The sequence below is a fragment of the Cavia porcellus genome, unplaced genomic scaffold (assembly GCF_034190915.1).
Source record: "Cavia porcellus strain 051 isolate PalLab524CR breed Dunkin Hartley unplaced genomic scaffold, mCavPor4.1 scaffold_4, whole genome shotgun sequence".
NCBI lineage: Eukaryota > Metazoa > Chordata > Mammalia > Rodentia > Caviidae > Cavia > Cavia porcellus.
The window spans coordinates 111,826,859-112,115,216 of NW_026947487.1; the positions used below are offsets into that span (position 1 = coordinate 111,826,859).

Here is a 288,358-nt window from a genome sequence, read left to right on the forward strand (position 1 = left end):
CTAAGCATTTCATTTTTCTTAATGCTATTGCAGAAGGCATTGTTTTGTTTATTTGCTTGTTTGTTTGTTTTTACTATTGTTTCCTTCTCAGCGAGCTTGATTTTAGAATGCAGGAACACTGCTGAATTTTGAGTGTTGACTTTATATCCTGCTATACTACTGAATTTATTTATTAGTTCTAGGAGTCTTTTGATGGAGTTTCTAGAGTCTTCTATGTAAAGGATCAATCATCTGCGAACAATGATAATTTAACAACTTCTTTCCCTATCCACATCCCTTTGGTTTCTTTCTCCTAATTACTCTACCTCATATTTTAAGAACTTTGTTGAACAAATGTGGTAATAGTGAACACCCTTGTTTTATTTCTGATTTTAGAAGGAAAGCTTTCAGCTTCTTTCTATTAAGTATGATACTGGCTATTGGTTCCTCATTGATGGCCTTTACCAGATTAAGATAAGGACCTTCTATTCCTATTTTCTTGAGGATTTTTTTAAAAGTCATGAATAGATGTTGAATTTTGTCAAATGCTTTTTCTGTGTCTACTGAGATGATCATATGGTTTTTGTCCTTCCATTTATGAGATGAATTACATTTATTGATTTACATATGTTAAAATATCCCTGCATCCCTACTTGGTCACGATGTATGATGCTTTGATGATTTTCTGCATTCTAGTTGCCAGGATCTTATTAAGGATTTTTGCATCTATGTTCATTAGAGAGATTTGTCTGTACTTTTCTTTTTTGGTTGGGTCCCTTTCTGGTTTTGGAATCAGGGTAATGCTTGCTTTCAGACATGACTTTGGGGATACTGTTTCCCTCTCAACTTTATTAAAGAGTTTGAGAAATACTGGTATTAGGTGGTCTTTAAAGCTCTTGGAGAATAAACAGTGAATTTGTTGGAAACTGGGGTTTTATTAGTTGGTAGTTTTTATTATTAGTACTACTACTATTTCAGTTTCACTGACTGATATTGGGCTTATTTAAAATTTTTATATCATCTTGATTCAGCTTTGGCAGTTCATGTTTCTAAGAACTCATGCATTTCTTTTGACTTTTTTATTAGTGTATGGGTTCTTGAAGTAGTCACCAATGTTCCATCTTGAGAGCTTTTTATTTTGAGACAGCATGAAATTAAGGGTAAGGATGGCAAACAATTTGGGATGAAACTTCTGTAGTGGCAGAAAACACTGGAGCAACTTTCAAGAGATGATAAAATAGAGAAAAATTAATGTCTTCCTTATACCTCAGCATGGACCTCTTGGACCATCTCAGAAGTTATGCTGCAAGGTGTATAAGGCCATTCTAGCTGGCCACAAACTGTGCTCGTCATGGGCCTGCGCTGTGAGCTATTGCACATGAAGTATGAATGGAGTCCACCTGAAACTGGAACTCAGGTGTGATCCAGGTGTTCTTCCATGGTCACATGGAACCCAGAATGCTCTGTTACTCCTCCCTGTAGTCCAACAGATTCCTCCATTTAGGGAGGCAATGGAGATTGTCACTTATATCTATAGGGGGATACATTTTCTTCTATATCATTTTATTCTTTCTTTTTTCCTGGCACTACCTCCACGCCAAGATCCAAAAGCTGTTGTGTTTAAGATGTCATTTATATGTGAAACAGATAATAAAAAGTATCTCTTTAAGATGCTGCCTAGGGCCAGGGATATGGCTCAATGGCACAGCGCCTGCCTGGTAAGCATGAGGTCCTGGGTTTGGTTCCCAATATCAAAAAAAAAAGACAGCTACTGAAGCCATACAAGACAATGTAGGTAACCTATTTACCTATGATTTATTCACACTGCATTACTGCTTCTTGACAAATCTATTGGGGACACGATGCTAGAGATATGGCTGCAATGAAGGGATTTGGTTCTGTTGTCATGGTCTGAGGCTCTGGATGTGAGTGGAGGTTCTATCACTGATAAATTCTGTGACCTAGATGCTATCTTACCTTTTCTCAAACTTGGTTTTTTCTGTCTGATTTCAGAAAAAGTCAACATTTTAAGAAATAGGCTTGTGAGATTGTCTTTAAAATGAAAAGGGGCTCAGCCAGGGACAATTTGTATTTTTTAGTCTCCTAGAAATATTTAATGCACATTATTATAATAAAGACCTTGAAACAGTACTGCAGTCAAGAACTTTTTGATTGGGATTTCACTGACGTTTCCAAAAGTCATTTTGCTACATGATATTTTTCTTTTCATAATATCAAATCATTTTCACGTGGATTACTAGGACATGCTGAACAAGGTGATCTCCTGGGTCTTTTCAATTTTAGCTATCTCTTTTATTGTCACGTCACATGCATTCAGCATTTCCTTCTGTAGTTTATGTACAAATGCAAGAGAGGCTGCTCTCTTCTCAAGCACAGCTACAGCAATCAATAGTAACCTGTACTGCATAGGCAAACTAAGGCCTACAGTTATCCTGAGCCATGTGGATAAGGTAAACATCATGTGCGTGCGTGCATGTGCCTCTGTAAATGGGACGATAATATGCAAAATCTGAAAATGTGCTTTGTAACTTTCTTGCTGTTCCCAAAGCCATTTCCCTCCCTCTCTTCCCTGGCAGCTTTTTCTGTAGGAATTGTATATTACTTTTCTCACCCAAATGGAAAGAAAAACTTGGAAGCAGAGCCTGTCATTGCTTGCTGAGTAGTAGCTGAGCCAAACAAGACTAATGGCTTGGAAACCAGAAAGTTTAGATTCTAATCCTGCCTGTGCTGGGATCTTGACTTTGATTTGGAACAAGTCACCTGTCCAATCAAATTTTGTCCAATCAATTTCTCTGTCTAGAAATTACAGGAGTTGAGCTGGATTGGTCTCTGTGTTCTCACTCAGTGTGAGATGTGATTTCTTTCCAGATAAATGGCACCCAAAGCCTGCTTTTAATCCAGCAGTCCCACAGGTTGTCACTGCAGCCTCCTGTACCAGCCATTGGATCCCGCAAGGTCTCCGATGCCAATAAAGTAAATGGGAGATGGGAACAGCTTGAGTCCATCAGGCTCTTTAAAAGGGGAGCACCTCAGTGTCATTCTTCAGGAGAATACTCTTTTCAATTATTGGGATAATCTGTGTCCACTAGATCAGTGGCCTGGATTATAAGGATTTGGGTGTTTTCTTTCATTTCTCTTTTTATATTATTAAGCAGTATCATTGACCCAAACTCTAAATTATGTGAAGGATTTTATTTAAATCCATAAAAGCAATGAGAACCAGACCTGGGCCTGCAAACAGGGCCAGACTCAATGGCTTAGATTAAGGCTTCAGGGTCAGCATCAATTCTGAGGTTAAAGCTTGTTCTTTCTTTTGTGGCTCTGTCAGCCCTTAACATCACTTAAGCATAATTGATTTGGGAAGCTGAGTGCTATAGATGTGTACATTGGCTTCTGTTTCTCCAAAGTGTGCTCAGATTCCCCAAGCTACTGAACATGGAGACACTCTCCCCAGAAAAAGCCTCAGGCACTGATATTGAGGTCATTTTCTGTACTCTGCCAACTGATCCCATAGGCAATCAGCTAATTAAGTTTTAGCTGAGTCACTTTAGTGGCCCTTTTGGGCTCTGTGTACTTACAGGTAGAAAAATCTCTATGATGGGCTGTCTCTGGGTGCCGCCCTGATGTTATTACTCCTGTCCAGCTTCTTTTTCTATAAAATAGGGCAGAAAATCCCCACCCTGGCCTCTAGTGGGACCACAGTGTGAGGACCCCTCTCCTCCTTTGGGGTGTAGCTCACCATCTCGGCTTTGATGCTATCTTGCTCTCTAGCTCTGAAGCTGGCAGGGAAGCTCTTGTTTTTCATAGCTACTTCCTTCCTTTGTTTAGCCAACTCATTCTTCCAGACTCAAACCACGCATTTTCTCTCCAGATAAACAGACTAGATGTCTCTTTTTTGTGTCCCTCTGACACTCTGTATTTACATTTGTCATCAAACTTAGGACCAAGCACTCACCTCCAGGTGCTCACAGACACAGATGACTGTGGTGGCAAATATTCTTCTTCTAGGTGGGTCATAGTTGGTGCATGAGCACGAACATGAATACATGCGACTTCAACACCGGTAGTGACAGATCCTAACCCCTATGGGTGATTCAAGTGAGGGGAAAAGTAAATAAAATCACACAACAACAACAAAGCTCAAATTGCGATGAGCCATTAGACTTCAGGTATTGTACCTCATTTAACTTCTCCAAATCCTGATGATGTAAGTGGTAGTAGTATAATTTGAAAGAGGAACAGAGTGCGTATCAGAGAGTTTAAGTAACTTACCCTGTCAGTTGGACCCTTTAGGGAGCAAACTTTAAAATGAAGTTGGTATTGCAAGTGGGTCAGTGTGTGTGTGTGTGTGTGTGTGTGTGACCATGCACTTAGGGCTGATGGTTTTACAAAAAGGGAAGAGAAGACCAAATTTTACCAGGAAAGTTCATGATAGATCAGGGAGAGCCAAAACTCATATAATAGATCTAATGAATTATCTGCCAATTCACGACAGACATCTTGAGCAAAACTTCCCTACTGGAGATGGCCCACGCTGGGCTGGAATGGCCATACTCTAATGTCCCTATGATGTTCAGAGTTGAGGGGAATATTTCCTGAAGGTCCTACAACTGGATGTTCTTACATACCTGGCTTCCTTCCCACTTTTAATCTAGTTGTCCCAACAAAGCCATAATTTGAAAGTGAGTCAGGCTGACTTAAACATCCATACTTTTTTTCCATGCTATACTTCTGAAACATAAGGAGCCTACTGGTACATATTCCAAAATAAAGTTTCAAAGATCAAATGCATGACCAAGATCAGCATAATACAAGCATAATCAGTACCCTAAACTTCAGTGTCCTGCATAAAACAAAATTGAAGGTGACCTTTAGGTTCATGTTGTTTCATTTGCTCTGTTTCTTCTCTCTTGAAATTGTCTTGGCAGGACCTACAGAGGCCGTATAATACACTGAATGATGAAAAGTTATTAAAACATAGATGATTAACCTACTGATTAAGCAACTCTATAGACATTCAAATCCCTTAACCGGCTTTTACAGTTGCCAGATATTGAAGCCGTGGGTTGGACAGACAAGGGATTTACACAAACTGGATTGTTTCTCCTGCTTCCTTCCTTGACCAGGAGTTATCCTGAGGCAAGTCTTGATTCACTGTGACCTTTCTTCATCATAGACACCCTCAGACTGCAACCTTTAAATAACCGGTACTTGTGGACCATCAGAGTGGGAATGCCCCAGATTCACTCAAGTGTGAATTTTCTGGAGTATTCATGAAACTACAAATAATACACAACCTTTCTTACAAATAAATGTTGCTCCATATCTTTTTAAGTTGCAAATGAAATGTCAGATCAATTGATTGAGATAAGTCCAGTGTTTCCTCAGATGATTCTCATACTCCATTTTGTAAAGTCAAGTCTTGAAATGGTAAGCAGAGTCTCAAGCACACCACACAAGAAATTATCCCTGGGGTTGGAGATCAGAATACCTTCTGATTGATGTGATACAGGTAAAAATTATGCTCATCTAACTAAAATGAGTAGCTTGGTAGCAGGCACCGGAATCTTGAACCCCAAACTAGTCTACATGGATCTTAAAGATTCCAGTCTTGGATCTATCAGTTCTTTAGTGGGAAAGACAAGACCAGTAACCATAGTCTGTTAGAATTTAGGGTTAGCTCTTCAATATATAGGCCAGTGATGGCGAACCTTTTAGAATTTTCAGTGATACATACAGCCCACTGTGGCACGCATGCCATAGATGCACCTCCACTGATACAGGTGGTTAGATCACTTGGTAGTGAGCTCCTCTCTCAGAAGATGTTTGAGCAGTGTCAGGAAACTCTTCCTTCAAGTAGATTATGGATGAGAGTCCTGAAAAGGAAAAGAATAGCCAGTGGTAACTCTTGTAACTCCAGAAGTCAATGCCTAATTAAAGAGGGCATAGATAGCCTGGCAGAAAACAATTCACTGTAGCTCACACCTAATATGTATTTGCTTAACACCTTGCTGCGGATTATGCTTTTGTGTCTGCACACTTTCTAACTCATGAGCCTAATTGCACCGCTTAATTATTAAAAGCAACAATAGCTGCCTTTGATATTTCTCTGTGATCTGTCCTGATGTAGAATTTTTCCAATCTACGTTTCATGTTTCCCTTCAGAACTCATCCTTCTCCATTCCCCCCCTTAGCTCAGAGGATGCTGTAAACTTGAGTGCCACCTATGTTAGCTACCTATCACTGTGTCTCAAGTTAAACCAAAACACAGTGGCTTCAAAATTAAGCATCTGTTATTTCATAGGAACTCAGAAGTAGTTGAGTGGATCTGGCTTGGGATCTGGGTGAGACAAGCCTGTTTCCTAAACGCTCAGGTGGGTTGTGGAACTGGCTTCAGAGTGTTTCTTTCATGGTCTGTTGTAGGAAGAAGTTGGCTTTTCCTGTAGGTATTTTCATGATCTTCTTTGAGCACCATAATAATATGGTGATTGGCTCCTTGGAAGTGCATAAAAGCCAATGCCACAAGGTGTTTTAGGGCATAGTCTTGGAAAGCACCCATAATCACACATAATGTATGCTACAGGTTGTGTGAGGCAATGCTTTAAGTATTAAAGAGGACTACACAGTTCATGAATGGCGGTCAGCAGAGGTCATGGAAAGACTCTTCGGAGGCCATTCGTGTTTACTGTGCTTTAAAATTTGAGCATGCTGTTCTTTTTGCCTTGATTTTCATTGACTTCTCTAGCTAGCATCCTTCTGTCCACCTTTCCATAATGGAATCTCAAGGGTCTCCATCTATGTGGAGTCTTCTATGAATCCATAAAACAAGAATGAATTTTCTTTTTCTGTTTTTCCATGATACTTTGTATATACTACTATGTTATATCTCATAAAAATGCATTTTTAAATACAGTACAAAATGCATCTTACCTAGTATTTTTAACATTAAGACTTGGCAGATAACAAGTATCTATGAACTATTTCAATAAATTACTCTGGTTTTCCCTGTCTAATTTTGCCTAACTGGCTTTTAGGGACCAAAATTAATACTAAAGAAAAGGAAACTACAAAGGAGCTCCCAGGACAGAGTAGAAGGCACCAAGTGCTATTTTTCATATAAATCCCAAACTTTTAATATGAACAACTTTCTGTTGGGGAAAACTGGAATAAAATAGAAATTATAACTATTAGAGCAAAGAGGAACTAAAAAGCTTTACGAATCATGTTGCCTAAATCTATTCTTTTGCAAATGGAAAGCATTGAAGTCCATATTTTAACTTTTTTCCTGGTAAAAACTACAAATGAGTTAAATTACCTTAAATAAAAAGAAGAGAATTAAACATCTTGAGTAAAATTAGCTTTTTATTTTGTAGCTTTCATAACCCCTGTTCTGATCCTCATAAGCCTTCCGAAAGAACAATAGAAAATAAATGGTTTGAATGGATCAAAAGTGATAAGAAAAGTGGTTTTAGCTTCCAACTAACTTCATTAAGAAAATAGCAAGGCATTTGGCTCATATATACCAGGCATAGGTAGATAAGAGCTCTTTAAAAAATTAAAGAGAAAAAATTGTAGGAGGCCCCAATTTTCCATACCAGATCTCACCTCCAGAGAGAGGGGTACATTCTTTGGAGAAGTGAAAAATAAATGCAATGGTAAAGGCTCTACCAAGAACTGAAGATAAAGCTGATTTCCTTTTAGGAAAGGGAAATGGAAGAAATAGAGAAGAGAGAGAGACAGAAGAAAGGGGGGGAGAGAGAGAGAGACAGAGAGAGTGAGAGAGAACACTGATTTTTCCAAGTTCAGTCTTGAATTTAAGCAGTTTCTTAAACATTAAGATGTTTCTCTGGGTAGATTATGGGTCTGTGTAGATTAGGGCTTATTTAAGGTCCCTGTCTCTTTTCTATCTGATTTTCGTCATCCAGACAAGTAGTTCTCATTGTCAACAGTGATGTCATTATCAACATGACTTTTTAAATATTCCCAGATGAAGAAGAGGAAAATAAGCTATGCTTGTATCAAGACAACTCAAGTACAAACAGCACCACTGCACCAAGCCCACCGCTAAAGTATAAGTAGGGCATTTGCTGTTAACACAGACACTGTGAAATGCATCCCAACGTCGGGTTTGAGTTTACAATAAGAAGCTCCTTGAGGACCACTTCTCTGACCTCATTGTGTTGCATTCCATTGCAGACTAATACTCAGCACAGGTGTATTTAACATGGGTTTGTCCAACCCATTCAGGACCGTGAAATAGTTTCCATCACTTCCACAATAGGCTGAAGTCATTATCAGATTTTCTTCGAGAATAGAAACTATCATAAAATTATGGCAGATTCAAGAGCTTAGAGGAGCCCTTAAATGATGTGGTTGGGACAATAGCTAATGTCTCCATCCTGAGGAATATTAGAATAACCCCAGGGAACCTACAGCTTTATCCTAAATCAGTGGAATCAGAATCTGTGGGAAAGTGGTATGTTGGCATATATTTTACATTCTCTCCAGCTGGTAATTATAATGAACACTGAGAATTACATGACATTGCTATCCAAGGAGGGTGTAAGAACAAATCACATTTATTCAGAGAATTATTCCACAGTCTAAACCCAAATTTTCTGTTTCCAATAGCATCATCTTACCAATGTTTCATGGCAATGTACTTGGGAATTATTGTACTTTATTGTTGGAGCCATCAACGTTGAATACACGTGCAGGGCTGTGTACATGGCTTGGACATGGCTGAACTGAGAATGAGGAGACACCTCAAGAGGCCAGACAGGCCACAGCTGAGGCCACCTGGAGACTTTCTGGATGGTTTTCCTTAATTAGCATCATCTGTGGCTCTGAGGGGTCCTTGAACCCCTCCCAAGATCCTGCTCAGGTTTCCTGCATTTTCCACTCAACTGCTTGCTTGTTCTGATTAAATATGGGCTTCCCAGGGTCAGTCAGTTGGCCTGCTAGCCGAGTTATGAACTCTGGGGAGGATTTTAGTTCTTCTGGAGCCCTAAAGGTCATGCCACGTGTCTCAGTGCTTTGGGTCTTCACCATGCACCTGTCTAGGGGCTTGGAGACCTAGGCACAGACTCCAACAGCCTGGAGCCTGAACAGGGACTTGACAGTGGAGACATATGCTGGACAGGATGACTTACCTACGCTGTGTTCCTGGGGTGGAACATGGCCCCTATGCACGTCCACTTCATTTTACCTCATTTTCTTTGGAAAATCCCTTCACCAGGTAAGTCATGGGGCACTCCGTGTCAGAAGCACAGCCTAAGGTGGGCCATGTTGCCCTGAAGCTTATTCTTAAATGACCCAAAAGGCATTAAAGGCTTGGAAAAGAATCCCTGAGGCAACTGATGCTCAAGATTCCTTTAGTGCTATTAAGCAGGAGACAGCTGAATCTTTCCTTACCTTTATAGAGAGATTAAATAAAGCTATTGAAGGCCACGTACACAGTGCAGCAGCCGCCTCTATTTTGTTAAAGCAATTGGCATAGGAAAGCTATCTTGGTTCTTAGGATTTCAGCTTGCCAAAGTGTAGAGACTCAGGGGCTGGGGATTTAGCTCAGTGGCATAAGCACCTGCCTGCAGTCGTGAGTTTGATCCCTGGTACCGATAAAAAAACAAGAACAAAAACAAAAAATTAAAAAAACACAAAAAAGTGTAGAGACTCAAACACCTATAATGCAATTGTTGGACGCTGGTTTACGGCCCCCTGCTACTTGTTTCCATTGTGGAAATCTCAGATATGTATGACAAGATTGTAGGATGAAGCCTAAAAGTAACAGACCAGATACTCGATGTCCCATTTGCATAAAGGGATATCACTGGGCCAGCCAATGTAGTGCATAGATTTACTGTTAGCTGAACCCATCAGTTTGGAAATGCCTGATACTGTTTATAAGGTTCCTACTATTCATGATCTTTTACCACTGAAACAAGTGGCCTAGGTCTTCCTGTTCACATGCATCAAAAAGAGGCATTTTTGTGATTTCTGGTGTCACTGATGCTGATTATACTGGACTGTTGTTGCTTTGGTTGTGGTCTCTCCTGCCCATTCACCTAAATGTTTCTGAATCTGTAGCTCAACTAATTGTCTTGCCTTGTCTCCTCTAAAGCTTGTGATGTTACTTGTGCAAATCAAGGATTTGGCTCTATTGTGGGGGCTCCTGCCACTCTCCTAGGATTCGCCCAAGCCTCTCTTTAGCTATTGACCACCTTTCCTTTTCAGGTTTTAGCTCTTCTATTCGATGACTTATGGGGTCACACAGATCCTGCTGGTGTGGTCTCTGACTGTCCTACTTTACAGCAGGCCCTTCAGAGCATGGCTCACACACTCACCACAGTGATGGTGGATCTTTCCCAAGGGACTGCCCGCTCTCCTTGCTCACTTTTTATTCAGCCCCTTTGCCCATGTGGGCTCTTGATGCCATCCAGAGCAGCAAGGTATTTATTGTTGAATGATTACATTTACCCCACTTGCCTGGCAGTACTTTAAATGAAAGCTGCTTGCTTATGCTGGCTGGCCGGCAGCCTTTTTGCTGACCCCTGGTATATATGTCCCTTTATTTTCTCTTTACCTGTAGAACCCCTATAGTCCTTTCCAAGATCCTTTTATACGATATCTCTGTTATTTAGCCTATAACAAATTCGACTGGTTGATTTTATAGTAGTAGATTCTAAATTTGCAAGAAGTTATTGTAATTAAGGTTGTGTTTGAGTACACTCTGATTTTGTGGGATGTTTGTCAGTCTGTCCACATATTTGTTGTCTGTCCAGTCTGTAAGCAGTTCCTGGGAATTGCTGAGCCAGTGATTATTCACACATGTAGAGCAAAAAAGCAAAAATCGCCCTACAGGAGTGCCCAAGTGACACGGAGTACCTGGGAAACACCCCAAGAGCATGGCGTGCTGGGGGTGAACAGGTGTTCCAGCACTGAGTGTGGGATGTGGGAGGTGAGCTAGCTTAGCAAAGGGGCATGGTACAAGTACATAAATGGCTCCTGGGGAGCTTAAAGAGTTCTTGTGGACCCCGATAGGCTGTGTGCTTGTTTCTATGTTTGTTTGAATCTGTACAGATCATCTGTGTTTGTCCATTTGTCTGCTCTGGGAACAGCTGTTCCTTTTATTTTGAGCTCAACAGTTTTTCTCTTTTTACCTTTTCCTTATGCATTTTTGGATCCTTTGATCAAAGATTTGTTTGGGTTGCGAGTTTACAAAGCACACTTGCTCCTTGGTTGCCAGCTGGTGCAAATGATGCAAAGACTGGGTATATAAGTGTAATATATTGTTATTTATCCTGGACTTCACAGTCTCATTATTTAGAAAAAATATTAAGATGAATAAACAAGGTCCCTTGGGGTTGGGATTTTTGGACACGACGCCAATGGATAAATAAGCCTACCAAGACTCCCTTATAGTAACAGGTTCCTTATCTCTTATTGCAGTGTGGATTCTTTTTTTGTGTGTTTTGTTTTTGTTAGCTTGTGTGTTTAATGAATTTCTTTGCATAGAATTTGAATGGAGGTCTGTTCATAGTATCTTGATATTGGAACCCTTCCTCATATTTGAGAGATTTCTAGCCATCATTTCTTTAAAATTTCTGGTCAACTTTCTGTTTTCCCCTTCTGTAAAAATTATTCAAACAAATATGTTTCTTGGTGGTGTCCCAAATTTCTGGAGGCATTTTTCATTATTTTTCATTGTTTTTAATCTTTGCTTCTTTGATTAATTTCAAATGTTCTGTCTTTGATCGTCTTGATTCTTCCTCTTGGTCAAGGTTGCTATTAACGTTTTCTATTGAGTTTTTCAGTTCACTTGTATTCTTCATATCTAGGATTTCTATTTTCTATTATATATCTTTATCATATTTCTCATTTTCCATTTATTGTTTTTCAATTTTTACTTAATTTTTTGTTTACATATTTATTTTTGTGCTACTGGGAATTAAGCATGGGGCCTTTATGCTAAACTATATATCTAACCCTCTTTTAAATTTTGAGACAGATTCTTTCTAAGTTGATAGGCTGGCTTGAACTTGTGATCCTCCTGCCTCAACCTCCCAGGGTGCTAGGATGATAGGCATCTGCCATCATGCCTGAGTATGTTTGTAAATTCTTATAATTCATTAAACCTCTTTAACAAGAGTCTTCTAAATTCTTTGTTAGTCATTTTGTAGACCTCTATTTCTTCAGGGGAAATTGTCGGAGCTTCATTAGTTTCTTCTGGTGATATGTAATGATTCTCTGATTCTTTCTAGTTCATTTGAGGAGACAGCTACCTTTTTTTGGCCTCAAGGGTACACTTTGAGTGACGCCATCTTATTTGGTCTAGGCTGTGATTTCTGGACTCACTAGCTGGTAATGACTGCAGCTCAGCTGAGCTTCTGTTAGATTCTTTAGTTGCTTGCACTGTAGCCTTTTCTCTGAGGTCAGGTGAGACTGCTGGATGGGATCCACAGTCCAGCAAGACCACTGACTGAACTTTTCAACCAGGAAACCTGCTGGATCAACACTGAAACTGACTGATAGAGCAGGGTTGCTTGATATTTTAGCCTCTCTAGCTCTCCTTTACTAACACTGCATAGTGTCCTTTTAATTTCAACTTATTTGTATATTTCAGTGTAAACTGTGTCTCTTGCAGACTGCATGAAGTTGGACCACGTGTGCCCTCCTGCTGGTCCCTACTGCTATTGTGATTATACAGTTGGGCAAGGCTGCAGACTAGGTTTTCACATCAAACAGAGCAGCTACTCTATATTGACTGGTCCAGAGGCCTTTCTGAGGTTTGGCTTTCTGCCTGAGTCAGTCCTGAGGATGTGCTGGGGTGCTGCTTGGATGCTTAGTCAGCAAAGTCCAGCCCATGTGCTTTGTAAAAAATGCTCTCTGGCAAGATCTTCCTACATGGGTAGAGCTTGGAGTGGGCTGTGAGATTGGGTGTGCAAGCTGGCCAGCTAGGGACCCCAACCAGATTCCCACCATGCTTAGAGCGGAGGAAATCTGCTTTATTTTGAGGCTAGGCTGTTGGCTGGTACCTTTGACAAGACACCACCACTTGAGGAACACAGAGGAACCACCAAGCTTTGCCCCAGATGGGGAGTTACACCATCATCTTCCCCCTTCCTGTGACTTTTGGTCTTGGACAGCTGGTACTACCAAATTCTCTGATTCCCCAGCTTACAGATGGCCTGTCATAGGCCTCGTCAGGCTCTATAGTCACAGATATAGTACATGTGGATTTCCTTACCTTCTTCCTAATCATAAAGCAATGCATTCAGTTTCTAAAAGTTAAGTATAATATTATGAGTAGGCTTTTCATGTATATACTAGGTCAAACTGAGGAAGTTCTCTACACTGTTATGCTGTAGTTTCATTACATCATCAATGAGTATGAAATTTTGTTGAAAGTTTTTCCTGCATTTATTGAGATAGATGCACCTTAGTAAATTATATGAAGAAATACCTTTGGCTCAGGGTTTCAGAAATGTCAGTCCATCACTGATTGGCTCCACCATTTCTGTACCTGAGGTGAGGCAGGACATCATGGTGGAGAAGTGTCCCCAGAGCATCTCAGGGGTGCAGAAAAAGATCCCAAGAAAAGATACCATGCACCCTTGCAGCTCCCAGTGATCTACTTCCTCTACCCAGGCCCTGCCTCCCAATAGCCCATTTTGCTATGAACCCATCATTCAGTTTATCACCATCATAGTTTAATCACCTCTGAACATTGCTGTACTGGGGATCAAACCCCCAGTATGAATCTTTGGGGAACACCTCCTACTTAAACTATAACACTGGTATTTCCCATGGATGATTTCTTTTGGTAGCTCTTTTCCCTAGTACAACCCCTATACATTCTTTTTTGCATCTGATATTTTTGTTGGAAATTTTACTATTTAAAACATACATTTTTGAACATAAATTCATTCCCCTTTGTACAGTTTATTGTATTTGTTTAGTGACTTTCCTGAATGAATTCTTTAGGGCTTTGGTGACCTATGTGGTGACCGATGTCTCTACATTTTTAGCTTAGAGACTGACTGATGATTGAACAGATATTTCTATAAATGCATGCAAATAAAATATACAGATATTTCGAGTTTTGCCAAGAGCTCTCTTTGCATGCTGTAGTTAGGCCTTTTGTATTTGGCAAGCAGTTTACACCTCTGCCTGAATATGTGTTTCACAGCCTTTCAGCAATATGTCAGAGCTTTTCAAAGTCTTCATGGACATGTCCTTTTCCACAATTTCCAAAGAATTTTTGGTTACCCTGTTGTTTTTCTCAACTGTTATTACAACCCCAGGCAGTCACAATGTGAGTCAATGGCTACTGGTTATTTTTTATAAATACTTCCCAAAAAAGACCGTTCACACAGAATGACCTCTGAGTCAGGTAAATTAGAGACAAGATTTGTGGGTGGGATTTTCTAGGAAACCGCCAGACAGACTGAATAATGACAGTTTTCTGGGACTTGGGCTTTGAAGGAGCCCCAATACCATCCTGACCCTTCCAGCTACCAGGCTGTTGGTTTTAATCGTGGTTACAAACACTTGGTTTTCCAGGCTACCATGTGATTGGAGGGAAGATGATAGAAATAGATCAAATAAAGAAAAAAGCTGCTTTTGCAAATATTCAGCTGTTTTTCTTAAACAAATGCCCCCTGGCTTGTTTCAAATCTCTGGTTAGTTTCTTGAATTTTGCAAAAGCTGATTCTATTTTTTTCTATGTTTTCATTGCTTTTACAGAGATGAATTTTCTTTTTTTAATTAATTTTATTGGTATACTTTAAAGACATGTAATGATAGTATTGATCATATGGAATTTGCAGCTGTCTGTGATACATCTTGAATTCTTTCTTCCCCTTTTCTCCTCCCTTCCCTTCAACTCTCTTCTCCTCCTCATTTAAAACTTGGTTTCCATTTTTCCTGCTATTCTGTTTCCCTTCCTTTCCCCTCCACCCTCCCTAGTTCCCCTTCCCATTTGAACATTTTCTTCCTATTTCACGTTATCTATTGTACATTTTGGTCTTCACTTACACTTACAGTTTATCACCCCAGAGAAACCGTGAGATATTTGCACATGTGTGTCTGATTCATTTCACTTCAGAATATGATGCTGTCAAGGTATAACCATTTACCTAAAAACGTCTCAAGTTTATCCTTTATAGCAGAGTGGTACTCCAGTGTGTGTGTGTGTGTGTGTGTGTGTGTGTGTGTGTGTGTGTTACACATAAATCACATCATCTTTATCCTTTCATCGTTTATGGGCATTTGAGTCATTTCCAAATTTAGCTATTACAACCGGGCCACTATAAACTCGAGAGTGAATATTGTTGTGCTATGATGTTTTTAATTCTTCTGGGGCGATATTAAGAAGAAGAATAGCTGGGTCAAATGGAATCTTTAGTTTTAATTTTTTGAGGAATCTTCACCCCAAGTCCCACAGTGGTTGCATAAGTTTACACTCCAGCATAGGGAAGATGGGCTCCTTTCTGCCCACAGCCCCACCAGCATTTGTTGTTGGCTGCTTTCTTGATATTAGCCATTCTTTCTGGAGTGATATGGAATCTCAGCTTTGTTTCAATTTGCATTTCTCCAGTGACTAGTGATGTTGAACATTCTTTCATATATCTGTTTGCTGTTTGTACTTCATCTGAGTTTCTTTACATTTCAGGTGTCTATTTTTGGATTAGAGTTTTTAGATGGGGGGATCCAATTTTTTTTAGTTCTTTATATATTCCACATATTAGTCCTTTGTCTGAGGAAAGGCTGGCAATTTTTTTTTTTGCTCTAAGGATTGTCTCTTCACTCTGTGGATTTCTTTTGCTGTGCAAAACCTTTTTAGGAAAAGGAAATTCAAGTTGTTGATTCTTTGTGACAGTTCCTGTGCAATCAGTGTTTTTTTTTTTTTTCCATAAAGTCTTTGGCCACACAAATGTATTAGCAGTTCTATCTATTCTACCTTCCAACAGATTTAATGTTTCTGTTTTAACGTTTATAGCTTTGATTTTAGTTTAGTGCATGATGATAGATATGGGTATAATCTTAGTCTCTGGCATGTGGAAAACCAGTTTTCCAGCACCATTTATTAAAGAGGCTATCCATTTTCTAGTCAATGTGTTTGGCTCTTTTGTCAAAGATAAGGTGGGCTGAGTGTATTTGGAGTTGTTTCTGCATTCTTTTAAAAAATATGTTCTATTCGTCCTTGAGGTGTATGTATGTATGCATGTATATGTACCATGCTGTTTTTAATCACTATAGCTTTGTAGTATAATTTCAGGTCGAGGATTGTGATGCCCCTTGTCTAGCCTTTGTTGCCCAGAGTTGCTTTTCATGTTCTAGGACTCTTCTGGTTCCAAATTAATTTTATGATTGTTTTCTCTAACTCTATGAGGTATGTTATTGGTATCTTGATCAATGTTGCATTAAATCCGTATAACAATTTTGGGACTATGGTCACTTTCACTATATTTTTTGTTCTTAAGAACAAGCGATAGCTTTCCATTTTCTGATATCCTCTTCCTGATAGCCTCTTTAATCTCCTTTTTCAGAGTACTACAGTTTTGAATGTAGCTGTCTTTTACTTCCTTTATTACCTTTACTCCTAATTATTTCATTTTTATATGCCACTGTGAAAAGTGTGGTTTCCATAATTTCTCTGTCAGTCAGTTTGTTATTTATGTTAAGGAATGCTACTGATTTTTAAGTGTTGATTTTTGTATCCAGCTAAAATATAAAAATTTTTGGTGGAATTTTGGGGGTCATCTATGTATAGAGTATCATGTCATCTGCAAATAATTATAATTTAACTCCCTTTCCTATCCTTATTCCTTTTACTTCTTTCTCTTGTATAATTGCTCTGGCTAATGTTTCCAGAATTATATTGAATAAGAGTGGTGATGGTAGACATCGTTGTTTTGTTCTCAAGTTTAGAGCAAAATGTTTCAGTTTTTGTTGGTTTAGTATGATGTTGGTTGTTGGTTTGTCATAATGGCTTTTATCAGATTGAGATTAAAAATCATCGGTTCCAAATTTCTGTAGGGCTTTTATCATGAATGGGTGCTGGACTTTGTTAAAGGTTTTCCACATCTGTGAGATTATCACGTGGTTTTTGTTCTTGGCTCTGTTAATATGGTGTATGGCATGTATTGATTTGTGAATGCTGAACCATCCCTGCATTCCTGGGATGAAACCTTTTTGGTTATGGTGTATTATCTTCTTGATAATTCTGCATTCTGTTTGTTAGTATCTTATTGATAACTTTTGCATGTATCTTCATTTGAGACATTGGCCTGTAGTTCTCTTTGTTTGTTTGGTTGGTTGATATCAGAGTAATGCTCGCTTTCAGAAATGTGTTTGGAAGTATTGCTTCCCTTTCAATTTCATTAAAGAGTATGTGTGAGGAGTCCTGGCATTTGATCTTCTCTAAATTTCTTGTAGAAGTCAGTAGTGAATTGGTCAAGTCCTGGGATTTTCTTTGTTAGTAGGGTTTTGGCTACATCTTTAATTTCATTGACTAACTGGATTATTTAGAATGTATATATCTTCATTATTCAGCTTTGGTAATTCGTATATATCTTGTATTCTATCCATTTCTTCTGCATTTTCCATCTTATTAGAATATATGTTCTCAAAGTAGATGCTGATGAGCTTCTGAATTTCTGCAGGATTCACTATGATTTTACCCTTTTCATTCCTAATTGCATAGATTTGGCTCTTTTTTAAAAAATAAAATTACCTAAGGGTTTGTCAAATTTATTTAATCTTTATTGTTTTCTTGTTTCAATTGCATTAATTTCTGTTCTAATTTTCATAGTCCCCCCCCCACCTTTTTTTACAAGCTTTGGGCCTGACTTGCTCTTCTTTTTCTAGAAGTGTGAAGTTCAACTTTAGGTTATCTACTTGAGTTCATTCTTTTTGTCTGATGTGTGAATTTAGCACTATAAATTTCCCTTTCTCTTGCAGGACTGTCTTTATTGCATCCCATAAATTCTGATATGTTGTACTGGGATTATTATTTAATTGTAGAAGGTGCTTGATTTCTTCTTTAATTTTATCTGTGACCCATTGGTTTTTCAGGATGATATTACTAATTTCCATGTGTTTATGAAGTTTTTGTGGTTTCTTTTGCCATTGATTTCCAATATCATTATGCTATGGTCTCATAATATGCATGGAATAATTTCAGTTTCTTTGCATTTACTTAAGCATGTGCTCTGTGTTAGTCATTTACTTAAGCATGTTCTCTGTGTTAGTACATGGTCTCTTTTGGAGACTGTCCCATATGCAGCTGAGAAGAATGTATATTCTAATATTACACTCTGCAGACATCAACTGAGTCCAAAACTTGTTCAAAAATTTGACTCAATTCTGATATTTCTTCGCTTTTCTTAGTCTACTTAGTCTATTTGTGACAGTGGGGTATTAGGGTCCCCCATTATAATTTTCTTAGTGCTTATTTGATTTTTCGTGTCCATTAATATTAGTTTTATATAGTTGGGTACCCTGGTACTTGGTGAATATTTATAATCTCTCTTTATAGATATTAATTTTCTAAGTTCTTTCTCTACCAAATCCCCAGTTCTTTATTTTTATTCAATCATTTCTCTTTGTTCAGATCTGATACTTTCTACTGATATATTGATATTTTCTATTGATCTTGTATCTTCTAATTCACTGTTTACTTTGTCATTTCCACTCTTCTCTATTCAGCCCAGAGAGTGGGTTTTTATTGCCAGTATTGTATTTAGTATTTTTTTTTTTTTTGTCTTTTTCCTTTTTATTGGTACCAGGGATCGAACTCACAACTGCCCGCTTGCAAGGCAGGCGCTTATGCCGCTGAGCTAAATCCCTAGCCCCGCCAGTATTGTATTTATCAGTGATAAAATTTCTATTTGGTTCCTATTTCTCTTCTATAGTTTCCTGATAATATTTCCTATATTTTCCTTCATTCTAAATATATTTTCTTTTTATCATTAAAGATAGCTCTATCACAAATTTTAAAGTTCTTTCACTTTAAACATCTAGATTCTTTCAACTTCTGGATCATTTTCGCTTTACATACATTGATTATCCTTCCCATTGGAAAAGTTTTTGTTAAATAATTTAAATTGCATCCTAGATATAGTAAATATTGTGTTGTGGAAGATCTGAGTTCTGTTACACTCCTTTGAAGGATGGTGATTTTATTTTAGCAGACAACTCATTAGATAAGACTCAAAAACAAACTCTGTCTGACCTACTGTGACTAATTTAAATATCATTTCAATTCTTGAAGGTTACTGCACCTTACATCTTTTCCACCCACAGGTGGTGTATGGTCAGGGTCAGGTATTTAGGTTGAGTCCATACTCTGGATTAGAAAATACCTTTCTTTGGCTATTTCCTATTCAAAAATCCTCTCTCGTTATTGCCCTTCAGTCACCATGTCTGGGTTCCTTTCACTTGATTTTCCTATCCAGGAAGGCTGTCAGGATTCTTGTTCCCACCCAGATGCTCTGCTGGGTTCATGGCATTTCCTCAGGACAAAGCCATTAAAAAAAACAAAACAAAGATTTGTTTCTCCACATTTAACTCCACTCTAAAACACGTATGCTTATATTTTCCTTCTAGGATCTTTGTTTCTTGCATTCTTTTTAATATTTATTTAGTTAGAAGCTGTGTTGTAGGAAGCTGATACCATCAAACTATAAATGAACAACTCAGGGCTGTTCCCAAGCATAGATTATTATTGACTTGTTTTCTTAAATTGTTGCCTCTTCTTACTAAGTAGATTTAAACACTTTCCTTTTTTTTTTTTTTTTTTTTTGCCTAGAACTGTATCCTAAACTCAGTCTTTTTTTTTTTTTTTTTTTTTTTTGGCATTTCACCTTAAATGAGCTATTAACTTTATTAAATTTTACTTTCCTCTTCCTTAAAAGGGAAGAAGCAATAATAAGAGATTTCATGTGCAAATTAAAGGACAGTGTGCTGATAAAGTACCTAGGACAATATTTGGCACATGATCCTGGGCTTAGGAAATACCCGCCCACTTTGCTTTTTGAAAGGAAAATCAAACTAGCTGCTGATTATTTGGCTACTGCACTGAGGCAGTGATACCGAGGTCTGAATTATCTGGGTCGATAAGATTATCTAGATTGCTGTTAAATCTTCCTGTCACTCTGTACTGGGGACACTGAGACACCTAACTCTAAAACTTAATCTTCTGGAAAGCAACCCTTTACGAGGGTGCTCTGAAAGACTCTTTGTGCTGGCAGACAATGCCCAGAGTGTGCCTTCCAGATAGACAATATGGTAAAGCACTGTGTTAATCTTGCCTCAAATCCTATTTCTTGTCTTCCGGACCTTGCAGAGGAGAGATGGGTAGAAACAATTGATCTATTGAGAACTACAGGCTGACCTCCAACTAGACTTCTACCTGGGTGACTACGTTTGGAAAGAGAACAAGTGCTCCGGCCCCAGCCAAAGGTGGTTTCCTGTTCCTGACCGAGGCTGGCGGCAGTTCAGCTATGAACTTTGCGAGCAAGACTGTGACACTGGAAAAGACATTTACAGTGCCCACCCAGTTAGGATTTAATTGTCACACAGGAACCAACAGCTTCCTCCCACTCAGGGGAAAAGAGGAGGCTGGCGGCTGGCTACTCCAAGGGTGCCAACTCAGCCCTCTGAGAACCTCAGACGTGCACCTGTGCCAGGAGGCTGGCAGCTGAGGTGCAGATGAGCCAGGGCCTCACAATATCCAGGCCACAAATGAACCTGCTTGTTAGATTACTTCCTGAAAAGCTTCAAACAATGAAACTCTTTTTTAGCTTTACTGATGTATAAGCACCTGATTGAAATTATACATACATTTAATGTTCACAACTGAATGTTTTGATAAGTAGTAATTCTGAATTGATTACCACACTAATTATCATGCCTATCAACTTTCATTGGAACTATTTTCTTTTGTACAGTGAAGGACCTAACGATCTATCTTTTTAGCAAATTTCAAGTATATAATAACTGTAGTCACCACACTGTAAACTATATGTCCCTATAGTTTACAGTTTGGAACCATACATTTTGACAAACATCTCCCAATTTCTCTAAGCCCTACTATTCTGTTCTCCTTGGAGTTTGAGTATTTTATATCTCGCAGTATTTGTTTTTCTTTACCTGGATAATTTCTCATAGTGTGATATCCTGCAATTTTGTTCATATCTAGGAAAATGTCAGCATTTCCTTTCATAGGGGTCAACATTCCAAGATGTGTGAGTTTGCATGTGCACACACATGTATGTGTATATATATATATATATATATATATGTGCATGTACACATACCCATCACCTTTCTGTGTGCACTGATCTGCCAACAGCCACCCAGGCTGATTTTATACCTTTGCTATTGTGAATCATGGTACAGTGAATATGGGTGTGTAATTTTGGAGGTATTTCCAGAACTGGGATTGTTGAATCGTACAGTAGTTATAGTTTTATTTGTTGAGGCACTGACATAATATTTTCCATAATGACTTTATTAATTTATACTCCACCAACAGTGCACAAGGGTCCCATTTTCTGTGCTTGCTTGCCAAGCCTTATCTTTTGTTCTGATTAAAGCCATTCTATCAGGTGTGAAGTGACATTTTATTGCCATTTGACTTCCATTTCCCTGGTGACTAATGATACTGGAAATCTTTTGATCTGTTGGTCACTTGTATGTCTTCTATTGAGAAATATCTGTGTAGGTCCTTTGTTCATTTGGAAATCAGGTTATTTACTATTTTGCCATTGCGTTATATAGACTGTAGATATTTGGGTATTGACCCTTTATTAGATATATGGTTTGCAAATATTTGCTACCATGCCATAGGTTGCCTTTCACTTTCTTGATTATTTATTTTGCTGTATAAAAGTTCTGATGCTTGATGTAGTCCCTTTTGTAGATCTATATTTCTCTAGATCTATAAAAGGTCATCTTTACAACATCAAGAGGTTTTTACCCTGTGAGTAAAGCACTTCTTGTACTCTCAAAAATATTCGTAAGCCTTTGCAAGAGCATCCGTGTGTCTTTTTTTTTCTTTTTAAAATTAGAACATGTTTGCAGTACATGTTTACATCCTTATCTTTTTCTTGATTATCATTTTGTAGGTACCATTGTTGAATATTACTACCTGCCAGCTACTTCTGTTTAGTGAACAATACCTTGTAAAATATTCCAGTCAATTCTAGTTACTATATTTACCCTGGACTGGGTCACTCACTGGGGAGAGGATGTCATTCTGGTTGACTGATTATGCAAGGTTGGGTAGAAAAGTGAATTTCCGGGACCTTATGGCTTTGTCTGTTTTCAAGCAAAGTGAGTACTGCTAGCATGAATGTTTCTAGAGAAAAGTGGAGTCTAGCTTTAGGAGTAAAATCATAGCACAGGCGAATGTGCAAGAAACAGCTATGGGTGAAACCCAGGATAGCTCCTGCCACAGTCACACACTTCTTCCGCGAACCTCATCAGGGTTGTAATTTTGTTTTTGTCTGAGAGAGTCCTTGGTTAAAGGTTGACTATCAGTTGTGATTCCAGCGGGGGTAGAAAGCCTGTTTCTCTCTTCAGTCTTGTATAATTCAGTACAAGTGGTGCTAACTGAATAAGTGATTAAATATCTGTTCTTAGATGAAGAACTTTAAGCTCAAAGAAGTGAAGCAGCACTACCATCAGCCAGGTGGGTTCTTTAGGGGAACTTAGCTTATGGACTTTAGTTTTGTGGGAATGGACATCTAGAGTGAGGGTCTCCATGAATCAGGCGCCATTGTGTGACATATCTGTGCATTTTGGCTCACATGACAGAATTAGAGAATAGTTTCACATAGTATTTTAACATTCCACTAGTTACAGAAATTCAGATTCTACATGGGAGAACACAAAGCGCATCTCCTGCAGTCGGCAGATGTGCCTCTGTGTGACTCTTTGCCATCCAGAGTCACCATCCCTACTCTGCACAATCTTATCGCTAGTCTTTGGACCTTTGACATCCTACAGACATCATTATTCTAGATTTTCAATGTTGATCCTAGGAAATTTTGATGAAAATATTAAAATCTCACCAGACGACTCAAAGCAGATTTTTTAAAAGGCTTCCTAAAATCCACAATATAAAGAACTCTGTGTTCATGTAGGAAGTAGGATAGAAAGCAGTAATATCAAATTAGTTTTTCCTACTGTCCACACTCTCCAACCCAAGTCTTCCTTAGATATTTTTCTTCCTCGTGGGATGGAAGTGGCAACATTTTTTGCTGTCCTTCTAAGAACGAGGTCAGTGAGTAAGGAGTAACTTCAGTGATAGAACCCATGATCCCAACTGATTGCTGAAACCACAGCTGAGAATTTGAGTTTTACTTACACAGCAGGAAGAGGCTTGCTGGTGACAGGCACAACAGCATGTTTGAGCACAGAGAATTCTTATTCCAGTCTATTGTTTTTATTAAGTCTACTATAGTATACTTACGTGTGTGTACGTGCAATGTAATTATATGTATATTATATATATATAATATATATATTATATATATATAGTGTGTGTGTATTACGATTCACCCATTAGATGTTTAAAGCGTGCAATCTAATGGTTTTGGTATATTTGTAGAGTTTTACAACATTCAATACTGTTATTATTTCATGGCTCAGGAAAGAGTAATAACTCAGTTCCCTGGATATAACAGACTTCTTGAAAGAAAATGAGTCAGATTGTTTTGAAAATTGTTTTTTTCATGAGGTCAACTTTAGTCCAACCAAAAGGAAGATGACAGAACTCTTAGGCTTTTTTATAGTACCACATTTATTTTGGAGAAGAACTTAACATCACATATATTATATGAACCTACTAATGTTTCTTTCTAAATTTCTACTTAAAATTCACTACTCATTAAAATGTGCTTAAACATAATCTATGTTTGCTTGTCAAGTAAAAATCAACAAATATAGTAGAGTGAAAACTTGATTATAAATCATTATAACTGACTTAGCCTTCTTGTTAACCTGATTTTAATAAAAGCCCTAAAATGTTTGAATCTCAGTGATTACATCTGTAGAAAGAGAAATAATATTTAAATACCCTTCCAGCTTTTCATTTTTATACATTTATTTGCAAATGATCCATTTTGCTTAGTGACATAATTATGTTTTATTATTTTAGAAACAGATTAGACCCTTTGCCTAATCCTATTGCATGTGTGTGACTCTGACAGTAACAGATTAGGATGAGCATGAAAGTGAGTTTTTAAAGGAATATTAGGACAACAGGGCCTCGGAACAGTGTCTCACTGTTATATGAAGAATTGTTCTCCGTTTTCAGCTGTAGGTCTGCCTGGGATAAGAAGAAGCCCTTTCCAGGCTTAGCTCTCACACTGCAGATGATATTCATAAGTGACTGATAACTTCCGTGGTTGAAAGAATGAATGTGTGTTACCCAGCAAACAGGGGCGGACAGAACCGTAAGAGTCAATGTGAGTCCGCATGTCCCAGCAGCTAGGAGCCTGAAAACGAACATTAACTCTCGGAAACTGTAAAACGACGTGGGCTCCCTCTGTGGACGGGGTGCAAATAATCAAAACCTTGGGCAAGGAGGGCATGGCAACAAGGGGAGATATTTACTGAATACAGTCACAATCATTCCTTTATTGGTTTTGGACAACACAAAAGTTAACACATTTCTATTTGTATATATGGAAACAATCTTTTTTTAAAAAAACATGTAAACACTGGGACTTAATAACTTTAGCCATTCAACAGGCATCAGAGCGCAAGAACCCTGCAAAACTAAGTTCCATTTCTTTGTGCTTCAGTTTGGCCTCAAGCATCCATCAGCTCTTCCCTGTGTCACCTTAGCACCTGTCTCTCTCCACCCCTCCCCAAGCTTCTCCCTCTCCCCCTCTTCCCCTCTCCCCACCTCCCCTTTCCTCTTTCCCTATCCTCTCTTCTCTTTTCCTTTCTTCCTCCTTCCCTTCCTCTTTCTCCTTCCCTCTTTTTCCTCCAGTGTCCTCTTGTACAAAAGCTGCTGTTAGCATTTTGTTCAGTGAAGTTAGCCATTGATCTCTCATAGGATATTATGGAACGGCAGTTGACACCATTCACGAAACTGTTTGATTTGGCACCCCAGGACAGGCAGGAAACAGGACATAGCCTTTATTCTGCCTTGACGCTAAGTCTCAGATTTTCATGAACTGCAGGTTTCTCTACAAATATGCACAGCTGAGGCCTTGGGCTGGATGTGCCAGCTATGTTCTGATGAGCATTTTATCCGCTTCCTCTGTTGTACCTCTCCTCCCTCTTTCCCTCCCTCTCAAGATGTGCTGTAACTCTTGTCTATGGGTGCTTGACTGACAGAAACAGCCACTCATCCCCAATACCACGGCTCCTTATCCACCAGCCCTGGAGTGTAGGTGACTGGTGCGCTTGGGAAGGAGAAGAAACAGAAAGTTGAAGAGGACCCTGGGTCTCTACCTATGAAGCCTTATTTTGTCCAAACAACAGTTTGCAGGCAGAGCACACCTATAGAGGAGGAGCAGGGAGTCACTGTTTTATGAGCTGAGTTTGGCCCAACCCCTGCACGGCGTGTGCCAAGAACTCTTTTGTCTACCTGGGAACACAGCCCCAAGATGTGTTTTGTTTCTCCCCTATTAGACTAGTGGCTCCATAGTTTTATAGAAACCTGAATAACTTTTGAACAAAAATTTTTGGGTCCCACCTCTAAGCTTAAAAAAACCTCAATTTTTTGAAAGGAAGGAAAGAAGTTTGTGTATCTGGTACCCTAAGGTGATCGTGATGCAAGTAGTTACTTAGAAACCATTGTCCTGAGACCAACTTGGCTTTGAAAGGATATGGGTGCAGGGCAGAGACAAAAGGGGAGACATGGTGCCTTGGGAAGCGGGAAGAGAGTCAGCAGGACCCCAGGGGCTGCCCAAGGACAGCAGCACTGGCAAAGCTTTGTACACAGGGAAGCTGTAGGCGCATCTCCAGTGCTCAGGCATAGGAAAGCAGGGAGAGAAGTCCAACAGCATAGCATGCCCGGGCCAGCTCTCCAGCAGAAACAGGTCCACCTTCCAGGGTTCTGCTCACTGACCCAGCAAAGAGACTGTCTTTATTCTGCGTTGCAGTTACACAAAGCCTGTGCATCTCACAAATGGAGGGCTGAGGAGGACCACAAGGTGCCATCCGGACAGTGTTCCATGCTGTGTGAGGACATGGGGCAGCACTGGGTGACATCAGGGGCTGTCTTACTCTGTAGAGGACACAGGTGGCCTCCACAGGGTGCCAGTGATAAGGGAAAACATAACCCCAACCTGCTAGATGTCAGATACACTGAGTTCCTGTTCCCCAGAGTCAAAGAATGAATTCTCAGGAAAAATGGAGGTTAAGAGTAGGGAAAATTTGAGAGAGACCGCTCCTAAGAGACAGGAGGAAACCCAAAAGTGAGTAGAAAATGAGCCCATTTCTCAAAGCAAGTTTTATACAGCAAAATCATGAGATGGCTACAACTTAGGTCAAAACTATGAGCAACCATTAATCTTACAAGTATAGCTTCTTGGATAACATTGATCCAATGGGGATTCAGGTCACATAGCAAGTGTGCATGGAAAGAGCAAGGGAAGGATGGATCACAAGGTCCTGTTAACCCACCTGAGTGACTGACTTTATTGGACCAGGTGAGTAGAAGCTTCAGTTTATTGCTCATCCCTTGGGGGAGGCATGTAGGCCTGGTCATTCCGTCTTTATCTGACCTTTGGCAGGTGCGTCTCCAACCACAGCTGTAATGTGTTCTCATCCTCTGCACTGATTCCAAGGGCCCAGCCCTGTCTGACTGCCTATAATACTTCTACCTCACTTACCCACATAATACCAAGGGTATATGAGGAAGAGGAGGGGATGGCATGGGGAGAAATGGCCTGCAGGATTTCCTGCTCCTGGACATTGGTGCCTCTTTTCCATTCCTGCTCAGATTTTGGGATGACCATGGAACCTCAGCTGTCCGGTACAACAACCAACAATGATAGAAAATTAACTTTTTTCTTAAGTGACCTGATTATGAACTCCCCTGTGGCCCTCATTCAACATGGTTTAGGGAAACACAGAGGGACACCTTGCAAGTATGTTTTGATGATGTTCAAACAGGACAGTAGTGAAGGAAAAGGGAAGGCGATGGACTATGGCTTTGCAGAAACAAAAATGGGGCACAGTCAGAAAAACACATTCTACGTGGATCTTGAATGCCTTCTCTGCCCCAAAGCTTGTCAAACTAAGTCATGATTCACAATGTCCAGGTCCATCAGCAAGGTGCAATTAGAAAAAAAATTTTTTCCTCTGTGCAAATTGGGTGAGATTTAAGGTAATCTATCAACAAGATATTTCTTCCTTATCCTAAGCTTAGTGATGCTAATCTGGATATTTTGGAAGAATTAGGAATAGTTCAGTTATTAATCTTGTGTGGTTCTTTGTTCAGGTAAGAATTTTGTAAACCAATTATAATGACAATATTTTACTTTTAATTAAAATTTATAATTTGTATGTTAATATTTACCAGGCTTTGTTTTATGGCTATCGTGGAATAAAATTTGTTTTTCAAACTGATCATCTGTAGAGCCAATACTATTTTTTTACTACAGTGGATAGATTTACAAATGAGCAGAGGAGACATGTGCTTATGGGAAGCTCACGAAGGTGGTAAATGTGTCTCAGCAGTTTGAGAATCACTTCTCTTTGTACCCAGATCTCGAGTCCTTGTTTGGGTCAACAAAGACTGAGGCAGGCAAGTGGCAAATAGCAAGTGTGGGGAATGGCTGAATATGTGTTTATTAGAAAGAGTAAAAGCAGCTCTCGGCCAGTGAGAGGGGTGTTCCACAAGGCGGATACCATGGATGTTTAGGCCCATTAGCGTTTTATCCAGGCTTTGGTACCAGTGTCCATGAGAGAACGCAGGGACATTCCTGGCTTCAGGTAGGCCAGACAAACTGTTTTGTTAGCATTTCTCTTCCTCCGGTGATTCTTCTATTGGGTTAAGGGCTCGTTCTTTGTCTTTTGCATTTCCCCAGGCTTTGATGGTATACTGTGCTGTGCTAGCTCATTTGGGCCTGGATGTGTAGTTTACCCTATCTCCTGGCTTCACAGGAGCCTATGACCTCTGTGGAGGAGGAACACATAACAGTCACCTCCCAGAACCAGCAGTAACTTCTAAAAAGTAGATGACTAGAGCCTTAGCGTCAGTGAAGACTGCAGAGGTATTCAAGGAAATAAAATCTTGGGGGAAAGATGAGGCAAACGAAGCACAGCATCTAAAGGTAAAACTATATACAAAAAGAAATGGACTTTTAAAATTCATCCCATTAGTCATAATGTGTTCTACTCTCTTAATTCCATAAGCCTTTCCTTGAACAATGCACCCTGCGGGGAATCCTGTTTCCCTGTGGTTAGCAAAATGAACCCATTCCAGTGCATTACTGTGTATCTTCTCTCCATCCTAACGGATTTGGGGTTGCAGACTGCAGACACTGCTGCTCAGGAAATACTAACACCTCAGAGAAAACCAGTTATGAGCAAAAAACAAGATGTAGAAATTAAGGCAACAAGTCTTTCTGTAGCTTTTGTGGAAATTTAGTGCCTCCCTTAGGTTCCCAGTTCTGCCCAGACTTCATCACTGTTAAATCATTATTGCCAGCTCTATTCACATGCATCTCAAGTGTCCTAAGAGTTTGATGGTCCACACATTCTTTATCTCTGCCAAGATAATGGAAGGCAGTGACAGGAGAACCCCAGTGGGCCTGGGTTTGAGTCCTAACCCCATCTCAACCATTTGTCCTCGGGCCAAATCCCAGAATTCTCTTTCTAAATCCCAGGATCCTCTTTTGTGGCCAAAGAGGAAGGCTATTTTGCTAACTGGTTGTGAATTAAATGAGATAACATACGTAAGACTTAGCATAGTACCTGGCATGTGTTATCTCCAAGAACGGAGTTGGTTCTGGTGAAACTTTATTACCAAAAGATATAGAGATACCTTTTTGTTTTCCTGACATCTGTTCCATTTTATATTCTAACCATAATTTTCTCAGTAGCAATAATGCATATAAAATTCTATTAACATATTTTAGAGAGATGCACATGACTGGGTGTGCAAGGTGAGACCACAAGTGTCAGGGAAAATCCTGTGTATTTAGACCACTTGCATTTACTTTTGCTTAGTTTTTAGTCTCCATGGATCTGATAATTTAAAATTTGAAAAACTTAAACTGCACTTAAGTTTTTTTTCTTTATTCCCACTTTCCTGTCCCATCCCATCTTTCCCTTCCCGTTTTTGCAAAAAAAAAAAAAAAAATTAGCAAAATGCCTTTTAAATAAAACAATTATGGTATTTTATATTAGATGATTTCCAAATGCTTATGATCCTGTTTCAATAGAACAAAATGATTCAGTATCTCAACATGGTAAACATATCATCTGTTCCATCTCAGAATTTAAGAGCTTCCCGTTTCCTCCTACATAAAGTGGGGAAAAATCATTATTGCATCTTTTTTTCTTCTCAAGTTTCTTTCTGAGATTCCTGAACAAGACTTAAATTACCTATAAAATAACTGACTTCCCACTAACTTGTTCAAGAACAAAACAAGTTTCAAAGGTAAAGAAACAGAATTCTTTATTATAAAACTTATAAAATAATTAAATATTACACATATATTTTGAATTTTCTCTATAATCCATGGTTTTTATTCAACATTTTCCCTCAGAATTAATACCACTTACTCAGAGAAGCAAGTGAGAACACATAATAGGCTATTAATAAATTAACTTTTCCATAAAATAAAATGATAATTATATAAAGACACAAATAACTTGCCATTTTTCAGAGGGCAAGGATGTGGTGCTGGGAAACCATTTTTTTTCCTCACGATAAACATGGCTAGGTTGAGAAAAGCTGCTAATCATTATTTTTGTGAGATTCAAGAATTTGTGGTTTTAGTTACCATGGGGACAAAGGATGCAGCTAAATTTAGACGCTGCTAAATTTAACAAACCACTGTCTGGTTGGTTCTGCTGAGATGGCTGAGCTCTGTCTGAATTGAGATATTTTAAAGCAGTAAAATTGGGTTACAGTCATCAAACAAGTTGAGGAATAGAGTAGCATTTTACAAATACACCCTTTATAAACCACTGCTCAAAAACTTACAGGACTGCCTTGTAACATACTTTGGTTTTGGTAAAATACTGTGGTGTTTTTTCAATTGAGGACTTTTTTTTTTTAGCTCATTAATACCTATCAGCAGTTGGCTGATGACTGAAAATATCATTTGAAACACTGTAAAATACTCCTATTCACTGAAGGGTCATGGTATATTGTAATTTATTATTATTAATGTAGTGGAAAGATAGATGGATTTTTCTCTTCACTTTTTTTTTTCCTTAACTAAATCCTAGGGCAAATTTAAACTTAACTGTTGGTAGGAAAAAGCCACAAACAGGCTTTAATTTCCCAGAAGGATGGTAATCCGTAGGGGCCATGAGAAATGATGGTTTTCTCTCCTCCATATGGTTATTTTGCCACTTAGTTCTTCCTAGGTTTTTACCAGAAATGAATAAATCACCAATTCTCATTTCTAACAGCAGGCACCAGGCTGCCTCCATGTGATTCAGCAAAGCACCAAAAGTGATGAGATTGGTATCATATGAAGGCCATCAATATGCATCTTTTATGAAATTCCCCCCACCCAGTGTGAATTTCAGTTACATGATGATCTTAAATAATCCGTAGTTTTCTTTAACATATTCCTTGGAATGCTTTTCAAATTGTTAACTTTAGTCTTGGAGACGCTCTGTAAGCAGAATATATTTTCATCATCAACAACGATAACACACACACATGCGCGCACACACACACACACTCTCTCTCTCTAAATAAACATAACAGAGAGCTTGCCAGTCCAGCAGCAAGCACAATTGTGAGCACCATGTATCTTCTGCTGTAAGTCCTGATTTGGGTGTTCACAGTTTCGGTCAAACTGTAAACTCCAAGCAAAAGCAACCTCTGACTGGTGTTCCATCTATAGTTCACAAGACCCCAAGTTTTAAAGGACCTTTAAAAAAAAAAACCATGTCTAGATGTCTTTGCCACTGAATCCTTTGACGTTCCAAGAATGGGCAAGGGGCTGGTCTCAATTCGTCAAATTACAAATCAATGTAGCTCAGTGGGACATCTCACTTCTGTGTAACAGTGCAAATTGAAGTTTCCTCTTATTATTTCTAAGTCAGATTTGTCGCTGCTTCTATTCAAGTGCTTCAGAGTACCTCGTGCTCCAGGTGCCATTAGGGAGCCTGGCATCAGCCTGTGTGCACCGCAGACCCTGTAGCACCTCACAAAGGGTCACGGTGCTCAGCCTAGGATCAAAGGGGTCTGGTCTCTCTGGAGGCTCAAAGATAGAACCCTGACCCTGGACTACTGGGGTGTCACCAAGTTCAGTTCTTCCTCGTGCAGGACTTGCAGCACTGTTTCCCGTAAAATTTGTGATTGCAGACACCGTGCTGAGGAACCAGGTGGCACCAGCTGAAGAAATCTACGCAGGATGGATCCTCTAAAATGAGACAATACAGTTAGCTTAGTGTGTCAGCCAGGGCTCCCCCACCTGTCTGTCATAGACTTGCCTCTTTTTGCTAAATCCCTGGCCCTGCATCTTAAGACAAATGCTTTGGGTCTTCTGTATGTTGGAATAAGACAGGTGTAAGATTAAGATACCAAAAGGGACTGTGACCATCAGCAAAATCTAGGGAAAAAAATTAGATGTTAAGTCACATTCAGTAAGGGAGCAATGGTACCCTGCAAGCCACCATAGACTTGAGTGGTGGAGGGCAGCACCCTAGAAGAGCAGTTTAGAGCTCCCCTGGTCCACATTCAGAACCTCAGCTTCACAGTCAGATCTCCAGTGAGGGCTGCAGATCTGCATTTCTGAAAATTACTGCTGGTCAATGGCGAGCTGGGAGACTAATATACTAGAAATCACTTGGACAGGAGGCAGCTACAACCATCTCCTAATCAGTCTGCAGAAAAGGTGCCTTTATATCTTTCCTTTCTAATTTCATTAGCTATTTAAAGAAAACGAGCTCTGAAGATCCATCAGAAGCAAAGCAGTGTGTATCTGGGAGTCTCAGCAGAGCCCTGGGAGAGGAACCCGTGTGCAATTGCAGGTATAAACTTTCCTTCATATCAACATAAATGTATCTTTATAGGCGAGGGGCCCATAATTATCCCATATATTTAAAGTGAATTTTTCACTTTGAAAATACTTAGGATATCTGTTAAACATTCTCATTGATAACTGGAATTTTCTTCCATTTCTGCCCCAGTCTTAAATTGCTTCTGACTGTGAAACAAACCAACCCTCCCTGCACAGCCCCAACTCGTGTTCGTGATGACATAGTTTCTCAATAAATTAAATTGCTTGTACCTATTATGGCTACGATAACCAATTCAAACCATGCCAAATCTCAACGTGGGTATAATGATGAAGTGGAGTTGTTATTCTGTTTCCAGTCACTCCTGGATATGACTGAAAGGTAGAATTTAGAGAATTTGCTGGCAGGTTTAGTAAAGGATATCAGAAAGCAGGGAAATCCTAAAAGTTGTAAGAGTTTTGAGTATCTGAAATAACAGTCACATTCTCTGAAATGCGCATTCTTATGGGGGTGGGACGGGCGCCAGGAGGAGCTACAGACACAATTTAGACACCAGGAAAAAGATCCGGCTAAGCTGTAGACACAATTTAGACACCAGGAAAAAGATCCGGCTAAGCTGTATTGGTGCAGTGTCTGATACCTTAATCAATTAGAGGCACCTAAGTTTCTTTGAGAGTGCAGAGATTATTTTACTGACAAAATGGAAGTAGAGGAAAGTAAACTCCAACCATGTGTCAGCTTCACTGTTTTAATCAATACTCACCCCTCTTGAGATAAGAGAGGGGTTTTTGCAGGTACCTGGCTGCTCATGTAAGCCAGAAAGCAGAAGCAAGGTGTAGCAGGATGTCATTGAGGTAGATAGTTTAAATACTAACAGCTAATTATGTGCCTGCTATGCATCCAGTGTATACTGGGTGGGAGGACCATCGAGTCCTTCTTTATCTCATATCTTACATGCAAACATGCACTAGCTACAATATCATTGGTTCAGTCTTCAAAGTTCACCCAGTTTCTAATCATCCCTGCTAGTGGCACCCTCTCCATCTGTCACTAGGATCCTGCAGTCTGCTAAAGGGCAGACAAATTCTCCTTTTGCTGCAGGCAGCCTGAACTCATAGTGATATAACTACCAATGACCTTCCCCCAAGCCAGATCCTACAGCACCATGTACCCCATTGGCTTCCATCCTATGCAGGCTTAAGTCTGAACCTCTCCATCCACAGATCACCTTGTTCAGTGTATTTCAAGCATATCACTATTTCTTCGCGTTGTATATTCCTGCCCTTCAGGTATACACCCCGTGCACCTTCCTCTCTTACTGTATTATCATTATCCGTAGTTTTCCCACCTCCCTCTCCCCAGTCATTCTTTCTGAACACTGTTTTATTTCCTGCTGCTTTATCATCTGCTAATGTTAATTAGTTGCCTTGTTGTCTATTTCCATCTAGAAACACCAAAAGTATTTGTTATGAAGGTGCTAAGTAAGAGAAACTGAATTATAATAATCTTTCAAGGTAACTATTATTTTCATTTTATAAAAATTTGACCAATGTTGCATGGCTAGTTAGTACCAGGATATAAATTCAAATCTATTTTCATGATTTCAGAGTGCTTTTTCCTTTGGCCATAAGCTGCTGCCCAACCCAAGATGTGGCGTTCCTTGACTATTGCCCTTATTTGATCTCGCTCCTCTGCAGCCAAGATTCATTACGGAAGACACAAATGGCTAGATATAACGCACTGTGGCAGACAAGGCTGAGTGGTTTCGCATAAATATGTATAAAGCAAAGTCTAGGGATGGTGGCCCCATGTGGAGATCCTATCAAGACCTCCAGGTCCCATTCCACAGTGATGACAGTACAGGATGAAGGCCCCTGACTGTCTCTCTGCACAGGAGGGGTCCTGGAGGATGGAAAACTGCTTGGTTAGAAATTGGGATGATGAGATGGTGCCAACCCTGGTGGGAAGGTCTTCCCAGTGTCCAATTTGAGTTGCTGTAATGGCTGGAAACTTCCATCTGACTATAATCCTCTGGGGGCTGGGTATCAGAGATGATTGAAAGAACTGAATCTGTGCTCACTGCTGGTTAGTAAAAGCACCAAATGCACTGTAACAAAAGTGGTCTCATCTGCCGAGTGATAGTTTAGGCATGTGATTCTCCCTATCCTTGGGATAGGAATAGGGGAAAAATATTCCCCACCTTCAGTAAACTACATGTTGCACCTTTGGCTAATATGTGTCTTCTTTCTCTACCTTTCTCATGGAGACCTTATTTTCTGAAAGGCACATTGCCATGTTCTCCCTGTGAATCACCTCCATTCCTGCAACACAGGTAGAGCTGACCTCTAGGGCCACACTGCTAATACCCCACCACTTATGCATGGTGGTCTATCTTCGTTCTTCTGGGCTGCATTTTTGATCTCTAAGAGCATCCCCTGGGGGTGTATATGAGATGCTATTGACTGAAGCAAAGGATCCCACAGGATTTTACACACCATTTATCACACTTTTGTGCATGTATCCATTAAACTCAGAACACCCACTGAAGACTTGTGACATATTAGACACTGAGTGGACCCAGGACTGGTGGCTTGCCTAGCATCTTGGCCCTCACATGTACCTCCTCTCTTTCCAGTTACACTCCTTCCCAGGAGAAGCTCCCATGGTTGGCCTCTGTTCTCCCTGATTTCTTCCAGGCTGAGCCTTTGTCCATGGATAGTCTAAGTTCCTCAGTGCAGGATGGAAGTGAGAAGTGACTGATGAAAAGAGATGGGGGAGAGGGTGAAAGTGCCCTTCTGCTCAAAGACATACATGTCTTCCTCATAGAATTCCTGCAGTGTCTAGAGAAGATCTAGCTTTCAGCAATTGCTATATCCCATGTATTCCTCTTTGCCATCCTCAGACAACATAAAGAGAAAGAGGGAAAATTGATGCCTCGACCCTAAAGCTGAGAAAGAAAATCAACAATGGAGGGATGGGAAGAGATGCAGACAGCGCAGAGCCTCTGAGTAACAGACGTGGATCAGAGTCACCACAAACTAGAAGAAGCAGGGTGAGATACTGCACAGCCTTGGAAAAGCTGTGCTATTTCCTAGTCTTTGCTGAGTTACTCAAAAATGAGTTGGACTAGTATAGTGCAGTACAGTTTATTCTGACACAGGAAATTCAGTGAAGTGTCAATTGATTTTAAAATGCAGAGTGTCTCCCAGTCCAATATATATTTGTTATAACTGACTGTACCCTGAAGTGTCAGCTCTTTGATGGCAGCTATTGTTCACTATTTCCACCAGTCTGCATAAACTGTCACAAGGTCACTACTCTTTTCAGATTTAACAAAGTATCTAATAAAAAAAAGGATTTGCAAAGAAGACCTTTTCTCACTTTCAAAGAACAAATGGCTGCGTTTCTAAAATTAAACGTTCCTTTCAGACCCTTGCAAACCTGATCGCTTTTGACGGTAACTGCCTCCCAAGTTCTTCCTTGAACAAATCTAGGGAGCATCTTCCTGTAGACTCATCCCCTGAGGAGCAGTGAAGCTGACTTGGGCCTGGGGCCCTTACCTCTCTTTTCCAGAGCTGGACAGAAGTTGGTGTTACAGGCGCGGAGCACTGGGGGCTTCTGGCGGTGCAGGCAGCTGGAGGAGGGGCGGCCCTGCTGCACACAGTGGACTGAGCGGGTCTGCACACCTCCCCCGCAGGTCACCGTGCACTGCAGAGAGAGAAAAGAGTTCAGGATGCGCTGCGGGATGACGTCCTTCCTGAGGTGAGCGACACCAAATAACAGGCTTACTTTGACATTACCAAGGTGTCTGCCATTGCAGCAGATTGTCTGGAGGCAGGCACAGGCTTGTCAGTCATTGTAACCCATGTGAGCCTTTTGATCTGATTAGAAATGTCTTAGGCCAATGCTATGGAGCCTGAGAGCAGGTCACCTGTTCAGTGATTCATAAAGAGGAGAGGATCCAGAAGCAGCCCAAGAAGGCAGAAGCCAATGCAGACACATGTAGGGAACGGAGCTTGCTATTTATGTATTTATTATTATTATTTTTTTGTCTTTTTTGTTTTTATTGGTACCAGGGATCGAACTCACGACTGCCTGCTTGCAAGGCAGACGCTTTATGCCGCTGAGCTAAATCCCCAGCCCCAGAGCTTGCTATTTAAAGAATTCCAGATAATCTCTGCAGATGTGATGGTGGCTGGGGATTGCTTTAAAAGGAATGATAATCTGAGACACTGGAATTGTGCCTTTGGTGCCCATGCCAAATTTTGAATTGGCATAGGGGAGTGGGTCACTAAATCACTAAAAATCAATGATTTCAATGTCCAGGGGTGGAAAAAAATTCCAAAGACAGTAAACATTTCACATGTCTACCTAGAAAAAAGAAAAGTATCAGGGAATATGCAGCTTTTCAAATGAATTTGCCTTAAAAATTTAGCATGTTTTTATTTTTGAAGCAGCTCCATTATCCGGTTTGCTATGTATATAGGAGGAAGAAAAAGTAACTTGGGGTGGAAAGAGTATGAATTTTGGAATCAGCCCAACATTTAAGGATCACTGCATGATTGTCCTCAGATCATCATCTGTAATGGGTGAGCTAGTGAACGCTTGACTTTAGGGGCACCTGATCTCTCGCATCGACTCAAGGCTGCCTTGTTGCAGCTGTAGCTAGCATTAAAGTGGACAAGCATGGCCACACTGCCAGAAAAGCGTATGGACAAAAACAGGAGGTGGAGCGCTGATCTGGCTTCCTGGCAATTGTTTGCTGACCATGGCTCTAATTCCTTGTAAGAACTAATTGCCAAATGTGTTACACGAGCAGCATTATAGAAACTTGAAACCTGTAACCATATGTGCAGCGCCTAGCCAATTGGAAGTATTCAATCACGCTGATTCTCTTGGCCGCTTTCCTCATTCAGTGCTTGAAGAGCTATGCATCACACGTTGGTAGGAATGTCACAAGGACAGCCACAAGATAGGACAAGCTGTTCCTCCAACTTGGGGGCATACACCAATCCTAATCCATAGGAACCAAAGTTCCATTCAGGTTTTCTCAAACATCCAATGAGCCGCAACATTGGTGCTTTTGGCTTGAATTGCCTAACATTCTGACCTGTCTTAGCCCCAAAATAGGCACAGCTCTACATACTGAGAGGGTTATTTCAAGAATTAAATGAGAAAATGTATGCATAATACCAGAGTACATAGAAATGGTTTGGAAATGTTAGTGTTACAGTATTGTTCAGGACCATGATTAAGGACCGAATGAGCAGAGATTTTGAGCAGCATTTCGAAAATGCTTTTAGGAGCAGCAGCAACATTAGCAGAACCTGACAGTTTTGGTGCTAAGTGCTTTATAGCCATTACCTCACTTGCGTATGAAAAAAACTCCCAATGCTGTGTAACATTACTGTTTCAAATTTCCAGCTGGGAAAACTAAGGTGTACACAACAGCTGATGGAGTGGCCAAAGAACACAAGCTCTTTAAATTTACACAACTGTCCAAGCACCAAGAGCAATCCTTGGTGGGCTCCCCATTTATTTTCTGCATCTCACTTGAATATCAACCTCCTAAATCTGCATGCACCTACCTGTTGCCATGGGGACGTGTACCATCCCGCTGCCACATCGTACACAGGACAAGCCCTGTGGTTGCACGTTTCCTCCAAGTTCAGGTTGGGTTTCTTAATATTGCGGCATCTCCGCTCTGGGAAAGTGATGAGCTTTCCCTCGAAGGTCTTCTCACTGCATTTCATTTCTCTCCTCCTCATACCCAAGCCACAGGTTGCAGAACACTGCAAGCCAAGAACGGAGGTGTAAGCGTCCCCAACAACAAGGTCAACTCTGCTGAAGGTCCTGCTGCCACTTCTGTCACACTGTGGTAGGCCTGGGAAAGCGCGGAGACTTTTCCCAAAGTCACAAAACCAGGAAGGGTCAGGAGAAAGGATACAGCTTGGGATTCAGATATCCAGGGCCACCCCGAAGCCTCTCTGAGGTGGGAGGAATTTGAGCCAAGGGCAGAAAATGCTTACTGACAGCTGAGTAGCAACAATCACAATTTAACAGATCTATCTCTGCCGAAAGATGCACACAGACAAAAATCATCTACTGCTGCATTGTGGCTGGCAAAGGAGGACAGGAGGCTAATGAAATAACTGAGAAAACGTGTCTTTTAAAAAAGTATTTTAAACAAAATTATAGGAGAATGTAAGGAGAATTGAGGAAGACAGTCAATCTAGAAAATTGGTATTGTTGTAAATATGCTACACGATGTCAATAGTGATCGTGAGTTTCAGCTCTCCAAGGGGGGCGTGAGAACTGGTGCATGGTGAAGGTGAGGAAAGCCAAGCTGGGCTGGATTCCACACCAGGTCTGTCCAAACACATAGATTTAGTCATTAGCTTAGAACGTCTTTTAAAGAAAATGGGTGAGACAGAGGAGCACGTTGCTAGATCACATTCATGATGTGGACCTACGCACATCATGAGTAAAAAGGCAGTTTCTGAATGGAGCCAGTGGGGGAGGGAGAGAAGCCCTGTTTCCTGGACCTCATCATCCCATTATTGATATTTTTCCCTTTCTTGGTGCCTGTGTTCTGTACCAGACTGTAAACACTGGGAGAGCAGAGACCTCTCGGGGCACCATGATATACTGATTTAGGTCCTTTTTCTTATGTCTGTAAATGCAAAGAAGTTTCCCAAGCCTGGAACTAGAAGACATCATCCCTCCCTGCTCCCTGACAGATGCCTGAAAGAACAAAATCCAGGGACTCAGAGACCTATCTTCTCTCCAAGCATCGCTGTGGCCACATCTACCCAAAGTCCTTCCCTGCCTGGGGTTTGAATGCTTTGCCCTTCTTTCCCCTGCTCGTGATTGTTCCATGCTTCCTTTAAAATTTCAGGTGGCTCCTCCAAGCGTATAGGGTATTTCTAGCCTATCACCTGCCACCTTACAGTCTGTTTCCAGAAGTTTCCCCCACCACCTTTTCCTCATGTAAGTTTGCACCCTGTGTAAGGAACAACCTTCCCCCAGCCTCCTAGATGGGCTCCTGCTCCCTGGAGTCTCTCCTAATGAGCATCTTTCCTCAAATATGACTCTAAAGCACTCTGGACTTTCCCAGAAGATCACCAACTTTGCCCACATTTTGCATGCCGAAACATTTCTCTATACGTGCTTTCTGAAGTCTTATAACCAAGGCACAGACTTGTCTGCTGAACAAATCAGAGGTAAAGAACCAGCCACGAGAAAGACCCTGGTATTTGTGCGCAACAGGAAAGGAAGCTGGTTGGTGGTACCTGGCTGGTGGGAGTTGATCTGAGAAAACAAAACAAAACTTAACTCTTACCTCACTCCATGAAGAAGTAATCCACTGTAGCCGGTTGTTCTTAGGGCACCGTCCCAGCACACAGCCCTCCTGTGTCTCAGGTCTGGGGCTGCTGCTGCACCAGCTCTCAGGGAGGATCTCTGTGGCAGAACTCTTGCACACAACCTCACGCCGCCTCACTCCACGTCCACAGGTCTTGGAACACTTGCAGAGGAGAAGAAATGCTATTTGCATGCTGTTTCAGATGACTGCTGAAAATGTACTGATGAGATATTTTCAGTTCTTTTAAAATATTGAACAACATTCCCAAAGAAGTTCTCTGAAGGAGAAGAGGTCTACCTAGGGGCCCAGGAAAGACTGCGTGCAACCTGTCATGATAAGCCTTTACCCTCTTCTATGCCTGGTGGTCACAGTGTCACCCTCAGTCTGAGGATGCACTGGAGAAGTCATGAGGCAGAGGGCTGCACGCATGACAAGCACACATGGGAGCAATTAGGAAAATGGGACTTGGCCTATGCATGGGAAAAGCAGTGTGGGTCAGGGCTAATGAGGATGGTGCTCATCTCCAGCAGGGACAATGAGAGCAGGAATGTGTGTCCCTACAGAGTGTGAACAGGCATAGCAGGAACAATGCTAGCTGGATAGTTCTGGAAACAGTTTCAGGGACTTAGGCTCTCACACCCAGCAATGGCTCTCTCTGGGCACTCTGCAACTACTGACTATCGGGAGAGGACATGTCAAATGTTTGTAAATAAATTTACATAACACAAATGTACCCTGTGGGCAACTAACTCTCCAACTCTCATATTGCTGAGCTTTAGAAGAATTCCGTGCAATGGATTAGGCAGCAAAGATTCTCCTCGCTTACAGAGGACTGGCTACAAACTTGTCAAGGTCATATAAAAGACAAGCTCCAGGCTTGGGTTTCTCAAGGGATGTGTCACCAACTTGGCATTTACAAGAAGGGCCATGACCTGTGTGGCTTCCATCAACACACAGCCAGCTGGGGCAGGGTTCTCAGCTAGCTCTGAGGACCAGTGTGAATTCAGTCTTCCCATTTTTAAGGGAGGTGATGATTGGCACATACTAGCAACAAGACACACATGAGGCTTTCCATAGGAGGTTGTAGCACACAGTCCTCCATCCCTTAAGAGATCTCCGCTATCTCCCTCCTCAGAGAATCAGCGCCCAGGCACCAGGACCAGTCTGTACATAGCTAAGGAACAGAGTTACGGCTGCCAGACCTGGGAAATGACCTGCTACACATCTCACCCTTAAAGCACAGCCAAGATTACTTCTTGAAAAAAATTCTCATTGGAGGTTGGCAGCTCTTCTTTTGGAATGGAAAAATTTTTTAAAGATTTGTTTGAAAGCTGCCAGTCTTCATTTTCTTTCCTTCAAGACCACCATACAGATTTGGCTCAAATAATACTTTAAATCACCTCTTTATAATTCCCAACAGCAAAACAGAAAAGACAACAACAGACTTACCCTTAGCTATAAGGGAATATATTCTTATTTGGAAAAAAATAAAATAAAATCCTGAGCATTCTCAAAGATGCTCTTTCATACTCCTGGCCCTGACCTATATCAGGTATAGTCAGAGCATCAATACAAGCCCTCTTGTGACCTCTGCTGGGGCAGCTGCCCTGCACGGCTGACCCTAAGAAATCTGCATCCTCCAGGATATAATGTACTCTGAAAGAAGCAGGGCAGATGACTCGTGGCTGCTACCTGGCTTCACAGTTCTGGTGCCAAAGCTTCTGCAGTTTTGGGCTCCTCGGAACTGACCACTTCTGGTCAGCAGAGATTGGTGTGAGATGTGGAGGTACTGTAGTGGGAAAGCCCTGACGTTTATTCCTTCTTGCAGGCAGCTGTCCTGTGCTTTGTAGGACATTTGCCTCTGCACACGCCAGATCCAGTAGCTCCCATCCCCCTCCATGCTGTTATTACAGACAGCTGAATTAGGTAGAAATACTATAGGCAGACAGGGCTGAGCCCTTGAGGGAATCAATACAAAAGAAAACACAATACAACCGTGGCTGGAGGCACACCTGTTGGAGACCAGGCCTCAAGATAAAGAAGGAATAACCAGGCCTAGCTGCCTCCCCACAAGAGATGTGATAACACCTGGTTCGATGAAGTCTAGATAAACTTTTATCACCTCAGTGGGTGACCAAGACCCCAAGACCCATCATCTCTTTTTGAAAAGTTGTTCTTCCATGCACACTTGGTATGTGACCTGCTTCCCACTAGATCAATGTTCTTAAGCAGCTATCCTCATAATCTTATTGATCATAGGTGTAACCACATTGTGTGCACCTCAAAATTTTGCTCTACAAAGCTTCTGTAAAGTGGGCTCACTACTAACTCTACTGGCCCCCCTCCTGTTGCCCTCAGGCAGCAGTTGTCTCTCAGTAAAATTCCCTGCTCTTAACCTCTGTTGTTCCTCAGCATTCTTTGGTTTTGGGGGAACGTGAATTTGGAGTATTGGGTACCTAGCAGGTTGGGAGTCACATTTAGTTCCACTATATTACCAGAAGGTCTTGTATCACTGTGACAATAAAAAACAAAAGCCTTTCAGAGGCAAACCTGCCCAGGGGAGAACTACTCGAGAGGGAATTTCTAAGTCGTGAATAACGGGGAGTTCTATGCCTGTTCCAATTTTATCATGTTACTACTTTCATTGGAAGTTTGTGATAATAGCAAACTCCATGCCCAGCTCCTCTCTGTATCCATATAATGCTATTTTGTTCTTGTTGTAGCAAGAATTACTTTTCCCTTCTATTCTCATTCTTCATATTTGCATCCTAGTTGTTTTGGGGAAATCAGTTCCAGGGTTACATCCAATCCCTTTCTAGCTGTACTCATTAGCTTTGCCCAAATGGCTCCCACTTAAACTTCTGGATTAAGCTCTGGGATCGGGGTTCCCAGACTTCCAGGCTCATAAGAATCACTTAAAAAAAAAACAAACACTAGGTAAAGGGAGACCCCCGGCTCTGTGTTAATGTAATGCGATTCTTATGAAGACAAAGAGTGGGAGCATTTTACCTCCCCTGTCTTATATGGGAGTGCAGGTGAGACCCCTGGCTTCATGTCTGCCCCACTTACCTGGGACCAGGGCCCAGGACTCCATGCTGGGGGGCAGGCGTGGCTGTTGCAGACCTGAACCTGAGTGGGTGTGCTCACAGGACAGAGAGAATGCAGCACGGCCTCCACCTCCTGGAAGGGCTTCTTCTGAACACACTGGATCTTCCGGCTCTGCTGGCCCCCAGCGCATGACTTGCTACATGTGCTCCATTCGCCAGGCATCCAACTTTTAGAGAAAATACTGCTCGGTAAGGCCAAGACTTTTCACCATCACTTCTAAAACAGTTACTGCGAATGATGAACTGCCTAATGAAAGCCCTTTGATCCATTTTAAAAAATCACTAAAGGCAATCGGATCTTTTATCCATTGCCCTTTTATAGATTTTGAAATGAATGCAAACATGCTCAGCTTAATTACGGTGTGTGTTTAATCACATGCAGTTTTGGGAAACACATTCTTGCTTCCTGCATGGGAAGAAACACATGACATTTTAATATTGGAGCAATGCATTCAATTGAATTTACTGGGATCTAAACAAAGTGTCATGGAGTCTCCTAGGTACTGGGCTTGGAAAAATGAATGAAGCAGTGTTCTTTCTGGGAAGAAATCTATAACACAGTGAAAAGGTACTTGTGTGAACAGAAACACTTCCAGCTAAGTGCTGGAATCCAGCAAAAGAGGCTAGTGGATCCTTTCATGGATGTATATGTAAATGAGGTCCCTGTCTGTGGTTGGCTGGAATAACCAATGACAGGAAGCAGGCTTATCAGAAATTATCAGCTTTTCAATCAAGTACATCAACCTTCCCTACACACACACACACACACACACAGGATCACCACTACCACCTATGAGGACATTACAAGGTCAAGCACACTTTTGAAAATTATACCTTAGAGCCCTGGAATAGTTCTGAGATCCATATATTTCTTAGCAAAAAAGGAAAAAGAACCCATAGAACTCTGCCCCCTCACCACCATTTCTTTCTTCTTTTTGTGTTCATAATAAAAACTGGTTCCAGGTCTTAAAAGAAAAACTGAGTTGACAATTGCACATATGGGATTGGTGGGTAGCTGAAATCCCAAATGATTATGACAGATACACTATTAGTTACAAGAAAAATGTTTTTGTGTATTTAAAGATTTTGTAACCTGATTGCATCACCACAAACCAAGCACTACTTATTAACATGATCTGAAACATTGGTGAATGCACCCCTGCTTTAAAAGCAACTCTGCCCGTTTATATAAATACATTTGGCAGAAGATAAATCACATAAGAAGAGCCTCCAGTTGGCTGGGAGATTAAAGTTAGTGTCCAACAATGGTGTGGCTAAAATGAATCTAAGAACAAACCCACTGAGCTCCCCTAAGACCACTACCAGCAGGGGAATTGCCATTTGGCTTATATCTCTTTTTATTTTGTGTCTTGCTACTGTATAATTTGCACTGGGGTTTCATGGTCTACATACTATTATGATTTTTATGTTCTTGGACAACTTCTATAAAAGCCAAACATACAGCCACATGTAAATTTAACTAATATAGTATTGTGTATTATTTAAATATCTGTTTGGTTCAGTTCTGAGAAGTATGTATTCAAAACAAAAAAAATAGAAGATGCTTTTGCATCCCACATTTGCATGGTAAGAAAGTCAAGTAAGTGTCTAATGCAAATTCATATTCTTTAGTTCACATTCTCCAATCTCCTCCTCCTCCTCCTCCTCCTTCTTTCTACTTTTCTTTTAGGCACTGCATCTACTTTTAAATCACTTTCAACCAGAAATACTGACAGTAGGCCTTTCATTATCTTATACCAACAATAAAGGCATTGAACACCAATATAAACAAAAAGACATTTCCAGATGACTTACTAGGCTGGGCAGGAGAAAGCATTGCATATTTTGGGTTCAGTTGCTGGCTTGGTTCTTAGATTGCAGAATGAAGAATTGACTTGAGTATTTTGGTCTCGTAAGCAAATGGCTTTTATGCTTATGTAACCTAGTAAAGCATCAGAAGTTAAAAGTGAAAATTACAGTAAACAACTGAATTTGGTTTCCAAGTTTAGCTTCAGAGCTGCCAATGTTCTTATACTCTAAGATATGAAATACAAATACTTTTCATAAAGAACATTTATCCCCAGTACTAGGGATTAAGCCTAGGTCTTATCCACTGAGTTATATCCCTGGGTTTTTTTAACTTTTATTTTGAAGCAGGCGTCTCACTGGGTCTCTAAATTGCCTAGGTGAGTTTGAACTTGTGTTCTTCAGGCTTGTACCACCACACCTAGCTGAAAATACTTCCTTTTGATACAGCTACAACTAATCTGAATTCCATTTATCCCCAAGATAACAGACTTTATACCTTACTAATTTATTTAATAATTACTAATGCAGATTCTTAATTTTCAAGACCAAGGTAGAGTCTATTGCCATAAAGTGATAAATACCACTTTTTGAAACCAGAACAACTATAAAGGGAAATACCCGAGCAAGCTTGAGCTCATTTTGCACACGTCTAATGGAAAATGTTTCTCATAGAAAAACCCCAGTGAATGGGGTGTGAAAGCCTAAAGCTCTACTTTGCCATGGATCATTTTATACGTGCACAAAAGTATGATATGCTTGCACGCAAGAGGCTGACCTCTGTGTACGTGTTCATCCTCTCATTTAGGGCTGTGTTGTATTACTGGCATCTCTCTGCTTTGTTTTGGTGTTTATTTCAGAACTTCCCTCAGAGGCATTCATTTGTGTGTGTGGACAATTTTATATTTTAGCTTTTAAAGTCAGAAAAGCTGCCTCTCCTGTGACCCACTTACAGGGTTCTTTTCCTTAAAATGGAGTCTGAGCAATGATAAAAGGTCACTCCAGCTATGAGGATTAGCAGTCGGTCCTACTCCTGAGGTTGAAGCAGTTTGGCTTTGGGGGGCGCAGATCAAAGCCATGCTGGAATTCTCCAGAGTTAGTGGTGCATTTCAAGAGAGCTTACTCATCTGGACCTGCTTATATTCCTGGGCCACACCAGGGTCTATGAATCACATGAACGAGTTGCTACATCGTGGCAGGGGTAGAACTCCACAACACACTCCTCTGGCCTCACCTCCCTGGATTTACTCCTTTGAATGGAAAATGAATCAAATTTCTCTTTTTCCCAAGGCACTGTGCCCTTCCTGGAATACTAAGACGACAAGGAAAATGTTCTCCAAGAACATTTGAGATATATGACAAACTGCTCGCAATCTGAGACCAAGCAGAACAGAGCAAGTGTCAAGATATGTCTTTATCATGACAGCTGATCAACACGATAGTACAGAATGATTTATGGTATGTACCTGAGACTATCAGACACGCGCATTTGTATATACACAGGAGAAAAGAGAACAATATAGACCAAAGTATTAATGTTGGCTGTGGCTGACTGAGGAATTAGAATAGGGATTACTTTTCTCCTTGAGAGCATGTTGGCTTTAACTATTAATAAAATGCATCACCTTTTAGTAATTTAATGTGCATGTTTGGGAAGTATTTCCTCATACTTTGTTAGGTAGCATGTGAAGTGGAGACTTCACAGGCAGAAGAATTTTATCTCCAAAGTCTCATTCTCAGAGGCATCGTGCTCCTTATGGGATGAGCCCTGTAGGAAGACTCACTGTCCTTACACTAATAGAAAATGGGCCACCAACCCTCTTCATGCTTTGGTTTCATGACTGATAAATGAAATTTCATTTTTCCCCTGCAAAGGGCATAAGTGATGACTGACTTATCTGAAAATGTGTGACATTTCAGATACCCGAGTAAAATGCCTTTTCCCTGCTTACTAACTGGGAGTTGTTGGTTTCACATTTAACCCATCTCCCTGCTGAGAGGTTTGCTGACTTCCCCCAAGGAGAGGGCTGCAGGATGATACAGTCCCCATGGTTCAGAGACATCTTCCTGATGGGTGTGTTCACTTATCTTCCTTCTGCCTCCTAAAGCCCCAGTGGAAATTTCATCACAACGTAAAGTCAGTAGGGGAAACTGAACCATAATCTGAAAATTGTATGGGTATTTAGAGAGACATAACTATATTTATAAGTTTATAAGTAAATACGGCTTGTTGAAGTTTCAGATATACAACGTTTCTGGCTTTGGGGATACTAGGGATTGAACCTGAGCTACAGCCCTAGCCCATTTATAGCTTTGATTTTCAGACAGGGTCTTGCTAAGTTGCCCAAGCTAGCCTCAAATTTGTTATCCTCCAGGCTCAGCCTCCGGAGATGTGCCACTACTGTGCTTTGGTTGTGGTGGACTTGAGCTTTGTGAGAACTGGTTTCTGGCTGCACAGGAAAATCCCTGAACTGTATGATAATTGCTTTTCATAGTGATGGTTCCCCTGAAAGATAGGTCTTTGGTGGTTTATTTATGCCGTACAATGTTAAACCTGCGTAGAGTGAAAGAACCTGTTTTCAGAAGAGACAGTCTTGGAAGATGGGATCAGGGCAGCACTTACCTCCTCCGCAGGAGACGGAGCAGGCTGACTGCACCGTACTCCAGGTGTGCTGCGTTCTCTTGGCAGCCTGTTGAGTTCCATTTATGGCCTTGGGAAGTGCATACTTCCAAGCTATCCCTGGATTTTTGCCTTGCATCAGAATCTGGATGACATGAGATAAAGATCAGAGATCAAGTTCTAAGTCGGGCCCTGGAATTCCCGAAACCTTGCTAAACATTTTACAGATTCTTGCACATCATTTTTATCTTATCAGTGCAATTCATTGTCCCCAAGTATGTTTAATGATGATTGCAAGTTTTCCCATGATACTTTGAAACACATACATTAAAGGATCAAAATTGCGGTTTAGAATGAAGTTAAAGAGCAGGTAGTAATTATTTGCTATAAGCAAGCAATCCTCAACTCTAGATCACACACACCTTTTGCATAAAAATGGAAGATGGTTGTATTGCTGTACATGGCTGGGTCTTAATTTAAATTGGAAAACCTAGGATGATCCTCACACACAATGGCATCTCATGCATAATGGGTGCCACTCAGTCTATCATATCCATTTTTATGATCTATCCTGGGTCACAATTCATACACTCTGAGCCCAGGAGATGCACTCCAAAAACCCCAAGATACCCCAGGCAGAGCTGCCTCTCATCAACTCTAGAAGTCAAATGGGTTTCTAATAAAATTCCAAAAGAGAATTTTCCTAAAGAGAATGTATCTATTAGCTGTGTCCTAAGCTGGATAGGTAAGGAAAAAAGAAATACAGTCGGAATCACAAATCAGTGATATATGTACAGGAACAGATTTAACCTAGCAAGCCAAGAACTCAGTATAAATCTGATTCTATGGAGTCTGACTCGGGATAGAAAAGCAAGCTTGTCCTGGGCACTCCCTGCTCATCAATACACTCCACCGGGCCTTTCCTCTGTGTTATCTCAAAACATTTCTCTAGCAACTATGAAGAGGCTGCCTGTTCTCTTAAGGAAAAAAAAGGTAGGGTAAATGTGTGCAAGACCACACATGTGACTAGGGAATGATCCTAAATAAAACCTCCAACAAAAGTGTGCCTAAGCGATGTCATACATCACCTTGATTTTGATGCGAGGAAACATCTTGTCATTGATACCTTCTTTACTATTCTTGTTTTTCTTTCAAGCTCAAAGCATGAATATAAATAACTGGTTTCCTCCCACTCTGCATCTTGCGGAAAATTCTTTACCACCAGAACTGGGCATTCGTGCCCAAGAGGCAAAGCCTACTGCTAGTTAAAAATAGGAACCCCTGGCTCTATCACTGTCTGGTGGGAATCTTACCTCAATTAAAGTGGGGTAAGTGGCATCTGTTCAAGGGCCACCACTGGACTAGGCTACTCCTTAGGGTTCTACCAAATGGTTTCCACTTTGCTATTAGTTTAAATGTCTCTGGAAATAGTATAACTAACTCTTAAGATTTCATGGCGTGGGTGTCCTTTTATAATGACAAATCTTGGTGCCTCCCAGAAACAAACAAAATGTTATTATCTATGTTTCCCCACACCTCATCCAAAACAAAATCAGACCACCACTGGAGTACTATTAAAATGGACAAATGTCAGTTCTCATCCGTTGTCAATGGAAATATTTTCACCATCTTTCTTAGGCGTCTTTTACTTTTGAGGATTTCTCTAGTCTTCATTTTTTCTAAGTTTTACAGCTAAACTGAACAGCCATTCTTGGAATCACATGTTTGACAACGTTCACACATTCTGAATCAATGTTACGCTTCCCATATTTGGTATTCCTATATTGTTCCTGTTAATGTCTTCATGTGGTATTAATGGCACACTCGCGTCTTCAATGTGAAGAATTGTGAAAGTTGTTTCACAGTCAGAAGTAATTTCATTCTATCTTAATTTCTCTTTGAATCAAAGCAGTGCCTCAAACATAGCACTTAGGGCTGCGGTTTTTTTTTTTTTTTTTTTTTTTTGGTTGTTGTTATTCACCAGAAATGCAGAAGTTGTGTAGGAAAGAAAATAAGGCACTGCATCCCATTTAGATGTGTGACAATAAAAATGTGGGTGAAATATATGAATTACCATGAGCTAAGGGCTGTGAGGGGGGATGGCATTCCACTACAGTACCGTCATGTTACAAATTCAAGCGATGGAGACAAATGTAAATGCAAATATTATAGGGAAAGCAAGTGCTTATCTCCAATTTCTTTTTTCTTTTCTTTTTTGGTACAGGGGATTGAACTCACGATCTTGCGCTTATCTGGCAGGCACTTATGCCGCTGAGCTAAATCCCTGGCCTATCTCCAATTTCTATAGCCACACATCCCCCCATTCAAACTACATCTTGATTTCTACTATATAGGGAAATACATATTCATTACACATGCAAAGGAAATGCAAGAGAATATTAGTCCTTGCCTTTTGAGCTCCCAGGTGGTGAGTGAAGAATTGTTTAACGAGTTCTCCATGGGCACACATTGTATATTCTACTTTCAGAGTTTGAAGCCTAAGCCAGTCCTAGCTATAGTTTCACCACAAACATTTTAAAATATGGGGTCCAGAGTAAAGATGTATGAAGATAAAAATTAGACTGAAGACAGAGGTGTCCCCACTATTAAACACAATCAAGCCATCGAGCTTCCCCAGACCTGCTCACTCCAGTCAACCCTAAGAAACCATGCAGGGTACCAACAAGAAGAGACTTACACAATAGCCCCTCACTGAACCTGCCTCCACATCAGTCTCCAAGGACTCCTACTCCCCCGCTTAACATGGGGTGCTCCCTCCTGGCTCCTAAAACCATGCCTTGGCCATGTGCCACATGCCATTTTACTTTACAGTAGCTCTACTGTAACTGTCCCCACCTCCCAAGCTTTACTGAATTTCCCTGTTTAATGATCATCGCGTTAGCATCCAATCATGCTGTTATAGTTCTTGTCCAAAGCAAAATGTGATCTTAATTCTATATATCCCTCTAGCTCATGTCCTATTTTTGCTTCCCTGTGTAAAACACAGACACACACAGAGACACAGAGACACACACACACACACACACTCTTCCCTAGGGTTTTTACTGTCTCCATGGTTCCTTTGTCCCCTGTTCTTTCTCAGATGTTTCCCCCATACCCATCCCATCTTTGAAACTGTTCTTTCAAGGGTACCTTGGCACACCTAATAATTAATTGTCCTTGTCATTTCCAACCAATCACTAGGATTAGATGTAGTGGATCACCTCCTTTCTTTTTTGCTGCCACCAGAACCTCATTCTGTTTTATTCCAACTTCGTTCACGTTTGTTCCTAGTTTCTTTTGCTGGAGCCTCCTGATCTCCTGTCTACTCCATGTTAAAGTACCTCCAACTTAAAGCTTGATGTAACCAATGTGGAGGCACAGCTGTAGGTGATACCTGGACTCTGACCTCCACATTCACCTACTCAGCTGCCTACAAGAGGTCAGCACCTGAATACTGAAAAGTGCATCCAGCACCAACCCTGACCTGGTCATCGCTGTTCCTCCCTCAGTCTCCATCATTTCACCCATTTTTCTAGCTGTTCAACCCAACACATAATCTTAGAATCACTTTGCTCTCTTTTTTCTCACAACCTACATTTAATAATCCAAGAAATAGTACATCTTCACTCTCATAGAATTCAGATCTTAGCCCATCTCCTGTTACTGTCATTGCCATCAGATCTCTTCAGATTTCCATGATCCGGACAGTGAAAAACTTGCACTCCAGACAAGAGGAGAAGGCGTCCCCTCCAGGGGGAGGAGGAGTGATAGAGGCTTAGGTAGGAATCTCTCAGTGACAGCCACTTAACAGCTTAGCACCAACTGCTGTGGAAGCTTCAGCAGGAAATCCCATGATTCTGTGAAACTTGAAAAAACAAAAGGGACCACAGACCACCTAAAGCAGTGTGGTAGCTCTCATTTAATTAACGAAGTATTTTAGTAACGATTTGCACCAAGAAGCCACAAAACAACAGAAAGAGCTTATGTTCCCCTGAGTTTATTCTTTTACCCACAAAGGGACAAATGCTTTATGTTGTTTCTGGAGTCCCTTCCCCTGTAATTGAAAGGAAAATGTGACAAGATCTGAAGAAAAGTAAAATAATGAGCTTAGAGTAACAACAGCACTAAACAGAATATTTAAAGCAACAAGGGAACTAATCAATTTCATAAAGATCAAATAATAAGGGTTTTTGTTTTGTTTTGTTGCTGGCCAAAATTTGAAGAAAAATGACATAATTTACTGTAAATATTCACAGCAAGCTTCAATTTTACACCAGTAACTCACAAAACATATAGTAAGTACATAGTAAATTTTATAGCCCGTAGCATATGCAGTGTATTGTTCCTTTATTGAATACAGTCTGTGAATGTCTAAATAGATAAAAGCCCTTGAGCTTTAAAAATCAGACTCAAAGCTTGACCTGAATAGTAATGTAGCTATAATTCACACAGAGAGTTGTATGTATAACAACAGGCAGAAAGCAGTAGAAATCTGTCTTTAAGAGTTTAACAAAAATGCAAAGGCCGCTTAGAGAAGAATTTAAACAAGTGTGGTGGATTGATAACTGGGGGTCAATTTGTAAGACCCAGCCAAACTGAATCAATGGGGTGCTGAGTGTGAGTGGTCTGCCTGGGGACTGCTGGCACATCAAAGGGAGAACTGGAGAGGAAGAAGTGTGTTGGTGCCTCCTGGAGGAGAGCTGAGCTGCCCCGCCCCCCACTCAAACTTGGATGTTCTCATCAGAGAAGCTCAGGACCTTACTGTTGCTCAAATGACTGTGGTTCACTTTGGGGGAGCTCTGGTTCTTACTTCGAGTATCACTTCCTGGCTCTGGAAGGGAAGATGTGTGCTGTTCAATCTCCAGGAGAAGCTTGCCACGCTGGCTTCCTGACATGAACTCGGCTCTTCTCATTGGAGGAGCTCAGGACCTCGTTGTCCCTGAGGATGGCTGGGGTACTTTTCAGGGGAGCCCTGGTCCTTACTTTGAGTGTTATTTCCTAGCTGCAGTGCAGATCCCTCAGCCTGATGGCACAGATCCTTCACTCTGCTGGCACAGACTTTCTAGCTTCCACTGTTGACCTTCGGGCCTTCCCAGCACAAATCTGTGAACAGACTTGCATGAGTCATTGTCATGGGCTGGAGGCCTCCAGTTGGACACATGCAGGACATTGCTGTGGGATCCAGGCCCTCGCCTGGATTCCTTGGGTCTTAATGTGTGAGTGACCATTACTCTTGTAAATTATGTGTCCTGTATTGTCTTATTCTTGTAAACCCTGACTACAAGTATGCACCCAGGCCAAATATATAAAAAATGAGAATGTGACAATAATTATATTGCATTTGATTCTCAACATAAAATATTCTGGTCTTTTCTTTATCACATATCAAGGAGGAAGTATCAAGAACAGAACATATGGCAGTTTTCCTGTATGTTTATCTGATATCTCTGGACATAAGACAGTCTGACTGGCTCACAGAGCTCTGTGGGTTTCTCCTGTTCTCACAGAGACTGAATCTGGTCAGACACCAATTCCACCCCAAGAATGGCTACATAATTTGCAAGACAAGAGCTAAGAATTGATCAGAGTAATAGGGGCTTCTCCAGGCTACACAATCTTCTGCAGGTCTGTGAATGCTGTGACCACGAAACCTCAGAGGTTAACCTTAAAATCCAGAATTTTCTCACCTGCCTCAGTTAGGCCACAATTTAAAAATTTTCAAATTCTAAATGGCACTGTGGTCCCTGTCTTCATGCATAGTCTGTAGTTCCCAGTGTGGCGCCTGTGCTTACACTGATATGACATTGCACGGCCATCACCGTCACCTTAACCATAGACAGCTGCTTTCACGGTAAGACAGGCAGCCTTGGAGAGAGGTGTGGACACAGCTCAGAGTCCAGCTTCTGCTGTGAGTGCTGAGGCCCCCCTCAAAAAGTAGAAAACTTGAGAATGACAGATTTTAGTTTTTTGTTTGTTTGTTTTTTATCGGTACCGAGGATCAAACTCATGACTGCCTACTTGCAAGGCAGGCGCTTATGTCACTGAGCTAAATCCGCAGCCCCAACAGATCTATTTTAAAGCAGTTGTAGTTCTGACCTAGGTGCAGTCAGTTTTCAGGGAGAACACAAATATCTTCTTCCAGGTCCCAGGAGCACCACATTCCTGCCACCAGGGTACAACATCACAATGATGCCACATGCATTTGCCTATGTGTGCATGTGTGCACACATGTGTGTCTAGGAAATGAGCTTAAGATCTGCAGACTGGACTACCCATTTAAAAAAAAATTTTTTTTTTGAGACAGTCCATTAAATATCTAAGTTGCCCAGGCTGGGCTTGAACTTGGGATCCACCTGCCTCAGCCTCCCAGAGAGCTAGGATTACAGGCATATGCCACCACACTACAATAATGCCACTTTTGAACCAGTTCATGCTGCACACCAGGATATATCTATATCTGTATCTATAGCTATCTCCAAGCTGTTAAATGCACAAATTTGGAAAGACCGCCAGTGATTCAGTCTACTTAACTGGACTTAATCCAGAGAATTTTCCAGCCAACTGGCACTGGGTCTCTAATTTACAGCTGGCAAGCAACCTCCATAAATGCTCCCGGTTCTCCGTAGAGCTGTTTAATGTCTACCTTTAACACACGAACCACCTGACTTCAGACACAACACTCAGCAGCTTTTGACCGCAGGGTGCACAGTTATAAAATTTACAGCTTCTTAAGCTAGAAAACCACAAACGGGCTGGAATGTACCAACTTCCCACCAAAGGAGGGGGATGCAGTGTCTGCCTCGGGCGGGCACCCAAAGTTAAAACAAAAGACTCTTGGAGCCATCAGAAGCAAACCCCTCTCTCTTCTGCTTCTACTTTTTAGTATTGGAACTGTAAATTTCTCTAACAAGCTTTGTATTTGTTTCATCATTTCAGATTTTCCTTTTTAAGAAATTGTCCTAATTTTCCCCAGGAAATGAGTTTTTAAAGATTGGCTTTTTATTTAATGCATGCTCAAAACATGTCTTTTGTCTCCCATAATGTATTTGATGTCTTTAAAAATAATATGAGCAATTCTCATCAAAGGCTCTCTGTGTGTAGCAAAGCACTTGTAAATGCATCCTTTCCTTTAAAATTGGTATCGGTATTATGAGAAGGATCTGTTAATTCTGCAGTTGGGTAGATGAATAAAGCAATTCCCAAAGTCACATAGCTGTAAGCAGCAGCACTGGACTGAACTGTGGTATTGTTGAGCCCTAAAACCCAATGTCTTGATTCTCCCAACAGAGCCTCTCAAGCTGAGACAGTGTCTAGCATTCTAATTGAAACTGTAAAAAAAAAAAACCCAAACTGTCTTCTGTTGGAAAGATTTTATCATTGGGATTCAATTGCGTGCCAAATGTTTCTGACACTGTGTCAGAACCTGAAAAGTTGAATTACTAGGCTGTTATCTAATGGGAGCATATGTAATTCTTAATCTCCTCAATCTGTTTCCCCCTGCATTTAAGTGTTTTTATTTTACTGCAGTTTTAACAACTGAAACACAATAGACTTTATTGATGGGCCTTTCCTTGATAAATCTCCAATTGTGCCATATGTTATATGTCTCAGAGACGGAGTTTTGTGGTGCGGATTTGTGTTTTCGTAAGTTCATGTGATTTTTGGAATCCCTTGTGATATTAAAATTCAGCCAGTTCTCTTTGCCTTTCTCCTGTTCGCTTCAAAGCTCGAAGAACATGACCAGGTATCACTGTCGCTATTATGTGTGAGTGAGTTGAGTTTGACAAGCGACAGTAACACAAAGACCTGGTCAGGGACTTGGAAACGCATGTGTTCAGCAGTTCAAAGGTGTGGGCTGACGCACCGAATCGCTGCTGTGTCCTAATTCAACTCATCAACATTCCTCGGGGTTTAGCGAGGAGAAATAAATAGCGTTCTCCGAGCCATCACAGGAGTATTTGCCATGAATTAACCAGAGCCCCCAACTTCAAACAGCAACTGGCCATCTCTAGACAAATGACTTGCCATCGCGAACACACCACTGAAGCAACCTCGTGCCTCTCAGTTTGTGCTCATCTGTTCTGTATTAATTCCCCATTACTTCCTCGCTCTTTAGTATTTTGTGTCTTCACTCAGCCTGTGCTACTTGGCTCATCTGCTTTCCCTTGCACTGATCTTTATCAGGAGACACATCTTTACTCACTTCTGCCCTTCACCTTGGGGAGAATTCAGCCGGCAGGGCTCAGGGAAGGAGAGAAATGAGAAGGTAATTAATACTTCGTCAACCCGTGCTCACACACTGTCATCTCATTGATCAATGTGCCTGTCCACCTGGTCCCCGGCCCCCCCATCATCTCCTTTCAGCCAAGGAATGGAGGAAGTGGTTTATTACAGTAATTTTCTTTAGATGTCTTTTCCTGCCTTGGAACTAGCCTGGGGTTAAACTATTTCTCACTTACTGTCATTACAAAAGTGGCTGCATTTCAGTTTCAGGAACTTCCCTTGCTAGCATCAAATAGGAATGGGCTTTCAAAGAGTTAAACACCCCCTTTCTGCTGCGTAGCACAGAAAAAAACAAAAATCCCTAACATCAAGGTGAGCTGTTTCGTTTTTAAAACTCTGTTAAAAAAAAAAAAAAAAGCAATGCTGTAAAAATGCAGGTGATCGTATTTCAGTTTCAGAAGAGCACTAACCTGTGTTATCATGTCCTCCTGAATCGCTCTGTTTATCACACAGGGCTGAAGTCACTTTCTAATGAAACACTCAAGACGAATTTCCCTACTTCCCTTCCAACCACAAGACAGTTTGATAGAGAATATGACTCATTCATTGTTATGTGTGTGTGTGCGCCTGTGAGACAGAATCAAACCAGGACGGAGAGAAACTGAAGGCAGGGGAGGAGGAGGAGAGGGCGCAAGCCACCAGGAAAGCTCAGCGCAGCTCTGAAGACTGTGTCATCTCTAAATGAACACCTCGGCTAATCATAGCATACGAGAATTTTTGCATTTTAATCCCTGCTGCCAATCCTAAAATTGCCTTTTAAGCAAGCCTCTTACACAGTGCTTAAACATAGAGCTAAGTCACTGACCTTAGATTACCTACATCAAAATCTCAAGATGGAAAAAACACAAGTTTCCAGCCATGCTCGCAAAGGCCGGCACATAAACATCTACTGCAGATTAAAAGACTGTTTCTCAACTAATCCATATGTGAATTTCAACTCTGACTCCCAATGTTCCCATTTCTGTCATTGCAGAATTCAGTGCCCACACCATACCCTCCCCCAAGACACAAACTACATTTAGTGATCTGGGAGTAAAGAATTCACAGAGACTTAGTAGTTCTTGTTCTCAAATCCAATAATATAAACACAACAGAGTGACCAATATATAATGCTCTTACCACTACTGAAATGTAAATAAGTATAATTTAATCTTTCAGGTGACTAGCAAAAATGCATGAGTTCAATGGGAGAAGTTTTAATTCTTATGCCAGGCAGAGAATTAGTGTTTTCTAAAACTAAATAATTGCTGTCTATTTGTAGTGAGCTCAGAAGGCCCATGGCCGCCAAATCAGTACTTCTTGAACTCTGTGCTGGATCGTGCATATATCCAGTGCATTATTTTTTCCCTGTGCACTGCAGAAATAGAAGCTGTTTATATGTACATGTGGATGTGTTTCAAAATAGAAACCTGACTGATGGACTTAAATAACGTCGAGAGAATTGAAGACCTAACACAATCACACAAATCCTTGAGTGCCCCAGGGAATTTCCCCTCACCACTGAGGAAATCAGCGAGACCAGCACTGTTTAAACTGACGTCTACTTGTTGCAAATGTTGAAACTATGCAGGGCCACGGATCCAAGGGGGATGACTGTCATACAGACAGCATTTTTAAGTTGGACTGGCGCATGACTTAGTGATAAAAGGGAAAGCCTGCTTTCCATTTCGTTTAAACTTTGAGCTCCCCATGAAGACGTCCTATAAAGTTCTGACACATAAAAATAACTCAGAGTCAGAAGACACTTTTATTTGGTGTCAGGCCACGCACTGATTTCTTGGGGTTACTGACAGCAGTCAGTTACTCCCGGGACTACATTTCTCTGCTTTGCGCTTAGCGATGCCCAGAAACACGTGGAAAGACCTGGTAAGCCCCTCCCATCCTGGGAAGACAAGCTGGCCCCCCAGCTTGAGGGGAGTCTGCTGCGAACTAAGAGGTTGGCAACTTCCTAGGGTAACTTATTCACACTGGGCAAGGCAAGTACTTCAGGAAGCATACTGATTCCCCAAATGCATTTTTAGGAGCTCAAATTTCATTGCTTTAAATGCAATTCACTGTATTTAACTTCAAACTGTAAAGTCTGGAGGCTAGTCTTAAAGATGGTGGTTTTAAAAACATGTGTCATGGAAGCCCAGGGATTTCAGAGAACTTTCAGGCTACTCTGGGGCAAGGAGGGGCTGCCCCCTGCTCACAGGCTCCCAGCTTTGGTGAGAGAAGTTTTCATTTGTTGTACTTTTTGCCTCTGTGTAAGGTGTTTCAATGTGAAAAGAGATTGCACTTTCTAAAGGAACCAGTGAACTTTGTCATAGGACAACAGTCACACGTGTGTATTCTCTGAGTGTTCTAAATATTATGCCAATTGTGAAAACTACAGAGATAAATCATCAAGGAATATGAAAGTGATTCAGGACAGTGCTATATTCTGAATGTGGAAACTGGAATCCAAATAACTTAACTGATTCATCTGAAGTCACACAGTGCACTGATCCACCATCACCAACTATTTATATCAGTGCTCCCTGCCTGACCCTTGGTGCTTCCAAAAATGAAGGATCCATGTACCAACATTTACACTTTACATCCTCTAAAGACTCAAGACTGCAAAGTTTGGTGGTGAATTTATATTCCAACCATTGGTGCATCTTCAGCATCTTGCTGAGGACAGTACCCAACAAATATTTAACCGTTTTTTAAAATCAGATATGAGAAGAAATAAAGAGACAAAAATTGCTTTAATAACAGTAAACTAAATCAATGCCTGTCAGGGTGGCTGAAGATGGAAATTCACCAGGACATCAGGAGGGTGAAAAGCAAGATGTGTGATTTGGAAGCCCAGAGCACCCTCCTGCTTCCAGGGTCATCCCTGTGAGTCCTGATGGAAACACTGTTTTGCTGAATTTTACACTATAATAAGAACTCGGGGAACAGGCAGTAATTTTCAGTGGCCAAGAGAGAAAGTGTTTTTGTTCTAAGACTTATACTTTCTGTGGATGGAACAGCATATTTCATTTTGGTAGGTTCCCACACACTGATTTCAGCATCCCCACAGGATTGTAAAACATATTCAACATATTTTTATATTGGAGTGAACATAGTTTTGGCTCCAAAAGTATTCATTTTGGTTCAGCTCATAGCTGTTGTATGGAAAAGTGTCTGAACTTCAACTTCCTTTAAAGAATAAAGCCATGGATCACTTGGATATTAAGATACAGTCTAGGATTAGAAAAATGGAATTTATTACTTATTGTAACTTTAGGTGTATAAAATAACTGGGTTCTGTCAGTTTGGAGATAGATAAGCATGTGATTAAAACAGATCAGACACTTGATGATGCTCTCTTGAAAACAACAGAGTGCACTCAGATATTAAAGACATTAACCCAAGTTCTTCTGAAAGAGAACACTGACATCATGCTAAATAACTGGATTTGATTTTTAGCTTCAAATATACTGGTAACTGTTTAATGAAACAATATTTCTTGAAACAAATAAGGTATGTCCAGTTAATCGTGCAAGTGTGTCTTTAGATTGTTTTCGGACGGGTTTTACTTCCAGGAGATAAATTCATGCTTTCATTACTCTAGAGATCAAGGAAGTCTGGAAAACAATAGCCAAACAAATGTGATTCCTCTCCAGCACGGTGAAGCTACGATTTTACATTATGAGTTCTTATTCTTCTGTATACTAAAAAAGCATTTGAAAATATTATGCATATCCAATCAAACATACCACACATTATGACTTTATTTAAATCTACCCTACATGTTAATTTTTGCCATCACCCAAGGAACTGTTTTTATTTATGAAAAGAGAGATTGGTTCACCCAATCAATTTTTAGAGAACTGCATTCTCAGTTGAGGCCATATCCCTACCATGACTTTGGAAGTATCAGGAAACATTCTGTACTTGATGCATGACTTGAGGGTTTAGTTTGTATCCTGGCTAAATCATGCAGCTGGGTGCAATACAGAGCTGTGTGATGATGGAACAGAAGAGAAATCAAAAGGGTCAGTTTGATGTACCTATAATGTTTGGCAGCAACATAATCAATGTCTGTTTAATTTTATCAGCACAGACACCAGCGCTCTTTGGGGTTTAAAGATGAAAGGGAGGAGGAACTCAGTCTCTTGGCTTTGCACTTTCCATCATTTCTTAGGTTATTCTGTGCTGTGGTTTTTCAGCAGAGAATACATGCTTAACAGCAAAGATTAAATTACAGACACAACTGTGAAAGCTAGAAATAGTTTTGTGTTCATGAACAAAGCTGCAGAGAGAAACAATACAAAGATGGTTGAGTAGTAAAACCAACGTATTTTTCATCAGAAACAGTTTGGGCTTTGTTCTGATTGTGCCAGGCTGAAGCCCTAAGAGACAGCCAGCCCCGCTTCTTGGTCTAGGTCTCTTCCAGCCACAGAATTTGTGTGTGCATTCATTTGTTTAGTGGTGCATCAGAGAGTCTTGGCACAACCAGCAAAGCTACATTGCTCTGAAAGTGATGTCTTTCAAGCTAAACAGAGTTCCCAAAAGGAAGGGAAATTGGACCCTCTGATGCTCCACAGAAAACAGAAGAAACAGATACATCTTTTTAAAAAAATTCTGGGGAAAAAAGACCCTAGAAATCTTCAAAAGAGGAGCTTGAGTTTTATGCCTTAGGTTTAAAGTATAATTTCAAGGGCTGGATTATTTGTTGCATTCTGGGGAACGAAGGCATCTCCTAAGGACCACCTCTGCCAAGTGTCAAGTGTGATGCGATCTGATCTTCAGGGGGTCTCCTGCCACACAGACAGAAGTAATGCCACCTAGTGTCTCATGTCTGGATGATGATGGAACATCCACTCATGGTCAAGGTCTACTGCTAAGTTTGCAAATTCAAATATCTGCTGAGGCCAGAATTATTTTTTTTTAAATAAAAGAGATTTAAAAATCCATACTTTTATTAGAAATCAACTGATATTAAAGCACTGATCTTTTTTAATATTATGCAATCTGAATTTGGCCTTTGTCACCAATTTGATGAATATAGCCTGAGGTTTAGTATTTTTAATATATATGTTATATATGTTATAAACACTGAAACTATCCTTGTGATTGCTGTAATCATATGTATTATTTCCCACTTTACAGATGTGGAAGTTAAGCACACAGACATTAAAAAACTGTCCCCCAAGTCCCATTAGTTACGTGGGCATGGTGGCACATGCTTGTAATGCCAGCACTAAGGAGGTTGCAGCACGAGGATTGATGTAAGTTCGACACCAGCCTGGGCTACACAGTGAACTCAAAGCCAGCCTGAACTACACATCGAGATCCTGCCTCAAAAAGACAAAGAAAAAAAAGTCTCATTAGTCGAGAGTCTGTGCTTTTAATCTGTGAACCTGAAATCTCACATGGTTCATTTTTGTTAATTGTCTTCCACTCTTTGTCCACAATACATGTTCAACCCTGAATAATGCTACTGGATAACTACTATGAGGAGGTTGGCTTTATTTTACACCATGGTAGCCTCGAAGAAACATCTCTGTTAACATCAAATATTCCTCTGGCATTGTAGGAAATGTGGTGTTTTTCAAATATGTTGTAATTTCAAACATTGCACTATCTTGAAACAAGGAAACAGACACTTAGCAAATTTCTGATTGCTTCTACAAATCAAGGTAATACTTGGAAATTATCCTCTAAAATGAATTTGCAGAGCTTTTGAGTATAGGGTTCAAACACAGATTTAAATACACGATGAACTAGAAGGAAATGTACAGCTGAAGCAAGCTTTGGGAAAAAAAAAAAAAAAAGAAGAGACACAGCAGCGGCTAGGATGCCATCCCTACTGCCACGAGCAAAGTCAGCTATACTGTCTTGTCTGCAGGTGTGCAGGAGCAGGTGCAGGGCAAGGACACAAGAGAAAATGCCAGAGTGATGACAGGTGTGCGTCCACTTCAAGCTCCCGTGGCACCTGTGTAGGGGTCCCAGGTGTGTGACCCTCCCCTGTGGTGTCAGCCAGGGTTCAAGAGTTTCTTCCCACAGCATATTCTTGACATGACAATTACTTGGCTACTCCCAAGAGGCAGCTTTATTAAAGAGCACCGGGACTTACGTGCTTTTCTCAGGCAACAAGGGATCCTCTTGTGTATTGCTTCAGTCGTTTTTAGAAACTGAATCATGTATCTGGGCCAAGGCGTTGATGGTCTCTAAACACACACTCAGCTGCGTGTTGATAGCTACACTGGACTGCCAGAGATCGTCTCCAATATAAGGTGGCTAGCATGAAAATTTCCCCCATCCCTGACTTGATTTCCAGGCATTCTCCAGAGAGTTACAGTGATAAAGACGCCAGCAGATGGTCCCAGCGGCAGCTGAGATGGCTTCTCAACCCAGCTTGCTCCCTCAGAGCCATACCCCGTGCACCTACAGGAACCTTTGTGACAACTTTCTCTTCTCAGCCCATAGTTTTCCAAGCAGACCCACACCCAGCTCCCTGCTGTCACCTTACAGCACTGTTAGCCTTATCTTGTAGGAGATCAGTTTATTTTTCCCCTCAGTTGACTTCACGTCTCTCTAATCACTTATTGCACAGCAGCTGCTGAAGATTTTCAAAGTACTTCATTCCGTAAGATCCTGATGTTGTTCTTAGCACAAATCCAAACTCTTTACCATGGTTTGTAACCCTACGATGTTCTGTTCCTCCTCCTGTACCTATCCTACTGCCCAATAGTCTTTCTTTTCTTACTGTAAGCTTCTAAAACAGGATGAGTGTAGTGGGCATGTCTGTCATGCCAGCCCTCTGGGAGACTGAGGCAGAAGAATCCCAAGCATGTGAATCTCTAGATGGGACATCTTAGTGACCGTACTTTCCAACACTCTGAGTTTCATAGCAAGGAGATTTGTTATTATTATTGCTATGATTTTGCCTTTGGATTCACAGCTACGGTCATTGTGGGACAGAACAGAAGCGCAGGGGATGAGACACAGAAGAGCTCAATGACAATTTAATGCACAGCTATTTTCACTTTCCTACTTTCTAAAATCCTGGCCAACCTAAGAATCCATTAGGGAAACTTCAAGATGTCATTTAAATCCCCCCACCCACCCCAGTAACTCAACACACATGGAACGCAAACTCCCACACACGGGCTGGGGGTGAGAGTAATTCATTTTCATTTCTTTCACTGCTGAACTGTCGAGAGCTGCAAAAGATCACTACCAACACCACGGCAGCCTGGTACGTGTCCAGAGAATTATCCGGTCTCGCTGTACATGGCCATGGGAGTGCTAATAAACTGAGGGCTTCAATTTAGGCAGGAAAAAAATCTGTCTCTAAAAATTCCTTTATTAATTATGTAGCTAAACAAAAAATACCCTAGATTACAGAGAAACTGGCATGTTGTAAGCCCTGTAGAAACTGATTTATGATGCTTTCCTTACCACTACGAATACGAATATATATATATATATATATATATATATATAAATAATACATATAAAATATATATTATATATAATTTTAGAAAAACCCATCAAATAATCTCAGTGATCTCTTAATATTCAATTTTTAGATCAACTCAAGGCAAGGATATGCAGATTGGGACTGGCTTTTTTATTTTTTAGGCAGGTTCTTGCTTTCTGGTTCAGGCTTGCTTTGAACTCACTTATGTAGCCCAGGCTGACCTCAAACTCATGGCAATCTTCCTGCCTCAGCCACCCAAGTACTGGGATCACAGGTGTGTGCCACCAAAGGTCGGCTTGAGCTGGCATTTTATGATCTCTACTTCTCAAGGCTGATTACTTTCCAGCTAGGTCTTATTTTAGAGGAAAGAAGATGCTTACAATTGATTAGTACAAGGTCCAAGCCCAGGAAGATGGGGACCATTATAGCTTTAACAGTAGTAGTAGGAAGAGCTGCATCAATCAGATGCTCCCTGAATTTGAGAACAAGATTGGACTTAGTGTAGCTAACATATTCCAGTTCACCTCTGCTTTCTCCCAGCAGTGTAAGTTGGGACCATCTCTTAAACTTTCTTGACACATGAGTCCCTATTCTGGCAAGTGCTGTGGTTTAGGTGTCTCCCAAGGATCATATGTTAAAGACTTGATCCCCCTCTGGGGTCCACTTGGGGGTGGTGGACACTTAGATCAGAGATCCTGACCCCTTTCCTTTCTCTCTCGCTTCCTGGCTACCATGAGATAAGCAGCTTTCTCCATTGCTTCCTGCCATAAGCATGTCCCTGCCTCACTACAGGCCTGTCAACAGCAGGACCAGCTGACCACGCACTGAAACCATCAAAATAGGAGTCAAAACAAAACCTTTCCTCTTTATGAGTTAATTGAATCTGGAATTTTGTTACAGGAACGGAAATCTGACTTACACAGTAAGTTCTGTACCTCAAATGTACTGACAAGAAATTGAAGCTTGAAATGACTGCCAAGAGGGCCTAGTGATATATGTGTTCAGCAAGTGGCAGACTGGGTCACTTCTTTACAAACAGAAGCCAGTCACTTTGTCTGGGAGGGCAAACCATCAGTCCCACTTTACAAAGACATGGCTAAAGAAAATCCACATACGGTAATAATCTTGTGGAGTCATCTGCAGGTGTGTTTACTCAATTGATTATCATTATTGCTCATTAAGATATTTTTCTTATCTCTGGCGAAAATACAACCTACAAAATCACACTGGTGTAACATAACTGAAACTCAGCTGACACCTAAGCAAGCATTTTCTTCCCTACATAATTCTGCCTTGGAGGCCAGCTGACCTGCAGTGAACAGCTATAACGGAGAATCTAAATGACAGACAGGGACACACCAGGATAACTGAGAAAGCATTCCTGCTGTATTCTTTGGCATTCTGATACCCAGCATAATGGTGACAGGATGGCATTCTCATGTGAAAATCAACATCATAGTGACCAATTGGGTGTCGTCTCCTGCTTATACTTTGAATATCAGCCTACTGGGAAGCAAATTTGAACAGAGAAGATTGGAGCACTTTCAGCTTGTTCAAATCGGGGTCATGGCAATGAATGTGGCACGAAGCCTAGAGAAATGAACAAGCCAAAAAGGCTTACCTCGAAGACCAGGGTCTCATTCGTGGGTCCTGGTGCGAACAGACGTTCTGGGTTGTTGAAGGAGCGCTGATATTCAAATGTGGTCCCAGCAAAGGGGAACTCCCCTGGCCAGTCAATGCTCCAGCCGCCTGTGAGGTAATACTTCTTACTGAGGCTTCGGACAGCAAGGTAACTGGAGGATATCTGCAGCTCCTGGACCTCAATGCTGCGGGCACCCGCGGGAATGATGACCACTGGATAATATTCTAGATGGAAAGCACAGAACAGTTCTGAATTCTACACTGTGTATTAGAGAAAGGGGACCAGAAATGCTCAGAACCACGAAGGGTCCATTTTCTTAATGTGGAGTTTTTGGATCCCTGACATTCAGTCCAATTCCTTGAAGAGCAATGATTTTATTTTATAAGATATAGAAACACTAGAAGAAAATGCACTTTTCCTAGTCTGCATCTTACTAAGCATGTGTTCATGGATGGAAGACACATTCTTCTCCTCCCAAAGCCAGGAGAAGCCATGAACTCAAAAATACTCTTTGGTCTTCCTAACTTAACTAGAAGAAATTTAAAACCATGTATTCTTAAGTAATAGTCTGAAAACTCAAGATGTCTAGAAAACTGCTTCAAATAGTTGTACACCAATGTGAGCACAGATCCTCTGAGTTTTACAATGTCTTTCCCTTTCTACCATCCTGGAGATCAAATCCAGGCTTGCTCATGTTAGGTAAGCATTCTTGTCCTGAGCTATCGTTGGCCCTTTTGAGACAAGATTTTACTAAATTTCCCAGGTTTTACTAAATTTCCCAGGAATTCACCATGCTCCTGCCTCAGCCTCCCACTAGCTGTGATTACAGGAATGTGCTACTATACCCAGCTTATGTTTCTTTTTTAACAAATGAATTTGCAGCATATGACAGACTAGCTGTCATACTTAAACCACAAAGTAGAAGAGCGTTCACTCAATACAACGCTGAACTATAATGTATTGACAAAGCATCTCACTAAAAATTCTTCTATTCTTCCTTGTTCTGGCACGAATGACAAAAGCAACCATCTGTGTCTCAGTTACTGTATTAATGTGACCCTAACACATTCAGCTGCAGAAGTTTTGCTTCAGCAGTGATGACAGTGAAGTGGCAGTGTCTCTTACCATTCGCTTTATGCTGGTTGAGGTACAGTCCTTTGTAAAATTTGCAAGTTGAATTATCACCTTTGCAAACACCACAGGCATCCAAAATGGCTTTGGAGCCAAGTTCATGATCACATCCCACTGGCTGTTGCGGGGGAAAGGGTTAGAAAGTCATCAAAGATCAGTGAAACCAATGGCTAAGAATCACTGAGAGGTACATGGTTTGCTATCTTTGCAGAACATCACACGGGGAGGCAGTACAGCTTATGGTTAAACCACAGTCTCAAGCTTGTAAGCATGGTAGCTCCCTCCTCTGCCATTATTAGACACACTGACTGAGCGAGATACAGCATATCTGTGATGATGGAATAAAAGAGCTCTCTTCTAATATCACGTGACATTTTTCAGGCCAGTTCCCTGACTAGACCATAAAAATGTAGACAATAAAACACACATGCACACACACAGATGCACACCCTAAAAGGATCAAAGAGCTTGCAGTCAAATTTAAATAAAAGAAAAAAGTGAGTCCTCAAGGAGAAAAGAAAAGTAACTAGAAATAACAGCCGCACTAGTTCAAAATATATCGGTAAGGTCCTAACATTACAGAGTATATTTACCATAATCAGAAAGTTTACCATAATTGTTACATCTACTATATTAATATGTCATTATTTCAGTGTATGACATTGGAAAATAGAGTAAAAAAGAAAGGAATTTGGACAGGGACCATGCAGAACAATCAGTGGGGATGTGAGGGACGGCACTCACATCCACGTGGAACATACTGTTTGTTTTCCCTGTCACCTGGACAGAACATCTCCTGACACTCCTCACAGATACATTTACATTTAGAAACGCTAAGTGCAGCCAGAAATCCCAGGAGGAAATGTTCTCTTACCTCACAGATCCCATCAATACAGATGTCGTTTTTGTGCGGGGAACAAGGAGTTCCATCTTTCACCTTGCCAGACATTGCAAAAAAAAACTCAAATTTCTCAGCCTTACAGTACAGTTTACATCGATCTTCCTCTAGAAGAAAGAGACAGAAGGAACAAAGTCAAAGAGAAAAATTATATAACTGTGAAGGGATCCATTAAATTTACTCAGGAATCTATCCTGATCACAATGGACAATGTTATGTACAGTTTTGTACATATATCTGTGTGTGTGCATGAAACGACATCTGCATGTAGCTTTTAAAAATATGAATCTCATTTAACCATTTAAGAGCTGGAGCACTTGCTTAGCATGGGCAAGGCCCTGGATTCAGTTCTCAGCACTACAATGCTAATAAAAGTTATTTAACAATCCACACAAAACTGATTTCATATTAATACATAAAGCTTTAAATCCTTACCAACAGTTAACATACACACGATTGGTGGGTTCTGTAGCTAGCTTCCCTCGGACAGTGAACTTTCCAAAACTGCAGAGGTCTTATGGTCAGCCATCGATAATATATAAATGAAGGGATACTGCTGCGTGCCCACCCTCATGAACAGTGGTGGTACATACATGCCTGTTCCATTAGATGATGTGTAACTAGTAGTACATGCACAACTGTCCAGTGCAACCCAATGGGACAATCATGCATGTACCACTAGTGATTCAGAGATACCTCGAAGCCAGACATATGAATTATAATCCCATCATGAATGTGTTAAAATACAGGTCAGGCCATAGGTTGATGGCCTTTACTTAGGACTGGATTATTTTATACATTTAGTTATGTCTGTAAAAAAGAAAAGCTTAGGCACCTCTGAAAAACAGCATAAGGTCAATAATGGTTATAAAATATATAGAATAAAATCATATTATGCAAATGAATAAGGAGCAAATAAACTAATCCTTAAAACTGAAAAAGTCATTTTTTTTCTTGTATCCAGAATAGAACTCAGGACCTTGTGCTTGCCAGGCAGGCACTGTGCCACTGAGCTATATTCTGAGCTGAAAAAGTAACTTTTGTTGACTATTAGGTCCCTCGGAAGTTTCTGGTATCCCAGGAAAAAGAAAAAATAATGTTACAGAGTTCTTGTTATCAGAAATGAGTTCCAAGAGAAAGAACCCTCTTTGGCCAAGAATTCCAGATGATGTTTCTCACAGGAGACCTCACTTAGGTGACGCTGAGTGATTCCCTAACAACCGTTTACAACAAACGGGTAAACAGTTTGCAAACAATCATGGTTCATAAAACTCAACAAAAGACAAAGTCAAAACATGAACATGAAAAAAATTAAATCTTATGGTTGAAATATGTAGATGTGTGGGTGGGTTTTAAAAGTTTTTCACTCCACTGCACTTAAAAAAAAAACAGCTTTTTTAATGCCTAATTTTTGCATATGAGATTTGGAAATTGGATGATATAGATGCACTGTCTTTTGTCCATCATTCCCAGGAATTAAGTTCTAAGAAGCTTGGCTTCTCCAGCAGAGATGCCCAAGCAAGTTTATGAACTACCCCTTTAGAAAGAGAAGGAGAGAAGAATAACAGGAGGGGGAAAAAATCTCAGTACTATAGAAGAAAGATTACATTTATGAATAAAGTCTTCCCTTGTTTTTCTTAACTTCAGGAATGTCACAGCCCTTCCACTCATCAGTCTCTTCTGGTACAAGTGTCAGAAGCAGAAGAGACAGACCTGAGGGCCTGGACTCTGCTGTCTTTCTGTATGAGGCTGTGAGGTCCTAACTCGGCCCAGGATGCTTTCTCCAATTACTCTCCCAGGCAAAGAGAGCTCCCCGAACCTTGCAGAGTGAATGAAACAGGAAGCTCTCCACTTAGGGAAAACTGCAATACAATTAATGTAAGAACACGGAAACCAGGAACCATTTTCAAAATTATCACATTTATTTAAGTTCTCGTTATGTCTCCAACACAGAAGCTATGTAACGGAGAACAACAGCGCAGATTCCCTAAACTCAGCATTTGCAAGAAAGAGCTAATGCGGGAAAAACCACAGAGCATCTCAGAAGCCAAAGCAAGGAATACAGAAGTGAAAGGAATGGTGACATCGTTTTAGAGGAGGAACCACAGGTAAGAAACGTGGAATTATGGGGATATAAAACCAAGAAAAAGTCAATCTTCCGAGGTTAAACTGGGAGCAACTCCAGCTCTTCCACTGAATCATCTGCTGGAAACTATTGTGCACAGTCCTGGCTGTGTAATTACTCATTCCCTGGTAAAGTAACTTCAGGGATGCAGAGCTGACTATTTACAAATGAGACACACATGCATTTTGGAAGGGCAGCATCTATCTATTCACACATTTCAAAAGTCATGGCCATTCAATAGATGCCAACTAGTGTTCTTAGGTTCTGAAGACCCAAAAGATCTGAGCATGCTCAAGATGACAAAGACTTAGCCCTTGCGGAATCCAAACTCTTGTGCGGAGGAGAATAATAAATTGACCGGTAGAAAATGCTTGCACTGTTAACAGGCACCAATATGGAGAATAAGATGAACAAACAGCATTTTATTTAACGAATAAAATGGCTGGCAAGGAATGGCTCTCTGAGAAAGTAATATAAGATTTAAGAGATTCTTAGCCCTTGAATTAACTTTGTTTGCTGAAGTAATTCCAAATAAACTCCAAGCCTCTTCTACTGAATATCTTTTTAAATTTTTGAATTAGTTTGTTTTCAATCATAAATGTCCACAGGTTCTTCACCCCTCCTTCCCAACACAGTTTTCGGAATATTTGTGTCTATCTCTGCCTGGGTTTTTGAAGAAACAGTTCTGACTCAAAACCTGGTCAATACTCCTAAAATGGCCTGGCTGGTTTGGGGGGGAAAGCTGTGCTCTCCTGCCCTTTCACTTGGAGGCTCCATTTGTTATAATGATTTCTCTAATTACTGTAGCTTCCTGCTGAGGTAAGCAGACATACAGGTTCATCTGGAGCTTTTGCATAGCAATAGTCTGTAAATAATCAAAACCTTGAATCACTTCCTCTCTACATAGGTTCAGGTGAGATTCTCCTGGATCCTTCTTCAGTCTGGCACAGATGAGTTCTGATCAATCCAGAGGCTACAGCAGTGTAAAGGAAACCACTAGAACAGTGACAGCTTGTTCTACAAAGACAATAGGAAGTATGTAAGATTCTCATGTTGCAACTAAAAGAAATGCTTTGAGGATTAGCCAAACTAAAAATAAACAAATTTAAAAAGCGAAGTGCAAGCCAGAACGTTAAGGTCTAAAAAGCATGAGGAACCTAGTACGGAGACAATTGGTATTCAGTGCTGGGAGTGTGCATGGATGAACACACACTCTCTACACACAGCCCCTCCCTGTGCTCAGTACCATCTGCCCTGGCAGAAGCTGAGGCTGGTGTCTCTATGGGGCATGTGTGGCTTCTTGAATTTTCAGTCTGGATGGTTCATACCCATTTCAACTAACATCCCTGGGAGGCAAAACTGCTGAAATGTCAAAGTGAGTTTAGAAATTTAAGTTCATTTCTCCTACATCCATAAGGGATCTTTTCCCTTATGGATATAGGAGAAAAGGGGTTTCTTGTAAGGTGTGTTAGATGGAGAGATTGGAAAAATAAACAAAACCTATGGAAATTAACAAAAAAAAAAAAGAACAAGAACGAGTCTGGGAATGAAAGGTAAACAATGGCATGCTTAGACATCTGCAGCAATTTCTTCCGTGTCGTTCATCCCTCTTAGTATCAACACAGCGACATTTATTTGAGTGTTACAGAGAGTGAATTACCTTCCACTTTCGTATAGGGTTTCCACTGGTAGAACCATCCACGGAAAGGTTTGCTGTTGTATTCTGCACACTGCTGGGCTCGAAAATCCAAGCTATTTGCACTACAAGGGTCGATGTTGCACAGCTTATAAATACGGCTAGATCCCGGACAGAACTTGCCACCATACTGAGGCCTAAAAGTAAAATTCAAGAATTTTGAGGCTAGTAATCAAACATTTCAGTTACTCCTGTGCAGTAAGGTACGGAGGGATAATCAAGATGATCCTTTATCACAGAAATGAGAATACACAGCATACAACCTTCTACATCCATTCTTGCATCTGAGTAGACATAATTAATCAATCAGAGAATTCTTTTTTTCTGCTTTTTTCAGAAGCTGGACATGGCCTCAAAATCTTTTTCAACATACCTTTAGACAGCTGTTAGCAAGGTTCACTGATTGGAAATGCCATGTGTGATTAATCTTACTTGCTATTTCTGTTCCAATTTTACATTCTGGCAATTTCCTTAGTAACTGATGAAAAAATATCCCTGACATGCATCAGATTGCCTGTGTGTCAGAGGAACATGTAAAAACACTGGAATGTTCTTAGTAAAAAGTGTATGTGGGCGTGTGAAACTCCTATTGGCCATGCTCCCCAATCCAGCTCAGCTGGTCCTCAAGATGGTGATCTGATTGCTGTCTGACTCATGGGTTTTATTTGACTTGATCCTAAAATGAGGAAAAATACTGCCTTGTTTTCCTCTGCATAATCACTTCTTAACTTTGCAGGTGGTCCACTGCTTTCTTGCCAAGAGCAATGGGAAATAGATTTCCAGAAGAGGGAATCCCATTAGAACATAAATAATTATGATCTAACGGTGAGCTCTTCAAGATCGGAGTGGACAGACTGATCTGCAAAAGCCAGAAAGTCAAACAAAGAGAAAAGATGACAACCACACTGAAAGTTACTACTACCCAGTTATCCGGTCCACTCTGCATGGAGCAGTGACTTCTCCTTTTCTCATGGTGGATCCTCACACACAAAAATTCATTCCCAACGTGGATCATGAAAGGAGGAGCCAAGTTAATAAATTTCTGTGATTAAAATTCCTTCTCTCTCTAGGAAGTACAAGTATTCTCTAAAACGTCCCTGGATTTGCTTCAGCGTATTTTACCAAGTCCTCCTATAACTGCATGTTAAGATGGATTCAGCAGAAACAGGAAGGGCTGTGCTGCCAGAATGGGATTTTTATATTATTTCAAAACATTCTGGAGCAACTCTTTTAAACATGCAGCAGCCATGGTCCTAGAGCAAATCCCTGCAGACTTCCTAACTTATCTAAAAAGCATTTAGGGGGCTGGGGATTTAGCTCAGTGGCATAAGCGCCTGCCTTGCAAGCAGGCAGTCGTGAGTTCGATCCCTGGTACCGGTAAAAAGGAAAAAGACCAAAAAAAAAAAAAAAAGAAAAAAAAAAAAAAAAGCATTTAGAAAATCTTAAGAGTGCTTTATCATAGCCTCAAGATTCCCAGTCATCTTGACCAGTTAAAAACTAATTGTTGCATTTCAGACTTTCTGAGAGTTAACAAATAACCCTCCTGTGGATTGCACATATTAAATGAAGTGGAAAAGGACCATAGTGTGATACTTTGTCAACTTGTAGAACCTGTAGCATGGAAAAGACCTCCAAAGGCATCATCGAACTGTGCCTTGTTTTATGAAGAAGTGAAAAATGACTCTTAGGGCTCAGAAACTTTGCAGAATGAAGGTCAGACAGACCTAAGAGACAAAGCAGAGCTAACCTCAGACTTATCTATGGATTCTTTTCCTACTCAGGCACACCTGGAACTGAGCTAGGCAATAGGGAACTGCATGGGAAGAGCGTGAGGCAAAGGGAAACAGTGCAGTGGTTAGGAGCTGGCCTTTCCCAAGTAGGTAGCCTTGCGCTTTAAATATGTCTCCAGGTTGACTTCAGGCAGTTTTATTTAATCTCCTCATCTGCAAAATGGGGGCAATTTTGACCACCGATATAAAGAATTTGAGGTGGTTTCAGAACAATCACTTTTTAAATAGTTTGTGCTTCTGTAGTAAGGACCCATGTTGTGCTGGATATTACACTAATTTTTACATATTCATCTCTCCTTTTTCATTTGGAACATAGTAATCAAAAATAAAGACTGCCAAGAATTTGAGCTTTTTAAAAATTAAATCTTCCAACTCAGGTACATTTTTCTGCAATCTTAAATATTAGAGTTAGGATAAATTAACAGAAAATGCTACCATTATACTTCTTGGTGCAAATTCTTCATCATTAAAAATTAAAAATAGAAGCAGAATATCAAAGTCCTAAGGACCTAATTTTTTTCTTATAGTACACTATGTGTTTACTTGTGCCTAATTCATCCTGACCGCAGTGGTTATGCAGTCTGCTGGTTATATCATCATTATGACCACTTGGGTCAGTGATCATAATAATGATACATACACACACACACACACACACACACACACACACACACACACACACGCGGACTGTTGCCCTGCAGATTCTCCCAGTAAGAAAATATGTTGTGCATTTTGAAATAAAATCAATATTTCTTCTGGAAAGTACTCTGGTGATTCTGGTACTGGAACCTGAATTTTATACTGAGGAATTACTGAAATTCAGGAATTACTGGTAGGAGAAGAGGTCACAAGTTTGGTTCATTTATTGCCCTGGAGCCAGACTTTCCTCCAAACTCCGTCTGCCAACTGGCATTAGAATAAATGGCACATAACTCCTGCTGGGATAGACTCATGTTTGAGGGGAATTTCTAGAATGCCTTGGTGTGCCACTGTTAATTTCCTCAAACAGAGTTTATATGAATTTACCTAGGCTCTTTCATGGCAGAATTTACTTAGACTCTTTTAGGGTACATGTGTAGGACTTTGGAGTGACTCTGCCTTGAGCCCAGGCAGGGGCTCCTGTAGTGTTGAGGTGCCCAAGTTACCCAACTGGAAAATAACTGGTTTTGATGAGGCTTCAATCCATGTATTGGTTCTGATTGGGAGCAAATACCTGGAAAAGTACTTTGAGAGAGTCCTAAAGCATAGTAAGGCTCAGTATAAAATAGGGCTGGGGGCAATGAAAATCGCCCACTATAAACCTGGGACAAAGGAGGCGACAAAGGGCATTCTGACACTGGTAACCTTTAAATGCTTGGAAAGCTACAAAAATTTGGGAAATCCATAAATCAGCCATAAACCACTCATTGTGTGTGTGTGTGTGTGTGTGTGTGTGTGTGTGTGTGTGTATACATACATACATACAAACACTGGGGAAAAATGTCACTGGATGAAACAGAAACCCTACACTGCTTCCAGATGGGAAAATTAGAACAGTTAGGCTGAGTGACATGAGCAGAACCAAAGGCTGAAATTGAAGCAAGAAATCAGTAACTTGAAATAGGAAGAAAAAAATCCCAGCTTTATTATAATAAAGCAAATTAAGAGCAGAGAGAACAATTAATTCAATTGTCTTGGGATATCCTATCATCTACTTGTTTTATTTGTGACTTCATGCATAGTTAAAGTAAACAGTATCCTGATTATCTTTAATCTTGTTTAATGGGACAAAATGCACCAAGTGGAAATACTTTAGTGATTAATTCTTTTATAAGACTTCTCTTAAATTACGATGTATTTCCAGGAACAATGCCCTATTATAAGAAGGGTTCTCAGTCCCACAGATACAAGAAAGGTTTTCATTTAACTCTCAAGGGGCATTATGCATGCACTCTACCAGCACAGCTATTAAACTAGGTAATCTACTTCTTTCTTGGGAAAATACCGAGATTGTAAAATGTTGTGATATATGAAAACCAGATCCATGAAATACATGTCAAAAATGTATAGTACAATGATTTCAACAAGCCTATCCACAGCATGGGCTACATTCAAAGTATCAGAGGGGTGGTTTGTAATAATATGGAATAAATCATGAACACATCACAGCTCTTCGCCCCATGATACCCAACACTTGGGTCTGATGAGACCCCAGTGAGCTTTGGGCCTTGTAGGACAAGGTGAGATATTTTTGGTTGCTACAGTTTGGAGAGCAGAGAGATGGGAAGTGATCCTACTGGCACCTAGTGGGAAAGACAGCCTTCCTGTAATCTTCCAGACAAACTGTGACAGGCAAGTTCCAACCCTCGAATTCTTCAACTCAAGAGTTCCAAAGGTGAAAAACCCTAGATCGACCCTAGACATCCCATGCAACACGTATGAACAATTCATGGTTAAAGTATTCCTTATATGTTAGGGGGAAAAAAGTCCTAAAGTATCCCTTATATTTTGAAAAAAATGAGCTGTTTTATGTAGCCCATTCTGCTCACTCAGAGGAAGAATCCTGTCTGTTTCAAAGTTTCCTTACTTAGTGTAATTCTCAATTTACCTAACATGTATGCCCTGCTTACCTTCTGTCAGGTGCTTTTCAAATCAAATTACCACTCTTACCTCAACCAGTTAGGTGCCACCATTACTGCATTTCCATAATTAAGGACGTTGGCAGCGGAGACTGTTGCCAGTAGCCACAAAGCCTGCACCGTAAGCCCAGGATGCAAACCCAAGTGTGGCTTCAGAGTCTTCCTTAACATTTGTGCCACCATTGCAATTGTGTGGTAAAATTGAATCCCCAATTTTCCACATCCCTGCCACATTATTCTCATCCCACTGCCCCTCTAAGGTCCCACAGTGTCAGTAATGTCTCTGCCTCTCCCTCTGCCTCTCTGGGATGACCCCAGGTGACACTGCCTGTCTTATTTTTCTCTCCTTGCTGAAGCAAAATGCCAAAGTTAAAGGAGGAAAAGGTTATGTAGCTCACAGTTTGCAGAGGTTTCAGTCCATTATCAACTGGTCCCAAGGCAGAGTGTCACATGGGAGAGGGGCAACTGTTCATGGTGACTGAAGACAGCAAAATCAGCCATTGCAAGCAGAAAGTGGGGAAACAAGCCTCATTCTGCCTTTTGTCTTATCCAGACTGCTGGGATTAGGGTGGTGCCAACCCATTCAGAAGAATGATCCAACAATCACCCAGTCTTCATCTCAGCTCTGTTAACCCCAGCACTACACTATGAATCAATCACACACTCTGGATCCAGCCACCTCCAAAAAACCCTGCCCCTCCTGCCCATGACTGCATGAGGCTTTGGGGGCACATCTAAACACAACCGATAACAATGCCCTCCTGGGTGAGCTTGAGGTAAGGACTTTGAAAACCACACAGGCTCCAGAACCTATTGTAGAGGCTCCAAGAGATGCTCCCTAGTCTTTATTTTCTAGGCATACTCCTGCCTGGAAAATCCTGCCCAAACCATCTGAGGTGGGTGACACATCTCCGTTTCCTATGACACCCAAGCTCAGAGTTCAGGTGACTTTGCAGAAGCCACACAGCTAAGAAGGAGCAAACACAGAATCTGTTTTGAAAGTGTAGTTCTTTCTCCATCAGCTTTCCAAATGGGAAATATCTATCACACACATAAATTGGAGCATGTAAGAGTAATCTAAAGCCACCTTCATGTCACTGAGGATAGATGGCAGTGTGACTTGATGGGGTGACCACCAGGAATTTCAGTCCATGGATGACTTGTTTAGCTTTCACAGTGGCTTTGAGTTTCGTTTTTAAGGAAAATCAAAACAATTAGTTTTCAAATTTCCAATACCAGAAAATTTCACCCTTATTTCTTGCCTGGTTTCTCTTGAAAAGTCAGGTCCATCTGTCCACACACGTTGCTGCATACTTCTGCATCGCAAAAATCTCAATTTCTCCAGCCCCTGAGTTGGGAAGCACACACAGGTTCTGGCAGCCAAGCCTTCGTGTTCTGCAATATTTCGAGCGTCTGACTGTGTGCTGTAGAGCTCTTATAAGAAGGTAACTCACCTGTGATGACTGACCTGTGACTTCAAAAACATTTTTTTCTGGTAGCAGGGATTGAGTTCTGGATCTTTGCTCCGAGTTACATCCTCAAAGTCTTTTTGATTTTTTTTTTTTTTAATGTTGAGATAGGATGTTACTAAAGCATCAAATTCCATAGGCTGGGCTAGAACTTGTGTTTCTCTGGCCTCAGCCTCTTGGAAGCTGGGATTACAGACCATGAGCCACCTGGCCAAACCAACCTGGGGTCTTTGATCATCACAGAGACACAGAGTAGCTCTGTTTGCTGGGTTTTGGTTTTTATCCACCCTGCCACTCCCCAGTATACAGAGTCTCTATATGCAAACAGTCAAACATAGTTGACTGCTGTTAAGCAAAAGGATGGGAACAACACTGATATAGCCTGGCCCAGGCTGAAAGTCAAGGTTAGACCAACTTTCTATTAGAATCTTACTTGGGGTTGTTGCAGTGTCTCTCCTGATACTTGACTCCTCCACCACAAGTCCGGGAACATTCTGACCACTTTGACCAAGCGGACCACTGGCCATGGATAGGCCGGGGTCCGAGCTCCCCCAGCTTCACACATTGGCCTTGGCGACACCACTGTGGAAAGAACATGATACGCTTCCTGTCAGAGACCACTCCAGACAGCACAGGGAGATGAAACAAAGGCACAGTAATAGAGCAAGACGCTGTGTGACACTCTGACTAGTCCTTGCCTTTGCTGGGCTTTATAAGCACTGGGATACACCACCTGCATTTTGACAGGCTGTCATCTGGAGAAGTGTCATAGGCTTTGTGATCTATCCAGACAACATGCCACCCAGTAGCCAAGAGAGGGTGACAAAATTACAGCGAAGTCTCTCTTGTCACAGACAGTGCTACCTAGGGGATAATTCAGGTCATTTACTCAAGCAAGAATAGTTCTTAAGCTATCAACCAAGAATTGATCATTTTGAATGATTTTTCTCATCACAAAAATAGATGCAATTATATATACATCAGATTTTTGTTTATTCAAAATATCTACACAGTACTGCTCATGAAACTGAGTACAACACCCTTTGATGCTCCGTCCATATGAAAGCTTCCTCCTTAAAACTCTGATGCCTTCGCATTCTTTTAACATCTTTGATTAGTTAGATCTGAGTCTTTCATTTGCTCAGCATCTGTACAAGGTAGTGCAGGATGTTTTCTGTGCTATCCTTCCACTACTATGGCTTTGCAACGAATTCCAGGCTGTGCTGGCCATCTTCCTCCTTGGGGTTGCATTCTATTTTTCCCTCCTGTGGTGCTTCTATTATGAGCAAGTTCTGCATGACTAAGCATAACTGCGACTTTGCTAAAAGCCTCTGCAACTAGATACAAAGGGTTGGCAGTGGGAGTTCAGTTACAGAATTATGGGGGGGTGTGTTTTGACATTTAAATCTTCACATTTCCCCCGTGATACATTTGGCTTCCTGGCTGTTGATTGTGTGTCTAGGGTAACATATTGCTTCCTTTCTTCATATTCTTGCCACGTGCTGCTTAATTCTTCTCTTTTTTAAATGCTTTCCCCAGGATTAATTGCCATTTCAGAGATTGCATGAAATCACATAACATTTTTGGGAACTTTTTGTGGAGAGCAAATGGTCATTTGAGGATTCTGTCTATCATAAGCATGCATCTTCCCTACCAGTAATCACTGGGCTCCACTGGTCTGAGCTTAGGGGCTGAGACACAACAAAAATAATAGGCAGTAACAATATCACTAGCAGTGGTTAAATTGCTTCTGTCCTAAAAGTGGTGGGGAGACTTCATATTTAAAATCTCATATCATCTTTGCAAAGCTTTTAGGTGTTAGATACCAGTTATACAGACGAGGGAAACTCAGTGAAGAAATACTAACATGCTCATAGGCACAAAGCTACCCACACCCCTGCTTAAGTAGCAGAGACCAGATTTAGCTCAGTAGCCAAAGCTCATATGGGACTTCTTATCTCAGAGGTGTTTTTCTGATCAATATATCTTTTGGGGGGGGAAGGAGGAGGAGGAATGGCACCAAGAATTGAACCCAGGGCCTTGTGCCTGCTAGACAAGTACACTAAGTAGCACTGGCTTACATCCCCAGCTCTGATCAATATATCTTAATGTTAAGCTAATCTTTTTTCTGGAAATGAGATGGGTTTTTTTGTTTAAGATCTGTTCTAATCAATTAACTGGACTATTTAATATTTCAGGGCGTATCCTAGACTGGGTTAGGTTGATGATGGCTTGCCTTGCTCTGACTTTTCAGTGTAGAAAGTAGTAATACACAGAAATTTACACCTAGACATGCAAATAATCACATGTGTATATAAACTCTACTTATAAAAGTAAATGTTAAATTTGAGCACATTTAATTTTTATCCATGGATCCAAATGAATGGTGCTGTTCTGCACCAGTACCTTCTGGTAGGTAGCATGAATTTTTTTTTTTTTTTTTTTTTTTTTTTGGTGGTGGTGGTGGTGGTGGTTGTGCTGGAGATTGAACCCAGGGTCTTGTGCACATAAGGCAAGAACTGTACCACTGAGCCACATTCCCAGCCACCAACTTTTGTTCTCTTTGTACCTTGAGCTAGAAGTATCTGGCTTTTATGTCCTTAAACACTAAGTATTCATAGTACACATTATCACTGAAGGACAAGAGGTTGGAACAGCCCGGGGAAGGACACATTTGGGTTCTTCTGGTTACAAACAAAACATTAAGCAGCTGGTGTACTGCACCTGGCATTCAGGGGGACCAGAGCTAAACATGGCCTTGCCCCTGGAGGAGCCTGCAGTCTAGGACAGTGCCAACTGCATCTCCAGGTGAAGAAAGAATCAGAGGAATGAATGAATTGATAAACTGATAGAGATAGATACGGAAATTACAGTGGAGTGATGGATGGAACTGATACCAGGATGCTTTCTGCTGAGGGTGACCTTACAGTGTAGGGCTTTCTCCCAGCATTTAATTTATAACACACATTAGAGAATAATGGGGGAGGTAGTAGTACATTAGACCATTTGCTTTTAAACTTCTGGCTTAATTTATCTTCTTCTCTGCTTACTGAAGTCTAATGCAGGTGTGTTTAATCCCCATGGACTCAGATCCCTGATGTATTTATGTAAGAAACTTCAAATCTATGTTATACATTACTTATTTGCTTTATTTATATCCATCTTTTCTTGTATTTATGTCAACACTTTGCAGGTTTAATGCTATTGCTTTTTAAAATCCATTAATTCTCAAGTTGCATGTTTTAAGCCTTGAGGCTTCAAAAACAAAAATGACTTGAACAGTATTTATGTTTTCAATGAACCCATTAATTCATTGTTTGTATCACCACAGCTTTAATATTTTATTAGAATGTTTAGTGAGAATCCTTATGGTAATTTCCTAGAAGCAATATATCTGATTAAAATCTGTATATAACTCTCTGATTTCTAAAATGTTTATTATCTGTAAAATAAATATTTTGAGTTAAACATCAGAAGTCTCCTAAAACACACTGAACAAGTGCTTTAACAAATACCAGGAAGCATTCACTTGCTGGATATCTGTTGGCTGGTATTGGTCTGTGATTTGCTTCTATTTTTGACCTCTCTGTAAAAAGGTATTTATTCTTCTTATTCCACTGAAGAACTTCTATATAAACTCCAGCGTCCACCTTGCTGTACCTACTCACTGTAGTTATTCTATGTATGCTCCTAATCCAAAGCATGACTCACACTTCATTCTTCTGGGCCCTGCTAGCAACTAGTGCTTGAAGAGGGTCAGAGGTCCTGGCTTCTGCAGAGGTTTCCTGATTTGACTATGAAGGCTCAAAGGGGCATGCCAGAGTTATATTTATCTCTACATCCCCAGAGTATCCTGTCTCCAATATTCAGCACTCAAAAGATCCCTGAGGAACTGGATTGGCTTTAAATGTCCCTTTTCAGCACAGGCTTGACCTGCCAGTAGGGTGCCAAAAATGGAGATTTAGCAAACCTGCAAACGTCATCATTGACAGGAGTGCTATCTTGGTCTTCCGAATGAATTCCCAAATCTGGACCATTCACTGGTACTTCCGGTGCTACTTGCCCTCAAGATTTTACTGGGAAAGAATGGTAGAACCTAACATATGAGAGTGCTTAAGTGGAGGGAGAGGCCCGGATTCTTCTCAGCGTTGTCAACTGTAAGTGATGGGCATCCGTGAGCACGGCAGAAGCTCCAAGTCAGCTCCTGTGAGCAGACAGCAGGGCTTTGGTCTGGAGGGACAATCACTTCACTACTGCTCGTGGGGACACCTGCTTTCTGAGGCTTCTGCATAAAGTGTCAAGTGTAAGAGGCACAAGAGATGCAATGAAACCGATTCGCTGCATGAAACTGAGATATTTTGACTCAAACCTCCATCCAAAATAAGGGAAAAGAGGAGCAAATAAAACCCTTAAATAATTGAACGAGCTGGGTTACATTAGCGGTCAGCATGCCTCATAATGCTGGCTACTGTAAAGAGAAGCCAGAAAATATATGCGGCCAAGGCACTGCACTGGAAGGTCACAGGACAAGTAGTCTGGTTGAGTTCTATGACTTTCAAATTCCCAGAGCTAAAAACTAACAAGGATGCAGTTTACCATACTCAAGCCACAAACGGTTCCTTCGGCTGCCGGCATAAACTTGGTCTCACACCTGTGGCCCACTCGGTGGCACCAAAGTGATTTACAAATGTCCTGAAAGAAAAGAAGGTACTGATGAGGGTAATGCGCCCAGGAAAATGAACATCTACAAAGCTTTTATACATAATGTTAGACTGTGGGGTCACTGAAATCAGGCAAAGTAATCAGAAAGAGGCAAATGAAGTTGGAAGAAATAGGTTCTCACAGCGTAGGATCAGGAAGGTTCTATGGCATCTGTATGGTTATGGCTGCATAACAGCTGGAGGTAGTATAGTTAATTAGGAGAACACATGGCTTGGACCCAAGAGATCTGACACCAGTATAGCTAAATAGACCAAGACTGGAATAAACCACTGTGATTCAAATCCTTATCCTAGAATTCCCGGATGTCTGTCCCATGGACATGCTATAGAAGCCACTAATGCTGCAGTTTCCTCTGTTTTTATTGCATTTTTCTGTTTCCCCTATAAAATGTGACAAAATTAGCACCTGATTTTAAATATCTGTTGTCAAGTATGAAATGTCATAATGCATGCTGTAATTAGTTGGCCTGGCATACGTAGTTCTCCAAAATATTGGTTAGTATCCTCATCCCTTTCTTCACCATTATTACAATGTTCAGTCACTTAGATAATTTAACTCTCACTCAAGACCTATGAGATTATCTTAATTATTGCTGTAGACTGTGGTAGGCTGAATGACGGTCCCTAAGATGTTCATATCCTAGTCTATAGGATCTATGAATATGTGAGTTCGCACAGCAAAGAGGAAAATTAATATTGAACATGAAATTGAATTTGCAAATCAAGTGATCTTGAGATGGAGAGACTACCCTATATCTTCCCGGTGGGCTCAATTGCAAGAGTTTTTAAATGGGAAAGAGGAAACAGAAAGAGGAGACCAGAGAGATAGTGGCCTGAGGGGAACTCAGAAGGATGCTGCTGGTTCTAAAGATACCAGGGGATATAGGAAGCTTCTAAAAGCTAGGAAAGGTAAGCAAAATAGCTTCTCCCTCACAGGTTCCAAAAGAGCACAACCTTGCTGACTTCTTGATTTCAGCCATTTCAAATGTTTACACCCAGAACTGTAGGATAATAAATTTGTTTTAAGTCACAAGAAGTTCATGGAAATGTATTACAACACTAATGAAAAAACAACTCACTGAGAGTCTAAATTAATCGAAACTCATTTAGCTAAGCAAGCTACCAACACTTTCAAAGCTGCAAAGTCACAGAGCTGCCAAGGAGCAATCAGGACCCCAACTAACCCGGTTCCAGAATCGTAGCCCTTTACCACTACTTTGGACCTGGATTTGCCATGAACAGATGCTGGAAAGCTCTCTTGTTCCAAGCCTCAATTCTTCATCTATAAAGTAAGGGCACTGAACCAGGAAACTTCCGGGTCCAGGAGCTGCAGTTGCTACACTGAAGTATATCACCAGTGGCAGGTCATGGGACATCAGCAAACAGTTTGTGTGCCACTGAGGTAGAAATGTAAACCCCACAACTGGGAGAGAATACCAACGGAAAGATGACAACATGACTTTTTGTGGACATTTGATGCAACTCTAGAAATTCAATTAACTAGACACTAAATTCCTTGAGAATTCCACTTCATATTTTATGAAAATACAGCAAAAGTGTGATTAGTAATATTTCATACATTAAAAAAAACACTTTCTGTTGAACTAAGAGAACAGGGAAACCAGATATATGCTGTGACTCTCATCTCATAGACTGTAAAATTTTTCCCCCCAAGGAGAATGCGAGGACATTTATATCAATGCTTAGAAACACTAGCACCCCAGCAGCCCCCACACATGAGCACAAAGTCATCTGCAGACCCCAAAGCTCCCAAAGAAGAATAGATACATCCTTCTGGGGAAGGGTCAGTTACATTAGACCGAGGCCAACTCCCAAGTCTGTATGCTTCTAGATAAAGGTGCAGATGATATAATTAATATAGAACAGATAACAGTCTAGGTTCAACTGGAGAATGGGGTGCTCAGTCTTTGGAACAGTTAAAAGCATTCTTACAAAAGCTTTCTGCATTAGATTTCTATCCTCCTCACAGCCATCAAAAGCTATAACCCATACCCACAGCCTATATGGTTGCCTCTAAAATGACCCTAGGGCAGACCAAAGAAAGGAGGCTCCACGCTATGGCCAGTGCCAGGCCACAGGACTGAGAGGAAGGCTGGAGAGGGCCAGGGGAATAAAGCAGAGCAAAGCAAAGCAAAACAAAAAACACCAGGATTGCAGAGTAGAACAAGACAGGCTGCATGAACATGTTATTTCTTCTGTGGTGGAGTGCAGAAGTCAAATGTAATTATAGCCAACTATATGTTTTGACGACCAGCAAGCCCTCTGAGAAAGCTCCCTTTCAAAGTAAACACAAAGGGGGGTTTGCACTTTTTTGCTTGTACCCCGCTCTTTTTTCTTCCAGCACATTCAACTAACTTCTCCTTATCTATAATTACCTGGACTTAAGTCGTAATTTAAGAGAAAAAGAAGTAACGAACGACAGAGACCCTGCGGTCTCGTGTTGCCTGGATTTGAATTGTCTGACTGAGACCCACAGTTTTAAGGGAACAGACTCGACACTGTCCACCTTTGTCCTGTGGCTCACTGACCATGTTCTCTGGCTTTATTCCACCAAATGTCGACAACCCTTCAGATAAAGCCTGCCATGCCAAAAATGTTCATGGTGTATGGAAATCAAAGTTTACGAAAGCGTCTCAAACTTAACACATTCAAAGTAAAATTCCTCATCAGTCCCCAAAGCTTTCTATAGTCAGCCTTCTGTCTCACTTCATGTCACCTCCAAACTCCCATCTCTCAGACTCCAAATCCAGTAGTCACGTTTGACTTCTGTCTCTGTCTCTGTCTGTCTATCCGTCGCGCTCTCATCTGCCAGCAGATGGTGAAATCGCATTGGCTCTACCTCCAAAATAGCTCTAAAATCTGAATGGTTATCACATCCACTGCTACTACCCTGTTCATAGCCACCTGTGAGCTGGTGGCTCGCTGCCACCCCTATCCTCACCCCAAGTCAACAAGCTCTAATTTCCTCCATTCTTGTCTAATTTATTCTCAGCTGAGCACGGTCCGCTATGGTAGCCTGTAGCCACATGGGACTTGTTGCTAAATTGGGATGTAGATTACTTACACATAAATTAAAAATTCACTCCTTCAATCATTACTAGTTCACGTTCCTAAGAGTGAGATGTGGTGAGCGGCTACCATCTTGGATGGCAGGGAGCATTCCTATCACTAAAGAAATCTCCACTGCACAGCACTGAGCTAGGGGGAACCTTCCACATCAGCTCAGCTGGCTTGTGTCGCATCTCTGCTCAAAACCACGTGGTGCCATCAGATTTCACTTGGAGAAAAATCCAAAGTCCTTATTACGCCCTACCCAGCTACAAGCCATTGGGTCCCTTTGATCCTTCTGACCTGGCATCCCCCCAGCTCACCCCTTTCTCTCCATGCTGGCTTCAAGTTGCTCTGTAAATACCTTCAACGTGCTCCAAACATGGGCCTTTACCTAAATTTCACCTCCTATGGCCTTGCTATTAAGAATGTGACCACCCACCCCCCAAAAGCCCCCAATTTCTCCTTCCTCCTCTACACCTTTTTAACATGTGAGATTCTATATGTATAATGCCCCTCCTCCCCTGAAATATCAGCATTACAGGGAAAGGTCTTTGCTTTTTCTCTGATGTATTTTAAGAACCTAGAATAATACTTGCTGCCAAGCAGGCTGTAAGAGTTTGCAGGAAATCAACATATGAATGAAAACTGTTGACTTTATAGTCACAAATCATCTTCACTGATCATAAAGACCATGAAGTCCTTAAGAAATGTCTTCAGTTGAAATACAGCAAAGAATCTGACAAAATCTGTTTTTAAAAAGTAGTGCTAATGCAAAGGATTTTGCCTAGATTACTGTTCAGCATCCTAACGACCCTGTGAGAAACGCACAAGCGTTTTCCACAACATGCCTCTAGGAAAGCTGCCATTCAAGAGGAATTAAATAAACTGCCTCAGCAGGTCAGTCTCTGGCTGACCTGGAATTAAACCCACTTATGTTTAACCTCATTGCCGGAGCTTTTAAACTAAGCACTGATTCAAAAGCAATAGTTAACAATTAAAAAGTAACAATCAACAGGAATTGTCACCAGTACCACTTTTGAAATCCAGATTACTGAGGTATAATTTACTATCATAATATCCATAATATGCACCCAGTTTAAGCATATGGTTTGAGGAGGTTTGTTAAGCAAAATATGCATGGCACTGCAGACACCTCATAATCAAGGCAGAACATTCACCCCAAAATTTCCCTCAGAGGCAACCACTGCTGTGATATTCATCATCATGAAGTAGTGATGTTTTTTTAATTTTGTTTAAATGGAATTGTGCAGAATGGATGTGTTTTTCACCTGGCACTAGACATTGAAGTTAGGTTGATGGCAGTGAAATTTTAAACATTTGCCATAGCTTTCAACCATACCTTGTAACTGCTTGCTTCCACACATACTCCTGTATGTGACACCGCCAGAAGGGCCCTCAGCAGCTGAGCTGTCACCAGTGTCATGCTGCCCAGAAACTTCCCAAACTGTGGGCTAAAGAAACCTGTTCTTCATAAGTAACTTGCTTCAGGTACTTTGTTATAGCAACAAAACACTGATGAATACAAACAGTTTTGGAAGGAACAAAGAACAAGCTTGATGTGCCAAACACACAGAAAATTTGAGACCGGGACTTGACAGGAGGTAAAGAGAGTTGACAAAAATAACCAACCTCAGACTTTTTGCCAAGGCAGCTGCTGAAAAAGAACAGTTAGATATAGTGGTTGTGAGGACACTGAAGATAAAAGAGAGCAAAGGGAGCTTCATCATTTATAAACGATACAACTCTACAGAGCGATCACTGCTCATAGATTGCCCAGTGAAGAACTACTATCATCTTGTCTTCACAGATGTAGACACTTGCATGGAGGGACATTTGAGTCATTTGCCCAAGCTTCTATGAAGTGAAGTCACATCCTAGACCCAGGTCTAACTCTAAAATCCACAGAAGGTATAATGACTGAAAACTGTTGAATTCAGTGGTTCTCAAACTCAAGATGGCATCAGAATCAACAACAGCCGGAGACAGAGATCCTTGGACCCTCCGCCTGGAGTCCCCTATCCCTCAGGCCTGGGACAGACCTGAGCAGGTGCACTTCCAGTAAGTCTCAGGTGATGCTGACATACCTTAGGTGCTGATGTGAGAGGACACTTGAGAATTAGGTTGTTTGATTTTGCTACTTCTCATTATTACCCAAGCTTGCCTTTTCAGGAAGCATGGAGAGGAGTTAATGTTACTGGGGAGGGAAGGAGAGGGGAGGGGAGGGGAGGGGAGGGGAGGGGAGGGAAGGGAAGGGAAGGGAAGGGAAGGGAAGGGAAGGGGAGGGAGGGGAGGGGAGGGGAGGGGAAGGGAAGGGAAGGGAAGGGAAGGGAAGGGAAGGGAAGGGAAGGGAAGGGAAGGGAAGGGGAGGGAAGGGAGGGGATGGGATGGGGTGGGGTGGAACAGGGCAGAGTGCAATGAGGAGGGAAAGGAAAGGGTCAGGAAGGGGAGGGGAACAGCAGGGAAAGGAAGGGCAGGGCAGGGAAGGGAAGGGAAAAAGGAAAAGGGCAGGCAAACTAGGGGAAAAAGAGAGAAACTAATGATTAGGACAATAAAGGCTCCAGAGGCAAGTGTCAGCTCTCTCCTGCAGCTGCTTATGCCAAGCAAGACAAATAGGGATTTTTTTTTCATTTTGGAAACCCTTCCTTACTAGAGCTTGACAGAGAACTATTGTATTTATGATCCTCAGAGGTGGGATCATGCTTCAATTTATAACAAGAATTAGGAAGAACATCAAACACTCAGCTATGGCCAAAACAAAATCCACATCCGAGATCCACCAGCCAACCTACCTCTCCATTTTACCTTCTCGTTATCTTAAACACTTTTTCTCACTCTTAGGTAAATCCCCCCTACCCCTCCAGACATTCCTACTTCTGTGCCCTTCATCATTTCGTCCATCTTCAAGTCTGGAATGTTTTTTCCCCTTTGCTTTTTGCTGGGAAGACCCGCAGAGTGAGACACTACCGTTTAAGAGTATGATATAGTTCCAAGAAAGGATCTATAACTTAAGAATGGCTCCTTAAACCCTGTGCGTCATCTGACATAGAACAGGCACCACACAAGTGTGCGTTCAGTGTGTGATTCTGCAGGAGTGACAGTAATTTTAGGAACCTCTTGTGCAATTCCACAGAAAATCGTACTTAAATTCCTCTGCTTGTATATGCTCCCTAGCAAATGTGTAATATTTCATTGATGATTAGGAAAATCAATGAGTCCTCCAAAATGAAGTGGGTAAGAGAAAGTCAGGAGACAAACTTTTTCCAGCAATGTAAATTCCGGCTATTTACTTCTGCCAAGAGCTTCATTGTTACCGGCTAACAGGAACATTTCTGCTATTTTTTACATACAATATGCCAGCATTTGCCAAAACAAAGCCCATGTGCCAGAGAGGATGTCCAAAATAAAATTTTGTGGATCTGGATAAACACTTAAAGTACATTAAAATATATAATCTCATACTTAACCTAAGTTGTTGATATACTTTTTTCCTAGGCACGGACTTATATTTTTGAAAGTGAGTGATCTGTAGAAAAGCAGAAAGTGAATAAAAATTCAAAATACCACCCAACAAATGAAGGTAGTTGTAAGTGACTAAAGAGTAGGAAAATTGTATTTATTAGGAGAGAGAAGAAAGCTTACCATCCATGGGATGTTGTTTTGTTTAGATTTCATCATTTAAAACTTTTGCGGGTTTGGGTAAATTGATTATCTTCACTGAGATCCAAGAGAAACGTGGTAATAATTCTGACTTGTAAGATTTTTTGAAGGTTGAGTTCAGGTAAAATAGATCTCTAAGTGGAAGTGCCTTATTGGAGCAGAGGCCCACTCAGAAACCCTCGGGGGAGAGTGGGGTGTGTGAGGGTCCTCGGCAGTGGATGTGACGATGGTGGTCATGTGGGGGCTGGTAGCAGTGATATATTAGGGTGATGGTGGGCGGGGCTGTTTTGATGGCAGAGTTACTGCTGTTGGGTGATTTTCTTGGTGATAGTGATGGTGGTGGTGGATGGTAGTGAAAAATTATAGGGAAAAGAAGAGGAAAGGAGAAAGGAGGGTACTAGAAATAGAGGGGAAACAGGTACCATTATTCTACAGTTTTCTTGGATCCAGGTACCTAAGACCTTGCTATTTCTCACCAAATACTAGGAATAAACCAATTTAAAAATGACTACTCGTCAGTGATGTTGAGGTTATAATGCTGTCAGTGATGTAAATCTTGACCAAGTACAACTAAGATTCTGTCATTCATTTCTACACCCTGGACTTGTACATTTTCTTATTTCTTGTTTAAACATTCTCCAACAAAAACCTTATTAAGAATTCTCAACTATGCCTGAAGGTATCTGCAGCTATTCTGAAGACAACAAATGGCATTATGGTAGCCATTGGTGATTTCCTATTGTTTTGAAGTCCTTGTCACTTACACTGGTTTGTTTTGATTGGCTTTATTCTGTTTTATTTTGGTTTTATTCTCCTTAAAATAAAAATTTAAAAAATTTAAAAAAGAATTCTCAAGATATACCTTTAATATTTAGATACAAGAAAAATTTGGCTATCCATAATAGTTTTCTTATGAGAGGCATTTGTACATTTTGGGCTGATCATTTTTAAGTAAATTACATTAAAATAGCATATGAATAAGAAGAGAACAAAAACAATGATTAGCAGTAGGTAAAAGATATTATTCCTAGATTTATACTAGGGATAAAGTCTTCATCTAACAAGGAATTTCCTTGCAAGCATGTAGTAAGTGGTATTTAAACCAGGCATGGTCTATGGGGAATAAGCCTGGATAATTCATTGACAGTAAAATTGCCACTTAATTATCATGCCAAACAGCTGACATTTTAGATAACCCAGACTCTGACCTTTGCCCCCAGCAAACCAAATGTTTATCCTTCTGGTAGGCACACAGACACACTGCAGAATTTTAATGTAAGTTTGAAATCCCAAGCAAACATACCTTCACAAAACCAAGGCTGCATAACTTGGCTTTTGCTCCAAACTGCCACTTGCACTGTGTGTCTGCGTCGTAAATCTGCCCTGGCAGTTTGTCGGGATATTTATACTGTCCTGTTTGCTTGGGCTCGTCCACTAGACATCCAGCCTGAGGTGTGCTGTAGAGATAAAGCACCTTCGTTACTCTGCTAATCTGTGATATTTCCATTTAAAACAATACCCTTCTGCATGCAGCCATACAAAGTAAAACAGAATGTGGTTAAAGAAATAGGCACACATTGAAAGTCAAAATGCACTTTTTTCCTAAATGACAGGCATTTCAAAGAACTCTAGTTCTAGGTGTCCTACTGATTTGGCTTGGGATTGGAGATGGGAAAGGTAAACAGTCAGAAGCTTCCTTTGACAGTCTTGTTCAGCAATCTTCATAAATTTTTACTGATTGCCTACTGCGTGGTAAACATTTGGTTACATACTAAAGGCACAAAATAATCCAAACAGAGGCAGTTCCTATCTTTGTGGAGTTTTAAATCATGCTATGCTTTATACAGATGGTGAGGCAGAAGTCAAATAAGCCTCATCAACAAAAGTAAAGAAGTTATTGAAAGAAGGAGGAGAAAAAATACACTGAGGCATGAAGCAAAAAATCTGTCTTAAGCTACGTTTGTCTAGGACATGTTGAGAACAAATCAGTCCTGATGGTATAAATCTTCTTGGTGCCTTCTGTCTACATAAACAATGGAACTACACTACTATAGAGGGTTAAAGGTAGTCCTGTGGTCAGCCAGATGGGAGGCCTAGTGACCAAGCATCCAAAACAAAATTGATAACTCATCCATCTCACTAATGACAGTGAGCCCCACACAGTTGGTATATAGATCCACTGAGAAATTGTAACACATTAAAAACAGCAAAGCATGCAAAGCTAGCAGCTGCTGTGATTAGCATCACTGTGCCAAAGCGTTGAACTATAGCATACTAATAACTAGAATCCAATCTATGGCAAGTTGATCCAGATTTGTAATACTTATCAATTCCATTCTCACAAAAGTTAACTTCAGGCCCCAAATAATGAATCTGAAACTAATAACATTTACTGGCAAAGTTTATTATTAGCCAAAGATTTATCACTTTTTACTATCCTCTGGGCATCATTTAAGTGGATTTCTGTAAGTTAATTTGCTTTGCCTATGGATCTTGCTTAATTCTCCAAACATTTAAAAATACTATATATTTACAGGAATCCCAAAGGTTAAAAAGCATCAATTTCCAAAGAGACTTCACTAATACCTAGTGAAAAAGGACACGGAATTAGGACCTAAGTGGTTGTGTGGGTTGACATGAATTCAAAAGTTCTACCTCCATACATGTAAATCAACTTTGAGAGCATTGTTTAGGATAAACCCAACAGCAGTTCTATAACTTCTATTTTTCTTAATGCAGTCTAGGAGTTCTGAGCCATGGAAAGAACCGTGTATAGCCGCCTGTGCTTTACATGTCTTTGGACAGAGTCACCCTGGAGTCATGCAAACCGAAATAGTTATGAGAATCTTTCACTCATTAAATACACAAGCCACTGGGGCATTTCAAAAGATACTCCTAAGACAATCTGATTGATCAGATTCAAATAAGTGGTCACAGTGAAAAGACAATATACTCCGTGGTCTGTGGAAGTCAAGAGAGAGAGGGTGGGAAGCAGAGACCTTGGACTAAGCACAGACCTCGGTGTGAGCCTTCTGCCCAGTTCACCAGCTGTAGTACCTTAGCAACGACAGCACTCCTATGAGGACTGAAGGCAGCAATGGGTGGAGAGTATTCAGCTAAGTGTTGGCTTTGGCTCATTTTTTCAACAACAACAATGTCACCACCATCATCCTCATCACAGGAACCTGCCCACCTTTCTGTTCACTGACCTGTCAACAGGTATTTCTACTATCTGTTTCCACACTGATCGAACACTGTTGCGTGTCACCACTGCAAAGCTGGCAACGGCCCCCTGGCTGTCACCCGTCTTACCTAAGGAATTTCTTGAGATATTGGCGGCTACAGGAAGACCAGGAAAACACCCCATTATTTCCGGTCAGCGTGGGAGACATGATGTTGCCCTCAGCCTTCCTGCACGGATTGCCTTCCCCGTCGTGAATCATGCCGAAGCTGAAACAGAAGAAAGCCACAGTTGTGGGAACCCACGGTCCACACCGTAAGCAGCCCTCGCCAAAAGATGCCCTGCGAGTGCATGGATCCGCGAAACAGTAACTGGCCTTGTAAGAGAAAAACAAAAATGAGTTGCTCTAAACTTTGTATATTTCAAGCAGATAATTCCGTGTATATGTTTGGTACCAAAGAGTTTCATATTGAGCTACATTCCCAGCCTTTTATATTTTGAGACAGGGTCTTCTGAAGGTCCTAAATTTCCCAGGTTGGACCTGAATTTGCAACCTTCTTGCCTCAGCCTTCCAGAGTTGTGGGATTAGAGGCAAGCTCCACCATACCCAAATTCACCCACAACATGTTAAAGAATGATAAAATTTCACTATATTATTTTTTGGTGATGACATCAAAGGATGGTGTATCTGCTACATATTTATTGTTTTTTTGAAACAAGGTCCCCCTATGTAGTTTAGGCTGGCCTTGAACTCACTATGTAAAACAGGCTGCCATCAAACTTGCCTCAGCCTCCCAGAGTGTGGGGATCACAGGTGTGCAATACCACACCCGGTCGTGCTACACATTTGAAAGGCTAGGAAATCTTGGTCAAGATTTCTAAGCAAAAGTGGGCCAGGGATACAGCTCAGTGGTACAGCGACTGCCTGGCAAGTGTGAGGTCACGAGTTTGATTCCTGATACCAAAATAATAAAATAAAATAAAAAGATTTCTAAGCAAACCTAAAGGGATAGAATTAAGTAAACTTTAAAAATTTTAAATAGCACAACTTTTTCTCACCACCAGTGCTAGAATAATGGTATGGAAGTTCAGAAAGTAAGAGATAGGTAGGGAGAAAAGGTAATCATAGGCTAGTTACGGATTGCCCATATGCAAGTTTGCTGTGACGCAAACACATTATTTCCAGTGATGATCAATTTACTAGCTAGAAATCCCAACCTCTGATTATAATTAAATTCCCTTACCATAGTGAATGTATTTAAAACTTAATTTTTGAAACCATTTTTTGAAAGCATTTCTTTAAGCAATCTCAATTTGTTTCAGTTCACTGCAAAATGTCCTAGCAACTAAAAATAATTTTCAGTAGTCTATTCTCTACAAATAATGCACAGTTTGGATTATTATTAATCTCATTACTTAAAGACATAAGGGCAGGTAAGAGGTCTATGGAAATATTTTAATATGATTTCATTTACATATAGAGCTACCTTTTGTAATCACAGATGTGAGTTTTTATGAACCATGTACCACTATCTAGCCATTTTTCCAGCATTTCCCCCAATTTACCAGGCAAGCAAGGAGGGACAGCTGTATACTGGGGTCCCATCAGTGAATTTCCTAGGTTTTAAAGGTGACCATTAACATGTATTTTACATTTGTTCTTCTACCTCTGTCTCCTCCACTCTACTGGAAAAATGGTTTTGTTTTTCTTTATCTAAAATATTTGTTGTTGACCCCGGAATAAAATTTGTAAGTGAATTTATCTATCAATAGCGAGGAATTTGAAAAATGAGGGGTTTTAATTTGGATTTCATGCTAGTGAAACAAATTTAGGAATGTATTTCATGTACATAGATACTTTATTTCCCACTCTGTATAAAAGAGCTTTGTGTAATGGCTATTTTAGTACCTATTTTTGTAGTAAAACTGGTCCACCCATATCTTCCTAAGAGAGTAGTGATGTACAGATATAAAGTAGTAAGAAATCACTGCATAACAGAAATGGTTAGGATTCACCCTTTCTGAAGATAATTTAGCTCATAATAGAACCAAAGTATCCATGTATACATTATGGTTATTGAACAGGTAATGTTTGCTTTTAAATCAGAACTGAATTGGACACTCTGAACATGTAGAAATTACATGGTGAATAAAAGAGACACATGTGTGTGTGCTTGTGTGCTCTCCCCCCCCCAAATCGGTACATCCAAACAGAATTGCCCCCCAAAATCGTCATTTTGTAAACCAGTATGCTTATCCCAATGCAGCTGTTACTGGTCAAATACTATTAAAACTTCTGTGTAGTAATGTCGTCATATCAAATTATATGCCTCGTAAAACGAATTAACCTCATTTCTCCCATTTCTAATTTCTAAGTCTGTTCTCCCAAATTATTTATTAGCATCAGTTGAAAGAATATTAAGTACACAGAATGTAACCAACTAAAAAAATATCTGGTATGTCTAGTAAAAGTTTTAAAACATCAGCATGCCAAAGCATTCTGGGAACAGATAGGTCTCCAGGATTCATTCTTTAGTGTAAAGAATCAGCAAAATGTATCTTTGCTGAAGCAAAACACAAAAGAAAGACCAGAAAATAGGTTAAGTAACCTGCAGTCCACAGTGCAACACAGTGTAACACACTGCTGCCTAAGCTGGGGCATGAACAAGAAATGGCCTTTCTTGAGCACTTCTTTTTTGAAATATTTTCATTATTAGTGCATATCAGTAGCACACAATATTTACAGTCATCTTAGAGAACAAGTACATGTACTTAAGGTATCTTATTTCTTCTCCTCTCTTTTTCCCTTTGTTTTTAGATTCCCTTCCCATTTGCAGAAGATCTAGCTGCCCGTTTCCTGTTGTATTTTGATTTCCTTTTTAAATTCTTTACACTTTGGGCTTCTGAACTCCTCTTAGCTCTTGGCTTTACAAAGACTTGAGAGTATGGACCCAACCAAGATCAGCAGTAATCCATAACCGCCCCTAGAGAAACGCCAGTGAGTGGCTTGGCAGTTTCATTACGGGGTGAATCAAGAAGCCGCGCTCACTTGTGGCCCGACTCATGAGCGATGGTGAAGGCGAGGCCCAGCCCGGTGTCCTCATTGATGGTACAGCTTCGGTACTTGCTGCACATCCCGCTGATGGGCGCGAACCCTGTGGGAAGACCAGGTCATGGGTTAACCAAAGAGGACGCACACACACGGTCAGTTCTCATGGCCTCAACGTGCTCCCTACAGTTATTTTTTCTTAATGTATTAATGCAATTAATGTACTGCAGGTGAATACTAAAAGTATTTATAAAAGTAATCACAAAGCAACACTTTATAACTTTTGCAATGTTTGGATGTTGCCATAAATTGTTCCTCCAGACAAGCCAAGGAGGTCAGTAGGCAAATTGTTATCCACATTTTACACACAGAAGAGCAAGTCACAGGAGATTTATACGCCTTGCCTAAGTTTATCATTTGACTCAAAGCAACTGATCAGATAATGGCTACCCCAGGACATAATACTTAACAACATTATTGCCAAAATAACACACACTGTGGTCTGAGTCTACAGCTGGAACCAAGGGAAGGCCTAGGGGTCTGCTCACATTACACTGATTTTGTTTCTCCTACTCACTGTAATGTGGAAAGTGTTCATTCCCCAAAGTTACCTCTTTTCAAAAGCAATCGCAACCTCATTCCACGGGGCTAGGGCTGTAGCTCCATGGTAGAATGCCTGCCTCGCCTACACAAGGCCCGACTTGGATCCCCAGCACTAAAAATAAATCATTCTAGTGAGCTCTCCAGTCACTCTTGATCCACCTTACTGCGTGAACATTTTCCTTCCGACTTAGGTCCTAATAATTAGAAGAACAAGGTGAGCCACTCATGTGGCATTCAGTTCACAGTTGTGAATCAACTGTACTTACTCACTGCCAAGATGTGATGGCACTGGGAAATCTTACACAAAGGTGCACATCAGGAGTGGCGCCACCTACTTCTCAATGGTGTCATCACCATCGTCACTAAACAAATGGTTGACAAACACACGGTGCTGTGCCTCTATGTATGTTTAGTGTGTGCAGCTAACTGCAGATTAGGAGCTGAGACTCGAGCAAGTCTATCTGCCCAGGACTGCAGGTCACAAATTCTCGGTTCAGAAATGAAGCATAATACGCTGAAGCCAAAGCTCAAGCTCTTTGCATTAGAATGTGTTGCTTAAATTGAGTGACCTACACTAGAGAAATGCAAATTAAAACAACACTGAGATATCATCTCACTCCAGAAAGAATGGCTAACATCAAGAAATCAACCAATAACAAATGCTGGAGTGGCTGTGGGGGAAAAGGAACTCTCCTGCATTGCTGGTGGGAGTGTAGACTGGTGCAACCACTGTGGAAATCAGTATAGAGATTCCTCAAAACAGTGGGATCAGAAATTCCATTTGGCCTTGCTATTCCTCTTCTGGATATTTTCTCACCACAGCAATGTGCATGCTCCCATGCTTACAGCTGCACAATTTGTAATAGCCAGATCTTAAAAATAACCCAAATGCCATCAACTAAGAACTGAAAAAAAAGATAGCCATTCTTATACAATGGAGTACTACTCAGCCACAAAGAAAGATAAACTTGAGGCTTTTATAGGTAAATGGATGCAACTAGACACCATGCTCATAAGTGAAATAAATCAGACTTGTATGTGTAAACACCGTATTGTCTCATTAGTGTAAGAAACTGAAAGAGTACATAAGATTCCAAAGTTACAATAGATACAGTAAAAGGGAAAGAAATTGCTCAAAGGGAAATTATATGGTTTGATCAGTCTTGCATGTCTGTATCTGGTAACCTGAACAACAATTTTGAAGATAACAATATGCAATACAATGACCATTGTTAAATTCCTATCATGTTTTGAAATCATGTATTGCTATTGCTTTTTATCAGTTTGCTTTTGTTGTTTTTTGATTGCTTGCTTCTTAATTTTTCTGCTTTCTCTTTAAAATTAAAAATATGAGTGGTCTATAAGATACCTGGTAGAATTTTGGGGTTATATGATTTTCCTAAGTTTTTCCTTATACTTTGATCTCTGAGTGGATGATAAAATTGCCTCCTCAGAAATTTTTAAACACCTGAACAATGTACTGGGCGATTAAATATCATTTTACATACCCTGCACAAAGCGTATGAATGAATTTTAAAACTCCTTCTCATGGAACAACTCCCAGAATGGTTGTACTTTTTGAAGACTGTGATGAATAGCAAATCACTGAAGTGGACTTACTTTATAGGGCATAATGGAGACATTATAGAAAGTTTGAAGCATATAAAAAAGTTTTATAAAGTCCAGTCTCCTTTATCTTGAGTATATTTTAAGGGATTAGAAAGCACTTTGAAGAAGAGAATTATAGGGGTAAATCATATAAACATTTTCAGCTCTCCCCAAATTTTACCAGTCTGAACCTCCAGCTGTATCAGTAAACTGTGGTTTCCATGTCAGTGAAGTTTTATTAGAATATAGCCATACTCATTGATTTGTGATTACTTATGGCTGCTTGCATTCATATAAGTAATCTGAATAATTGTAACAGACTTGTGGCCCTTTGCAGAGAAAGCTTTGCTGACCTGTGATCTAGACAATCATCAACTCATCAAAAATGATCAAGTTCCTACCATGTACAATTGGATATATTGCAAAATACAGCACAGATTAAAGGATACCATTTTTACTCCGTATGTGCTCTGTATAAACATGAAAGAATCAGAGTCTTCAAAATAAAGAACCTTCCCAAAGGAGCACTGCCAATCTATGGCTTGGTTGGATACCAGCCCATTTCTCTTCAGATACGTGGCCACCCATCTGTGGAACAATTTCCCTACTGTGCTTCTAGCTAGCAGGGTCCATTCATACCATACCTAGAGTGTCACATGGCTCATTCTTCCAGGAACAAATGTCAAACCCGGTGAGTAAGATGGCGTGGTCATGCCTCTTGCCATTCTTCCCAATGAGGGCAGACTGCCACTGACAAAAACTGTTTAGAGACTGATCTGCGTGGTGGTTGATCAGCAGTCCTCCCTATGGGAAACCCACACAAGTCAGAATGTGATTTTTATCACATGGTTACACTTATAAAGTCAAACACAAAGACATCACGTTTCCAGGGCGAAAAGTCAGTGGTACAAAACACTTGAGCTAACGTAGGGAGAGAAAAGATCTACTTGGGAACACAATCCATTTTTGGTCAATGGTCATAATTTTTAAAACAACTGCAAAGCTTCCAAGATGTGGTTTTCAAACAAAAGTATATTTCTACAATGAATAATCTAAAATCACTTAGGAACATTTTGGTTCACGTGACCAGGTACCACCAATATAAAACTGTTGCACTGTTACAACATAATAATAAATTCATGATAAAGTTTAATAGTCTCTTCACAATAGCATGATTTATCAGTGACGATGGTTTACTTACCTCTAATGTCAAGTTTCCAGCAAAAGGTGTGGGACACTACACTTATCAATCAATGAATAATAACAGAGTGAACCATCACTGAATGAGTAAACAAATAGGCATAAGACTATTTATGGGCAAAGTAAGATTTACTCCTAACAACACTTTCTCAAAATGTTTGCTTGTCAAAACTATTGACTTGGGTAAAGTTGATAATTTCTAGACAAGAGCTGTATCAGTCCATCAAAGTGCCTCTGGCTTCCTTGTCCTGCAACTATCTATGAACTGTAGGGTAAGAGCAAAGGTGTCTCCAAAACAATATACATCCTTTCTATCTCTACAACTGCAAGACAAATTTGTCAAGTACTTATCCTTAGCAAACCTACTACCTGGGCCATTAGGTGTATTTTGTGTTTTGTGCTTTCCCTGCTTTGTGCTAGCTTTGTTGGGATAATAGATGGAGAGAGAAAGCCGCAGGGGATTTAACAGCCTGTTTGGTAATCCCTATCTCAGAAAAATACAGCTTACACATCAAAACACTGCAAAGCACCACCAGGCAATTCAACACATTATTATGTGTTCCACTTTTGTAATTTGCCCTATGCCTGTGTCTTTCACCCGACTATAACCCATTCAAGAGCTGTTAAATATTCATTTATTCTCTGCAGAACCTAAGATGTTGCTGGGTTTACTCTAAGAATTTCCCGACAATATTCTGTGTATTCTCAAAATATCTCTGTGCATCCACCTGCAACAACTAATTATCTCCAACTTGCAAAATTTCAACTGATCTTTAAATCTATGACAAAATGCACTTTCCTTGAAAGACCTATATAATATTTTATATATTTTTAAATTTTTATTACATATTCAGTTAATGTTTCTAATGACTAATACAGGGATCTACATATAGTAAGCATTCAATAAAGGGATGGTGAATGGCAGAAGAAATGAAAAAATAAATGAAGTTTGCCGCTTACAGGCTCTCGTTCCAGAAGAATGAGGCTCACCACTACAATGTTTATGTCACTTCCAATAGTCCCATCTTTAAATAGGCTGGAAACCTGTTGGAATAAGTAAAATCCAATAAAAAACTCAAATTAGCAAAGCTGCATGAGGGGAACCAATCAGACATAGATATAAATGCACGGGATTCAATTTAAGCAAAATACATGTAGCCTTGAAGATGGCTTTCTCAAGAGTCGCCATGGAACCAGGCCGCTATGTCTGCCGTGGGAATTCTGGCAGGGAATTTTTGGTTCCATGGGGAGCCAGGCAGGCCCGTGCTCACCACGCTTACCATGTTCATGACCGTGAGGATGTAGGTGGTGACATTCCCCTTGCCGTGCTTTTCTACCATCTTCCTGTCCGCCACCACGAGGGTTTCCACGTTGAGGCCCTTTTGGGACTTTCCAGCTGATCTCCTGGGCCGCCCTGAGCTCCCGTACTCATCGAATCGTAGGTAGGTGTCCTCCGTGGGGGGCTGAGGGGCGTCTGCCACGAACACAAGAGCGTTGGGAAGAGACATCAGCAGGGAACACATGGGTGAGATGGACGGAGGGCGATCTAAACACAGGGAGCAGAGAGAAACTGTCACCTGCACCTCCCGTCTCCACACTAAGTGATACCATCAGGGTCTGGCCTGGCACTTGGCACCCAGTGCGTGGTCGAGGAAGACCCATTCCACAGATCCTGGGGTGCATGGAGGGATGGCATGGTGGATGGGTCCATGGCTGGACAGACTTTACTCCAAAGAGTTAAAAAAAAAAAACTAAAAAAGCAAATAAAAAAACAAGCTGCAATTGTAATTGATAGAAAAGGCAGCTCAAAAAAAAAAAGAGGGGGGGTGTTTCACAGAGAAAAATGCTCATTCCATTACTCAAAAAGTATAAAAATAGGCATTATTCTTCAGATCTGTATACATTTTTTAAAAACTGGTATTGGAGATTGAACTCAGGACCTTGGCACTGATTCTTCTTTATATTTTTTACGTTTTTAAAAAAAATGTTTTATTTACTTACTTAATTTTGAGACAGAGTTTCTCTATCCCAGGCTGGCCTCGAACTCCTGGCGATCCTCCTATCTCAGCCTCCCAAGTGCTGGGATAACAGGCATGAGCTACCATGCCTGGTTTTTTGTTTGTTTTTAGGGGGAGGTTTTTTTCCAGACAGGATCTTGTTAAGTACCTGAATTGCCAGGCTGAGCTCAAACTTGCAATCCTCTTGCCTCAAGTCTCCCAGAGAACTGGGAAAACATGGTAATGCTTTACATATGTTACGTTCTGGATAAAACGTGAACTATGAAACACTGCCCATGCCTTATACTCTCGTGTCATCAACACAGACTTAAACACAGCACATAGTAAGTCGTCAATAAAGACTCTTCAAACTGATACTGACTTAGAGAAATAGCAACGTCAGGCTGACACTGAAGCAATATCAAACGCTTTCCACAAACGGTAAGACATGGGCACCAGCTCCACAGAGTGGATGCTGGCCGGAGCTTTTGAGCAGTGATCTGCAAGCTCCTTTATCCTTTTTTCTGACAGCAGTGACACCTTTAGTGAATGGGCAGCAACAATTGAGGGGTGCCTTGGAGACAAAAGACCATCTAGAAAGCTCAGGACTGCCCTGAACAAGTACAGAAATAGCTAACACAGCTTAAACAGTAATGTTAGCTCATCACAGAATGAAATTATCGCCCAGGTTTAATTTAAAAGCTTAAGGTCACCACAGGTTCCAATATGATTCTGGATCTTAGTTGCCTCTTCTATAAGAAAGTGTAATACTCGTAAGATTGCCTTAAAGTCTGATGTCTCATATCAAATGTATATCACTAGCCCTATAAATATCACTGCCAGCATTAATTCCACTATTACAGGCAAGTGCTATAGTAGGCGTTAAATGGATGTTTTTCATGAGAATATTTCAATACCACCAAAAAAAAGTTTCAATGACAGACATACTGTCTCTACTACTGCCCCTGATTTACATCCTGGTGATGTCAAAGCCTCAGCTCTAGGAGGGAATTCTCTTTTGGCTGGGCTATCCAGTCCAGTAGCATTTGCCGTGATGGCTACTGAGCCATTGACTGTAGTCTGGTGAGACAGGTGAATTGAATTCTGCATTCCATAAGTTAAATTTTAAAAATGCAACACTTGATTCAGATACTGAAAAACTTGAAGTATCTCTTTTTATGGCAAAAATAACACAAAACTTAATAAAATAATAGGAGACTAACAGTAGTTAATACACTGTGTGTTGTTATCTTCAAACTAGTTACTCAGGTGGAAATATCTTTGGGACAACTGGAGTATGTTAATCTACCTTTCAACTTTAAATCTTATGAAATCTAGATACACAGATGAAGCATTTCTGATAAAAAATGTATCACCTGAATTGAAATTGAGCCACAAGAATAAAATAAGTACCAGCTTTCTAAAATGTAAATATACAGAGACTACAATCTCTCATTAGCAATTTGTTATATTCATTTTATGTTCAGATAACATTTTGTATGCATTGAGTTAAATGTTATAAAAGTTTAACTTTTAGAAATTTAAAAATGTGCAGAAAATCTAACATAGTAATGGAGTTTGCTTTATATTTCTGTTGGACATTGCCGGTCTGGAGGATGCTAAAAGTTGTACATGGATCACAAAACCTGCCCGAGGGTCCCAGTTTTCCATTGCTACCTGTCCTCATGATCCAAGCCCTCAGTTCCTAGGAAGCCTCTTCTTTATGTGCCCCAAAGAATACCCAACCGCTCCTGGACATTTGCCTCTGATTTATTTCATCTTTGGAAGTCTTCATGCTTCCCCCAAGAGCACAGAAACCAAGATAAGACTCAGACTTGGGGCTAAAAATCAGAGATGCTGCAAGAACAAAAAGAGAAACTATCTAAATCTTTCCTGGTCATCTTTTCTCTGGCAAGAACAACTACTAGGTCTTCTCCAGAACTACCCTGCAGTGAGTGCCAAGAATAATCCCACTTTAACCTGCAAAGTAGCACACCCAACAGCGCTCAGAAAAGCACACCGAAGCCCATTTAAGAACAGAATGAGAAAATGTTTCCTTACATACATTTCTTGCGTTGTCCACAAAAATGCTGCTTTTGCCACCTTCGGTGGTGGAATTCTGTCTCTGCACTCTGGGATGCGGGGGGAGAGTGACTTGGGGAGTGACCAGGGTAAGTCCGGCTGGCACCAGGGTAGCCACTGTACCGCTGGACCTTCTCCTCTGCTGTCCTCTTGTACAGGATATGGGGGTGGTGGCCCGCAGGGGTGCTGTAGTTGTGTTCTTGGGCCAACCGCTGAGGTAACGGTGAGATGAGGAATTCACTTTTGTGTGTCCTGATGAGACCTGACTAGAAAGTCAAACACAAAGAATGCATTCATGATTCCATGCAGCCTTTTTCCTGGGTTGATTTCTTGCAAACATGCATTAACCATTTTCTGGGGGTGGGCATTATGCAAAACATGACGTATGATCAAAATATTCCATGGATGTTAAATTTTTTAGGACCATTATTACAGTAAATGACACAATCCATTAATTTTCTTCAAAACACCTGCTCTTGCTTGGAACATACTTGTCCCATCATCCTTTCTGAAGCAGTTCCCAAGTTCTCTTACACAGGTGTCTTTTTCCTAAGTTTAAAATTGTTTGCCTCGATTTCTGTCAAAACCCTGACAGCATCTCCTCCTCCACTTTTCCCACTGGATCTGGCCCTGTGGGTCTTGTCAAAGTCAAAATAAAATGAAAGATAAATGTTTTGAATCAACTCATTACATCAAGGCAGCCACAAGAGCTCAACAAAAGATTCTAATGAAAGAACCCTTCCAGTACTGGTTCTGAAAGCTTCAAGAATGATGAAATAATTGTGTTGCAAGGAAGGGGCAGTACTATGAGGGGATTCGTGGCAATGTGTCTCTTACTATAATATTTTTTAAAAATCTTATATTTTTATCCTACCTTGTACTTTGTAGCTCTCATTTCATTTTTTTTTTTGTACCATCATCACTCCCATTTTACAGATGGCAAAGTGAGCGCTCTTAAGTCGAAAACCACTCTAGATCCTGAAGCACAGCTCTTTGCAAAGAGGCTATGGATTTCTTTCCTTTTGGTGGTACTGGGGATCGAACCCATGGCGTTACATATGGTAAGCACATACTCTACTACCTGCTGCACGCTCAGCAAGGCTGCCAATTTTGATGTGTGTCGCAGCAGGACTGTTTAGGATATCCTGCTTGCCTGTGCCTGGTCATCACTCAACAACACCTGAACAATAATGCATACACACACACACATACTCTCAAGTGTTCATAGCAAGGCTTTCCTCTTGATTTCATAAATTATAAATAAAATAGGGATGGCCAATGACAGAGTGAGTCATTATCCCTAATTAGGGGTCTGAGGAATCCAATGAGCTGCACTATTACAAAGGGATACTCTTGCTCAGGCGAGGAGGAGGGAACCCTGGAAAGTCTTCCCTAGCACAATTTTGCCTTCCAAGTTCACGGCATAGTGCGTGTTGTACCTGATACTGCAACCACTATGCACCCTTGCCTTTGGGCTCAGGCGCTACCATCTTCTCTGGGCATCAGGGTGCCCTGGATCATATTCCTCCTACGGAGAGTGTGGTCTGCAGGCCAGCACTTCAGCCTCGCTCTGGAGCTTGTTAGACACACAAATCATAGCTCTCCCCCCTGCACTGACTGAATCTGAGTCTGCAAGTACAGTTTGCATGCCCGTTAACATTTGAGGAGCACTGACCTAGACCAGTGATTCTTCAGATTTGCAACACATCAATATCACATGTATATCTTAAACAGAATCGCTCTTACTCTCACTCTCCCACGTAAAACCCAACAAAATCAGAATCACTTTCCGTGGGACTGCTATAGTTGCCTTTATTTTTTAACCACCGTGTGATTATTACAATATACAAACAAGCCACGGACCAATGCACTCGGCCTTACCTTCATGAGCAAAGTGGGGAAAAAGTCTTCCTGCCCTACTTTACAAGGAGGGATAAAATAATCATTGTAGAGGTCTTTTGCATACTCTAGACTGTAGCCTTTTAGATGATTGATGATGCTCAGTAACTGAATCAACAAATATTCACTAGGACCAACCAGCAGCAAGCACACAACTGAGCAGGAGAAACAGTGTGTGGTTTACGGGGAAGGCAAAGGTGTGCCAGTCCACTCATAGTGGAGGTGGAGTCTTAGGGCAAGGGCAGGTTGCCATGGCAGTGCAGGGCAGCTGATACCTAAGCCAGCTGTGGGATGGGCGGGGTGGATGAGCAGCACCAGAAAAGCCCACGGGTCTTGACTGAGCCCTGTTAGGCATCTGCTTCTTATTCCTAAAGGAAATCCTGGAACGAATGATTCGGCCCTTATCTTCCTGCCATCTCACATGCATGGTGCCCTCTGAGAGCCTATATTATGGCCTGCAGCACTGATGTATCTAAAGTCTGCTCATCAAGACAGATGGTTTCATTTACCAAGCACATGCTGAGTGTCTAAAGCCTAGTCTTATTCTAGATATTGGCAAAAAAAAAAAAAAAATCATTCAATGCATGAATGAAACAGTTTGTATTCACATCTTCATGGAAGTTACAAGAGAAGAAAATCAGTAGGTAAGATTTCAAATAAGCAAAATCCCACCACCCTAGAAATCCTGCCCACCATATCTCCAGAATGCATGTCAGAGGAGCCCACCCTGGCTGTATCAGCAAACGCTTACCTCTCATCTTCACATTTTCTACCCTTGTCTCCTAGATCCCGAGGGCCTTGTCCAATATGGTCTCCCCACATCGGCCAGATTATTCACACAGCCCAGATTAAATCTCCTTTCCTACCCCTCAAGATTCTGAGCAGTCTGCTCCCCACAGGTCTTGCTGTTTTTATTCATAGTCCATCACTCCTCTTTGTGTCATTCCAAAAAGGACACTGACTTCACTCACTGAGCCCAAGTCCTTTTCACCATGCACTCGCTTTTACAAACACGTATGCCTCACCTGCAGGTTTCCTCTCCAATCAGTTGGCTTGGCTTTCTAGTGCAGCCTTAGCTCCAACACCGAGTCTCTAGAGGAGCCATGCTCACAGCCCCATTGGCAACTACTCTTCCCTACTTCCAAGTGATCTCGCACCACAGCTTGTTGACTTCATGTCTCTCTCTGAAAAGGATACAGACAAGATGCAACCCTCTCACCGCTCCCCTGACCTACAACTTCCATCACACCCTGACAGCCAGGCCACACAGGCATCCCTGGCGCACATCAAATATCATCAGCCAATAAATATTTGCTTCTGAGCCTGCAGCTATTTGTCAGACAGAGGGGATGCAGACGGCTTACCATCATCAGAGAAAACCAGAACTGCAAAACAAAAAGTTCAAGATCAAGAAACACAGGAACTAATGCAATACTTTACTAAAACCTTATAACTAGGGATGGGAAGTCTGAGTTGGAAACACAGGCAAAATTCAGGTGCCCCTTTCCCTGAAGGGGACCTTCTCACCTACATCCTGCCCATCTTCAAGTCCAAGCTGCAAGAGGAGAAAAGGCATCATTTGCAGTCCTCTCCAGACAGTGATTAGTTAAAGGGGAAAAAGAAAGAAATTATCCTTGAAAGCCCTCCAGCCATGCTGGCTTCCTAACTGACTTCAGGAATATCAAAGGCTTAAACTACCTAAGTGCTTTGACTGGACTAACCGGTTTGGTTTGAAAGCTTTCTATTCTCATCCTGTTTAATGAAAACTGGAGGCTACTTAAATGTACAGTAGGAAGTTCTATATTGAAAAAGCAATTAAAAAGTGTCATTCTATAATGGGACAGTCACACTAGCTGCACATATGGTAGGTGTCAAGTACAAATATAAAATAATTCTTCATAAGAAAGTAAAAATTGCACACCATAGATATTAAAAAGGAAAATATTTCTTTTCTGGTTTAACTGGATGCAAAACATTGAAACCCAACCACATATATACATATTAAAGCTACAAGCTCAGTGCATCCAAAAGGAGCCATCTGCTTCTTCAAAACTTCCCATTAAATGGGAAAAGCAAAGATTAACCAAGTAAATATCACAATCAAAACCCAAATAATCCTGGTAATACAGTATAAGGAGAAATATCAAGGTAAGGGAGCCAGAGGCGAGGACCTGAGTGGCAGTGTCTACTGGGCTACGTGCATAAGGACCAGCTCACAATGACTGGTCCCATTTATGTGTTCTCATCTTTTCCAATTTTAGAGACACAGAATTTATCACATGATTTAGCAAACGTAAAAATCAAGGCATACTGACAGGTCAATATTCTACTTAGATATTTTACTGCTTCATACTTTAAAGTGGGGGACAAGTGTGTTTCATTAGCAATTATGTCCTCTTTTGGTTTCAAAGGCAACATTAATTCTTTAAAAACTCACATTGGGTGTAAACTCACACTTTGTGAAATTCCCACCAATTTTTTCTTTAAAATAGTCTACCTTTAGATCACATTTCAATTCTATCAAAGTCCAACAAGGGCTGTTACTTCAGTCAAGATGCTCACATTATTCTGAAAAACAACTTAGATTTAACAGGACAAAAGAGACTGCAGATTCCATGAATTCCTGACGAATTCAGGGGTGGTATGAGTGCACAATTATAAAAAATTCAATGTCAACACTGAAAGATCAATGTACATTAGGAAGGTATAAGCTCTTTCAAGGCACAGCCCATGTCTTAGGCAACATATACCCCAAGATTTAGACCTATTAAATAATCAAAATATTAAATGACTTAATGGGCTAGTGATGACATTTGCTGTAATTGAACCAGAACTTCAAGTGGGGTAATATATATAAATATTAAAGAACCATTTTCAAAAGATAAAAATATCCCCAATGGGTGGTATCATTAATTCTTTTTTAATTATAGTATAAAATGTAATGGGGAGATACAGCAAGACGCCCCCATTGGCTGACTAAAACAATATTGATACTCGTATTTGTAGTTGTTGACAATAAATTCTTTTCTCACGTTTTGATTTTCAACCTAACCACACTAATTTGAAAAGGAGATGTTAGTTCAGTCTCAAGTGTTACATTTTTCTGAAAAATAATAGTCCCAAAGATAAATAATTGATTTGTTGTCTAAGGTGTATAAGGACAGCCCAAAGGAAAAGTCTCCATTTCAAATAAATGAATAGATTAAGCAAGTGTAGTCAACATAAAACAGAAATCCATGGTCCAGGCATTGGGGTGGGGGAGGAGGGAAGAAACATCAAAGAAATGAAAATGAAAAAGTAAAGGCTGAGAACGTGTTTAATTGAGCACAACCACTGACATGAGGATATCCAGAAACAACAAGAATTACTGAGATAAGATAGACTGACACACACTCAATGAGATAAGAGAAATCTCAACTAAAAATGCAGCGGTTTAGAGGTAAAAAAAAAAAAAATCTAAGCTTCGCTGCTCACTGGGGTTCCATAGTGAATTGGGAGTGGAGCTATTTTTAACTCAAGGATTCAGTGAGAATGAATATTTGCCCACATTACATTAAAGTGAAACTTCTAGGTAAATCTTAACATTGAAAAACTAGGGCACAGTGTATTTTTAGCAAACAATTAAGCATACATGAAAATCTGCTTGCCAAGCACAAGATAAGAATGAATGAAGTCTTTTGGGTCACTGATCAGGCTAAGGAGAAAAAAATCTGATGCTGTTCTAACCTGAGAACTGAGCAACATGGATACCATCCTCAGGTCTCTGTAAAGTAAATCCATTCTAGGAAAATCTAAATAGAAAACTTTGTTATTTGGATCTACAAGGACAGAGATGGTTTAATAGAGAACTGTCAGGCATAGTCAGTCCAAATTTAATCAGAGACTATTAATATTCAACTGTTTCCAATCTGGAGGGGGTGGGGATGGAACCATTTGGTGCGTTCGATTCTGTAGTGCTGATTCACTTCCTTCAACCTTCTTCCATCTCCCAGGCATCTTTCCAAACTGCTGAAGCTCAGTTCTGGCCTGTAAAATGGGGACAGTAATGGCTCTTCCTTAGAGAATTTTTAGAGAATCTACTGGATTGATACTTTTAAGTGCTAAATACAGTGCCTTTTCAGGTCTTCAGTTGGACCTGAAACTGTGAAGAATGCCATAAATATTATTTCAATTAAAGGAGAAAAACAAAGGAAGGGCTAAGCAAGACTTCAAGACCTTAAAAGAGACACGTTAATTAAATTCTCGAGAATGTAAGTTGAGAAAGCTGAAGAACAAGAAGAAATCATGAGCTTTTCAGTGTTGAACGAGCTGCTTAATGAAGAGACTGTAGGTTTCAGTATGGATTGGTCTGTCTGTTTTGATGGGATGGGAAAAATGGAGGTAGATGGGGAGGAGTTTGCTAGGCTTCTCCTCCTCCAGGGCCCATCTCTGGTGTATCAGCTTCACATACAGAATGTTCACGGTTCAAGGGTTAAGATCCAGCCTTAGTGACTCTGCAAGCTTAATCTCTTACCTTCCCCTGTTCACTGAAACAAGGTGACATACTTTTTTGGATTGCTTAGCATCCTGGAGAAGGGTATACTTTTAACTGGCTTGAAAGAATAAATGGCTGGGCCTGCTAGGAGAAACAAGGCAGAGTGGATTATGATCAAGAACCAGAGCGCTTAAGTCTCACGCTGGCCATCTGTTGGGATAGGACAGGCAAAGGTCCACCAATGCTTTTCCACAGATGCTCTCCAAGGACTTGGTCTGCCGCCATCCACGCAGGTGCATCTCTAGAGAATGACGATTAATTCAGGGGACTTCTAACCGCAGCAAGGCAGGTAGAGTCCCCATGGGTTTCTGAATCACACTGATAGCGGTGAACTAGAAAAAATAGGGCTGACATTTCACTGTGGAAGTCCTTACAAATGCTTGGCTTTCTTCTCTGCCCTTGCCTGGGATGTTCAACTACTCAAATACTCCAGAATGTTCAAGATGAATTACCCTTTCCTTTCATTTACACTAACCAAGTCTGGCTCTGAAACAAGATTAACTAACATGGCTTAGGCCAAATGAAACGGTCTATGCTCCTGAAACAAAGATAAACACATTTAGCCGCCTTTTAGAAAACTGGCGTGATCACCGTCTGAAGCAATATAATTATGTCATTCTAAGAGCTCCTAACAGATACTAACAACATAAGCAAAGAGCTCATTTATTTAGACAGTTAATAATATTTTCATTGAAATAAGTGCTTAATGACTCCGACAGCCCACTGGTTTGGAAGGTGATGAGGATCCTGCCCCTTGTCCATTCTCTGGAAGATGTATACTTTAAGAAATGACTTTTTGTTGGACTCAGAGGTACAGCCAATCATCACAGCACTAAGTGTGCCTGAGGAAGGAAGGGCACAGGTCTGGGTTCTTCCTGGGCAAACCGAGCGAGACCTCGGCACAAAGTCAGACAAGCTGGACTTGGTACGTAGCTCAGAGGTGCAGAGCCAGAATTTGAGCCCCAGTAGCACTGAAAATAAAAAATCAGCATCTCAAGAAACTCTAATTTTAAAACTATGTGTCAATATGAAAATAGTTTATATATTTTAAAGCTGATGAAAAATTAAATGCATGTCTGCTCATGAATGCAGTTTTGTAAGCAGTCATAACCTAGGTTTCAATCTTAGCAATGAGTCCATAATGAAGAGACGTCAAAGCGCCTGGCCCACCTCCTCTCCTTCGCTACCTTCTCATCCACACTTCCTAGAACACAGCAAGGTCTCCTAAAGGCTGGACACTGTACAAAACATCTCATCTGCAGAATCTCACCTGACTCATGTCTATCTGGTGGGACTTTTTAACACCTGCCGACTCCTCTGTGTCTCATGGTTATCTGACTACACAGCTTTCCCTCACTTCCAAACACCTATTCTATTAGGATTCAGAAGAATGGGAAATGGGGAGATATAGATAGATAGATATATCTGAGAAGCACATTGCTAGGTGAAGAGCTGGAAGTACCAGACTTTTCAGATATGATTTGTTCAGAACAAATCACTTTTGGGCTGGCACACTGTATGTCTAGCCCTCTGCTGGCTCCCTAGGACTCTTGTCAAAATATTAAATGAATCAGAAAGACTTAGAGACCCAAGTAAACTCAGATCTTTCTCAGAAATAAAGGCGGAAGTCAAACGCTGTTACAATCAGACTTGTCAAGGCGTTGGACTCTGTCTCAATTTTCATACCAGATGGTATAAAAAAGGCAAAGACACGGATCATCTGTGATGCTGAGGAAGTTACTCTGTGGGTCTGGATACACCAGGCTCCCCCACTCTCTGGAATATGGCCTTACTGGTCATTGTTAATGCAGTTTCCATTTCACTCTGCAATGCTCCCATTTCCTCCCTACTAGTGTATTCTGAGTGCTTTCAGACAAAGCTAGAATACTCTGCTTTTCAACAGCCACACCTCGTCCTGTCTATCCACAGGTCTCTTTAGGATGCGCATAGGAGGATAAGGAGAACTCACACCCCCCCTAACCCCTTGGCTAGATAAATATGCTGCAAAATCAACAAGGACAGACAGCAAAGCTGCATGACCCTTATGACTAGTTAGGTCATGGAGACATCCTCATCTAGACAAGGCAAGATGAAAGAAGGAGCTGACTGATATACTGTTCCTCTTTGATCTGACCTTCTCTTGAGAATCTGATCATTTCAAAGGAACCTGGAGGTTGTTATTTGGGAAACATTGTGCCTGTCATCACAGCTGTTGGTTAATTGAGAGTGACCAAAAGGATAGCAAGCATGTCTTGGTTTAATGGAAACTAGTCTTTGCATGAACTTTACATGAGACCGTGCAGCCAACCTTCTTTCCTGGACCATTCCAGGGTTTGATGCTGTGTCCGCCAGTGACATACTTTCTTTTCCCATGTCAGTATCCTAGAATGTCTGGAAGGAGATGGTCCCAGCTCATATCCATCTAAATTGTGTTTTATCATGAGAATTTCACAAACCAAATATATGAGCACCACCTCTAATTACTCTTTGCTGAAAACAACATCTTACTGAATGCTGCATTATGCAGTTAAGAATGTTCATAAATGTTTATGCCCACCTGCTCCTTCCCTTGCAAATGTTCTCTCTCCAATCTGTCAGGTGCTGTCCTAGAATAGAGCAGTCTTCTCCTAGATCAGCTCCCTCTTGACAATCTCTATTCTTTTTTGTTCCATGGTTGTTTTACTAAAGCATCACTTTGAACACATTACATTTACACTGCAAATTGAATTATTGACCAACAGAGAGTTCAAGCCACTCTGTAGTCCTATCTAAATCTAGCCACTGGTGGACACCATAGTTTGTTTGTTTCTCTCTCTCTCTCTCTCTCTTTCTTTCTTTCTTTCTTTCTTTCTCTCTTTCACTGAGTACCAGTTACACTGGATTCATTGCTGTTCCATAAACAGGAAAACAAGCTCTCATCTCACAATCTTTGTGTTTTCTCTTTCTTGTACTGAGGACATGCTTACCCTCAGAAATTTCATCTCATTTAGATTTTTCCCTAAAGGCCACCTCTTCAAACCACCATATCAACATAAAACACCCTTGTCATTTTCTATCTCAGTTTCTAACAGTCTTTGTTCACACTTGGTAGCCCGTCCTGGAGTTGTTTTCTTATGTGTTTATTGCCCATTCCTCCTGGTAGCTACATAAAATCTGGCTTTGTGCCTGTTCTACTCATTTTGTACGTTAAATGTCTGGCATATTTTATAAATATTTGTGGAATTAACTCTACAAATAAGACAACACGCTCAGTGCGAAGAGACATAAAAAGAAGCAAGACATTGATGTCCATGTGTAAGAAACCCTTTTACAGCTGACTTTTATAAATATTCCTTTTGCCAGCTCATCATCCTGTTTTGCAGAATCCATCAGCCTGCGTACCATCCTGTTCTTCCTCACAATATTTATCAAAGCGGGTAATACTTCCTACTTTCTATAAATCCTTGGCAAAGCAGAGACAGCATTGTATTTGACTTTGTGCCTTTAGGACTCAGAGGCTTTGGCAAGATGCTCAAATCGTACTGCATGAATGAGGGAATACATAAAAGTTCTGCGGGAAAACCCAGCAAGGACAGACCTCCCCTGAGGATAATATTTGATCTCTTGTACAATGAGGAACAGCTGACAGCTTTTAAAGGACAAAGGCCTAAGAACCAATCTCCGTTACAGAACACTGGCCAGGCCTCTGAATGAGAAGGATTCTCTGTAGCCTTGTAGCAGTGAAGGATGTAATCATCTAACACTTTATCTTCTCTCTGGCATTACTATGAAATAACATACAAATTTAGACAACAGGAGTTTACACAGTGAGCACACATTAGCCAATCTCCAGTCTATCAAACTGTTATGCTTTCTTTGCCTCAGATTGCTTTTGGAAAGCCTAAAAATCAAAAATACTAGTACTCAAGTACTGACGTCTAAAACTCTGTCATTAATTCAGGTAAATGTGCTACAACATTAGTACCCCTCCCTATCGAATGTCTAGCTGTATGCAATCTGATCATCAATGACCTATTGGGTTTTTGGTAGCCCTTGCTATTTCAACGCCAGCATTTGGTTTCTAAGTATAAGGGATTTATGGAGTTGACTTTCAATAGATGTTGGCTCTAAATAGTGACTTTCCAAGAAGGAACAGTTGACACACATCCTGTATCTCAGCTGGAGCTGCATAAATCATGTCTGTCGCATTTGCAAGCTAGTAGAGCAGTCTTCTTTGGAATAAATGCTGCTCCCCCATTCCCAAGGCTGCTGCCTGCTGATGCACACCATCAGGAAAACACATGTTCCTACTTGTTTCTGTGGTGGTGATGGGTTATGTCAAGCTCTCCTCCCTTCCCTGGCCTGTCTCCCTTGGAACTGACAGCATTTATTTGTTAGACAGACAGCTGGAACTGGAAGCCATGCCAGTAGGCAGCTGTTAGAGATGCCATGGGGTCTAGGCCACGTGGCATCAACTCATTGGGAAGCTGCACAGAAGGGCTCAATGAGTCGCTGGACTTCCCAAGCTCACCCAGGAATGATGTGGAACAACCACAGAAAATCGCCATGTTGGAAATGGCTGCTCCCAATTATTCTGTTATTGATTTTCTCTTGCCCCTCTGCATTCCCCTACCTTAAGGTAAAACCAAGGAAAATAATCATAGTATTATGGAATACTAGCAACTGTGCAGTCCATTTTTTTTGTTTATTTGTTTTACAGAGGAAAGAAATGAGATCCAATACCAACAACAAAGTATCAAAGTTTCAGAACATGTTAATAACAGGACCTCATTACCAGGCGTCCAGTTTTCTTGTCTACTTAATGAAAAGATTGGATTTAAGAAAAGCCCATCTACACTCAAAATTATGTTCATTTTTCCTTGGGGGCGATGTGCAGATAAGTTACTATGATGCAGCATAAAATTTCTGCACAAGATAGTGACCTCCCTACACTTAGCAACACAAGTGCTTGGTGATGACGCCACGCATCCTTCAAACCAGTAGGTCCCTAACTTCACCTGACTGAGCACCAGACTGACAGATGCAAACTCTGTACCCAGCCCAGACTTTCAGAATCCAAATTTCTAGGGTTTGAAAACCAGTCCTCTAAAACCGATACTTCAGATTTATACTTTCAGGCCTAACTTGGCTCTTTATAAGCTCTACTTGCTTTTCTCTGTGCAAATCTATTTTTTCCGTGTAGTGATTGCAACCCAATGCATTACTATTTCATCTGGTGTCTCAAGAGAATCCGAAGTTTGTTTTACAAGACCAGGGCAGCAGCTAGGATGCAGCTTCCCTGTATACAGCATAAGCTCTGCAGTTCAAAGTCTTCATTCATTTCTCCTATGTAGCCTCCTGGTGTCCACATGTGCTTGGCTTTGTGACCTTTGCTCAAGCCCATACTGGATGTATTTGTTAGGCAACAGACACACCTTGTTAGGCAAGAGCCACTTCCGTTTCTAAAAGAATCTTTTTAAGTGTGTATGGGGGTGCTAGATTGAGTAAAGAAAAAAAGGACTTGTACTTAAAGCATTTGGACCTAGATTCAAATTCTGACTCTATTCTTCAACATCTTTGCAAGTATGAACTATTTGAATAATCACCTTTGGACTTAGTTTTCCCAGATCCAAAATGAGAATAACATAGACTTCTTTCTCCTTTTAGTACTGCTTGGGGAGATAGAATCCAAAAGGCACATCAGATGGTAAAAGGTCTATGTTAAGAAATCCACGAATGGTCACTGTGGAGAGCAGGCAGGGAGATAAACATAGCTTTCTTGGAAGCCTGGATGAGAAGCACCGTTTATTTAATCTTGGGAAGTCTGTGAGTCTGTTAGGTCTCATGTTAGGTCATGTTAGGTCTCATGTTAGGACCTCCATGCAGAAACAAACTGCCGAGTCTGCAAGTGGGTAAACATTTGTGTTCTGTGAACTACCTCGCCTTCTAAGCATCCAAGCTGCCGCCCCAAACAGATGCTGGGGATGAGGGAGGGAGAGAGCCAGGGGCAAAAATAGCAAGAAGCTGCGTGCATGGAATGAATCTAATGCCCTCCATCCTGATTTAGCTTTAGAGAGACATAAATAAGAGAAGATGTGGGCTAATGCATACGCCGTTAACTGGCGAGTGTATAGCCGGGTTGGGTAACTGAGTGTGTGCAGGGTTTCCAAGTTTCCCTCCCTCTCTGAGATTTCTTTGGCCCACCCAACCCTTCATGCATTCATGCAAGTGTTCTTCCCATTACAAGCAGAGTGTGGCAGGAAGACTAGGAGTGGCTTTCTTGCTGAACTGGCTCATTTCCATCCCCTGTCAGATAGTTGTATATCAGGCTGTCATACAGCCTTTTATGTTTTTCAAAATGTCACATGGCTCAGGGTCACTATCATCATGGAATAAACTGGATTTCAACAAAGTACATCGAGGCTTCCAGATTACCAGTGCAGAGGGACAGCTAGGTTCTTGGAGGGGATCTCATTACGTGTGCTACTTGAGCGCATTCACACACAGGCAGCTCCATCCTGGCTCGGCCGTGTGAGCCTTTCTCACTGCAAATCGCTCCGGACCCCACAGTGTAAAGTATTTTAAGAGAACTGCTTCAGCTGTCAGGACTTTCTTTAAAAAGGAGCGATTGCAGGATTCATGATCATAGGGAAAAAATCAACGGCAGGATGAATTCTTTAAGGCCTGCCAAAGGAAAAACGAGTTCTATTTTGATTCTCCAACCATCACTGAGATAACACGTGAACAGAGATGGCAGCCAATGTCTTGCATTTGTCCCTCGATAACTAAGACTGTGAGTAAAATCAGGCCTTTTCTATCCATAGTTTAACTGGTGAGGGATGCAGGCCATGGACACTCTCTACAGTGCCAATGGGAAATCAGGTGCCCAGGCTTGTACTCACCTGCTTATCTCTCCGCACTATGCCCACCCTAGGCAAGCAGGCGGCAGGCAGGCTTCTGGATTCTTCTTCAAACTTGCTCAGCCTGTTTTCTGGCTTTCTCCAGGGGGAGCACTGATGCCCCATGATCTCTGCAAAGCTGGATTCACCCACCCAGAGAGCTCTTCCCTGATGATCAAATCAAAATCAGCACTCCTGGAGTCCTAATTTAGAGAACACTGTGATCCTACCACAGACTGGAACCAAGTATCTGGGTTCAAATTCAGACCCTACTGCTGGTGACCTTGGGGGATTTACTGATCCTTTGTGCCTCAGTTTCCGGAGTATACCTGAGGGGTTAATACTCTGTGCATTAAAGGTATTGATACTGAAAAAGGAGCCTGTTGTCAATAAATGCCTAGATGCCCAATGCCCCCTGCAGCTTCACTGAAAATACTCTGGGTCCTGACTGGTTATCTTCCCCCACCAATATTCAAGGGAGCAGAGAGGGGGACCTTGTACGTTCTGGCACAATTTTTATCACCAGCTTCCTAGCATCAAGAACAATGCCTGATGGGTAACAGATTCCGAGTTTTTGTCAGTTGAATGAATAATGTTCAAATAGTGCTTTAGACAGAAGATAGCAACTTCTACTTCACATTTGTGAAAAAGTCTGTCTCCCTGTGTCCCATTACCTTTTATTTTGCTCTTTAAATTATTGGGTTTCTTATGTAAGAGAAGTCATGCAATACTTAACTTTGTGTCTAAGTTATTTCACTTAGCATTAAGGTGTGCCATGCACGTGAATGTAATCATGATATACTGCAAACAAGTACTAATAAAAAATAAAAGTTAAAAAATACAGCAGCTTTCATGTAGTTGGTGAAACTGTCTTCACCAACTACATGAAAAAGTCAGGTAGAGAATCAGGGATACGACAACAACAAATACAAATAAGAGTAGCCCCCAATCTTTGCATCTGCAGTTCCACAGAAGGTGTATAATCTATATGAGGGATCTGGTTTTGTTACTGTTTTCTTTTTTTGTTAGGGAGCATCAGTCTGGAAAACTCACGACAGTATACAACTGTCAGATTAGTTCATTGAACAAATACTAAGTATTTATAATGGGCTAAACACTGACCAAAGCCCTGAGTATTAAGGAATGAACCAAGACTTGCCATTGTCCTTAGTGTACCTAGTTACTGACCATGATGACCAACAGCTAAACAGACATCACAAGACAGTCCCCTTCTGTCTGAACCCCCACCACCAAGAAGCCTCGAGAACAATGAAAAGAGACTACCACATTCTTGCAGAGGATTTTTACAGGAGGGGCTACCCAGGCTCAGCCTTTAACCATCGGGTAAAGGAGAAAGGGTGGGGGATGGAACTCCAGGTGAGGCTGCAGAGGTGGTGGGGGAAGAGGAGCTCTGTGGCCTGCAGCTGTTTGACTTGTCAAGCATAGAATGCATGTGTGCCCCAGCATGCACACACTCCTGGGAGTGGAAAGGGGCAAATTCTTTAGAAGCCCTAAATATTAAAAAGACAATGCATGCCCACATGTGATTCAAAATAAAAACCTCATTAGCAAAATTTACATTAAGCTGACATGGAAACAGGCAGACTTCTGCAACGGAGCACAAAACACACACGAGCTGCTAGGTTCATTTAAGTTTATAACTTTGAGCTTTATATGGAGCAAACTGTAGAGCAGGGCTTTGGTAAGGGAAGAATGGCTGCAGCTGCACCCTGGGGAGTGAATTTAGAGGATGACAAAATTCAGGCTCAGAAGCCTATCAGTGGCTATTGGGAGGTTTTCTCAAAACGAAACCTGCGATAAAAACCAAACAGTGATAGTAAAGAGGGAGTAAGGACATTAAAGAACTGAGATTCAGATCTACATGGGCTTACGAGCAACAGAAGAGAATCTAAGGAAAGTATTCAGATCTCTTTTATAGGCAGTGATGCAGTTCACAGAAGGAATGTTCAGTGTTATTTCACGGCAAGGGGACACTCACCCCTGCTGGTTCCCTATAGACAGCTCTTTGCCCTATCTGCAATCTGCCCTGTCCCACGCAGTAGCCACTGCCCAAACTGAATGTCTTAGTTACTTTTCTAGTTGCTAAGACAAAATGCCTGATACTCAAAGTCAAGGGAGGAAAGGTTTATGTAACTCAGTTTGTAGAGGTTTTAGTGTGTAATCGGCTGGTTCTAAGGCAGGGTGGCAGGGCAGAGGGGCATCATAGAGGAGAAACAGTTCATGGTAGGCAGAAGATAATCAGCGAAGTAGCAAGCAGCAAGCAACTTCAGCATCCATCTGTTCCTTATAGTCTCTTCACGTTAGTCACCTTTAGGGCTGGTAGCACTCACACTTGGGGCACCCTTAATCCCAGGATTGCACCATGTATCAATGCCAGCATCACATCCTTAATCCCCATACCATGGACTCTAGACCCAGCCACCTCCATAAAGCTCTACCTAGGACTACATGAGACTGTGGAGGATCATTTAGATATAAGCTGTAAATTGGCAATTTACATCTAATTCATTAAAATGAAATAAAGGCTCAGTGCTTCGCTCACATTAGCCCAACTTCAAGGAGTTAGCAGTCCCATGTAGAGTGTGTAGAAAGTTCTGCTGGACAGTGCCACACCAACGTGTCACCAACGATGTTAGAATGCACATCACACACGATGCCACCATCTGTCGCTCAATTCCAGCCAATAAAGAGTCCAGTGACTCGACATAGTTATATTTTCTCTTCCTTTTTAAAAGATATCAGCCACTTCTGGAAACAGGAATCTCTCTCCACGTGCTACTGGAAATTAGACACATGAATGTTTTAGAAGAAAATGTGCTAGAAACCAAGCCCTCATAATTTCCCAGTGTTGTAGAAGACAAAAAGAGGCTGGGGACAAACAAGCTGGAACCCAGTAATGTCAACAGTAAGTAATTTTCTGGGTGCTTCTGACAGCACTACCAGTCAGTGGTAGCACTCCACCCAGCTGTCTTTCAAACTGTGAAGAGGTTTACGAACAAGTTATAGTAGCCTGGGATTAGAAATAATGAGATTATATAAAAACAGTAACAAAAACAACAACTATATTTGGTTTCAAATGAAATGGAAAGAAAAGGCACTGGGTTTCCCTACAGATGGTCAGACAAGGGGACTCTGGAGCTCGTCTTAGATCAACTAATATTTCACTTTCTGGGTTGGTGAAAAGTTTCACAGAAGAAGCCATCCACACCCCTGGAAGTTGTTTGGCAAATTAGAGACACCCTGACTTTGAGAAATGTAACACAACTGCTATTAACCAAACAACCCCCCCCCAAAAAAAAAACCCAGAAGCAGCAGCAGCACCCTAAATTGAGGCCTAGAGTCAGCATCAGGAGAGCAGGCTGAATAAATGCGAGCCTCGTGCCTGCACATCCTGGAAGGTAGGTAGAGCCCTGTACAGAAGTGCCATGTGCTAAATTACATCCTTGTGGAACAATAATAATATAGTGTTTCATTTCCTAGTAAGTTTAATTAGTATTACTTAGAAGGTACAAATTCAGGTATCAAATCCTTTGCTTTGATGAATATGCTGGCAGAGATGTTTAGATAGTAGAGAGTTCATAGTATCTAAAAGACCAGGTAGTGTAATTACTAAAACAAAAAACACAAACTCTAAATCAGTGGCTACCAACAAAGGGATAACACGCCGATCACAATTTTGCCAAGAGTCCACCACATTTTGGTAGATCTTATCAAAAGTGCTTAAAACCTAAGAGCTCCCAGTGACCATCCAGCCGTCATGGAGATGCAAATGGATGTCCATGAGGGATGTAACTTGTTCAAGATAAGTCTTCACTATGGGGCAGGTCTAATGTCAAATTCTAAGAACAAAAGGCTGCCTGGGGTACGCACTCACCTCAGATAGGAGCAGGTAGGCTCCAGCCATGGAGGGCAAGGCTGCTTACACAAGGAGTATCATAGTCCAGTGGTCAGTGTTCTCAACCCTGAATGGGCTGTGAAACAGCTCTTATGGGCTGAATGTTTACAGAGTCCCCTCAAAATGCTGAAATGTCCCTTGAAAATGTTGAAAACTCATTACCTGGTTTATGCAGTGGTCTTAGGAGATACAGCCTTTTGGAAGGCAGCCAGGTCATAAAGGCACAAGAAACACCTTCAGGGGCTGGCCCATTATAATCCAGTGGCCTCCAAAGGACCACTGCTCAGACCCATGATTTATCAAATATCCTCCGTCTAATATAAGCTGAGCATGAGGATCATATCAACCCAGTAGGATTTATATACGGAGTTAGACCCAGGTTTAAACCTTATCTTTCCCTGGTCTGCACCATTCCCAACTGATCCTGACTAGGGCCCACCAAGGAGCCTGCTGTGGTTACTGCTACAAAGACATTCCATTCAAGTTAACAGACTGTCACATGAGTCACCAAGACATTGTTTGCTTTTCAAGACCATCAACTTCATTACACAGATTTAGTCACTGGGATCCATTGTACTTGATATCTCTGCACGTTTTAATATATCCTTAGCTGTCATTTGGTTGGGTGAGAATGGGGATTTGAAGGTCCTACTTCCAAATAATTTTTCACTTAGTAAAATAGAGTCCTGCACATTGAAATGTGAGCATTTAGAGAATATTTGTTGCTCTGTGTCCGGAAAGCAGTTGAAAATCATAGAATACATAAGAAGTTAGACACAGGTTTAAATCCTGGACACTAGCTAAGTCTCGATATTCTTATCTAAAAGAAGAAAAAAAAAAATTAAGAAAGCTTCATTTGGGAGCACAAGAGTAGATATGTGCCAAGGAGCTAGTAGATACAAAATATTAGTCATTGGCATTATTAGAAAAGAATGGTTTGGGAGAAAGCTTTGGAAGAGAGAAAACAAAACTTAGGGGTTAGAAATGAGTGTCAAAGGGAATTGATCAGTATTTTAAAAATATCTTAAGAAGAAAGGCAGGGGAACAGATCTATTCGAGAATTACCATTCCCTCTCAAAATGTAGTTTATCAAGGGAATTTTTTGAGAAAAGTTCTAGCACAAAAAAGCAGGAAATTCTTAAGATTTTTAGAATTCTAAGGTGTGAAAATAAAAACTATAATTAACACAGAACCCACATTTTAATTTTTCTTAAATCAGTCGTTACAAAACTAAGGCTACCATCTTCTATCAACATCATTTTACAAACAAGATGAGGAAATTTATCAACAGAAGTTAAGGAAGAATAGGTGTACACACACAAAAACATATGCTGTGTGTACACATACGTGTATATCACACATACACTGAAGAAACAAGTGTGTGTGTGTGTTCATTTCTTATTGTCCTTTCACTGAGCAGCACCGACTCATCAGGTGTGGGGTGCTTCTTGAGTGTCTGTGCTTTTCTAAGCTCCCCAGGGGAACCCAACTTCCTCACACCAAGGCAAGCAGCAAAGATCTAAGACAATGTGATCCTCTACATATTTGTTGCTAACCCATGCTCCTTCTGCATCTATCTGGGCTCCCAAGATACAGAAAACCACACACGTATGACAGTGGTGGCCATGGAGGGTATGAATAATCCTTCCTGGTCAGCAGAGCTTCAGAATTATCTTATATCTCATGTGAGTAGATCTGAGGTGGCCACAGAGCATGTCTCTGCATCAGAAGAGATGTAAGGTGGTCTGAAGAAGTTGACCTTACAGGAAACCAGAGGCCACGCCCAGCCTAGGACTTCTTTCTGAACCAATCAGCAGTTCACATATGTACTTTGAGCCCATAAGAAAGGTGAGGAGAAAGGGTGTCTGTGGAGAAGGCCAAAGCTCGCTGACAGTCCAGTGCCACCCAGGGTCTGGCTCCTGCAGCTTCACAGTGACACTGCTCCTCCGCGGCCCACTCAGTGTGGCTCCATCACACCAGCTTCCTTGGTCCCATCAGCGGCCCTTTTTCCTTGTACAGGCATCCACATGAGACATTTCACCCAGTTAAGGGGTCTCTCACCACCTCTCAGCTCCATGCTCAGCTCTGTCTCCACACAAGTCGTAGGCCCTGTGTACCTTTACTCCAGGGCACTTTTCTCAGCTGCAACTGTGCCTCTCCCCGACTCCCTAATGCAACACCCAGTCTGATGAGGTTGGAAGCCATAAACTCCAGAAAGGTAAGCCATCTGCCGCACCCACCAAAGACTCCGACACAAGAAGAGCTTAAAAATACAATAGCGAAGTAATGAAATGGACAGTGACAACAGGACTTTGTAGATATATGAAGTGAAAAAGCCTCATGGTAATTTTAGATCTACTATAGAGAAAAGTGACATATATGATAATTGCTATTATTACTGCAATATCACTACAAGTAACACTACCACTGTAGTAATGTTACCAGGACTTCATGTTTAGGAAGCATTCACTATGATAAGCTGGGCATGGTGCCAAGCTGCTTAACCTTAGTTTTCCTAACAATACTATAAGCATGAAGGAAATACCATTAATATTTGATAGATGAGGAAACCATGTCTCCAAAGAAGTCAAAGATCATGCCCAAGGCCAGCCAGCAAATACTACAAAGGCAGAATTTTCACTAGCCATTGACCTTCAACTTGTAGCTCTGAACCACAATGATCTCTAACTCTCTGCCACCCTTGAGCTCAACTTTTACCTAGAATTAAAGTATGTCTAAGCTCTAGACATTCCATTTGGGTAACTGAAGCTATTGCCACTTGACAGGGAAGGAAGCCAAGAGGTTAATCAACTTACTATGTTTATTGTAAAGGGAAATTTGAAATATCAGCAGAAAAAAAATATCAATATGGCTTCAAACTGCTGCAAATGAAAAACAGGTCACAGCATTTCTACAAAAATATGGCTATACTTCAGCGTCAAGTCATTAAAAATAAAATAACCATTTCCAGACACCATATGGGTTATGAACCGTTTCACATGATTAGTATAAATTCTGCAGGAAGTTGTTACCAAGTTTGAAAAATCATTTCAGACCAAAACCGCAAGAAATTTTTAAAGGTAAAAACCTTAATCGAAAAACAAATGCTGAGGGTAAAACAATGGGTCAGGAGAAAAACCTGCAGGGAGCAAGCTTTGAATTCCCGCACGCAGGGGAAATTAGATTCCAGGAACGCATATGAGAAATGTGAATTGGTTTATTTTGTAAACCAAAATCAGAGACCAGGTGGACCCCGACAACATTATTGTTTTCAAAGGGTTTCCCGGCTTGGCTCACTAAGTATGTGCCAATCTGCCTTGCTTTTTAAGATACTTGTGTTGTTCCAAATACATTATTTCCACATAGGGAGTAGCAAATAAGCATAGTTTTAGATCCTTGATTTAGACACGGAAAGGAGAAAAGTATACTGTGGAAAGTATTTACTCTTCTATAAGTGTGTGTGTGTGTGTGTGTGTGTGTGTGTGTGTGTGTGTGTATTTACTCTTCTATAAGTGAAATACGTAGGAAAAGGGGAGTACTCGCTTGAGTTTCCTACACAAACAGGACATGGATATGAGACTTTCCAAAATATAAGTGCACTTCATTAACTTCTCCTCTGCATTTGTTTGCATCTTTTTAATCATCCCACAGATATTGCAAACCAATGATTAACTCTATTCTAAAGAGAATTTTCTCCTTTTATTTTTTTTTGCTAAGGCTGAATTCTGCTAAGCTAGCCTAGGCTGGGCTTGAACTTGTGATCTGATCCTCCTGCCTCAGCTTCTCAGAGTACTGAGTTTATAGGCATGCACCGCCATGCCCATCCACATAAGCTCCATTTCACACGTTTAATGAATTCCCTTTGACTAGATATGTAGTCCTGTACATGGTGAGCAGGTGAAGCTGGAGCTGGATCACACACGCAGGGCTGGAGCAAGGCCAGCCCTGAGGAACCCGGAGTGAGAGGCGGGCTAGTTGTTAGGCGGAGGACTTTCACCTGACATGCACCTGCTGGCATCAATGGATGCACTGCAGTCATCGGGCGGTTCTTCTCTCCACCTAGAAGGTGAGCTTCACCTGATCTCAGCTTTCTGCATTTTCACTCCTGCCTTCATTTCTTCACGGTCCCCTCCCCCTGGGAGTTTACCCGTGAGTAACATGCTAGATGTAGCACTTAAGAGATTTGGAATTATTTGCCTATTGATGTCAGTCTATTCAAGAACTGAATATATTTGCAGACCATACAAAGCATATGAACAGGATTTTGGAAAAATAAAATACATTACTCATATTTAATGCAGAAGTGGTTGCACCGATAGAGGTATATTTTTTAATCAACACACAGCTTACAAAAAATAAATAAATCAAGCTGCTCACATTAAGCATAGGAAGAAAATCACTTAGAATCCAAGTGTATCCCTGGTCTGGAAATCTCAGAGAAGCTGGCAAACCCGGCCCTAGGCCCCAAGAATGTGGGAGGCAGCAAGGGGCGTCCATCCTGAGGTAGGGCTCCTCTGTCTCCTCCTAAGTGAGTTCAGAATGGCATCCTGCATGGCCCCAGGATTTGAATTCGAGATGCCTGATTCAAAGGACCACATGGGTAGGAAACCAGGAAGTAGTCTCAAGAGTAACAGGAAACCAGCGAGCGTTATATCAACTACATTTTCCAAGGAAAATGAAGGGTTTCCAGAAGACCGTGGTCAAAACAGTTGACTTCAGAAAAGTCAGAAAATCCAAGGGCTAAGAGCAGGATGCCAGCTTCCCAACACAAGGGATGGGACAGCTTTTCAGTAACAATCTTCCTAAGGTGTTGGTTTCTGCACGAGTGACATTTCAGACCAGATAAGCCTTTGTTAGAGAGGGTTGTTCGTGCACTGTTTGAAAATTAGCATCATCCTGGACCTCTCTATCCACTAGATGCCATCCTCAGTCCACTTTTTACCAAAACAACGTTCAATTTCTCAACATTCCAACTGGGTCAACAAAGCTACTGCCACCTGTCACGGAGAGAAGCCAAGAGGTATTAACCTCTTCCCAGTGTGATAAAACCATAGACACTGACAAGTGTTCTCTAAAGGACAAAAGTGCCCATGGTTGAGAACTACTGTCCAGGGTAGAAAACAGATGAAATGCATTACAAAGTAGCAATTCAAGTTCCTAAGAGGAGGACTGAAAATACGTTCCTCGCTGCTGAGGTCAGAGGAGGAAAATAGTCATACAACGCCCACTGCTGAGAGATGCTGAGCGTATAAGACGCAACTTATTTATACATTTAAAAAATAGAGATATGAGCCTCTACAGTGGCTATCCATGTCCCCAACTGCCCAGACTCTCCTCTTATAGGTCAGAAATGACACTTCCTGGTGAAGAGCCCACTACCTTTATTATGGTTTATAAATAAGCCCTTCTCGGGGTTGGGGATTTAGCTCAGCGGCATAAGCGCCTGCCTTGCAAGCAGGCAGTCGTGAGTTCAATCCCTGGTACCGATAAAATAAATAAATAAGCCCTTCTCAACCCTGGCCACGCAGTGCCCTTTGCTGTCTTCAATTGGAAATTGCCTTTGGGGGAATCAGACAGGGATTATTTGTGGCTGATCTTGACATCTTGTCAGCCTTCCTGAGTACAGGAACTAATCCTCAATTTATTGGAAATTTATTAATTTCCTCTTATCTATCTACCCATCCATCCATTCATCTGCCTATCTACATATTTTATTGGTTCTGTTTTTCTGGAGACCACCAGAACAATACCTGCATATAGAAAAACTTTAATTATATAATAAGATACTCTATTTCTTATGCTTCTTTTTACAACACAGCATCTTCCTTGCCACTTGGTTCCTGACCAAAGAAAAGAAAATTCCACTAGCTGAGGTCCGGTCTCTCCACTTCTGATCCTCTCTGGAAAGCAGCCCCAGGGCCATCGGTGTCCACAGCGACAGTGATGAAAACACTGCCATACGTGTAGGTGTCTTTTCAGGTCCCTCTGACTCCATGACTGTGGCCTGGAGTACTCAAGCATGAGAAGCAGAGAACTGAGCCCACTTTATTTGCTGGCTAAGGTTATTCATGAGCCTTCTGACCCTGCGAGCAAATTTTAAGTCCCAGATTGAAGGAGAATGTAAACAACTTTAAAATTCTACATTGAGTAGAAGATTGTTTACGTACCTTCTTTTTCCTTTAATATATAAACTTGCATTTGATCAACAGGGATTATTAATCAAGACTAACAATAGAAAAAAACATTTTTGCAAAACAAAGAAAGGACGGATTAGCACTGTTGTGTGGACCCCTCCAAAAATGTTTTAACATTTTACCTCTTATTCTTCCAAAATTACCCTAATTCGCTATAGTTTTATAAGCTGCCTGGCTCAAGACCAAGAACCCAGCCATGGTTGAATGCTCTGAATTCTTTAACTCTACATCCCAATTGAGAAATGCCCCACAATGTCATAGGAGCGCTACATCTATCAGGTCTATATGAAGCAATGAGTAAACAACAATCATGTACTGACACATTATTATTAATTACTTTAATATAATTACTATAAATTACAACCTATTATAGGCTCTATGTGAATTGCCTATTATGTGCCAAATACTGTTTAAACTTCTGTACATACATCAACTCAATTTTGTGGTCTTTATAAATACATTTTGTAGCTGACACAGCCAAATGTATAGTCATAGCAAAAGATACACAAAGAAATCAAATAACTATCCAACGTCATATAGATGATGAGTGGGACAAGAATTTATCATTAAGAAGGTCTCGATACCATGAAGATGTGGGTGGTACATCCTTGCACAGATAGACTTGTTTTAATCCTTCAACTACTTATATTAATTATGGCCAGTGCTTGTGGAGCCTGTTTGAGTTCCCTTATTTAATCAGCACCATGATATTTACCATGGTATTTGAAGGTAGACAGTGTGAAGGTTGAACAGTTTTCTCCAAAGCTCAACTTCATGTAATGGCAGAGCAAGGATTTGAATTCAAGATAGTCATTCTCTGCCAGATATGATGGTGCATGCTTATAATCCTGGCACTCTGGATGGAAAGTTCAAATTTAGCCTAAGCAACCCTATCTCAAATAATCAAAAAAAAAAGAATGCTAAGGACATAGTTCAGGGTAGAGGCCTTAGGTGCAACCTCCAGTACCAAAACAAAACAAAGCCCAGAATGTCCGTCCTTACAGCCTGTGATCCTAGGTTCCAACCCACTACATCACACAATGGGAGAAGCTGCATTAGGAAAGCGGTGGGAGGGCCAGAGAGCAACGTGGTTGAGATTCAATAGTTCCCTGGCCTTTGGATGTCTGGATCATTTTGCCTGGAAAACAGAGTGCTGTGGTTTGAGCCAGGTTCTACAAACACCATCCAAATGACATGTCCCAGTCAGCTTGTTATCTCATTCAGGGAGACCGAGTCATTCATTCATTTCAAATGTCTGAGCACTTGTGTACATTGGAGATAGGAAGAGGACAGTCCTGTAATTAGTAGGAGAGACAAACAGTAACCAAAGCATCACACAACAAAGTGTAAGGTAAGAGCTTTGGAAGGAGGAAGGATGATGCTATGAAATTGTAAAACAAAGGGGCTCATGACTCTAGTTCAGGAAAGTTCTGGATGGGAAGGGAAGCTTTCTAAGATTGTGACCTTGGAGCAGAGCTCTGAAAGGCAAAGGGAGGTACACTTGGAATAAGCTTTAAGGGCCTGATTTCTGAAAATTCTCCAGATGCTCGTTCTTATAATCCAAAGCCTTTTAAAGACGACAGTATCTCCTACAGCAGGAAGTGGAGGAGGAAAGTAAAATATGAATGAATCAAGAGTCTGAATTAACTTCTGCATTCCTGCTAAAACAATCATAAAACTCCAACGGGGAAATTGATGCCTATGACTAAAGAGAAGGTAGAATTTCGAAGGGCAACAAGGAAATACGTTTGGGAGATAATTTCCAGGGCCACTAAAATTTAGGTTTGGGAAGAAATAGATTCTGAGTGTGAATTCCATTACATACTATTAACATATGGGAATTTTTCTACACATTAATGATGAATCTAATGATAGTAAAATAATGTAAGGATAAGGAAAGGAAATAAGGATAAGGAAAGATGAAATAGAACTAGAAAATTCCCAGGAACCTCTGTGAGCCCTACACCATTTTTAAAATACTGGAAAAGAGAATAATGTTTTGACTCTCAAATACATGGTAGATGGGGTGGTGAGTGGTGCTGGAGTGTGTTGTCTGATGTGTTTGTGTTACTTCCCAAGGGCCAGTGTGTTTGGTCTTGCTTCCCAAAGGCCAATCAAGGTCATTGCATCCATGCACTTCCTTAATGTATTTTGCACAAGGTCCACTCTGATCCTTCGCATCAAATGTGATTGATTCTATGCCAAGATCTGAAGCTGCAAAGATGATCAGGATTAGGTTCCTGCCTCAAGGAGTTACCTGTCCAGCGGAGAAGACAGCTTAGTGAATAACTGCAAAGCACCACGAGGATGAGGGAAAACCCAGTGAGCTCAAAGGAGGAACCCTTAACACAAGCTGTGTGTATCAGAGATTTTTTTTCTGTCTAAAATTGATGTTTGAACAGCATCTTAATGAAAGAACAAGGCCAGAGCCTCTAGGGAAAGAAATTTTATGTTTTAGCACTGCTGTTAATTACTTTAACCACTGGTGAGGAAAAAACTCAGAGTGATTTTAGTTAGATCAGCTCTGACTAAAAGTGACATTAAAATCCAGACAAAGAGAGCGTTTGTCTTGAGGCAGCATTTCGCCACCCTGTGCCGGGACTGAGACAGAAATCTGGACTCCTCGGTGGCATGTTGACAGCTAAGTGAATTCACATTCGAGTCCAGACAAGCTGCGTTTGGTCAGATGCATCCAAAACTGTTCAATCCTGAATGAAAACCAAACTGAAACAATGGAATTCTTTTCAATATCCTGAGCAGTTGGTCCATCCTGCTTGGCAGCTTAGCTCACACTATCCGGTCCGGAGTTTGTCCAGCAGGGCTCTGATTTCAATCTCCAAAAAGAACAGATTCATTTTAATGCTCAGACTGTAGTCAGGCTTTAAGCCTATTTAATGTTGAACAAATACCACCTGCAAAATGAATCCTTTCAGTGTCTTCTAAGTACAACTTCTCACAAACAAGAAAAAGTATACTTATGAGGTGTGATAAAAACATGGTGAATGTTTAAATTTTTATTTTTTAAAAAAAGTATGACAATGAAAAGCACAATTCCCTTCAAAATACCCCACTCACTTCAAACCACCTGCCTCATCGTTCTTGGCACTTTCTAAAGCAATTATGAAAGTCTTGCATTAGAGTATCTTCAGTTTTTCTGTTGCGACTGCCTTGATGTCCTGAATCGATTCAAAATGTTCGCCCTTCATGATTATTTTGACTTTGGCGAGAGACCAGCAGCCACACAGTACCAGATCTGAAGAGGAAGGTGGAAGGGGACACCTTGTCTTTCCACTGAAGGGCGCTTGATGGGAGCATAAGCCGTATTTTCCAACACATCTCATAGCACATTCAAGAAAGAGGTCTCTTCTGGAGCTACTTCAGAGAGTAGAAAGAAAGATGCTCAAAGAAACGGGGGAGAGGAGGTGGCACACTGAGAGGGATTCACGGCAACATGCCTTCCACTGTAATAAATTTTTGTTAAACACACACCATATATTTTAATCAGCCCCGTACCAAGGTTATCCCTCCTTCCTCAGATGAAAGAGCTTGAATGATTAACTTCTATGTTCATACGCCAGCGCTGCTTATAAAAAAATGCTGAAGGGAGGATTAATGTTTTAGAAAACACATCAACAGAAAATGTGTATTTTACATGTTCTCAAAAAATATGTTTAATACATATGTAGTTGAATCACAGAAGAGAGGCTGAAACAACACAGGGTTAATGTAATTATCTAAAAAGTTGCTGATTAAGAATTTCCTAAGACTGGCTAAAACCATGAACCACATACACAAGGTGGATAATAGCATCCAAGAAATTTAAACCAAAAGAAAAACTAAGCACCATCATGGTAATAGTGCTATACACCAAAGAGTTTTATAAAAAGCCTTGACAACAGGAGAATGAAAAATTAGCATCGTCGTCATCATCATCATCATCGTCATCGAGTCAGGGTCTCCCTAAGTCACTAACCTGCTCAGACTTGAGCTGAAACTTGCAACAGTGCTTATGACCATAAAAGGAATAATAGCAAGAATAACAATGGATGGATGGATCGAAACAACAGAAGCCAAAAAAATAATGGGTTAACATCCTCAAGGAGTTGAAGGAAAATAAAGACCAACATGCAACTTTAAAGTCATTGAAAATGAAGAAAAAATTTAAGGTGTTTCTAGAACACACTTAGGGCATTTTCCACCATCAGATGTACTGTAAGGCAAATTGTAGAGTGGGGATGGTTAGCATTAATGGAGAGCCTTCACTCTGAGCTAAAATCTTTAGCCCATTTTTATTTTTTATTTGGAGACAGGATTTCAGTAAGTCACTAAGTTGTCCAGACTGGGGTTGAACTTGAGATCCTCTTTCCTCCTCCTGAGTGCCCACATTACAGGTGGGCACTGCCAGCCTGGCTTTCATATGAATTTAGATGGGAGCTCTTCAGGAACAATACATATGAATGAACACATACATATGCAGGCATTCACCTTTGGATAGGAAAAGACTAAAATAAAAGATACATTAACAAAGGAGAAACATGACAATATGGGTAAACCTCAATATTAATTCTATAAATAATAGTGATGTCTTATTAGATTTCAATTACAATACAAGTAATAATAACCCAACAAGGTGGGAGCAGGGTAAATGCATTGCAGATGTTCATGGCTGACTACATTTTACCAGAAGTAAAGGTATTTATATTAAGCTCTAACAAATCAAAGATGCATGTTGAAATCTTTAGGATAATCACTAAAAGAATTTAAAAATAATTCACAACAAGCTAAAAGGGAAAAAGTGTAATAGTGTGATGAAAAATAGTAATGCAAAAGAAGGAAAGAAAAGAAAATCAAAGTGGGAAAATTTACAAACAAAGATTATAGCTAAAAGTAATTATAGTTCTCTACAACACAAAGTTTATCAGAATGCATTTTAAACCCACTCTATGCTGCCTATAAATAATGTGCCTTAAAACTAAGGCTAAAAATTTGAAAGTAAAAAGATGGAATAAATTTATATCATGAAAACATAAACCCAAATAAAACTTCCTGTAACACTCAAAATAGACTTTAATGCAGGAAACACTACTGGAGATAAATAAAGATATTTCATGTGAAAAAGGGGTTAATTTACCGAGGAAATATCACAATTTAAAATGTGGGTAGCCCCACAATAGAACATCAATATACATCAAGTAAAACTGACAAATTTAAAAAGAAAAATTCTCAATCATAATGGGACACTGCAACAACATGATCTAAATATAATTAATATGTTGGACCAAAATTGATGTATAAAACACTATGTATATCAAATAGGTTCACATTTATTTCCACTACATATGGAACATTTATCTTTTTAAATTCTGGGAACAAAACCAAAGGTCTCACACGTTAGACAACTGCTTTACCATTAAGCTGCATCTCCTCCCCCAGAACACTTAACTTGATAAAACTCACTACATCCTAGTTTATAACTCAGTATTTTGAAGAATCGAAACATCTATTGGACAGATGTTCTTTCACCATTGTGAAATTAAGCTAGAAATTATAAATAGTAACTAGTCATTTGATATTCCCAAATGTTTGAAAATGAAGTAGTTACTTCCAATCCTTGAGTTAAAATAAAATTCAAAAGAAAATTATAGCACATTTTAAATAAATAGAATGGCAACAGAGTTATGTGTTAAAATTTGTGGTATTCTGCTAAAGCCATGATATCTGAAAATAGTTTTAAAGGCATATATTGAAAAATCTAAGGTCTGAGACTCTATATAAAAATAAATAAAAGAAATACTGTACTAAGCCCAAGGAAAGCAGTGAGGAAAAAAAAAACCCACATTTTAAAATTTATTTTATGAAGAAAGCCAGATTTCAATACTCAAACCTGACAAGGATGTAACAAGAGAATAAAATTATAGACCAACTTTCATTTTAGAAACATACAGGGGAAATTCTAAATAGACCTTTACAAACCGAGTCTAACAATGCCTGAAAGTGATAATACGTCCTGATCAAGTAAAATTTATTGCAGAAGTGTAATGTTGACTTAACATTTAAAAAATCAAACTCTTTACTGAAGAAAATGCAGAAAAGTCATATGATCACAAGAGATGCTAAAAATAATATAGATAAAAATTATTCGAGGTCTACAAAGGTAACATTTATCACTTTGATGGGGGAATCTACAGAGAATCATACAGTTAACATAATACCTAATGGTGAAATAGTAAAATATTTCCCCCCACCCAAAGCCAGGACCGAGAGAGGTTTATCATAAATTACAATTATTATGTACTTCAAGTCCTTAATGGAGCAACAACAACAACAAAGAAAGATCAATAAATTAAAGGAGAGGAGGTCTATAATTATTAGAGACAATATAATTTTATATTAAAAACTCAAGTTTATGGGGAAACTTTTAAGATTAAAAAGTAAAAGCTTTCTAGATAAGTCTATATACAAAAATAAGCTTCCTTGTTAAATTTTAGTAGCAAGAAAAATTAAAAGATAAGTACACTTATTCTATTTTAATTACAAGAATGTTGGTTAAGAAAAATAAATTAATAAAGATTGAGCAAGAACCTGTATAGTGAAGACAAGAAAAATTATTAAAAGAAATTAAAGATTTGTACAAATGAGATATACCAACTTCAGGAACTGAAGAGCAATACTGTAATGATTAATTAATAAACTCAATAAAGTCCAATATTCCAGCAGAATTTTGGTGGAAATTGACCAACTGATCCCAAAGTGTATATGAAAACAAAAACACAAGAGCAACATAATCTTGAAGTATGAAGGATTTGTATACTAGGTATCAAAATATCTTATGACACTGTAAGAACTAGTAAGGTCTGATATTAGAACAAAGATTTATTCCTCAAAGATGAAATAAAGTAGAGAGCATCAATACAGACCAACACACAGCTTCATTAGATGGTGTCTTTCCCATGACAAAGGTAGGACTCCAGGGCAGTGTGTATAGAGTCAGTCAGAGATCCAACTGGGGAAAAATACACCCTGACCAATATATCACGCCACTTAAAAAATAAATTTCAATTGCACTAAAATGTGAAGGTAAATAAATGCAATTTCTAGAAGTTTATATTAACTTCCGTGACCTTGGATGGAAGGAAGGATTTAATAGAGGATGCCAAAGACTGATAAATTGTGAGATTTTAAAGTAATATTATTTATAGAAGAAATAATTCAAAAAGATGGAAAGGCATTCCACAGAATAGAAGAAAATACATTTATCCAAAAAGATCCAATAAGCAGATAGTGCAATAGCAAAACTACAAAACTTTAAAGATTTGCCTAAAGAAGATACCCAGATGTCCAATAAACACATGAAAAATGCTAAATTTTAGTGAGGCACAGAAACGTAACATCCTAAGCCTGTTCCAAATTACTAACATAAAAAACACCATGTCAGCAATAATGAGGAACAAGTGAAGCTCATACAGCTGGTGGGAAGGTGAATCGGTCAAACCACTTTGGAAAATGACTTGACATTTTTTTACTGGATCTGAATTTGTAGTGTTTCATGGTAGGGAGCTGTTAAAGCTGGAGATTGCTCACCTGTGGGGGGCTAAAGCAAGGCCAGCCCTAAAAACACACAGTGCCCAAAACAAGCCACAGAAACAAGCTGTTCCAGCACCAAAAAGGCAAGGGTCCCAAGCCAACCAGGCAAACAAGTTGCTAGGCAGTGGGGTTGAAACTGACATCATCCTTCTGAGTGTATAAATAAACGTGCTACAGTGGCTGACCAGTTCCTTCGCTCCTATCAGGAGAGATGGCTCCATCTGACCTTAGGTTTCCTCTTTCTTTATTTTCTCATCCTCTCAGTGTCCTTCCCCCCTGGGAACACCTAGAGCTTCAGCCTGATACAGCATTTCATGGCTCAGAATTTCTATTTCTAATACACCCAATTGCAAGGAGTACAGATTTGAGCCATAAGATCTATGAAAAAAATATTCACAACAGTATTATTCACAGTAGCCCCAAACCAGACCCAGATGTGCATCAACAATTGTGTCTCAAGTCATCTCATGTGCATCAAGAATTGTGTCTCAGTCTCTCATCAGTGGACAAAATACCCAACACCTACAGCATAGGTATCTTTTGGCTCTTGGATTTTAGAGGAACCCACTGATGAAGATAGTGCCCCCATGATCCAGTCAGCTTCCAAAATCATGCCTCTGAACACATGAGGCTTTGGGGGACATTCTAGACCTAAACCATGACAAGTGGATAAATAAATTGAAACTATTTATGCAATAGAATAAAGAAATGAGAATGAGTAACTCTAGTTAAATACAACAATGTGGGTTCCAGGAAGAGAAAAGTCAAGGCAGCACCTCCCGTGAGCCTACCAGCAGCGACCTAGAATCAAACATGGTCTGTGTCTGCCCCCAACCCACACCCCCAGCAACCGGATGGTCCAGAGGACAGGCTGAGTTGATAGAAACTAAGGTACATAAAGCAACTAAATGCTTGCATTGTCTGGTTGATTAGGCAGACCTGGGGCTAGTGGTCTGAGAATCTCTTAGGAGGATGACCATATATAATACAGCAAATATGAGGATTTCCTTCTATCTTTTCTTTGAAGTCAAATATTGTTCTGTTTTGCTTTGTTCTGATTAATTGTTTTGCTTTATTCCATATTCTGTTTTGTTTGGTTTTATTGTGTTTAGCTTTTGTTTTGATTTTGCTATAACTGATGAAATGAATGACTATTTCTGATGACAAGATACACTCTGGTAGCTCTTATTGTTTTCCTGGTATCCTGCTTTGAAGTTCTGTTCCAATTTTGCTGCATTGTTTTAATTGGCTTTGTTCTGTCTTGTTTTGTTGGATTTTACTATCTTTAAAAGAAAAAAAATAATGTGGACAGATATTGCAGACAATGAACAAAATCAGCTAGTCAAATAAGAGGTATTCTGTTGATTATGTTTATACAAAGTTCAAAAACTGGCAAAACTCATCCTCACTGGTAGGAGTTATAGCAGTGATTATTTTGTGGCATGAGGAACCAACAGAAAGCCTGGGAAGCGCTCGTGGGAGCTGCTAGTAGTCTGTATTGCAGTCTCATGGGTGCTTACAGGACACCGATTGCTTTGCAAAAATTAACTGAGCTGAGGACTCACTGTGAGTGCGCCTGTTTACTACTATTTCAACTAATTAATTTTTTTAAAGCAGAACCTGAACCATTCTTTAGAGGAGAGAAGTGGCATGCGGAATTTCAGAAGCACCTTGTAAACTGACTGGCACTTTTAGTCACAAACTATAGCCTACAGCTACCTTGCCTGAAGCCTTGTCCTAGGGAGACAGACGCTGGAGAAAGCAGAGATAAGGAACTGCCTTAGACTCAAAAGGAGCATGTAAAGGGGAACTGGTTTATTCCACAGAGCAACAAAGACAGTTCTCCTAAGCTGATACGGCAGGATAAACAATATCACAGACATTCTGCCCTCAGTAGCTGACTCAACAGGGACGGCTGACAGATTTACAATGGAGACCTGAATCCTCAGATAAAAACCCATGTGCTCTGTTTGGGGTTTGATGACCTACAGTATGCAATGAAACCCTTAAATCAACAGGTTTCTGGCATTTGTGCTGAAGCACTCTGACAGCTCTGCTTCATCAAACAAGCCTTGTCTTGAGCCTGAGCTCAGCTAAAAGCTGGACTATCAAAGGCTAACACGAGAGGGGAAAGGGCTCTACTTCTGTTCAAATAATGGAAATCTTTCCCGTGCACTTTTGCATAAGAAAAAACAGCACTAGTATGTAAGGTTACAAGACCTACCAGGGCTAGAAAAGACTTATGTTTCCAGTGATGCCATCTGCTATTATTAACCACATTAAGATTCTCAAGATTTGCCTCACTGAATCTGAGCAGCTCACATAATACCCCTTTCTCAAGGGACCATTACCCAGATGATTTTATATAGTAAATCCTTCAATATGGATGCTTTACAACAGCATCTCAAATCCTTTAGACTAAAAATTGTGACCGACAGTACACGCACCCATACGAACCTTCACATGTATTGTATAACATGGCTCAGTGAACACACGTATATATGCCACACTGTAAAATTTCAAAGAATACTCACCCTTCTGCGTATTGCATACTCAATTATTATACAGTGCATTTTACTTTATTTTTATTTTATATCAGGGATCGAACTTGCAACCTCACACTTGCCAAGCAGGTACTTATGCCATTGAGCTAAATTCCTGACCCTAATCCAATGCATTTTATGCTCCTCTACAAAATTTTCTTTCTCATTACTGACTATATTGATTCATGGCCCACTAATCATTTTCAATCCAAAGTTTGAAAAAGAAATTTTCTATGAAGATTCAAAATACTTTGAAATGTGTGAGCCAGGCTACCTTTCAAAATTATTTGCACAACTTCTGAGCATGAGAATCCTCTATGATTTTTAAAGTATACATTTCAGAAGCTCCAATCCCAAAGATTATGACTCAGTGGATCTAGGATGAGCTTGAAGAGTCTGCATTTTTAATTAAACATGTAGTATAATGCTTACCCAGGTACACTGATGATGACAGCTGGGCAAATCCATCTCTAATCCCATCCTTTATTTTCAAATGAGGAAACTCAAGCCCAGAGAGGGGAAATGATCTGCTCACAAACGCAGAGCTTTTGGAAGCAGTTTGGGGCCTAGGCTCAAATCTCAACTCTCTTTCTCCAACTCCATCTCAGTAGGCAATCAATGATCCTTTCTCTGTTAGAAAGGGATGCTACATAAACAGGTAAAGCAGGCATTGCAAAGGAGGAAACACAACCAGGGACCCTGGAAGTGTCTCTGAAGAAATGAGCTGGAACCAAACCCAGGACTGCATGCAGTCAGTCAAAAACATCTCTCTTTTAGTGGATAGAACATATTCGGCACAATACATCTTTCCCAAGTCTTCTTTGTTATTTTGAACCATCAATCCTCCTAGTGTGGCAAACCATATAATATCCTGGCCTTTCAGATACTTATTGGATATTTAACAAAACCATCACATCATTTCAAAGCAGCTCATTTATTTCCAAGGAACCCCCTTACTTCCTGCAAACAAAGCACAGGCACCTGCTGACCTTCTGCTTGGTGACGAGTTGCAGAATGTGTGTGGCAGCAATAATCCATGCTGCTGTTGATGGATGCCAGCTGAGGAGTGGAAGCTTCTAGACTGCACTGGCCATTTCACCCCCCATGGCTCGTGTCCACCCATGGCCTCTCCTCCTGGAGAGCTCATCTCTGCAGAGTCACAGCTCAGGCTCCCTTACAGATGTCCTTGATCCCTGCTCCACTGTTGAGTCATCTCTGAAATCAACTCAGTAGGAAAGAACACAATGCAGTCGGTCTCATACTGGCTCGAGTCCTCAGGACCATGAGGCTACACTGCTTCCTGGATGCTTCCTGGTTGGGCCTGCTTTATGGTACTTAATAAATATTTGATGAGTGAATGGGTTTGTATTATATTTAAATATCTATGTTAATATATCATTCCTGCTAAGTTATCCCCTCATGACACCAGCCACCAAGTGCAGAAGACAGAAGGGACACATTATTCAAACAACCACTACTAACTATAAAGTATGACTGTCCTATGTTATAAAAAAAAAAAAAAAGAGGCACAAAGCCAACTTTGCTAAAGAATGGCAGAAAGACTCTGGGATGGTTGATTTTGTGTGTCAGCTTTATGGGGCCAGCAGATGCCCAGATACCTAAACCAAGGTGTGTCTGTGAAGGCATTTCCATGTGAGGTTAACACTGGAAAAGGTAGATCTGGTAGAGTAGATGTCCTTCCCTAGTACATGTGGGCCTCATCCAACCCACAGAAGGCCTCACTACAATAAAAAGGCTGACCTTGGAGAATTTCCCCTCTGCCCGTGTTTGAACACGGGCATCTGTCTTTTTCTGCCTTCTGACTCTGACTGAAACTCAAATCATGGACTCTCCTGGGTCTGCAGCTTGCCAACAACAAGACTTGGGACTTCTCAGTCTCTAAAATGCATGAGCCAATTTCTCATAATAAATCTCTTTAGACAAACACATAGAGAGATGCATGCACATGCACTTATAAAAAGAAACAATTGGTTCAGTTCCTGGTTAATACAAGTGCAGTCATGCTCAGCCTACCAGCAAGAATAAAAAGAAGAAGGAAGATGACCTGAAAAGCACGGGTTCCCACCTTCCTGGACTGAGAGTCCTTTTGGTAGAATAAAAGCTATTTGTTCCTCATTTTAAAAATTCCCCAGAACACTCTCTATTTTGAGGGGTCTAAGGAATGGAACACAGGGATACTGCACTAGATCAGGGTCAGGTTATGCCTTGCAGCATGGAAGATGTCACTCTGGGGGGAATCATAGGAATGACCATCCACTGGGTTGATTTCTCCTAAGTCACTGCAGAAGATGTGTGCTTTGGTTAGCAAGAAAAAATTTGCTCAAGGATCCACCAAGCCGAAATACAAGATAATTGTACTGCGAACACGCTAAATGTAATGCCAAATCAGATGTCATGTGCATGTAGTCAACTGCGCACAGCTCTGGATTCTTTTTGTCAGTGAACTCTCTATTAGGGAGGGACATGTAAAATTGTGTGACACTGGCTTCCAATTTCTAACCAGGAGTCTTTCTAAAATTATATGTCACTTTGCTACCTAAATTTTATGTTACTTAGTGTAACTAGGCAAGTTATTATGAAAACAAACCATAAAGCTGAGATTTAAGAAAACAGTTCTCCATTTAAAGAAAAAGAGAGTAAAAGTTAAACTAGCAAGTTCAGACTAAGTAGAATTAGATGCAAATCTGTGAGTTGCAGTCTGAGTCAGAAGGTACAAAAAGACAGCAGTGAAGAGCAGAGATAAAGGGCAAATACCTCTGAAAGTTTTTGAAGCATAATTTTTCATTCATCTTCAAGGGAAGTATTTAACTCAGCATCTATGAGTCCGATTTTCATCAACATAATTGGGTGCATTTTTCCACATAATTGTATAATGAACAAGGGCTTCCAACCTATCCACACCAGAGTATTCAAATGAAATCTGCACATTTTTGCCAAGTACTGTTGGGGAAATGAGTAATTTTAGCAAACTGGCCAATTAGAGGAGACTGTTTTCCAGCTGTTTGACTTCACGACATGCATTAGTGAACTTCAGGGTGGGAGACGCTGCCCCTGTAATGCTCAGTGCAAAGCCATTACTGGGCTCTGGAATTGTGGCTGAACCATACGTGCTATAAGTGTAAAATGGACTTTGAAAGCTCATGTAAAACACAAAAGTATCTCATTAATAAATTTGGCATTGATTGTATTTTTAAATAATAGCAATTTTAATACATTGGTTTAAACTAAATGTAATACCAACCTAAATGTCATCCATTTGCTTCTCCTTTCTTTTTTAATGTGGGTACCAGAGGCTTTAAAATTACATACGTTAGCTTGTACTATGTCTCTGCTGGATAGCAATAAGCTACAGCAAAGAGGAGGTAGCACAAAAAATAGAAATTTTCATGGGGGAAAATTAAATTTTGTCATTATTTGAAAATAAAAAATCTACACCCTAAAATTAGACTCATTAAAGTAAACATCTTTCAAGATGCAAATGAACTACACACACAAGTTGAGCCATTGCAACCCAATGAAAAGCAGTCCTGGTTTACAACATTACCCCAACATGTCATCATCCAATCAAATCAAAGAAATGAATGACAAGGGGTTACAGGCGTGTGAAGTCATCCTTTGTGCCAGCGATGAAGGTTCCATCTCCCTGTTCACTGACAGGAATAGGATGTGCTCACCCATATCCACCGCTTCGAAGTTTTTGCTGTTGTCTGAATGAACACTGCTGACAGTGTACCCAAGATACACTGCTAGGCACCATCCTGAGAGTGGTGGGTGCTGTAACACCCTGGCTGCAGGCACGGCACCCTGAAATGCTGAAAACGACATTTCCCTGCTGGCCACTCCACACTCTGCGTGCTCACTGCACTGTGCTTACTGGATTCTTCTACAAGAGTAGGAGCTCTTTGCAAAAAGTGTCTGTAGCCCATTCACTTACAACATAGTTTGAATTTTAACGTCCAAGTGTTAAAAACTAAGGCTGAACTAGTTTTTTGGTTTTTTGTTTTGTTTGTTAAAGAAAGTGTTGTGGTTCAAAATCTCCAAGTCTTCAGTCTCAGGCACAGCTGGCTCTCAGGACTGTCATTACACCACCCCGCAGTGGCAAGATGTGCAGCTTCTCTAGTCTTACATTCCCTTCCCTCCACACCCCCAGGTGTCCTAGAATTTGATTTTATTACCTCTGAGCATGTTATATTTTATCTCTAAACCAACCACTATCATCAAAATCTCACATGCTTATTGTCACTGTGGAAAACATGTCACCTCTACACGAATTCCAAAAATTTAAGGGAGAGGTAGGGAGGATAGATCCACAAGGACATCTATAATGTCCACAATCTATCAAAAGACTGTGGAAATAGGTGCTGGTCACTTAAAATTTCATTTCTGAAACCGCACATGAAAGACACTCAGTTGATCTTTACACCACTGAATGAATGAATGGGCAATATCAAATTCATGATGTATTCCAAACATAGCAATGATGAAGCTGTTTCTAAATTGCTAGAATATTATATGTATTCATGTGCAAAATATTTATTGTGTCTAGTGCTTGCTGGAGACTATTCTACTTACTAGAAATATAGCAGAAGAGCAGAGATAAAGTCCCAATACCCTTGGAGCTGATATTGAAAGGGGAAGGAAGTATAATGCCAAACAATAAACACATCCAGAATTGGGTGATAAATAATACAAAGAATAATAAAGCTAGGGAAACGTCAGGAAGAACTTTCCTGCAGTGGTGATGTCTGCACAGACAGTTGCAGGAAGTGAAGAAGGAACCAGATGGCAATCTGGGGGAAGAGCATTCAAAGTCACTGAGGTAAGAGCTTGTGGGATACTGAAAGGAGGTGGTGGAGTTCTGAAGAGTTGGGGTGGGAACGCAATGGCAGGAGAGAAAGGAAATTCAGCTGAAGAGGCCAGATCATGCAGGGCCTTCCCATAGCTCGTGGTAAGTGAGTCAGATCACATGCTCTGCTCAATGGGAAGCCAGAAGTGAGAGAAGAGGAAAGCAAAATCATCAGGCTACTGTAATACAGAGAGAAAAGATGCAGGACAGATATCAGAGAGGAAGCCGCTGCCGGAGTCCAAGTAAGAGGTGGCAGGGGAGGTAAAAACAAATGGTCAGAATTGGGCAGATTTTAAGTTGACCTGTGAGCAATAAAACATATGTGGACTTGGGCATAAGGTTACCTGGGGTTTATGTGTCTTTAATGACAAACAGGTGTATTAAAACTCAGGCATATTAACAACCAGTCTCCATGCTCCCATGCTGCTTTACATATTCATTAAATATAATTTTGATGCACGGTGCTGCAGAGTTTATATCCATGACGCCATTACTCCTTTCCCTCACACTGGACTATCACTGAGTTTAGGAGAAAATTGATCATTTCTCTACACCTACAGTTTGCCAAAACGGTAGGGCACATAATGAGCTAGGATTAAACATTTTGGAGTTAGAAAGGTAGGTGAATGGATGGGTAGGACAGAGAAAAAAATAGAAAAGAATCTAAGAGGAGCTGAATTGTTACTGACAGCCAGGAATGTAAGTCCCAAAGTGACTTTGACTTCTTACTTACTGGTAAATTTGTAACAAGACTGAGTAATTTAGAGGACACTGCAAATTATATAAATACCAGGGCAGCACGTACTGCTAGCCTTTTCGAGGTAGGGATAAAAGGGTTAAGACTCAGTTGGTCAGCTGGTAAATGTATGCATATGCGAGAATTAAGTTTCCTGGCTTCACATGTCAATAAAACAGAGCTTCCTTTACCCTTAAGTGCTATGGTTAATTTAAAATGCTTAAACGTGTCAATGGCCCAGCTACACGCAGAAGATGGGAAACTCTAATACACCTTTACAAGGCTCTCAGGCGAGAGCAAACACAAAGCACAGAAAACACTCTTTTTTGCATTGCCAGAGCTGCCCATTGCCCTTATTATAAAGGCCAAGAGAATACACTGGACATTTAACTTTGATCTTAGGTCAGCTGCAAACCCAGAAATAGAATCCATCTTTCTAATTTACACCCAGATGGTGAGGCCCCCTTCCTCAAATGAAGGCTGGGGTAAATTTTATTATAAATATCTCTGTGTTTCTTTAAAGACCCAGTTATTTTCAGTAGTCTGGGTTGGCATGCTGTGAAATTCAAAAGCAAATACACATCTCTTAAAACATTCCCAGATGGGTTTTCTGCTGCCATCTAACCTACCCCAGCCCCATGCACCATTCCTACAACCTGAGCACTAAGCGTCTCAAAGGCAGGTGCAGTACAGGTTTGAGTATCCCAAAAATCCAAACTCCCTTGTAATCTTACATTTTGGGGTATGGACATGATGTTTTAAGACTTTTGGACTTTGGGACATATTGGATTTTGGATTTTTTCAGTTAGGAAGACTCTAACCGTAAAGTCTATGCAAAAATTCTCAAATTCAAAAAAGCCCCAAATCTGAAAAAGTTTTCATCTTAAATATTTAGGATACAGGAAATTTAATCCATACCACAAATCACTATGAATGTCCCTGAAATCAGCAATGTGTATACTCTAGAAAAAATAATCTTGCAAAAAAATACATTTTATTGATGAAGTCAGTGGATCTCATCTGGGGACAACTACATGACCCAGGGGACAACTGTTTATGTCTGGAGACATTTTGGGGTGCCATTATCAGAGCTGCCACTGGCATCTCACCCTCTCTGTGAGAATCATCCATGCTAACTTATCAATGAAGCACAGTTTCAGAAGCCCATACAGAATATAACAATTTCCTAAGCAATTTTAAATAGCAAATATCTTACTGAACTGGCTTCTTCTCCTTAGATCCATCCCTCACCTGTCCCACAGGTAGAGTGTAGTTAACCAGATGACTTAACATGACCAGGAACCTGGAAAGGGAAGGCACTGTTATGCTTGATACAGTGTGTCAAATTGAGAACTTCAAAAGTTTAACTAAGAGACTCAACAGAGAGCCAGGATCCTTACTTTTTAAATATCCTCATCCTGTGCAAGAGGAAGGCACAAAGATTTTGTGAGTGCTACATCTGTCCTGTAGGTGGTGGTTTACAATATAAGGGAGGAGAAGAGGCTTGTTCCTCCTACTGTTCTGGCTGCTGTGCTATGCCACCCTTCATTGGAGCCAGCTGATTATGGACTGAAACCTCCACAGGCAGTGAGCTAAATAAACCTTTCCTTCCTTCATTTTGGGTGTCGGGTATTTTGTTCCAGCAATGAGAGAAAAGTAATCAAGACACATTCACAATGTGCTGAGCACCTACTCCAGAGTAAGCCCCATACATATTTTCTGTATCTGTTTTCTATTGCTGCTCAATAAATGGATCAGAGAAGTGGCTTTGAAAACTCACAGTCCTGCAAGTCTGAAGTGTGAGTATAGCACAACTAAATTTTCTGCTCAGGTTTTCCCTAAGTCCAAAGTCAAGATGTCAGCCTGGCTGGGTCCCTTCGTGGAAGCTCTGGAAAAAGAATCAACGCCCAAGCTCATTCAGGCTCCTGGCAGCATTCATGTCCTTCAGAGTAGAGGACCCTGGACCTATTTCCTTGTTGGCTGTTAGACACAGGTTACTGGGATCCTTGCAGCTGACCCCTTTGTTGTGATGTGCCCCCTGCCAGCACCCACAAGAGACAATCTTTTGTGGCAGTCCTGTCTAGCTTGGGACCCTCTGACTTCTGCTTGTGAACTAGACCAGGATTTCAAGGGCTTACGTGAACAGGTCGGACTTTCAAAAAACAATTCCTATTTTCAGATCAACCAATTTGAAGCTTTAGTTATATTTGTAAAATATCTTCACAGCAGTAGCTAGATCATCAAAGAGTAACTGGGAAGCGGTGTAAGTACACCAGGGGTCAATATTACTGGGGCCATCTTAGAATTCTGCCTTCTACATGTATTATATATCATCTCATTTAATTTTCACAGCAACCTCTTGACTTTCTTTTGCAATCTCCACTTTACAGACTAGAACACTAGATCCTCAGTTCAGTTACTTCCCAAAGTTGGGTGAAGGGTTCATAGGAATTCTATCATTTTTGCAGGTTGTTGCAGGTCTAAAATTATTCTGAAACAGAATGTCATCCAAAAGAATCACTTCAAGATAACAAAACTAGCAAGTGACAGACAAGACACGGGCTTCTAAAGCCCCAAGAATCTTAACAGACCATCCGTCTGTGGCAAACTACTGCAATAGGGTATTTCTAAGATGGTAACTCCCTAAAGTCCCTGCAACTTATCCAGATCAGGGTGTCTCAGAGTTGACTACGATTTAAAATCTCCTAGGGATTCTTTAAAGAATACAGATGCCTCAGCTCCTTCCTCAAACATATTGGTTTAACTGGCCTTGGTTGGATCTGAATATGTCCAGGTCTTACAGAGCAGTGTGAGCCATGGACCATTCTTCTAGGCCAACTTTGGTCATAAATGACAGTGCTAAATACGTCATCTTAAACAGAGATTAATACTGTATTTGTTTTATGCTGAAAAATAAGCCTAGGACAAGAATGAAATTCATCTTTTTCAAAGCATTTTAGTGGAAAACAATGACCACAGAACCCTAAGAAGCAGAGATGTAGATTAGTATACTGGGATCTGGCAGGGCATTTAACTAATATTTTCTTTTAATTGCATTTCTGACCCACATAAAATAGACCCAGACTTGACATTCATGCTGAAAAATACTACACTCATTATTTGTTCATAAAGAAATTTATTTGGTTTCATTGGCTTCCAGGAAGCATAAGTTAAATAGGAAAAGGGGATGGAAAATTATAAATCACAGGATGAACCCACAGATCCTAAAACTCTGCTACAGGACTCGGTCAGTCAGCACAGATAATCTTCTTTTACCAGCTTATCTCAATCTCTTTCAAGTGTCTGTCTCTCAAATAAGGGTGCACACAAAGCTGACTTTCTTGCAAATTAGTGATGTGGACTATATAATTTATATTAGAAAGCATGCCCCTTGACTTGGAATGGTAATAGGGCAGATAAAACACTCCAAAGCCCAATGGCATGAATAAACAATCAAAAGAATTCTTCTGGAAATGAAATCCTTAGCTACATCAAAGGGGTCTCTTCAGGAGAGGTGAGCCTGCTATCCAGACAGAGCTCTCACCAGACTTCTATTATGGCATTTGAGTATATTCTGCTCTGTAATTGGATGGAAAAATCGTGGGAACGGACTTTCATGGGAATAGCTTGATGTTACTGAAGAGGAACTCCAGGGTTTGTGGGACAGAGATGTGTGGGAAATGCAAGCAAATAGTTTTGGTCACAAGAGCCCTAATGGGCAGTGCTATCATTAGGCCTATTTATATTTGGACATCAGGAATTAATCGGTACTGCTTTTTTTCTTCAACTGTTTATTGCTGATGGTGGGAAACCACGCAATTCACCAGCACATGCTCTGCAGGAAGGATCTACTCTAAGCCACTGTCTTAGGTTCATGAAAAACAAGGCTGGGATGAGTTCTCAGTAACTGCATGTTGCACAACCAAAGCGATAGTGACAGTGACATTAGGTGGCTTGTGTCAATGTAAGCAAGTAAATCCTTGGCCACAGCCAACATCCTGTGTGCATTTGACACCTCAGTTTTGTATGAAGTAGAGACCTCTCTCTCTTCTTCTCATAAGATATAGACTTGCAAGCAACTATGAAGCACAATATATACATTCATGTTCTTTCTGGCAATAACCAAAAAAAAAAAAAAAGAAACTCCTGGAAGTAAATATAGCAACCAGAAGAGTATAATTAAATATCCAGCAGTTAAAAGAATGACACAGATTTATAAGTAGTGATAAGAAAGAACTCTAAGGTGTTCATTATTTTTCAACTTGTCACTACCAAAAAGGTACACTAAAAAAGTATCAATTGATACAACATAGTTTACACATACACACACACACACACACACAAACACACATACACATATACAGGCACATGTGTGTCAGGAATAAATATACTTTCAAAAAGAATTTCAAAGTCATCTATGGAGGCCTGGGTTTGCAAGGCTTCATTCCAGACCTATTTCTATGCATTAGTTCACATGTCACTGCATGAAAAAAAAAATATCATTTTGTGTTGTTCTGCAAAAGGTAAACTCAGTATGGCCCCCTGAGCCATAGATTGATGAGAGGCCACGTAAACCCCAGAATTCCATACATTTGTTCTTGAGTTTGACATAGGTTGCAAGGATGGTGTTATGGTTGAATAACTCACATGAGGTATCAGTTATCTAAGGAAACAGGCCGGCTGTTTTGGAAATGAGGAGGCCTTGTATGCAGGAGGGAGTCAAGTGGGGCAGGTATCACTGAGAGAGAGAGGGAGGGAGAACAGAAACTGTGATGACATAGTTGGACATCGTGGATCCAGCCTTGCCAAATACCAGCCAGTGCTAATGAAGGAGGGAAGAGAGAAAGGAAGGGGGAAGGGAGAGAGAAAGACAGAAGGAAAGGAAAAATGGATGTAAGAAAGAGAAGAGGAAGTTAGAGAAAAGAGGGGAGGAAGGAAAAAGGAATGATGAGAAAGAGTTAAGAGGAGGTAACGATATGTTAGAAAGATCATCCCACTTCCAAAACCAACAAAACCCTCACATACTTCGGCTTCACATAGGAGCTGCTTCAGCTGCTGTGGAAAGTGATGATCCCTCCATTCTGACTCACATTAGCTACCCAGCCTCAGGGTACATCCTAGCTAACATCAGTCTACGCACGCAGTCTCACTCATGAGGTATGTGCAAAAACCATTTTCCAAAGGAAGTTTAAGTCATCCTGCTCACCCCAAGAAAATTCTTTAAGACACTACATTAATGTACCGTTGGTCCCAAGGGCCCAGCGGGACCACCTGTGAAGCTCTTCTTTCCTGTATAAAACATAGACATCAGGCTCTATCTGGGACAGGCAGAATTTTCAGAAGTGGGACCTGAACATACCTACTGATTTTTCACGGTGCCCACATCTTTTTGAAGTTCCTGTCTAAAAAAAGTAATTAAAAAAATGGGTGCTTTACCTAGATGGATGAGAGAATGGGCAGGGAGAGGGTGAAAGCATAGACAATTTGGCCAATGCATGACGTGTGCCTGTATGAGTTCGTCACAGTCAAATTCACCACGTTGTATCATTACATGCACATAATTATTTTTAACAATGCTACTTTATACTTAAATATCGACAGTAAGTATTCAAAAGGCTGACCTTAGCTGAGGCTTCTTCTCATTGGCTCCAGTGCTAATGGCCCTAAGTTCTCAGTAAGTATTAGTCTTTGCTGCTGGTGGGTGTAAGATTTAGGATTAGCCAAATTGGAAAACTCCTTTATGAATGATCTACAATGATTATTACTATTACAGTCTGACTGAGAACCTTTGTCTGAAATGCTTGGGTCCTGGGCAGTGGCACAAGCCTGTAATCTCAGCTGCATGAGAGGGTAAGGTGGGAGGAACATGAGTTTGAAGCCAGTCCTGGCAATAGAGTAAGAAAACCCCAAAGAATGAAAGAGAGAGAGAGAGAGAGAGAGAGAGAGAGAGAGAGAGAGAGAGAGAGAGAAGGAGGGAGAGAGAGAGAAGGAGGGAGGGAGGGAGGAGGGGAATGCTTGGGATTGGAGGAATTTGGATTGTTTTAAATTTTGGAATATTTGCATATATATAATAAAGTATCTTGATGACAGGACCCAAGTCTAGACATGAAATCCATTTGCGCTTTACACACACCTTATACACATAGCCTGAAGATTATTTCGTATAATATTTTAACACACCTGCATTTTGACTGCAACCCATCACAGGAAGTCAGGCATGGAATTCCCCACTACCGACGTCACACTGGCATTCCAGAACTGTCAAGAGTTTGGAGAACCTCAGAGTTCAGTTTTTTGATCAGGGTAGTTCACAGGTACCAATGTTACCTCTATGCACCAGGCACTGTCTTAAGCAATCACATACAGTATCTTTCTTTTAATCAAACATCCATAAACCCAAGTGGGGAGGTACTATCCTAATTATCATCTTGCCAATGATGAGATTAAGCACGGAAAGGGTGAACAGTTACCTGAGTCCCAGCAGTGAATGAGGGAAAGAGCCAGAACTTCAGAGTCTGGGCCCCAAGCCATGACTTGCACTGTTTTATCGACTGGGAACATATCTAAATCATGATCTGTCTGTGCATCATCCTTCTTGACTCTTCCCCTCATTTTCTTCCTCCTTGGTTGGTAAAGCAGTGGTTACTTCCCTTACATCACTCCCCACCCCCAGCATCCCCACCAGGATGGCTGCCAATCACTATGCATTCCTTGCCTGTGCTGACAAGCTTGGGAAGCCTTCAGGACTGGGAAGAGGAGAAAAGAGGGTTCACTGGTCATTTCCTGCCCAGACCATCTCCAAGTTCAAAGTCAATAACAGTCAATCACAGTGCTCCTACTGCGCAGTCAGAGGAACTCACTCATCAAAGAATCTCAAGGTCCTAGAACAGGGAATGAGCACCATTAGACCCTCTTTCCCAATGAAGAAACTGAGGCACAGACTCGGGAGCCTAGGGAGCAGGATGTGCCAGGGGCCATCCCTGGGCAGGCGAGTGGCATGGGAAGAAGGATGGGACTCTCAGACCCTCAGGTGGAACCCCTCAGTCTCGCCCTCGTCACACTGGTACCCACCTTCCTGGCAGAAACCTTGGTTGTCATTTTTGTTCTGAAGAATTTAGTCTGACATGCTGCTAACAGTGTTGTTTAACACATGTAATCCTCTTCACAAATTGTATCTGAAGATGACATAGAGGAAAGGAGCCGCAATACTTTGTAAAAAGCTCTTTTTGTCTTTGATGAATTGAATAATAGCCTAAGAAAACAGCCCTGATTTGGGTCAGACTGTATCAAACAGCATGTTAACACAACCCAGCCTAATCCTTACCTTCACGTGATGCTCTCAAGTGGCCATGCACTTCCAGCAGCGGATATGTAATTCAACAAACCTTTGGGAGCTAACCAGGCCTTTAAGGCAGCAGAGCCATGGACCAAGGTCATTTAACTTCAGCCCTTTTATGAATGGAAATCAGCCTTCTAAAGACTACTTGGCAAGCAGTGACCACCAGCAGCCCACTCAGTGACTGAGCTTTGAGTCATAAAACACTTTTGAAAAGGAGAGATCAAAGGGCCCCCACCGCCTATTGAAATCCAATTGCTTCCAAAGCTCCTTGCAAGGACCCAGGCTCCCTGGAGAATGGGTCACTGCCATGCTAGTCTGAAAAGACCACTGCTAAAGAAACACAATGGGGACGTTAGGGCAGCCAGGCATGGAGAAGAAAGGAATGCCACTTACGGTTTAATGTTGGGGACAAAGAAAAAGAGAAAGGATGTGGAAACCGAGAAAAATTGGCTGGTGCACTGGGCACTGAGGATGAGGGGGGTGCTTGAGCAGCCTGGATCATGGCACACCTTACACTGGGAGCTTGGCATGTGGTCTGAGGCAGGAGGATAATCAGACACCAGGCCCGATAGGAGGTCCGATAGGAGCAGCAAAGCGGTCTCTTACCAGCTGGGCATTCACTGAGGTCCTCAAAAGAAAACACACCCATGTTACATGGGTGGGCAGAAATGCAAGACAAGAGGCAATTTGCACATGTCTCAGTGCTTGATCTTCCCTGAAGCCTGGGGCTTGGTTCAGAGTTCCTGAAGGAAGAGGTATATGCCACGGTTGGAAATGTGCGGTCATCAGATAGGACAGGTGCCAGCGAAAAACGAGTGACCCCTAGACCTAGACATTGTTCTTTCATAGTGAAACACAGAACCTGGTACAAGGTTTGAGAGAGGTATGGTCTAAAAAGAGGGGAAGGGTGGTCAGGTCAGTATTGATCCCTATCTCATGAAGCTTCAGTGTACACAGCATGCTGAAATGGAGAAAGCGTGTCACAATAAGATACTTAGCCTGCTTGAAACCAAAGTTGCCCTAGCTGACGTGATTATGACACTCCTTTATTCCTGAGTATCTCTTGAGTATGTAGAGAAAGCAATACTCAATAACTATATCTTTGGGGGGAACCACTGCTTTGGTACTTTTCTTGTCACCAAACTGTGAAGAGATGTTTTTTCACATGGTGGGATAAGCCAGGGAAGTCTAGGCTTACACAGAGTTAAACAAACACCACGGCTGTAGGATTTCTCTAACTTATTAACACGCTGATGTGCATGGTAAAGCTCTGGGAGGTGGCATTGGGCCCCAACTCTACCAGTTCCCCATTTCTAAAACCAAACTCTATGAGCTACTTATTTCTGAGTTCTGTGGAGCCCCAGCTTGGTTCACAAGAAAACAGGTGCAGGTCTAAATGCCCCACTGCATCCTTGACCCTAGATTTAAGTCTGTGTGACTCGTTCCAGCAGCTACTGAGCTCTGAACAGCATTCTGATACCACAAAGACAGATAAACAGTGGCCAGATGGAAAAATGGCGGTTGATGTATCCTTCTAGTAACTTTCAAAATTACATGCACTGCCCCTATATGGTCCTCAAATGTTACATGCATCAGAATCACATGGAGACTTGAAAGTGCCCTTTCTGTACTTAACCTTCTTAAGCTTTGATGAGAATGGAAGGAATTAACAGGTTCAGTGCCTCAGATGAAGCAAATGGAGTTGATTGCACTCTGAAAGTCACTGTCCTAGCAAGAAAGATGACCAAAGTAGAGTATTTTGGGGCAGAACAATCTCTTAGACTTCCTAGTGCACAGAAAGACAGACACAGGTTTGTTTTCTCAGAAAACAAAATCAAGGAGCAGAGGGGGAATTCCTAAGCCAGTTGTAGCTCAGGAGTGGGATGAAGTCTCCCTCCCATGGTGGGCTGGCTGGCTGTGGGAGCCTTCCCATCACTGCAGTGCTTGGGGGAGGCCAGACAGAGCAGAAAGGACACATGAGGCAGGCAGGGATCAGATTAGGTTATCTGCAACTCTGCAAATCTGCGGCAAAAGTGGCAAATCCAAAACCCTTCATAGGATTGATGGTCTTCAGGTACAGTGGATAGTGGCGACCTGGAAAAGGCATTCAGAATTTTAAAGATGGTCCCCTTACCTCCACCAAGAGAAAGAAGCAAAAAAATAAGAAAAGGGAAAGTTTGTAATTTTAATTTTAGAATCGTTCCAACTTATTCAGGTCCTGAATGAAGTGAGCCTGTCAGTTTCGGGGGGCGGGGTGCAGGGTGCACTTTAAGAAAATATTACAAGTATTTTAAACAGAAGTTAATTCAGAGTTAAGACAAATTCCCTACTTGAATAATGCCAGCTGCAGTGCGCATCACACATGCATACCTCTATGTCTGTTCATATACATTTCACTGCTCTATCCCCTTCACCTTTTCTCCCGCTGGGGTTTCCCTAGTAATTAATATAATGGTTATTTTCCCTACAGGTACTTTGCCAAATCATTTTGAAGGGATTCCTCTCCTGTTACGCCCACCAGGAGGTTGCTGTCGTATCCTGTGATGCCAGTGCTCCAGCCCCACTCTTAAATATCAGCGCAGAGGTATCAAGACATCTCATGATCTCATGCATCTCAGATCAGTTTCTGTCCTGATGCAGAGCTGTTATCTCCTCTGGAATGTTAATTTTGATGCGTTCTCTAACAAGTCTGTTAGACACAATCCGTTTCCCGAACTCTGGAGTCCTGAATCCATCACTGTGGTTGCTAATTAACTTTGGAGGCATCATGGGGCCCTGCTTGGCCAAGGCAGCTAGAACAGTGCAGAAGTTCTTCCTCCTGACTTGACTGTTTCTCTTCTATCCCCATCCTGTCTGTCAATGTTCTTAATGAAGTGTCTGTCTCACAGGGTCATATCTCAAGTGACCTCACAAGACTCACTTTTTTCATTTGATTATTTTCCAAAAGCAAATAAATGCATTCCTGGAGATGTGTAGCCATAAGATGATAAGGCAAATAAAATGTTTTTGCTCAAAATTCTTGTTTCTATTCATAGAGAAAAAAATATATCTCACAATTTAGGCTGAAACCATCTATATTTTTTCTTGTCCATTTCTGACACAGATCACGAAAGAGTATAGAAAGCCAATCAACACAGTAGAGGGTACTTGGCTTTACCATCAGAAGAGTGCAAATACCACTTTATACCTACAGAATGGCTACAAGGGAAAAGACAGACAATATCCAGTGTCAGTGAGGGTGTAGAACAACTTGAAATCCCACACACTGACAACAGAAGTGAAGGGAATATAACTGCACTCAAAAGAAAATTGGCAATACCCACTAGAGCTAAATCTATGCACACTCTATGGCTCAGCTACTTCATTCTTAGGTATATACCCAAAAGAATGTGCCCATAATGGCTCATCAGAATTATTCAGCAGTAGCTTTTATCACAGCTTCAAACTGGAAAACCACCTGATAGTTAATCAACAAAGAAGATGGAAACACTGTAGAACCTTCGTGCCCAAAATTACTGTATAGTGCTACTTCTGTAAAGTTTTGAAATACGCACAATGAAACTGTTCAAGCTAGGATAGCGGCTACCACTGGTGGGTAGTGGATGGAAAGGACAGAGAGGTGCTCTCAGGGACACTAATAATGCCCTGTTTGGTCTGCTTGGTGATTACAGGGGTATGAAACTGATGAAAATTAATTAAGCAGGACTGTTATGATTCTTGCACTTCTCTGCAGTGTAGTTAGCGTATTTGTGTATACATAGTATATGTCAAAGCAAGGTTAAAAAGGTAACACAGAGCAGTATCACATCTTGTAGTTCTTTCCTCTCTTGTTTTGCTTCTTAAAGTTGTGCTGAGTATGGGTGTACGTATCTTTCAGCTGTTTGGTGGAGATGTAGACGGATAATGATAAGCTTGATTCTGTCCCTACTGCTTACCAAAGGAACCCTGCCAGTGTCAACAAATTGGATAATCAGAGTCAGATGCTTAGACATGGTAATGATCTTGGAAATCAACTCACATGCTTCATGAGAACAAGCTGAGACCTAGCGGGGTAAATCTAAGCACCTGGCTGGTTGGATGACCCGAGCCTCATGATTCCAGTTCATATCCACCTTGGACACAGGCAGATCTGCTTGGCAACTGCTGCTTTCCCACCTGTGAAAGATGGGCTTCTCTAACCTACCGCATTCTTCTGCTAGATGGTAGTTTACTTCCTGTTCAAATGTAAATCTCTAAGTTAGAGTCCAAATAAACCTGCATCTACTCACGAGACAACTGATCATGTTTCCCATCCCTCTGGAGTTTTGGCAGTACGAATCACGTGAGATTAAGTTTTGTGAAAAACGACAGCGCGGACAGGCAGCAGCTCTTCCAGAACGCACCACAGGAGCCTTCCTCTACAGTGCTGCAGTGTGAACAATCCTGTTCCTCCCGTTTTAGAGATGAAGGAACTGGTCTACTTGGTTGAATAACTTGTCCAAGATCCAACAAGTGCTGATGTGAAAATCAGAACCTGGCCAAACAAACTGCCCTTAACCATAAGTATACAGGGTGAGCCGGTTTAAGGTACTATACTGGCGTGTCTAACCCGTGAAGATTTTAGAATACTGGAACAGATGTGCAGGAATGCTACAAACCAGCAGGAGCTATGTCATGGCCAAACAAAACACCAGTATACATGAATGCATCTGTGCACACACATGTGCATAACCATGTTATACAGGTCGTAAGTAAGCATTTTCGCTTAAATGGATCCAGCTTACTTGGAAATGTTAAATCATTGCTTTTACTTTATCCTTTAAATAGATCAAAAAATACCATGAATGTGGTTATAATGAAAGACTTTATCTGAATTTCAGGCTGCACTAAGAAACAACAGTTAAAAGAGGACTAACAGTTTCAGCTAGTGGAGAATGCGGGAGTCCGCATATATGCCACCTAAGCAGCTCCTCTTGCTCAGGACAGGGTGCACGCCGCGTATCTCCAACTGCAGTCCTTAGCAGCTTTCTTACACATCCACGCCACCACGTGGTCACCACGTGGCCCTCAACACAAGCTCTTCTGTCACTGCAAGACTTTTTCAGTTGTAACACAAAACAAAAGCCCAGCACACCACTGACTGCCTCATATATTTGATTGATTCCAGAGAGAAGTATCATTTACACCAATAGTCTTGGCTGGATGCTCAACAGAGGAAAATTATACAGGGAGAAAATAACACTCGTCCCAAATGCTTTAAATGTACTGCCATCCTGGATGCCACACATGTGCCTGCTGGCTCAAGAACGTACCATGCCACACCCTGAAAAGATGCCTCCTGCCAGCAAGGTGATGCCAACAGGTTAGTTAAAAGAAAGTAAAATGACTCTTTTCAGGCAAGTGTCGCTGTAGGCTAACCAGGATTGCTGAAGGCAATTTTGCATTGAAATAACAGTTTTCTCATTTCCAAAGCAACGTAGACGCATGCAGCTTGTTAGACTTACAAAATGCTGGTCTCCCAAGACTTTACAGAGTGAATGGCATCCATCAAATTAATTTCCTTGGGAATTGTCTCAAACAGGGAGAATGAAAAAGGCCCAGACCATTAAACATCAAAAGAATGTTCTAAATGGTCATTAAAGTTCTATTATATTTCCTTTTTGTTTTTTTTTCTGAGAGCAGATTAGATTAATTCAATTGAGAATACTTTAAGTATCAAAACTGACAGTGTGAATGTGAAGACTTGGCTAGAAGAGCACTTAATATTGCAGACATCTGTTCATTCAAGTTATGCAAAACAGAAAAGCCCAAGCTTGGCTAGACTAGGGCGCACTTACCAAGCCGGCACACGTAGACACAGCCACAGAAGAGGAGCTGTCATTTCTGATAAATCCCTGATAGAAACATCGTCGCACAGAAGGTTCCCGAGTCTCTGAAGCACCGTCTTTTCCAAGTACCTGGACAATAAAGTGACTGCTCAAAATCGCCGAGGGCTGAAGTTCTAAGTGTAGTTCCTGTCCAAATGCTGAAAATCGGTAGTGCAGGGAGCTCCTGGCACTCTGTGCCGAGCGCTTTTTCCTGCCGTTGTGCAAAATGTCGTGTGAAATATATGACCCGCCGGAGTCCACTTCTACTGGTGTGACAAAGACGTAATCTGCAATGGGAAACGTTTAGCTGTCAGCACCCAGAGCCCACAATGTCAAATGGTCATTTTCCAACAAGCTGGCCAAGAGTGACAGGCAGCTGAGATAACTTTGTTCCTATCACCAGGCACCTAAGTCCTAGAGCAAACATAACCCAGAGTAGCTCACAATAGAGGACGACCTGCTCTTCTCTACAATCAGCTCTGCAGCCCTCATTCCCACTGAAACCCAAAGCGAGGTGCAATTTTGATCAACTTCAGGAATGTTGGCAGAAGGGTCACAACTCTTGAAAGAAGTGGGCTCTTTATGTATTTAGTTATGGAATCATCCATAGCTAAATAAATGAAACGTATGCAACGGATTTGGGGAGAAAACAGTTAATATGAAGCCTCAAAGATAAATAAGTAGGGATTTTTTTTTCCCAAGAGGATTAGAAAGTTTATGTTAAGGTTGAATTGGAAGCATATTTTGGAGGGCAGAGTTTAAACAGCCAGTGATTCACGGGGGTAACTTCAGATGATCCCCGAGGACATTAACAAGTGCCAGAAGCCTCATGTGCCTGATCCTACTTACGCGTGATGATAAAACCCCCAGCACTTGTGTCACCATTAACATTTGACTCGGAGCTTTCTCTTTACTCGGAGGCAAGCACATTTAATCAGAAGCCTGAAATACTCCATGCACAGAGAAATGCCTCTAAGTTGTCAGAAATACCCTCTGCACGTCTATAGGCTGATGCTCAAAACTGTTCGGACACGTTGGAGGGGGCGTGGCAGATCAGGGGACACCTGGAAAGGCAGGTTTGAAATACTTGTACCCTCTGTCCCCCCAAGCTGCACTAATTGCTGTGCATTCTAGAGACAGGAGCTTGCAAAACAAGAGCTGCTTGGAAAAGCAAGGGTGGCAGCTCTGTTTTCCTCCGCACAACACTGAAACTGCAAAGCGTGGTCGTCCCCACATGCTTTGGAATATGCCCTCCTCCGAGCGCTCTGCGTTTCCACTTTCAAGACACAGAATGGGAAACTAATTTGGAAAGGGTTTCGAGAGATTCCGAACAACGAAGAGGCATGTTTGAGTCACTTGGGTCCTTGGTTACTAGAGCAGGGGGAAAATTTTAAAAAAAAAAAAAAGGAATTTCCATCTTCCCAAAACGATCAACAATAACCACCACCACCACCACGCCACAAATCATTTTAAGCTGAAGAACACAAGCAGCTAGCAGGAATCAGTGCAAGACGTTCCAGTTAGAGTCATGTTTTAAAAGACCCATACGAAGATGGCTTTCAACTGTTTCCTATCACACAGCCACCAGCTGTGACTTGCGTTGCTTGGGCAGCTCTCATTCTTAGGTGTTTTAGTGCTGCCTTTCCCATTTTCTCTTTGCTTCTCTCCTTTAAGCAGAAATGCTATCCTATCACGGACATATGCATATTTCAGAAATTGGATGAGGGGAACGCTCTCCTCTTCACCTTAAAAGATTGAACCGGGTGTATTTCACTTTCCTTAAAAACCTCTGCCACATTGCTTTCTAGTGGCTCTTGATTAAAAGCAGAGAACTCTCGCCTCCTCCTCCTACCAAAGACAGACTTATTACAACCGTCTCTGACTAGGGTACAAACAGCTTCCACAGTACAGTGTTTCTTACCTCCTTGTCCAAAGGCATCTGAAACTCCGAGTTTTAGTTGGATTTGGGAGGAGCCCCACCCCCAAGACACCTGCTCCTAGTTTGTTTCCAAGAGCAGAATAACCAGACTATTAGTTACATCCCGGCCGTCAAAGCTCCCTGTACAGTTTGGGCCTTCACTAAGGATCATGTCTCTCCAGGTGGTCGCAGGGACCGAAGGAATCTTCAGCCGCTGAGGGTTAAGGAGGGGGTGGTTTTAGAAACCACAGCCTCTGATTGGACAGAAGTTAAATTCTCGAGAGCTAATTTCCACGTGCCTCTTATCTCTCTGCCATCATCGGCTCAGCTTAACACCCCTCAACCCCAACCACCACCACCACAAGAAAAGTTAATCCTGCAACAATGAAAATTTTAAAATCCCAAGGAATCTGGGTTGGACAGCAGTGCTTTGCTAGACAGCTTGGATCACCAGCCAACTGTTAGCCTGTGGCTGGTGGAAAACAGGGAGGGAAGGATTTCCCTTCTGGGCATCATTTAGAAGTTGATAGCTGACAGAGTAAACAATGTTTTGGAAGTCTGTGTCTGAGGAATCTCAGAAGACCGAGAAGGTGCCTTCCCCTCTCTCTAGCAAGCTGGCTTGGGCTCTTATGACACAGGGTAGAGGAGAAAGAAAAGGCACAGAAGTGGCAATGAAGAGAAAGATGGGGGGCGGGAAGGGGTTCCTACTGCTGCCAACCTCACCAAGACTCAGTTTCTGCGAGGGAGGAGAAGAGGAAGGAGACAGGGCGGGAGCCTTCTGGTCATTAACTCCCTGGCCAATGTCCACTTCCTTTTTTAATTTCTCACCTCAGGATTAGTTTTCCTCCTAAGCCATCGGTGAAGGAGGGAGTTCTCTGTCCTCTGACATCCCCCCTCTCCACACACGAGCCATTTCCCAGCCAGCGCACACCTGCCAGGTTAGGCTGCGCGCTTCTCTAGCTTTTCTCTTTGCGGGGTGAGGAAATGAAAACACCCCAAAAGAGCTCATGGGGCGGGGTGGGGGGAGCAGGGAAGGGAGCAAATACGAACCATCATTCAATCCGCTGCCGCCGCTGCTGCTGTCACTGGCTAAGGCCGCGGCGACCGAGGCGCAGCAGAGGCAGCACAGCTGCAGCGCCTGTAAGAGAAAAGGTGACATCGTGCGCGCGTAAGGGGCGCGGAGGGTGGCGCAGGGCGCCCCCTACACCCCGCACTCGCGAGCCCCTCGGTGCCACCTGCCTTGGCCCAGCGCCGCAGTCCCGGGGACCCCCACGGCGGGCCGGAGCCCGCGGCCCGGAGAGCGCACGCGAGCAGGAGGAGGGCGCACTCCATGGTCAGGTGCGGGCGCGGCGACCACGGGCGGCGGCGCGCGGCAGGCAGAGCGCACGGGCGGCGCGCATTCTCCCCGCGGGCCCGGAGCTCCGCGCCCCAGGTGCGGCGCCAGGTGGGAGCCGCCGCCGCCGCCGCTGCCCCTCCAAGGCCTCCTCCTCCCTTCCCCGCGCGCGGGCCTGCGGAGCTGCCGCCTGCAGAGCTCCGCGTGGGGTCGGGGTGCAGGGAGCTTCCCCGGCCGGGGCTACGCGCCCGTCTGTGAGTCTGTCTGGGTCGGTGTGAGCGTCTGAGGCTCCGAGGGAAGCAGCGCCAGCTGGCTCCCCCAGCGCCGCAGCTGAGCGCCCGCCTCTCCACCGCGCGGTGATTGGCGACCAGCGGCTCCCGGGCTCCTCCGAGCCCCCGGGCTGATGCAAGGGCGTGGGATTCCGGGCTCGGGCTCCGAGGGAGGGGGTGGAGGGGGTGGAGGGGGCGGGGAGGCTAGGTTGGAGTGAGGGGGAGAGGAGAGGAGCTTACCGGGTCTGGAGGGACGATGTCATTTCAGCGCGGGGAGGAGTGAGCAGGGGAGAGGCGACTCAGGTAAGAGGCAAGTTCCCTCCCTGCACTGCACCCGTGCCTCCTCTCCAAGTCTCTTGAGGACAGAGTCAGGACAGTTAGGATCTCAGCGTCTCCTAAGTGGCTGGCAGGGCCTACCCTGCTTTACCTCTTCCAGGTGGAAATCATTAACCCCTTGATGGGATATGGGGAAACTGAGGCCCAGATGCACTCAAAATACTCAAGCTATCTAAAGGGAGAGGTGCCTGTGATTCCCACATTTGGGCAACTGGAAGATTAAAACAGCAAACCAGCTCTGGTCTACAGCTTGTGAAGACTCCTGGTCACCTTGACCTCCTTCTGGGTCTCTCTGTCCTCTCCAAGTGACCATGATTCCAATTCCTGAAGGCTGAGTGTTCGCTCCAGACACCCAAACCTACAGAAATCAGCCAAAGCAAACACAGCTTCCCGTCACAGTGTAGCTCCTGTAAGCTGTGCTGCTGTGCGTGGACTCCGTGCATTCATTTGACCCTTTGATCCCTGCTGCACAAAATGAGACACATAGTCTCAGGGGCCAATGGAAAGAACCCTCACTGGGGCAGCAATGGTGAGGGACTCCAAAGGATCACAAGGACTGTGAAAGAAGCCAAATTAGGCTCTCAAATTAGAAAGGTCACAGCAGCATATAAGGAGGGTAGGAAAGCAAGAACATGAGCACATCAGGTATCTCTTAGGGGTCCACAGAAAACGGAGCCAGAGACGTAGAGAGGAGAGGGGAACAGGGTAAGTGAAGAGCTTGAAGGAGATGATGTGTGTCATGACAGAAGAGCTATAGCTGGAGGGATGGGTGGCTGGGTAAGCAGGACCCTGTGGGATAGGCTGGGGATAAAGCATGTAGGAACTTCAGATTTCAGGGTGTGTTTGTGTGTGTGTAGATAGAAGACAACATCTCCCCAAAAAGCCGGTGTGAGTCTTAAATGTGCATATGGCCTAGAGGTGCTGAGCAGGGCCAGGGAGGATCAAGTTAGGCCGCTGTTGCTATTGTCACGGTGACAGGGCCTTGGAGCAGATGGTGGCAGTGATGGTAGACATATTGCTTTGCTCAGTTCTGTGGGTCCTGAGAGGGTTACACTGAGGTCCCTATTCAGTGATCCGTCAACAGATGTGGTCGTTCATTGAATGTAACAGTGGATTGAGGCCTGGAGAGGCAGAATGTGGCACCTCATCTCCCAGGAGGGGTGAGGCCATGCCTGGTGGTGACAAAACCAGTGATTCCCCAAGAGTGTTCTGTTTCATCTGCTGATGCTCTCACTTCATAATCTCTAAAATGGAAATCAACTCAATACTCAATGCAAAGCATGTCCTGAGAATCCATCAGAGTTTCCCAACCACTTTACAAACATCCTTTGGAAGAAGAGTTGGCTCTAGGTTTCCATTGCTTCATAAATCCTCTGTCAAACCTTAACGTGCATCAGAATCACCTGTGATTCTGGTTTGACTGCAGGTTGTTGGGCCAGGTTCCATTGAGACTCAAATTTGGCATATTTAGTGTGAAGTCCAGAGATGCACCTGTGGCCAGCACCTGCAGCTGTTTCTGCACAGGTGTGACCCATGTGCTCCCTGTGGTATCAGTGAAGCTGCGGACACTAAAGGAAGTTGGACATCAAAAGTGCACAGAAAACACAGTGCTCCACATCATGTCATCAAAGAGACAGGGGTGGACAGGGCTGGAAGTCACATTATCAAGTAAACTAAAGGGCCCTGGGGTGGTTCAAGGGCAGTCTACACTCAGCTGAGGGTAAACATGTTCTTGGTTTGCATCTCTCCAGTGAAGTGTATTTGCAAGAAACCATCAGTATCCTTCTGTTCTGTGGGAGCTAGTGATACAGGCTACATACCCAGGTCAACACTAGAGGCCGGAGATAAACACTGGCCTCTACTGTATTCTAGGCTAAGCTATGGAGAGTGTCATCCTCAGTATTACTGACATTGGGAGCTGGAAAATTCTTTGTGTTGGGAATTGTCCTGTGCTTTATAATAATAAGGTGTTTAATGGCATCTCTGGCCATCTACCCACTAGGTGCAGGTAGCGCTCTCACAATTGTGATGAAACACTGATTTCCAGATGACCCTGGGCTGGGCTGGGCTAGGCTGGGTGGTGCTGCCCCATTGAGAATCTGAATGACAGCAGATCTAACCCTGTCTGGTGACATTTTCCCATCAGCATGGAGCCTCATATCCTGTCATTCATTCAGAAGACACCCATGAATTGAGTGCCATCCTTTGAGGGGCCTAATGTGAGTGATTCATATCCCCTGCCCCCCCCCACACACACTGATTTTCCACACACCAATAAATAATTTCTTCCCATAGATGCCAACCCTCCACAGTTTGGTATTCTCACTTAGTCATACACCTAACATAAAACTTCCAATTTTGCTCATTTGAAGACAATAAATCCAATCTTTCTGTGGGGCTGCTATACAAATACAGAGCTATAACTTCTAGATAATTGTACGCATTCAATATTCTAGGAACTGGCCCTGCAATATGTATAAATGGTCATTAGATGGTGACAGAGAGTCATGAGCACATGGTCCAGCCTTGAAGGCATGAATCGTGGGCACTCTTGCTTCTAAGTTACATATAGACGTCTCAGTGGGTTTTCAAACTGTAAACCTAAGACACTACAATAATTATCAAAAGGTCGTCGCAAACCAACATAGAGAAACAAATACTGCTGTGTTGTATTCTTTCAAACCAGACCTGGAATGCAGGCAGACATGAGGGAAGGGAAGGGAAGGGAAGGGGAGGGGAGGGGAGGGGAGGGGAGGGGAGGGGAGGAGACAGACATTTGAGATAGAGAAATCATAGTTTCAGTCTTAATTTCTAAAAACTCACCCCTTTACTCCTGCTTTAAAACTCAATGGCACTGTTCTAGGTATTGACTTTTCCTTCTTTTTCTAATAAAGTAAGCTTATCTGCCCACATGTCCCCCTGAAGCAGTATGTCCTACGTAATATAGCACTGCTAGCTAGAGCAAGACATACATGATAGGCTGTATCAGTGGTAAAGTGCTTGCCTAGCATGCCTGAGACCCTGGATCCGAAGGGAGGGAAGGAGAGGGCAGGAGATGGCTGGATAATGGAAGGAGAGGAGGCTGGAGGGGAGTGACCAGAGGAGAGCAGGACAGAAGAGAGGCAGAAGGGATGTGAGTGGAACGGGAAGAAGGGGGAAGGGAGAAATTGTAAATTCTCTTATTTACTTTACTCTTATCCATGATCCTGATCTGCAAGGATCCCTTCCACAAAAACCAATAAACATTTCCCACCTTTCACACCGTGGTTGAGTGTCTGTGCTCTAACCAACTCCTTTATTATCTTTAGGTAAAGTGGAGAGGCTTTGCCTTTCCTTAGCATCTCAAAGTCGCATCTCATGGTTTCTTGGATTTTATTGGTCATGGGTATCTGGCATTTTCTTGTAGAGAAGATTTTCATATCTAGGAAAAATAACTCCTCCAAAGTCATGCATGTGTACCTAGAATAGGGAAAAAATAAAACATTATAGCTTTATCTCATCATAATTGCCCAAAGGGGAAAATGAAGGGATTGAAATGGATTGACCACCTTGAAGACCTGGGAGGCATGGGGTATCTTATGCTGTGTGTATGTCCAAAATGAGATTGGGTTAATAATGGCTCCCCTCAGAACTGGTGGATCCATGGAGAAAGATCACCTCCTTTCCCCACTTCATTAGAGATGATCATCCAGAAAAATAGTTTACAGGCAACCTTTGTTTGAATTTATTTATTAGCAATAACGTAAGAGGTGGAACCTCTTAATTTCACAACTAATACAATTAGTAACTAGATGGTCATCAGATACAGTTTAGGGATTCTAGCTGTTCTTCCTTGAAGTTCCATGTTGTTTTTCATTTCCCTGTCTTATGGCATTGGGTTGACCTCTTGCCCTGTGACCTGTGCCCCTGAGTTATCTGTGTAGTAAGGCTTCCTCCCCATCCCAACTTTCCACTGTGCTGTGGACCCGCTGGCTCTCCCTGCTTCCCTGGTTCTATTTTTAGCTCTTTCCCAAGCCCTACTATTAAAAGTAGGTCGCTGGCCAGAGGCTGAAGAGGTAGTATTAAAACTAGACTACTTATTTCCACAAAGGAACTCAAGGCCAAGTTCTGAGCTCTCTGCATATTGGAAGACTGGAATATATACTTTTCAAAAGCTCTGGAAAACATCAGCCTGCCTAAGAAGGACAAATAACTTTTGTTTTCAGGAATTATTCTCTACCACAATGATCCCATCACACTCAGACTCAAGTTCTCCCTGAACTGTAGGTCCAGGGCAGCCAGGATTCGGAACTACCGTTAATCAAAATCACCTGGAAAATTGTTAGAAGTACATATTCTTGGCATCCTGATGAATATTCCAATTAAGTGGGCCTGGGTTTCTGATGTAACTAAATATATTACAAAACAATAATTGCGACCCACTCAACTTTCACTTCTTGGATGCCAGCACTACTTCCCAGCCAATAGGATTTAAGGCCTGTGGGATGCCTTTCTCTCTTTTCTTATTCATGGAGGTAGCCAAGTTTTGCAGACAGAGAGGAAAAAATAAAAAAGAGGATAAACCTGGGACTGAATCCTTACTATGGTGCCAGGTGCTAAGTGGTAAGTACTGATGTTTGTAGTATGCTTGATTTGTTTTGGGGGTGAAAGAGGGTGATTTGCCTTTGTAATATTTCCATTTCCCTTCTGATTTAATCCATGATGTAGAAATGTCCAAATGTATAATAGCACTTTCAAGTTGGCACAAAAAAAAATATTGGCCTTACAGGTGAGAACTGGACTCAATGTGACTTAGTAAAATTCTTGCCTGGTGCTGATCCAAACAACTTTGGAGAAAGAATCCATCTCTCATCTGTTACCGTGCAGTATAACTGAAGACTGGTGTTGTCAGCAGCTGTCTTCCTGAGCTGTGAGAAAGATACCAATCTATGGTAGGAAAGAAAGAGGGAAATCCTGAGCCTATAGTACCTGTATCTTTTCCTTTCCTCCTTGAAATTTCTAGCCCAGAATTCTCTCTTCAACATGTTTCTTCCTGTAGGTTAATCTTTGTAGTCTTTAGGTTTCGGTCACTTTCAGTAAAAGTAGCCCCAATAGCTTTGCAATATGGAATAGCTTTCCATCACTACAAAAAACACCCAAGAGAGTCAACTAGTAGAAAATAAAAGGTATATTGTAGCTCATAGGCTGGAAGATTCCAGAGATGATCAATTGGTTTCGTGGCCTTTAGGTGAGCCTGATCAGACTCATTTACCTCATGACCAGCAAGTGAAAGAGAGAAACAAGCGACCAGAGTTGCATAACTGCCTTCAAAGGCACCCCCAATGGCCTAAAGGCCTCCCACGAGACCCCAACTCTACACCTCCTCCAAATAGTGCTACTTTCTGTTTCCATTGGCCTTTCGTACAGTCACCTGGTACCTTAGAAAGTCAACTTAAAGGAGGAAAGGGTGATTTCTGCTCAGAGGTGTTGGTCCATGGCCACTCATTTCCAGTTCTTTAGGCCTGTGACCAGGAGGGAGCACCATAGTGGAAGAGTATAGCAGGCAGAATTGCTCCCTTGATGTCAGCCAGGAAGCAGAAGAAGAAAAGCTAGCAAGGAGGGAGCCAGGGACAAGATAAACCCTTCCTGACCACACCTCCAGTGACTTGCTCCATCCAGGTAGGCCACGCCTCCCAGTAAGCCCCATTGAGCTAATGGAGATGGATTACAGCATTGATGGCATTAGACCCTAGGTGATTTAATCCCTTCCCTAAAGCCCATCAGCTCCCAAGGAAGCCTTTAGCACGTGAAATTTGGGAGGTGATTCAAATCCAAACCCTGGCAGCTGCCCTGGAGAGCAAGACTTTACCCTAAGAACTGTTGGAGACACTTAAGACCCAAGGGATAGCATTATTTGAGTTGGATTGTGTTCATCTCTAACACAGGAGCCCCAGTCCCTATCTTGCACTTAGGAAATTTTCATGGGGCTCGATGAAGGCAACACACACAAAGTAAGTGATGCAAAATCCAGAGCCACCACTGCTCCATAAATGGCAATGCTCTCCCTCCTCATTTCTTGATGTTCCCTTTTTCTTATTCCTGAAGTCAGTCCACTTTCGGAGACTGTGATCTCCAGCGTAGAGATGGATGCCACTGGATATTTTCCCACCAAAACACAGGCTAGGGCCTGATGTAACCCATCTGGTTTCAGAGCCATAGCTGCAGATACACTGGCTAGCTATGCATTAGGAAGTGGTTCCTCTTTCTGTGTGGGCACATAACAGTGGCCAGAAAGTGGAATTTATGGCAACTAAGAAACAGCAACCTCCTTGGCTAATGGTGCTTTATCGGAATAGGCTTTTGCAGTTTGAGACCCATCAGATTTCATTTCAGCCCTTCACAGTGCCCACTTCAGCTACATTCTCTGCTTCAGCTTTTTCTTCTTTTGGACTGAGTACTAACTGGAAGCACGGATTTCACTTACAGCTACGAACTATGCACCTGTTCCTAAATCACCCGTTCCACTACAGGCCCCCATTTATTCAGCATCTGTTCAGTGCTCGTGCTGTGTCCGGGTTTTCATCTAAAAGGCTGGGCCGTGCAGGTGAAGAAGGTGAGCATGACATCCAAAGTCACCCTTGACTGCTCAGCAACCCACAAATTAGCTTCTAATCCCAGTGTCATGTTCCCTTAATTAAAAATATAAAGTCTATAATAAATCAGTGAATAAATAGAACACCATAGACCTGGCTCCTTGCTCTCAGAATCATTAAACATGCCAAAGAGAATGAGAGAGCAAGAGAGATTTACTGGTAATTCTCAGATCTGCTACTCCACCCTGCATCTCTGTCTCAAACTCGTGACACATTTTTCCATCCATTCACAAGATGTGTTCACCTGAATGCACAGGAGACCCCAGGAGGTGCCCAGGAGAAACCACTGGACACACTGCATATGAACTGGTTTGCTCACACTCTCAAGCTAGGAAATTTGGAAGATGCACTTGAATGTGGAGAGCGAATCACCATATCTTCTAAGTAATGCAGGATCTGTCTGTCTCCATCCTTGTCATGATTGCTTTATTTCAGGTCATTAGGCATCTGTCACCCATTGAGACTTAGAAAGAGATACCATATGCAGCCTGACTTCTCTGATTGCCCTGGCTGGACTAGGCTGGATGAAACACACCTGCTAGCAGTCCCTGCAACCACCTGCATGTTCCTCCACGGCCACCGTCGATACTAAGATTGCACAAGCTCCATCCTAATTTCTTTGTCATCTGTTTCAAACAGAGATGATCTCATTGTGATCTTAGGCTAGCACGAACATCCTGGCTGATACATTAGTCAAAACCATATTGCCCAGAAGAAAAGCAAGCAAGATGCTGGAACTGTGGAGGACCAGCAAGACGGCTTGCTCTGAAAGATAATTTGCCTGCATTTTGGTTCACCTTTCCCCTGCTCCCATGTACTGATACCTACAGAGCTGGCTACTGAAATTCCCAACCCTCTCCATTGGCTTTAAGCAATGCAAATGACCTAACCAAAGCACCAATGGGTAGCCTTTGAAGCAAAGCACAGGTCTGTGTACCCTGCCATAGCTCCCTCCTGCTAAGTGTGAGCTAGGTCAAGAGATGTAACATTATCAGATGAGGTGGGGCTTCCAGAAAGAGGCAGTAATATCCCAGGGCAGGTAAGGCCAACATAAGAGCTGAGGCAGCCTACCCAAAACATAAGATACTTCCTCCAACTGTGTTATGCAGATGCTTCCAAACTTAGAGGCCACCTTTTCCTAGAATCCAGTTCTCTTTCTGCATATCGCAGAGGTGTTATTGTGCCTCCTAACTAGCCCAGGTCACAGTACTCATGTAGTTCACTCCATTCTTACAATCACTCAACCCTGATTCACTCCTCTGTTTACAAATTAATAAAATTCAGGTTTGGCCCTGGGTCATGGCCCTTTGTTCCAGTTAGCCTTTGTTTGGACTAAACTTAGGACCCCCTTGGCTCCCCATAGCTGCAGATATGTCTCTGACTCTTTTGTCTCACCGTGGGTTGCTTTGAAAGTGGTAGACTGGAATTTATTTGTGAGAATTCCAGTGACTTTTCCCTGGGATTACAATTTATAAACTCCTCCAGACTATAACGAGGTTCGGGGGCACTTATAGGAGGTACCCCAACTACAGAGCAAGGTGACTACTACTGCATCCTGGAAGGGACAGTGTCCACAGCCAGACAGTTTTCACACCGACTGTGAGCTGTATCCAGCTCTTTTGTTTCATCTTGACTTCCTCCCTCATTCTCCTATTTAATTTTTATTCCCTTCCTCCACCTCTAATACATAGTGGCCTGTTTTTTCCTCCTCCCCTTCCTCACTGGATTGTACGTTATAATCATCGTCCAGGTAGGTCTAAGCCATTGAAACTTACCCTAAACTGTTCAACCATGTAATTCTCCACTCACAAATTCTCAGCCTGGGGGTCACTGGCCTAGTCCCTCCCCCAGAGACACTGAGTTAATGGTTCTGGCTGCATAGTGAGATTATTTCCAAAGTCTCACTGTCCAGCATATCTGTGGTTTGAGCATCGTTCCCATATCAGCCCCACTGATACCACCTTGGCACAAGTCAGGTATAGAGACACTGGTCTTGCGCATTGATGCAGTCCTTACCTACTGAGCCCACACCTACACAGACTCCACCAATTAGGAGCAGGGCTGGTTACTCCTCTGCTCCCCCTCTTGAGTTATGAACTCAAGATCCCCAGGGGAACCTATGTGCTTTCAGGATGCTGCAGATCCAAACAGGACTTGTACACTAACTCAGTGATCATAGATATTCTCCCATCCTCAGTAAGCTCCCATTTCCTCATCTACAAAATGGTGAAAAATACCTGAATAACTGTGCTATCTTGTATGGATGTTAGCCACACGGAAGAAGAGGGATCACACTGATTATTAAGTGTTTGATGAGGCACTTGGCGAGTGGTAGTCTTGTGACCATTTTCTCTCTCCTCCATCATCCCGCTACCTACTGTGACCCAGGGGGAAAGGTGACTGTTTCTTCCCAGGATGCTGGCTCTGTGGCAAGCACAGCTAACAGGAGGCTCATAGGTGTCAGGTTCATATCCAAATTAAACATTTCATATTTTACGTGCCCAAAAAGGTCACAGTTCCGTGACTGAAACACATTACCTAAAACATTCACCATGACCTGGCCTTCCAGACACTGGGTCTCCGCTGCTACAGTCCCCATCCTGCTGTGCATGTTGTGTGGGGGGCCTGCACCCTGTTACATGGGCCATTTGGTTCTAGAAGCTGCATGATCTTTCCACTGGGCTGCAAGGATTCCAAAAGGCAGATCATTTAAAACCAATTATTAGTACTCACCTGGCTTCTGCAAGGAGTTGAAGGCCAAGGTGCCAGGGGGCTAATAGCAGAAGGGGCCGAGGAGAGCTATATTTCTTATTTTTAAAGCATCTATTTAGAGAAGGTCCAATTGGGCTCCATCCAGATAGCAACCTAATACTTGAAATCACTCTGTTTCTATGAGGTTCCATCTTCCTCTGCCATTGCATGGAGTGTCTTTTACATTGTTGGAAAAAGGACAGGAGCCTTTTGGGAAAGATCTGGCAAGCTAACATTGAACCGGGGCATAATAACAGCCTCACACCATCAGCTCCCACTCGCTCGGCCTGCAAGGTTGGACATTTTTATGTGCCTTACATTAGGAGCTTCCATCTCTCTGGACAAAGGGGGGAAGCGCTTCCATGGTGGGTGGCCCCCATTAAACCCTGTGCCTAGAGAGTTTCCGCCCAGGCTGACTGGAAGTCAGCCAGGGCTGATTAGAGAGCAGGTACCTCAAATGGCCCGGTGCTGCCATAATGAAAAAGCCCTGGAAAACTGCTAAATGACACAGAGGAAAATCATTACAATTGAAATGCCTACCCCCTTAAAGAAACACACACACACACACACACTCTTCAGAATTGCCTAAATATTGCTTTGCTCAGTGAGTTAACCATACAGTAAATGAAAGATCTTCAACAAGCACGCAGCCTTGAACACATTGCTTTCATTAGGAAGCATTCATTTGTTTCAAAAGCACATAAAGACAAAAACAAAATAAAAACAAAACAGAAACAACTTCCCCAGCCCCAACAGAGCCAGATAAATTGCACGTGTGCTATAGAGACAACTAGGTCTAAAATGGAGGACTTGCAAATACTAATTTAAATATAGTAATAAATATTTTTTATGATGACCAAGTCAGTAAAGGTCTTCTTCAAAACCTAGAAAAATAGAGAAAATATAGAAAATAAGAGTAATTTGTCATCTACCTTTCAAAGATAACCAGAGCTTACATGGTGTGGTATGACTTCCTCTCTAACTACTGGCTTGGGGAGTTGAGGTTGCATTATATGCTTTTGTGTCCACTTTATTTGACTAGTATTATGCAAGGGATATGTCACAGGTATTGACATTTATTAATCCACTGTTGTTAATGGCTGGCATGCAATCTATTAAAGCCATGTGACACAATGCACTGAGCACTTGAATGTGCCCTTGGTGTGGAACAGCTGAGCTGTAAGACATTACAGCAATGGCAGGGATATCTGCACACAGAAAGGGAAAGGGAGATGGGACTAATGCTTCCTGAGTTGCTTTGGTGCACATATTGTATCAGGGGACAATCCCTTAGGTGTCCTTCTGATTCTCCCACAACCCTGTGAGTTATGACCCATGTTTGACAGATCAGGGAACTGCATTGATGGGAAGGGACCAGAGTCACAGAGCTGGTATAGCAGAGCCAGGATGAAGACCCAGGTCTGCCCCCTCCTCTCATTTAGAGTCCTCATTCATACATAAAGTGGTATGGTCAAAGAGCACAGGGTTGGAGTCTGGTGTTATTTGCCTCCTGTCTTGCAAATGGTAGGTGACCTGTGAGGACACATTTTCTGTGTTAGTCAGATTTTCAACACTATAACAAAACATCTGACATAACATAAAAAGAAATGGTTTTTAGGCTCACGGTTTTAGAGGTTTCAGTCCATGACCAGCTGGCTGGAATGTTTTGTGAAAGAGCAGCACATCGTGATGGGGGATATAGCAGAGAAAAACTGCTTCCTCACAGACAGAGAAAAGAGACAAAAGGAAAGACCAGGGTTCCAAAATCCCCTTGAAGACCACATCTTCAAGGATTCAAGACTCCTCTACCAGGCTCCACCTCTTAATGGTTCTACCACCTCCCAACACGGACCTGACACCAAGCTTTAGCACATGCACCCCTGGGGTATATGGAAGATCTCAGTATTACCTTTTGTTCCACTTAATTTTGTATTAGGTGCTGACATTCACAAGACTAATAAGTAGATTCTTTAAAAAATTCAGCTTGGAAAAGTCAAATCTTTTTCACAAAAGCTTCAACTTAGGATTCAGATTTATGCAGGAAGGGTTTCATAGGTTTCATTTTAATGTAGATTTAAGAAACAGAAGCAATGGCTGGGAATGTAGCTCAGTGGTATAAGCACCTGCCTGTCAAGTGTGAGGTCATGAGTTTAATCCCTAGTACTGGGAGAAAAAAAACACAGAAGCAAGACAAGGCACAAATACAGCCCAGAAAGTTCCATGCTAGTATTAGACAGAGACCTACTTTGGTTGAGAAATAATAATAACAACAGGGAAAAAATTTAGTGTTACCAATTTCCTGCTTGTTTACATAGAACTGGACCCACCATGAAGAACATGTAGCTAAAATAAACATCAAACTACTTTTCTCACCTTAAAATAAGCCATTTCCAGATGGCACCAGTTGGGTAAGAGGCAATGGTGGAGTTTAAGACTAGCTCTGGATCTGCATAGTTCCAGAAACACAGGTTAGGTCCACCTCAGTGTCCCTCATTGGGCAGCATATTTTGCACCAGGAGGTTTGACTCACTTCTGCTCAGGCTGGAATTAATGCTAGGTTCTAGGAGAAGCTCCATGTGCCTGGAGTCTGCCAATAAATGTCCCATGGCTGTCCTAAAGGGTCAACCAAATGGGACATTGCTTGGGACTGGGCCACATGTTTGCAATTAGTCCCCAACTCTCAGAATTCATAATTCACTTGGGCAGTCCCTGGGTATCAGACTGGTCACTCAGGCAAGTCACAGGCCCAAGCCCCAAATGACATTTATATGCCTCAGTTGTAGGGAAAAGAAGTTGAGAAAAGCAAAAACTTGGGCACGATGGACAGAGAAAGAAACTGCGTGTGTGTTGTGTGTGTTTTGGGGAACAGTTCAGAAAACAAAAACCAAAGACAATAAGTACAAAAAAGATGCAACATCATGTACAATAATCCATTGAACAGATGAAGGAGAGAACTCCTGTAAAACAGTAGCATCTGATGAAATTTGAGTATTACATCGGTAGCATTAATTCCTTTTGCTGTGGAAGAATATAAGTAGCAATTGATAAACGCTAACCTAAAGCATACGGTTCGGTGTTTTTTTGAATCATATTTGTTCTTTCTGTGTCAGCCAGATGACAGCTGAGCTTACCCTGTCACTTAAAATGTGTTCATAACAACACACTCTCAGGTTCCACATACCACAGGGGCTCCGGCAGGTTCATCAAGATGGGTATGACCCCCTGAGGACCTGTTCTCCCTATGTTTCCTGGCTCTCACATCACCCATGCTTAGTTTTTGCACTATCTTCTCCTCTGATATAGAATACAGTATGTCCAGACATAGAGTGTAACTCATTTTCTTTGTTCCAAACCACATACACCCATGTGTGTATGTGTGTGTGTGTGTGTGTGTGTGTGTGTGTGTGTGCATAATGGTTGTTACTAAACTTTGGACACTGGTAAAATACACATCACATAAAATTTGTTGTTCTAGCTACATGAAAGTGCACACCATTCAGTGGCATTAAGTGCATTCACGATGTTGGACGACCATCACTACCGTCACATGGGTGGAAAGCAATTTACAGTGAACATCACTTATCCCTTTGCCACAAGACACTTGGCCACCCACCATGTTGCTCAGGGTCTTCATATCCCAAATACTCTGGTCTTCCCCCTTTCCACTAAAATTTGTGCACAACAGATTAACTCTACCCGAATCCAATGCAGGCTTATCAGTCCATATCAAATAACTCCTTATGGTGATCTGAAGAAATCAATGGTGGTTTATTCCTTCAGCAGAGTAGATTAAATGACAGAAAGGATTTCAGATTTCTTTTTGCTCACCCAGTTTCTGTATGTGAAAAGCAACTGGAAAGAGATGAATTTGCTCATGTCTATGCAGAGTGCCATTTCTGAAAGAAGATGAAAATGTTAGCAATCAGTTTAGACTTAAAAACAATAACAAAATATGTTGCTGTCAATTTCTAAAATATAAAAACCGGATTGCTTTCTAACAGCCCTGATGCTAGGAGTTAAGCCAAGCATGACCTTCTCCTCACACATTCTGACTGACCTCATGAGTGTATTTATTAAGGTAATTAATGGAAATCCAACCCAAAAGGTTATGCTTGGAGGAGCTCTCAATTTGGCATCAGCCTGAGCTCTGATTTCTCTACAAGAAAACTTCACAACATGGATTGATATCCTTTCCCTAGGCTCTTGAAATATCCAGTATTTCACTCATAAGACAGAAAATTAAGCAAAAACATTAAAAGTGGAAAGACTTCTGTGTTGGATTTTGATGAGAAGAAGTTCTGTTCACTCTGTGTTCATTTTTAATAGTGGTTCTTGATTGAAGGTATCCTCTAGTCAGGGAACATAGGACAAAGTCTGAAGACATCTTCAATTGTCCCCCAAGGCTGGAGATTTCTACTGGCATCTGATGTAGAGTCCAATATCTACCCTGCCCAGAACATAACCTCTGTCTCCAAACAGTTATTTATTCTAAAATTCCAATAGTGCTGAGACTGAAACACTTAGATATGAAAGTCTCCATTTAGGAAGTACTTATTAAGTGCCATTTATAAGTCATCCATTTTGTGGAAGTTTAGAAATTGCTTCTGTGTGTCTCTATCATGTTATATTTGTGATATAAACAGTAAATACTCAATGAGCCTGAAAGGTCCTAGGGCCCTACATTAAATCCTTCACTTGTATGATATCATTTTCTATAATCTTCACAATAGTTCTGTAATATTATTTTCTCATCACTTCCTTTTTAAATGAAAGCTACAGTAGAATCTCAGGGGGATTCACTTTCCTCAGGCAACACAGCATCTGACTGTTTCCTAATTTATAACACACACACACACACACACACACACACACACACACACACACTTGCCAACCAGCTAAAAAGTTATGAGGAATCACAGTATCTACATTAGAAGACTTTCACAGATATTATTCATGCTGTCTCATTTCTTAATGTAATGTTTCCACCAATATAGATATTCCTTATCTATTGACCCACCTGTTTTGTGACTCTTTGGGTTTATGATTGGCTGCTGGGACTTACATCCCATCTTAGATTTACAATGCAGAAACATGAGCAGCTGTGCAGCCTGGCTTCTTCTACAGCAAGTACTGTAATTTTTGCTGATTGTACTGTATAATGGCATACTGTAGTGTTATGTTCTGTTATAGATTGCATATAAGAGCCATGCAAATAAGAACAAAGTCATCCAGTGGAAGTTTCTTTTGACTATTTCTTTGTTTTGAATATTTTAATGCATATATTATATACAATTACTCATTTGGTGACCAGTTCAGTTAACAGGAACTGAACCCAAGTGTTAAACAAAGAATGTTTGCATAGTAGGCTTTCAGGCTGGGCTCCTAAGAATGCCCTTGCTATGGCTGATAGCTTTGAACATGCTAGGTTGTCACTTGAGGTGAGAGACACGAAGAGAAGGCTGAAAAGGGGCCATGACTGTTGGGATCTTGAAGCCTAAACTACTTCTCAGGGACAACAAAGCTTTCCTAAAGTCCCAATGCAGGAGAATAATATTGGGGGTGGAGTTGGGGGGGTGGTGCTAAGGAATGGCATGAAAAAGAGAGAGCATTCTGGCAGGTAATGTTGATAAGAACCTGGACCAAATGATGAGAGGATTTCTGAGGCTCTCAGTGCACACTTCTTTTCAGTACACGTTTCAGTACACATTTTTATTTCTCTATACAAGTAAAGAACGCCTGTGCTCTCTCTTTCACCATACTCACCTAAGAAAGAGTAAATGTGTGAGGATCTTAAGGGATATAACTACAACAAGAGATGGGGTGGGAGCTGAGAAGGTGGGGTATCCCTAAGTCCATGATGTGCATGTGATCCCAAAATGAAGGGGACAGGGAAGGGTGGTTGAGTGGAACCACAGACTTGGACTTGTGTGCAGTCTAAAGAAGGTTCTGGAAACCACTGGAAAAGCCTCAGTCATCAGAGGAATCTGTGTCCTCTTACACTCACTCATGGGCTGGGAACAGCCCATAGGAAGTGGGGTCTGGATACAGATACAGGAGTAAAACTCAGTACCCAGCTCTGGGCCCTGTGCCCGCTGCCATTCTGCTCTTCCTGTAGCTGAATATTTGTGAGGAACATTTACATGGCTATCTCTCTCAGTCCTTTTTTTTATTTTAAAGAGAATAAAACAAAACAAATATTTAACATACATGCAGAAATCTACCTTCTATTCAATAGACATTATATCCCCAAATACGTACCTTTCAGGCAAACAGCATGGCCCCTGCCTGTCCTCTGAGTTGCATTTGGGCATCACTTTGTGACCCTCGCCTCAAACCAGCCAGCTCAGCTGCTTCTGGGACGTGTCATGAATGCCCCTCTCTGGTACCATTGATCTCTTCCTGCTCCACCCACCTCCTCCAGAAAAGGTCCTGTTTTTTTAATTGTCTATTAAAACATGGATCTCAGCTTTGATTGTTTGGCCCTTCTCTTTCTTTCTGAAAGCACAATCCAGGGATGACAAGCTGTAAACACCATCTTCTTGAGTCAACAGTCCCTGTCTGAGGTGAGCTCCACTCAAACGAGCAAGTTCAATGCTCCTCCCTCCTCCCAGAACCCCTACTGGTCCTCCTTGCAGCTGAGACGTGATGTGAGGGCCACGCCTGGGCTGCTGGACCCGGGCCAGCCAGCTGGGGTCCTTAGGTGGCACCTGAAATAGTAATCAAGCGGGGCAGACAGAGGCGAGGGACATTAGGGATCCTCCTTGAGTGCTCTGTAGGTGGCTGCAGGGCCCTTGACTCTGATCCAAGGGAATTCACCTGGCTTCAAGCTGGCATGGTGCCGATGTCAGAGAGTAAATCTGTCTTGAATAATGGTGGCAGTTCATGGTGTATTGTGTGACCCTTTAAAATTAATTCCTTGGTGAAAGATGTTTGAAACCCAAGTCTTCCCATCCTCCCATCCCTCTTACATTTTTAGGTGCAGGTACTTGCCCTTGCTAGTAGGCAAATTACTACTGGACATGGAATCCCTGAATGATGTTCGTCACAACTGTTGAAATATTGAAGCTTTTCCCAGAGCTGTTAGGAAAAAATAAAACTGCTCATTCCTGTGGCAACCAAGGCTGTACTGCTACAGTCAATGAGGAAATGATGACTTCTCAAAAAATGGCTGGAACACAGCTCTAAAAGCCGACTTCAACAAAAGAATGTGGAGTAGTATAGTAGCTCTTGAGATGTGGTTCCTGGTGTCGAGCATCCACATCGCCATGAAACTCAGGGGAAATACAAATTTTGAAAACACCATCACCTACTGAATTCAAAACTAAGGATAGGGGACCAGTATTCTTAAAGAGTAATTTTGATCACTGTCAAAACTTGAGAATCTCTGTTCTAGAGAAAAAAGATTGTTTATTTTCTCCCACAAATAACTAGGACACAAATGAATTTGCTTAATTATATATAATCCTATCATGCCTTATGATGTATTTGTTCAAATATTTATTGAATTACTATGATGTACTAGGCTGCACGCTAGGCATAGGAGGGTGCGGTAGCAAATAAAAAGAAACATGTTCTTACGAGCTTATGTTCTTTTCAAAAGAACTGATATTAATAAAATAAATACACAAATAAGAGTATGAGCACTGATTATTTAAAGTACTCGGTATAAAATATACAAAGTTTCTTAACATAATAACAAAAGAAGTGATTTGGTACAAAAGGTTAACCTTCATAAACAGAATAGTACCTGTGTTAAGAGATAAATTGAGCACAGAAATTAAGACAGTAAAATCTGGAGGGTAGGTGGCTTTCAGACAAAAGAAAAGAGCACATGCCAAAGTCTCACATCTGAGTTCAGGCAGCACAAAGAACTGACCAAAGATCAGGGTGGCAGAAATGCAAAGAACATAATTCTAAAAGAAGACAAGTAACAGATATGCGGAGCCATGTTAAACACTTGGCTCTGTACTGGTTGCAAGAACCATGGGCATCTGCTGAAGTGCTTAAAGACAGGGGCAGGAACAGTCTATGCAGCCTGGAACTAGGAGAAATTCCATTTTGGTTGATGGGTAGGGACTAGATTGGAAGTCCACATGGATGGAGACTATATCCAGGAGGGCACTGCAGGTTGTCCAGGTCAGCTGGAGACCAGGCAGGGCCAGGTGGAGACTAGAGACATGGAATGAATGCTGGAGAAGGCTATCAAAACTCCAGGGACCAGGGAAACGCTTGGATGCCAAGGATGAGCCTGTTTCTGCCTTATACAGATAGAGGAACGAGGTAAAATTCAGTAGGTAACGGCCGAAAAGAGTGGCAAGTTTAGGATAGGATAGGTGATTAAGTACAAAGAACTAAGCTTCTAAAATGTTGGTCTTTAGTTTCCTTTGAAGACTTAGTTTGAAGACTTAGGTTGAAGACTTCCTTTGAAGACTTAGTTTCCTTGTTGAGACTGACCGGTGGCTTTAGCCACTTTCTCAGTGCTAGGACACACTACCTGACACCTACAGTTAAGGGAGGACATGTTCATTTCGGCTCACGGTTTCAGTGGTCCCAGTCCAGGCACGGTCAGCCAGTTCCAAGGCAGGAACACTATGGTTGAAATTCCTGAGCAAAAGGAAGCTGCTCACACCATGGCGACCAGGGAGCAAAGATTACAGGAAGGAGCTGGGGCGGGACATACACACCTTTCTGTGTCCCACCTTCTAATAGCAAGTGCAATTGCACCCCCACAATCTAGTTATCTTCCAAAGGCCCCAGTGACCTTAGGGAGCCATTCTTGAGCTACACCATAAAATGGGAGAATTTCAGAGAAAAAAAATTGAGGCTGAAGATACAAAACTAGGACCTGAATCACACTCTGAGAATTAGGGCTGAAACTGCCAACAAGGCAAGAATGAGAAGGTGGAGAGCAGCCAGACAGGATTGTGCACCCGATTCATGCGGAGCAGGCTCAACGGAAGTTTGCAGAACATGAAGAAGAAAGGATGGGAAAGGAATGATAAAAACAAGACTAAAACAAACTATTTGGTGTTCAAATGCTGACTCTGTGATCTGACCAAGCTTCTCTTTCGAAGTCTTGTGTTCCCCATCTTTAAAATGGGGAGAAAGTGGTTCATGTCTCATCTATGCGTTATCAATAACATGACAAAGAAATAAATAACATGACATTTGTCTTACAGCAAATGCCTAGCATCTTAGCAGTCATTACCCAGTGTTTACTGTTTAGTATCCTTGATCAAATACATGACATCAGTGTCATTTACACATTTTTCTGAAATCTATTTTGTAGTAGTACATGGGGTGGAGGGGTAGGGAGTGTGTTTGAGATTTGTATTTCTTGTGGTAAACTGGGACATTCAATTTGAGCTTCTGTCTCTTGAGGGAGTGAGAATCACCCATATAAGGTTTAAGCAGAACAAGTTATTTTAAAATGATGGAGTAGGTGTTCTGTGTGTTGGTTTTATTCTCAAGAGAAATAAAAGTAAGCCTGTGTTATCTTGTACTCCGTATATCAGATGAGTCATGCCAGTTGCTGTGTCTGACCTTTCTCACTCTATGTAACATTACTTTTTGTAGTCTGCATTACTTTGGAAACCTCATCTTTTTCAAGAACCACCATGCCTTGTGCACTTTTGCAATAAAATTAAGTGATGAACATAAGTTCTTAGAGGCACCAAGATGAGTGAACAAATAAATTTGTTTTTAGAAGATTAGAGGTAACCCAAATGTGCAACCAGCAGAAAAGCAGGGAGGGACCCGTGGCTACAGACATTTGGGTACAGCAGTCCAAGTAGCCTTCTTTTTATAGTAACATTCATTGTTGTTAGCATGAGAGGGAGAGAAAGACAGAGAGAGAGAGAGAGAGAGAGAGAGAGAGAGACAGATACCTGCATGGATGAACAAACAGCCATGGGAGAAACTCAGATCAGTTGTCACTGTGTTTTATTGGGTGTTCTATCCATTTAATGGCTGAGAATATAAAAACAATAGCCAATATTATTACTAGTAAGCACACTTTTAAAATGATTAATGGCACTACTGCATCTTTTGATAGAAATAAGTACATTTTTAGGATTAATTCAGCAGATTTCACTTTCTCTTCACTGGCTGTCTGAGCACATGCAAAAAGCAGGTCATAAATGACAGATCCTACAAAATGATTTTAGGATTAACTTCAAACAAGTCTCCAGCCCATAACCATGAGTTGGCTTTTCTTTGGAAAAAACTCAGGACTAGAGACATTGCCTGCAATCTCATAAATAACAAAGTGAGACTCCTAAAAATTGAGGTATCCCCAGAGTCTCTTTATAAAGACTTCAGAAGCCTTGCCCTAGAGATATGATGCACTGTCATTCTGAAACTCACTCATCTCCACATTTTAGCCATTGTGAAGTAGGAGGAGGATGTGCAATTATAACAGCTTAGAAATAAAAAATAACTAGAATTAATTAGGTGCTTAGTTTGTGTTGAGAAACACATTACACAATTGCACACACATCAGCCTCCAAGTCCTTGAAATAATCCTATTCTATTCCACCTATTTTACAAAGAAAGAAATTGAGGTACTTAGATGTCAGATAGCCTGAGCATACTTCCTCAAGGTTTCATGCCTAATGATGGAGCTGAGATTAAAGAGGAAGCTTCACCCCACTCCAGACTAAGCTCTTTTAACAGGAGGCAGGAGGCAGTTTTATAAGCCTCTCACTCCAGCTAATGAATCACAACTCTTCCTTCTTGTTAAAAAAAAATAGTCCAGATAGATTAGTTATATAGGTAGTTACACACTGTGCATTTGAATAAAAACAAAGTAGTCAGTATCATTTCTGCTATAGTTATTAAGGAATAAGAAAAATAGTCTAAGTAGTGAAATCAGTATAACCGAACTTTTGCAAACCAAGTCCAATTGTTTGTGCGTCAGTCTCAGTGTGTGTGTGTGTGTGTGTGTGTGTGTGTGTGTGTGTGTGTGTATGTGTGTGTGTGTGTGTTTCCTTTTGGCCAAATCTGTGTGCACCATCTGAACCCTTAACTTATATTTATGGAACATACTCTCTTTCTTAACAAACTAACATGCTTGTAGCTAATGTGATTATGTGAATAGTTTAAAGCATTAAGCTATTAAAATGTTTAAAATTCCGTGTGCCCCCAAGCACCTTTTGGAGTGCCAGAAGCAGAATGCATTTCCCACCTTGGAGCCTGGGGTCAGCATGGCAGGGAACACAGGGGAGAGCACAAAGCAAACAATGACCAAGAGACGCGATGTCTCCAGTGTGCTCATCTTCAACATCGCTTTTCAACTGCCCGAGGAACCCATATGGAGCAGGACCCGGTTGCCTGGGAAACCTCAGTCTGGGTAACCTGACCACATGTCATCCTGTGACATATGGAAAGGCCGGTGACCGTACCCAGGACCTGTCACTGTCCTGTCAACCTTGGCTTGCACATTTCATGTCCTGTAAGCTCTGAATTTAAAACCAGTTGCTCGTCAGGAACGAAAGGCACCAAAAATTAAAACATAAGATGTTCTAAATGCAACAGTGGATTTTAAAACATGTAACACTGTGGTCTTGTATAGACAGTCCAAAAAAAAAAAAAAATAAAGCTGTAAAACCCAAATGTTTAGATCCAAAAAACAGAAACATCCAGTCAGTCCTTTTCCCATGTCTTCTCTGTGGTCCAATTAATCAAATCAGAATGGATCTCAAACTGGTAGCTACTTGCCAGGCTTGCAAAAAAAATGGTCTGATTTTGATTATTAAATAAACAACTCCCCAAAGTGGAAGCATTATGGAAAAAGACAAACATTTATTCCCCCAAATTACAGTGTTTTGAACTTCTACCATGAGTTGATGTAGGAAAAGACTAAACTAGCTAGAAATTGAGTATCTATCAAATCATTTTATTCCAGACACAAAATATTAAAATGTTTAAACTGCCTCTTTAAAAATTCAGGAGGGTTATTTGCTTTGTTTTCCACTTTAAAGTAAATAAATATGACACATTCTTGGATGGCAAAAGTTTTGGATATGTCTGTGTGTGTATATATATGTGTGTGTATATATATATAGTGTTTCATAAGCTGATTTCAATGTGAAAGCTTCCGTGGCTAATACTAATAAATTCAATTATGATTTCATAGTGTTTTTCATGATTCTTTAGGCCATACTTAAGAAGGTGGATTTCTACTAGCCTGTTATTAGGATAAAAACCTAATAGACTCAGATAGCAAGGTTCAGGTGAGAGAATGCCCATTCAAACCACTTACCTGATGTTTGTCTCTGTGTTATATAAAATGGCAACATCTCCATAACTGGGGAGCATATGTATGAAATCATAGTGCGTATGTTCTGAGTTTGGACTAGAAATAAAAACAATGACAAGGATACCGGTGAGTTCTCAACAAAATTTCCTTTTGAAAATGTGTGGATGTGTCAGGTGTGTCAGGGAGGGGCATCTGTTCTGGGATGCTGAAGGACATCTAGTTTGGGATTTTACATACTTCCAAGCTATTTGAATGTGATGTGTTAAAGTTAGTACACTCCATGCATAACTGTAAGAGATTCTTAACAGACACTTAAAAAACACAATAGCACAATATCGAAAGAAAAATGCCCAAGAAAGGAATTCTTGATTTTTGCTTTGTATCCAGAATCAGCTGAAATACAGTAAAATTTAATACCTGTATTGTCCTTCCTAGGATACTCTGAAGCATTAATCAAAAGAAGGTGAGAAAAGATGGTAAGCCTGTGATAAACATCTCTGGTCACTCAGTTTCTCATAATTCTAGTCACCACCCGACTGCCACTGGTACCGACATTCACTATAACATTGCTATAGCCTTGGAAGTGTGCTGAGTATTTTTTACATGCATGTTTCACTTCATGTTTGTACAGCACATGGGAAGACTGGTGCTGGAAAGTTCTGGAAAATGATCCACAGTCACAAGGTTAGCAAACTCTGCAGCTAGACACTAGACCCCAGCAATCTGGACTGCTACATGGCACTGAACAGCAAGAATATACCAAAGCAGTGAAGTTGCCAAACTAGGCTTTTCTTAACACCACTGAATTTCTTGTGGGCTTGGCTTATAGCCACTGATTTTTTTTTTTTTTTTGCTTTGTTTTGTTTTCTACTATTTTAAGGGATGACACAGGTCTGTAATTTAAACCTTTCTCTCAATAGGAAAGAGTAAAGTATCTGTTCCATATACCCATGATAAGATGACCATCTGTTTCTCTGCTTCAAAGTTCTGTAAAAGAAAACACGAAATGTATGTGAAAAGATCTTTGCCCTGTTGGAGAACTCGAACTCATTACAACTTGTTTCCAAAATTTAACAGAAATGGGCTGCCCTCTGAAATTACACTAAAGACAATAGTTCTCACATCTGGAGCACATATGTAGTCTGTTTTCTTTTCTATATGACAATGCGATACTCATGAAGACAGTGCTTGTGTCCTTGGTGCATTGCATTTGGATGGATGATTCTCAGGAACAGAAGGTAGAGCTTGGGTGTAGGCAACTGACAGTCCCGGACCCAAATCTGTGTGGCCCTGTGCTAGCCATTAATCGTAAAGTTCCAAATCTCAGTCTCATCTACAAACTGATGATAGCAATGTGCATGCCACTGGGTGTCTGAGTACAAATACCGAGTTTCAGCCCAGTATAGTTCCAGGCTCAGGATGAATGTCTAGGACATGCTGGTTTTCTTCTCTCTCTCACAGTTGAGGTGATCGTCCTCTGATTTATCTCCAGTCTTTTTATGTACCTCTAGAAACATGGGATTCTAATCCAGACACAGTACTCCAGACGTATTCAAAGGCAAAGGGAGGTAGGACTGTTGTCAGAGTCCGTGAGACCCACACTCTGGATTTTAATTTAAGGATTCTCATCATTCCGAAGATCCATATTTATCATACCTCTTGTTTCCTCTTCTTCACAAGCCTCACCTCTCCCTTGTTAAAGCCATTGAACTCATTACCAGCCCCCAAAGCAAAGCTACCTTCTCTCTCACTGGAAATCTACTTTCTGGTTGACCTCCTTGTGTCTTGGTTCTGTCATCGATGCATTAACAGTTCCTCCCGACTTTGTGGCAGCTGAAAATATGATAAACACACTTTCAACCCAAGGAACTGATAAAAAATCACAAACAGGACAGGGCCAGGGAACGATCCTCATGTCCTGCTGCTGCAGACCTCCCACCAAGCTGACAAGGAGTCATTAATCAGCCCTAGCTCAATGGAGCTCCTCAGTCATTTATGACTGTGACCAGCAGTCCTGCCATCTAGTTCCCATGTCACAACCCCACACACGTGACAGTCAGGGAAATGCTATCAAATGCTTCTCTAAAACCTAGAGGCATTTGGCTGCTGGTCTACCAGACTCAGAATAAAACCCTCAGTATGGGAGGTCGAGTTATTTTCATGAAAACATTAATCATATTAGTATTAGCACTCACTCATAAATGCTTATCAATGCAATAATCAACACAGATGCCTTGGAGGCAATTACTTTCCTTAAAAGAATCACATTACTTCTTTCGTTGCCCAAAGAAACTTAGAGAGGTGTCTTCCATTTTAGAACACTTGACTGTTGTTGATCAAATGGCACATAAATTTGTATATATATGTATATATACATATATATATATTTGATAGCTAAGATGACTATACTACTAATTGTATTAGTTCTTGGAAAAGAACAGCTAACACTCATATGATTATATCAATCTTGCATGTCTATATCTGGAAATGTAAGCAACTCTTTTGAAGGTAACAATATTCAATTATACAACCATTATTAAATTCCTATCATCTTGTTTTGAAAACCTATACTGTTATTATTTTGGGTTTATTGTTGTTGCCATTTGCTTGTCTCTTTTGCTTTTTGTTTTTCTTTTCAATGTCTTTTTCTCCTCTTAAATAAATTTTTAAAATGGCATTCCTCCAATTAACTAGTAAAATTCAAAAGTTGTAGATTCATTAGTCCAATGAATCTTCAGACTTGAAAATTATTCTTACAAGGCCTGAAGGGAAAGATCCACTTTTATGCATGTGATCATTATCTGTCTTCCAAGGATAGCAGTTTTCAGTCTTCAAAAGTCCATTTGACCTTCTCTTGGCTGTTAGAAGTCAGAGCCAGGCAGCCGTACTCCAGATTAGACAACCAAGAAAAATAGATGCCACCAAAGTGGGGTGGCCCTCTCTCAGCTCCTTTATTCTTTTCCCTAATTTTTTTCTTATATTTTAAATCAGCAAAGGAGTTTAGGAAACTTTGTCTTTAATATTCACACTTCCACAAGCTGCTTTAACACAATAACTAAGGAAGTTTTTGTTTATATTCATTCATATTTTATCTTTTGGAAATTGCTGACATTTGTATTTTTAAACTACAATCAAAGTATATCACAGATTCTGCTGCTACCTAGTCTAGACACTAGACTTCAGCCAGGCTTGATGTATCAACTGCCTAGTTAAAATGTAGATTTGAAACCACTGAAAGCCCAAGAACTATAGGACTTTTAATTTTTGTTCAAATATGAAAAAAAACTGCATTAGGAAAGAATGACTTTCAATCTATTATTTCCTTAAGAGTAATATTCCTAAAATACAAAAGCAAATCAAAGTAAGCAGTCTCACTTGTCTTAAAGTATATTTCCATATATGTTAAAATGATTCCTAGTGCTACCATACATGTGCAAATATATTACTTAAATCTATATCTGCAGTATATACACTACAGTATATATGCTGCATGCATAAATGTATATATATATATATATATAATTTTACACATGTTCTTTATAAAAGTACTTTGTATGTAAAGTCTTTATCCATGCTTGTTAGATATTTAGACACTCCACATATTATGACATTTGTTATAACTATCAACCTGCTCAATAGTAAATTAAAAAGAAAATTATTTTATTCAGTTTTATTTATCTCCCTACTAAATGGTACAATTAGAATCAGAATCTACAAGACAGCAATGTTACATCTTTTTTCCCAATCTTCTACCTCATAGAACACTTATCAAAGCATTGTTTATCATGCTTACTTTATCACAGTGAGCTTTGCCAAATATGAACCCATCTTTAAAATCCACCAAATGCTTTTGCCATTAAAAAATGATTCCAAACCCTCTGGGGAGGCATGGTGGGTGCTATGACACAAGAAAATGTGAAGAAGACATGACTCTTACATTTAGAGATGCAGAATTGCTGAGGATCATAAAGGAGAGCTCGAACCAAACAAAATAAAACTCCCACTGAAACAGGAAGCTGAGTATGGAAAATACTCTGATTGGAACAACATTCCTGGCATTGATGATTGGGGAATTGAATTTGAGACTTTAAACTCCTTGCTTGGGAGAGGAAGGGGTGATGGAGTTCATTTGTGATTAGCACTTATCAAAGCCCCAAGGAGACATTTTTTTTTCTGCTGAAAAAGCGAGAAAATATTGCCAAATAAAGCTAATTTCTGAAGAATCAGAAATCAACTCACCTCCCTAGAGAAGAGTCTTTTTTAATTCTTTGTTAAAAGCTGAGATTGCGCTGAGAAATGAAACTACCACAGTGTGGGAGAACACAGAGTGTGGTGGTGTGTTTGCTTTCGGGTGGTGCTTTCCCAAGGAGGACAGTTTGATCTGGGGTCCAGAAGGATCCTGGGAACTGGGCTTGTAAGTGTGGAATGCGACTTGTCCACTGGGCTGCCACCATGTTTTGCCATCCGGTACTAGAGACTGCAAAAGACAATCTGCCGTTCCCTTATTTATCAGGGAGTCTACTGAAGACCAAGCATTTACATGCTTTTTCTCCTTCTCCACCCAAAAATGCCACTACTGCTAGTCCTGGGTCTGGAGAATGGAATGTACATGCTACATTCCTTTCCAGGACACCAATTGGAGAGCCTGCTGCCTTCCCCTGTGAGGAACTAGAAAAACTGTTTATTGATTTTGAGTAATGCTGGGAGCCTGCATTCCAAGGCAGCTTGTCAAAATACTGGTCAAGTTAATATGTCATTTGATTACCCTCTCATCGTTGCCAAAGAGTCCATACATTTGATATATTAAAAAATATGAATTACATTTTTTCTTTCACTTTTCTTCCTGCTAGTGTTAAATTATTAAGCTACTTCACTTTGCTGATTAATCTTGAAGGCAGCTAGAAGATCCAGGAACCAATCTCAATTCTGCCACTGGGATCAAGTAAGCTAGATTTAGATGTGTGATTTTCCAGTAAATAATAGTGAATCCAACAACCTTAGGTAACTGGTCCTTTGAGGAATACAGCTGACAATCAAAACATTGAGTTTAGGAACAAGCTTTCTCTCTGAACATTTAAGTACCTTTTTCTTCCTTCCATCACTCTGATCATATCTTTTGTTGTTATTAGTCTTTCATTTATTTTCTTTTTCTCATACAACTTGTTAATATCTAGTACTAGCTAATGTATTTTCTTCTCCTTTTATGTGGGCAGGAGTTTTCCTATCTTTCCTATTTTTCTTTAGTGCCTGGCATATTACCAGTTTAGAGTAAGCAGTCAATAAGTATTTTGTTGAAAGCAAAATGACATGAATGGGTTTTGATCACGGATTCTCACATATGATCCTAAAAGTACAAGCAACAGTAACAGGGAAATACTAGGTAAATCATACTGCATCAATATTAAACAACTTTTGTACATCAAAGGATTTTTAGGAAAATAAGAAAAATAGACATGAAAATCCTTCCTTGGTATATGACTTGAAATATTTCTTCTCATTCCTAGGAAGGATTTCACATCCAGAATATGTAAAGAACTACAACTAACTCATCAACAGCGAAGGCAAATGAACTAGAACTCTAGAAAACCGAGGCAGAAGGATGTCAAATTTGAAACCAACTTGATCAACTTAGCAACTTAATGAGATCCTGGCTCAAAATAAAACTTAAAAAGGATACACAAACAGCCACAGGCCCCAAGAAAGACATCATCAGTTACCAGGGAAGTGTAAATCAAAACTGCAGTGAGATACTGCTTCACATCTATTAGAATGGCTACAGTTTTAAACTGGAAAGTAACAAGAATTAGCAAAAGGCACAGAGTGGAACCTTCAAACATGGCAGCTGGGAATGTGCAGTGGTGACACTGCCATGGAAAACAGCCTGGAAATTCCTGGAAACACTAAACAGAATTACCACGAGTCAGCAATTCCACTCTTACCTGTATACCTTGGATAACTGAGGAATTCAGACAGATACTGGTACACCAGCCTTCCATGAAACACTATTCACAGTAGCAAAAGATGGCTAGAACCTTGTCTATCAGTACGTGAACAGATAAACAAAATGCAGTCTGCATTGCACAGTGGTGTAGCAGTCACCCATGAAAGGGAAATAGATCCATGCCAGAACATAGATAAACCTTGGAAACATTAGGCAAGGGGAAACAAGCCCAAATGGACAATGTGATACAATTCCACTAATATGAAATATCTACATAAGATAAATGTATAGATGGAAAGTATATTTAGTGGCATAAGGATGGGAGTAATAGAGAGTTATCTCTTAGTGATTATAGAGATGCCCTTTGGGGTGAGAAAAAAATTTGTTAAAACTTGAGGCTCTGATAGCTTAAGATCACTGGTGTACTTAATACCACTGAACTGCCTACTTAAATCTGGCCAACATGATGAACCTTATGTTTCACATATATATTCACATGAAATTTTTAAAATGTAAATGAATGATTTATAATATCAGTCCTTTATCTTTTCCCAGACTAGATGTCTATTATCAATAGTTGATATAATTAACGGTGTCTTTAGGAGGCTTTGTTTTTCTACTTGGATTTTATCTCTAATATGCTTTGTAGCTATAGAAATACAACTTTTGTATAATCTTTGTGTTGAATGAAGGGCAACATGAATAAAAATCAGTGTATGACTCAAAAAGGGCATTTATCACTTAGTATGTGTCAAGACTGGTCCTACAAAGATAAAGAGAATTCATTGCTCAAAAAGAATTTTCCCTAGTGAGAAAAATCCTGTATCACTACAGAAAATTATTGTAAGACTGAAAATACTTCTGAGTATGGATACAGCCTTTATTGGGAATAGGCTCAACAACTGTATTTTCGTACCATGGGAGGCTGAGGCTGGAGGATCTCACATTTGAATCAAACCAGGGATGTTTAGTGACTTAGCAAAGAGATCCTGTTTCGATATAAAAATATGTAAAAAGCTGAAGATGTGAGTCATTGTGAATGCCCTGGGCCAATTCCAAGTATCAAAACAAAAGCAAAAACTACGACAAAATAAAAATAAAAATAAAACACTTGGGAACCTTTTCTAAAGCCTGGTCTATGGCTTCTCTGCCTTTAGGCTAAGATCAAGTAAAGCATCTTAAGCCTCCAATAGGCTAAATTCCTTGTCAAAGTCCCATCATAAATTGTATTTTTACTTCACCTACATTCATAGGGGCACCATTTCCACAAAATGTGGTGCCTGGTAGATTCTCAGTGGAAACATATAAAAGGAAACATATAAAGTGGAAACATAAAATTTACATATAATGTAAATTTTCTAGAACATATGGACAAATTATGAAAATCTAACTTCATAAGAGAACATCAGACATCCTAGTTAGTATGTCAAGTTAGAGCATTCCTTTTCTTTCTTTAATAGGTATTCTCCAACAAAGGTAGTTGGTTTCTTTTTAATCTTAAAATCTTGTTCAAAATGCATTTTTATTTTAGCTCCAATGGAAAAAAAAATACTCCATGTAATGTATTCTGGTGTCCATTAAGGAACCCTAGTTATTTTGAAAGTGCTCCAGTTGAATTTTCCCCTGAACCAAGGCACAAGACATGGGGATGAAGAGCACTGGGGGAGACACAACCATCCTAAAGACCAGGAGGGACTGCAGATATCCGGAAGGCCGAAGGACGAAGCTGGCCTTGACGCCTGAGCTGCCAACTCCTTGGAATCCCGGAACATTAGCTCTTAATTGTGGGAATCACACTCTCTTTAAGCCTCAGAGACATGCTGGTAAAGTGCAGTCATGACCTGGATCATTGGATCATGGGAGGGCAGAAAGGAGGGGATGGACAGATTCTCACAAATTCAGGTGGCTAATTAAGCAACACCCTCATTCCCTCCTGAAACCACCTGGGTGAGGATAAGGGTGACACAACCCGTTACCAAGAGCCTTGGCTCTAAGCTAGGGCCTAAACTCTTACTTCCTGCATGGCCCCGTCTGGAAATAGTCCCAGTCCTGAAGGAACAAGGACACCCATCTCTTGAGTCACTGTTTGCATGCAGTTCATAATGGATCTGCAGCATTTCCTTCCTGATCAGCACAGTGAACAGAATCATCCCTCTCAAATGCTCACCGACACCTTCAGAGTTAAACTTTTACTAAAGGTAACAGACTTTCCTACCAAGCCCTTTGGCCTTTTAACTTTCCTGCTGTATCTGGTTTCTTGTTGGTGATAATTCTTTTGTATTCTTTTCTTTCCCTTTCTCTTATATCCTAGGATGTATTCTGCGGTCAGGAACAGCATGTCTTGTGTGGTTATGCATGAATTAAACCTTACTAGTTCACAAGGAGCTTAGCTTTCCAACCCAGTAGAGAGGTGGCTTGTGCAATGTTTAGTCCCATTTCCGGAGGCTTCTGTCCTGTCCCTTTCCAGAAGGTTCTGTGGCAACCAGTATTATTGGAGGATAAGTTATTTTTATGGAGGAGTCATAGAGAACTCACACCAAAGCAAACAGCAATAAAGCACAGGGTCCTGGCCTTTGCTAGGAAATCTCTCCAGTGGCCAAGACTGATTTCAGCCTATTGTGAAGAAATCCATCACACTGGACTTCAAGTTAGGCAGGAAGGAGTTTGCATTTCCTATCTTACTGCAGAAAATATGAACCAAATACCAGCAGCAGAGCAGATTTTCAGAAGTACATGAACAAAAGAACCATGAAATCTCAGGCTATGAACATAATTAAAAGAGGCTTCCCTTGCTTATTTGCTGATTATATCAAGGGGAAGTCCTGTTTTGGCTCAGCCTGAGTGTGTCTTTAATATCTGTCTGTTTAAAAGGGAGATTAGTGAACATTAAGGAGAGAACAGGCTCTGGGCAAAAACCTTTGGCAGGCAACAGTATCTAATTAAAAGGTGACTTTTAAAAATATAATGAAAATAATAGTGTTTTAAAAGTCTTATTGTGGAAAAGGATATAAGTAATATAAAGATTCCTTTTTATCATTATTTGGGGAGAAAATGAGTTGGCTTTAGAATTTCAAGGAAATAGCAGTACATAAGGTCCTCTAGATAATGTAGGGAATTCAGATGTTTCTATCAGGGATTCTGTCTATCAGGGATTCTGTCTGGCCCTATAACCTACTTTTAGCTGCTTTGATTCTACCTTGAGGGTAGAGAGCAAATGTGGGGAACTTTAAATCTCCTAAAAAGCTATAGGAAATAGACAAATGGTCTCTTGGATATGGCTTTTGTTTTTGGAACCATGGCTTGCTTTAATTAGGTAATCTCTAAAGTCTTTTTAAGCTCATATTTTGGATGAAAATGTTGAGGCTCAGAGAGAAAATGAAATTTTCTTGAACATACAGATCTAATACACGGCAGAGTCAAGCTACTTGTCCTCTGTCTGCCCAGTGGAGCTGCCTGAGCAGGTTTGGGGCAGTGATCTGTTCAGTCCTAGTTCCAACTGGACTCTCCTCCCGCCAGCTCTGTCCTGGACAGCTTGGCCAACTGGGACAGGAGGAGTCTCAGCTTGCCAACTCCAAGGCAGAGACCATCTGGTGTGTGAGAAAGACGTGTGTGTCAATGACCTCAGAGATGAGATGACACCAGCCCCAGGGCCACTGGAGACCCTGCAGTTCCGCTCTTCCAAAGCTCAACGTTGGTCTCTTCCTCCCTATGACACAGGAGACCGCACTGTGTTTATCATTCCCACAGCCCGGACCCAGGGTGGGCCTTCTGCGACAGCTTCCCAGCCCCACCCTGTCTAAACATGCAGTCCCTACTAAGCCATCAACAGCAGCCACCCCACCAAAACTGTACTCAGCCTCAGGGTAGGTCAAAACCAAAGCCATGGCAACAATTGCCAGAGATATTTGTGTCACTCTGTTTACCAAATTTGTCCCTACTGATAATTGAAGGTCTACTGACATTTTCAAACGAGAATAAAACTCCATAGAAAAATTATTTCCCAGCTCACTTGTCTCTATAGGCAGCTGTCCAGTTTTGGCTGCAGGGACACCACTGAGTCATAGATGGGGTGTTCCTCATGATACCAAAAACTGCAAAGATTGCACTGGCCCAAGTTTGTATACTTTGGAGGTTTCTTTCTTTATTTTCTCACCAGGGTCACTGGGAAGTCTATAAAATCAAGTGTGACGGTATCAATAATGAAAAGGCACCTGGGTTTGTTTTAATCTGACCCTGGCAAGTCAGATTCTGTGGTCCACTAAAAGCTGTACATAAACGGCACCTGAGGTGGGACAGTGAATCTTTTTGGAAACTTATGTAAAGAAAATCCCTTTGTGTGCCAGTTTACCCTCAGCAGTTTGACTGACATCTCTTAAACGAAGCAAATCTCAAACAAGGATCATTTGCGTGAAGGACCGTGGGATGATAGATTTCTCTGTCCTAAATGAAGGTTTGCAGCTGCCCCTTTGTACTTTGCTGATAAACCTGCATGCAAATGCATGAACAGAAAGAAGGGCCATGCTGTCAGCCAGTTTCTACCAGCACTGTCCCAAGATAGTTTCCCGTGGACACTTGCAGCTCATGCAGAAGGACAGGGACACAGAAGTGCGGGGAAAACTACACAGTGGTCAAGTGCATTGCTGAGAGCTCAGGCTGCCCTCATGGTAGAACCCTGGTTCCAATGTAAAATGGTTTCAAGACCCCAGGTACATTACACATCTTCTCCAAGACTCCTTCCCTCATCTTCAAAAGGGAGATAATAACAGGCTCTTCTTCACTGGTGGGAGAAAGATCATAAGCACCTGGCATTAAGCTTCTATGGTTTTGATACACATGAAAGCCAATAAAAATGATTAGCAGCGTTCGTGAATGGGGTAGTCTTTGCTCACTCCAAGTGGAAGAAAGAGCCCTAAATTCTCTCTTTTGTCTGGTTGTATTTGAAATAGAATTAGTGAAATTCTCATCCTGGCCTTCCTACCAATGCAGGATCTTAACATCAGATAAATAATTCCTTTGGATTTATCAGGGCTCTTTTTGGTTACAAGAGACAAAAATCTAGCTCACCAATTAAAGCTTAACCCAGGACTTGTTAGGTTTTGCCACTGGAGAGTGCCTGTGTTGCTTTCAGGCACTATTGCATCTAGAGGTAAAAGGATTCAACTCTGTTGACTTCCTTGTTATATTCGGTCCACTCTAATTCTTAGCTGTGACTTCATCATGTCTTCCCCTTTGTCTTTCTTATGCACATGAGTTTCTTTTGCAAGGTTGTGTGCTTCCAGATCATCCTGATGTAAGCCTTCCAATCCTGTGCTCCAAAAGGCAAATATCTTTATTTCTAGCTCCACATAGACAAAGTGCTGGTGAAGACAGACAACTGGCTGGGTCTATGTGATGTGTCCAGTCATCACTCATGTGCCCCACCTTGATTGGAGTGCAGCATGATACACAGAAGAGAGGTGCTCATGCATAGAAAGAGCAGTCATGCACTCTCATTAAGAGAATGCATTTCTCTGTGTTGGCAAATTCATGTGTCGATATGAGTTCTTGTTGGAGGTGCGTCTCAGAATTCAGTATATTACTTTTCAGTCTATTCCAAACACTTTTCAATTTTATTGTGCTTCATCACTCAAGACTTTATACATCCTCTATGGTCAAAAGTTTGTCTTCAACTTTGAGACCCACTGGACTAGACAATCCTCAATGACACTTCCAATTTGGCACAGTGGTTGCCAGGGAGCAAAAAAAAAAAAAAAAGATGACTCTTACTGGTGTGGTCCTTATATCTGTACCATATGTTTCTATCCACCCTTTCTTAATTTTCACATCCCAAAGGAATGGGGAAGTGCCCTGGTTCCAGGCAGTACTATGTGGTCTTATTTTCCACCCTATCTCTCTCCATCACCCAGCTCCTCTAGTGTATTTTAAGTCAAGGGAATATGAACCAGAGAAAGTTATGCAGACATATGGACAATCATATATCTTCAAGAATCAAAGGTAGGATGAATCTGGGTGATTGATCTGTGTGGGTTTAGAAAACCCTGCTGTCTATCTCTGCAACACCCTCTTCTGGAAAGTGGGCTAAGGTTAAGTACTGCAAAGACTGAATGATAAGGTTAAATAATGTTGGGAAGAGTATTTCTGTTCTGGACAAGATGGATTAGTAAGATTTAACCTACCAGTTGCAATAAACCAATCAACAAAACCAGACAAAACATACAGGAAACTGGTTTTTAAGGTATTGCCCATCAAACTATAAACAACAGAAATCCCTGAGTGGTAGAAATGAGACTAGATCAGCATCACAATGGTTCCAACTTGATTCTTCAAAAGGATTTTTAGTCTGTGCTGCAGGGGTGGGGGAAGTCCAGGTGATTCTTCACAAATTCTCTGAGTTGAAGAGTTGAACTAAGTATCAAGGGAGATCTTGGTAGGCAGAGTATACGGGGCAGTCTTGAAAAGGAAAGAGCTGCTCTCAGGACGATGATGATCACATGCACCAGCTTGAACACTCAGCAGTGTATTCTTGGCACAAGCACACAAGGAAGCAATGCAAAATAAGACAAGGAAACATCCAAAAGGATATTAAAGAGAAAATTATCTAGTATTGTCAAGAATAAGTCCTTTTTCCCAATCTATAAGTGATATTTCTTAGGGAGTAGGGTGGAACCCTCAGGAAGCTCTTGCTTCAGTAGCAGAGAGTAACCAATCCTGGACCATGTGCTTCCCTGGAGCTAACAAATCACAAGTACAGAGACTCCAAATAACCAAGCTGTTTTCAAGACTTTCCATGACAGCCCAGAAAAAAAAATATCAAGAATGTTTATAGGAGTATTAAAAATGTCCATTACCCAACAAAGCCAGCCCACAGTGGCTAGCACACAAATGATAGTGGACATGCATGTCATGAAACTAGAAACCAGGCCCAAATTGACAAAAGTCAGTGCATTGGAAGTGACCCAGGGCAGACACAGATGTGAGAATGAGCAGACAAGGACATCAAAACAGTTACTGTAACTACATTCTGGATGTTCAAAAGCTAAGCTTTGACATGATACACTGACTCAGAGACAACACTTTTTTCGAAAAATACACTGAACATCTAGAGATGAAATTTATAATGGCTAAGATGAAAACCACACTGGAAGAGATTGAATCCAGGTTAGACATTACAGAAGAGAAGAATTTGGAATGATAGAAATAAAAACTATTCAAAGTAAAACATACACAGAGAAAAAAATAAAAAAGAACAGTATCAGTGAACTAAAGGACAATTTAAAGCAGCCTAAAATATTAGTATTTGAATTCTAAAATAAAGGGGATACATAAAGAAGACAGAATATTTAAAGAAATAGTGGCCAACAGTTTTGACAAATTTAATGAAAATCATTTATCCACAGATCTAAGACGCATAACACAACCAAAATTTGCTCAAATGTATGAAAGTCTACTTAACACTAGTGACAAAAGAGAAAATCTTAAAAGCCTTAGAGTGTGGATGCGGGCATGTAACAGAAAGAAAACCTAAAATAAAGCAGAATTCTCATCAGAAAGAATGCAAGCAAGAACATGGAGCAATTATCTGTAAAGAATTTAGGAGAAAAAAAACATCGAACCTACAGTGTTGTAACAAGGGATATATACTTCAAAAATTAAGATGGGCGTGGTGGTACATGCCTGTAATCCCTGCAGGAATCCCTGAGACAGGAGGATCACTGGAGTTAGAGGTGGCCAGGGTTACAAGGCCAGCCTTAACTATATAGTGAGATCCTATCTCAAACAGATAAAATAATAATAATAATAACAACAACAAAAACCCACCTTTTGAGACACACCACAGCTGAAAAATATCATTACAAGCACACACAAAACGCAAGATGTGTTAAAATTTTAGTGAAGAAAGAAAAATAGTAACAGATAGAAATATGGATCTATACAAGAAAATGGGGTACATCAGAAACGGTAACATTTTCTTCGCCTCAGTGTTGGGGAATGGACTCAGGGCCTTTTTATATTTTTATTTTGGGAAAGAGTCTTGCTAAGCCGCTAAATTGCTCGGGGTTGCCTCGAACTTATTTCATTGTGGTTGGTAACTAATAAATACATATATCAGCTTTATAGAAGATTTACAGTGAGCATGTATGGCAAGAGGAGCATAGAGACAGACAGCAGAGAAATCAAACAGGTTCCTATCACGTTCTTACTCTACAGGCAAAATAGTGAGGTATCACTTGACAGTCGATTGTGATGTTACAGGTACATGGTAAGGCTCTACTTACAACCACTAAATATACAAAACTTACACCTAACAAACGATCAAAAAAGTTGTAAATAGAACCTTTAATCCCAAGTGAGGCAGAAAAATTGTGAAAGAACAAAGAACAGACTCAACAAGGAGAAAAGAAATAGCAAATGATAAACTTTAAACTTGTTAAAATTAATAAACTATTAAATGTAAAGGTTCTAAATGCCACCAGGCAGGGGACTGTCACATTGGATTAAAAAAAAAAAGCAAGATCTAAATATATGCTGCCTGCAGGAAAATGCATTAAATATAAAAGAGATAAAATATATGCCATGCTAATACTAGTCAAAAAAAAAAAAAAGGTGGAATGGCTGTATCAACATCAAATAAAATACATTTGTACCATAAGAAATTACCAGAGAAAAAGGTCATTTGGTAATGGCAAGGAAGTCAGTTTATCACAAGATAGACTTTTATGCACCTTACTTTTTATGCACCTAACAAGAGAATATCAAAGCAGATAAAGCAAAAACTGAGGACTGTAAGTGCAACAAGAGAAATCCAAAATTATTAGGGGAGATTTAAATACCACTTGCTCAATAATTTATAGAGACAAGATAAAATTTAATATGAATATAGAAGATTTGATAAGATTATTACCTAATTTTTCCTGACTGATATGTAGACCCTTAACATGAAAAACAGAAGACAGCTTCAAGATGACATACAACTTTTACCAAGATAGACTTTATTATAGGTGATAAAACAAATCTCAATATATTTAAAAGACTCAAGTACATCTTCTGCTTACAATAGGATGGCATTAGAAATCAAAGTCTTAGGGGTTGGGGATTCAGCTCAGTGGTATAAACATCTGCCTGGCAAGCACGAGGTCATGAGTTTGATCCTCAGTACCAAAAAAAAACAGAAAAGAAATCAAAGTCTATCCTCTGATCACAATGACATTAAATTACAATTAATGACAGAAAGATATTTGGACACTTTTGAAATATTTGAAAAGTAAACAACACACTTTTAAATAAACCATTAACCAGCAAAGAAATTAAAAAGGAAACTAGAATCAAATGGTTTGAGTTGAATGAAAATGAAAATGAAATATTTGTGCACTGCTGCTAAAGCAACATTAAAGGGAAATTTCTTATCACTAAGTGCAGCTAGGAGCAAGTTTTATGAAGTCCCAGATCACTGATCACTTCAGCAGCTACCTTAAGAAACCAGAAGTGATTCAAACAGTAAAAACTAAACATCACAAATGTCATAATAAACATCAAAGTGAGAAACAATTAGGAACGGAAAAATAGAGAAAAATCAAAGGAAGATTTTTGAGAAAATCAGGCTAGATTGAGCTGGGAAAACACAATGCAAGATGTCATCATTTAGCTCTAGAATGTCCCCCCAAAGGGCCTTGTGTTCAGAGGTGAGGTGTCTGCTGATTGGGTCGTGGGGACACTACATGCACCAGAGTATTGATCCACCAGAGCTCAGGGCCACCGAAAGGGCTGCTGGGAGGTGGGGCCCGGTTAGAAGGAAGAGGCAAGTCCCTGGGGTGTGACCTGAAGAATGTTTCTCCTTCCCTGGCTCCTCCCTTCTTTGGTCTCTGCTTCCGGACTACCATGAATTGAGCACATTTTCCTCCAGCATAGCCCTCCGCCATCCTGTTTCTGTCCTGAAGTCAGCTGACCACAGACTGAAACCGTGAGCCAAAATAAACTTTTTTTAAAAATGTTGCTAATGTGGAAAAAAAGAGTGAACAGTGGCCTCCTACGGCAGAGGCAGACTTGTGAAAACATTGCAGTATGTCTTCATCCGCTTTATTCACTAGGTCTGGATTCGGCAACTTCTGGCTCCTCCCCAAAGTCCAAAAGAAGGGGAATGATCTAAGTTTTGAACCAATTCAGGACATTGGGCACCATTCAGGATGGTGCAGCCAAAGACACCCACAGAAGAGGACGTTCAGAACTGTTTTGAAAACTGGCAAGAAGGGTGAGATAAATATGCTTGAAAGGAGGGGAAGGGTTTTGAGAGGAATTAATGGCATTGTGCCTTTTACTCTAATTAAAAAACACACTTTATACATTTTGATCACACCTTATATTTTTGCAGGACTGTTCAGTACTTACTATGATCTAATTTTAGAATATTTTGCTCCCAGGAAGCAGCCTCCTGCTTAGTACCTTTATTAGATACTGTCAAGTAAAGACCACTGCTGATACTCTTCCTAAATATATATTCCTGTTTGCTGGATATTGTCACTTTGCCTTACTGCCTAGAATAAACAATAAAATCCCAGTAGCTTGTAAGTAGTACTTACCTCATTTCACCTCCGTTGCAGACATCAGGGAAGTACACAATCGTAGCTCTACATTTGCAGATTTGACCACTCAGGGATGACTCTTCTCCACTGAATCACTTAATCTGGGGACTTGTTTATCTGGTTGCTTCATGCCCATTTGCCTGAGTCTTCAGTGTTTTCTGAGAACAAAGTGCCAATCCATATCTTACAAAAATGCTGTCTTTTGGGGGCTTCTTTGCATCCGGTGCTTGGCCTGTTATATAAACAAAGTTTGTTTTTAAAGTGAATCATTCCATCCCACTGTTTGATCTGCCCGCCAACCACTTTTATATCAGATATTCCACCTGTGCCATCATTTTCCCCAAAGTGACATAAATATCCACACCAACACTCAAAACAACTGGACACCTTCACACACAAGAATTCTTCTGTGCCTTAAACTGTTTCCCAGCTTACTCCCGCTGCTGGCGACAGGCCTCTGTTGAACTTCATCATATTTGGACTTTTCTTTTAGGAAAACCAAAAGCGAACGCCCTTTCTCACTGGGTGGGATCTGGGGATGTGACACCATGAGGACATTCAACATTCTGGCTTCTCCTTGGAGTCCTCAAGGTTTAACTCTATGTGCTTTATTTTAATACAGCCACTTGATGTACCAAAAGGAAAACAAAACATTGTTCAAGGTATCTGTCTTCTAGCTCCTTGGTCCTTGCCCCAGATCACAAAGTTGCCAAGTGTTGCTGTCTGTACTTCCTCCTCTTTCCAACAGGTCCCGTTTTTTAAGGGAACAAGGGACCTTCTCCCTAGACACCTTGTTGGAGGGATGGATGAAGCCAGGCCAGCTGGTGAAGTGGCTGAGAATGTCTCTCAGCTGGGGCTAAGGAGCAGGATGGCGGGGAAGGGTGAGCCCCAGCTCCTGTAGACTTTGATCTTGTGAGCCCCATGGAAGGCAGCCAGGGTAGCTCAGATACACTTACCCAGTAATTGATTATTCAGCTGCATCTCAGGATGACACAGCTTGGCGGGGGCTGACAGCTATTGTTTCCTTCTGCAGTCTTTGGAGGCGGGAGCCAAGGAAATATGGGGCAGAGAGACAGCCTTAGGGGAACCGGAGGTAAGAAGTGATCCAGCCTCCTTGTTCCAATATTTGCAAATCTTCTTTCCTCACTGAGGTTGTGTGGGGCAGAGGTGTGAAATAGAAGTGGGTAAGAAGACAAGGGCTGAGCCCTGGAGGCACAGGTGGATTAGAGGAGAAAACGAGTGCAGACTCTATGGACAAGTGGAATTTTTATGGGTTTAATGATTGTACAATTTGGCGGGAGTGGATAATACGAATATATCATGGTTCAGTGTGTACACAGTGTTTTAAGGGAAGGGTTTCAATCCTGATGTGCTGTGCTTTTACTTTCCTGCCTGTCAACTTTCATTTAGTTTAATTTTTATATATGCTACAGTAGGAACTTACGAAACATTATACCACTGATCATCTCCATGTAGTATTTTTATTTTTTTGACAGATGAGCAGATGTGCAAGATGATTTCTGAGCAGTAACTTCCACTGATTGTTTTTCATTAGCATAATGAGCTAAGACCCAATCAGGAGAGGAAACTTAGACACCATGGAGGGCAGTGAATTTGTGTGTGTAGGGATGGGGTGGGGTGCTAGGTATTGAACTCAGGACTTCCCACTGAGTTACATTCCAAGCCCTTTTCTTTTTTAATTTGTCGCTTGCTAAATCACTGAGCCTGGGGTCAAATTTGAGCCTCCTAAAGTGCTGGGATTACAGGAGTGCTCTACCATACCTGCATAAAGGCAGGAATTTTTACTTGATGTGCATGCATTGGGGAGAAAGTTAATAAAAAAAGGAAGATGCTTGTCAGATTTTCTCGGGAGGAACACGTGCATACATTTGGAAAAGCTTTTGAATTATCCTACTGCTTTGTTTTAATGTCATTTATATAACCTAATCCATTTGGAAATTCCAAGAGACTGAGCCATTTATGCTTAAAAGGAAGCAACACTAACATAATAGCAAATTCTCATATAGATGATTATCAAAGTGACTTAAATAGGGAACCCAGGTAGCAGAAGGGGCAGACCTGAGACTTGAAACTGATTGCTCTGAATCCCAATTTGGTCCCCTATTTTCCTGATAGTCATAAATTTGGTGGCTTCAAGTAATGATATTGTGTCTGTCCTAATTGTTTCTTTGCAGAGGATAAAAGGTCTTGTGAATGGCAGTTAATATGCTTTTGGATGTTGTAAATACCCAATAAACATTATTAGTTTGTGTTGATCATTGTACTCAGCATTTCACAAGCATCACTTCATTTGAATCTCATAACTGCACTATAACAACATTTCCGTTTCAATACAATTACCTTCATTTTCTATTGAGCCTAGTGGGACTGAGAGGCTCAGTATCTGGCCCAAGTGGCACAGTGAACATGGTTTTGCTTCAGGATTAGAAAACAGAAAGTCTGTCTGTGGGACACGTTCTCCTGATAGTTGGAATATCTGAGCATTTGGGATCATGACTGTTTCTATTCTCAAGCAAAGTAGACTCCTGGGTCAATAGCATTTGAGTAGAACTTAACCAGTGTTCCTTTGTTGTGTTCTAATACTGTCACAGACTGCTTCAGGATATGGTGAGCTAAACGTCTTAGAATAATCAAGCAGATATAGAAGATCCACTGGAAAAAAATTGCCTCTGATCCTGGGTAAAGCTACTACTGATCGCAGCGATCGTCAGGTCTTTTCAAACATTGGGTGTCTATTATTTGCATGGCTTGTTCACCACCCTTTGACTCCTGGCTTCTTACTCAATAGTTTTAGTTTCCCCACTTATCTCAGATCGTAGTGTAGCTTGGTGCTGTTATCCTGAGACTACAACTAAGCTGCCTTCACAGAACACAGGTGGGAATTCAGGAAAGAAGGGCTTCTAAGAGTTTCACTATTTCTTTTTCTCATCCCAATGAGTCAAGCAATAAATAGTATTGGATGACTTTTGCTTGAGCCCCCACTGTCATTGCAATGTGACCTAGACTTTTGCGGGGTGCTGAGAGGATATGGTAGTGATGGGTCTTTACTCAAAAGCTACGTTGCACACAGAAGCCTCGAATAATTCTGGGAGTATAGATGCTCTAAACAGAAAACTTGATTGCCAGCTGGGAGCCATCTTGAATTTGACACATAAAGAAAACTAGACAGAATAAGCAATCATTTAAGGTCATATAGGAAATTGGCTGTGAAAGTCACATAAAAACTTAAGGACATCTCTGAGTTCTTCCTAAAAGACCCTTCCCTCCATTCTCCACACAGCCAATAAATATCTACTGAAGGTCTTTTTGCTGTTGTCTACACTTGATGCTGAGACTCAAAGATGAAGATTACTCCTTAGCCTGCATGTTTGGGGGCTAATACTCTTGGGGTGAGGTGTGCACATGTATCTGATGATTACACTAACTTGGTAAGTACCATAATAGAGACACAGAGATTGTATGGAAACACAGAAATGATTGCATTTCCAGGAGAACATCCTGAAGGAGTTCCATTTCCCCTAAGTTTGTGGGATGAGTGGGTGACCAGCAGGACAAAAATGGGTACAGTCATACCTCTATACTCATGGGCTTCAGAACTCTTCAAATCCAGTACTTGTCAATGTTTCAGTATTCAGTGTTTGCATTCCTCTCGTGGTAACTTTTAAACAGTGGAGAACACTTACATGTTCGTCCCTATCGTTTTGTATTTTAGTGCACTGTAAGTGCTGATCGTGGGTTGTAAAACAGTTAAGAGTGATACCACTAACCAACGTTCCCCAGAGGTCAGTTTCATGGAAGACAATATTTCTGCTGACAGGGGGTGGGGACTAGAGTTTCCGGATGATTCAACCTGGAGCTTTCCAGTGCCAGTTCACAGTAGACCTCATGCTCCTGTGAGAATCTAATGCCACTGACAATCTGACAAGACCTGGAGCCCAGATGGTAATGCAAGTGACAGGTAGCAGCTGTAAATACAGATTAAACCCTCTCTTCTTTGCCACTTACCTCCAAGTATGTGGTCTGGTTCCTAACTAGGCAAGGATTGGTACCCACACACTGCACAGAGGTTTGAAGACCCTCGTGCTAAGCCTAAAACACTAACAATTGCTCTGTAAAAGGCTAATGTTAGTCCAATAAAATTTAAAGTTCTGAGGAACTTTCAAAAATGCTTTCTATTTACACTATTTCTAATGGGGGGGGGATTTGTTCAGTCCTCACTGGTTTCAGCCCTCCTCATGATTTCCAGAAGAAATTAATGACAAGTGGCAAAGCGTGAGTGTCAATGAAGAAAGTGGCACAGATAATGTGAGGAATCACATTAGGAGCGAGAGACAAAGCCTCCATCTTACAACAGGCTTCAACACAGACGGGAGAAAATGCTGGAAAAGCAGACACACTGGATACCTCAGAAAAGCTTTCGGGATGGGAATATCTTCAGGAAATCTCCTACGCAGAGGAATCCATGGCCATGTGGTCCATCTGGAACAATTGTTTTAACCTAAAAACTCTAAGAACCTCTGTGTCTAACCTGCCATCTCGTCTCACATCCATTTGGTCTTTGAAGTTGACTGCTGGTGTCAAGAAGTAAGAAACCACCAGAGGAGGAAAGCTGGGGGAAGCATAGCATTTCCTCTCCCTGCTCTTTCTGGAGTCAGCATAACATTCTGGGCAAAGCGGTGTATGAAACAGACAAGTGGGGAAACCAAGCTAGCATGCTCAAAAAGATAAGGGGAAGGTGGGGGAGAAGCCTCAGGAGATGCTGCTGCCTGGTGAGTGTGTCCACCTGAAGATCTTGGTGTCCTTTTGACTGAGCCCATCTTTGCAGACCTGAAAGACTCCTGATAAGGAGTCCAAAGGCTTTCTTGAGTCAAACAGGTGCACCCTGTGGCCACACTGTAAATGATGGAGAGCTCATCACACAGTCACAGAAGACCCGTGGACTTCAAGGAACAGAGAAGGTAAATGGTCTCCCCATCAGAGAGACTTTGTCCACAATGCCAGGATGGGGTCATATGTCTCTTCAGGGCAGAGGGACTGGATCTCCCTTCCTTTTTGCAACTATCTCTGTCTACACGCATATAATGTTTGGATTTTGTTCAGTCGGTCAAAGAGAAGACTTTCACTTAATTCAGAGTTGGCTGTCTTAGTTACTTTTTATTCGTCAGCTGAGACGTCAGCTGATGTCCAAAGTTGAGAAAGGAAAGGTTTATTTCTTACAGTATGTGGAGGTTTCAGTCCATATTCAGTTGGCTCTAAGGCAGGGTGGCATGGCAGGGCTGCAGTTCATGGCAGCTGCAAGCACCAGGGCAGAAACTGGCAAAAGAGTGAGACACAGCTTCTTCCTGTCATTACATTACATCCTGGCTCCACCCCTAGGCCAGTGTAGCACTCACACCCCCAATCCAAGTGCTAGACAGTGAACCAATCACAAATACACAATGCAAATGCATGATGCCTGGGGACCACCAATATAAACCATGATATTGGCACAGACTACTAGAGTGCAGTAAACCTTGAAAGATATAAAATGCACAGTGTGGAGTGATCAGCCACACATTGATCTGAGTTTTAACTATGTGATGCATGTAATCATTTGATGCATGTAGGAAATATACAGCTCCAAATTTTACATGAATACGTGCTTTGCTAGTTCATTTTATATGTCAACTGGACCAGAACGCAATTGTCTAGATATTTAATGAAAAATGATATTTCTTTGTAGGGGTTTTGGGGTGAAAGTAACATAGAAATTAGTGTCAAGGAAAGCAGTTTTCCCTCCATAAATGGGGGTGGTTTTCATCCAGTCATTGGGGGCCCTAAAAATGTAAAATAACAAAGATTGATCTCCAGAGCAAAGAGGCACTGTGCCAGTTGGCAACATTCTCTGTTCCCTGGATCTTCAGCCTGATGGTCTACTCTGCAGATACTGGACTTACCCTACAAGTCCGTGAGCTCATTTCTTAAAGACAGACAGTCAGTCAGTCAGCCAATCTCTTACTGATTCTATTCACACACATGCAGAATATATTAAGTGCCTAGAGTGTGTCAAACCATATCACTAGCTATTTGTACCTACGTAATCCTTGCAAGCACTATATAACTCAGTTAATACTATCTTCATTTGACAGCAATAATTTGAGAAATTTGAGACTCAAAAATTATATGTCACTTGATAAACAGAGACACAGTGAGGACTCAAACTCACATCTGCCCACCTTTGAGATTGTGCACATTTCCCAGGGTGATGACAAGTAACCACTGAAAATGAAACTAATTAAGAGGCAGAACGTGTGAAGGCAGAGGACCCACAAGTGTGGAGTCATCTTCCACTAACCATCACCGAGAACATTACTCCCAATCGAAAGAGACGTTTGGAAGACACAAGACTCCCTGGCAGAGGCAAGCACAACCTAGCTCCCTGCCTTTCTCTCTGTCTTTCCCTATTCCCCACACTGCTGCAATGAGTTTAAACTGACTGGGGATATGCCCTGGAGGAAGAGAAGATCCAAGGCTCCTCCAAAGAAAGACAGTCAAGCCTCGTGTTAGCTTCTCACACGGCTTCATCACTGACTACCCCTTGTTGAAATATTTCAGAGAATAACCCCAGACAGATTTCTGGAATACACATGACTTGGGGATTTTATTTTTAAATGAAGGACATTCCACTGAGATCAAACTTAAAGACTGACTCATCAGAGGAAGTACAGTCTCCAGGCAGTGCCAATAGATGCTGGCAGCTGAATCTCAGCTCTGCAATTTGAATTTAGGTGGACATGAATAAGGGTAACGCACCATTTCTCCCCAGATCTCTACTGTCTAGTTTCAGGAACACTAAAAAATAGCCATGAGTCAGACCTACCTCCTGTAGTCCCCTTCTCTTACTGTGTCCCCTCCTTGTCCCTTTTCTATGGCAAAATTTGCTACCACGTGATTGGAGAACCTTCATGACCATTCTTCTGCGTGGAAACAACCAGCTCAGAGAGGCTGAGAAGGAGGTCCCAGGAGCATTGTTGGTTCTAAAGATGAGCAGTCTATTGTTGGAAGATTTTCTCACCCCTTCCCCATCCTCCATTACCTTAGATAATCCAGTGTTGATCAACTGATTGTCCCCTTTGGTTTTATTAATGTGAACATTAATTTCCAGTATCCTCCAGATTTTCCAGTGATGTTTTTGCATCCCATATGTTCTCCCACATTAATTCTGTTTTGTTTTTATTTCTCCCTCTGTATAGTCTCTAAGTAGTCCCTGATGGTGTGTGTATGTGATTTCATATCACGGGAATGGCGTGGCCATGGCAGTGAAGCAACAGGGCGTATCATAAATCAACCACAATTTGAGCAAATGATGACAGGTGTGATTAATAGGCTATTTCAGCTCTGATTTCCATACAGTTATTCTCTGATTCACAATTACTCCTTGGAGGAATAAAAAGTAAAAGAAAGAGCAGTGTGGGTGGTAGATTCCCTCCCTAGAAATTCACAATAGTCATCATATCCACATAGGAAGGCAGATATTGTGCTTTGCAATACAGGAGCATTGCCTATGGCAACCGGGAAACTGTCAAAACTGCATGAAGTGAGTCACCTAAGGCTTGTTTTCCCTTGGCCTGGGTAAAACAAGACTAATTTCATAAAATGATCCAGACAATTAGATTATCTATGCCAGTGGTGGCGAACCTATGGCATGCGAGCTGCAGCAGGCTGTTCCTTGTCATTGAAAGCTCTAGAAGGCTTGCCATCACTGATCTGTTCGGTAGTACGTCCTCCAAATGAATCTAATTATCAGTATGCAAATTACATAGATAGCTGTTTATGATCACCTTTCATTTACAGTAGGTAGAACTGGAAAATGTGATCACTTTTAGCAAAGGACAAATAAAATTGGGGGCCAGTCTGTCTTAATAGGATAGAAGACTTATTTTTCAAATTGAGGTTTTTTTCAAAATTTAAAGACCTGCTTAGAATTTTTATAGGCAAAGAAGAAGAGTCTGGCTAACTGGATCATATGGAGATCATTATCAGTCATGGTGTGATCACTTTATCTTGAGTGCTTCATTGTTAAATCCTCAGACACAAGGATGAAAACGTCTCAGTTGCCTTCACTCATTTGATTCTCTGCTAGGGGCAAAAATTACATTTGTATGGAATGAATGACACATTGATATTTGAATTACATCCACCAAAGCACTTGATAGGAGGTAAGAGTACAGAAAATCACATTAACACACCCATTTTAAACACAAAAATTAGTAGAATCTCTTATGGTTTTAAAGGATTGACAGGTTTTGAAGGCTATATTACATTTTTCATTACTGTTTTTTCACTCTGTCTCTTTTTGTGCTTCTTACCATCTTACCTAGGATCCGAATAAATGAAAGAGACAAAAGCAACCAAGTAGATGCTACTTGGCAGAAACCCTTCAGAACCCCAAAGCACAACTTCAGATGCAAATGCTTCCCTGCAAACAGAAGTCAAACTCTACAGTTCCAAATAAACTGATTCAAAACAAAATTTAATCTAAACATCACTGGTAGAAAAAAAAATAATCCCAGTATTTTCCAGAAGTTCAGAAGTGCATTAAGGAAGAGTTAAGAGGAAATATTTGTCATTGACCAGGCTTTGGTTTTCTTCCAAATGTGAGGCATATGATGGAGCAGGTTGAGTCTTCAGTGATCTCCAGCTGAATATTAGAGGGAGAGCACAGAAGGAAGAGACCACAACTCATGTATCATTTACCATTAGACTTTTCAGTCCCCAAAATCATTTAGTGGAAGAGGAGATTTTCTGAATGAGCTCTATGATATTCCTCTTCAACGTCTTCTCTCTGGCCTGTCAAGTGCTGGCTTGTTCTTTAGACTTAAGTGGTTCTTTAAAACATTTGCTGAAATGTAAATAGTTATTTCATTACATTGTGATTCCAGAAGTTTCCATAGAATGTTTCTACAAGGATTGTGAGGGTTGGAGCAAATATTTGGCTTCACGGACTCCTAGAAATGTCTTTCGCATGCTCGGGGGAAGCCAAGGTTTGTCTTCTGCAGTCTGTGCCAGTGTCAAAGAAGGGCTGCCCCTACACACATGCTGACCAACCCTCAAAGAAGCAGCTGGCTTGGCTGGGCCACAGTGGGCTTCTCTCTCCCATCCCACATGAATCCTTTTGCCTCACCAGATCTTGGAATGTCCATGTATCTACTGCTGCATAATAAACGACCACAAGGTGGACAGCTTCAAGCAACACACACTTGTCTCACAGTTTCTATGGGTCAGGAATCCAGGCCCAGCTAGCCTCAGCCTCCACGATGTCCCTAGTACAAGGTTACCATCAAGGTGCTGGCCAGGGCTGGGATCTCATCTGACATTTCCATCGAAGAAGTAATGGCTTCCGAGTCTTGTGGTTGCTGGCAGAATTCACTTCCCAGAGGACTGGTGGACTGAGAGTCTCTAGCTGGCTCTGACCAGAGGAGGTCCTTGGTTCTTGGCCTCATGGCCCCTTCATGAAGGCAACTTACAACACAGCATCTTGGTTCACCAGCGTGAGAGTGTGAGAAGTTAGAGAGAGGGAGAGAATGCAGGGTGGAAGCCACAGTCCTTGCAAACCTGATCTTGGAAGTGACATCTCACCACCATTGCCATATTTTGTCAGTTGGAAGCAGACGTAGGTTCCTCCTATACCTAATGGAGGAGTGTGACACACAGGTGTGAGTACCACCAGGCCAGGTGCACTGGTCACAATCACTCTTTCCTGTTAAGGACCTGTTGGGAGCAGAGGAAGAACCAGGAGCAAATCACTGGCTCCTAGCACATCCCTTTGCACTCTGTGATGAGAGGGAAGGACACATGCAGAGGCATTAAACTGGGAAGTCTCCCTGGTTGGGAGATAGTCACTAAGTTGTCAATAAATTGAAGCCAAACACAGCCTGGCACAAAACCCCTCACACTTGGTGCCTCCTCGCCCTCCTTGTCACTGTTGAACCAGTCACAGAAGGAAGAGAAAGTGTCAGAGGAGGTGCTTGTGTTGTGCTTGTTCATGTACCCCTCCTCCTGCCTGCTGGTCCCTCCCTTCTGTTAAAAATACTCCTTTTGCTGGTTGAATTTTTCCTATCCTTGACATAATCTAATCCATTATCTTTTAAAGAACTTCTCCCAAATCCTAGAAATGTAAGCAATTAAATGCACTGCATTTCCATAACCGAATAGCATGTGTTATCAATGGGGACGTGACCCTCTTATTAAGCCATGACCTTGCAGGTCACAGAATACACCTTCCTGAAAGTGCCACCAGCAGGCTCTCGTTATCACCTTTGAAGAATATATACCACACAAGGGACAAAACTCCACGGAGCAGGGAGCCCCTTCTCATCCTCGCAAGCTGCTGCTCCTCAGGCACCTTGAACTTGCCTTTCAGCTCCTGTAAATGCACTCTGAGCTCCTGTCTGCCTGAACCTCGGCAGGTTCAGGAATGCTTGTAGCACTCGGCCCTCTGGTAGCTGGTGAGAAGTCCTGACATGCCCACCCAGAAACCAGAAACCTGCACACCCCAGATGCTTCAGAAACTTTAGTGTGGGCTTTGAACCCCAGTCTGAATTGGAGACATCTGTCTTCAAAAGAGTTTAAGTTCCAGCATGAAAGTCAGGGAGGGAAATATTGTCTTCACATGTAGAAGGCGGATTCTCAAAAACGTGAAGTTTCTGTCTGGTTGGGATTTATCCCTTATTCTTAGGACACCCAGGGGGATGCCTCTTCGCTGGTTTCCCAGTGTTCTTAGAGAAACTGCTTGATTAGCAAGGAATTTCCATGATATTTAGTGTATTATACATATACAATCGTATTTCATATGCTGTTGCCAAAATATTTCACTTTAGTAAAGACTTCAAAATAAAACTTAACATATTAGGAAGTCTCTCTATACAATGATTTGTGTCCTTTTAACCCAGCCCATAGGACAAGTGGTGATAACAAAAATAGTGACAATGGCCACCACTCTGAGCACGTACTGAATGCCAGGAACTAGAGCTGATGTTTTTCTACGTAGACATATTCGCTTTTCTCATTTTATTCTCTAAAAATATGTGAGCCATATCACATACTTTGCAAATGAGAAATTTTAGGCTCCAAGAAGCATCTGAGGGAAGACACAGAAGATACACATTTTAGGAGAGCCAGAAAGAGACCTCAGTTCCAAGCTGAAGCATTTGGAGGCTTCCCTGCCCATGCTGAGCCCTGGCACTCAGTCCTTAGAAAGAAAACCTTTGGCTCTCCAGTAGGAATTAGCGTACCCGTGCTGCAGAATCAGTAGTGTACAATCTCATTAAGAAATAAATGACCAACAACTAGGTTCCTTGTGAGGATAAGTTTCAGTAAAAGCAGTGCAAGACAACAGGTAGGAAGTTGGACCAAAAATTCTAAATAACTACAAGGGAAAGAAGGAATCATTTCACTTCTGCAGAAAATGACCCAGACAGATGCTGAACGTGTGTTGGACTGAACGTGTGTTGGGTGGTAGAACCTTTACAAGATCAACACTTGTGGCAAATTCTCCTTTCTTAATCATTCAGCAAGCTTTATTGACTCTGTCTGTCAAACAGGATTAGATAATAGGCCTAACCCAAGCAAATACCCCTCAATATCGCACATGGAAATTTTCTAGAAATAAAATGTTTCAATGAGTCATCCATGACTCATTTTGTTTCTGCATTTATGGATAAAAATATCCCTATTTCTTAGTGTTGTTCCATAAAGACAAATGAGCACATATAAATAGTTCTACCACAATCTGGCAGAGCCTCAGGGCTAACCCATATGGCCTCTCTAACCTCACACACCTCAGTGTGTAGTTGAGGGCACTGGAGCCCTAGGACCTAGGACTGAGGACCACATTAGGGCACTGAAAGGAACTTTCATCTCATAGTTGATGACCTTATGCTGCCCAGACCCCCTGCTTAGAAAACAAGGTTTTGCCTTGCCCTGAGACCAGGCACCCATGCCTGGCACCATCCTGACACAGGCATGGCCCTTTGGGATTCCCACTGCTCCCATGTTTCTCCTCTTCATCCTTCGGTAGCAGGTCCCTCAACTGTTTCCTGGTCCCTGCTGCCTCTTGGTATTTCCTCCTCTTGTGAAAACGTGTGGTGATGAGGACTCTATCCTTGTATCCCCTGTGTTCATTGATGAGACAGCGGGACAACACCTGGCTTTGAAATTCCTCTGTAGCTTTTCCTTAAACAAAAACAAAGCTTTTCTCTAAAGTGCAAAAGTTTCCAGTTTAGAAAAGGCTCTGAGTAACCCTTTTCACAGTGGTCTGGTACTAAAACACTAGTTGAGTGAGCATTTACAGCGCTGCCATACACTCCAAAGGCCAAATACACCACACTTGTGTGTGCGTATAGGGAGAGTGAGAACCACAGATGTCAGGACCTTCTAGAAGCTGGACACTAACTAATAGTCATGAAAATACAGAGTATAGGAAAAACAGGGTTCCCAACTTTAATCAGTGCATTTAGATTATTTGGGATGACAGCTCCTGAGATGGAAGAGAGAGAGGTGGATGGATGGATGGATGGATGGATGGATGGGTGGGTGGATGGAGAGAGGGATAGATATAACTGTGGTTTGGATATGGCTGATCATGTTCTTTAAGGACTCATGTGCTGGGAGCTTCGTACCCGCTCCGGTGGTACTGAGGTGGTAGAACCTTTACAAGGTGATTCCTTATGGTGGGCAATTAGGTGAGGGGGCACCATTCTAAAAGAAGCAATGCTAGCCTTGCAAAGTGAGTTAGTTTTGGCAAGGTGGGTTGCTAGAAAATAAAACCACCTCATGCTCTTTCACATACCAGACTCCATTTCTATTTCTGCACCATGTTGTAATGAAGCCAGATGGCCATGTCCAGTCAACTGGCATTTGCTTTGACCTCCAGAACTAAATAAATCTATTTCCTTTATTAAAAAGTACAGCTCTGAGTATTTTGTTATATTGAACGTAGTCTAAAACATATATATATATATATATATATATATATATATATATATATAGTGAATGGATGGGTGGATAGATGGATGGATGGAAGGATAGATAAATATATACAGTATATAGTTAGAGAATTGAATAGTTGATGATTATATAGACAAAGTAATGATGACTAGTTTTTTTAGGATGAACTGATATTTTCTTTGTCCTTCACTACTAGCACTCAGAAACCATCATAAAAGGAAATCTAACACTCCATATCATCTAAATATCATAAAAGAGATTTCAGCATGAGGAGCTACATCATTTTCTCCAACTTTAGCCACCAACCTGGGCAGTAATACAGAATCTCAGAAAACAGATGTTACAGCACGGAGCAGGTCCACTCCTCTTGAGAATCTGCTGGAATAAAAGCCCCAGTAATCATCACCTTCTAACTCTTCAGGACTCTGGACCTTTCCAGAAGCCAAGGGTTTAATTAATTTTCTCTGCCTAAGAAATCAAAAGTAAGAGAAATTAACAAAACAGAAATGAGGTCCCTGGGCGGAATTCAGCTACCTCTGTTCTGAAATCTGGGCATGGAAGAGTCGTAGGTCTGATTTCACTCCTCCAAAGGCTGGAGTGAAGAAAGACAAAGGCTTGCTGGGAAGGAAGGTGGAGGAGGTGTTGACAGTGAATTACAGCTTCCCTGAACCACAAAGGCAGCAGCTAAGGAAAAAAACAATCAGAGAGGTAGGCTCCGGGGAGGGGAAGAGATGCAGAAAGGCCAGGAAGGAGCAGATGGAAGAGTGGAGGGTGTTTTGCATTAGATTAACAGAGGTGGAATAGAAAGCATGAGAAATACAAAAGGCTCACTGGATGTGAGCTCCACACAAAAGCTGAACAAACTGCTTTCTTCAGGTGTAGAAGTCCGCCCGCTCAGGACAGGTCAGACATTCTCCTCTTTCCTCAGGAAGCACGGAGGGAAGCTTAGGAAGAGCAAGGTCCTATCTGTGCAATTTTCTTCAAAATATATTCCCCATTCTCAGGCCAGCTTCCACCCTGTGCACTCTGTAGAACATGGACACTCAAATTTACACTCCTCTCTTGACTTAACTGCGCAAGAACACAAACGTATGCCAATTATAAGCAGAGACACTACTCTTTAAAGGACCTATTATGTGCAAGATTTATTTTCACACACAGCAAGGTAAGCTTTCTTATCCTCATTCATAGATGACAGATCTGAGAGGAGAGTAAGTCGCTTGCCCTTGACTTTATGAACTAGGAGGTGACCAAGGTCATAGTGCCAGCAATCCCAGCTCCACGAAGTTCCACGGGCTATGTTCTTTCCACTACAGTCCTGTCTCTGAATAAACAGTATGAAAGAAAGCTGAGAAAATGAGAAGAGAGAAGGGTGGCATGGCACATTTTCTAAATAATTATTAGTGATTTATAATTTTAACAAGAAACAAAGATCAGTAGTTACTGTTGGGAGACAATTTTTCATAAGTCTTATACATTTCTGCACATCTTGACAACAGAGGCAAAGGCTGCCTTTATTCTGAACATCGATTTTAATTATGTGTAATAAACACGCATGGGGATAGAAATAACATCTCCCAAAAGGAACTTTAATTCCTTGTTTTACCAAAGGGAAATTTAATCCTCGGTGGGAATATAAATTAGTGGCACCATTATAAAAAATGTCATGGAAGTTCCTCAATTAACGAAAAGCAGACCTACAATATGATGCAGCTATCCTACATCTGGGTATGTGTCCTTTCCTCCAAATATGAAATCAGTCTATCAGCACCTATGCATATCACAGAACATGCATGCCATATTTATTATGGCACTGTTCACAATAGCGAAGGTATGGAATCAACCTAGGTGCTACTTATCAATGGATGAATGATGAAAAAAATGTGGTACATAGACACAATGAAATATTATTCAGCCATCAAGAAGAGTGGTATCCTGACACTGGCAGCAACATGGATGGAACTGGAGGACATTTTGTTGAGTGAAATCAGCCAGACTGAGAGACAGATACCACAGGTTTTCTCTCACATATGGGATTTTTTAAAAATCAACCTGAATATAGGATGGTGCTTATTAGCTACAGAAATTAGGTATGAAGGAGAGGATAAATAAAGGAAAACTAGATTTGATCAGAGGACATTGTATATATGTACTAAAATATCAAATTGAACCCTATTAATGTTTGTAATGAATATGCATTAGTAAAAAACCAATAGACCAAAAGAAAAGAAATGGTGTCCCCATCTGGAACAACAGGGTGGCATGCTTATTGTTCCAGTGTGAACGAGTCAGATTCCCTAAGGTAAAGTTACTCCTCTGTGACATCCTCTACTGCCTGCAGTCCTGGGGGGACAGGGCACAGATACACAGCTCACTGGCATGCTGGGAGCAGAACCATCCTTTAGTTCTGACTCAGAGATCTCATGTCTTCTGCTAGCACTCATGAAACAGTGGGAGAGACTGACTTGTTATCTTGTACTTGGCATAAAATGTCAGCCCTCAGCAGAGAATTCTGCTAGATAAGCAGGGAATAGATAGAAAAATCCAGCTGAGTGCCATCTTTCCTGTCTTTAGCACCAAAACAAAGTCCAGAGGCATCAAACTGTGTTCAGGGACTTTGGGAAGCCTTAGGCAGTGCTACTAGGACATACGTCAGATAGCTACTGAGCCATGGCCATCAGACCTCAATTTTGAGTGCCACCATCATCCATCCCAAGACCAGCACACCATGGAGAGGGCCCTGAGCTAGAGAAATAACATTTGATGTTATTACATTATTTCACTGAAAATTGAAAATACACCTACAAACAAAGGAATTGTTCCTCTCAGGAAGATAACTAACCCATGTAGGTCATGGAGCTGGTGCCCAAGTGGGTTTGAACCCACACCCATGGTGACCACTCCTGGGAGATCCATCTGTCCCTTGCCACAAGGGAATTCACTACTCTCCTGGAAACATATTCCCTTTCAGTTCTTTAGAACAATTCTTTAAACAAAGAACTTTGCACTAGAAAGAAGAGGCAATTGCCACTCAGGGTAAAATGAAAAGAAAAAGAAACCACCCTTGTTTAGTTAATGAGGAACACTTGTTCAAGCAAAGAAGCACTCTGGGGCAAATGAAACTTTATTTTTTTCCTCAATTATCTGAAGTCCATGTTGGGGTAATCCAACCTCCCCACAGAGAGGATGCAGTCTGCATAACCCCACTTTTCCCCTTTTGCAAGGCAGGAGATACAAGGACCTGAGAATGACCCAGGTCACTTACTCTTTTGGAACAAAAGAAGAGATGGCTCTGTAAGTTCAGGCAGAGGGAATGCCTTTCCCAGGGCCAAGAGATATAACTCGGTTTTTGCTACTTTCAATGCTGAGGTCTACCTGCTGTTCATGTAGCTACTAGGGCAGAGTGGCTGCGGTTGTCCAAGGCATCTTGCCTTCTGATTAAACGCTCTTTGGGAAGAAGTTCTATGGAACCCTTCTGCGACAGTGGCCATTGCAATTAGTTGTGAGTACTTTCGAACTAATGAGCTACTAAGTTTGTGTCCTAGATCTGTTCTAATTATGTCCAATGACTAAGTGGCTTAAAACTCCAGAGAGGTGTTCTCTCAGAGTTCTGGAGACCAGAAATCTAAATTTCAGGTATGATATCAGCATCAGGCTGTCTCTCCTAGCTCCTGGGGGATCCAGGCTGCCTTGGTATCCCCTGACTTGTGGCTTAATATTCCACTCTCTTCTTCATCATCACATGGTCATCTCCCCGCTAAGTCTGGTCTTCACGTGGCTACCTTCTCACATGTCTGTCTTTATATCGTGATACGGTCATACTGGATGGCAGGATCCACCCTACTCCAATATGACCCCATTTTGACTTTTTCCAAATTAGTTTACAGCCATAGATACAGGAGGTTAGAGTTTGGGCATATCTTTTTTGGGGGGGATACTTTTCAAATCACAGTAGTTATTAATGATAAAGCATCAACTTTGTGAACAACATAATATCCCTGTGGTTACTACAATATAATAATATGGTGAATGTTTACATTTTTAAAAGTTATTACGATAGAAGATGGATTGCCACTAATCCCCCTCACAATATTGCCATTGCCTCAAACATACTTGTCCCTTGGTTATTATTACTTTCTGAAGCAGTTCTGGAAGTTTTCTTTCCTGAGTATCTTTAGTTGTGTTGTCATGGCTACCTTGATGTCTTGAGTCAGTTAACATGTTTCCTTTTTTATGGCCACTTTGACTCTGGGGAAGAGCCAGACAGAGGTCACAGGGCCAGATCTGGTGAATAAGGTGGATGAGGACACACCATACAGTTTTTATGAGCTTGCCTTTCCATTGCATAGCATTCAGCAACAAGATCTTTCACCATATTTTAACCACATGCTGTAAAAACACAGTGCCATGGGAAATGGAATGGGTGGGGATTTTACCCAAGTGAAACATTAGCTGTTATTACCCTGTTGAGGAGTGGTGAGGCTGAGAAGGCTGGCATAGTGACCTCCAAAGGGACCCGGTTCTATTAGCGAAGGTGGGTTTGAGAAAAATAGAAAGATGAAAGAGCACAGCCATGAGAGTTCACCTTGGGTATGAATCCAGTTTCTGCCACTTATGTGCAGAAAGTAAAGTCACCAACCACATCCAAAGAACCTAAATTTGTTTTATCACATTCAGTATTCACAATGTGCACAGGTTATAAACACTGCATTATTTCACACAGTCTGCATGCCTACCTTTGAGGTAGGCACTAATACACCCATTTTGCAGATGAATAAAATTAATACTGGGAGATCAGTTAAATTTCCCAAGCACAACCAGCAACTAAGTGGGGCAACGAGGAGAAGCCCCTCTTTTCTTCTGTCCTATTCCACATGTCCCATCTATATCTAAGACCTCAGTTGTAGGGATTTTGAGCCACAAACAGATCAGAGTTCTAATCGAGTTGTTTGGTGCATAAACATCTACACAGCCATTTCCATTCCCTCACAGTTTATAGGATACAAAAGAGTTATTTGAGATTATTGTCATACAAGCCTTTCTTAAATGGCCTCCTACATGACTCTGTGCCATTAAAACCATGAGAATGAAATACTGTTTTATCTTTGGGATGAAAGAAATGTAATTTTGATGCAGTGGAACTAGACAAGGTTTTCCCAATTTCAGCACAGTTGACATTGTGAGTTGGATAATTTTTCATCAGGAGGGTTGCTCAGTACATTGGTGGATGTTTATAGCTTCCTTGGCCTGCATCCATAACTCCAGCAACCAGCTCCCTTGCAGTTTGTGACAATGACAGATGTCTGCAGGTATTGCCATGGGTTTCTTGGGAGGAGAGACGTAAAAATCACTCTGTCATGAAATAGTAATCTAGACAAACATGCATTCAAATTCTTGGTCTATGACATTTGTGGTCTTCAGAGAGTTGTACACTCTTCTTGAGACTCTGTCTTCTCATATATACAGTGGAGGTGTTAACTCTTACCTTGCAAGGTGATTGTGAGAATTGACAAGATAATGCTGTTGACATGAATTTTATGTACAGGCTCAAGAGATGGAACTTCTTTTTTATAAACATCTGGGTCAGCTTTTGTAGAGTTCACAGGTGCAGGTCTAGTTTACTTTCATTGTGAACAGCAAGATAAAACACTCTCTTTAAAATTGTTGGTACTCGTTTCATGAAACTAAGTCACCAGTATTTACAAATAGCATTTAGCAGGCATATTGTACACATTCATTAATCTCTTTTAAATATTTATAATTATCTTATCAATAAGGTGGCACTATCACTGTTTAAAAAATTAGGAAACAGATTAAAGATGTTAAAGTACTCCAAATCACACAGTTGTAGAGTTCAATCTCTACATTTACACCCAAGATATCTTTCAGTATCTAATTCTACAAAAACTTTCTGTGCTCTGTACAGAGGACAGCGTCTTTCATTGAATTTGTATGAAAACATTAAAAATCACCTTGAATGAATTTTACATAGGAATAGAAACAAAGGGTTCTGAGAGCTAAGAGGTGCATATTTACCCCATCTGGAAGGTTCTAGAAAGCTTGTTAACATATGTGGAGAACATCATGAAAAACAATGCAAAGTTGGCCAAGGAACATCTGCAAGAACCAGATGCAGAAAACAAAAACGTGGATGCAAAGTTGTAACAAGAACATGGAGGGTGTAGTTCAATATAGAAAAGCTGAGAGGGCCATGAGAGGACAGAGGACAGATGATGTATGAAGAGGCGGGGTCCAGACAATCAAGAGAATGCCTATGTTGGTACTCAGAGTACATCCTTGGGTCGGTTGGATCTTTCAACTCTCTTTTTCATTCTGTTTCTCACACCTACCTCTACAGTCACTCTCCAGTGGTTTAGGATGGTATGAAAGACACTGTTTCCTCATGAAGGCTGTAGCTGTGAGGTTGACAGTCTACACTTTGGCAAGAAGAAACATTCTCATGGCAAAATTGATCTCCATGTGTTATCATGTCCTTCAGCCAAATTCATGAAGAAGAATCAACAAGTGGGCTGAATTTTACCCAGGATACAGGATCCAAGCCACATCACCAAGTTCTTTCTAGAATCTTGCATGGAAACAGAAACCCAGCCCAGCCAATAAAGTAGAGGCCAGGGCTCCTGATAGGAACAGAGTCTAGAGAGGGGGTGTGCAGGTTGGGAGGTTAGAACAGAACTAGTAGGATGAGTCAAAGTGTAGGAGTCTGAAGCTGGATCTCTGCTGACTTTGGCAGACCCCTCCCCCCCCCAAGAGAATGCCACACTCACCAACAAGCCCTCTACCATGTTAGTGTTTTCATCATGACCACGGGGCAAACCAAGCAGGCTGTCCCTTCCTTACTTTTAAAGCCTCTAATAAGAAATGCTAATTATATTTCACACTTGGTGCACCTGAGCTCCACAACCTGACTAGTCTAAAATGTGTGACTGGAATAGCCACTGGGCTGCAGATGCGACTTGGAGAGTTTACTCTGTAGTCCTCGTACCTTGTCTGTACTTGGTTCTTGGCAAATGAAGTGATGCTGTCATCCCTATCACAGCATAAACCTGTGTGATGCCTCTCTATTTCTCCCAGCTCCAGCCACTGCTGATAGACTATCGGATGCCACAAATATCTTGTCAACTGACTGTCCCCAAAGAGTATTATGTTGCATTTGTTCTCATTTTGACAGAGCAGAGAACATTGGGGAAATATTACACTAAGGATGCAGAGGCATCCACAGGGTGCACGCACACACACACTTCTTACACATTGCACAAAGGTAAGGTTTTGAGTCACCACATAAATGCCCAGTCCTTTGTAATATGACATTCCCCTTCCTTAAGAAGGAAGACCAGAAGGAGCAGTAAGGGGCGAGTGGGTAAGGCAGTAGGGACAGGGTCCTGCATTCTTGAATGATCCCAGGGGAGCCAAGGGCATGAAACTGACTGCGCTTCAGGAACGAAGATGCTGAAATGACAGGAAGAACAGGAGAGAGGAGGACAAGAGAGTCCACCAAATTCTTCTGTGCTCTCTGGGAAATGAGCCCAAATGGTGGCAAAGCTATGTAAGCTCAAATCCTCAGCAAGAACTTGAGAACCTGCTGATAACACAGCATTTCTCTGCCTCAGCTGAGCTAAACATATCAATAAATGGTACATCTTTTCTGTTAAAAGTATTTGAGATATTTTCCCCCTCTCAGGTTCATAGCCACACTGGCAGATAACTAGTAGATGCACAATTTAGTAATTGTATATTTATTTTGAACTAAGGAATCAAGAAATATGGAACTTGGGCATCGCATGATAATAGTTGAGTATTTTACATTAATTTTCAACATCAACTTCACCCCTCATATTCTAAGCCCAAAGACGCTTGATCTACATATTGAGTCCACCAAGAAAAACTGAAATTCAGTGATATTCCCCTGAGGTCACTGCCCCGAATTAGTTCTGTTCTGGGATCCTGACCCACCACCCTCCAGAGCAAGAGATGGTTCGTGGAGATTTGCCTGTGTGTTCCCAGCCTCCACTGACGACCACACACAATTAGAACATAAGCCTGTCTAACAAAAAGTATCTGGACATTTTCTTCAATTAAAAAACTAGGATACTCCAGAAATCATTTCTTTGTCCCTGTGTATAAGAGTTTTTGAAGGGAGTTTGTGTGTATGGATGTCTCTGGGGATTTTAAAGTCTATCCACCCTCTCATCTGAAACACATGAGAAATTATGCATTTCATTTCAGGGGTTTAAAATCCCATCCATGGACTTCACTTTAGAAAGAAAGGGTTTTCCAAGCAAATCAATTGTGCATAACAATCACTCCTTGATGTAAGTAAAACTCCTACCTCTAAACTTCTTCCAAATAGCTTTGTTTTATATGGATAAGTTCCCATTTTGATAATTACTAAGAAGGCTTATGGAACAATGTCAAAAAGATCACTTTTGGGATTTTCATTTGATCAGAAAAGTGCCATAGTGAACATATCTGCAAGAGGAGTTTCAGGGGAACTGGAAGGTTACCCCGGGTTCTCCCTGGGTGAACTTGAATATGATATTCCTTTTTCCCATGTTTCAATTTCTCCATCTGTGAAATGAAAGCCTTGTGTCATATAACCTCTACGGCTCCTCCAGTACATGAGATAACATTTAAATCCCAGACCCTGAAGGAATTTTGATAGGCCTTCCCTGGAGAGAAAGCAATAGTTATGTTTTAAAGTTCATTTGACCACAAGAACAAGATCATTCTGCAGACAAAGCAAGAATAAACAAAGGCTCTGTTTTGAATAAGAGCTGAAAATAAACTAGTGGTCTTATTTTGCCTCCAAGTCTGCTTTGAGAATTAAAAGATGTTGTGGGGCTTCTTGTTTATATGCATGTTGTTTTTGTTTTTGTTTTGTTTTGTTGCACTAGGGATAGAGCTACATTCCCATCCCTCATTATTTTTTGTTCTGAGACAAAATCTCATGAAGTAGCTAAATTGTGCAGGCTGGGCTTGAATTTGCCACGCCAATTTTCTTGCCTGAGCCTTTTAGAATATTGAGGTGACAGGTGTGCATCACTACACCTGGCTAACAAAATGTTTTAGAGTTTTTCAAATGTTGCACATTTATCCACTGTGATTAAAGCTGGGTGATGGTTTCCTGAAGAACACTAAAGGAGAAGACAGGAACAGATCCCTGTTTTCCTCTTGGTCCCTCGGCTGACTTCCTCATCCCTCTACTGACTGCTCTTTCCTTTATAACTTGAAACTGGGCCAAAATTGTGTAGGAAGGGAAGAGGGAACGGCAAATCATTCATTTGTCGGTAATTACTACCGAATTGTGCATATGTCATTGTACCACTTACAAAAACTTATTTTGAATGATGAGGAAACAGTGATTCCACAACAAAAAGTTTGCAAACAAGCAAAAGCGAGCAAGGAAAAACCCAAATAGTAAACATTGTAATAGAGACATTGCATGAGTCTATCTATTCCCAAACCCCATGCACTTTTCAATAAACCAGACTTCCTCCAGGAAGATCTGATGGGTGCCCTCCAGAAAGATGTTTCTGTATATGAAAGATAACACAACCTTAAATGTGAGGCATGAACCAAACCTATAAATGTCTGCATTAGTCCGCGTTCCAGTGCTGTGGCAAAATGCCTGAGAAAATCATTTAATAGAGGAAAGATTTATTTTGGCTATGGCTTCAGAGGTTTCAGTCCACGATTGCCTGGCTCCATTGCTAGGGGTCTGTAGTGAGAGAGAACACCAGGTTAGTGGAAGTGAGGGCAAGGGTGCTTGCATGATGGTTATCACGAAGCAAAGAGAAAGAAAAGTGATCATGGTCCCCATATTCCTTTCATGGGCCCACCCCAGTGACCTACACCCTTTAACTAAGTCACAGTTCCTAAGCTTTCTACCCAGTGATGCCACCAGCTAGTGACCAAGCTTTCAACACACAAGTCTTTAGCAGACACATTCCAACTCCAAACTATTTCAGTGTCCAGCCACATCACAAGGACCATAGTTGGGTACAAAGACTAAAATAAGGGATGGCCCTGAATACACCATTTTGCAGGGGACAGACAGTGTCACTCAAGGAGAAAGGACCACATTGAGGGTAAGAATTTCAGGCTTCCCTTTTCCATTAATCAGCTACAAATCTTAATCAACCCCTTGATATAGGTTGGCATCTGTTCTTTTGCCTTTGAAACATAGATGAGTGGAATCCTTTGATCCCCTCCTAACTGGGCCTTTGTGATAATCAAGCAGAATAATATAAGCAAAGACACATTTTGAGGAACAGGCTGGTGCCTTATAAATGCAGTGTCAGAACTTCTGGACATTTAGTTCCAGCCATTAATTCAGGTCACTGGAGCACAGAACAACCAGCCAGATAGTTCCTTAACCTATAATTCACTTTTAATTACATCTGTTTTCCTACAGCTACTAAAGAATAAAATAGGAAGTAATCACAAAAGCAGATCTCAGGTGCCATTGCACTAGAATAGTCGTGTATTTCCTGGTTCGTTTGCACCCCAGACCAGACTGTCTAGTAGGCTGAAACTACTTCGTTTACCTCAGAGTGGGAACCTCTTTCAGTCTAGGTCATATCCCTCGTTAAAACCTCATTTCCAAACATCAGACTGGAGCAAAGAATGTAAGGTTAGGAGCTCCTTGTCACATTACTAACAAGTAGTGTTATTATTCAAACCGAGGTCTGCTGGACTGAAAGGGTGATGCTCTTTCCACCCATGCCGCCCTGCCTCCTGCAGCAACAAAGACTAAACATGAGGGATAAAGCTTGGAATTCCACTTGTCTGATTAATACCGAGTGCCTATCTGGAGATTTATGTTTGTTTTTCTACTAAATAAATGGTTACAACATTTCTCTAGCCAAGAATACATTGGGCTAATTAATAACAGCTTTCTTCCAAAGTCTACTGTATAGAAAATATTCCATCTCCAGGGACCAATCCCTCAGAAAAGCCATGGGTAGACCTTCTCAGGAGTTTCTCACTAAGGGACATCTGAGAGGAATCACACATTGAGACCACGGCCAGCCACACGTTAGCAGAGATTAGCACTGGTGAGTTGTCATGTGGGAAACATAAGAATTGTTCAGCAGGACATACGAGTATGAACAGAATGGAGGAAGAAAGAAAGAGAGAAAGATGAGGGGAAAGGGGAAATAAGGGAAGAAAAACCGAGAGTCCACTGTAGGTTGAGGTTCCCTTATCTAAAAATCTTAGGACTAGAAGTGTTTTTAATTCTGATTTGTGTCCAATTTTGGAATATTTGCATGAACTTTACCTACTGAGGATCACAAATCTGGAAATCTCAAATGTTCCCAAACTTGAAGCTTTTAAGGGCTCAGATTAGAGATACTCAATCTGTATTTTCCAGGTATTTTCTATGTGACACTACATTATGTTCTTTTGCAGTAGACAATGTTAAATTCTGCACTCACTATCCACTATTGATTCCTATATTTTAGAACATTTTAGGAGACACAATGAACATGCAATAAAAGCAGTTTGATGCATTTATATATGTAGTTAAATATCTTAATAACCATTATATAGATCATGTTCAACTGGTGACCTGCAGGTTAGACACAACTGTATTATAATAAAAATACTTTTTAGAAAAGACATTTTGTTACTTGTATACATTAAAATACATGCTGTATTATTTTATATGCAGCCCAGGACAATTTCTTATCACTCATTATGACCCAGACAGGACAGATACGTTCAACATGTTAGCTGTGTCATCTTAAAATTTTCTTTCATTTCCCTGCCCCTAGCTTAAGGCAATTCAGGCTTTGCTTTTCTTCTTCGATAAATCTGCCTCATCTAGACACTTTCAATCAGTGAAATTATATAATTATAGCCATTTTGCTAGAGTTCTTCTAATTAGCTTAATTTTGAGCTTTACTCACTGCTGAAACATGTCTCAATATTTCATTCCTTTATTCTTTCTGTATAGTGTTCCATTGTTTGTATATGTTACATTTTGTTTACCCATTCATCAGTTGATGAACTGTTTCCAGTTTGGGACTATTACACAAAAGGCTGCTATGAATATTTGCATATAAGTTCCATCATGAACATTTGCATCCATTTCTTTTATGGAATTTCTGGCTTCTATGTGAAGTATGTAGTTGACTTTTCAAGCAATTTCCGGTTTTCAAAATTAGTTGTAGCACTTTATCCTTTCATCAGGAAAATATGAATATTCTAATGGCTCTCCAGCTTTTCCAGCACTTAAGGTGGTTAGTCTTTTTAATCTCAGACATTTGGTGGGTAGACAGATTCGACTCGTTAAGATAGTAACTTGCACTTTTCTGATAATAATGTTGAGTATCTTTTCATATACTTGTTAACCACTAACATATCTTCTGTGGTATGTCAGTCAAATATTTCCCTATTTTTAATTAGGTTATTCATCTGATTTAGGAAAAGAGTTTCTAAACATTCTACTCACTAGTTCTTTGCAAAATAAACATGTTATGTTTTTGCCATGTCTGAGATTCAATGTTTTTATCACTGGTGACTTTCAAAGAGCAAACATTTTTACTTCTAATAATGTTCAATTAATATTTTCAAATGGCTTATAGCTTGTGACTTTTATCCATCATGTAGTGAATCTTTACTTTTCCTCATGCCACACAAATTTTTTATGTTTTATCTTCTACCTTTGCTAAGTTGATGATTTGGATGAAGGTTTGTAGCTGATATTAAGTTAGTGTAAGGTTGTTTTATTTTTGTCCCACTTGGCCATACAATAAATACTGTATGCACAGTACTTTTTGTGAAGGATATGTTTTCTCCATTGCAATACCCTACTTCCTTTAATTGGGTGGAAGTTTCTAGAATCAGCATTCTGTTTGGTTGGTCTATGTAACTCTAACATTATACTTACAGTACATTGTCTTGGCCATAATAACTCTTGGGTAGTTCTTGAAAAATACGATGCGTCACCCGACTTCATTTGTTTTCAAAATTGCCTTGGCTATTAGGAGCACTTTACATTTCCATACCATAAAAGTATAATGATGGCCCATAAATTTCTCGAGAAGAAAGAAAAACACATAGAGAAAGAAAAGGGAGAAAGAGGAGGAGGAAAAATTTGGGGGTTGTGACTAGTAGTGCATTAATTCTAAAGATCATTTTGGAGAATGCAAATTGCAGAGATCCTCACAATATTGAATTTTCCAGCCCATGAATAAATTTATTTTGTATTTCTACTTATTTTGCTGAAATGCTTTTTTAGTAATCTCAACGATATTCTGATTTAGAGTTAACTATATAAGATATCTAAGTGATTGCCAAATCCAAGCACATTAGAATTTTGTATGTAAATAAACCACGTATTTTTTATGTGTCTGATCTTCCTGTTTCACTCAACTAGTGGAAGAAAGTTCTTTGATTACCAACCTAGAGTCTTCTTCCTTTCACAAATGCTTGCTTATCAGAGGTTTAAGTTAATAATATGATAAATTATTATGTATAATATATAATATGAAAAGAAATAGAAAAAATACCAAGCATGATGGAATAGAGAAAGACCCCTCCCTACGGCACCTGAGTGCACAAACACACACAGGGGATGGTAGCAAAGTGTATGAGAAAAGTGCCTGGAAAGCAGAAGGACTAAGCATCATTATGGTCCATGTATTTGAGTCCCTGTCAGCATCCTTTAGCAGATGTCCAGGAAGCCCATGCCTGATGCACCATGGTTCCTAAGGGTGTTTATGCTACAAGACTGACCCATCAGGTTTCTGGATTCCTAAAGACCACATACAGGAAAAGAAGTTGCAGCCAGAACAGGTCTGGTTTTGTTATCTGTCTAAATCCCAGCGTGTTTCCATTCTGAGCAGATACTGGTGTTACGTAGATGTTGCCCTATGAAGGCAACTGAGATTCCGCCTTCAGGAACCCCCAGTGCATGCAGTCCTGTTCATCCAGCAGCCACCTGATCATACAGCACCTGAGTACCAGCATTGTCATAACCGTTTCTCTACAGTCAAGTTCGTAGGCGTTAGTATTGTACAGCTGCCCTTCCTATTTGCCTATTGCAATGCCTCCATTTGTGGTGAAACCCAGAAAGCTTGATAGCCATTTCCCCAGGGCCTTTCTTTCCACCCCTATACAGCCCACATCTGCTCCAGCTGCACCGAACAACGCTTCCCATGACCCAGCACCCAAAACATTAGATCTTAGAATAGCAACCCCCACTCCCAAACATAGGGATGTGCCCTTTATCTTTTCTGGTTGATGTTAACCTCATATCTGTTGTTAAGTCTTCAATGTTACTTTCTTCTACAGAACTGTTGTGGAAAATATTTGATTTCATAGTACCCATTTTCTAATATTTCCAGTCCATTTTTTTCTTTTGATTCTTACACCTACTGCCTCTTACTTAAAATTACGTTCTAAAAAACATAATAGTATGTACTCTATTCTGATTCATGGGTACAATTTCATTTAACCCCACAGAGTAGCTATTTGGGTCCTCCTTTTACAAATGAAGATCCTGGGAATCACAGTGGGTGCACAGCTTCCTTGAAATCAACATCGGGGTCCCCTAAAGTCATCCTACCAGCCTCATCCTCCTCCCTACTTCATCTAAAATGAGTTATTTAAAAATAAATCTCCTATTAAAAGCATGAAATGTATTCTCCACTGTCCTAGTTCTTTTTAAAAGACTAGCCCTTTCTCATTTTAAAATGCTGCCTTTGGAGTTAGCACTTTGTGATGAAAATATGGAAGAGCCCACACTGGTTTGGCAACAGCTGACTGCTTCTCTCTACAAAGGGGACTCTAGTCCCACGTGCTGGGAATGTGAAGTCACCTCCTTTATGTGCACTAATAAAATCATTCACTCTTGCCCTCCAACTCTTACACTCGGGCTTTTAAAATTTCTATCCTCAGCCATCATTTTTTCATGCTTGTACACTCCCTTGTTATAAAATAATCCATAGATTTAATAGAGACAGGCTTTGTCAGAGTGCGAGGGCTGGATTTAGTGGTTTCTAGGGGGGAATTATTTGGGATAACTAATTGAAACCAAAGCACATTACCATTCCTTCCCTGCAACAATAAACACTGAGTCTTCAAAGGCCGACCAAGTTTCCAATGATTCCCAACAATAGAAGTTGTCATTTCCAAATGATGGTCCTTTTCAAACGCCAAGTGGAGTGAAGGAAAAGTGTGTGCTATTGCTGATTAGACAGGAATATGACTTGCAGCAGCCTATGTTACTCTCTTGTCTGCAAATTTTCTGCCCTGATTAATTACAAAGAGTGCCAGAGTGTGTTGACGTTAGTTAAAAGCTTTTGCTCTTTCCAGCCTGTCGTTATACCCGAATTAAGGATTTCTGTGTCAAGGTGAGGTCAGGAGAGTTCAGATCTGTTTTCCACTGATAAATCTTGCTGTCCCATAAGGATTAAAGGAACTCAGAGCTTTCATATGTAAAACTAATACATGATCACCTGTGTGTATACGTCCCTATGATCAAAGAACTCTTGGCCAAGTGGGAATGCCTCAGAGAGATAATAAGTAATTTGTTCCCTGCAAACATTACAATTATCTAGCCCTCTACAAAGTTCTGAAAATAAATTCTCTAATCAGAGTTAATTAGCATCCTGGTAGCTTTGGGTTTAGCAGACTGGTTCTCTTAAAGGCACATGAACATGAAAATTACATGCCTTCTCCGAGCCAACTTCTAAACTCTTTGAAAGTTGGTTAGTGTTTCTGCCCACCAATTAGCTTCCCTCATGTACTTCAGTTTTATCAAATCAATTGAACAAAATCCATTGAGTTCTCTTCTATATTCGTTAACTCCTCTGTGCTTCAATTTGTTAACTCCTTACTCTGGGCCAGATGCCTTTCTGAAAGCTTAATACTCTCAAATTCACGACACAACACGGATGTCTTAAGGAGGACTGAGTAAGGCACTCTGGGAGCGGAGAGATGGGAACAGCCTCTCCTAAGAGACGATGCCTAAGGTTGGATGGGAAAAACAAGTAGGAATTTAGTCGGTTTGGATGAGAAAGGAGAGCAAAAATTGTGAGCAACAAAGCCCGGTGATATAATGAGATAATGAGAATGGATTCACACTGGTAATACCCACTTCTCAGGCATATTCTACAAATTTTAAATGATCTGAGCAGTGGCGAAATCAGGCTATTTTCTCTGTCCCTTTCAGAAGATGGGGGTAGAAATTAAAATTGGAATAAGAAGTCTTGGCATCAAGACCCAATTGTGTGTGCAAACCTCAAACTGCATGACGTTTTGCTTTGCCAAGCAACTATTTGCTAATCTAGCAGGTAGTAGTTTCTCTTCTGTAGCTTTATAAAAACTGGTTGCTATAATTTTTAAGAAGCCCAAATCAATTAATTCATCAGTGAATTAATCTATAAATGACCTTCTAGGAGTCCATCAAATACATGCTCAGATCTCCCACAGTGCATTATAGGTGCACTTTCCAATTCTGGAAGCACTTTCTGGTTTGGACCCTCTCAGACTGATTTCCTCACTTTGAGGAGCATAAAAGCCAGGTATGGAACTTCTAAAATGAGTTTTCAAATTCAGACTTAATCAGCTTTTTTTCAAATTTTCAAAACAGTTATCCAAATTATATTTATAGTTATAATTATGCAGTGACCTGCAATCACACGAACATGTTTGCTTCTGAGCTACAAGGATACTAGAGAATAATTCAGAACTTTAAACAGTGTCCACAGAACACATTCACAAATGTCCTGTCATCATCTCTTGCTTTAGCATCCTGATATCATACTGGGTGCAATGACCTTGAGCTTGCAAGGCTTTTCACAAACATTACTTTAGTTTGCGTTTACACAGGAGTGTACATCAGACACATCAGAGCAGTGATTGTTATATCTAGGATATGGAAAAGGAAATGCAGTTTCACAGAGGTCAGGAAAACTGCTAGAGGCTTTGCAGTTAAGGTAAGGGGATGCCACCTCCAAAGACAGTGCTGCTTGCGCTGTGACATGGTGCCGGAGCCAACAGAGCTAATTAACCCATGGATCCTAACAGCTGAAGTGCCACTACCAACAATTCCAACGCTCAGGGCTCTTTCACACTGCCCCTAGTGGCCCTACATGGTGAGAAAGAAGGGCTTACATGAGTGGGTTTGGAAAAGTGTGAGTATTTGCCAATGTGTAAGGACATTGTTATTGTCACAACTCAAGAGAATAAGGTGCCACTGTCCTGTAGTGAGTAGAGGTCAAGGATGTTGCTAAAGGTTGTACAGTGCATAGAACAGGCCCCTATGCCAAAGAATTAGCTGATTCATAATTTCGGTAGGGCCAAGGTTGGCAAGACCTAGCTTAGAATGTTGCCATTAGGATGTTAAGAGAACGAAAGGGATGAAGATTGTGTTTCCCACTGGTGTAGGATAATTTAGCACTATCTGGGAGGAGCGATGTCCAGTCTTCTGAGATGCAGTCACTGCCAACTAGGTGATGGGGGGGGGGGGAGCACTGTGTATTTCCTAAGTGCTAGTCTCCATTTTATTCAGGGAATACACAGAAGCAATGAACTATAACAGTAGTGGCAAACCTATGGCATGCATGCTTATAGCAGGCCCTTAGAACCATTGAAAGCTCTGAAAGTTTTGCCAGCCGTAACCACAGTGTACAGAAATCCACATCACAGCTGACTTCTTCTTCTCTTAATAATTTTTCAATATCAAGCAATAAATTATCTGTGATGCACAGGCTCCATAATACATTGGGAACATACGAACTTTTCTTTGGATTGCTTGAAGAATATAAGAAAATAAATATAACTCAATGAATCATAAGAATTATCAAAGGAAATGCCATCTAAAATGTTTCACCCACCAGATTTTTAAACTTTAAGATCAAAGATAGTCTCAGGATTTGTTTCTATTATAATCTGTGAAAAGAAAATCTACAGTTGACTCTTCATGTTTAAATGGTTTCTCTTTAAAATAGCAAAGGAGCTATAAAAATATTTAAAATATTAGCAGTTTGTTAAACCAATAGTGTAACGGTAATATAAATAATTTATCACCCCTGAAACTCAAAGCAAGGATAAATATCAGGTTAGGATCATTTTAAATACACATCTTTTTTCCCCCCATATATGCAACTTCCAAACAAATGGTAGCTAGGATGCACACTCCATTTTCAACACCAAACTGTAAATCCATCATCTGTGAGAGGGCTGTAAATTACGCTTCAGGGGAAATTCCTCTCACTCAGCCTGCTGACGGAGTCCAAGAAAAGCAGTAGGAAAAATGACTTACTACCCCTGAATGCTGATCTGAAACTTCTACCGGTACCTCATTGCTAGAGAGGAGAGCTGGCAGATCGTGAATAATCCAACAGCAAAGTCCAAAACAAATTTCTAAGAGGGATGAAGAGGAGACCGAGGGTAGAGAACAGGCTCCAGGGTTTTTTCATTTTCCTCTAGTCGAAGACACCTCTGAATGACCTGAGCTGTGCTCCTCAAAATACAAGGACTTGACACATCAGGATATTCTAAACCATGGTGCAGAAAGGAATCAGGTGTTACCTATGTCTTGCACACATGGTTCTTGGCAAAGGCATATCTTTGCACATGAGTGCCAAGTGAATAATATACAAAGTGAATGAAAAATACTCAATCAACTCTGGGATGATTAGCCAAGCTTTTATCAAAGGTTGTCCAGACAGTAAATAAAATGCTTAACAAATGAGGATATGAGAATGGACGTGTGCTAATATGCCAAGCAGAGGCCTTCTCTCAGATTAACTGAAGCTTGGGTCACAAGAGCCATTGGTCACTTCTGACCAGCAATGGGAGGAGACAAAGCACTCTTAGCTATTTTTTCTGAAGCATGAACATAGTAATACCTATTCCACAGGATAATCATCTGAGTTAAATGAGACACTGTATAAAGAGGCTGAAGCATGGGGATGTTGTTGATGTTACAGAACGAGTGTGTCTTGGCACATGGGGTTGCTATAACAAAATGCCATAAAATAGTTGCTTACAAACAACAAAAATTTATTCCTCCCAGTTCTGGAGGCTGATAAGGTAAAAGCACTGGCATGTTAGGTGTCTGGTAAGGTCCTGTTTGCTGATTCACAGATGGCACATTTTTGCTGTGTCCTTACGTGGTAGAATTTGAAAGGCAGCAGTCTGAGGCCTGTTTTACATGGCACTAACCCATTCATAAGGTCTCCAGTCCAGGAGCCCTGACCATGGCCAGGAAAGCTCCATTTCCTAATACTATCACCATGGGGGCTAGGATTTCCACACAGAAATTTTGAAGGGATGCAAATATTCAGACCAAAGCAGAACATAGGAAAAGCAATGAGTGTGCTTGTACCACGCGGTCCTGGAGCAGAAGCCCAGCACTGACACGAGAGTGTGAAAACCAGAGAAAGTACAGCTCACACAGGGAAATATGGGCCATAATTGCAAAATGAGGCTTCATGATCTAATCCTGTGTAAACTTGGATAAGTTTATCTGTGAACTTTAGTATCTTTTTTTATAAAATGGAGAGGATATTGGTTTCTTTCTTAGTGTATAAATAATTTATAGAAAGCACAATGCACTTATTCTAAAGCACAATACTTTAGAATAGTCTGATAAACTACAAAAAGCACTCAGTAAATATTACTTATTATTTATTATTGATATTATTATTGTTGTTACCAATGATCAGCTATTCACATTGAGATTCTTTAGGGAGCTAGTGAGCTATCACAATTAAACACATTTACCAGGACCTGGAAACTCGTCATTTGAGAGGCTCTGACTTGACTAGAAGGCTGCTGAGACCCTCCGCATGTCTCGATTCTCAGCATAAGTGGAAGCCAAGTTCTTACCTGCTGAAATATGCAGGGTCTCGGGGAAGCTCAGCAGAGCCAAGTCATAAAATTGCACTTATTTTTCAGGTCCATTTCTTGGCAAGCAGCACTTTCCGCATCCTCCAGCAACTCCCTGGGCTTCGACAAGATCTCAGAGCAGTTCCCGCAATGGTGCCTCCTAATAAAGTGTCAGACAAATTGGTAGCGAGGGCAGAGCAGTGCCTTACATTACCCTTCATGTTCTTTAAACTATTCCACCTGTGATTTACAGCTTAACCGCGAGGTAAGGTTATAATTCAGGGCTGGGAGAGGCGGGTGAGTCAAACATTGAGAATGAAAGGAGCAGAATCGCAGAGCAGCTGCACACGAGAGACTCTTGACTGTTTGGTTTGCTGAAGGCAGAATCTAAGAAGAGTGAGGAGATGACCAGAGGAGTTAACTGGAACCTGTGACCATATAGACACAAACTGACCTGGGAATAATAGTAACAGAGCATAACCAGCTTTGCCTGTTAGTTCTCAAATCGTGCTGCAGGCAACATTCAACACAGAGTTTAATTTGTTTATGAAACCTAGTGCTGATGAAGAAAAAATACCTCCATAGGTATTTTTGTGAGACTTTCTCATATGCACCTGCTTAGGTCTGAAGCTTATATGCGCATTTCATTTCAGAGTATTGAGATCACCTAGATCTCAATAATTGGGAATAAAAATTTTCATGCTTTCGAGGAACATTTTTGTTAAATGTTTTGTTCATTGATCATTCTAAAGGTATTTGTGTATCCTCTGAGCATTCTTGTAGCTAGAAATGATTCTTAAATTATTTATAGTTGGTTTGTCCAAATAAGTAGAAGTTAAAAAAAATGGTTCCCTGAATATATGATGTGCTATTAAAAAATATAGTGAATGTTCATTTCTTTAAAATTATCATTGCCATGACCTGCACCTTAAAACACTCCATCTTGCTTCAAACACAGTAATCCCATCATTCATGCTAGATTCTGAAAACAGTTCAGAAGTCCTTTTTCAGGAATAGCTTCAGCCACGCTGTTTTTGGCTGACTGGATGTCCTGAATGGATTCAAAACATTGACCTTTCATGGTCATTTTGACTGCAGGGAGGAGGCAGAGGTCGCATGGTACCAGCTCCAGTGAATAAGGTGGAAGAGGACAGTGTTTTTATGAGCTGCCTCTCCTTTAGGTGGCACTTGACAGCACCAGGGACTATTTTTCATCACGCCTCCAAACGAGGCTCACGAAAGAGGGCTGCCAGAAGTGCTTCAGAAAGAGGCAAGAGCAGGGGGATGCATATATTCAAACTGAAAGGGAGTATTTTGAGGGGAATTAATTCTAGGTCTTTTACTGTAATCAATGCTTTAAGTTTAAACATTCATTACCTATTTCAGTAGTTCCTTGTATCCGATTTTACTTAATTACACTGACGTAGGTTGCATCTTAGGCTAAAATAGGGTCGTACAGTCAGATGCCCAAACTATCTAACATCTAGTCCTAGCTCAACACTGAAATATCTCTTTGGTTGGACATACCTGGAACAAAATTTAACAATGAGAAGTCTGACTCTGCCTTTTCTATAATTCAGAAAACACATGAGACAGATTTCAGTATTGGACATGATAAACACTGGTCCATCTGTCCAAATCAGGTCCTTGGCAATTCCAAATGGTACGCACACGTTCAGGGTCTGAACTCCAGAAACAGTATTTCGAAGGTGGCCAAACCACGTGGTGAGTCACTTTCTTCAGATGGAAATCAGGAAACAGGATTTAAATCTCCAAACATCATCAGTGATCGACACTATCCATATCTAATAGAAATTACCTATGCCCAGAAAAGACTGAAATCATTAATCTCTAAACGTGAGTTGAAATCACATCTTCATTTTGCTCCACTGTGAGTGCAATTCAATAAAATCTAGCTAAATCACTGCAACCTGAAAGGACTCAGGTGTTAATGAAGGCCTTCCCTGGTCAGAAGCTCAAGATGAAAAACCTCCTGTATGAGAACAGCAGGATGTCCTGAAGAACTCAGGTTTCCTCACTGAACAAGGATTACTCTGTATTTACTCAGTGCTAATAACTAAACCTCTTCACGCTTTAATAGGAATTATTCACAGACAATAATCAAGGTTTGAGGAATAGAGGAGAAGGCGGAGCAAGTGACTAAGACAGAAGCAAACACATGATTCCTTTAGCCCAAAAATGAGATGGATGTGCTCGCTGACGGTCCATTTGGCATTCCAATTGGATCATGCATCTGAAATAGACAACCACAGGCCCGCTTCATGCTGCAACCCAGCCCTGTCCAAAGTGTAATGATAGACAAGTCTCAAGTGGGTGGAACACTAAGAAGAGGAACAAATCACAGAGGAGAAAGGGAGATGGAAGTTGAAGTGTTCCACACAATTTCTTTTACAGACGATGGGGAAGGAGGAGTTATGTGAGAAAGCCCTGAAATCTATGTCTTGTGACTGAGTGTCCCTGCATAGTGGGGCTGGGACAAATTCTTTCACTATCTCAGCATGGATTCTATACAGACTGAAAGAGAGGATCTAAACACAAAATAAATGACTATTTTATAGTCTTCTGGTGCTATATCTGGGCTTAATAAGCTAATATAAGGTTGTTTGAAAGTGAGGGAGGAAGAAAAAGGCAGTACTTCTTAATGGAATAATCCGAGAGCTACTCATTCATCCAATAAGTCATGATGAGTTTATGCCAATCATTAGGGGCTCTGACTCTGACTCTATGCAGATCTTTCTGAAACTCTCGAATTTCTCCACATAAGAATTCTGGGAAGGACAAAGCCCACGCTTAGGTTAGGAAGAAGCCAGTAAGTCAGGGTATCAGATGAGACTAAACAGCCTCACCCCAGTACAATGAGGATGAAAGAAGTCAAGGATTCGGAAGGCAAACAGCACTTTTTCTGCTCCAGTTAGTCATCAGCACAGTGCACAGGACCCCCAGGAACATCAGACGACAGTGTCTCTACATACTTTTCATGTTGCAATTGACCATGGGACAATAAACAAAGCAGCAAAAGCAAAATAATCTATTCAAAACAACCACTTAATTGCTTTCATTTATGAGCTTTATTTAACTTTTTTTCTCTAATCATCACACAGCCTCAAAATTTATTAGACTAGCCATTGCTCATGATTAAAATGCTTGTTATTTACAAAAGACTTTCAGAAAGATATCATCCTTTGATCCTCAGGATGGCTTTGAAAGTTGAATATTATTATTTTAATGCAACGCAACTGGAAAGTGAGGTTCAAGCAGGTGAAAAGACTCATTCAAGAGAATGCATGTCATGTTTGCACCAAATTTTTGAGCTCTGTGGTTTTCCTGTTCCCATGTTCCTTCATCTGAGAATGGATTCATTAAATGTCAGAGAATCACCACAAACACCCATCTTTGCATACTCAGTTCTATGCTATATACTCATGTAGTATGACCTTCTGCTAAGAATAGAAAATATCAGTGAGATTTTCTTAAAGAGGATAGTGGTTAGGAGCTAATCACATCTAAAATGTAAGCCTGATTCTGGCTCTTTGGAGGTGGGCAAGTTAATTAACATCTCTTGCAAAAGCAATGCCTTCTTGGTGATGTGTCTGTAAGGGTAAATGCCCTAAGCATGCAAACCATTTGCATGTGCTATCCACAGCATCTCCTTGCCAGACACTGCTCTAACAACATCCTAGCAACTAGAAGTGGTACCAAAGCAATAGCACCACCAGCAGTAGATCCAGTAGTAGTCGTAGCCACAGCAGTGTCAGCAACAGTATAGTGATAGTTAATAATAGCAGTACCAGTTTTGTAGCTGTAATAACCGTAGTAGTAAAAGTCACTGTCATCATAACTATATTCCGAGTGATAATATCAGCAGAGGTAGTTACAGCAGGTGCAATAATAGTGCCATTAATTGAAGGTGTCTGTAGCTAAGACTTAATGATCACCCAACCAAGTGACAGGGAAGGAAAGAAGATGACTGTCTATTAGCAAACATGTACACAAATCAGCCAGAGATGAGAATTTCCCCAAGCGTGGTCTATTCAAATTTACCACTGAGGTCACCTGATCAGAAGAGATTTCAGTGGAAGAAAAGCAAATCTTTTCTTTCAATAATCAGAAACTGCTAATGAAGAGAGAAGGTCCCATATGATCATTGGCTTCTGTTCCACAACAACTGAGAATAGCAGCAGCCAAGGAAGTAGCAGGAGGAACATCAACTCTTGACACCTAGATGTACTCTCTGTACTGCATGAGGAGGTAGCAAGCTATTCTACAACCATGGTCCACGCAGGTCAAGTCATTGTTCCAAACTCTGTTTTCTCTAAATTTCTGAAAGCAAGTAGAGCCACATAACTTTTGTTTACTGAGAAGAAAATGAAAAATAAATTACAATTTCTTCAGTTCTTACAAATTCCCTACCCTAGGATGTTTTTGGTACCCTCTCATTTGATCACTTGATTTCTAAAGAAATCAAGCAACACAGCTACCCTAAGAAGGCTGGGGACCAGGCTGCCTGGTTTCAGAGCCTAACTCATGCTGCTTCCTTAAACTATATCTTGGAAAACTATTTGCTTTTGAAAATGAGAATTTCTGTTCCACCACATTGTCTTACCTTGGGATGCTATAACAAAATACCTTAGGCTGGATGACTTATAAACAATAGAAGTGTACTTCTCATGGTTCAGGATCAGTTTCAAGAGAGGTGGGTTCAGGAGCAGGGGGCTCCAGGCCAGGATGGAGACTGCTGGATTCGCCCTGTATTTGCAGGTAGTGAGAGGGATTAATGAGCTCCCTGGTGCCTCTTTATAAGGTCACTAGCCCCATTCAGGTAGGCTCCGCCTATACAACTTAACCGTCTTCTGAAGACTCTACCTCCTGGATTTCAAAAGATGGATTTAGAGGCGGAAACAGACATTCCAACGGTGGCACACATCCATGTCAAATTTAAATTTGGGTCAAGCATTCACTGTACTGTTTGGTGACCACTGATACACACTCACCACCCCAGTGCTTCCTGGATTCAGTCCGAGGGTCTTCTCTGGCTGCAGAATCCCACACTGCCTTCCCACCTATACATGCACAGGCCAGAAGTTCAGGGAAACAAATCCCCTCAACCACCGACTGACAGTTGTTGATGGATCAATACAGCAGTTGCTTTCTTCTCAGGAGGTACATGGAGGTGTTGCTCTGTCCTGGCTCCTACAGTTCCCTAGTGAGATTAAGACCCAGTGGGCCGAAGGATTATCAGTTTGAAAATAAGTCTTTCTATAAGCTGTCTTCACTTTTTCATTTCATCTGCCCATCATCCTATTGGTGTTTCTCTCATCTCCAAAGGCAATTATTGCCACTCAAATCCTTGCTTAGCATCTATGTCCATGGGATTGCAAGCTAAGGCAGGTATCCGAGCAAATGTGGTGTATGTGTGAAATTCCACCATGAAATTGTAGTATCACACTCATTTTTCTAAACCTTTCTGTATTTTTTAATTAGCCAAAATTATCCCTGAGAAGTTGATGCGTAAAGTTAAATATAACACTTTGTTGTGAGAATCGCCTTCTTCTGAGAGAACACTTTAAACTCCTTCAATTTTGAAGCTTCTAAAATTTCTAGCAATTTTTCCATTGTTGCAAGTACAGCAGGATTAATTATTACCAGCTTTCTAAAGAAAAAGAAAAAATACTGATTCAAAACATTTCATATGTAATACAAATCTGAGTTAGAGGGGAAAGAAAAGATCTCAGCTTTCCAACTATGTGTCAAAATGAAAACCAGGCACACTAACAAGACTGAGAAGAAGATGAAGAAAGGTCATGCGGGTGGAAGGGAACATGAGATCATATTTACTTGAGTTTGGGGTGTATTTACAGACATTTAAAATCAGGTAGGTCCTTTAAGAAAAGTGTTTTTCAGAAAAATGTTTTTAGCAAAACATGAAAGATTGAAGGAGATCACATGGTGTGTACTTATAAGGCATCAGATAGCCTTTTCTGTTCTTTATATATTTTGTTATATTGATTACAGTCCTATGTAAGATTTCTATAAGGGTCAGTATCACCATTTACACCATTATCACCAATAGCCTAGGAGGGTTTAAGGCAGTTGAGAGATACTCAGCAAGTGATGAACTAAAGTTCAAAACCCAACATTTGTTAGTATCAGTGATAGTCTTTGGCTTTGAAAAAACTACTTAGAAATTATACTACATTACAGTCTGTGAGTAGCCTTAATAAATCTGGAAGGAAGAGAAAGACAAATCCTAATGGCTAGGGACTGGTCTGACTATATCAGCCAAGTTTCCTTGTTGGGAAAGGGAGCCCAGAACCCATAGATACTTTGAAATTTCTTCCTGATAAACACATAGTTTCACAGAGTATTAACACAGGGAAAGGCTGTAATTAAAAAAAATGGCCTTAATGGGAAGAGACAAAGATAAAATCACACCATAATCCTGGCTAAGCAAAGATAAAATCAAGTGTCCTGCCCAAACCAAATAGCTAATCTTAAAGATCAAAGATCATCTTTCTTGGCTAAGATTTGGCTGCTACCATGATTTCTTACCTATTATTACAGTTTAGGCTTTGCTTTGTTCTACTTGGCTTCTAGCTAGAAATCATCAAGATGCTGAATCATAGAATTTCCTTTTATTTGGGTAGCGTCCAGTCCAAACTACAGATTACTTCTGAAAACCTTCTCCCAAATTACCTAACTCAGCTTATGATACATCCTTGCAAACACACTGTTACTGAGAAAAGCCTACGATCTCAGACAGCTTGTGCTCTCCCTCATTAGTGCAATTTAGTAAACCCAACTTGGTCAATTATAGGTGTGTTGTAGGTGGTCTTTGGCTCACAGGCATGAAGAATATATTCCTTTATTCAACAAAGAGTTTCTGAGTCAGGCAAAGAGAATGAAGTATCTTTGCTTTCTCTGCAGAAACTGATATGAATCCAATACTTAAAATAGCAAACATGCATTGAAGCTTGCAAGCAATATAAGAAATGCAGAGCAAAAGTATCAATAGATTAATAACATACATAATCAGTAGTTCTCTCACTAGTCAGCTTTCCCATTGCTAGAACAAGTTACCTGGTAGTCACAACTTAAATGAAGAAAGTGTCACTTTTCTCATGATTTTGCTCATGGTTTCAGAAGTTTTAGTCCGTGGTTGGCTGGTTCTGAGGAAGAAACATGGTGGCAGGGTGTGACAGAGCAAAGCTGCTCAATTCATAGTGGCCAGGAAGCAGAGCAGATTGCCAAAAGCATGGGAGAAGAAGACCACAGGAACCAGACAAAGGAGTCCTTCAGGTAACATCCCCAGGTTTCCCCAGGCACACTCAGAAACATCCTCCTTATTAAATTTACAGCCAAATGATAGTGCTTGTTGTCTGTAAGAGTGAGGCTCTGATACTGAAGACAGTGGGACAGGAGTCCTCAGAAAAGAGGTAGAAACAGAGAGAGGAGAGGATGGAAGGGAAAATTTTGAAGATTCTCATAAAACCTGAGACAAAGACTTGAGGTCACTTGAAATCTCAAGGAAAGGCACAAGAAGCTAGGGGTGGGGTTCAAGGAAAGCCAGCACAAAAGGTTGTAAGGTTATCAAGGTGATCACTAAGGGCAGTTGAAACTCAATCCCATCCAGATCTTCTGGGTATGGTGGAAAATAAATTGTCCACTCAAAGACAGATTAAAAGAAATATGAATCCATTTTCACCTCTCCTCACTAGTTGAGGCAATCCACGGAGTCATTAATTTCTATAAACTCCTAGACTCCTCCCCTATACTTGATGAGTGGCATCTTTTGCATTTTCAAAGAATGAGAAATCCTGGGACAAATGAAAGTCATTATGCACTTACACAGCTGTCAGCGATAAGTGAGACCAAATTCATAGGAGCTGCCACTGAAGCCATGATTCATCATCATTGCTGGGGCTGCCAGGCTGGGCATCCATGGACCAAAGATGCCTGCTATGCAAATTGAAAGTAGGTACAGCCTAGACGTCTGGATGAGGCTCTCACTTTGCAAAGTGAATCCTGGCAGGACCTATGGAAATGTGGACTTACAAATACCAGATATGTACCACTGAGAGACGGAGTAAAAAGCTGAGTTGAAAGGAAGAGATGGGTGGTGGAAAGGGACATGAAATTCGACATATAGATGCCATCCAACCCATGCACAAACCTATGGATTGTGATTTCATAGTATCTAGTATTCCCCAACATGATGGTTAGTTACCAGCTAATCACCTGCTGCAAAGCCTACCTGCCTACAACCCCACTCAATGCACAGAACTCTAAATCTATATTAGATATCAACCATTAGTTAAGTATCTAAATAAAAATTATAGAATAAAAAATAATTTACCTTGGAAGAAATAAAAATAATGCGAGGAACAGAAGATAACTGAAAAAGCAAATTCTTATTTATATTTAAGAGAGATGAGAAACGTAATAGCTATAAAACTTATACAAAAAAGGAAATGCAATAGGAAATTAACGTATATGACTATACGCCACCAGAAAAGTCTGCAGAAAGGTTAAGGAAGTCTCCAAAGAGACAAACTGAAAAGCAAAAGTAACATATAGCATGAAACATATGTATTTCCTAAAATATATGGGATTATTAACATAGAAATTATAAGATCTAGCATATAGCATTTCTTAAAATATGGTAAAAATTTACATTTTTAAATTTTACCAAGATGCTCCTAAGCTGAAGATGTTTAGTATAATATGAGGACTACTGGTGGACCTTATCTTAAAAATATGTTAAAATTAACAAATAAAGCACCCACCTGTCATCTCAGCTACTTAAGAGGCTGAATCAGGAGGCTCAGGGATTTGAGGCTGACCTGTACAACAAAGTGAAACACTGTCTCCAAATCTATAAATTAAAAATACAATACATACATAAACTAGAGAGCATACTCATAAAAATTTAGACAACAGGATGAAAATATCAATAAAAAGACCTCTGACTAAAAATGTGAAAATTTCACATGCACAAATGACTATAATAAAATAAAACTCTAAATTACAAATAAGTAAAAGTACAAATCAAAAGTGACTAATGATATGAATAAGTGTATAGTCCCACCAGGAATTTTTAACAAATAAAAATTACTAAATAGGATTTTCATTTATCAAATATGCTATTTTTTAAGGGTTGAAATAGTCAAGTTTTGGCAAAAGGACATATGAACAGATCATGTTACTCTCTCCTCATGGGGAGAAAACTGGCACAAATTGTCCAGAAAAAAATCCCATGATGTGCAGACATCTTTCAGAGAACTCACATCCCTCCTCTTCCCCCAAATTTATCTATTCTAGAAAATTACACTCACATCTCTCTCTCCTTCGCAACCAAAATATTTAGGCAGACAAAGAAAGAAGGAAAAGCTTAGACAAAAACATATGTAGAAAAATGTTTATTATTTCGACATAAACATGGGAAGTAAGCCAGACATTTAAGAAGTAAAGCATTAGTTTAAAACTCCTGATTCTTCCACTCAAGTAGCTGTCCAGGGGTGTTTTAAGATACTCTTTAAGGACATGGAGAAACTACTCTTCATCAAACACTGGATAAAAAGTAAGACCGAAAGCAGTTTACATAGGAGGATAAAAATCAAAGTTTATAATACACGTGTGCTGAAGGGGACAGATGAGGGAGAGGAGAAAAGACAGACCAGTCCTGCAGTGCTGTGAGTTGGGGGGTACTCCCCAATGTTACCAGTGAGATTTCTTATTGGTTGAACTATGATCAATTCTTATCTCTCCTCGGACTCTAATTTTTTCTGATCATTTACAGTGAACATGTCATATTTAAAATAAAACTAGTAAGTGCTACATGATTGTATTTTGTTGATTTAAGTGTTTCATTCCTATGAAATTTATTTGGGCATCATGCTTTGAGATTTTGAAATGACTGACTAATTAAATTCACAGATAAAGGGGGAGGGGGGGGAGGGAAGGAAGAAAGGAAAAAAAAGAATAGAAGAAAAAATGGAAATAAAGCTTTTGTAAATAAGGAGGGGAAGAGGGATTAAAGAAAAGGGAGGAACAGTAATAAAGAAGATGAATCAAAATAGAACAGGTACAAATTCCCCATGGTGAATGTGATCATTATGTACATATAAAATGTACCAATAAATGAATAAAAAAATAAATACATCCACAGACAAAATCCATGAATCAGTGTTACCACGTCTGTCCAAGAAGAACAGAAGGAGACTAAGGGATTAAGGCAGATCTGGGAATGTGATGGGGTCTCTGAATGTGACCCTGTGGCTGGGGGCAAAGTTAAGGGACTGGGGAGACAGGGAGCCCTCTATTTCCATTTCAAGCCTGAGGAAAAGAAGGTGTCTAGTGTAGTTCAATGAGGCCTTCGGTATGAGCTGCCCATGGCTCCTCCCCCAGACACGCAGAGCTGAGGGGAACCCCAGGGTGATCAGCAGAGCCCAGCTGCTCCCAGGAGAATCACTCAGAGCCAGCTCAAGCCCATAAAGAAGTACACTTCCTTAGAGATAGAATAACCCAGCAGGTCTGGATTTCACGCAATTTTATTTTTAATAAGGTAATTAGATCACATTGTACATCGAGGAATAAGTCAGTAGACATCGAACTACTGTAAGTCTTCTCACAGAACCATCTTTTCCACACCCTCATAGTATAGAAGTTAAGATCACAGACTTGAGCGTCCAGTCCCTGTGTGACTTCAGACAAGTTATTTCACCTCTCCTGTCTGCTTCCTCATCTCCAAAGGGAAATAAAGAAAGGCCTTGCTTTTGTACCCTCCATAAGTATATTACATGTGTTGAAAATCAGCAAGGCCATGGCACTATGCCTAGCAAAAGCATACACCAATGCTTGGAATTGTGCTCCATTAAACCGAAACAAAATGGAAATATTTTTTGGTTGAACCAGGCGATATTATTAGTTGTACTAGGAGATATTATTTCTCCTCTGATCCCTGCAGTCACAATCATGAAACAAAAATCAGGTTCCTTTGTTAATTCATGTATGAATAAACAAAAAAAAAAAGCTATCATGAGCATCAATACTGACTACTTGTAATCTCAAAAAAGGAAAGGCAACTTGTGCTTGTAGGAGCCCATCCAGCAGAGGCAGGAAGCAGATAGAAGAGAACTCAGAGAAGCCTGCAAAGTGTCTGGACTAGCGAGAGACAGGGTCCTCTAAACTTGGAAGGGAATACAGTTGGAGAAGGTGAGGAGTCCTGAGAAAAGTGCTCTCTTTTTAGAAACACCCACAGTAACCACCCAGATCTTAGCAGGCATTCATGTATCATCCCATTTCCAGATACAATGAAGAAGTATCTGGAAAAACCTGAATAGATGTCTGACCATGATAACAAGGTGGAACAGGAGACAAAAAACCATTTATGGAACACTTCCCTTGCCTTAGGTCATCTCCCAGTTAATGCGATGGAATCATCATTCCCATTTCAAATATGGGAAAATTACGAGTTAAAATGCCCAGGGTCATATAGACCTGGATCTGAATTCTAGATCTTTTGTAGATCTTTGTTTTTCTGTCTGCCTCTGCACTTCCCTGCAGCTACCCATTATCAACAAATCCAGGAGGTGGAGCTCACAAAATCAACTGAGATGCAGTTAGACTTGACCTGATTACCTGGTCATTTTCAAGCTTCCTTTGATTTCACAAAACTTAATGTCTGCTGCTCCTGGCTGAACCTTTAAATAGGAGTACTTATGGATTTAAGACTCTGCATGCTATTTAGAGTCAAGGAAAGGCATGGTGTGAGCAGGCTAACTAAAATCCTAATATGACAGACCCTGTTGTCTGCTATGGTCCTGTTAATTGCTATGTAGGGTATAGGTTTTGGCATCAAAGAGCCTAGGGTTGAATCTCCCCTTGGATTATGAACAGTGTGATAGTCATTGAATTATATTCAGTGATAATCACTGAGAATTCACTCTCAGCCTTGTCCACTTTCTCTATGTGCAATCACAACCAATCATTGCATCTCACATGCTTTTGGGAGGGTTAAATAAGACAGTGGGGAGAGATGCTTAGGGGAGAAGATGCTTACTTCCCATGTGTATGTTGAAATAATAAACATTTTTCTTCATATGTTTTTGTCTGAGCTTTTTCCTTCTTTCTTTGTCTGCCTAAAGATGCTTAATTAATATCAGAGCACTTGAGCTCCTCCCCAAATGTACATCCAAGTCTTCTTTGGACCAACAAGAGTACCCTAGGACCTGTCCTGAAGGGCAGCCCAGGCCCCCACCAGCTACACTATAGTGACATAGGGGAATGAAACTCCCAACCTACTATATGTCTGGTATGAGTTCATGTTCTCTAAAATTGAAGAATGAATTTGGGGAACAACAGAGGTTAAGAGCAGAATATATTTACTGAGAGAAAGAAAGCCTCTGTCTGAAGGATGGAAGGGGTCCCAAGTGGGTTGCCAGAGACCCTGTCTTTTCCAGAGACTTTTATAGAGGTAAACCATGAGGTGAGATGGGTCTAAGATAGGGAAAACCTGGGAACTTGCAAGGCAGACAGGCATGAGGTGGGACAGAAGTATGGTCAGCCAATAAGATTAATTATTCAGGTAAAATTGACCAAATCAGGGACAAATGGGGAAGCAAGTCACATAGCAAGCAAGTTTTCTTATGGAACGGTGACTCTTCCTGTAGGGATTTGAGATGGTAGCTTCTGGCCTATCAAGCTGACCTGTACCTATTTAGAATATCAATCCCTGATGTTTATACTTAGGTATGGTTGCATTCATTTTGCCTTTTGTTTTGAGATCTGGCCCACAGAGAGAGGTGTCACATGACATCTGGTCCTCTGTGTCTGCTCCCTCAAGGGCCTGGCCCTGTCTGACTGCCTATAATATTTCTGTCTAACTCAGCTTCCTCTACCAGTCCTACATGTCCACACAGACACATCTGAACCAAGTGACCCCCGTTAAGGCCTCCCTAACCTCTCACTGCAATTCCCCATGATTATTTAAAATGACACAACGAGAAGAAAGACAGGACACGAAAGCAAACTATGATACTTGTTGTAGCAGCTGGAAAAGAAAACAACATGAAGAAAAATATTTCCCCATGAAATTCTCATAGTAAAAAACATAAGCCATGCTGCCTTCAACTTGGATCATAGAATAATTTCAGATCATACGAGGTCTCATAGACCTAATTATTCAATAGCTTCAGCAAACACCAATAGTGTTAATCATTGTCTGCTGGTTTCTCTGAGCTTTGGTGAGTAAAAAAGACCGGAATCCCAGAGCTGAAAATTGAAAAGCCACACTGTACAATCATGAGGATTAAGAGAAGATAGCCTTGGGTTGAGCTGTTGTGTGTTCCTGGTGAAGCCAGGCAAGCATTTCAGCTGGAATCTGCTCCACCTGTCTGGGCCATGGCCCTCATAGGGAGCCTAGTGCACTGGTTTGGTGGAAAGAAGAAGAACAGGCACAGTCAGACCATGACTTCTCAACCAAAACCAGCGGGGTTGCCTGTGGGACACTTGGCCGAGTCTAGAAGTTCTTTTGATTACTACAAATAGGAGAACCGTGCTACTGGCAACTAATGAGTAGAGGCCTCTGTTCGGTATGCAGAACACACAACATCCCCGCTACAAATCCCCACCAAAGACAATGCATCCAATCCACAGTATCAATACTGTCGAGGCTGAGAAACCCTATGCAAAACATATGAACAAATACAAGCTCATTACTGTGGCCAGTACACAAGAGTCAGTGCCTACACCTGGCATCTGTGCTGAGTCCTGTTTCTTGGAATGACACTTTTCTCTATAAAACCACAGATAAATCACAGCCACCACTTATGTTCCCCTCTCGTCTGTCCCCTGATACTGAAAACACACCACTAAACAAATTAAACACGTCTCTAAGTCAAGCACTTCACAACACTGTCTAGTACCCTATTAGTTCTCATGATAACTTTACTCTGAATGTATTATGATGATTTGTATCTTATTTACCAGCAGACTGAGACTTGGAGTAGTTCTATAAATTGCTCGACTTTGAAAGGGCAAAGCTAGGATTCAAACAAAGGCCTGATTCCAAAGCATCAACTCCTAATTACTCAGCTCTATTTGCAAAACTTAACCTTACTGTAGAAGATGACATGGGCACTTCTCCTTGAATGCAGAACAACTGCTGTGACATTAGTTAAATAAAGTCATATTTTTATATACTGGTGTGTGCAGAGTGGGCTACGCTCTTCCATTCTTCCTTTAATTGGCTCTAAGTGATGCAAGTAAGGCCAGCTAAGGTACTGATATGCAACACTTGAAGCTAACCTGACAGTTTCTTGTTTCCTCACATAGTGCTCTCTGTAAAGGATTGAGGGCTGCGGAATGGCAGAGCCAGTCAGCTCAAGGAATGTCAGCTGGGTACGAACCTCAGAGTAAGAGGCTATGACTTCCCAGGACACAAAAGTTTACATATCAGAGACTGAAGCAACAGCCTCATAAAACACCCTAACTGAGTTACCCAGACTGATCCTTCTGCATATCATTCTCCCTACATATTGCAAAGATGCCTTCCCCCCTCCTGGCTAGCCAGCTCAAATAACTCGTGTAGTTCCCACCATCCTCACTGTTAATCATCTTTGAACCATTCGCTTCTTCATGAGATAATAAATCCTGGGACAGGCCTTGGATCAAGACCTTTGTTCTCATATCCTCGGTTGGATGGGACTTGGCTGTCCATAACTTTGAATATGTCTTAGTGCCTTTACTGTTGTGGTGGGTTACTTGGAGGTGGTAAATTGGAATTAACTTGCTGGAATTCCAATAATATTTCTATGGGGTCACAAATATAACTTTCTGGATTATGGAGTGAGTTGGAAAAGGATTACAATATTTGGATTATAATATAAAGTATTTGGGGTTACAATATATAACATTGGTATTTCAATATTTACTGCTTACCCAAACTCTGCAGGTCCCTGAGCACCCCTGGCCTTTGCCCTCCTGTAAAGTAGAGATTATCATAGCTTTACAAGGTTTCAGGAATTGAAGATAACACAAGGTGAGAATTTAGCATGGCATCCAGCAATAAATTTATCTAACTTCCTTGAGAGCTTGAGCAGATAATCACTGAATTAATGACATTTGGGAAATTCCTGCAGTGGCACAGAAATTGGACTCAAGGTCCTCAGACTTTCTTTTACTTTAAAGATTATAGACTCTAGCCAAACCTTAACAACTCAAGGCTCAACTCAATCACCTCTCCTCCCATGATCCCCTGGTGCTTTCCTTGCCTTTGGAATCACAGGTGAGAACTTACTTTGGAACACTAGAGTATTCTTTTGTATACTGATCTCCATGTCATCTTTCCTTTTGCCAAGATTGTAGAATTAACTTGAAAGCAATTCATGGAGTAATTCTACTATGTCAGCTTTTTGCATCACACAGAACAGAATCTGCAATAGTTGTAGGTGCTTGATAAACACATCCTGAAAGAGCTTTATCAGCAGGTAAGCCTGCAGAGGAAGTAGTTTGTTGATGGATGAAGTGATTCTATGATGAATCAAGACATCATCTGTCTCTCCTATGTCTCTCTTTCCTCCCCTTCAACTTAGGCTGCATATCTTCTAGTGGCTTTATAGATCCTTTGCCTACTGGATGGACAGCAACAGCTCTTTTAATGTTTATTTTCTGTTTCTGAAAATGCAATGATTTTTATCACTTGGTTTTTTTCAGAAGTATTTTTTCCAGAGACAAAATTCTATAGAGCATCTCCAAATATTCAATGGACAGACATAGATATGCCCAGAGAGAGTCAGCAGTGGACTGCTGTGCTGAGACGATGGTCTGATGACTGTGTCCATCACATCATGGTGGTTTGCATGACCATTCCTCCTCCTTCAACTAGGTCACTCATGCTGCTGTTGAAGACTGGACATCTGTAAGCAGCCTGGTGCAGTGGTTTATGACAGACTCCACAGATTCTCTGAGGACCATACACTGGACCACAAGAAACTCTCATGTGTCTCAAGGTCCCAAACTCAGTGTCCAATTGCCATGGACATAACATAGTCATCACGCAGTATGTGCAGGTGTCCTCCTAAGCAGGCCATCTTGTAGGGAGGCAGGAACCTTCCTTGCCAGCTTCTTTTGTCTTTCCCCTGCTGCACTCCACCATTCTCTTTCCCCATTCTTGTCCCCATCCCCTTCTGGAGAAATCTTCACATTCTTTGTCGCATATAACCATTCCCTTGTCCATCAACTCTTGGATAACCTCCCCCTCATGGAAAAGCCAACTCTATAACATTTATAAGCATAAGACCTCAGAAGGAATGTCCTGTTAAATCTCCCCATCAACTTTTCCAGATATGATGGCAAGGTTCATGAGCAAGGACAGAAACAATATTCCCTTCTCACCTTCTCTGAGTACAGGGGGGAGGGGGAAAGAGCCCTTATCTCTTCATTCCATCATTGCTTTAGTGATTAACCACAAAAGGTCCAATTTTCTTGAACACTCATTTTTAATCTTGCGGGTTTCTCCATCATTCTCTCAGACTGCATTTCTGAGCTGTCCACCCAAAGGAAAATGAGAAAAAAACACACATAATACACACAAAGGCAACTGCATCCCATCCATTCTTCCCCCAAAGTGCATAATCAGGTCACGCATGCAGAGATTAATGTGATTCTGAGTTTGGAAACGTGCTTCTTTATGATTATTAACGAGGGTAGCTTAGAAGCAAAAGGACTTTGCAAACACTGGTTTAAAAATGTATTCTTTACCTTGTTTGTGAAACACAAGCATATATTACTCAGTGCAAGTGCTGAGATTCTCTGTTATTGTGTGCCAGGGATTATTTATCACAACTGAAAATAATTTCCCAGAACAAATTATCCTCATCTTATCATCCCAACGCACTTCCTTTCCACATCAGTCATGTCATGCTGAAACCCAAGGTCGTAAAGTTGAAACCATGAAATAAGTCTTCCTTCAGAGGGTAGCATATGGTGTGTGTTGGTTGGGGTTTTTTGAAGCTCAATCGAATTTACCACTGTCAGAGTCTGGCTTCCCAACTTTTGCTCGGTTGGTGATGCTGGTGTCTGAATCTGATAGGAAAATATGCACTCCATAAAATATGAGATTGCAAGGGAGAGCTGTAGCCAAAATAAGCAGTACTCCACCAGTGGAGAACCACTGTCAGTGGCAGATGCTGTTATGTCTATCACGGTGATTGAAGCCATCCAGAGGTAAGAACACAAGGTCTGAGATACGTGAGTCCTAAGGACAAGAGGTAAGGAGCCTGATGCAAACCCTAAGCTGAACATCCATAAATGTGTGTGAGGCTGCTCCAAATACATCGAAAATCTGGCAGGTTGGAATATTTGTGTGACAGCAATACGAACTCTGATTAGTGAACTTCTACAAGGGGCATAGGCACATTTTTCTCTATTACATAGGAACATTTTATTAACATCCACCAAGAACCAAAAGATATATAAGAGAAGAAAATCAAAGAATGGGTTTTTGTGCTTTTATTAGGAAAATAAAACCAGATTTCAGGAAACCTCAATTTAAAAAAAAATTGTTCTTCATCGAAGCCAACACAAAAAAAATGGGTCCAACTGAAGTCCCTCGACACAATGCAACTTTAGAAAATAGTAAGAAAATCAAGCAGTAGTAAAGCAAATAAAAAATCTCAGTGCCTAAAAATGGGGAGGCAGAAAAACGCTATGTATTATCTTTGTCAGGATTCTATTTAGATGTGATCTGTCAAATATTTCGAGGTATATGTCTGTTGTTTTTCAAAGGAAATTGTGGAATGTTCACTTTTCCTTCAGTGGAACGTATTTTTATGATCCCTTCAACTTGTTTTTCTGCCCCCTATCCACAAAGAGGCTTTGGTTGCTAGGATGCATTGTTGAATTCCAGCAGGGGCATGGTCACAACTCAAGTACCCTGCACAATATCCAGGGACAGAGGTGGAACCACTTGCTTAAGGTCACACAGTGGATGGTTAAAACAGAAGACGCTAGTGTGGAAGTTCAGAGACCTTGTGTTCTAACCCAGGAGCTGAGAGACTTAAGCACTGAAACCTAACTTGTCATTTCCTATCTTCAGAAGCAAACTTCTGTAATCTCTCCTTGTCCCTTTATGTATCTTATGCACCTACTGAATCCTGAGCCAGTTTGCTTGTGAACTCGAACACTTCTTTCAGTGTACTTATATCTGGAAACTTTCTTCCCACCAACCACCCAGCCCCTTGTGTCTTTTAAGAGCTCTGCTAAATCTCTTCTCTCCCATTAAGCCCTGGGTGATGAGGTGTGAGTCAAGGCTCTGCCTTCTCATTGCAAGGATTAGCATATGGGGTGCTGAACCGAGGAACGCAAACTAGATCAGTTCATCTGGAGCCTGTCTGGCTGTGCTAGAGAGATTCCAGCTGCTTCACATCTGCTAGGCTGAGTGCTATTCCACATATGTCCTCAATGATGTTGTCTCACTCTTTGGGGTTCATTTGCATCTCCCTAGAGAGACATCAGTAGCTGTGAGAGACAGTGCAAGGAGTTGGGCCACCATTATAAAAATACCTTTCTAAGAGTTGAGCTAGAAATTATGTAAATATGGAGCGAAGCAGAAGGCCCCCTGTGTATTGTACTTTGGGGCATCTCATCAAGGTAGCCCAGCCCAACATTAGCCCCTTGGCAGTTGTGGAAGCCTTCCATAATTCACCCTGTTTCTTATGGACATGCAAGCACCTTCAAACAGTACATTACTCCCTCCTGAAGATAATGCCACTAGCCGAGTGAATTCCAGACCAAGAACACCTGGTTTTGATCTAATCTACGGCATGTTCCATAGACATGGGTTCCATAAAGATGTGACTCTCCAAATATCATTTTCTTTTTCTGGTAGATGCAGTTAAGAACTATTGCACTATCCAATTTCAACAAAGTTGAGGTAGCAATTATATCAATTCACACATGAAATAGGAATTTTTAAAGACTTCATTGAGGTGAATATAGGTATGGTTTCATGGTGGTAAAATACATATGTAAAAGAATGTGAATTTCCCCACCCTATGTATACACGTATAATCTGATAAAAAAGGAGAACATGACCCAGAAGCTCCCCTTTCACATGCATCTTTAGCACTCCCCTTCACTCACTGTATTTGTTAGATTCAACAACACTCTTACAGGTTGCCTTTGCCTTTTGTTCTAATTGCTGCAGGATAATCCATTACATGGATCCCCAGTTCTTTAAGTCCATCTTCCTGATGGAAATGTATGGGGAATGCTGCTAAGCAATTCATAAACATGTGAGAAACACACAGACACAACATATTATTACTGCTATTAGGAGGCGTGTCTAGCAGACGAGGAGGACATTTGGACTTCGGGAGCAAAATGTCAGGAATGAAGTTTTGGTGAAAAGGAAAGGAAAGACAGATAATGAGAGAAGAAAAATATAAAGTGAAAGGAGCAGCACAAAGGTGAGTTGCCACCAAATATTTCAAAATACAGCCACTTATTTGAGCCAGTATTTAAGCATCTACAATGTGCCAAATGCTATGCAATATTTCACATGATTTTAATGAAAGGTCTCTAAGGTAGGGGCATAGGTATCCTCATTCCTGTTATAGAATAAAAGCAAAGTCTTGGGAAGTGCCCATCAGCCAGGTAGTGGCAGTTGTGAAGCTGAGATCGGAATGCATCCATTCATTTGCTCATTCATTTGTTCGAAAAATGCTTACTGAGCTTTTGGGATATGCCGAGAAAGCTGTAAGATCGTGAAGCTAAAATATGCCAAAGGACAGAAGCCCAACTGTCAATTATTGTGCAGGGAAATGATCAGAATAACATGAAGTACTGAAGAGCCACCTTGGTACTCCTGGAGCAAAGTATGTGCATTTGACTGGGTGGTAAGAGGGGGGTTTTGCTGATGCCTGAAGGATGCCCTGTAGATGGATGACCAGGTAAAGAGGAGAAGAGTATGGCCACTGAATGGGGCAGCAGGTATAGAAATGCCTGTCTGCAGAAGGAGCAAGGCAGGTGTGAGATGCTAAAAGATGGCCTGGAGAGACGGCCACCCAGAAGCCAAAGTAAGGCTCGATACCAGGAACAGGAGTAGCAGATGGTTAATTCCAGTTCTCTAGCAGCCCAGGATTACTCTCAGAACTCCATAAAATTTGGCAAGGAAATGTGATCCATATGGACTTATTATGTGCCAGTTAAGGAAAGGCTACTAAAATGGGCATAGTTTTTGAAATAAAATTTGACAGGCTTGTAGGATCTCACTAAGAACAATCAGTCACTTGGCAAAAGTCCTCATCAGTTTGCAATAGGAGTAGGCATTGTGTTCCCCTTCTGCTGGGCTTCCATAAACCTTCAGGGAATGGGGCACTGGCTCACCTGTCCATACCTGCATTAACTGGCGCAAGAGAGAGGGAAGAAGGAGGTGCTGGGCTGCCAAAGAACAGAAGGCTCTTTCCCCCCAGGCCCACCCACTCAGCCATGTGACTTCACTCATTTCTGCAGCCACCTGCATCTCACCATCATCTTGGAAACCCCCACATGAGCTTTTGGGTCTTCAACAGGCTTTGAGGTTTTGCTGGCTGCCAGAGGACATTAACTTTGAAAGGAATCATCTTGCCTGGAGATCCCCAAGGAAAAGGGCAATGCCTGGATTATATATAGTTCACTGCCACAGTGTGAAGGTACCTCTCCTTTGATAATAATGATACTTTAAAAATCACTGTTAAGTACCGTAAGGGCCTTTCTCCAAGAGCATAAAACCCTTATGGTTCCTATCACGGGGAGAACAAAAATAAGGCTCTACAATTTCTCGCATTAGAGCTGGTGTCATATACTTCTCTTTTGCAGTGTTTGGCAACCTTGATGTATTTGCCTTTTTATTAGTTACATTCTCAAGCCCAGCAAAGACTTGGCTTCTCAATATGTTTTGAATTAGCTTCATGAAAGCTATAAAAAAAAAATAACTGGCCAGAATTAAGCTAATAAAGTCTTAAAGACTAAAGTACTGCTGTTGTTGTGAAGGTCAAGTACTTTCCTTCTTATTTTTTTCTTTTGGTCCTATATCAGAATTCCAGAATGTGGGTTGAATATATATTTTCATAGGAACATAGGCTCTTAGGAGTGGAGGAAGATTAGAGGCCTACCTGGGCCAATACCCCATCAGACATTCTAATTCCGTTTACAAGGCTCCAGTTCAGTGGTTTTGATCAAACACCTCCAGTTCCTTGTGGTCCATCAACCTCATTTTGGATAGCAACTCTTTTGCTCAGTGTGCCATAATCCAGGCATATTTTTCTGATTTTCCCGATGACTATCATATGCCTTTCTGAAAACCAAAGACACTATGGCCTCCGCATTTGTCTGTCTCTCCAGTAGCCCTGTTCTAAAGCATAGAAAGCAAAAGTAATTGAATATGACTGACTCTGTGGACTCCTAGTGACCGCTGCTTCCTTTTCCAAGCTTCTTTTAAGTAATTTATTTACAAGTCTCCAAATATTAAGACAGTCAGTTTAATTTAAACTGTTATTTAAATAGAAGCTAAAAGTCTTCAAGTCCAGTGCTACAGTGTTGAAAGCAAGTGAAGGAGAGACAGCAACGTTAAGGGTCACCTCAAATTTTCCTGGAAGCAGCAAGAAATAAAGACGCTACTTCATTTTTTAAAATTAGAATTAAAAACTGCTTGTATGTCTACTGAAAGAGACAATTTACGAAACAGTCATCAAACCCAGTGTAAATGTATGCAATGAATTAAGATATATTAAAAAAATCACTGTTCAATCTTTGTTAAAAAGTAGACAAAATAGTGGAAAAATTGTCTTAGCATTAGTTAAAGATATTTTACAGCTACTTTCAGGGTACACCCTTGAACCAGAACAGAAAGTGTTCCAAAGCTTTCCAAAGCAACAAGAAAGATCAGTTTACGTTATCTCTGGGAAGAGGGAGACACGCAGACAGACAGACAAGCACATGGTTATAAAGGTAGACAGACAAATACTCAAGTTTTCCACTTAGAAAGAGTCAAGTAAATTTATCAAAAGAAAGGTTTTTTTCAGCCCTGTGTCCTGTTGGAAAATAGGTTTGAAATGTGTCTGTGTCTTTCTATCCTGGAAAAAAATAAATACATCTCATCAGAACAGAGCAACACCCTGAGGCTCCTTCTGAGGCCTTGACATTTAAGAGTAATAACATTTAGTAAGATGTAGAAAGACATTAAGATAATGCTAAAATATTTCAGGAGGAACAACACTGCCTCAGTACTGCCATGTGAATGAAGAGAAACAGGCGATAGAAAGCTACTTGGTTGAAGGCAAGGTTGAGACAAAGGTTTTGTCATTCCCAGCTTGATTCCTGCAGTTCATACATCATCAGCAGAGGAAGTGAAGCTCTGCTTATGACCTAGGCATGCTTTGTTGCAGAGTCAGGGCCATAGAAATGGTCAATGAGGTAGCTGGGGCTCTGAATTGTACATACGAACACACTGATATTATTTGATCAACTACTGTAACCTATTGTTTAACCTTCTTGGCTCTTGGTTTCCCCCAAAGATCCTGAGATGGTGATTGGAGGAACCAGGATAAGAGTTTTTCTTTGCCAGCCTAAAACTGTGGCTTATTTGTTATTCATTAAGCCTTTGCCATGACACAGAGAAGAGAGACACAGGAATAACTTTGAGTTCTAGCCTCTTCCTGGACCACCTCTAGAGCCTGCCTCCTGAGAACTTATAATAGGAAGTGCTGTCAACTGTCTGAACCCACATTTTCACTTTCAGGAAGTTACTTCCTCCATGTCTGCCTGAACACCACCAGTAATCAGCACCCGTCACCTTCTTAACAAGAACCTAAAATTCACTGTTGTCTAATGGACTCCTACTGGATCTATTCTCTCTCTGGGGTCACATCCCATACATATAAGATTTACCATGTTGGCAGGGGTAGATTGGATGGACTCTGCTCATATCTGTACCTGTTAGGGGAGAGGGGAGCTCCAACTTCTCAACCGGATTCCTTCCATAACTCCACACCATTCTAGTAGGCAAATCACATCCTGTCTGAGAAGCATCACCCCAAGCACTGAGCTGCATTTCCTTAGTGCATTTCGGCTCTCAGGTTCTGTGACACCTCTGAACAACAAGAACATGAGCTTTCACCTTCTTGATAGCATTCTGGAACTTTAGAATTAAATACATTAATGAAAACTGAGGTACCTGAATGTTTACGCCCTCAAATTCCCATCTGATCCTCTCTAACCCTGATAGACCTTTTCCCAGAGGACATTTTTCTCTCAAGGACCTTTTCTCACCTTCTTCCCTCAAAACTGATCTTGTGATAGGGAACAAATGAGCTAAGTGTCACACCCAGCTGTTACAATGGGTCATTATTTCCCGCTGTATCTTGGGAGTATAGGACAGTGTACATGTATCAGGGGGAAGACTGAAGATTATAGGATGTATGCTTTCAAAGAGATGCTGCCTGTAAGCAAATGAAACAAGGGTCCCCATGGAGAGATGCTCACTTACTCTTTTAGAGAGCTATTTCCTGTTTTCCAATGGTTTTAATAAGCGATGCCTCCTCTTTGTCAGAATCTGCACAGTTCTTACATTTTGCCTTCATGTAATCTCACACTCAGCCTCTAATTACTCATACCAAAGAGGGTACATGTATGACCTAATTGCATGGACATGTATTTATGTCACATCATTCTAGATGAATTCAGTTCTTGCAATTACAAATACCATTCATGTAAATGAGAATGAAAATGAAGAATTCCAGTGACATCCAGGAAAACTGTGAGAATTTGGTTTAATATCAACCTCATTCATGCAGGACACACTCTTTTAAGTCGCCACTCTTAATGTTTCAAAGATTTTGCAGGTTGGGGGATGTCTTGGTTTAGAGCAGAAATCAATATTTTCACCTGAGGTCTAGAAAATGAGAAAATCTGACATGAATACAAATGAACCAAATAAAGAAATATGAGGGAAATGGTTGTGGGAGAAATGTGCAAGTTTCAAAAAGGAACCTGAGAGATGTTTTGGCAAAGTTGGGCAGATGTTGCAAAATACATTCAAGTCTTTTAACCTCAATCATTCAGCCAGTAAATATCTGTGGAGTCCTGCCATGTGTGAAGGGCCATGCTGGATCTTAGGAATGCAAGACAAAAAAAGACATTTTGATCCCTCAAGAATTCATGGGCCCTCAGGTCACAGGAATAAGTATAACAATGACACTGAGCATGAACCAGTACCAAGGCAGAGGTTGGTTCAGGAGGTGTTAGAAACGGAACGGCCTGGGTGGGGGTGAGTGGAGAGGCAAAGTCATCAGTGTCCTCAGAGGGGCCTGGCACAATGAGGAAGAGCTATGCAGGGAAGAATGAAGGGAGGTCCCTGGTAGGCAAACAATGCTTGCAAAGCATAAGCACAAAAAGTGTAGTCAGTTTAGAAAATTATTGGTAGGCTAGTGGCTTTTAGTGGTCTTTAAAGATTTTAATAGGTGTTATTTTTAGAGCATTTCATGGCTAAAAGTAAATGAGCAGAAAGTAGAAATTTCCTACCTTCTGTGCTAACATACACACACACACACACACACACACACACACACACATACACACACACTCCCCACTAGCAGTAACTCCAGAGTGCTGCATCTGCTGTAACTGATGGACCTTCACTAACATATCATCATCACTCAACCTTAGAGCTGCACATTCTGTGGGTTCTGACAAACGCATAGTAACAGGGATAGAGTATGATCAAAAAACACAGTAAATGTTTACTTAAAAATCTTATTATAGTAAAAGACACATTGCCATTAATCTCCCTCAAAATAGCCCACTTTGTTTTGAATGAATGTGTCAGCTCATTCTTGCCACGGCCCCAGGGCAGCTCTGAGAATCCTTTTTCATGAGCTGCCTCAGTGTCCTGAATCACGGTCATCCTGACTTTGGAGAAGACTCGGAAGTCACATGGTTCCACATCTAGTGAATAAGGTGATGAGGACATATTGTAATTTTTTACCAGCCAAGCTCTCCTTAGATGGTTTGTAGTAAGAACATTCACTGAATTTTTGGTCAGAACTTATAATGACACTTGTGAAAGAGGACTTTCAGAACTCTCAGAAAGTATCAAGAACTATGGGATTAGTGTGTTTAAGAAAGGGGGATTATTTTAAGAAAAATTGAAAGCAATGTATTTTTTTTCAGAGTAGAACAATTATGGTTTAACAAATCATCTACTAACAAAAAAATTAGGTAACTAGGTGCAAAAGCCCATGAAAGATTCCAGGTGCTACCACAATAAAGGTACATAGGAAGAGGAGTCTGATTTTGTCTTCACTGTGCAATGAAACACATTATGTACATATTTTGAGACCCTGGCCTGTTTCTAGATGCTTATTTCCTGGTGTGTTATTTCGCTGCTGTTCTGCCAGGGCTTGCTGAACATGCATCTACTTCTGGGAATAATGCTGCCTTGTAGAATCTGCTGTTCACCAATGAATTTAGCACAGTACACATTTCCTTTTGGAAATGTTCACAGTGGAGCAGTTCTAACATATGCAAGCAGTTTCCAGTTACACAACTGAATCTGGTTATTAAAGTAGAAATCTTTTGGTGGAGTTTTTGGGATCTTTTATGTAGAGTATCATACCATTTGCAAATAATGATAATTTAAATTCTTCCTTTCCTATCTTTATTCCATTTATTTCTTTTTCATTTCTAATTGACCTTGCCAATGTTTATAGAACTATATTGAGTTCTATATTACTAGGAGTAATGATAGTGGACATACTGTTTTGTTCCTGATTTTAGAGTAAAAGCTTTAATTTTTGACCATTTAATATGATGTTGGCTGTTGATTTTTCATAGATGACTTTCATCAGAACAAGATAAAGAACATCTATCCCAGTTTCCTTTAGGGTTTTATCATGACAGGGTGTTGGACTTTGTCAAATGCCTTTTCTGCACCTATTGAGATGATCATGTTATTTTTGTCCCTAGTGTATTGATATGGTGTATTATACTTATTGATTTGCATATGTTAAACCATCCCTGCATTCCTGGAATGAATCCTAATTGGTCATTTTGTATAATCTCTTTGATGGTTTGCTGCATTGTTTGCCATTATCTTATTGAGGATTTTTGCATCTGTGTTCATTAGAAATATTCACCAGTAGTTTTGTTTAGTTTAGTTTTGTTTTACTGGTTGATTGCTTCTCTGATTTGGCATCATGTTAATACTTGCTTCCAGAAATATTTTGGGAATATCACTTCCTTTTCAATTTTGACAAAGAATTTGAAGAATAATGGTATTAGATCCTCTCTAAATTTCATATAGAACTCAGCTGTGTTTCTATCTGCACCTGGACTTTACTAACTAGTTAGGCTTTTAATTACATTTTCAATTTTATTGACTGATACTGAGCTGTTTAGAATTTTTATATCTTCTTGATTCAGCTTTGATAATTCATATGTATCTAGAAATCTTTACATTTTAACTGTGTTTTCCATTTTATTAGAGTGAAGTTTCTCAAAGTAGGTATTGTTGATCTTCTGGATTTCTGCAGAATCTGTTGTGATTTCACTCCTTTCATTCTTAACTGCATGAATTTGAGTACTTTTTTGATAAGATCGGCTAACAGTTTATCAATTTTATTTAATCTTCAAATAACTAACTGATTAATTTATTCTATATATTGTTTTCTTAGTCTCAACTGCATTAATTTATGCTCTGATCTTTATAATTTCTTCCCTCATATGAACTTTGGGCTTGACTTATTCTTTTTTTCTACAAGTTTGAGATTCACCATTAGGTTGTTTATATGATCTCATTCTGCCTTCCTGATATGGAAGCAACTAGGGTTGCTTTCATTGCATCCCATAAGTTCTAGTATGTTTTATTGGCATTATCATTTAGTGGTAGATATTCTCATTTCTTCTTTAATTTCATCTGTGACCCATTCATTTTTCAGTAGGTTGTTATTTAATTTCCATGTATTTATGGAATTTTTGTGGTTCCTTTTGCTGTTCATTTACAATTTCACTGCACTGTGGTCTAATAAGAGCACAGCATAATTTCAATTCCTTTGCATTTACTTAAGCACATTCTGTTGGCTAATACGTGGTCTGTTTTGGAGAACATCCGACTTGCAGCTGAGCAGAATGTATACTCTGATGTTATGGGTAAAATGTTCTACAGACATCTAAGTCCATTTATTCATCTTTGGTTCATTCTGATATTTCTTTGTTGATTTTATGTCTGGTTGACATATCCATTTATGACAGTGAGGTGTTAAGGTCCCCCATTAAAATTGTGTTCGTGCTTATTTGATTTTTCATGTCCATTAATATTTGTTTTATATAGCTGGGTGTTGTAAATGAAACTGCCTGTGCCTTAGGTGTCTAAGACAACACCACTGCCTCTCATGAGTTTTTCAGGGCCCGTTGAGAAGTGTGCACAGCTCAGGGAGCTGATACACATAGTGACTTGACCTTCGCTTGAGATAACACAGACAGTTTTCCTTAAACTCTCCATGAACTTATTCATATGCTGATTGTATAAATAAACGTACTGCAGGTGCTGGGCAGTTTGCTTTCTCCCATCAGGGGAGAGGGCTCCACCTGACCTCAGCTTTTGTATATTGATTCCTGCCTTTCTTCACCCCCACTGTCCTCCCTCCGAAGTTTCAAGAGCGGTGCAAGACATAGCAGTAGAGTAGAGTGGTATTTGTCGTGTACATATTTATGATCATTATCTGTTCTTTCTGGAGATTTCCTTTAAGAAAAACACAGTGACCTTCTTTGTCTCTTTTGATCTGTCTTGGCTTGAAGTTCACATATCTGAAAATAGAATACCAACCCTTGGTTTTTTCTGAGTTCCTGTCACATGGAATATTGTTTTCCATCCTTTGACATTCAGTCTATGAATTTCTTTTCTAGTTAAGTGTGTTTCTTGTATGCAGCATATTGTTGGATTTTATTTCTTCATCCATTCTGCCAGTCTATTTCTTTTGATTGGTGAATTGAGACCATATACATTAATAGTTATAATTGATAAATATTGGCTGGTCTTTGTATTATTTTCTGCTGTTTGATCCTTGTCTTTCCACTCCATTTAATTGCTTGCCCTGCCTGGGGGTGTCTTTCTTTTGGTGTTCCTGAATTTGTGCACATTGTTATCTGTCTCTAGAGTAGCTAGAACACACTGTAGAGCCAGTTTGTTGGTCATATATTTCTTCAGTTGTTCTTTGTCACGGAAGTATCTTATTTCTCCATTGATTCTGAAACACAGTTTTGCAAGGTACATCAATCTGGGTTGGAACTTGTTTTCTTTCAGGATTTGCAGTAATTCACTCCAAGTATTCCCTGACTTAAGGTTTTGTGTTAAGAAGGCTTCTGTGACTCCAATCAGATTTCTTTTATAGGTGATTTGTTTCTTCTATCAGCTTTCAATATTCTGTTCTTATGCTGAATTTCTAGGATATTGATTATTATATACCTTGATATAGATTTATTTGGTCATGGCTAATTGAAATTCTATGTGCCTCACTTATCTCTGTGTCAAATTGTTTTTCCAGGGGCTGGGGATTTAGCTCAGCGGCATAAGCGCCTGCCTTGCAAGCAGCCAGTCGTGAGTTCGATCCCCGGTACCGATAAAAACAAAAAAGACCAAAAAAAAAAATTGTTTTTCCATAGTTGGGAAGTTTTCTGCCATTACTTCTGTGAACAGTTTTCCTGTCCTTTGTGCTGGCTCTTGCTTTTTCATGGACTCCAATCAATCTTATTTTATTCTTCTGTGCATCATTTTGCAGCAGTTGGATTGTTTCTTCATGATCTCTTGTTATTTTTAAGAGATCTTTACTTTTTTGATCACTAACCACAATCCTATCTTCTAGGTCTGAAATTCTGTCTTCACTTTCATCCATGTGGTTTTGCAAACTTTCAATGGAATTTTTTAATTTCCTGCATATCTGTTTGAATTTATTTTATTGATTCTATCTCTTTTCTATGTTGGGCATTCATGATTTCCCTCACTTTCCTATGCTCTTCCATTGTTTTAAATCTGTGTCTACTCTAATTTGCCAAGTAAGTCCTTCATTATGGTCATCATCTCTTTTTTTTTTAAACCTGGTAGATTATTTCTGATCTGATTTCCTCTACAGTCTCATGCCTTTTTTTAAAAAAATTGCTGTTGCTGTCATTTCAGAAATTTCAGATTAGTGGTCTTCATTTCCCTCTACCTTCTTATCTCTTTGACTTGTCCTAGATGGGTTGGAGGTCTGGAGTAGGGTTTTGCTTCTGTGTCTTGTCATTTTCTAATTTTTCTCCTGTGTTAGTGCCTGTAAATTTCTTATACTAGGTAGCTTTATCACTAGTATCAAGGCCTTCCTAGGAAGTATCTGTTCTTCAGAGGTATATTCTATCTTCAGGAGATTCTTGGTTTTTGTGTCTTCCCAAGAACCCACCTCCCTAATTTACTAAGGATTAGAAGTTTCTATCTATTGGGCACAGCATCCAGTCCTTTGGTACTGGACTATGATGATAGTTACGACACCAGACAGTGACAGTGGTGTTATATAAGGGAGAACAACTGACTACAACAGGTGTAACGTCCTAGCTACAGTACTACAATTAGCAATAACAATAGCATCAAGCACAGCCTGGAAACTGACAAATTGTGTTAACACTTGATTTGGTGCCTTTAACCATTAGGGGCAAAGTCTATAGTTATGTAACAGAACCTTAACCTTCTCAATCTATTAAGAATAAGAAGTTGCTATCTATTTGGTACTGGCCTATGATGATGGTTATGACCCTAGCAATCACAGTGTTGTCATACAAGAGACAAAAACTGATTGTAGCAGGTATTACATCCTGTCTAAAGTACAGTTACAAATAATGGTAGCATCGAGCATGGCGTAGCTACTGAAAAACTGTGCTAACTATTAACCTGATACCTTTAACCACAGGGGCAAGTTCTACAGTTATATAACAAAATCTAACATATACAAGGAGCTTATATGATGATTTTCTTCTTAATAGAGTGATTTTACCAGGGGAGTAGCGAAGCACAATTTAAAAAGGATGCAGAACAAGATAGATGAATAAAGACAAGTGTAGTAGAAGAAAGATACAAGGGCAAAGGATGATCACTCAAGTTTTGGGAAACTGGAGAGCACAGGAGAGAAAAAGTGAAAAAGAAAGAAAAAAGAATATTGAGGTCAACCAGGAAGAGAAGAGACAATGTCCACTGGCATGAAAATATCACAAAATCAAGAGTGATAGTTGAGGAAAGAGAGAAAGAAGATAAATAAAAGAAAATAAAGATAAAGGTAAGAAACCTAAATAGTGAAAAAAAAAAAAGGAAAAAGAACACTAGGCAGAAAAAGAAAAACCAAACAAAGGAGGAAAAGAAAAACAAAAAAATTCCTCTAGAGTCCACTATGCTGTGATAGTGTCCAAGTCAGATCCCAGAAATTTGCCATGTAATCCCATCAAATTTGCAGAACAATTTGTGCTGGTATACAGCTGATCTTCACCTCTGGATATGGAAGCTGATACTGTTCTTAAGCAGACAGTGTTCTGAATGTTCCATTTTTCTGTACTGTGATTGTCTCTATGGCACTCTCCCAGTTCCTGTGGTGCCCTCAGGTAGGGAAAGCCCGGGGTTGCTCCTAGACCTGTGTACAGTTGGCTCCTTCAGGACCTTGCATAGCTTCCTGTGTTTCACACTATTGATTCCTCTTACATGCTGATTGGGTGGGAGGAGCACCTGATGTAGGCCAGGGCTGCTTGCCAGCTTATGCTAGACCAGGGTTATGCTTCCAGTCTTTTTATTCAAGGTTAAGATTGGCTTTTGGTGGCCCCTAGAGCGGAGTCTGGGTGGTCCCAGCTCTTACCTCTAAGCAGACGTCCCTCTAGTCTATTCCTACCTGCTGGCATTTTGCTGTGTCTGGATTACTTCCCTCATTCCACTCTGGGACCTTGGCAGTGAAGCAACCTGGGACTGATCTGCTGCTGGAGTTTGTCCAGAGCCCTCTGAAATAAAATGGCAGCCCAGCCTGCCCACTTCTGCTCCATGTGCCAGGGCACAATGCTGGTTCACCTCACTCACCAACTGCTGCCTCATGTTTGCACTGCTGTTTCGGACTTTTCTGCACTGAACTGTGGGTCCTGCCTGATAACATGCACCATGCTGGGCTGCTAGTCCTGCCTCTGCCTTTTGATATTAAGGAGTCAGTTAACAATCTTTTCCGATTGAAATTAACCTCAGGGACCAGCATCCCAGTGGTTCCCAACATTTTAAACTGCTGAAATCCTCCCTTAGATGAAGTCTTATGTAAAATTGCAATAGGTCAATCAAGTATAGGTGGGTGTATCTGTCTCCTAGTGTTGCTGTAAGAAATTTCCACACACAATGGAGCTAAAAACAGTGCCAATGCATGGGATAGAATCAGAAGTTCTAAAATTAAGGTGGTGGCAGTGCAGCACACCTTCTGACACAAAGGTAGAGGTTTTGCCTCCTCATCTTTGCAAGCTTCTAGCACTTAAATTCCTTGACTTGTGGGCCCTTCTTCCACGTTCAAGGCCAATGTCACAACATCTTCACATCCCTCTCTCTCTCTCTCATGCTGCTTCTTCTGTCACATCTCTTTCTCCCACTCTGACTCCCCAGCATCCTTTTTAGTAAAACATCTGTGGTTCTGCTAAATGTACCTGGTCATCCAGGCCAATCTCCCACCACACAGTCGTGCACTTAATCACATCTGCAAAATCTCCTTTGCCATGGAAGGTCACGTACTCACAAGGTCCATGTATCTCTGTGGGGCTGTTAATTAACTAATAACTGTGGAATCATTTTGATTGGAACATAGCCGTGAGATAGGAAAGCCCAATATAGAGAAGCTGCCCAACGTTCTCAGACCACATGAGTGAAATGAATAATCTGAGATCTTCCTCAGATCGTAGATGAGGAAACAAGACCCACAAGCTAAAAATAGCTTTTTTCATGACCCATAATAAGTTCATGGAAGAGCCAGGCCTAGCCTCCACGCTTGGCTTTTTTTCTCCAATCCACCCCATTCCAACACTTTAAAAGATCTTTGTCATGGTTTATGTCTGTGGCTCCCAGGCCTCATGCATTTGCATTACGCATTTGTAATTGGTTCATTGTCTAGTGCTTGGATTGGGGACGTGAGTACTACACCGACCTAGGGGTGGAGCCAGGATGTGATGTGATGGCAGGAAGAAGGTGTGTCTTGCTTTTTTGCCAGTTTCTGTCTTGCTGTTTGCAGCCGCAATGAACTGTGTCCCCACCATGCCACCCTGCCTTGGAACCAACTGAGTATGGACTGAAACCTCCAAAAACTATAAGAAATAAACCTTTCCTTTCCCAACTTTTGGCATCAGGTATTTTGTCTCAGTGACCAGTAAAAAGTAACTAAGACAATGTTCTGTGAACAACACCAAGAAGAAAAAAAGGAAGAATGCTTTCGACATGGTCCAAAGTAATGGTTAAAATTGCTATGTAGGTTTTTGATTAAAACTGTCAAAAGGAAGATAAATTTGTGATGTCCTTGGCTCTCGAAGCTGACATCTTCTTACTCTGGAAAAATCTTACAGGAGAAAATCCTTATTTCTCAACAGCTAACCAAGCAGAATGCTAAACTGTCCTAATCAGAACTCAAGACCCCCCCTGTGGGGGGAAATGATCCTCAGAAACCAGACAGCTCCTACATGGTCCAGCTGCTTGGTAGGAATCAGCCCCAAATCCTGCCCTCACATTCTCGGCCTAGCGAGTAACACATCTCCTCCCACTATGCTCCCTTCTTATTTCATGGCATTGACCACTTTTTTCCTTAGTATCAAATACAAGCCACGAGTTAAAGACTTTTCAAAAGACTAGACTCTCTGACATTTGGTAGATCTGGTGTTTATTAAATTGGGAGATTTAAACTGATTATGATTTGTTCCTAATTTAGGACAGTGATAGAAAAATCCTGAAGAGAGGAGACAGGGAGTAACAGAGAGAGGGAGGGAGAGAGAGAGAAGACAAAAAGAGAAAAAGAAAGAAAGAAGGAAAGGCATTTGTATGATATTGCATAATATCAAGGATCCAGGCACATTTAGGGGACTAAACAGTTTTTAAAACCAGGTTGTCACAAGTTGGAGAGAAATAAAAAGAAGTGCACCTTTGAAAACAAATATATTCTAGAATAAGTAGGGCCACTGGCCAAAGTATAGGAGGCCTCACTGTAGTGATGCCACCTCCTCCTTGGGTACACTTCTGAAGACATGGTACACCACAATGTCATTCCAGAACCAATAAAGAAGTCACTTTTATCTGCTCACCTCTGAGAAGACATAGTCTGATTCAAGGGAAGGTTGGGCCATCCCTGTCTTTGCTGACCATACAGGAGAGAATCAGCCAGGCTTCTCAAAGTGATTAAAAGTCATACTTGCTGAACACCTATTATGTGCCAGGCTCCTGAAGTACTTTAGAAAAATCTCTTAATCTCCTCAATGATGTGTGGTCTGACACCATTTAATAGTTAAGTTTATTTTGCAGATTAAAGCATTACACCTCAGAAATATCGATTACCTAAGGCCCCTGCAAATGGATTAGGTGAGATTTTAATAAAGAGCTCTTAGAGTCTACATCTTGATGTTGACTCTGCCTTCTCCCCAAGACTAAGTTCTGGGAATAAAATATGAATATGGGCATCAATCATTCCCACCAGAAGGACAGGCTGGCTCAGGTTGAGAATGACTTCATTCATTGATTCCTCTTTTGATTCAAGTTGTACTCCATGACAACATCAAGGGAGTCCAAACATACACCAAGAACTTCTCTGTCCTCACCCTGCTTACATCTATCAGGCCAAGGAGGGACCAGAGGGTCAATGAATGAACACTTAAATAGTCCTGGTGCTGGGAGGATTTTGCCAGGACACAAGCAAGCTGCCATAGTTGAGCCCAACTCACAAGCAAGACATCATTCTGTAAGGTGGCGAGCATCATGTCTTTGGAAATATTTAATAAAGTGAAAGGGGCCATCCGATGATCATGTCACCATGGGAAGCTACTGAAGTCTGAGGGAAGCAGCCATCCATCAATTAGATTCCTTGCTTGTTCATTCTGACTACAGGCAGCATGTAATCTTCCCCGATAATATATAGCAGGGATCCTGGAAGTGAGGATTTGAATGACTGATTAGTATTCATGAACACTGGGTCCATGCCAGAAAAGTATCAATCTGTATATTATGGTTACTGTGGAAAGAAAAACAGTAGGAGAGAAAGCATTCGAATGATGGGAGGTGGGGTGATGGGGTGGGTACCAAAGACACCCTAAGTAATGGCAGAAAAGGTGGAAAGCTTTAGGTTCAGGCCAAGTTCAGGCCCATTTGAGATGGTTATCATGGACCAATCACTCAGCTATCCAGAACTGGCCCAAGGAGAGCCCAGGCAACTGATGGCTTTGCTCACACTCTGGGCTCCAGTGTCCCATCAGAGCGGGAGGGGAGGAGAAAGTCCCGTCTGGTCTGGAAACAGTATAGCACTTAAAGATCACTTCATCTTAAAGGGGGACTGTTTTGCTTTTGTCACACTACTTAATTTGTCCCAAATGTGTAAACCTCCCATTCTCTTGAAAGATTGGCCGTTTGCAGATTCTGTGTTCAAACAGCCAGGCCAGGGGAGAGCTAACCCAAACACCCGTTCAGTCTCAGCTGTCTGTGGGTGCAGCCAGAGAGCTCGTTCACAGGAGATGAATGAGCCAGCTTGCAGCCTAGAGAAAAATAAGCAAGCTGGTCCAGAACAGCAGCCTGCTATGCAGGTGAGATGCCAAAGGTGGACAGACACACTTGGCAAGCAACTCGGAAGAGCCAGTGTCCAGTCCTAGAGTTCTTGGATTTTCTTTCAGTCTGGTTTAATTCAATCCATTTAAGTCTCTGTAGTTACTTTCTACAGCACATCAGGGATCAGCAGTTATCTGGTCCTAGGGTCAAATAGTATCCGTGATTCAGCTTAGACAATTTCTGTGGCTGCATTCCAATAATAATGCCCGCAGTTCAGGGCTTCTGACCTATAGTTAAGAGCAATCAGAATTTGAAAACCAGTTGTGCAAAAAGTCTCACAATTCCCTAAGATTTATTAACGCACACACATTTGTGCACACATACAATGAGTCAAGATGTTTGCTATTCTTTCAATATGCATTTTTTGGATATAATCTTTATAACTACTGGAAAGGGTAGAAGCTCTACATTTTGTAACTAAGAAACTGGAGGCGTTGTGGGGATTTCATATGTTGTCAAAGTTCACAGAGCTGGGAGGGGAGTGGTAGAGCCAGGATTTGAGCCAATTCCTCAATAGTAGCAGTTCTCAGTGGGGGCCAACATTTCTCCTATTAGGCATTGGCAGCGCTTTGGGTGCCACATTTGCTTGTCATGACCAGAGGTCGGAGCCTATAGGCATCTGAATAAGAGACGCTGGCTAACATTCTTCCCTGCTCGGCATAAGGACCATCACAGCAAAGAATCCCCTAGCCCTAAACAGTCACACTTCTGGGGCCAAGAATCCCAGTTTGGAGTCTGCAGTTTTCACTGTGACCATTGTTCCCAGTTTTTCTGTTTTGGGATCAACCATTTCCTTTAAGCACAAAACCTTCTAGGATTTTTCTCAAGCCCACAGACCATGTGACTATGTGAAGTCCCATCTAAATTTCCTGCCACCAGATGATAAACAGGCAGTATTCAAGCTGCATGATAGCCTGACATGAATTTCTCCCTCCTGTATATTTAAAACTCCAAGATGCCCCATTTCTCAGGAGAGCAGGCTGAGATCCTCATTCATTCTCTGCTCTGTCTCTGTCTCTCTCTCTGTCTCTCTGCCTTCGTCCTTACTTCTGCCTGTTTCTGTCTCTGTTCCTCTTTGTCTCTATCTCTCTCAGACGTACTGGTGATTGAACCCAGGGCCTCTGCTATATCTCTAGCCACCCTAACCCATTGAAACAGGGTCTCACTAAGTCACTAAGTTGTCCAGGCTGACCTCAAACTTGTAATCCTCCTGCCTCAGCCTCCCCTGAGGTCACAGGCATGTGCTACTATGCCTGGCTCCTTTTCTCTTATTATCCTAACAGGAACCATGTGAAGTAAGAAACTCCCTTTTTATTTTATGACTGAGGCTTTGATTTGCCCAAAATTAAGCAGCTAGTAAGTCCTACAACTGAAATGAGATAGGCCCCCAATTGAAAGTCCCATATACATCCCAGCAACTGAGGTTCTCAGACTTCAGCAAGAATTTATGCCAACTATGGGGCTTGTTTAAAAGCTCTAGTCTCAGCCCAAGATCCAGTTCAAAAGGTCTGAATCAGCTCCCTTCTTCTCTTCTCCTTCTCTCCCTCTTCTTATTTTGTGTTTTTAAGACAGAGTCTCACCATGTAATTCAGGCTGGCCTCGAACTCATTATGTAGCCCAGGCTGGCTTCAAACTTGTGTTGATCCTCCCGCCTCAGCTTCCCAAGTCTGTATTTCAGGTATGTGCCACCATGCCAGACCAGAGTCAGCTTGTTCAACAAGCTCCTTCCTGGGGCTCTGACACAGTTGTCTCAAGGGCTGCATTTTTAGGAAGACTGTACTATTATCATATGGGACACAAAGTGCATGTAATGGCAAAAATATTGTTTATTTAATATTAAAATAGTTTCTTTCATACATAGAAAGAAAGTAGGTAGCTTTTAGGGTCTCTAAAGAGTAATGAAAAAAGTGGTGGATTGGACAGCATAGAATTCAAGTTCTAACTTCAGCTGTGCTGCCTCAAGCCTTGGGCACTGTCCTTGGCCACTCAAACCTTTATCCTTTCATCACTGGCTATGCATGAGATAAGGTCAACATATGGATGTTTAAATCATCATAGGAAAGCCCATGCCCATGAGCGCCTTAAAACAACCCTCTGCCCCATCACATTTAACCATGGTTTTTGCCACTTTCTGACACAGTTCTGAAAGTCCTGTTTTTTGAGCATCTTTACAGGATGGATCAAAAATACAGTGAATGCTCCTGCCAGCTGCCATCCAAAGGAAAGCCAGGCTCATAAAAATATTACTCGCATCCTCACCCGCCTTATTTCCCAGATCTGAGGCTGCTGGCTCTTCCCCCACATCAAAACGGTGACGAGAGGTTAAAGTCGTGAATTGATTTCAGACATGGATGCAACCACAATGGCACAGTTAAAGACTGTTACAGAAGAGGGCACAGGGAACTGCTTCAGAAAGTGCCAGCAGGGTGAGATAAGCGTGTTCAAAGCACGCAGCGGTATTCTGAGGGCAAGTCGTGGCAATGTGTCTTTTTCAGTAATAATCTTTCCATCATGCTTCATGAACAGCAAGTACCTGCTTTTGAGAATAGAATCAACACTCAGGTCTGGATAAACTTAGCATGCGAGTAAAATGTTGCAGACCAAGCCGAATAGATGCTTGCTCCTAATACTGTTTTCACTCAGGGTCTGAATTGAGTGTGTCCACCCAGCTCCACGGATGAGCAGACCCAGCGCGGCAGCACTCCCCCTGCGGCAAAGTGAAACCGTCCTGTTTAAGCCCAGCAGTTTGCCAAGATGAGACCCCATTCCCCACCCCATGCATTCCCCCTGATCACTGAACCAGACTAAGCAGCATCGCAAAAGCATCTGAAATATTTTTAAATTTATAAACATGCCTGGAGCAAGAGCCTGTCTTCCCAGCTCTGATGAGAGCCCACCCCAGCAGTCCCCTGTATGTCTTCCTCTCTTTTAATGTGATTGGGCCACGGGCAGCCTGGCCGTGAATGAAATGAAAGGCAAGTGTTGACATTGATGGTCACAGTTAGGTTTCCTTTTGATATTGCACAATTATTTCTTTCTGAAAATCCTACCAATAACATCAAATGCACTCATTTTCATCCCATGGAAGGGGATCCCCCACTTCCCAGAATACATTTGCACTGCTGAACAAGTGTGTTACAGAAGTCAGGAAGGGGCAAGACCTGGTTCCTGGAGCAGGCAGCACAGATTACGCAGACAGGCAACTGTGTTTACCAAAAGAAGCAGTCCACGGAGCGCCTACACTGTGCTGGGCGTGCACTTGATCAGGTGGAATGTGATGGTGACAAGGCAGACATAGCCCTATCCTTAACCTGTACCTAGAGTCTAGCGCCGCGCCCAAATTATTAAGAAAGACGAGGCCATCCCCCAGGATACCCAGTTGTCACTGTTAGTCATGATACATCAACCCGACTGGATTAAGAAAACACTCAGAAGATTAGTCAAGCCTACTTCCGGGTGTGTTTGACTGGACCACAGAAGCCTGACCTTGAGGACTCCATCTGGTCCCTGGCCCCTTCCTCTCTGGCACTGTTTCCCTGCTCTGCTTCCCAGCTGCCATGAAATAAGCATCTTTGCTACCCCACAACCTTCCGCTATGAGGTTTCTAACTTGAAGACTGCTGAGCATGGACTGAATCCCTGAAACCATAAGCCCAAATCTCTGCTCCTTTAAATTGTTGGTATTGAGAGCTGTGTCCTAGAATGGGAAGGCAGACTCATATACCAGGAAATACTGTTTAAAACCAACCAGGTCATACAAAACAAGACTGAGAAACCAGCACAGAGCCAAGGAGGCTAGGGAGAGTCAAGTACCCTCAACTTGAGACTTTCAATGGCAAAAGGGTATTGATGGGAAAACAAATAAGATACAAAACTGGAATTTGTATGTTAGTAATGTACCGATGCCAGTTTCTGCCTTATGATAAACATACCATAGCGGGTGTTTTAGATTGTGTGAACTCCTGCTAGTACTAAATGTTAGCATGGGAGAAATGTATGGAGAATAAAGAAACTCTACCATCTCTACAGTGTTTCTGTACATTTAAAACTATGCCACACAAAACATTTAATTTTTCCAAAGAGAACTCCTCATGGAAATTCTTATAAATGTACAGATCTCTCAGTCCTCACCTCAAATGCTGTGATTTGGAAATTCTATTTTTTATTCCTCATGTTGGAAGTAGACACTGGTTGTTGAATACCGAGTCCAGCTTCCTTCCCTTCCACCATGAGAAAAAGCACAGGTTCCCAGATGGGAGGCATGAAAGGTCCATTCAGACTTTAAACATAAACCAGGAGAGCAATGGTGGTGTGAATTTGGAGGAACTACTGAGCAAGTCCTCAGAGAACCCTTTTTCTGTCTTTTTGTGACCCAAAACTTCAGAATGCTAGGGAAACAATGGCATGTGTCACCTGCCCACCACTCAAGAAAGGGACAGAGCCTCTTCTGTGCCTGTCCTACAGAGGCTGAGAGTGCAAAGCAAGGAGAGGAAACTCCCCAAAGGCAAATGAGGACAAAGAGGCACAGGAATAAATGCTGGACAGCAACACGATCACAAGTCCTAACAGAAGCCTTCTCCAGCCCCCAGGGGCCTCTGTGCCAGGGGACCCAAGCACCGTGGCTGGGAATCACGGGCCCTGGGAGGTGGCAGGACCAGTCGTGATACAAAGCAGACATGGTGTGCCTTGGAAGGAAAACAGAAAGCGTTCACAGGAGCCCAGAGAGGGAGAGACTGGTTTCTGACCACAAAGATGAGGGCAGACACTGTGGAAAAGTGGCTGAGAACTCGTCCTGAAATAAGGGTAGGATTTCAGAGGGTGGAGAATGGCAATCAGAGGAGCCCCGTGTTCATAGTTTCCCTCTGGAAAAAAGAATCAGAGCAGAGAAGGGGAGCAGTTGTGCAGCAGGAGGGTCCTGGGGTGCAACAGAAGAGGAGGAGGGAGAGGAGAACCAGGCTAACAGGCTGCAGGGTGCCATCTGCTGAGGTCCTGCTGTGTGGGGTCCCCTGGGGGCTCCATTTGCCAGCAGAGTTGACAGAGTCCCTGCTTAGGGTTTGGAAAGGGGAGAGGATGGAAGCACGGAAGGGTGAGTCAGGGGAAAAGGAAGGACTGTGTCTGATAACGTAACAAGCTCCTTGCCCTGTGAAGCAGCAGAGCTGTTTCAAGTGGGAACAGAGCAACAGAAATACCAAAATTCCATTGGCAATGTCCACTCAAGGAACCAGGGGCCAATGGGCACACCTGCACCAGGGAGGGATACCCATCTTTGTGCTCTGGGTGCTATTATCACCCAGAACATGGGAGGCTAGAACATCTCTCACCCCAAAAAGCCAAGGTCCTTGCAGGGATGGCGTGGGTGTGGGTCTCAAGTCTGAAGAGCAAAACAGACATAGGATTCAAAGTCTGAACAATGAGGGGCACTGCACACGCTCCCAACCTGCTATTCAGAAAAGGCTCGGATGTGAGTCGGGGTGCCCCGAGGCTCTATTTTATTTGATTGATATTTCTGGCATGGTTTTGGGGTTTGCCACACTGAGAACCAGGGAGGGCAGCCTTCGACACACAGCAGGGACTCAGGAAGACGCAGTCTTGCTGTGTGACCCTGTGTGAGTTAATTAAATCACTGTGAACCTCTGAGGCTTTATTTGCAGAAAAGATATATTAATACTTCTTCAAAACTAGCTGAGGGACAGCACATATGAAATGCAAACACACATCTTCACATAGGTGGTCCCACAAATGATCAGAGAGGTAGAAATCTGTTTCCTTTCCCAAGCAATGAGTCAGAAAGCCCAGACAGCTCCATCTCCTCTTATTTTTTCCAATTTGATGAGATAGAAAGGATAGAGATGATTCTAGCAACAGTATGACCCCTTCCCAAAAGCTGAGTGATACATCACTCCCTATTCTCTCCATTTCCCTTAAAAAAACAAAAAAACCTTCATTCTGCCTGTGTTGAGTTCTGAAGATCTAATTTTCCCTTTGATGCTACGAGCTAGTTCACAGGTATCTAGTAAATTCCTATTTGATAATCACCCATAGAAGTTGCAGGGTTTACATCTAAAACTAACCATAACTGATTTAGTTATTATTAACATTGTTAGCAGTGTTTGCATTCTCAATATCAATTATTATCACTGTTAATGGTTACATTACAGTCGTATTAATAGTAATATAGGTCACAACTTTTCAGCACCAGTAAAATTCTCAGTGGGCCCTGGGTTTGGGGTTGACAGGAAGGGGAGGGACTGTAAATGGAATAATGAATACTAGACCCGCCCCTTCCCAGAATCCTTCAGAGTTGAGGAAGTGTCACCTGCTTTGTGTGACGCACACAGACCCAGTACCAAGACCCAAGCCTAGCAAAGACACAGCTGAGCCTGTTTCCCTGTGTGCCCCAAAGGAAGCTGTGACAATCTCAGACTTGGCCACCCAGTCAGACCAGCAGAGTTCAGAAGGAAATCACTGGGAATTCAAACCCCAGAAGAAAGTCTCATGACTTATTCTGCATGAGCCCCTGGAAATCAATGAAACACCCAGAGTTTCTGAAGCAGCAAAAGCCACACATCTCCACATCCAATGCCAAAATTTTGATCATGGAGCTTCCAACTGCTGCGCAGACTTTCCTGGAAGTTGTTATATTCTGCTGAATAAACACAAAGACATGTGGATCATCTTGTGGTCTCTTGTTTATCCTTAGGAAATGTTGCTGTTCAACCCACCTGGCCGGGGCCCCATCTCCAGCTGTTCAGAATGGACCCCAATACATTTTACAGATGAGAATACTGAGCCCCAGGGGAGATTCCAGTACCTAAAGACCAGGCTCACAGCGTAAGCAAATACTAGAGCTTGCCCTGGAACCAAGACTCCTCCTAGTCCAACTCAATGAAAGAGGAAGGAAAGGATGAAGGGGTAAAGGAAAGATGGTGATGCCTTTTGTTTTCATTTGTTTTTAAGTTAAGTGTAATCCCCACCCCCTTCCTCAGATATGCTTTTGGACTTTTGATCTGCAATTCTGAGAAAGAAAATTCTATGTGTAGCATTCATTGTTTCAGAGAGTGGCTCCCCCATCAGATCCTTGGTAAGGAAGGACCAGAGGGAGACAGAGCTAGCTTAATGCAAATGAAAACCACTATCTATTTGCTTGCTGGCTTGACCAGCAAACTGGAAACATCTGTCACTCATATAATAAAAGTCTCGAAACGACGGTGCACACCTGTAACCCAGCTACTTTGCTCAGGAGGCCAAGGCAGGAGGATTGTCAGCCTGGACAAACTAGCAAGCCTCTGTCTCAAAATTTAAAAAGGGCTGAGGGTGCAAGTTAGGGGCAGAGTGCCCCTTGACTCAATCTCCAGTACTGGAAAAAAAACAAATCTTGAAATGGGCTTTGCTAATAGGAATCTGAATCATCAAAAATAATTCTAATGTAACACTGGGAGATGTGAGGTGACGATGCCTTAAATTTCCACATGGATAATTGTCACATAGATTCCGTCCACCTGCAACCTCAGTTCCACCAAAACTACAATCATTATTTAATTATTAAATATTAAGGGTAACCCCTACTTGATGCTTGATGCTTTCTTCTGTGCACTTAAATCATTTTGATTATACATCTATATGTATACATCCATTTTCTCTTGAATTTTTCATTTAACATTCTAAGAACAATGTATGTCATAATGAGCTCTCCGTAAGTATCCTTTAGGAAAGTATGTTATTTTTATCCATTTACAGTCACTTAACTATCCCTTTGCTGTGGGTAATTCAGATTATCTTCCCTTTATGCCAATTAAGAATCATTTTTCAAGAGGAAAGAAAGTGATCTAATAACTGCAAGTGTATTTAAGTGTGTAGGATAAAAAACCATATTACTGAGTTTTTGGATCATTGAACAGAACTGTCTGCAATCTCACTTTATTAATGTCCACTTTGTATGCTTTAATTTTGTCACCTGGACAACTGTTTCTGAGATGACAATATGTAATCTATTAACTATTGAATTCTTACTGTATATTTTTTCTCTTGAAATTCTGTATTACTTGTAGCCTTTTACTGTTTTGTTTTGTTTTTCTCTTTAAATAAAAAAAAGAATCATTTCTCTTTTTTCCTGGTCCTTCAGATAGAAAATAGAGAGCTAACATACCAGACTGCTGTAATGTATAAATGTGGCTATTTTACTTTATCCTTATCAGCCTTAAGAAATTTCACTGAAGAAAAAAAATCTCAGCCAAGCCATGCATAAAACAACAGTTTAGCTGTGCCTGGTGGCACAGGCCCCTAATCCCAACACTCTGAGAGGCTGATGCAGAAGCACCCCAAGTTTGAGCACAATTTGGGTAACTTAGTGACTCAGTAAGAGTCTGTCTCCAAATGATAAAAATAAAGAAAGAAAGCAAGGGCTGGTGATATAGATCAGTGCAAAGGTCCTGGGTTCAGTGCCCAGTACTATAAAATAACAATAATGATAATAATAATAACAATAGACTTTACATATATCATCTTTCATTTACTCGGAAGGTGAAGTTGGGTCCATGTTCATTAGCCAGCCACCTTTCTTCTTTGGGGAAACACTTTTGTGTTACTTATGTCCTTCCATTTCCTGGGGTCTTTCTTTAATCCTACTTCTACAGCTAGGGTCTGGAATCCCTCTCCTGTTCCATAGTCCTGACCTCTGTGAAGATCGTAGTCCAGGAGCAGCTGTAACATGCGGTGGGTGTAGAAACACTCCACCTTGAGTGTTAGCACAGCCCTGCTCCTTTGCAGAGCATAGATTCCATCGTCATCAGCAAGAGTGGAGGAAGGAAGGGATGAGAAGCAGGTGTCCAGCCCCACTCCTACATCAGCTCACAAGTATGGCTGGGGATCACAGCAGGAGGGAGAAGCTGGAGACTCTGGTCTTTAACCTGAGTCAACACCTCCGTGCCATGATTCTGCCTCAATGACCCTGTCCTTACGTTCACCCTGACTCCCAGGCTGTCACGACTTCTGCTCTTTCCCCTATCAACTAGAGACAGGAAATAGCCAACCTCTGTATAACAGACTGGAGGAGCAGCAGAGGCGGGGAGCAGCCATTGATAAAACTCTGAGCGGTGTTTGCAGATTAGCCAACTTTTAAACAAGGCCAGATTTCTAACATTAAGTTCAATCCCGTGGTAAGCCACAGTTTAGAAAACAGCACACTTGAAACAACGCTGGAAGCTCATGAACCCATTTCTCTAGCTGGCCAGTATTTCCAAGCATCTTTGTAGTCCTCAGGTACTTAAAAACCTCTGCCTCTGAAGCCTCCCTCGTTATCTTTATGATATCCCCCCTGTAAGGAGAGAGCAGTCCTGCTTCCAAATTACATTACTGAGCACCGACCACAGACTGATATGCTAAACTACTCTTAGAACTAGACGTGGGAAGAGTAATCACTCCAATCAGTTGTTTTTAATTAATTTCTTGTGCTCTAGGCTTATCTCATCCCAGAAAATGAAAGCCATGAATTTTACAATACACATGCCAGATTGTATGTGTAATTCAGTGGAAAGCCCCTAGCAATAAAGCAGGAAACTTTAACACTGTTGCTTGTAGTAATCTAGCTCCTTGAAGAACTTCGGTAATATTTTGCAAAGTAAAGAACTCCTACCAGCCCCACTTGATCTCAGACCTCAGAGAATATCTCACTGTTTCCTGACATTGTACTGGGGTGTCTCACTGAATATCTTACTGTTACCTGGCATTCTTAAAACACAGATATATGTTTTGACTTTATATAAAGAAAGTAGACTAGAAGAGGACTCGTGTGTGTGTATGTGTGTGTAGAACTTATCATTAATTTAACATTCTTGCATGTCACATAATTATACACTATTTCCCCATCAGCAGCAGATGCACTATATATTATGCTTCTCTGTGAAGTGAAAATTACAACATCAGCTTTTAAACACTAGTCCAGTTTCTCACGTAGAAATGCTAGGATATGAACTCAGTTTTCCCAGATACATGAGGCCACAGCCTGCATCCCAAATTAATTATTCCCGATTGTAGGCAGCTTTAAAGGCTGACAGTGTTATTTCCCACACATTGTCTTCTACAGTATTCTCAGCAAAATCATGAATTTATTCATCTTCAGAGAGAGGAGATTAGGACTCAGAAAAGTGAGATAAATCTGAGTAACAGAGGAGAGCTTGGGAAAATAATAACCCAAAGATCACACCTGTGGATCTGAGAACAAACATCAGCATAGCAGCCCGGGTCTCTGATAGCTCCATCTTGGCACGTTTTCCTGCCCCATTTCAAACCCAGACCTCTACGCTGCAGCCACAAGGAACTCTCCTCGGCTGCTCTGAGTCAGCATGGCATTTCCAGGCCTTCTCTCATGCTCTCTTCTCCCCCTAAACAATCCAGCTCTACCACACCTCTTCCTATTTCCATTTGTGTGACACCCACACTTTGTAGTTCCCTCCACTTAGTCACTTCTTCGGGGACATCTCTGAAATCCACAGCTCTGGCTTAGACTGCCCCCTTGCTGTCTGACCACACCTGTTCTTCTCCATCTCCACCGTGTGACACTGCACCCTGAACCAACTCCCAGCATAAACTCATGATCTTCAGAAAGGCAGGAGCCACAGTGGCCTTCTGACCATTGGTGGCTGATCTACCATGCAGGCCCCCAAATCGTCACTCCCTGTCCTTTGTCAGATGGGAAGACAGAAAGAAGGCCTGTGGAAAAAAATCAGAGAGGGTTTGGGAGATAAGGCAAGATCAGGCTCTGATCTGGTGTGGTGGGTGAATGTGACCAGGTGTTGGAAAAAACAGGAGATTCCCAAGGTGGGAAACAGCATGAAGTCCTATTGAGCAGGGTGCTTTCACAGAATAGAAAGAACCTGGAGAGGTTGGAAAGGAGGCTGCACACCGTGAGGAGGTGCAATCAACAAACCTGACGTCTCCGAAGCGTTTACTGTGTGCCAGTCATTGTTCCCTGAGCTGGCTGTGTATTAACATCCCTCAGCCCCTCCAAGAGAAGTAATGTTCTAAGGTCAAATAACAACACAGTTGCAGAGCTACTAAATTCTTTCTTGTATTAAAGCCCAAGGTCCTTCCACATACCATGCACATTGGCTCTGTCAAGTAAGGACAGTGGAGAAAGATATTTTAAATCCCATTTTCTCTACTGATAAGTCTTTTTTTTTTTTTTGGACAGGGGATGGAACTCACAACCTTGTGCTTGCCAGGCAGGCACTCATCCCACTGGGCTAAATCTCCAGCACTCTACTGGTAAGTCAAGAGCAGGCATCACACAAAAACTGAAAGGATCCTGAGCAGGAACCAATGGGCTGGATGAAATCAACACTTTTGGAACTGTTCTCGGGTATCCTGGTTCAGGAAAGAAATGGAGAGGAAAACAACACCTGGGGAAAACATATAGAGCCATACAGTGGTCCCGGAGACAGGATGAAGGGGAGAGGAAAAATCATTTGAAAGGGGAAGTGGGAAGGAGGGAAGCAATATAAAAATTTAGGTTTTCCTGAAATTTGGGGAAAGATGTACCGGTAAATCCAAAAACTGGCTCTAGGTGAGAGCTCGGTTTTGTGGGGTCATGGTGTCAGTTCTCTCTCTTGGGCCATTTGCCATGGTATAAAAAAGCTCAGCACATCTGATTTCAAGCTCACAACATGATATTTCTGAACTCAGCACTAGGACAAAAGTACATCAATTCTTGCAAACCAGTTGAAGCCAAAGTTGCACAAGAGTGGCCCCAAAGCTCAAAGGTCCCAAGCCAGAAGGACAAATGGCCTGAGGGAGCTGTTCTGTGCCCTGATACACAGCAATTATTATCGGGTCCCTGGAAAACGACAGAGGTGGAGGATGGGCTGCAAACATGGCAGCCCCACCTACCACGTGATTCCCATGATGGACACCGAGCAGACCCAGGAATGCCCTCACTGAATCTATAGAGCCATTCTGGGAAGTGGGCCCTGATCTGTCAAGGAAAATAGAAGGCTTAATTTATTTTTTCAAGATCCTGTAGCAAATAAGTGGAGAAAAAATGTGAACATAGGTGTACCTAACATTAAAACCCTGTGCCCTACTACTCAGTGACTTTCCTGTCAATGAGCGGGGAGGAATTGTGAGAGATTGACCCCAATGGAAGAAGAGGGAGGAGGAAATTAAAGGTTGCCTCCCATGATGTAAATCAAACCCACACATCACTACTTTGGCTGAAAATTCATAATCCATGCCAGACAGCAATGCTACAGACCCTTGTTCCACCTTCACCCCAGATTTGTTCTATCATTTTCTTGCAACCTTTTCTCTAGATTTCTGCAAGAGAAGAAAATGACAAAGCAGTTTGGAAGTGAATTCTATCTATTTTGCAATAAATTAGCTGCTGTATCTGTAGACTGCACTCATATCTAAAGCAGAAATACAGTTCCTGGTCCAAGTTTCCAGCTTCTCAGTCTCGCATGACTTATTCCCTAGCCAGTTGATGTTGCCTACAATGATTGCTCTTGAACACAATGGTCTGAGGGGAGCGTAAGGTTTCATTCTCCACCAGCACACAAGCCACGGAAGGATGACATTTAGAGTCATTACGTGTTTGCAGAGCCAGCAAAGCACAATCTTTGCTCCCAGTGTTGTTTCTCTTAGGATGATGGAGAGTCCTGTTAAACTTTCTAGTTAAGATCAATAGCTTTGGGGTCACCCAATCTAGAGTTTGAGATGTCCATTAGGGAGAGAAAAAATAAACCCAGCATGCTTTTGGAAAACACATAAGAAGCCAAAAAGGGCAAACAGTTCAAGATTGTAGACTGAACACAACCCAGACTGAGCCCTTTATATGGTGTGGTAGCCAGTCTCCAAGGTGGTTCCCAAAATATCCTGGTATCCATGACTTTCTGTGGTTTCTTTATGAATTAGGTTGACTCCTGTAGTAAATAAGATATGGAAGAAATGATGGGCTATCCTTCCAAAATGACATCAGAGAAATCATAGTACTTCCCCATAGCTTCTCCTAAATCATTTCTGCTGGGAGAAGTCAACTGCCACTCCATGGGGGCACTCTAGAAGACCATAAAAGAAGTCTATACAGAAGCTAAAGACTCCACCAATAGCCAGCACCAACTTACCAGTTCTACAAGCAAATCCCTTGGAAGCAAACCCTCCTCACTCAGCCATATCTTGAGATGGCTCAATGTGAGCTGAAGTCTTTAACACAGCATCATGAGAGACTGAAACTTTCCCCAGATTCTTCACTCACCGTGTAAGAGATTAAGTGTCTATTGTTGCTTTTATCTGCTAAGTTTCAGGTGCTTTGTTACACAGCAGTGTACTGAATAAAAACAGTGACTTGACCTGGGGTTGCTATAATCAGTGGTGGTGAAACTTTTTGAGCTATCAATGATACAAATGTCCTTCTGTGACACGCATACTATAGGTTCACCACCACTCTTATAAGCGGACTCTGAGGCTGAGAGTTAGGTGCACATTATTTATTGAGGACATTCTCACCGGGACAAAAATCTTTAAGAGTATAAAAAGACAAGGATGGGGAAAGGGCTGAACAAGGATGTGGTCTCAGGTGAGTTTTAGCTTTGACCTGGTCCACCGAGGCTCTGGGACATGAGTTAAACCACTGATTTGCCTTCTTCAAAGCATCAGGCTTTGGTTCTCCTGTCTCACCCTGCCACTGGCTGAGAGCCATTGGTCATTGACTGGAACTTCTTAAGTGAGGCTTTTTCAAGAGGAAGACGTTATCCCGAGAAGAAGGGAGGTAGGTGAGAACAAATTTCGTCCCAGCAGTTTATTTCCCCTGCTTGGACATGGAGATGGGGTAGGACTCCTGTGGTCCAGAAGGACTGAATGTGCATCTGTGTCCCAGGAAAAAGATGATGAATAGAGAAATGCCAGTGTCAATCTGTACAAAGGCTGTGCAGCTTTCCACACTTCCGAGTCCAAGGTAATCCCGCTGTCCTGGATGTAGAGAAAGTTCCTCCTTTAAGGCGCTCTCGCAAACAGACATAAACACTCACACCCTTTAACTCTAATCTCCAGCGACTGAAGTTTTCTGTTTGTATTGATGGCTACTCTGTACCTGCCTTGTATATGCCCTTAACACTGTAAGGGAAAGATGGTATAGGTTACCAAAGAAAAAGTGACAAAGTTGTAGTGGCAGCTTATCCACTCACTCCGTCAGCCAATGGGGAGTTGCAAAGAATTCAAGATCAAAGAGTGAACCTCGGTTCACCAGAGTCCACCTTCAGTGGGACATGTGACTGGAGTCGGGATCCACGTGAATGCAGGGGCTCCTGGTGCTTAAGATGGAGCCTGGCTCACCCCACTGTGAAACATCTGTGAGTCCATCAGACATTTCCCATAGAGTCAATCTGCACATCATTTTAAATCCAATTAAGCTAAAAACATCTGTCTCTAATTTTAGCTTTGGTTGCATTACAAAAGGGCTCCTCTTGTTTACTACTTGTGTCTGTCCCTAGCTTGAAGGTACAGTAAGCATACACTACTGCCCAGAAAGAAGACAAGAGAAAGGAGGCAAGGCAGAGACACCCTGTCACATTTTTTTGTGGGTCACTAGCTTTTGTTTATGGGCTACAGCTGTGTGTCCTGATGCTCTAATACAACCACAGCTTCCTTAAGAAGGGGATGTTGGTGGCTTGTTTCTCTTCTTACATCTGTACCAGGTGTATTAGGATTCACCATGGATTTGTAAGTAGATACTGTTCTCTCCTTTCTTCCTCCTCCCTTCCTCCTTCCCTTCATTTGCTCCCTCTGCTGTGTGAAGGTCTAATGTAGGACCTCTGTGTGCTGAGCTCGCACCCTATCACTGAGCTTCCCCCAGGCCCTAGAAGCAGACACTTACATTTTCCACTACAGCCTCGAATGTGACAGGTTTCCAGGAACTCCTGGTTAAGTGACTCATAATCTTCTCAGTCTGTTATTTTCCCTAAATGCCTGATAACACATTTTAGCATTCTCCATCCACATCATGCACAGCAGATGTACGAAAACTTCTAATCAGTGAATGGACAACATATCAACAGCTTTCTTTTGGAGGTGGCATTTTCGGAAGGTGACAGGACTCAGCAATATTGGCCTACTCACCACGAGCAAAAGCAAATCTTGTCACCTGGGGATCCCTTTACAAGCAGCCTGATCTCCCAAATGGCCACACCCTGTCCCCCTTCTCAGCACCCTCTCCATGAGACTATCTCATTTGCAATTACGGCGGTGCCCTCCCAACCCTTTCTGCTCAATTTTTACTTCTCAGCCCTTAAAAACACCAAATACATGGAATATTTTTTGTATTGTTCTTCTCTAACTTCTACAAACATGGGATTTTCTTCTTTTTATTCACTATCTTATCCCTGGGGTCTAAGACAATTTGGCACATGGCATGCACTCATTAAATATTTCTTGAGTTAACAAATGAATCCTTGTGGCTTAAAGTGTCCCCAAAGATTCACACACTGAAGGCTTGCTTCCCAACACAGATGTGCGCAGAGGTGGAATTTAAAGAGATCTGATTGGATCATGAAGATGTTAAGACCATCATTCCATTCGTGAGCTATAGCTGAAGGGATATTAGGAGGTGGGACCCTTCTGGAGGATGTAGTTCACTGTGGACATGCTTTGAGGGGCTCATCTGGATCCCTCTGGGTATTTCTTAGCTTCTGTGAAGTGAGCAGCTTCGCTTACCATCACTTTCCGCCATGATGTTTGTGTCTCACTGCAGACCTACAGCAATGACACTGGCCAACCATGGACTGTAATCTCTGAAATCCTGAACCAAAGTAAGTCCTCCATCGTTTTTATTATAAGGTATTTGTCAGAGACAAAGAACTAACATGTGAGTTAGTGATTTAGATTTGCATTCAGATGTGGCTACAGCTAGTTATTGGCGGTCTGGGCCTCATATCTGGGAAGATTTCTACCCAGGGATCTGACCTGGCATTGATCTTCAGGAGCCTCAGTTACCTCAAACACTCACAGGCGGACCTTCTTTTCTGTTTTTCTTACTTTGTCATTTTTCAGAAGCAGTATCCCCGTCTTCCTGGGGGAGGTAGAGCATCTCTGAAATGTAACTTTTAGTCAGGGAGCCTAAAAAAACAGCCGCTGAGCCTTTCTGTGGGAACCAAGTTGAATGAGAAATGCCCCTGATCGCCTCAGCTGTCCCGAGCACGTCTGCTCAAGTGCTAATGAGTTATTTCCATCTTTATCATCTGTCGGGGTCAGGAGTGAGAGTATTGTTCTTGGACGAGAGTACACGCATCCTCAGGAAACTCGCACTTCGGGTAACCTCACCAGAGGGTCAGACTGTCTGTGTCTCTCTGGGGCAGACAGAATGAGTTTGAATTACGGTACTGGAAGTGCCTTTCTTTGTGGGCTCGGATTTGCAACTCCCCCTAAAACTCAGGAGGGACACGGGGCAACTCCAAGGTGTCAGTGAAAGAACTCAGGTACAGAAAAGTGCTACAGGAGTAATTATAAAATGTGCCAAAAACAAGTGTGTGTGTGTGTGTGTGTGTGTGTGTGTGGCCAGAGAGAACCAGAAACTGGGGAGAGAAACAACTCCTTGAATAAGATTCCTTGAATAAGACTTGAATCTCATTTGAAATATCATACATTCTGTTTACTTGTGACACACAGCCACACCCAGTCCTCAAAACACTGCAGTGGGAAACCCCATCACACAGTATTTTTAAAAACACAAGAAGTTAAAAGTTTCTATTTGGGATGATGGTTCCCCTGGTGTTAAAATTGTGTTCTTCACTTTATACTTTTTTTATCTTGACCACAATGCTGTCGTATAAGAAGTATTGTATTGGTTCCCTTGATGAAACATGAAGCTATTGACACCCAGAAAGCTCAAGTGGCAGCCATAGAAATGGCTCAATCCAGATCCCAGCTGAGGCCTGTGGACACTGCTGTGGGTAGTGCTTGCTTCCGTTCACGTGGAGGGCAGCAGAAGGGCTTGGTTCCCTGTGCTTTCTTGGTCACTTGCCTCTTTTTCTCGTCTATCCATGCTCTACCATTTCCTGTTTGCCTCTGTTCTCCAGGAAACAACATTTCTTATGTTCCATGGCTTCTGGGTGGGTTTGACCAGTGAGAGGCTCTTGAAGAAAATTAGAGTTCAAACAAAAAAAGGGAGAAGCCAGAGGATTCCTCCCCTTCCTGACTTCTGAAAACAGTACTATTCCCATTATTCTTCCACTATGAGGTCAAAGAGATGTTGCTTAACTCATCTCCTGTTTAGCTTCTTAGACCTTCTTTCATGCACAAAACCAAGTCCTTGTATTACCTGGCCTCTTTTTGAAAGACTAAGTCTTATTTCTATCTTTCTTACTATTGTCTACCCAATACACATATTTCAAAAAACAAAGATTATTTACCATAAATACTAAAAATACAGTTGGAATCAAGGCACAAAGAAAAGGAGATACATAGCCATTGTGTTACTGAGCTTTCTGTCGCTGTGACAAAATATCTGAGTTACAAATAAGAAATGTTTATAGTGCTTCGTGATATTGGAGGTTGCAGTCCATGGTCAGGTGACCCAGTGCTACTGGGCAAGTGGTCACACAGCACATCATGGCGGACCATGTAGTACAGAAAGCATTCATTCTATAGCTTGGAAGTGAAAGAGACAAGAGACAAGCATCCCACAATTCCTTCAAAGGCGCACCCCTGATGACAAAAGACCTCTCATTAGGCTCCACCTCTTAAAGGTCCCACCGACAGCCCACAGCACCAAGCTGGGGGCTAAGCCTTTTACACAAGAGCCTTTGGGCTATGTTTCAGATCCAAACCACAGCAGTGATCAGCAGCATGATTTAAATTATGTTATTTTGGATTCCTCTGAGAAGCAATGTGTAACAACCACAGATGTCCTCAGAGCGAAAGCCCATCCTCAGCATTTGCTCACCGCATGACTTGAGGTAAATCATTTTAACCCTGCTCCACCTCATTTTTATCAATAGAAAAAAATCTCTGCGGCAGCATTTTTACAGATATCAGCAATCACGCCTTCAAAACACAAACACAAGTTTGGGACACTTTGGTGGCAACCAATACATATTACTCATTTTTACTGCATTCTAATTAGCCTCAGGAATCTGAAAGATTGCAAAAGGACTGAACACAAACATTTCTCAGTAATAGTGAGAGAAAAGCAGTGCTTTAATTTCAGAAGAAAACAGGGAGAGTGACACTTAGAATAATGAGCTATGAACTAAATGTCATTACCTGAAAAAATGCCAACACTTGACAGATTAGGGGAGGAGGGGACAAAAGGAGGGAAATATGACAAAAATGCTTTTGTTTGAGGATTTTTTTTCCTTTTGGTGTCACTCAGGCAGGAAATATTTATTTAGCTTCTCCTCAATCTGCAGTTAGGGGAGAGACACAGGAATTGGAGGTCCTCGCGCTGGCAATGGAGACTTGGAATGCCAGTTAGGAGAAGTGGGTTTGCTATTTGATCCCTCTGGGCTTCAGCTTCCCTCTGCTAGGTAATGATTAGGTCCATGGTTTGTATTTCACGATCAGTGTCACAGCTTTCAAAGCAGGCAGTTACCTGGGCTCTACTTTCAGAATTCGATTCAGGACATTCAACGAGAGGCCCCAGAAAAATGTATCCCCCAAAGCTGAAATACCGTCCTATACAATCACCTGGCCTGCAACTTCAGAGGTCGCCCCTTCCCTGCAGCCTCTCTCAAGAACTGGTGGCAGAGAGGCCAGGGATGGTAGCCCTGTGGAAGACTGAGGCATGAGGATCACACGTTCAAGCCCAGCCTTGTCAACCTCGTGGCTTAGCGAGACCCTGTGTCAAAATAGATTTTAAAAAAATATAAAAGGGCCTTGGGACGTTTTTCAGTGCAAAGGTCCTGCGTTCAGTCCCCTGGGAGTGGAGGAGCCTGGGGGAGGAACATGATTATGAGGGATGCTTTTCTGGGGAAGAAGAAAGGAACAAAGGAGGCAGGAAATGCCGAGTTGTTAATGCAACAAAATTAGGAGACAGGCAGGACAAACTACAAAGGAAGGAAGGAATGTACGACAAACAAGGCTGAGAAGTTTGATTAAATGGGGTTTTAAAGCTCAGACCCACAACTCCGTGACCTTGACTAAGGAACAATTTGTTTTCTCTGAGTTTTAATTTCCTCGTGCATAAAACAAAAAGTAGGGTTGGGGCGTGGAGGGGGGAGAGCAATAGCACCCCTGTCATAGATTTGCTTTGAGGTTCAACTAGAATCATATATTGTGCACTTATTAATGATTCCAGTAGTGGAAACCTAAAACCATGACTATAATTACTGCCTTTTCTATTGTTTTCTTCGTATCACCTTGGATGGATCAACATTCCTGTAAACTCATAAACAGATATAGTTAGGCAGGATCATCAAGTGGGTCTCCAACAAGAGGTGTAATGGAGACAGAAAAGATGGGTCAGGAATGCTGACACTGAAACTAACAAGACATAGAACAGGGTTCTTAATCTACACGCCTGGTATCGAGGGCCTGGTAACTCTCAGTGGAGACCCCACCAGGCACTGTGGGAAGTCGAGCCATATCCTTGTCTCCAGTTGCTGATGCCACAGTGCTAAGACCCAAGAATGAATCCAGACAATGCCAAATGTTCCCTGGGGGCGGGGGGTGGGGGTAAAATTGCTCTAGGTAAGGACTACTGAGAATGACCAGGAGAAGGAGGCCGAGAAGGAAAGGGAGAGGATTTAAGGTGAAAGCTAATTTCAGCAAACAGAAGGAAGAGGGAAAGGTTTTAGGGTTTTTGGGTTTTTTTTTTTTTTCTGTTTGCCTAACTCCAAGTCTTGGCCATAACCACTACGCAGCTTTCTTGAATTTCAAAGGTGTGCAGGAGATGAGCACTGAGATGAGTCTGTGCTATTTCTTCATCCTGATCCATTTTTCCCCCGATGGAAAGAGTTTGCAAATCCACATTGCTAACCAAGAGTGGAGATCTTGGCTGAGCCCCAGGGAGCTTTCTCTTTTTTTCCTTCCCTTGGTCACCATGGTCGCCTCACAGATTCTAGAGTTTTCCACACACCCACGCCTGACCTTTCATCTCCCCGTGGTGCTCAGATGGCCCAGGGAAATCCTGGGGAGCACCTGCCAAGAGCCACGGCAGAGCTAACAGATCTGCCTCCTTATCTGTGAGCTGGGTGACTTCCCCTGATTCTTTCCAAGAGGAAAACTTAGCAGCCAACAGGGCTCATCCGCACTGCCTGACAACGGCCAGTTGCTGAAGAGGCCACAGGGAGGCGGCCAGCTGGCCCGACTGCTGGCCACAGCCTTCAGGCAGGCCAGCCTGAGGCAGGGAGAGACAGCTCATTTTCCTCAAAGGCAACCTGCCTTTTCCAGGCGCACCAGCTGGGTCCTGTCTTCCTGTTCGGGCTTCCTCTCCCCTCATTCTCTGAAGTGCTTTGTTATTTTCCCAATTGCACTTTGCACCAGTCTTCAAAGGAAGAGGAGTAACTTGAGAGGGTTTCCTTGAGTTGAACATTAATGCAAATACTCCAGGTGAGCACTTTACACACCTGATACTGTGAAGTACTGTACTTAACTCCTAGAATGTTCCTTGTCATCTCTCTTTCATCACTGGTGTCTTTGTTCTGGAGCTGAATCTGTCTGTCTGTGTGGTTTCCTGTGTGGCAGATATCACCTATTGACATTTTAAAAAATCATTAGACATTGAACACTTACTCCTTTTATTTTCTAAGCCCCAGTGACACACTGGCTGGGTCACACACCAGACAGGTGCTGGGCAAGAGCTTGGCATGAGCTGATAAGTTGGTCAAAGGTATTGGGCCGCTAACGCTGTGCTTCTTGTAGCTGATGCATCTGAATGTCTCAGTCTCTTGTTCATTCATTCTGTGTCTCATTGAATTCCTCTATTATTTTTCCAGAATGTCAGCTATGTGCCAAGCTTTGCATCGCATGCTGGAGCCATAGTGGTTGAGGAGCTAGACACATGGTACCCAAACTTAATGTACTTAATCTAGCAAAGGGGAACACATTCGCAAAAAATGATAGTAGTGATAGCACTAGTATTCCAAAAAATTTTTTTCTAGTTCAACTTGCCCCTTCAAGTCATGCAAATATTTGGGGCTCAGGGCCTTAAGAAGTCCTAGAACTTACCTACCAGTATGTGAGAGAAAGAAACCAAAGATCTATGTTAAACTGCACCTCTCAATGCAGCCTGTTTTCCTTGTTCATGCAAAGCTTGTCTCTGTCTACCTGTCTGTGTCTGCCTGTCTCTCATACTCCATTTCCTTTCCCATAATCCATACTATAAGATAGTTAACATATTATTTAATATGCTAATGATATTACAAATTTGTGTATGTGTGAGTGCATATTTTATTTATATTGGAGGTTTTGTGTTCAAAATCATATTGTGTTTTTTACTTTTCTTCATTAGAATTTTTATAAAATCTCTACGGGATACTACTTCTTATGTGTCTAATTAGTTAAGTCAGAGTGTTACATAGTCTCTGCATTGCTTTTCTATACTAGCTGTAACAAATGGCCACAAACTTAATGGCTTAAGTGCTTTGAATGGATTACCTTACTGTTCTGGAGGTCAACAGTCTGAGATGGGTCTCATGGGCCTAAAATTAAGATGTCCACAGGGCTGCTTTCTCTACCAGGATAGAGTTTGTGTTCCAGGCTCTGTGGCTCTTGAGGAGATCCTGTTTTCCTGTCTTTTCCAGCTCCTAGAGGCTGCCCGGACCCCTTCCCCTCATCGTCAGAGCCAGCAACCTCAGGTCACATCTTTCTCATGTCACATCATGCTGATTTCTTTCTCCTTCTGGGCCAATCAGAATAATTCAAAATAATCAATTTTAAAACCAGCTGATTAGCAACCTTACCTGCAGTTGCAACTCAAATTCTTCTTTCCTACTTAAGGTAAAATATTCACAGGCTCCAGGGACCAGAAATGGATATTTTTGGGGGTGGGAGAAGCAAGGCATTATTATTTTTACAGTTCTCCACAGCGTGTGTCAACCATATCTGAATTAACCCTGTTTCCTATCTCCAGAAAATGAGGGACAGCATTCCTTGCTGAAACAGCGCCTTGATGTCTTAGCAGATCTATCAGAGAATTTCTCTGGGACACAAATACCTAGAGATGAGATTACTGAAACTTAAGTAAGATTTGTAATTATGATATATGAGTTTGGAAAAATCAACAAATATTTACTTCCTGTCTCTCAAACACCCTAGCAGTGTTTCTATAGGAAATATCTGCAGACATCACAGCTACTCACAAAGTCCTTGTCCCTTTCCTCTTTCTGGGCATATGGTGGGGTCTCCCTTCCAGGACCCCTTTGAAGTTAGGCATGGCTGGGTGACTCGTTTTGGCTGTGGAAATGTAATTGAAAGTAAGCCTATGTCTCCCAGAATTTTGTTTTAAGACACAGTGCTTGGCCTTACCCCTGGCCTTGGAGATCACCAATCCTGAGTTGACATGGAGCATCCCCAAAAGCTGGGGCTCTAGATGACCATATTAGCAGAGAGCACCCCCACACACACTTGTGCCTGCAGATTGACAACAAGTGACAGAAACTGGTCACATTTTCATTAAGTCAGGTCATTAAGTCTATATTTTCTTTTATTGTATTATAACATAGTCTATCCTGGCTAGGAAAAACCTCAACCTAAATTCTATTTTGATGCGGAAAATTCTTATAAAGCACTTTGTTACCTATAATTTGCATGTTTATTATTTGATTCTTTATCCTTGGGGTTTAGGGGGCATCCCTCCCTTCCCTATCCTTTGTGTCCTGTTTATAAAGATCTAGCAATATTCCCTTTCTGTCCTGGCCTGCTTCTTGCTAGGCAAGACTTGGTGACCCCTCTAACTGACAGTGGGTGCCTTGTGTGGATGGGCTGCCTCTCCTCACGTCCAGGAACAAGCAGCAGTCAATCAATACCTGGCACATGAGTCACGGTTCAGTAATGGCACTGGAGAAACTGTTTTCCCATTTTATCCATAATCTGCAGATTCTGAGAAGCCAGAAGACGGGCTGAGTTCACACTGCTGGGGAAGAGAGATGGGATGAAACCCAGGTGCCTTGCAATGTGACTTCCTGTACCAGCTCACAGGGAGGCAGCCCCTAATTCTCCTCAGGACCTCCCCCTTCCTGCCTGGGCCACTCCTCTCATTCTTCTCCTTGTTTTCAAAGAATGTGGGAATGAAGGATGGGTCTGAAATCTATTTCTATGCAAATTACCATTTGGGCTAATTGCCTCTCAGCATCTCTGTTCCACGTTTACTAATACTTCCCCTTTGCTCAGCTGCAAAAGGAGCTCATGGGTATCAGACACCACGATGTTAAGTGCAGGGCCTGGAAGATATAAACAACGCAAATCAACAAGTGTTCTGGGAAGTAAATAGATGGAAGGTGCAGGGTCATAGAGGGGGAGCCCAGGCCAGAAAAGGAGGCCAATGTTTGGCTCAAATATAAATACTGAGCCTGCATGGGAGATCTATTTCCTCTCCTATCATCATAAATGAGGTTAATGGTGACCCCAAAAGTACTCAAGAGTTTGGGACATGGCAAGCTTCCTTTAACTTTCTATCAGCCTGGCTCATAGGTCCCCCAGACATGTGCTTTTCCTCACAGCATCCGTGCAAATAAACACTGACAATGTCTAATGGTCCGCTGCTTGCCTGTGAAGCAATTGAAGTGGTACAAATTGCATTTATAAATGATGGCTCATCTCCAACTGGACCTGAGACACGAACTTCCCAATCCCTCTGACTTTTTCTTTTCTTCTTGCTCTTGATCCTGACACATTGTCAGCCTGAAATGTGAGCAAATGTTCGCATCCAAAGGGTCCCATTATTTCTAGCACTCAAACTTCTAGTTCGCTGACTCCAGGTGTCTGGAGGTGGCTAACAATGCTGTCTGACTGGTACTCAAACCCTGGAGATCTGGGAAGGAGGAGGTTAAAGGACGTGGTGACCCTGGAGCTAGGCATGACCCTGGGAGATGTTAGCTGCGTGCACAGCCAGGAACCTTGAGCCATAGTGTCTGTCAGTCTCTGGATGAGATAATTCAGCAAACTGGTCCATGGTTTATGATCTAGACCTGGATTTGAATCCTGTTCTGCGGTAGAGGAGTTCCCACCCTGAAATAATTTACTCCAATTTTTCCAGCATATCCCATAGTTCAACTGGAGGTTAATAGTAGGCTTAGATAAGTAAAATAATTTATGTAAATGCTTAGCACAGTCCTTCTGTGAGCTACTACATCAACAATTATAATAGTAACCTTAAACTTTCCACTGGGAGATGATTACATATTCCTGCTGGAAGGATACTCAACCGGAGAAAAGACTTCAGGGAAGACAGCTCAGGACACACAAGTTCCCTGGAGCCTGGGGTGTCAGGCAATCAGAACAGAGCAAAAAGGGTCCACCAGATGGGTCAGAGGTGTCATCTTGGAATGGGCTGCCAGAAGAGAGGCCAACAGCATCATGGGCAAGGGAACTCCCCCAGGGAGAAGAGAGTTGGGAAGGACAGTCTCTCTACTAGAGCCTCAGAAGAGACCACGTTGCTGGGTGTTCTCACTAAGTAGTAATTAAGGCAGTCATTAAAGCAGTAATCCTCAAAGCAGATCTACAGGAACAGTCAACCAAAGAGTCTCTGCTAGTGGAGGACAAGGATCAGGCCAGGGGAGTTATCACCTTGCTTAAAATCCTTCTGAGTTCCCACAGTCTTAGGACAAAAATAAAATTACTTTCCATCACAGCAGAGCTGCCCCATCCCACCCTCCAGTGCCAACTTCCCCCCTCCTCCTTCATAGACTCTTCTAACCACCTGACCTCCTTTCTGTTCACCAAACACCTCAGTCTCTCTCCAGCCT

The 288,358-nt window shown here is 41.3% G+C and overlaps 1 protein-coding gene and 1 long non-coding RNA gene across 9 annotated transcripts; both read right to left on the reverse strand.

The window, feature by feature from the left end:
* Positions 1–29,630: 29,630 nt before the first annotated feature.
* On the reverse strand, positions 29,631–157,631 carry Adamts18 (ADAM metallopeptidase with thrombospondin type 1 motif 18). 6 transcript variants are annotated; one of them, XM_063247696.1, is made up of 23 exons: positions 157,464–157,631; positions 156,672–156,759; positions 153,674–153,793; positions 101,351–101,633; positions 98,569–98,762; positions 98,249–98,332; positions 96,733–96,892; positions 93,878–93,983; positions 90,960–91,097; positions 88,951–89,104; positions 80,773–80,868; positions 76,610–76,758; positions 70,264–70,436; positions 66,455–66,585; positions 65,575–65,698; positions 64,429–64,673; positions 47,084–47,225; positions 44,470–44,596; positions 42,617–42,821; positions 39,527–39,709; positions 37,773–37,976; positions 35,745–35,892; positions 29,631–31,586 (listed from the first exon to the last, which is right to left on the reverse strand). In XM_063247696.1, exons 2-23 carry the CDS (start codon positions 156,675–156,677, stop codon positions 31,471–31,473), a joined length of 3,288 nt encoding a protein of 1,095 aa, XP_063103766.1. In that variant the 5' UTR covers positions 156,678–156,759; positions 157,464–157,631; the 3' UTR covers positions 29,631–31,470. The 6 variants fall into 6 exon arrangements, with proteins under 6 accessions (XP_063103766.1, XP_063103767.1, XP_063103764.1 ...); XM_063247697.1 differs by having other exon boundaries at positions 101,347–101,633; XM_063247694.1 differs by lacking the exon at positions 157,464–157,631 and adding an exon at positions 156,861–157,209 and having other exon boundaries at positions 153,674–153,990.
* A 10,019-nt stretch (positions 157,632–167,650) lies between these two features.
* Positions 167,651–228,752, reverse strand: LOC134475799 (uncharacterized). 3 transcript variants are annotated; one of them, XR_010047065.1, is made up of 3 exons: positions 228,594–228,752; positions 195,717–195,951; positions 167,651–170,838 (listed from the first exon to the last, which is right to left on the reverse strand). It is a non-coding gene; the product is annotated as an uncharacterized LOC134475799 (long non-coding RNA). The 3 variants fall into 3 exon arrangements; XR_010047066.1 differs by lacking the exon at positions 167,651–170,838 and adding an exon at positions 177,136–179,297; XR_010047064.1 differs by lacking the exon at positions 167,651–170,838 and adding an exon at positions 177,136–181,034.
* Between the last annotated feature and the right edge of the window lie 59,606 nt (positions 228,753–288,358).

What these genes read in the sequence shown, in the direction of transcription:
- Adamts18 (XM_063247694.1), bottom strand. Translation starts at nt 156,953, where the DNA reads ATGGAGTGCGCCCTCCTCCTGCTCGCGTGCGCTCTCCGGGCCGCGGGC. An exon ending in GTATTGATGGGATCTGTGAG is followed by an intron (nt 65,699 to 66,454) that starts GTAAGAGAACAT and finishes CCCCCGCAACAG; the next exon opens with CCAGTGGGATGTGATCATGA. An exon ending in ACACGTCCCCATGGCAACAG is followed by an intron (nt 35,893 to 37,772) that starts GTAGGTGCATGC and finishes CTCTCTCTGCAG; the next exon opens with TGCACGGTGACCTGCGGGGG.